Below are 288,358 nucleotides of genomic sequence, written 5' to 3'. Positions count from 1 at the left end.
AGCTTAGTGTGCGTGTGAATGTATATCTTGTTCATTTGAATCATAGTTAGTTGTTTTACTTGGAGAAGAGGAGGAATCAGGAATCAGGAATAAGGAATAGTAGTATTAATAAAAACTAACGGAGACACCGCCACAAGTTTTATATGTTTTTGTATGGTTTGGTTTTCGCCTCTTTATTTCTATCTCTAGAATTCTCTCTCTCTCTATCTCCTGTCAGCATGGACGGTGCGGGCGCAAGCTGTTTTTAGTGAGCCGATGGTTTTAATAAAGGCTTATTTTAGGAAGATGGTAAAAAGTAATTTTTTGATTTTTAATCAAGTTTTTGATTTTTTTAAATAAATGATTTAGAAAGTTGGTAAAAAGTGACTTTTGACTTTTTTGATTAATATTTATTTATGATGTCAAATCATAATAAAATTACCAAACTATCCCCATTTATTTAAAATATTTACAATTTCACCTATGTAACACATTTTGACCCATGAGGATAAAATTGTAATTTCACCGTTGGCTAAAAACCAACTTCCCAAATGAAAAAAAAAAAGACAAAAAAGCCAACTTTTGACTTTTGCTACAAACCAAAAAAAGTGACTAAAAGCCAACTTCCCAAAATAGCCCAAAATATCTTATCTGGGGTACCCCACCAATGGGGATTGTTAAAAGAAAAAATTATTTCCTGATGTACGGGCATCGCGTGACTAGGGTGTGGGCGATGCAATTCGTACCTCTTTAGAGTAAAATTATAAATTAAATGAGAGGTTGGCAAATTATGGTTTGGCAAACTACAACTTGAACGGCTTGCATAATATATAATACTAATTTACATAATATTTTTTTTATATATAACTCAAACTAATTATATATATATATATATATAATTATTAATTTAAAATGGCATCCCCCAATAAGAAATGGTAGAAACGTCCATCAAATCATATCAAAATTTAAAATAAGATCTCATGGTAAGTTTGTCAAAACAAAGAGGACCCATCAGTGTATTAGAATATTTACGGGACTATTTGGGATAACTGATTCCTATATGGGACTTTCTGATAATTTTTTTTATTTTTTTATGGATAATATACATTAAAAATAATACAAAATAAACGATTCAAATCATTAAAACAAGACCCACAATGAACCTATAAACTTCTCAACTTCTCTCCTATTAAAATCTCAATATGAGAAGTATCCAAATCACTGTTCTGTTATGCTTTGCTATTAAAAATCATTTTTAATATTAAAAAATAGTTTGATAAAAATAAATACAAAAGATTATTTTTAAAATTGAAATAATTGATGTTGAGTGGATTTCTATGGAGAATATGGCGTTTGGCCCAACTATTGATCCTTTATAAAGAAAATATTATGAATAATGAAATGGTTTGATGAAAATAACAAATTATTTGTTTTGAAAAAAAAATTTATTCCATCTTTACCCCCACTAGATTATTGTCGAACCATTGCCGACATGGAAAAATCACTAGAAAAATGGCTACAAAAATCACGGGCGATGTTTGGTGGCGACAATTGATAATGGTAATGATAAAGACAAATATAGATGAATTAAGTAGAAAGATAGATGCGTCGATAAATAAGAAATAACACGTAAATAAATAGGTGACATGAGTAGATAGATGACATATATAAATATGTGATATCCACAATAAGTGAACATTGCATACATAGATAGATAGATAAGATTAATATGGTCTTTCAAATCATATTTTGGCCTTTCAACCCCAAAACAATAGAGTTTGGGGCTATTGTCCCCAAACTTTTAAAATTTAACTTATGTGTGAGTTTCTTTTAAAATTGCAAAAATTATTATAGTTTTCAAAAAATAAAAAATATGTAAAAATGATAATTTTTTATTTTATTCACCAATGCAAAGAGACTGAATATTATCCTTATATTGTCTTAAAAGAACTGTGTAGATGGTTCCACTCTATATCTATATTATTATATAAAACTTATAGTTTTTTTTAAAGTATATCAGAAATAAAAAACTTATAATCAAATTACAAAATTATTTCAGTGTTTTTTTTACTTTTATTTTTTAAATCTCTCAATTGCTTCAGTTTTAAGTTTCATAGCACACGATTGTGTGTGCAACATACTAGCTTTTAGACATACACGATCGATTCATGGGCGAGTAATAATTTAAAATCTAAAAAGTTTTTTTTTTATTTGAAAAAAAAAATTAATCTATACTATATATTAAGGAAAATGAGATTTTTAATTTTAAGAGTTCTACGAGTTTCAAAACTCCAATCCAATTATGTTGATTTTTGGCTAAAAATTAAATTTTTAAGTTTAAAATTTAAAATTATATTCAACAAAGAATTTATTGAATTCACCTATTATTTAGGGATTTAAATTTCAAAATACACATGACTTAAGGAGTTATTTTCCATAATAAAACTATTATATATATATATATATATATTACCTAGCTAATCAACTGGAATTTACTATAAAAAAAACTTCCATAATAAACATCTTTCGTTGCTTTCAAAATAAAAAAGAAGCTTAGACAAGAAATATCTTTATATCTGCCAGAATTAAATATTTTTTACACCTCTCTCTTTCAAAATGATAATTCTTAAGATTTCATTGGTGTATCAATTAGTTTTTTCTTTTTCTTTTTGTATTTCATTCAAGCTTAATCTCTATATCCATCCGGCCTCTGTTAGAAATGGAACAACAATAAACCAAACCCATATGTGAAAATGACCATGGATGTCTCCTTCAAATTCTAAGGTAACTACAAAAAGTTGTCGGCCTTGGTGCACTACGAGCACAAAATATTCGTCGTATGCGTACTCCCTGTGATGAAGCTTATATCTCCTTGAACAGCGTCGTATAGCTTGCAAAACAACTCAGATGAGCTAACCGGTGGGTGTGTATTGGGAAACCCCTCTGATGCTTAAGATTAATATAGGGAAAGCTTTCTAGAAATTCAGTAAGTAAAGTTACATCATCTCCTTAGGGTTTACCTTTGAGGTTTTATATATTCCACACGGTAGAACCCTAGTAGGACTCTGATTTCTCTTCGTAAAGTTCTATCAAAAGTCCATCTCTTAAAGGATAATGCCTATCCTTTAACACCCTTACCTCCAAAGTTTAAGTAAAACAACATAACTCCTAGCCCAACAATCAGGCTAAGAACACCATTCCAATTAATCAAAGACCGAGCAACCATATTGAAAGAACCTTGCTTGCATTTAAGACTATCGAGCAACATTTCACGCTATGCTAACCTGAGACACAAGACTTGGTTCAGTAGTTTGCCTCGGTCATGTGGCCAAATCTGCCACATCATAACCTGCCAACCATTATCCGACCTTCCATAGCACGGTCACAAAGCTATTTCAGCTTCAAATAACGTGGAAAGCAAGACAAAGTCAATTTAACTCGGTCCAAACCTAAGGTACATATAAATTTAGCTCGGCTCATTTGCACGCAAACTTAACTCGGCTTGTTTGCACGGCCCAAAGCCAAGATCCATACAAACTTGGCCTAGCCTATTTGCACAACGCAAATTACCCTCTCAATTGTCCCTTAATTCCATCTGTGTTGGTATGATTAGGATTACTCTTTCAAATCGAGCTAATCTATTCTATTCAACTGACGGCTACGATGTTTGTTTAGTTTGAAACGGTCTAGCCATCCGTACGGTATGTTCACCAACCACCTTGACATCACGTCTTTTCTGGGACATATGGCACTCGTCCAATGGATCCGTGCAACTACTCCTGCTATTATGCACGTTTCTCAAAAATTCAAATCATGGTGCCTTTTCCTCTCTTTATATATAGAGACAAAACATACAAACATGTCTTTCACTGTTCATCCTCGAATACATTGTTAAACCCAGTGCACCAAAGCAAGATCTCCATCTTTTCAATCATTTCAATCGATTCTATTCACCACTCACAAATCACCATCTTCATTGGAACGTTTCTATTTGATTGGAATCCAAATTCGCATCACAAACAGTAAGCTTTTGCAAGTTTTCTCTGACTTTCCATTATTGTTCTTCGAGTTCTTTGAGTTCTTGTTGAAATGTCTTCGAATCAACCTTTGTTTAGTCCATAAATGAACAATTTATAGCTTTAAACTCAAACGAATGAAATTAAAGCCTTACTAACTCCATAATCTCGCTCTAACACACCATTTGCGAAACTTGGAATCTAAATCGGATGATGAACTCTTTCGATTTGGACTTTAACTGTACATAGCTAGAGTTTTAATCCTTAGGGGTCATGAAACTGAACAACAATTTGTTTCTTAATCAACTGGAGAACTTTCTTATCACGCAAAGATCGAGATAAAAACATGCACTAGACACCAACCGAGATATTTTCCAATGACACGCTCAAAACCGAGTCGAGATACATCAAATCACGCCCAAAAACCGAGCTAAACCTTGTTAAATCATGACCAAAAAATTGGGCTAAACTTTATTAAATCATGCCTAAAAGTTGGGCTAAAATTTAACATTCACCCAACCGGTCTGCAACTTGAAAATAATGTATTCATCTCTCCACCATGCAACCTTCGAACTAGGACAGACAGCACACACCAACACTGTCACTTGGTGACTCTTCACAACCAAGCTATCGTAACACCAATTGGTACTGTGCTGATTAACCGAGCAAACAAATTGAATTATTCAATACCTTAAACTAGGCTCATGGGCAAATACCACTTCATGGTGAGTTCCCCAAGAACCATTTAAGAATTCTAAAAGGATTATAGCATTTCAGCTGACGTAAATATTGAATTGGCTAAAGAAGGAATCTTTCCATGGGACCAAGAAGGATTTTGCCCCTTCACCATGACATCCATTATTGAACGAGGGTTACACTTCCCCGTCAACCTCTTATTTGTGAACTCCTTAGGCAAACCAGACTCTACTCAACACAAGTTTCCACCAGTACACATAGGATAATAAATAGCATAGCCAAACTAAATCGCCAATTGAACCTCAACTTAGGATTAGCCGAGATATTCAATCAGTACGTGTTAAGCCGAACATAGGACGACTTCTGTTATTATTTAAAAATAAAAAGAGGCCGCAAAAAGATCATCAAAGGAACATTAGACAAAAACTTGTATGATAACTACTTCTTGTGGGTCTCTAGGAAATATGAAAACATAAAGTGCTAGCGTCAGGCTAGTATATAAACTGTAAGAAAGGATTAGCTAGTACTACAAATAGCACGGTTTTTCTACCTAACCATTTTCATATTGGGCACCAACCTAACACTTAACTCTTTTTTGCAAATTTGGATCATTTGAAGGTCAATTAAGCCTATGCCAACCAGGATGCCTTCCGAGCTGCACTAAGACATAGAGAACGATCTTGGACCAACTTGTTTGAATTTGAACCGACCTATTGGCATAGTAGAAAGCACAAGAGAAAAGTCACTGACTTCCTTCTTGAGCCATCACTAGTGCCAGATCCTTCTCTCCCTGAAGTTGTTCTTATTATCTTGACCGAGGAGGAAGATATGGCCAAACGAAGAGACATTAAGGCCCTCATCACTGGGAAAGGTTCTCTTCAGAATATACAAGCTAAAGGGCAAACAACCGAGCAATGAATGGATACTATTCTTGCTTTGGCCACCACCAGGGCTACTTTATCTCGACCCAGCAAAAAGGCTAGAATGGCTACCACCGAGCAACATCTGGTTGACGAAGACACCACCAAGTTGCAAGATGTTGAGCGAACTGACCAAGATGACCAGCTCAAGCCACTTCAAACCAAGCAAGCTGATGATTCCCTTTTTACCCCCCCCAGTATGGGCATCGGTGCTAACGCATAAGAGTCGGGCCGTGACAGCAGCAAACTCAGTCTATGTAGACAAGAGTAACCTACTAGCCTTCAATCTGACATAGGGGTTGCTCTTGCCTGCTGATATAAAGAGGCACCAATAATTGACCGACTTGAAAACCATCAGGTCGGCCGCCAAGTCCATAATCCTGGTGAGAACTATTTTTTTCTATTTTTCTATTTTTCATCTATCTTCTTGTTCCGTTTTATGATGTTGATCATGCATTGTAGGACACACAAAAAGCTTATGTTGCTCATGAGCGCGTGTTGGATTTAAGGAAGAGTATGCAAGTGACGAAAATAGATAATGAGGCAAAGACGGCCAAGCTGAAGACTCTGCAAATTGATCTAGCTAAAATCAACCACCTAAAAAGATCAATTAGTTGAGCAGGTTAGAACGACTGAAATCGCAAAATAGAAAGCATTGGCTGAAAAGAAGAATGGGTATTTGGCCGAGTTGAAGAAGCTCAAAGACAACTACAAAGCCCAAATTACCATACTGAAGAAAGATACTGAAAAGGCTGACGATTGTGTCTATGAACTGGGTAAAAAGGCCTTTGAGCGTCAGTGTGAGGCCACAAAAGATAATTTCTTTTCGTGCGGCTGGAAGATGACAATTGAGAAGCTTGGGCATGCCCCAGATTTTGATGTCTTCAAGAATCCATGGCAACATATGTAGATGCCATGCAACAAAAATTACTGGAAGCAGAGGAATAAGACAGGCCGGTTGACTATGCAGTTGCTTAATGCGAGGATTGTGTTTATGGCCCACATACAACCCGACGTTACTACTAAGGAGGACATCACTAATTTGACTATTGGTGGTGAAAACAATATCGTGCTTGAAAATGTAGATCCAATTGCTTGAATTACGTGAAATTTTTTTTTTGAAGTTGTAACCAGGCTAGTTGCCCCAACATTGTAATGATCTCTAAAATTTTTGGAGTTTCAAACATTCTCTAACCTACTTTGCGAAGTAAAAACCAGCACGACAAAAAAATTTGGAGTTGGAAACATCCTTTAACCTACTTTGTCGAGCAAAACCAGTTCAACAAAGATTTTGAAAGTTGGAAACATCCTCCAACCTATTTCATCAAGCAAAAATTAGCCTGGCGAAGATTTTTAGAGTTGGAAACATCCTTCAACCTACTTCCACTACTAGAAAATTAGCTTTTTGCGACTAATGTTTTTGCTACTGATTATTTGACCGTCGCAAAAACTAATATTTGCAATAGCACCCTCCTTTTATTATACCTATGCCCTAACAGAGACTGATTTCCCCTGGACTCTCATTTCCCCCAAATCTGATTTCGCTCAATCGTGTGTGAGTAAGAGAATCTGATTTCCCTCTCTCGATTTCCCTCTATAGATCACCATGGTCGTCTGAAGAAGTGACCTCCAACGGTATGAACTCTCTCTCTCTTTCTCTCAGTGAGTCTCTTCGAATCATTCATGCGTATTTCAACTTCTTTGTCTCTCTACTTCGATCACTTGTTTCTTATCATCTGAACTCACTGTAGTCGCAACCGTAGATCACCTTTCGACGAAGCTTTGGTTTGAATCAATCCTTCCTCATCTGCTACAGGTACAAACTGAACCATTCAATTCTTAATTGTGTATTTTCTGTGCTGCGAAAATGATGAACTTGCTCTGAACTTGCTTGATTTCAGTTCTGAATTCGAATTATTATTATTATTTTCTGTCATGTTAGATTGGAGCATGTGTAACATCAGCTAATCTGGATTTGAAAGTTAGATCAAGGAGATATAAATAATTGTGTATTTTTTACGAAGCTTTTATAGATTCGGACCTTATAGCGTTCAATAAATAATTGTGTATTTTCTATCATTAATTGTGTATTTGATTTCAGTTCTGTGCTGCGAAAATGATGAATGTGTATTTTCTATATCCAAATTTCTGTCATCTCTTATGTAATTTGCTTGAAAATAGATTCAGACCTTATAGTGTTCGATAAATAACAAAATCGAATAGATTATATAGCTATTCAATCCAATCCTTTATTGTTTATATAGCTGTTATATTCAATGAGTCAATCTTTTTTTTTCTGTTTCATGAGATGCTCATGATTGAATATATTAGTGTTTTTGATCTTTTCATTTGCATTGTTCTGTGGGACTTGGAGGCCATTGTTCATCTATGAATGTTTTACTTGAAAACCTGCAACAAGAATGGTTTCAAGAAATAAATATGCTAAACTACTGATGTATTGTTTTGTGGCACTTGGAGGCCATTGTTTATCTGTATATATGATATGATTTTACTTTCAATTGTTAATGCTCTGCTTATTGGTGAAATCCATATGATGGAGCAGATGTGTATCGCTTGGTTATCATCCTTCTGAACAGTGGCTGCTCAAAATCATTCTCTCTTTTATTTTTTTCGACTTTGCTGTTTAGTAGTTGTTGTACTCAATCTGTTGGAAACATTTTAATGTTCATATTACTCTAGAGGGTATAAGAAATTCTTTAATTCGACAAGAGGACAGCATCATATTTAGCCTCCTGGAGAGAGCTCAATATTGTTTCAATGTTGACACATATGACCCTAATGCTTTCTTCATGGATGGGTTCCACGGCTCGGTTGATTTCATGGTCAAAGAAACTGAAAAGCTTCATGCTCGGGTATGTTATGCCTTAATTTATGAAAGGAGGAAAATAGAATGATTTTATTTCTAGTTTTTGATTTATTTTTTAGTGCATATCAGGTTGGAAGATACAAGTGTCCCGATGAGCATCATTTCTTCCTAGATGATCTACCAGATCCAATGCTGCCACCTTTGCAGTACCCTTAGGTAAGACAATAGATACAATGGTTTTAGTTAATTTACTCTCAGCCAGAATTATGATTGACATAGCTTGTAACATAATGCGTAACATGCAAATTTAAGAAGTTTGGATTGGAATATGGCAAACTTGGAGGGTGCTTGTTCATGACTTCTTGTGCTCAATTTAATTTGATGAAGTCAACCACATAGATTTGCTACATGCATGAAACTTTATCAAATCCAAGTGTAGAATGTAATCTTGATGTTAATTTAGTAAAATCTTGGTATCAACTATTACAATTGTTAAACTCTCTCTTTCTCACTATGCACTTGTTTGTGTTTGCAAATTTTTATGCCAGCCATCACTGACATAGCCCCTTTGTTTATATATTCAAATAGGTTCTTCATCCCATCGCTGATGCAATCAATATCAACAATAAAATATGGGATATGTATTTTAGGGATCTTCTTACAAGACTAGTCAGGGAAGGAGATGATGGTAACTGCGGTTCAGCTGCTGTCTGTGACACAATCTGCTTGCAGGTATACATTTTTAACATATAATTAATCTCGATTAGTTTGAACTGTGAATTATTGGAACAGGAGATGATTTCACTGCAATAATGTACTGTGAGCTGCATTTTAATTCTTCTGAATGTGTGCTTGCTTTAACACACCTATTTGTAGATGATAATTTGTTTTTAATTTGATTTTGTCCATGATGCTCATCATGTTAAATTTTCTACAAATGGTAAAGCAAGCAGCCTAAACTGAATATCCTACGTTGAACTATAGACAAGACATTTTCCCCGTTGTAAAACAGTGAATGATCCATTTGCCAAGTATTAGTGACTGCCTACTGTTTGCACTAGTTACATTAATGATCCAACATTCTTTCTCATGATAGAAGTAAAGTAATTGATGGATTTGTTGCTTTTGTAGATATATGCTGACTAATTATATATATATATATATTAGCATAACGTTTTTCGATATGTTTTTTATATATCCCAAAGCATGGCATTTAACGTAGTGTTGGGGATTAACCAATCATTCTAACTTGCAACTATTCCTTCTATGTATTGCTGTACTTTGTTTGCAGGCTCTCTCAAAGAGAATTCATTATGGTAAATTTGTAGCAGAGGCTAAATTTCGAGCTTCACCAGATGCATATGAAGCTGCCATTAGAGCACAAGTTTATCTTTTATTTTTTAGATGCACCGAGTGCATCCATTCCTTTAGTATAACTTTTTCAAAACCTTGTGTGCTGAAACAGGTCATGATCACTTTGATTTTGTTAAATTGTGGTGCTTGTGATTTTGCAGGACAGGACTCGACTGATGGATTTGCTGACGTATCCCACTGTGGAAGAGGCGATAAAGAGTAGTGTAGAGATGAAAGCCAAAGCTTACGGAAAAGAGGTGACAGATAATAATAATGTAGAGAAGGCGAAGCTGATCCGGTAAACAATTTTTCAAAGCTTACCCAAAAAAAAACATTTAAGCTTGAAGGTCTAAGTTGTTTGATTGTTTAAAATGAACCAAATAGGTATTTATTGCTCAAGCAAAGATAATTTGAATGATGTCTAATATATTGATGTATATTTTTACAGGTAGTGTTGAGGGAGTAGTTGATATGATTGGGTGGGCGATATTGAGAGCTAAATTGAGAATTTTTTTTTTCTTTTTTTTAGTAGTTGAATCTATTAGTATTTTGTATAAATACTTTTAAGGATGGTTTGATGGATATTTGTTTTGCATGTATAGAAGTTTATATTTTGTATGCATATTTTTTTTTTTATTTTTTGAAGAAATATAATTTTGATGAGGGAAGTGATGGAAAATAATACATGTGTAATAGAATTTTTGCAAATATCACTTTACATTTATTGTATATAATATTTGAATATATATATATATATATATATGAGAATATAGATTGTTAAAACATTGTAGGTTTTTTTTTTATATAATTTTTTGCGACAGTAACAAGATGGTCGCTAATACATTGTAGACATTTTTTTAATTTTTTTGCGACAGCAAAACATTGGTCGCCATAAGCAGATTAAGCGGTCGCAAATAGTTTGCGACTGCTGTTTTGCGGTCGCAAAAAGTATTTGCCACCCCCACATTCGCGACCCCCATTTGCCGTCGCATAGGTTGTCGCAAAAGGTCTTTTGCGACTGTTTTTTATTATTTGCGACAGCTTGTAACGGTCACAAAAAGTATTTTTTTTAGTAGTGTTCCAGGAGCAAAACCCAGCTCGACAAAGATTTTTAGAGTTGAAAACATCCTCCAACCTACTTCATCGAGAAAAACCCAACACGGCAAAGATTTTTAGAATTGGAAACATCCTCCAAACCTATTTCACTGAGCAAAAGCAACTCAACAAAAAATTTCAATATTAGAAACATCCTCTAACCAACTTCGTCGAGAAAAACTAGCTCGGCAAAGATTTTATGAGTTGGAAACATCCTTCAACCTATTTCGTCGAGCAAAACCAACTCAGCAATGATCTTTAATTGAGCAAAAGGTAACCACATTTGCTACCCCTTAGTCACTAAGTTCAATCACAACTAGAGTAGAATAAGAGAACAATAAATACTACAAAGTACTAAAACGAAAATCTGTCCACTTGTCTTATTAATAACATTTGGGAGGATTACAAGAATAAGTTAAAAATAAAACAACTTAAAGTTGGCAATGTTCCAAGGCCTAGCGGGCATCTATATCTTCCAAGTTGTATGTCCATTTTCCAGCTAAGCCCAATATTTTATACGGTCCTTCTCAATTTGCTCCTAGTATGCCTTCGCCAGGCACAATAGTGTTGCCAATCACCTTTTGCAAAACCCAATCTCAAGCCTTAAATTTCCTTGCATGCATAGTTTTATTGTATTTCTTCGCCAACTCCTGTTGGTATGCTGTAATGTAAATCAATGCCCTCTCTCTTCTTTATTCAGCTATATCTAACTCTAAAGTAATTGCTTCTCCATTCAAATCAAGCTCAAAGTTCTCACTTCTAATTGTTGGCATTCCAATTTCCATAGGGATGACTGTTTCCATGTCATACGCCAAAGCGAAAGGCGTTTCCCTGGTTGATCATCTAGGTGTTGTTTGGTATGCCCATAACACATTCAATAGTTCTTTGACCCATTTCCCCTTAGCCTTCTCAAGGCACTTTTTCAATCAATCCAAGATTGTTTTATTCGAAGCTTCTGCATGGTCGTTTGATTGTAGATTAGCCGGTGTTGAGTTGTAAAATTCTATTTTCAACTCTTAACAAAACGCTCTAAAGATTTTTCCATTACATGGCGTGCCATTGTCAAATATTAAGGCTTTGGGAAATCCAAGCCAAGTAACAATATTCTTCCAGAAAAACTTCTTTACATCTTTTCCTTGACTTATGTCAAAGGTCTTGCTTCTACCTATTTTGTGAAGTAGTCCGTTGTTGTAACAACCCCAACCCATGATTAACGTTAATCTATGATTTAATATGCATAATAAGTTATTAAGATCATATTTTGAATTAATTGTTTATGTGTTGCATTATTTGTGTTTTTATCTGTTTATCGTAGACATATCTGTTTGAATTTTTGTTCTGTTCTGTAAATTGAAGACCTCATCGGCATCCGATTCAGAAATCAACTTGATTTACGTGTTAGTTAGAATTTTTAGAATTTTATGGTAAGTTTAATTGAAATTCGATTCGGAACGAATTAATTAGAATAATTTGTACCCATTTGATTAGTGGAAAACTTGATTAATTAAACTCCTTAATAAAGCCTATATAAGGCTAGTATGTGCATTAATTCCCCTTTTTACACATCTTTGAGCCTATTCAACAAACAAAGCGTGAGAAAGAGCAAGAGAAGAAAGGAGTTGAGATCAAAGCTAGGAAAGGAGAGGATAACTATGAGTAGTTGGAAAGTTGAAGAGATTTGAGAGGCGAAGTTCTACACTTGTGCAATTAAGACTCTAGGTAAGAAATCTAGTCTTTGACTTTGTAATATCATTGATTCAAGCATGGAAACAAGAGAATTAGGTGAATTCACATGAGAGTTAAGCTAAAATTTGAGAATTGTAACTCATACCATGCATACATGCATGATTCTTTCTATTTTGAGTTTAATTGTTAAGGATTCTCACATGCATGTACTAAGTCTACCATAGTTTTGCAATTTCATCATGTTTTCCATCAAATTGCCTAAGTTGATCATGTTTTGGAAGCTTTAAAGTTAAGAAAATGCTTGCATGTAAGTCCATGTGTTGTTTTACAAAGTTTCAAGTTTGATTTTGCCCAATTGACTTACTTTCGGGCCTTGATTTTGTGAAAAGTTCTTTAATTCTTAATGTTTTCAAAGTTTAAACTTGTTTTCTCAAGTTTTGGAGCCAAGAGTTATGTTTTGATGAGTTAGACTCGAGTTTTGAGCTTGGGAGTGCAACCTGGAAATTCCAGATTTTGCACTTTCGCTCGAGCGGAATAATCAATGCTCGAGCGACCACTCTGAGTGCATGCACTTCTGTTCGAGTGATCAGAAGTTAGCTCGAGTGTGAAATGCATGCTCCTAGAAGTTCCATGTTTTTAGAGGCCGCTCGAGCAACAATAGTTGCGCTCAATTGAGTAGTGTCTGTCGAGCATGAAAATCACAGAACCAGTACTTTTCCAAAGTTTGCAGACTCCTCAAGCGAAGGAAATTGCGCTCGAGCGGGCCCTCATATGTTTTCATGTCCGCTCAAGCGTGGGAAGTTACGCTCGAGCAGGGACCCCTAATTTCAGCATTTTGACCAAGTGTTTTCAAGTGCATTTTGGTATCCTCATTGCATCTTAGGCATTCCTAGGCCAAAATTAAGACACCATAATGAGGATAACAAGTAGAAACACACCAAGATAAGAAAGAATAAAGAAATATTTTCGGGTGTGTAATTCAATATGTGTTCATTTTATAACTGTGTAGGTCACGCGCCACAAGACGTCTGATTTGCCCATTCTGTCTATTTACCTTGAAGCCATTTGTTAATTATGAGTAATAACCTTGTAAAGCTATGTTTACTTATAAGTATTTCTAACTGATATGATATGAATTGTTCTCTAAAATGCTATTTGTGAATCATAAATGAATACCCATTTTTCTTAAATGTATTTGTGGCATCCATAGTTCATGTGGCCCTCGCCCGAGAGTAACAATACTGTGGCTGATATGCACGTGACCCTTGCCCAGGGGTAACAATACTGTGGCTTATGTTCACGTGGCCTTTACCCAGGAGTAACAATTCCAAGGCCTATATTCATGTGGCCCTTGCCTGGGAGTAACAATACCATGGCTGCTTGTGCACAAGATATAGATTTTTGTGGTCGTCGGTACTGACTATACATGTGAGTCTCAGGACTAAGTTGATGTGATAGCTAATGGATGTACCACCTATAACTGTTATAATTTCCAGATAAGTATATGAATCTGAATCTGTTTCTGATTTGAAATTGGAATATGCATAAGAATCTGTTTCTGATATAAACTCTGTTTTCTAACTCTGAGATGGATATCATTCATCAAACTCTTTACCTTGTTATTATTCACTGGGCTTTCGCTCACTCTAGTATTTATGTATGTAGGGGATTGGGCACATAACCAGGCTCAAAGTTGATGGCCTGGAATTCCATTTTGTCAACCACCCTTTGTGCCTCCCGAGGAGGTTCCGGATCAAGTCAATCCATATGACCATGCTTTTTTGAACGTTCAACACTTTGTCTTCTCTTGTTTAATGAACAGTTTGTTTTTGGTTATCTGTACATGGGGTGACGTATAATTACTGTATCTATGTGATGTTATATGTACGCTTATAAAGTTTAAAAATTATTTTGTCCCATGTATGTCCGCACAGCTCAATGGACGTTATATTTTGTACATTTGCTTCCGCAACCCCTTGATTATATGTTATTTTGTTTAGAGGCCTTTGGTAATCCAAGGATTACTGGCCGGTTATGATGCTAAACTTATAGGGGTGGGTTTGGGTTTTGACAGTTGTCGCGATGAAAAACTTCTTGTTGTCCAGTGTAGCCAGCAATGGCCCGCTATATCCAACCAACATAAAGAAAATGGCCAAGGACTTGTCAAAGGAAGCAACTCTCTAGTCGATTGATGAATTTGGTGTGCAAAAATCTGACATTTCTCACATTTTTTAATGTATTTCTGCTCATCAGCATGTATGCACGGCCATTAGTATTCTTGCGAGATGGTACGGTAAGCCAATGATCTTTCTCTGTGTGACTTCTACACATGCCTTCATGAATTTCGAATAAAAATGCTTCAACTTTGTTGGGATGGACACATTTTAGGTATTGCCTTGTGAAAGACTTCTTGTATAGTGCCCCAAACAAAAAGAGCCAAAACCGCTCAAATTTTGTCCAAATCTTGTTAGGTTCCTTCTTTTCGGTAGGAAATATTATGTCTCTCAGAAAGATGATGATGGGATCCATCTAGGAAGGTCCCAACTCGGCACAAAGTGTTTCTATTTCTCCAGGCTCTTCAATACTAGGCCTTGGTAAGAATTTTATCAGTAAAGGGTTAGGAGTCAAGATGTCTGTTATGGAGGCCAGCTCGACCAACTCATCTGCCTTGATATTTTTTTTGTAGCCAATTCCCTAAACTCTTGTAGCTTCAAACTTTCCAGCACCTGGTACTGAACCATCCTGTCATTCTTTGCTTCATATTCTCCAGAAACTTGATTAACTATAAGTTTGGAGTCACTGTAAACCATTAACTCGGAAGCCTTCACTCAAAGGGCACTTTTTATCCCAACTAGGAGTGCTTCATACTTAGCTTTGTTGTTTGAGGTCTGAAATCCAAGTCTGATTGCATGCTCTACGATTAAGCCATTCGGTAAAATCAAAACAACACCTAGACTGGCGCCATGTCTGTTAGAAGACCCATCAACGAAAAGTTTCCACATTTCCTAGCAAACAACTTCCAGAGCTCTAAAGAATCCTGAGACTTTTTAGGGTCTGGGACTTCAATGATCTCTTTGCTCAGTTCTACTGGTTGTGCAACTCTTCCTTTGCTTGGTTGTCCTATTATTTCCCTTTCAGGCACACCATTACTTGGCTCCACAACTTGCATAATCTCTTCCCCTCAATGATGCATCGTTAGGTCCAATAGGTTAAACAACTATTTTTAAACCCGCCGGCACACTATTAGACTTTTCAAACTCTAGCTGATCTTCAATTTGTAAAGTGGCAGTAGGTTATGAAACTTCCGTGATGCCTACCCCCTTTGTTCATCTAACAACCCCCAACGTGCTTATTATTTTTTATATATATTATTTCATTGAGCATAATTGTATACTTATGTACTTAATTTGTTCTTATCTGTTTGTTTATGGAAAATCTGTCTATGTGCTTACTTTGAATTGGAAATTGGAAGCCGAAACGGATTCAGAAACCGAAATTGACTAGTTCAATAAGCTAATTAGAAAATTTAGAACCATATGGCAAGTTTGATTAAAATTTGATTCGGATGAAAATAATTAGAATAAATTAATTAGAATTGATTAGAACTAAGCCTAATCCCATTTAATTAGTCTAACCTAATCCAACTACATATATATGTTATATGAGCTTAATTAAATCATGTACATCAACTTTGAGCTGAAAATTTGAGAGAGAAAAAGATAAACAACAATTGTATTATAGAGATTAAAATGGGATTTGAAGAACTTTAGCTAATTCAACTTCAATTCAAGCTCTAGGTATGAAATTCACCCATAATTCTTGTAGATAATTCATATAGAAATTGAATTCACTAAGTTTGTATGATCATTTGTATTGTTAAGAAAATATTAGAATCCACTTGATTATTGAACAAATGAACCAAACAATTTACCATATTTGTGTTGATTTTCAAACATTCATACATGCATGAAGCCATATTTACTATCTTTCAAGGATTCTCCATAATTTTCCACTCATCACTTCATATGTTCATATTTTGAAGAAAGAGAATTGAATTTTATCCATGCATGGTTGAATTACAAGGTTTTGGATTGAATTTTTGGAAATTGACAAAGGTTTTGAACTTGTGATTTCAAATGGGGTTGTATTTGTATGTTTTCCAAAGAGTTTTGGTGCTTTTAGGTCCAGCCATGCAAGCTTTACAACTTGGAATTATGCTTTTTGAACTTGAACTCTGTTTTGAAAATTCCAGAATTCTGTCTCACGGCTCGAGCGAATTATCTGTCTCTCAAGCGTAATTTGCATGCATCTAGTATTTTTGCAGACACGTTGCACATGGCTTGAGCAACACAATTACCGCTTGAGCGAAGTCACCATTTTATTCCACATGGCTTGACCGACCATCGAACGCATATTTCGACCATCCAGTACTTTTGCAGATAGGCCTTTTGCAGATCAGCCGCATCGCTCGAGCGACCAAAGGTACGCTCGAGCAAATTGCCTTGTTTTTATCATTTTTGAAATACACTCACATGTGCATGTTTTCATTCCCATGCTCTTTTAGGTATCAATGGGTATTGTTGAGGCATTCTAAATAGGGAAATGAACTAGAAACACATTAAAGGGGAATTGAATTATAGAACGTTTGATTGAGATTGTGTTTCAATATGTGCATTGTGTAGGTGGATGTCTGAGGCCTAATATCAATTTAGGTGACGACTTTGTATCTGGCAAAGTAGTCTATTTTTGGCAATTTTATTCAAAATCAATTTTCTAAAAGATTTGTCGGATTTGGACCCTTTGGTGTTTATTAATTTTCACATTGCACTTGTGAGATTAGATTCAGAATCGTGGGAGTTTGAACTGTATGGCCTATTTCGAACTTCCGAAAGGGGGCACGAAAAAGCCAAGCTACAAGGTTAGAAAAGATGACATATTTTGCACATAGATCAGAAAAAGTGGCTGAGAAATGATCTGTGTTAGTTTAGATCTGATTTGGTAGGTGAGATTTTTTAAACCCAGATTTACAAGTGTCGACCCCTGCAGATTGGGTGTCGACCCTTTGCTTTTTTCTCTTCTCTGAGTTGAGTTCCAGGTGTTCCTAGTGTCGACCCTTATCATTCTTGGTGTCGACCTTTGCTGCTGGATTGCATTTTAAAATTTAGTGTCAACCCTTGTTGTTGGATTGCACATTAAAATTTAGTGTCGACTCTTGCTGTCTTGGTGTCAACCCTTGCTTCCGAAACACTTAGATATTTTGAGCTTCACTCTAATGTCGACCCTTGCTATTTTGGTGTCGACCCTTGGACCTGTTTTAGGCATAAACAGAGTTGTGCATACAAGTGCTAATTTTATATTTTGAAGGGCCAAAAATCATTGAAAAACAACACTTTAGAATCATATGTCTTCTAGCACAATTTGTATACTATTATTTTGAAAACTTTGAATAACAAAATGAATTCAAAATATTTGTCAATAATCAAAATCAATAAGAATTTATATTTGAATAACCTTGGGGCTAACAAAGAGGAGTCAAGCTTTGTTAACCCACATTTTGTTTTGTTTTGTTTCTTTTGATGTTTTGGAATTTGTTATGAATGATGATATATAAGAAGTCCAACTTTGGTGTATTGTATATAAGTTTGAATGATGTTTAAACTTTTTAATGTTTATGAATTTGGCATGTATGCACCGCTCAATGGGCTCAGTTATATTTATTTGTTGTTTTTGCTAAGCCCCATAATTATATTATGATTGTTTTTTTATCATTGAGGCCGAAGGTAATCCTGGATTACTAGCCAGTCATGATCTAAGCCTATAGGGGTGAGTTCGTGTCGTGACAGTTTAGTTGATTTTGTAAGACCAACCGAGCACACTGGTTGAGTTTAAAGGGTGAACTCAACAACAAAGTCTGCCAAAGCTTGTGCTTTTATTACGGTTCTAGGACTTAACATCAAACTGTCCCAACCCAACTACCCATTTCAAAATTTGTCTAGAAAAATCTGCCCTCTCAAATAAAGCTTTCAAAGGAAAATTTTATCATTGCAACTATTGAATGGGTATGGAAATAATGTGCTAACTTTCTCCAATGGTAAATACCTTATTTCAGCACCAAGCAAAGTCTTGCTCACATAAATGATTGGAAAGTGTTGTATTTCTTCTGCACGAACAAGTACCACGGTAACAGCATGTTGAGAAATTTCCAAGTAAAGAAAAAGTTCTTCTCCGGATTTTGGAGTCACTAAGAGTGGAGCCAAAGATAAGTAAACTTTTAATTCTTCTAGAGCGCGGTCGCTCTCCTCATCCCAACAGAACTTGGACTTAAGCACTTGGAAGAAGGGTCTGTAATGATCCGAAAACCGACTTATTGCCTATCTATGAGGGGTCTGCTTCTATTCCATGAGTGGTCACCAAAAAGCCTAGAAATTTCCATAACCCCACTCCAAATGCACATTTAAATGCGTTGAAACACAGCTTTTGAGTCTTAAGGATGTTAAACATCTCTGTCAAGTCGTTGACATAATCCAACCCACTCTTGCTTTTAACCACCATGTCGTCAATATAAGCTTCTATGGTCTTACTAAGCAAAGGACATAACATTTTGGTGATCATTCTTTGAAGGTGGCCTCTGCATTTTTCAGACCAAAAGGCATAACCTTATAGCAGTACAACCTCCTTGGAGTTGTGAAAGAAGTGATCTCTTAGTCCGGTTCATGCATAACTATTTGATGGTAGCCACAATACGCATCCAAAAAGTTCAATTGTTTGTGCTTGGCTGTTGAATCCACCAATTGATTAATTGTTAGCAAAAGGAAGCTATCCTCGGGATAAGCCTTGTTAACCATCTTGTAGTCGACGCAAACATGCCATTTTTCATTTTTTTTCGGCACAACGACAGTGTTTGAAATCTACGTAGGGTAATGGATTTCTTTGATTACCCTAGCTTCCAATACGTTCTCAACTTCTTTTGCTATTATCTCAACATGATCTAAAGCTCACAGGCGTATTCAATGTATAACTGGTCTGGCATGAGGAAAGACGTTCAACTAATGATAGAAGAAGCTTGGATTTACGCTAGACATATTGTAAGGTGTCCAAGAAGATACCTTAATGTTAGAAATAAAAAAAGTCCATGATATCTAACCTTTCGTTGCTAGACAAGGATAAACCTAGCAAAAAGAATTTCTCTGGATCATTTTCGTTGATCCACACCTCCATTAATTCTTCTACAACTTTTTCCTCAGCTTTTTTGCCAACATTCTCCAGAACTACCTTGTCCTCCAGTTCTTCAATACAAAGCCTTTGGTAGCTCGGCTGCCGTTCACCGCCACGAAGCGTTGCTTTGACATTACTTGGTCTCCACAGACTTTTTCAATTCTTCCCATTGCTGAAGGGAAACAGATCACTTGATGGTAAGTGGATGCAACTACCTACATGGCATGTAATCACCCTCTTCCCAAAAGGAGATTGTAAGTAGATAGGACTTTTAAAACCCAAAACTCTACTTGCTTCATGAACGAGCCAATTTTGACTGGCAATATGATCTTCCAGACAGGCCATTCCTGCTGTGAGTTAAAGCCAACTAAAGGAGATGCTGCTGGCGCTAAGTCTTTGTCTCCTAACTTCAGCTGCTTGAAGCCGTCATAATATATTATTTCGACTGAGCTTCCTTGGGCAATTAAAATCCTTTTGATATCAAATTTCTTGACATGCAAAGTGACAACTAGCGCGTCATTGATGGTCATAGCAAATCAACCTATTTAGATTATATAATAGTATATATATTTTAAAAATATAAAAAAATGTGTTTTTCATCAGAATAATATTCAAAATGAAAAAATATATATAGTACACTTCAATTTGATATTCTCATTAAATTAAATTGACTCGTTCACACAGTGTGTGCATGTTTTATGGTGTATAGTTATGAATGACATAACGTAATTTTTTTATGAGCCTTGTTAACATGTGCCTACTTCTATTAATATGAAAAATGTTGAATCAACTATAAATAAATTTAATATTTTTCAAAAAGTTAATAAACATAATATTTTCTTTGATGTGGACAAAAGTAACCCATGTCTTGGGGTACAAAATTGAAATAAGTGTAATAATAATAATAATAATAATAATAATAATAAAGTAAAATTATTACATGAGAACTAATTTTGTTTGGTTGAATTGTTAAAATATATTTTGAAAATTAGAAATTAATTTGATAAAAATAAATATAATTTTTTTTAAAAAAATAAAAATTATTTATGTACCAAAAGAATAAAATCATATAATAAGGGCACTCGGGCAACACTCAATTCACAATAATCTTAAAATTTTGGGTCTATAGGGACAACCACTCTGTTTGGTTTTGATTTTTTAAAAATAATTTTTTTAGTTTTCAATTAATATTTAAAAAAAAAATTAGTGAAACATTTCTCTTCAACTTTGGATAGTAGGAGAGGTTTTCTATTAGTTAAGATCCCTCAGTAATATTTTTATGGTAGTTCGGGTCCTTTATCCTATTTTTGTGAGTGTAAAATACCTAATTTATCCTTTCTTATAAGATATGTTGATTCTAATTGGAAAGTTGAAGATTTTGTTTCCTATTTTGACAGAGATCGCATTAGGGATTGCAAGTTGTGATTTCGATTCTGATTTCACATTTGGATTCCGATTTGGCATTTGGATTTCGTTTTCACATTAGGACTCTGATTTCAATTTGTGATTCTTTCAATTTCGATTCTAATTTGTGATTTTATTGATTTCACATTAGTATTTCTGATTTTGGAAGCTTTATTCGAGTTTATTTCAATTTTGATCGTGGTATTTTCGTTCCAGTGGAGTTGTTCTTTAGTTTTCTAGTCGAGGTGTTCGTACTTTCGATTTTATTGTTAGAGAGTCTTGTTTTGGAAGATATGTATTTTTATAGTTAATTCTCTGTTATTGAAGCTTTTTTTATTTGTATTGATGGAAAAATATTTTTTTGTGATTGAATTTGACAGAGAAAACAATTTAGTGTGCAATATGTTTATGATTTGTAAATTCTCTGGTTTAGTTTGTGTATTTGAGCTGTGATGTAATTTTCTCTAACATGTTTATAACTTTTTAATTTTCTCTAGACATGTTATTTGTGAATTGGAGCAGTGATATAATTTTCTCTAGATATGTTTATGATTTGTAAATTTCTCTGGATTAGATTTATGTATTGGGAAAATTAATTGCAATTTGTGAAGCAATTAGCAAATAATTTTTTTGCATGCTTTTTTATTATTTGAATATGTTTTTTGTTTTGTGATTTTTAAAGTTAATTTAAGTTTATGAGGTTAGTTTGCGATATGTGTATGATTTGTAAATTTTTCAGAATTGTATATTGTGAATTGAACAAGTTGTTTAATTGTAGTTATTTTAAGAGAGAGAAATTTCTCCATTAGATGTTTTATTTGTTAAGTTTGTAAATTTTTTCGTTGTGTAATTTTCTCTGAACATGTTATTTTGTAAGCTGGACAATTTGATTTGGAAGTTCTCTTTGTTTTTTTTATGTGATTTCTAAATTTCTCTGAATTCCACACTCACAAGAGAGTGCTAAGTAAGCGTGTGATAGCCAAAGAAATTCAATATCTCATGGGTGTAAATCTGGCCCGGCACAGCCCACTCGTGCTTGGCCTTGGGCTTGGGCTCGGGCCTACCCATGTCGGGCCTCGCAAGCTCTAGCCAAAATTCAGGTTGGACTAGGCCGGCCCATGGGCCAAAAAATTAGGCCCATGCCCAAGGGTATTCGGGCCTTGGACGGGCCGGGCCTGACCATTTTTTTTTGTTTTTTAAAATTTTTTCTATCAAAATTTTATTATTTTTCACTAAAACATACACTGGGCCTCGAGCGGGACGAGCGCGGGACGGGCCTTGAGCAGGCCATATACGGGTCGATGGATTAGGCCAACGGGTCGAGTGGGCTTCAAAATGATGGCCCAGGCCCAAGCCAAGGGCTCGGGTTGGGTTGGGTCAGGCCTGGCCCAAACAGGCCTAAACGGGCCGGGCCCACCCCAGGCTGTGGGCTATTTTTACACTCCTACTCATGGGCAAGTGGCCATTGAAATTCCACACACGAAAATAAATACAAACTTAGATATATTTCATATTTCAAGGGAGTTGCAATGTGACCAATGAAATTCAAATGCGCTAGAGAATACTAAGTGTATGATGTCCAGAGAAAATGAACGTGCTAGAGAAATTTCATATATCAAAGGACGTGTAATGTGACTAGAGAAAATCAACATGATAAGGGGAAGAAAATCAATTTTTTCTTGTCATCACACAGAGAGAAACTTAGCCCAGATTTTTAGACAAAGAAAGTAACTGAACAAGGGGTAATGCTGTTACAAATTTCATTACACTGATAGAGAATTTTATTCCAGATTTTTAGTTAGAGAAAATCAACTAAATACAAATTTTTGTGGCCATCACACAAAGAGAAATTCATTAAATAAATAAATAAATAAATACATATAGAAAACTTAAAAAAACAAATTTTAAAAATTCAATTAAATGGAACATTTTGCGTCTAATAATAAAAAGTTTGATGAAAAAATCATTTATCAATTACGTTTACCAATGACAAGTGTACAAATTTCAAAGCAGATGCGTAGTTTAGGAACAAATCAAAACTTTCGTTCGCTTTAATTTTAGATTATAATTTAAGTATAAAGTTTGGTTTTGAAAGATAAGTTTTTTAAATAAGTTTTGAAAAAAAAAATTTGTTTAGTTATGAGTTTTGAAAAGAGTTTTGAGTTGTATTTTGAAATTGTTTTAGATTTTTTGAAAACATTTAAAAAATTTCTTTATTTTATTTTTTAAGGTAAATAAATTTAATTTTAATTGTAAATATTTATTTATTTTAATGTGTATTATATTTACTACATTTGTGTACTGTATTTTTTAAAAAACATTTTAAAAATTATTTTATCTAAAAAAATTTATTTTTTATTTTAAATATATAATTTTTATTTAAGGAAAATTAGTGAAACATCCCTGCCTAAATTTGTGTAATAGGAGACGTCCAATTTTTTTTTTATTCCCTCAATATTTTCACAGAAAAAAATCGACTACGAGAAATTTTGAAATTTTTCTGTGAAAATAAAAATTTCTCTGAGTCAAGGAGAAATTCTTTTAAGTTGAGTAAAATTTTATTAAGTCAAATTTTTTCTGTAAAAATATTAAAAGACCTTAATCATTATAAAAATATTATATTTTATCTATCTTATAAAATTTTAATATCAAAAATTTAAATATAAAAAAAAAATCCCCTCTTATTTTAAGCGCCTCGAATTGGCTTAGGTACGGCTTCCGTAGCTTATGCTGTAGCTAGTAGGGGTGTTCGCGGATCGGTTTTGTGCGGTTTGCGGTTCGGTTTTGACCCGCCCGCATCTATGCGGTTTGGGAAAAAGTCAACCCGTAACTGCCCGCAGTGCGGTTTGCGGTTTGTGCGGATAGGGTTTGCAAATGTGCGGGCGGTTGCGAGCGGTTTGCGGTTTACACTTTTTTCTTTAAAAATTAATTTTTGAGTTTTTTTTTCCCAGCAAATTTAGGCATCAGATTCATTTTATATATTTGTGATAACAATTTTTTGATGAGTTTACAAATAAAAATTGAATATCAATGCATTAAATGAAAGTACCCAAAACAAAGAGACCCTACACTAGCATTTTTGCCATGAAAAAAATGTATATCAATGCATTAAAGGTTGTACTCAATTAAAATTGCCAGTTCAGTAATCAATAATCAAACTATAAGTTCCATCGACCATTAGAAGGAAAATTTTATTAGGAAAAAGTGAATGAATCACCAATGAAAATCATATAAGAAACCAAGTTTAGGACTTTATAATTCTACGGCATTAAGAAAGTTGAGAAATACTTAAAAATAAGGATCCTAGTGTCATAGAGAATATAATAATGCTCCTGTAAAAGTTACAAAGTTGGTATATAAAAAATATTAATAATAATAATAATTAAAGTGCGGACGGTTTTTTCGGGTTGCGGGTTTAAACCGCGACCCGCCCGCAACCCGCAAATTTATTATATTTCAAACCGCATCCGCCCGCATTATGTTTGTGAAACCGCTCATTTATATGCGGGTTAAGCAGATTGGACGGTTTGAGCAGTTCGAATAAACCGTTACCCACCCCTAATGGCTAGTGCATCAATGCGGTTTGGTACTCAAACTTCAAGGGATACCTTGCGGTTGCGGAGTGCCTTCGAAACACGGTAAACAAGATTTTAATATTGTTGGTACTGAAGCATGGGTAAATATTTTATTTTATTTTTTAAATATTTTTTTTAATTTTTTAAATTTTAAAAAGTTTTGGATCGCCTACATATATTTAAATCATAAAAAATTATTTGGCGGACATTTAAAAAAATATTTTTTCAAAAAAATAAAAATAAAAAATATATATTTTTAAATTCTTTTATTTATTTTAAAAATAATGCTTTGAAAAAAATTTTAAATTGAGTATTTGATTATGAATTTTGAAAAAAAAAATTAATTTTTTTTATTTGAATTATAATTTCAAAATTTAAACAAACTACTAAGGTGCCGTTTGGTAACATTTACGTTTTCAGTTTTCTGTTTATATTTATAAAAATTTTAAAAACTCAAATAAAAACTTGTTTAGTAAATTTTTTATTTATAAATCAGTGATCTCAAGTTATAAATTTAGCCAAAAACTGTAAACTCAAAAAATGTGTTTCCGTTTTGAGTTTTCAATTTTTTTTTTTTTTACCATTTTCCACCACCCTCCACCATTGTCTTCCGCCACCACCCACCACCTACCCCCCACCACCACCTGCCACCACCACTCACCACCCACCTGCCACCACCACCCACTACCCACCTGCCACCCACTCACCACCACCATCCACCCCTCGCTGCCACCACCATCACCACCACCCACCCGTCGCCACCACCACCCGCCACCTACCCGCCGCCGCCGCCGCCGCCACTCACTACCCACGTACCACCACCAGCTACGCACCACCACCAGCCACCTGCCACCCACTCGCTACCACCCACTCGCTACCACCACCCACTACCACCTACCACCCATCTACCACCATCACCCACCACCCACTCGCTACCACCCGCCATCGTCACCCACCCACCCACCCACCCACCACCACCACCTGCCACCTACCCGCCACCTACCCGCCATCCACCACCCACCTGCTACCACAACCCGCCACCACCACCACCACCCACCACCCGCCACCGTCACTCATCTACCCATCATCACCACCCGCCACCACCACCACCCACCTGCCACCACCACCCACCACCCACCACCACTACCCACTCGCTACCACCCACCACCGACCACTGTCATCCACCCACCCACTACCACAACCCGCCACCACCACCCACCACCCGCCACCGCTACCACCACTACCCACTCGCTACTACCCACCAGCCGCCACCGTCACCTACCCACCCACCACCACCATCCACCACCACCTGCTACCCACCAGCCACCGTCACCACTTTCCACCACCGTCTTCCGCCGCCACTTGCCACCACTTGCCATTTCTCACTCTTTTTTATATTTTTAAAATTTTTAAAATATTTTGTCAATTACCAAACGCGTTTGTAATTTATGTTTTTCTAAAAATAAACAAAAATCAGTTTATAAAATTTTTGTAAATATAAACTGAAAACGTAAATGTTACCAAACAGACCCTAAGTGTTTGTGATGGAATCGAGTAATGATTGACACTGTCACAAAAACTCCACCCCTATAAACCCCCTATCATCCTATCCTATGTGAGAGAGAGAAAAAAATAAAATAAAATAAAATAAAAGCAAAAACACACATGAATTAATCACACACATTTAAGAGATCATGGGTCCTCAAATTGATGGTCCTAACTTTTTCCAAATATAAATCATTGCACATTGGCACATGATTCACAAATTCAGTTAATTAGTTAACTCTTACTCTAGAATTGACTGATTGCTCCTTAACTAGGAGGGTAAGGATTTGACTTCTCTCAAGTTGTCATTTTAATTTAAAAGTGTTTGAATTTAGTAGACATATTTTAAGGTGATTTGAACAGTTTATTTTTTAGATTTGTTGAGTAGAATATTCACGTAAAAAATCAAAATGTTTAGATATCGGTAGTTATATGTTTGAATCATGTTTGTTTTAAAATAATGTATAACAAATATAATTTCAAGAATAACTGTGTGTGTCAATTTCCGACTACACTGTCAAACAGGTACTCAACTGGAGAACACCGGCAGAATAGATTAAGCCCGAACGACTTGTCAACAAAAAGATAAGAATCCGGCGGTGATTCGTCCACCCGGAGGCACTCCGACGATCAAGTCAGTTATCTCTCTAAGATAGCAAAAGTGCTTAACTCACTATTCAGAATATAAAAAACGTACCTTAGACTCATGGGGGTGCCTCTCTTTATAGCCAACACAGACCTAATCCCAGTAGAAGCCTATCTTCAATGGATTCTGTCTCATTTACAATCTTGGACTTCTAGTTAGATTGGGATAAACTCTCTAAGAGTCTTATCTTTATCCAAACTGAAGTCTTCTCCCATTCTAGGACTCTTGTCCCTTATCCGCTTATCCCGGATTCCAGTATCTTCGCAGATAACCTCGGCCTCTCCAAAATTACCTCGGCATCACGACCATGACACGTGGCACCTTGGCTGGCACTCCGGTGACACCTCGGCCATGTGTCGTCATTCAAAAATTATGTCCCTACAACTGCCCTTAGGTTCTATTACCTCGGTATCCTGAGGTGATGGAACCTATATCATTTCTTTTATTTAGTACGTCGGCTAAACTGGCTTCATCCTTCATTACCGAGGTCATCACTCGTCGGCTCAATATGACCACGAATAATCTGTTTTCAGCAATACTTTAGAACCATTAACTAAGTTCGTTCAAGTTTCGCAACCGAGATCGTCCTCCTAGCCGACGTCCTTCTCCATCAAATCAAGAATTCCAAGAGATTTATCACGCGTATGAGCTGTCACACACAGCAACTCAACCGCTTTAGCCACACGTCTTTCCTTCACTAGACCGTTCTTGACACGCACCTTTAAGTTGCTTCACATCTGCCTGCGCCGTCTGACAAGCACGTCGTCATAGGCATATTGATTGCAATTTTGCTGCCATTTCATGGTTTTGATCAAAACCACTTCTCTCTCTCTCTCTCCATCTTTTCACTTTTGTATCTTCAGTTTTGTGCTAACTCTCACTCTTTCTACTCTCTCAAATTCGACATTATTGTCAAGCTCTCAAGCTTTGCAACCACTTTCACTCTTCCCTTCCGGCGAAGCTTTTGTTGATCCTTTCCGATTACTACTATTATCTGACTTCGGCGTACTCAACATCGGCTTCACTCTTCTGGTAAGCCACTATTTCCTCTTTTATCAGACTGTGTTTTTCTTTAAAAAACTTTATTGTATTACTCGTTGTCATTGCTATTTTGTTCACGTTCTTGATTATAAATCTGTGCATATGAATTTAACCATGTATCTGAGCACGTTTCCTTTATGATTTCACTTTTGCCCAATCTGTTTCTTGAATACACACACTGTTCACCCATTTGTTCATTTTTGCCGCTGTTCTTGGCCTCACTATTCCTAATTCTAAATCTTCGTCCTTGTTTCTGTTTTCTATGTTTTCTCTAGATTCCTGACTCCAATTCTTGTCTCCATAGTCTTAGGTTTGGGATTTGTTGTAGAACCCACGAATTTTAGGAAAAACTAAAACAAACTTTATTTAAATCCTCAAAATTTCTTGCCCCATCATTCTTCTAGGTTTTGCCGAGGTTACCTCCACCCTTTACAAAACACACCCTTTTGAAATTCAACACCTTCCCCCAAAGCCGACATCATGGGTATGTGGAGGCATAGGGTAGACACCCCAACCAAGTTAGAATACCTTAGGCAGGAGTTATCCATCCCAGCCGGCGTTCACCTTAGGTTGGCTGGGGAGGATGATTCCGTCATACCTATAGTTGGCTCCATGCCCTTCCCAATTATAGCTTTCGTAGAGTGTGGACTAAGGCTCCCTCTTGACATCCTTTTCCGAGAAGTCATTTACTACTATAAACTCAACCCAATGTAGCTTGCCATTAACTCCTACCGAGTTATTAATGGTATCATTGCCTTAGCCAAAAAAGAGAATGCTAGGGTTATCCTTGCTGACATCCAATATTGTTACACCATGTGCGGCCTTAAGTTAGAAAAATGCTACATTTACTACCTTAAGCTGAGGTCCACAGAATACATACTTGTTGTCGACCTCCCAGACTCCAACAAGGGAGCTGGGGATGATTACCTCATTGTCTCGGGCAGCTGAGAGTTCGCTCCAGACGAGGACCTTCACCTTTACCCTCTTAGCCGTACATTATTCAAAGAAGGGGATGGTAAGAACCAAGTGTTACATTTACTTGTTTTCAAGTCTTTAATACTTTGTTCCTTCTATATGTTCTGACGTTTATTTTTTCTTGCAGTTCTTCCACAGCCACCCAAGGACTTTCGCAAGTCCTTCTTTCCCAGCAAGGACCTCAAAAAGCTGTTGGATCTTCCAATTGAGTGGCAGAGAGCTCTTTTGCTGCTCAACTTCATCCCGACTTACAAGTCGATGCTTCCTGATGTCCCAAGGAAGAAGAAAAGCAAGTCTCCTCCTTCCGCCACAACTCCTCCAACAGTTTCATCACCTCGGCCAGATCAAGGATCAACCTCTGAACTAGTAGAGCAACCGTTGACCTCGGCTCCACAACTGACCCCTTCACCCAACGCAGACGTCGACGTCGAACTGCAATTGCTGCCGAGATAGGTCGCAAGAAAGCTGTTGCAGACGACCTCCTTGCTGACACCCCCAACACAATCACCACACAACCTTCTCCATCCCAGTCTCAACCAAAACCAAAACCCAAAAGACTGAAGAAGGCCCAACCTAAGGCAACGATAACTCAGATTAACTCTGAGGATACCTTGCCAATCTCCAAAATTACTGAGGCAGAAAAGAGTGCCACCGCTGCCGAGAAGAGGCCCTCCAAGGCTGCTCCCTCTGAGTCAACGCGATCAAAAAGGTCGAGGTCTGAATTCGCTACAGCCTCAGGGTCTATGAAATTCGACGCCCCTTGGGCCCCTCCAATCACCATCGAGGACAAGCCAGTCAGGGCTGGTGACAGTGCCGACGATATTGAAGTCGGCGTTGCCCTCTCTACCGCCTTGCTCCTTCCCACAGATCTCAACCATAATGCCAAATTCAGCGAGTATGAACACTTCGCTCTAATGTTTCAACACTCCATCCAAGTAAGCCCTTAATACTTGGTACTTTTTTTTCCTTCTATTTCATACTTAGAGTGTTTTGCTAATCTTGTTTTTTCCATTTCTTCTAGGCGATCTAGCATGGCCACTCTTTTGCGATGTAAGCCTTTGCCATCAAGAAGGAGTTGGCTAACAAGACCAGGGAGGCTGCCAACTTGTCCAAGTCCCTTAGCAAGGCTGAGGGAAAAATGAAGACTTTAATAAACCAGGCCGAAGAAGCCAAAAAAGCTAAGGATGAGGCAGAGAAGAGGGCTGAGGCCGCTGAGGCCATTGCCAAAGTCTTTGAAGTTGAGAAGAAAGAGGCCAAGGCAAAGATGGTCGAGGCCCAAAAAGAGCTTCAAGATGCCCTAGGCACAAAAGAAGCCAAGATCAAAGCGGCAGACGAGAAGGCGTACGCCAAGGAGGCGGCTGACGTCAAAGAAGATTACAAGAAACAAGTCAGACATGCATACAACAAGGGCTATACCCTTGGTTGAATGGCTGTTCTGAAAGAGTTGGTTGTCCCAAGGACTCGCCTCTCCGAGAAAATAGCCATATCGTCCCGCCGCTCCCCCCTACTCCAAGCCAATCTAAGGACGAGGCTGAGTCTGAGGAGGAAGCTGAGGCTGACAAGAACGATGAAGTTGCTGGGGCCAAGTCCCTAACTCTGAATGAGCAAGTCTTGGACTTGACTTAGGATGAGGATGAGGTCTCCAAAGATGCCTCTTCCCAGAAGACAAACTCCGATATGCCAATCGCCGAGAGGAGCCTTGATCGAACTCTTTAAGAGATCGATGCTGAGCTTGAGGTTGAGAAGGCTGCCGAGAAGTCTTCCCAACTGTCTTTTGGGATTGAGACCCAGCCTGCCGAGTAGTCTTGTTTATAACCTTTTTCTTTATGTCTTGTACTTTGTACTTTCTTCTTTTGAACAGTGTTAACTTTAATTTGGCCGCTGTCTTGTATGATTCTACACTTAGAATAATTTGCATGTGTTCAACATACACCTTAATTGTGCAATCTCTTCGGGGTGGAATACCTCGGTTATACCCACTAACAGTTTATTTCGGCAAGTACATAGGTACTTTTTTCAATACAACCTTGGTTTAACTTGTAGATTTTTCTTAAAAATTTCAACAAGTGTTTAAACCAATCTTCCTTTAACATAACCTCGGATTCACTTCAACTTGTAAATTTTTCATAAAATTTCAACAAGTTTAAACATGACCTCAGTTTAACTTCAACTTGTAAATTTTTCATAAATTTCAACAAGTGTTAAACATGACCTCGGTTTAATTTCAACTTGTAAATTTTTCATAAATTTCAACGAGTGTTAAACATGACCTCGGTTTAACTTCAACTTGTAAATTTTTCATAAATTTCAACAAGTGTTAAAACCAATTTTAGCTTGTAAATTCCACCTTTCAAGTACCATTCTCTAACTTTTTGCCCCCTAATGTGAACTTAAGTTTCACTTGGGTTCTCATTAAGCATGTACCAATAATCTTGTCGCCGAGATCAGATTCAAACAGAGACTGGCCGAGGTTAACAACCTCGGTCTCCTTGTTAATCTAACTGATATAGGTTAATTCAACTTAGTTCAACTCTATTATATACAAGTATAAACTCTGCCATATAATAAGTCCAAGTTATTCGTCATGTTTCAATCAGAAACATCATCAACTTAGTTCAACTCTATTATATGCAAGTACAAACTCTGTCATATATAAGTCTAAGTTATTCGTCATGTTTCAATCAAAAACATTGCCAAGTGACTGGTTAATCATATTACACAAGTTGAAAAAATCAAGTTAAGACTTTATTATTACTTCGGCTAATAACAAGAAACTTAAAAAACAAGAAATTTAATGATAGAAAAACTTCATATTGCAAGTATTTCAGGGTCTTGGCAACTCTTTGCCCTCATTGTCTGTAAGTCGATATGCACTATTGCCCAGGACCGAGATGATTTTGTAAGGTCCCTCCCAATTTGGGCCAAGCTTGCCCTTTCTGGGATCCTTCTTGTTGTCGACGACCTTGCTAAGGACGAGGTGCCCAACTTGGAACTCTCGTGGGTTAACCTTTTTATTATAAGCCCTAGCAAGCTGCTGTTGGTACGCCCCCAGCTGAATTACTGCTTTCTCCTTTTTTTCTTCTAGCAGATCCAGATCTCGAGCTAAAAATGTATCATTAGTCCTATTCTCCACTCCCTGGGTTCTGATCCCTGGGATGCCGATCTCTAATGGGATTATTGCCTCTGTGCCAAAAGCCATGGCAAATGGGAACTCCCCAGTTGATCTTCTCGGCATAGTCTGATATGCCCAGAGTACACTAGGTAACTCATCTACCCACTTTCCCTTAGCTGCTTCCAGCCTCTTCTTGATCCCATCTAAGATGACCTTGTTGGATGCTTCTGCTTGTCCATTGCTTTGAGAGACGCTTGGAGTAGAGTAATAATTTTTGATCTTGTACTTTGCACAGAAGCTCTTGATTAGTTTACAGTCAAATTGTGTATTATTGTCTGCTATTATTGCCCTTGGGATCCTAAACCTGGTGATGATGTTATTCCAAATGAAGCTCTTCATATCAACATCTCGGATCTTTGCAAAGGGTTCAGCTTCCATCCACTTAGTGAAGTAATCTGTTGTCACTTGCAGGTACTTCCTTTGTCTAGTTGCTTGAGGTAGTTGTCCAACAAGATCCATGCCCCATTGGGCAAATGGCCAATGGCTGGACACTGGGTTCAAGTCCGCTGCTGGTTGATGCATCAAAGGTGCAAACCTCTGACACTTCTCACATTTCCTGACATAGGCTTCCACATCTTTTTGCACGTAGGGCCACCAGTACCCTTGAGTAATGGCCCTATGAGCAAGTGACCTGCCCTCAGTGTGGCTTCTACATACTCCTTCATGTATCTCATACAAGAAGTCTTCAACTTGTAAAGGATGCACACACCTCAAAAGGGATCCAGTGAAAGATCTTCTGTAGAGATGTCCTTCTGTTGTCAAACTGAATCTTGCCAACTTCAGTCTGATCTTGTGTGCTTTTTTATGATCATCTGGCAATTTTTCCTCCTTAAGGAATGCTATTATTACATCCATCCAGCTTGGTCCCATCTCCACACACATTGCTTCATGCTCCATGTTCAGTGGTTCTATGCTTGGACCTAACAAGTAGTCCACCATTATTGTTCTTGCCTCTTTAGGTTTCATTGCACTAGCCAGGTTGGCCAGAGCATCGGCATGGCTGTTGTCATCTCGGCTAACCTGCTATAGTCGGCAATTCTGGAATAAGGCTACCAGTCTGCCTACCTCCTTTACATAGGCCGACATCCTTTCATCTCGGGCTACATATTCACCTATTGCTTGGTTGACGATGAGTTGGGAGTCACAGAAGACTATTACCTCGTCAGCTTCCATTGCTACTGCCAGCTTTAATCCTACGATCAGTGCTTCATACTCTGCTTCATTGTTTGAGGCTCTAAACCCCAAACGAATGGATTGTTCCAGTACCTGCCCATCTGGCGATACTAGCACTACTCCTGTCCCTGCTCCTTATCGGTTTGAACTCTCATTAACAAACAACCGGAAGGAGTCGCTGATGTAATACTGCATGGCCTGAGTTTCTCTTCTTTCCTCTGTTTGATTATCCCCAACTGGGTTTCTTCTTGTTCACCTGAACCTCGGCCACGATGTGTGATGGAGCTTGGTGTGAACTCGACCAAAGTCAGCCAAAGCTTGGCCTTTGATTGCTGTTTTAAGTCTGAATTCCAGGTCATATTGGCCCAACACCACTGCCCATCTGGCTATTCTGCCTGTCAGATCTCCCTGTTGCAACAGGGACTTCAAGGGATGCTTAGTTAACACCACAATCTTGTGGGCTTGAAAGTAATGATTCAACTTCTTGAAAGCCACTACTAAGGCCAGTGTCAACTTCTCTAAGGGCAGATATCTGGTCTCTGCATCTGCTAGGGTTTTACTCACGTAGTAAACTGCCCTTTGCTCTCTTTTTTCTTCTCTAATCACTACTGCACTTACTGCATGTTCTGAGACTGCCAAATATAAGAACAGCTCCTCTCCAAGCACTGGATTTGAGAGGACTGGAGCTGTGGTCAAATACTTCTTCAAGTCGGCCAAGACAACTTCGCACTCTTCTATCCATAGGAAGTCTGTAGCTTTCTTCACTAAGTTGAAGAAAGGTTTACATTTGTCAGAACTTCTGCTGATGAATCTGTTTAGGGCTGCAGCCTTTCCAGTCAGTATTTGTACTTGTTTTACCGACATTGGGCTCTTTAATTCTAAGATGGCCTTGATCTGATCCGGGCAAGCCTCAATGCCCTTTCTGGTAACCAAATACCATAAGAACTTACCAGATCCAACTCCAAATGCGCACTTTGATGCATTGAGTCAGAGCCGATATGTTCGAAGGATGTCAAAAACTGTCTTTAGGTCGGCCAGATGATCTTCAGGTTCCTTGGTCTTCACGACCATGTCATCTATGTATACCTCCACTGTTTTGCCTATTAGATGCCTGAACATCTTGGTCACCAATCTCTGGTAAGTTGCTCCTACATTTTTCAACCCAAAAGGCATCACTCTGTAGCAATACAGCCCTTTTTGGGTGATAAATGCAGTCTCCTCCTCACCTGAGGGGTACATAGCTATCTGATGGTACCCCCCCTGTATGCATCTAGGAAGCTCATCCTTCCATACCCTGAAGTGACATCCACCAATTGGTCAATCTTGGATAGTGAAAAACTGTCTTTGGGACAAGCCTTGTTCAGGCTGGTAAAGTCCACACAGACCCTCCACTTCCCATTCTTTTTCTTCACAACCACTACGTTCGATAACCATGTCGAGTAATTTACCTCTCGAATGGCCCTGGCCTCCAGAAGTTTATCCACTTCCTCTTCTACTGCTTCGATATGCATCAACGCCGGCCTTCTTGCTCGTTGAATGACAGGTTTAGCCGACTTGTCCACATTCAGTCTATGGCAAGTGACCTCGAGGTCAATGCTAGGTATCTCGTATGGCGTTCAGGTAAACACCTCAATGTTTGCTCTCAAGAACGCCTCTAGTTCTTTTTCTTCTTCCTCGGCCAAGCCCGAGCTGAGAAGGAAGAAGCTCTCTTTGTCCCATTACTGGACAAGGATTTTCTTCAAGGCTTCTTCACTCTTCTCGGCTAGCTCCTTACCGACGTCTTCCAGGACTTCCATGTCCTCATCTTCAATCTCTGTGGCTTCTGCTTCTCATATGTTGCAGATAGATTTCATTGCTGCCATGGAGCAATTCTTTGCCTGCACTTGGTCCTCTCGAACCTCCTCAATTCCATGCTCTGTTGGAAATCGCAACAGCTGGTGCAATGTTGAGGGAACTGCCCCCATTGCATGCAGCCATGGTCTTTCCAAGATAGCATTGTAAGGGGAGGGAGTGTCAATTACTGTGAACTCAGTTTTTATTTTCTTGGTGCTAGCCTGCACCTCCAAACTTACTGCTCCCAGGGGCCATGTCAGCATTTCATTGAACCTGACCATTAGACTGTTGGATTGTTCCAGATCATCTTGGTGAAGGCCAAGCTCCTTGTAACACCTGACATACATGATGTCACAAGAGTTGCCTTGGTCAATTAAGATGCGCTTCATTTGGTATTCTCCAATCTGGAGGGATATTACCAAGGCATCGTTGTGTGGATGTTGCACCATCTCTAGGTCTTCCTCAATAAATGACACCATTGGTCCCTGGCACTCGTCTGCCCTAGGTCTTTTCTGCCTGACCTGGTACACATGTTGCAAGTGTTTTACCTTCTGAGTCTCCCCACGTATTTCATTCTCATTGACCTTTGAGTGAATCACATTGATCACTCGAGGTCCGCCTGCCTGTGGTTGTGGTGCTGAAGGAGGCGGTGCTGCTGGTGCCTGAGGCAGTCTTGCTTGCTCCTCCCTTATCCTGGCCTCGTCTATAAGGTCCCTTAGATGGCCTTGCCTTACCTGGTCTTCCAAATGTGCCTTTAGAGCTCTGCACCCCTGAGTCAGATGTCCATCTTCGTTGTGGTAAGCACAGTGCTTGCCAAGGCTTTTTCTCATAAATTCACCAGGGGCCCTTACTGGTGCTTTGTAATAGGGCTGATTTCGGATTTTCTCCAAGACTTTGTAAATTGGGATTTGGAATATGGTTGTGACTGCCTGTGCAACCCTTAATCTTTTCTCTTGCTTGTTATACCCGCCATTACCTCAGCCTCACTTCGGCGAGCCGTTTCCTTTCTCTTGTTTCGACGCCTTTGTCCCCGGCGTGTTTTCCTCGGCCCTCGCATACTTCTCAATTCTGGCCATCAGTTCCTTCATACTTTTTGGCAGTGTTTTGGCCAATGATTTGTGAAGCATACAATCGTCTTTTAGGCCATTCTTAAAAGATACGACCACCACCTCTTGATTGTATCCTAGTATTTGGTTGAATATCTCATAGTACCTCTTAGTATAGGCCCTAAGGCTTTCATCCTCATTGATTCTCAGAGCCATTAGGGAGTCCACCCTTAATGGCTGTAGCTTGTTTGTCACAAACCTGGCCACAAACATCTCGGCCAGGCCTTCCTAGGTTTTCACAGTTCTTTTTGGCAACTTGTGAAACCAGTCTGATGCAATTTTCCCGAAGGACGAGGGGAACACCTTGCAAAGCAACGGCTTGTTCCTAGTGTATAGTGCCATCGAGTTTAGGTACAGGCCGACATGAAACTTGGGGTCTGACTTACCGTCGTATATCTAGAACCTCGGCATACTGAACCTTTTTGGGGCCTCAAATTTGTCCAACTCTACCGAAAACGGCGTTTTCGGCTTGACTGGAAAGGTTACCTTGGCATTTTGTTGCTTCCTCTGGAGGTAATCCCTCAGATCCTCCTTGGTTCGTCCAGGAGCTCGACTATCTCCAGCTTTCAGCCTTTTCGGCGCGCTGCTGTAGACGCGCCCGAACGTCCTGGGAAAATCCCGTTTTGTTTATTGGGCTCATTACAGTTCGGACTCAATGTCACGGTTCTTAATCTGATCTTGCAAAGTGCAATGCGAGATTGATAAATCACCAAAGAGTTCAAATCCGGAAAATTGTTTTGAAAAATTGATTTTTAGAAAGAAGTGCCAAACATGGACTGCTTCGCCAGATACAGAGTCGCCACCTAAATATTTTATTTTTGGAAAATTTAGGAAACCCTGACTCGTGCTTAAGGCCACGTGTCCGTCATCACCAAAGTTACCTCGGCTCGGGAACTTGGGTACGAGAGGGGAAGGTCATGCAATGAGCACCCCCGCTCGCCCGATCAAAGATCAGCCTTTACTAACATGATATCTTGCTTTTGAAAACACATGTGCTCTTATTCCGGTTATTAACCTAGAATTACTATGTGATGCGCACAGCATATAAGTATAGACTGGATTGCCTAAGTTGGAACAAAACATCTCATGTTTGTTTTTGAAAGCGGTTTGCTACTCGCAAGTAGGCTGAAATGCGGATTTTGCCGCCCTCAAGTGGGCTTTAGAATACATGGTGATTTGCCACTCTCAAGTGGGCTTAAAACTCGCAATCAATGAATTGTTCCAATTCAAGTAATCCAACCTTCACCCATAGGCATTCAGGCAATTATATCACATAAGCAGTTAGCCTCATGGCAAGCATGCTACCATGGCAGTCACTTACACACATGCAAGGATGCTAAAGCATAAACACTTACCGAGTACTCCGAGCCAAAACAAAAGCTATGCTAGAAATCAATGCATGATCCTAGCTATGTCAAAAATGCTTAATGCAACACATACAAGATGCAACTAAGATAGGCTCGGCTATTCTAAAATGTCATGTGAAATGCAATCTGATACATGTATTCAAACAGGAATTGAAATACAATGCAATTAGTATGATGCGCCGAGCCCGGTGCATGCAAAGAGCATAAGGATGCTAATTGAAACATGCCCTAAAACTAAGCATCGTAAGCTGGTAAATAAAAGGGAGAAAGAAATGGGGGTTGGAAGACATGCATCACACACACGTACACTTATTTACAACATTTGCCCTCTCGGCGGAGGGTCCGAATAAATAATACAAATCACTTAATTAACTAACTAATAAGCTAATTAATTATTACAAAACGAATTAAAACAAACAACTATTCTAAGTTAACAAAAGCACTAAAATGGCCTCATGACGAGGGATGCATGCATGCTTGAATCGCCTCGCTCGGAAATCCATCGCGATGCCCCGACTTGCCTCTGTTTGCACTTGTTTCCAGAACACTGCTTAAAGCTCCAGAAAACTGAAACTCCATCATGGGAACCTGTAGGGAGGCTGTCGACCAGTTGTTGGCATTGGAGACCACCTGCCGACCGCTTTCTGTGCTGAAAAACCAGAAAAAGTGGTCGGCCAGCTAGTATTACTGGTCGGCCGACCAGTTGCTGCTGCTAGATTCCACTTTGCTGCAACAGAGAGCAAGAAAGGGCATGGCAAAGTATTTGCAACATATGTGTGCACAACCACCCTCCCTATCATGTCACGAACTCAAGGAAGTGCGGTTCTTGGGCCTCGGACCATCAATCGCACATTTCAATGCATGATAGCCGAGAGGTGAAGTTGTACAATTCAATATAAAATGAATGCATGCATAACACATAAAGCCTAAAACTCTATCACACTTGATCAAGAGCGTCGGCGACCGAGAATTGAGGCACGTTTTATCACTTCAAGTATGAAATGTCCCTCGTTTCTCGTGCTCGGGTTAACACTTAATCCAAACAAATGCAAGCAACAAGTAACATGGCATACACAATGCAAGTACCAATTAGTGTGCACAATGCAATGATGGTATACTCAATGCAATGTGACCTAAGCATACACAATGCAATGGACAACATAGCATGCAAACAACATGCAATCAATCATACTCAATGGACTTAGACTAAAATAAACAGACCTCAGCCATGCTCAAATAGAGGCCATTTCACACCAAAATTTGGGCACAAAAAGGCAAAGAACATGTGCTCATGCAATGGCTCATCAACAAGGCATAAAGGTCAACTCTTAAACACAATGAAGTGACGAATATAAGAGTATGGCATAGGTACAGGCACTGAAATCATCTGCCAAGTGATGTCATATCATGCAAATAGCTCAAATAAAGCATGCCAAGAGACCCGAAATACAAAGCTAGTCAAGAGCTTTACACTACAACCATACCAAGCAATGCTCAAATGACCTAAAGCACTCAAAACAGACCTAAGACAGGTCAAAATGGTAGCAAAAACAAGCTAAACTCACAACAAAGATGGCAAGAAAGATAGGCTCCCGAATTAACTCGCAAACAAGGCATAAGGGCACAACTCTTAAACACAATGAAAGAATCATGAGAGCATGGTAGAATTTTATGGTCTGAAATTACCTACCAAATGATTCCAAATCATGCAAATAGCTCAAATATGACATGCTAGGGGGCCCAAAGTGCAAGGCTAGCAAAACCAAATACACCATAGCTGTACAAAACCAAACATGCATGACCAAAACAACACCAAACAGACCTTAAGCACGGTAAAACAAGGCTAAAAGCTTCTTTGGGTCGAGCCAAAATCATGCTAAAAACATGGCTTAAAGCACAAAGCATGTTAAGGCAATTTCATGGAATTGCACTACAAGTACATGAGGCATGCAAGGGCCAACCAAACCAAACCAAAACAGAGTCATGACATGGCAAGAAATCACCAAAAACATGCTGAAATGGAAAGAAAATAAGCTAGAATGACATGCCACTTCATGAAGCATACAAGGCTAGTTTGTGTGATTTACACTACAAGTGTATTATGCATGCAAGAGATGATCAAGACAACCAAAAATAGATTTAAGGCATGCTGAAATAACCCCAAATACATGCTAAGAATAAGCCAACACAAGCTTAACAAACATGCTCAAACATGAAGCAAATAAAGCAAGCATTCAAAATACAAAGAGAGGGGATGACCCTCTCCTATTTGGGACCTCAAAACCACTTTTCCACCATTGAAAACCCTCTAGATTTCAGTGGTAGAAAGGTCATGCAAAAGCTAGAACAAGAGCCAAAAGGGATGGCTCAAAACAAGGCCTAAGAGGGGGTGGACCACCCCCAATGCAAAAATGACCTTAAACAAACATCACAAGGACTGAAAAATAGAACTTTTTCTAGTAGAAAGTTAAGCTCAAATCAGCATGCAAATATGGCTAGGAGAGTAACCAAAAAAACAAAGCTTAAAGAGGAGAAAATGGGTTACCCTTGAAGCACTGCAACAACAGTAATTCCTCCTGCCCAAAACTAACTCTTATGACCCAAAAACCACCTCCAAGGATCCCAGCACAAATATAGTGGTGTGTGGCTAGGAGTTGTTGTGACAACCCTCACTACTATTTACTGATAATACCACTAATTATTGCTAAACTGTGGCTGAACATGATTAAGTAACTGATTAGATTGACATTCTAAACTGATTGATTGAGTGTATTAGTTTAAATGCATTTCTATCTGTTTGTTATTGAATTATCTGTTCATGTTTTAAGTTTCGAACTGTAATTGAAGGCCTTATCGGTGGCCGAATCCGGAACTGATTAGTGTTTTGTGTTAATTAGAATTAATGTGATTTTATGGTATGTTTAATTAAAAATTGATTTGGTATGATTAAATTAGATTAAATGAAGTTAAAATGCATCAACTTGAGTTATTTACCAAAATACCACTTAGTGGACTATTTCATGAGCCTTTTATTTGATTTATACATGTTAGCATTATCATAACATTTCTTCAGCCATTTCTTGAGCCAAAACCGACTAGAGAGAGAGAGAGAGTTAGGATAGCTTTGGTTCCAACAAGTTTTGCTTGGAGAATTAGAAGATTTGAAGAGTAGATTGCATAATTGAGCTTCTAGACTTGAAATTGAGGACCTAAGGTAGGAGAATCATCTTCTTGAACTCGTATTTAAATTGTATCTTGCATGTTTCATGGAAGTTTGGTGATTAGAGTCTAGAATTGGTTCAAAATGTTGAATTGAAGCTTAAGTCATGCATGCATGTACATGTTCTAGCATTTTGAGGTTGTTTTCATAGAATCCTCACATGCATCTCCATATTCTAGCTTTGGTCCATGAATTCAGCATGTTTTTGGAAGGATTGGCTCATTTGTTCTTGTATTAAAAGCTTTGAAGTTGATTAAATTCATGCATGTTGCATGTACATCATGTTCTTGAAGTTTTGTTTGGAAATGGGTTCAATTGAACTACCTTTGGACTTTGATTTTGCAAATTGATCTTTAAAACGTGTCATATTATGAGTTTTAAAGCATTTTCTAGAAAATTAGCCCAAAAGGATCGAATTTGATGCTTTAAATGTTGAGTTTCATGCTTGGAGACAAATCTGGAAATTCCAGATTTTGGATCCATGCTCGAGCGAGGAACTTCACGCTCGAGCGTACACTCTGAGTTCATGTAGTCCGCTCGAGCGTGGAAAGTAACGCTTGAGCATGAAATGCATGTATCCAGTACTTTGCATGTGTTTACAGTTCGCTCGAGCGAGGAAATGCACGCTCGAGCGGGGTTGAGCGCCCGTCGAGCATAAATTTCATGCATCTAGTACTTTTACAGTCCGCTCGAGCGAGGAAAGTCACGCTCGAGCGGAGCTCCTTTGTCTGCATGTCCGCTTGAGCGTAGAAAGCCATGCTCGAGCGAGACCCTTGTTTTCTAAAAATTTTGTAAAGTGTTTTAAAGTACATCTTTGCATCCTCATTTCATCCTAGGCATTCCTAGGCCTAGTTTAAGGCATCTTAATGAGGATAATGCTATAGAACCACACCGAGTCAAGATAGGAACTAAGTTATTGTTTTCGAAACGTACAACTTAGTGTGTGTTCATCCTGTAACTGTGTAGGGTTGGCATCCGAGGACGCTCATTAGCCTATCTGTAGCCCAAAACTCTGTGAGTAACAATGTTGTAAAGATATATTCAATCATGAATATTTTCTGAATGATCACTGTACTGCTTTCTGAAATGATATTTCTTACTGAATGAATGCTTGTCCTATTTGCGAACTGTATTCGTGGCATCCATAGCAATTTACTGTTATTGTATTGCACTGCTACTATCACAGAGATCTCTGTCGGTTCTCATGTTTGGAACCACTACTGTTTACTGATATGATGGCCATCAACTGACTGTTCGGTCTGTTAAGACCTACTGTACTATTTTGCTATGGGATGGACCACATATGACTGCTATGACTGAATGACTGATATACTGTTATAACTGACTGTTTTAAATACTAAAAGGATATTCATTCTTAACCTCTTTATGCATATGTTATTCACTGGGCTTTAACTTACTGTATATATATATATATATGTAGGTGTCCAGGCACCGGATTGGAGCTAGGAGCGTCATGACCCAAACCCGCCCCCGTGGGTTAAGGACATAACTGGCCAGTAATCATGAGATTACCTATGGCCTCAAACCAAAACAAATGTATTTAAATAGAGTTAATGGGGGCCAAACGGAATCAGTTCAAAACTTTGTCCATAGAGCTGTGCTTACGTGGCACATCCAAACAACCGAACATATATACATTAATAACTCACAACAGAAATACAGTAGCATAAGTTCTGTACAAACAGGATCATCCAAAAGCTAAGTCAACCCATGAAAACTATATACAGACATATGCAAGGTCCTCGCCGACATGACAAAAATAATAAAGCATGGCAGAAAGGTGAAGATGAGTCTCGTACGTGAGACACTAGGGCTGACTCTCCAAAACTCGGTTGTTCCACACAGACTTCACTGGGGCTGGGTCTGGACCTCTCTTGGCTCACCTACAAACACATGAATGAGCGTGAGCGATAGTCCAGTGAATAATATCAAACAAGAAGATACAAACAATATGTAGAACAACATACTCCGAACGGCCTTGGGCCCAATTCACATTAATTTTTAACATTTATATACACAATTTAAGTCAAGTGACTGTGGTTTCAAACATACTGGCCTTTGGCCCATTTATCTTTCATTCTTGTCAAAACGGCTTCTAGCCCACTCATTTATGTCAAAACGGCCTTTGGCCTATCCATTCATGTCAAAACGGCCTTTGGCCCATCCATCCATGTCAAAACGGCCTCTACCCCATTCATTCATCTCAAAACGGCCTCTGACCCATTCATTCATGTCAAAACGGCCTTTGGTCCATTCATTCATGTCAAAACGACCTTTGCCCATTCATTCATGTCAAAACGGCCTCTAGCCCATTCATTCATGTCAAAACGGCCTCTGGTCCATCCTTTCATTCATATCAAACATTTGTCCATAATCCAAACTGGCAGACACATAAAGCTTATAAGGAAATAAGCAATTGGACAAATGACAAGTTTCAAATATCGATATTACTCACAGTGATCGGTTGGTTGATTCGCCTTGGAGCTCGACCCTACACAGTCCATGAACACAAGAGGGTCACCAACAATTCAATCCGTTCTTAAATTCACATTTTCCTCTTTAGGCTTTATTCATATCTCTTTAACTCAATTACAATGCTCAATGCATGCCTAAGAGTACTTAGAAGTGAAGGAGAACGGAAAATGAAACACAAAACGCATAAACAAAATTTCAGAAAACAAGGTCCCCGCTCGAGCGTAGACTTCCCCGCTCGAGCGGACCCATGAGGTCTGCAAAAGTACTACTTATGTCATTTTTACGTTCGAGCGTGGAACTTGGACGCTTGAGCGGAAGTCCATCCTACATAGCCCCCCGTTCGAGTGTGGACTTCCCCGCTCGAGCGGACATCAAGGTCTGCAGAAAATACTGGGAGCACGAAATTCACGCTCGAGCGGCGGTTTCCCCGCTCAAGCGGACATCAAATTTCTGGGTTTTCCAGAATGGTTTCTTAAGTTCAAATTCGACATTTCAACTACATTTCTCGCATATTATGGCTCCAATTTCACATATACTTGTGCTACCATGGTACTAACACTTAAACACATCAACATGGAGCTCCATTTCATGACTCGAACATATGCATGGCTCATTTTCCACCAAATTCATTACCAATATAACAATTTCATGCATTCAACACTTACACCCTTACAATTTGCGCATGCATGTGGTATATTATTCTCATTCTCAACTTATATGATGAAGAGATGGTCAAGAACATGATCTTCAACTAAAAATTCACATAGATCATGCATTTGGTGCTCAAATATGCAAATTCAAGGCAACTTCATATATGCATGCAAACATTGACCTTCAATTCAACATGATCAACTCAATTTATGTCAATACTCACTCTTGATTACCCAACTAGCTTGAATACACAAAATCACAAGTCCAAACTTATGAATCAAGGGATGATTACTCACCTAGGAGCTTAATCCTTACAATCTATAGCAAAATCTTGGGTTTAATCCTCCAATTCTCTGCAAACTTGAGCCAAACACAATTCTTCTCCTTTTACCCTCTCTAGCCGACCCTCTCTCTACTCTTAGAGTAAAAAATCAGCTAAGATGCAACAAAATAAGAGAATTGAGGTGTAGTGCCCCCTTTTATAACAATTCCCACTAACTCAATTTAATAAGAATAAATAATTGGGCACTAATTCAATAATTTAATCAATTTAATCTGGTCCGAAACAATTTTTCAATTAAACTTCACCGTAGGCTTTAAAAATTATGCCAATCACAATGGCGCAATTAATTTCGGGTTTTGTGGCCGATAAGGCCTTCAATTTTAATTTCCAAAGCAGATAATCAAATAGATATTCCTACGGTGAATAGATAGAAATTCAAAACCACATATTTTCACATAATGGCACACAAAATCATATTAAACACATAATCATACTCATATTAAGGACCAATTAACATATTACGGAACAGGGATATCACAAGGAGCGTTGGGTTAAACTCCCTTTTTGTCAAGCCAACCAACGTGCCTCACTGCGAGATTCCAAGCGTGTTCAAGCTTAGGCTTTTTGGGGTGTCTCAGTTCACCCTTATGTCTCTGTTTTGTATAGACTGTATAGACCTGTACCTGCACTGTACTGTTCTAATAGAGATTAGGTCCCTGTCCTGCATGATTGTATATGATATGTGTATGTACATACTGTTTTGCTCATGAATGTGAATATGTATAGAAAAGTCTTTTTGCATACAAACTGTCACAGTTTATTGGACATCTTTTTATTACTGTTTTGGCTTCCGCTAGCCCTTGTACTTTGTATTACTGTTATTACTGTTGAGCAGGCCTTCGGTAATCACGGATTAATGGCCTGTTATGGTGCTAAACCCATAGGGACAGGTTTGGGTCGTGACAGTTGTAGTGCAAAAGTAAAGGAATAACACTCTTTAAGGCACAAAATATAGAAGGAGAGAATAATATAGAGAGGGAGATGTATCTATTACTCTTAGCAAATTTCAGAACCTCAGATAAGAGGGAGGAGGTTCCCTCTTATAGAAAACCAAGCACCAAGCTTATTGAAGAAGTTTGAAGCTAGATGCAATCCCTTCATACACATGTATGGAGGATGCAATCTGTGTACTCCAGCTGGGACAGCTGGCATCCACAACACCTGTAGAATATGTAGGAAAGCTGTCGACCAGTTAAAGTGGTTGGCCGACTACTTTTACTGGTCGGCCGACCACTTTTCATGAGAAAGTGGTCGGCCAACCATTTTTTCTGGTCGGCCAACTACTTTTTCTGGTTTTTCCAGACAAAAAGTGGTCTCCCGGAAAGAAAAGTGGTCGGCCAATGGATGGAAAGGCTAAAAAGTGGTCGTCTAGTACCCAAATTGAAGTCCCAGAAGTTAGCTTTTCAATGGCACCAGCCTTGCATCAAAATTCCAACTGTGCAAAAAGCTATGCCTGTTTTAGTGAAGCCGCGCAGTTTCGGTCCAACCAGATTGATGCGCTACTTCAACCAACCATATCTCCCCCATCTGGACATGGCTTTAGGAGATTATTGAGTGCAAAATGAAGCCCTGAAAGTAGGCTTTTCAACGGTGGTGGCCTCATAGTTAAAATCCAAGTGTATAGACAGATAGACATGATTTAGCAAGGACCGCTCGGCTCTCTCCCTTAGCGATTCATACGCACCTTCTTCTTCAACTTGGTTTCTTCCTTCTTCTCCAATTTTATTCAACTCCAAACCCCTAAACAAGGTGTTTTGAAAGATTTTCAAAGATTTTAACTCTCTTTCATTCATTTCCACTTCGTCCTTGCTCGGTTTACCGAAAAATGCAACATTTAACGAAATGCGAGCGTCGGAACATCGTAAGAACTTTATTTTCAAAACATTTTGAAAGAGAGTGTTGCAAGGTCTAAAATCTTTTGATCAAGATTGTTTTGGGCCAAAAGGGGTATGAAGTTGAGATTTGACTCTCTCATTGCCGAAGAAACTAAACATTTGCCCTGCACACCTTTCTTCTCCACCAAGTAAACCATCAATAGTGCCCAAGTCTTAGGGGCGATCCAAAAATGGGGTGTCTACAGCTGCTTCCGGCGTCATTGTGAGTCCTCTTGGTCCTTTCTCCGTTAGTTGCGTCGAAACAGAGCTCTTTCTCTTGAACATGCCAATATTCTTTGGGGTCATCCTCCTTGGTACAATGTGTCTTCCGTGAATCTCCTTTTATTGACTCTTTTCGCCCGACCTCCCTTCAAGGCCGGTGAGAGTGTTCCTTGGTTCTGACGTGCTGGGGGGCTACAAGGACTGTTTTCTGCCTTCTCTTCTGGGCATTGTTCTTGGCCGCTGGAATCGGCGTGTCTTATAACAGGAACGATGGTTGCATGACGTTGTTCTGCATCATGAAATGGACGACCGTTTGCAGGTCCGCCAATTTGTCCTCCATTCCCTTCATCTCTTCGTCCCTCCGTAGACATCTATCTTTCCATACGTGGAGGTCGTCCTCGTTATAATACCCGCTTTGGTCTGATTTCTTTGGTACGTCGCCCTGCTGGCCGACGTTTTTATCCCCGTGATTTTGATCTCTAGTCTCCTTGTTGCAATTATCCTCCTCTGCGTTAGGGTCAACATGTTTCCCTCTCCCAATAGGGAAGTCGTCCCCAACCTTCTCTTTCTGTCCGTTGTTGGCCATCTATTCTCCTTTTTTTTCCACAGACGGCGCCAAATTGTGTGTGTCAATTTCTGACCACACTACTAAATAGGTACTTAGCTGGAGAACACTGGTAGAATAGATTAAGCCCAAACGACCTGTCAACAAAAAGATAAGAATCCGGCAGTGGTTCATCCACCCGGGGGCACTCGACGATCAAATCAGTTATCTCTCTAAGATAACAAAAGTGCTTAACTCACTATTCAGAATATAAAAAGCGTACCTTAGACCCATGGGGGTGCTTCTTTTTTATAGCCAACACAGACCTAATCCTAGTAGAAGCCTAGCTTCAATGGATTCTGTCTCATTGTTAATCTTGGACTTCCAGTTAGATTGGGATAACTTTCTAAGAGTCTTATATTTATCCAAACTGAAGTCTTCTCCCATTCTAGAACTCTTGTCCCTTATCCGCTTATCCCGAATTCCGGTATCTTCGCAGATAACCTTGGCCTCTCTGAAATTACCTCGGCATCACGACCATGACACGTGGCACCTTGGCTGGCACTCCGGTGACACCTCGGCCATGTGTCGTCATTCAAAAATTATGTCCCCACAATAACTATTCAATTTTTATAATACAAATTTGATTCAAATATATAGTTATCGATATCTGATCATCTTGATTTTTTGCATGAATATTTTACTCCATAGATCTTAAAATATAAATGATTCAAACCATTAAAACAAAATATATGGTGTGTTATCCCTTAAATTCTCTTATATTAAGAAGTCAATATGAGAAAAGTCTATCATAAAGTGTAATTAGCACAATTGAAGTCGAGAGTTGAACCTAAGGAGTTGGTTTGTTTGTTTGGTTTTTTTTTTTTTTTTTTTTCCCTCTCTGAAGCTTAACGTGACCATTGACTTGCTATTCCATGTTTGCCCCCATTTATGGTAAAGAAAAACAAACATAGCACTCGTTTGGAAAGTTAGGTTGGGTTGGGTTGGGTTGGGTTGGGATTAAAATAATTATAAAAGGATAATAATTTTATTTGAGATGTGGGTTGATTTTTTGATTGAGAAGAGTTTTTTTTGACTTTTGTGATTTTTGTGGAAAAAAAAAAAGGAAATGATTTATAGTTTAGATGTGATAATTTTTAATTTGGGGTTAAAAATTTTATTTTATTTGTTTGTGGCTATTTTAGCCCTACCCCTCCCCTAACCCACATGTCAAATAATTACAAAATAGACTTTTTAACCCCAAGTTAAAAATATCACATTCAAATCATAATCATTTTTTTTTAATCAAAAAAGTTAATAAAACTAAAAAATTCATCTCAATCGAAACTTTTTAGTTCTAGATTAATAGTTAAAAAGTCAACCTATATCTCAAAAAAACCCATAAGAGCATACATAACTTATTTTGTATCATGTATATTTTAGGGAAAAAAAGAATAGTGTGATAGACTATAGCAATGTCTCGTTTGTCAACTATACATTTTAGTTAAAAAATTAAAAAATTATTATAAATTATCATATTACTTTTTTTTATTTTTTTATATATTTTTTCATAAAAAATTAAAAAATTATTAAAATAATTTATTTTCAAACGATGCCAAATCATGTGTTCACATATAATAAGAAGAAGAAGATTAGCACACTCAAATGGGTGTACAACATGAGGTTTAGATCCTGAGGTTGTAAGTTGACAATAACAAAACTGCTCTTGGGTGCGCAGTTACATGAGGTTTAGATCATGAGGTTGTAAGTTGACAATTACAAAATTGCTCTTGAGAATATTTTGAAAATTGAATTTATGTACATTCACATCGAATTAAGTTTTTACATATATAGGGATTCTTTGGAATGAATTATATAAGTGTATTTTTTTATTTTTTGATAAAAATAGTAGAGAAAAAAAAGAGGTATATTTGAAATAATTTTTTAACTTTTTATAAAAAAATATGTATTAAAATATTATAACAAATAGTAAGATTATATTTTTACCCATGAGTGGACCTCTGACAAAGTTGCACTTGGCAGCTTTTGCATTTCAATTATTTTATTTTAACATATTACTACAAATTTTGTGTGGCCCAACGTGTGCCACGTATGTATAGATAGGGTGATGGGATGCTACAGCTGAAAGGAGAAAAATTGTCTTTTTACCATCTGAACTTTTAGACATTCATTTCCGTCCAAACAAGATAAAAAGATAATTTTTTAAATTTTTTTAATAACCTTTCAACTCTGTACGCCAAATATGCACATAAGATTATATTCGCATATATAATATTATGATAAAGAAATTATCCAGTCTCTCTCATTTGATTTAGTGATTTGTCTAGAGCGGGCAGACTTAGGCAAGTTTAGCAAGTTCATAAAAAGTTAAAAAGTTAAAAAGTTATTCAGAAAGTTAAAAAGTTAACACTATTCATCAAAAGTCAACAATTATGGCTGCACAATTTTCAATCCAAATTTTTCTCTACACACTAATTTATACAATTTTTTAATACACATTTTTCCATAAAAAGTTAAAAAGTTAATCCAAACATCTATATTTTTTTCTCAATTTTTTAATTTAAAAAGATAAAAAGTACACTTATTTAGTAAGATTACATTTTTACCCATGAGTGGACCTCTAACAAAGTTGCACTTGGCAGCTTTTGCATTTCAATTATTTTATTTTATTTTATTTTAACATATTACTACAAATTTTGTGTGGCCCAACGTGTGCAACGTATGTATAGATAGGGTGATGGGATGCTACAGCTGAAAGGAGAAAAATTGTCTTTTTACCATCTGAACTTTTAGACATATATTTCCGTCCAAACAAGATAAAAAGATAATTTTTTAAATTTTTTTAATAACCTTTCAACTCAGTATGCCAAATATGCATATAAGATTATATTCGCATATATAAATTTGAGTTACGAGACATTTTCCTATAATATTATGATAAATAAATTATCCAGTCTCTCTCATTTGATTTAGTGATTTGTCTAGAGCAGGCAGACTTAGGCCAAGTTTGGCAAGTTCATAAAAAGTTAAAAAGTCAAAAAGTTATTCAGAAAGTTAAAAAGTTAACACTATTCACCAAAAGTCAACAATTACGGCTGCACAACTCTCAATCCTAATTTTTCTCTACACACTAATTTATACAATTTTTTAATACACATTTTTTCATAAAAAATTAAAAAGTTAACCCAAACATTCATATTTTTTTTTTCAATTTTTTAATCTAAAAAGATAAAAAGTACACTTATTTAAAACACCCCAGACAATCCCTCACTATCTGGTTTACTGGACAAGACCCAAAGATAAACTCCATTTAAAGAAAGAGATCTATTCTACCTATCTGATCAAAGTTGCTACAAGGCCATGTGGCTTTGTTTGGGTACCTAACTCAGCATGACCCATGTCATGTGGCTAGCCATTGCCTTGAAAGAACCCTATTTATAGGATGACACTGTTGGAAAATAATTTCAAAAAAATCAATTTAATACAAATAATAAAATAAAATAGTAGAAGAAATTTCTTATAAAAATTTTACAAAGATTAGAACAAATTGTAACTAAGGACACTGCGTTTTAAGATAGAAATTCGCTAAATACTGGCCTCAATCACAATTGTTCTTTGTAAAATAATCACAATTTGTTCCTTGTAAAATTTATGTAAATAATTTCTTCTGTTATTTTATTTTATTATTTATTTGTATTAAATTATTTTTTCCGAAATTATTTTAATTTGCAATTTCACCTATAAGGATATATTTTTTATTTAATTTTAATTTTTTAAAATATTTTATTTTTACAATTTGTAGAAGAGAAATAAGACAATGGAAATTATACTTGCAGTGGTAAAACTTGAATTTTAATATTACATCTGATAAGAGAGTGACTCATAGGGAAGAGGGAGATGGAGATATATGAAAAAGACTACATTGTGGTGGAGTAATGTGACTTCTATCTATATTATCAAAGCAAAGTCATTTTACTGCAATCCTATTATGTAAATGTTTTCAAGACATTTGAAAACTTGGGAAATGAATGATGGAGAGGTCTGACGCTAGCTTTATCTATTATTCAACGCATATATTACACTGGAATTTGGTTGGGAATCCTGTGCCCAATAAGGCCAAATTGACTTGGAAATTTGGGAAATGATACTTTGATTTTTTTGTATTTAATTTAATTTTTTTTTTTACAATTTTACATTCTAGATTTTATTTGGAGCTTGATTTAAAAGTTATTCTATCAACACATAATTAATTAAAACCGAACATATAAAATACATATAATTATGTATGTCAAATAATAAGTCAGATAATAAATCTTATCAAGAGTTTAGCAGATTCTCCAAGAACTGATTTTGTATAACTTAATGTATACTTTATAATCAACTTGTAGTTGATTCTATTTTCATATTTTTCAACTATTAAAATTATATTTATCTAAACTTATTATATAAATTTCACACCTGGGTTGTTGTAAACTTTATCATGCTTTTTGAATTTTTTTTTTCTTTTCAAATCTCTTCGCATAACTGGTCGTAACTTTTTGTCTCATGTAATTATACCTAAATCAAAATTACCAAAAAAAAAAAAAAATTGTAACATTTTGAAGTTTTAACAACACAAATGTGCACACACTTTTCAAAAAATTTTACTTTCTTATTTTTCATGTTTTTTTATTTTTACTGAATTTTTTTAATATTTTAAATATTTTTTTTTACTTTTTGGACACACCTAACATAAATATATCTAAAAAATAAAAAAATTGTAAAAAAAATCTTTTAAAAATTCACCAAATACCAAAAATACAAAAAAAAATACAAGAATTCAGTATATTTTTTGTATTTTTATGTATTTATTAATTTTTTAAAATATTTTTTCACAAATTTTTTACTTTTTAGATACATCTAAGTAAGGTGCATCTAAAAAAGTAAAAAAAATGTTTAAAATTTTAAAAATATTCACTAAAAACAAAAAAATACAAAAACTAAAAAAGTCAACCTTCAAAAAATTTAATTCAAAAAATTCAAACCAAACACAGTGATTAATATTATACTTGGACAGGATACGGTTTGAGAAAAAAAAGGAGATTTGCCGGTTAGTGTATATTTTCAGTAAAAATTTCAAATCAATGATAAAGTTTATAAGGACGGACTTCTTTTCAGTCCTAACCTGGATAGGATTGTCTAGGCTTGTGGGGTTCTGACTCAATTTTAAAATTTGAACTTTTTATTTTATCGGACATCGCAGCATGTATATCATTCATAAAATCAAGACAATTTGATACTCGTAAGTTAACCTCTTCATTTTATAGAATTTGTATCTAAAAAAATTAATGGTTAATGTGTTTTAAAAATAAACTATTCATTTTTTGTTACAAATTTAATAAAATAAAATGGTTATAAATATCTGGTTGATTTGAATTTTATTTTAATAAATAATATACATGCAAAATTTAATAAAATAAATAGTTTAGATCGTCAAAATAAGACTTGTAAGAGGCTAATGGGCCCGAACGATTAAAGACTCAAGAGAAGTCTTATCCAAATTTATAAACATTAACAATTAAATATACAAATCTTTTCATTAATCTATAAATATTTTGTACAAAAAAACACTGACGTGTAATTTCTCGTTAAAAAATCATGTGACACTTCCCAATAAAATATATATACACTTATATATATATATATATACCCTAATTAAGATATGACAGCAGCACATGGATAGAATTGCGATAGAGATGTGATGACCATGCATGCCACAGACCAACCTTTCCCACTTTATTAGCTAATCAGCAGCTATTCACAGCTCTAATAATAGAGCTTTAATCAGAACTTTTTTAATGCAAAAATGTTTTAGAGCTTTAGGTGGTGTTTGGCAAGTGGGTTGGGGCTAAAATAGCCACAAAAGACAAAACAGGCTATTTTAGCCACAACAAACAAAACATCACATCCAACCCATAATCATTACACTCTTCTCTCACAAAAAAAAGTCAAAAAGTCAAAAAGCCAAAAAGCCCTTCCCAAACCAAGCTTTTTAGCCCAGGTTAAAATAGCCAAAAAAGCCAAAAAGCCAAAAAGTCAACCCACTTCCCAAACGGAGGCTTAATATAATATAGGAGCTTTAATAGCTCTAATGGAAAGGTGAGTCTTATCCTGATGTGATGTTTGTGTCTTGTTCTATTTTTTTTTTTTTTTTACTTTGACACATCATTAGAACTCAAATTAGATCTCTATATTTAAAGCTCTCTATCATTTCCCTTTTTAATGTGATAAAAATAAAATAAAATAAAAATATAAATTAAAACATCACGTCACATAATAAAATCCATTATTAAAATTCATTTTCTAAAACTCTCCATCTTCATTCTTGACTAATATTCATTATGAAGGATAGGGGGTTTTGGGGGTGATTTTGCTTTGCTGAAACTATCCACTAATACGGACCAATGCATGCCACAGAGACTACCACTTATTTTGGTTGAGGGAAATCATGTCAAAATCAGTGAAATCCTGGTACTATTATTGTTTGCAGCAGTGCTGCATACCTCTAGTGAGGTGTTGCGCACTCACTGGTTGAAACTTAAAAAAAAAAAAAAAAAAAAACTTTTTTTTTTGGTCAATAATAGAGTACCATCTCACTAGGGTTCGACTCCCAGTAGGTGTACGAGGCATTTTTCTATTGTTTGGGGGGGGGGGGGGGGGACTTAACATGAGTGTGTGTGAATTTGTTATAACAAGATGAGCAAATTGTCAAAATCAGCATTTTCAAACCGGGAATGGGTCAAATGGTTTAACAATTTAAAACCATTAATAGACTTTCAAAACTAAAGTTGTATGTAAAAGTATATTTAGAGTTTGAGATGTACCTAAAAAAATCATTCACCCTGTTTAATTTTGATTACTCGAATTCATTTTTTTTTTTTAATTTTTATTTTGTTTTTCATATTTTTTTTATTCTCATTGAATTTTTTTTAAAAAAATATAAGTAATTTTTTTAATTTTTAGACACACCTAACATAAATATACTTAAAAAGTATAATATTTATAAAAGAAATATTTAAAAAATTCACTAAATATCAAAAATACAAAAATTCAATTTTTTAATCTTTAATAATTTTTAAAATGCGTATTTTTTTTTTTAAAAAAAAAAAAAACTTCTCAGGCTCATCCGATGTTAAATGATGTAAAAAAGTAAAAAAAATTATAAAAAATTAAAAAAATATATATATTTATTTTAAGTAATTCAAAAAAAAATTCAAAAATTGAATTTATAAAAAAAAAAATTTAAGTAATTTTTTTAATTTTTAGACACACCTAACATAAATATACTAAAAAAGTATAATATTTGTAAAAAAAAATATTTAAAAAATTCACTAAATATCAAAAATACAAAAATTCAATATATTTTTCATATTTATATCTATTTATTAATTTTTAAAATATTTTTTTATAAATATTTTACTTTTTAGATACATCTAAATAAGGTGTATCTAAAAAAGTAAAAAAATTACTTAAAATTTTAAAAATATTCACTTAAAACAAAAAAATACAAAAAATAAGAAATTCAATTTCAAAAAATTGAATTCAATAAATTGAAACCAAACATACTGATTATTTATAATTTTTAAAATGCGTAATTTAAAAAAAAAAAAAAAAAATTCTCCGGCTCATCCGATGTTAAATGATGTAAAAAAGTAAAAAAATTTATAAAAAATTCAAAAAATGTTAAGACCATTTTATCTGAATCTTTGTTTTTTGCTTTGTTTTTTTTGTGTCTAATCAAATAAAACTTAAAAGTATTGTGTGGGTAATTTTCCGACCACACTGCCCGCTTAGTAACCAGCTGGAGAGCACTGGCAGAATAGATGGCACCTGACTGACCTGCAACAGAAATATAAGAATCCCGCGGTGGTTTCGACCACCCGGGGGCACTCCGACGATCAAGTCAGTATATTTCTCAAAAATAAATCAAGTACTAAACTCACAAGCTTGAGTATCAAAAGCATACCTTAGACCCATGGGGGTGCCTCTCTTTTATAGCCAGTACAATCCTAGTCCCAAAAGGAGCCTAGCCCTAATGGACTTAGGATTACTGCTAATCTGGGACTCCCAGTGGGATTAGGATAAACTCTCTAAGAGTCTTATCTTTACCCAAACTGAAGTCTTCTCCCAATCTAGGACTCTTGTCCATATCCAAGTTGAGTTCCCTCTTCATTCTAGGACTCTTGTTCCTTATCCGCTTATCTCGGATTCCGATATCTTCGGAGGCAACCTCGGCCTAGCCGAGATGACCTCGACACAACGACCAAGACACGTGGCACATCGGCTGACACGTCGGCGTCACCTTGCCACATGTTGGTACTCAGAAAATATATCCCCACAACTGCCCCTAGGTTCTATTACCTCGGCATTCTGAGGTGATGGAACCTACACTGTTCGTTCATCTATGCCCCTCTGTCCGAGATCGAACTCGCCGACCTTAAAGTTCCTTGGACCTTACTGTCCACTTGTGTCAAGTATCAAGCTTCATGCTTTCCAAGCTGCTTGAAATCGCACCTCCTAACCGAGGTTCTAGTTCCATTAATTCGTAAACTCCAAGAGCTTTGCAACTGCTCCACTCACACTCTCTGGTGAGCTCCCGATTTCCAGTCATCTATTTGACTCCGGCAATTTTCATATCGGCATTCATTTCACTTTGTAGGTTCATAAACTCTTATTTTTTTATTAAGCTCAATCTTTCATAACTCTTCTGATTTACTTTGAATCTGTTTATTTGCCATCTGTGGCCTTTTGTTCTCGACTGTCTTCAAGTTTTTGATTTCTTATTGCAAAAATGCCTGGAACTGTTCTTTGTCATATCCGCTTTCTGTTGCTAGTATCATGTCGGGGTCATTACTTTCTTGTTCTTCACGTACTTACTTAGTGCCTGTGCACTTGGCTTTATTCTTGAACTTTGTCGTCTTCTTGACTATTTTTCTCTTTTTTCATTTAATCCTCTGGCTTCTTCTCTTTCTAACTCTTTTGCTTAAATCCGTCATTTGTTCCAAGCTTTCAATCTTCTGCAACTATCTTCGTTTTTCTCCTCCGGTAAAGCTTTACGTCATTCTGTCATTGTCGTCAGACTTTGGCAATTCTCATTCCGACTTCCCTCTTTCTGGTAAGCCACTGTTCCTCCTGGTTTTATTTCTTGTTGCTTTCCAAGAAGCTTTGCTTCATTGTTAATCACCATTGCTTGTTTTACCCGTTATTTCCAAATCATTTTCTTGAATACACATTGTTCACACATCTGTTGATTTCTACCACTGTTCTTGGCTTGACATACTTGTGCAATCTTTTTGTCTTGATTTCTTGATAGCTTCATCATCATTCTTGTTTATGAATTACATTCTTGTTTCTGTTTTCTGTGTCTTTTTCCAGATTCTTGCTTTCAATCTTTGCCTTCAAACTCCGAGGTGCTAATCGCCAAGAAGAGCTTTGATCAAACTCTTCAGGAGGTTGATGCTGAGCTCGTGGCTGAGAAGACTGCTGAGAAGTTCTTTCCAACTGTCTTCTGGGGGTGAGACACAACCTACCGCTGATGCCGAGTAGTTTGCTTCCTTCTTGAAATTGATGCCGAGGTAGCGGTAGAGAAGCTCCTCCAACTGTCTGCCGAGGCTGAACCATTGTCGTCCGTCGAAGCAGATTAGTCCGACGTTCTTGCTTTCAGTCCCTAGTTTTTTAAGGTCTTCATTTTTGTACTTGCCAACCTTCTCAGCTCTTAACAAGCTAGTTGGTCATCTCGGTTGATCATATCTCGGAAACGTCTTTCAGTGTTTATCTCGGCTATACCAAATTTGTAAATTGCTACAAATTTCAACAAGTGGTAGACTTCATAATATTCGGTTAACTCATTTTGTAATTTGCTCAAAAGTTTTAACAAGTGTTAACATTCCTTGCTCTTTAATTATCATTCCTTCCCCCTACACCTTCTCCCTGCCCCCTAATGTGAACGTAAGTTGTACTTAGGATCACATTAGGGAAGTGGGCTTCGTGCTGTAGTCACAGACCTGATGTGTTCTTCTTTCGCCGATGTATTAAAACTTCTGGTATTTAATTCACCCCCTTTAGACCCTCTTTCTCTTGGCCTTTGCAAACTATCATCGCTGTTTCTTGAAGCATTTATTCTTTTCACAATTCTGGTCACCACTTCTGGCGTGCACTTAGTGGTTCTAATCAAAACGACGTTTGACTCCGGCGAATCTTTTGCTGACATTTAGCTTTGTGCACTCTTTAACTTGTAAATTCTCTCAGAATTTCCACAAGTGTTAAACATCATTTCGGTTTAACTTCGGTTAAGTATCATCTCAGTTTAACTTCAGTTAAACATCACCTCAGTTTAACTTCGGTTAGACATCATCTCGGCTTAACTTCGGTTAAGCATCATCTCAGTTTTTGAAGTTTTTCCTTTTTTTTGTCGCTTGTACTCTTGTACCTTTTTGTTCTTTAGATAATGTAAGCTCTGCATATGGCCGATGTGCCTCTTTGTTCTTGAATGTCTAGTTCAACTTTCCTTCTCTGAATGAAGCGCTCTTCGTCGCCCTCCCGGATGAGGATTTTCTTCAGTGTCTCTTCACTCTTTTTGGCTGGCTCCTTGTCGACATCATCTAGGACCTCCATGTCCTCGTCTTCAATCTTTGCCTTCCCTGGTTCCCGAATGTTGCAGGTAGATTTCATTGCTGCCATGGAGCAATTCTTTACCTGCAGTTGGTCTCCTCTGACTTCTTCAATCCCATGTTCTGTGGGGAACTGCAATAGTTGATGCAATGTTGAGGGAACTGCCCCCATTGCATGCAACCATGGCCTTCCCAAGATGATGTTGTAAGGTGAAGGTGTGTCAATCACGATGAATTCTGTTTTGATCTTCTTCTAACTGCTCTTGCATGATTCTATCTTTGTGCAATCTTCTCGGGGTTACATACCTCGGGTATAAAAACTTTTACTTCGGCAAGATATTGACCTGCAAACTTTTCATAATTTCTAACAAGTGTGAAACATATACTACTCAATGTTAACTTTGCAAACTTTTTCTCAAGTTTCAACAAGTGTTTAAACGGTGATCTCGGTCTAGCCTACTTGTAAATTGCTACAAATTTCAACAAGGATTAACATAACAAGTGTTAAACAATAATCTATTTGTAAATTGCTACGAATTTCAACAAGTGTTTAAACAACATACTTAGCTTTTTCCTCAACCTGTAAATTGCTGCAAATTTCAACAAGTGTTAATCATATACCGTAAATTTTTTTCAAGTTATAACAATGATCTACTTGTAAATTGCTACAAATTTCAACCAGTGTTTAAACAATATACTTAGCTTTTACCTCAACCTGTAGATTGCTATAGGTGTGCAAACTATAACCTCGGCTTCACTTTGACTTGTAAATTGCTACAAATTTCAACAAGTGAAGAGAAACAGTAATCTCAGCTTAACTTCAACTTGTAAATTGCTACAAATTTCAACAAGTAAAGATAAGGAATCAGCTTAATTCCAACTTGTAAATTGCTACAAATTCCAACAAGTGAATTAAGAAATAATCTCGGCTTAACTTCGACTTGCAAATTGCTACAAATTTCAACAAGTGAAGATAATGAATCAGCTTAATTCCAACTTGTAAATTGCTACAAATTTCAACAAGTGAATTAAGGAATAATCTCGGCTTAACTTTGACTTGTAAATTGCTACAAATTTCAACAAGTGAAGATAAGGAATCAGCATAATTCCAACTTGTAAATTGCTACAAATTTCAACAAGTGAATTAATGAATAATCTCGGCTTAACTTCGACTTGTAAATTGCTACAAATTTCAACAAGTGAAGATAAGGAATCAGCTTAATTCCAACTTGTAAATTGCTACAAATTTCAACAAGTGAATTAAGGAATAATCTCGGTTTAACTTCGACTTGTAAATTGCTCCAAATTTCAACAAGTGAAGATAAGGAACCATCTCAGCTTAACTTCAAGCATCATCTCGGCTTAACTTCGGTTAAGCATTGTCTCGGTTTAACTTCGGTTAAACATCATCTGGGCTTAACTTCGGTTAAGCATTATCTCGGCTTAACTTCGGTTAAGCATTGTCTCGGTTTAACTTCGGTTAAACATCATCTGGGCTTAACTTCGGTTAAGCATCATTTCGGCTTAACTTCAGTTAAGTATCATCTCGGCTTAACTTCGGTTAAGCATCATATTGGTTTAACCAACTTGTAAATTGCTACAAATTTCAACAAGTGGTAAACGCATTCTTCTTCTCTCTGCCCTCCCAGTGTGAACTTAAAATCCACTTGGGTTCTCATCATACATATAGCTTCGACCTTGTCGCCGAGGTTTAATTCAAGCCGAGGTTGTCGGCCTTGGTTTCTCTATTGATCTTACTTGGTTCCAACCTGAGTTTGATTTTCGGCCTCGCATCGGCGAGCCGTTTCTCTTTTCTTGTTCTGACGCCTTTGTTCCCGGCATATCCTCCTCGGCCCTAGCATACTTCTCAATTCTGGCCAACTTTAGTTTGATCTTGTGTGTTTCCTTTTTATCTTCTGGGATCTGAGATCTGCTCATTGTGCTCTTCTCTTCTCGGACTCAGGTGCCGAGATCTTATCTTCTGGAATCTTGGATCTGCTCACTCAGGTTGAGCTCTTCTTTTCTCGGACCTACTCATCTAGGCTGAGATCGTGTCTTCTGGGATCTGGGATCCGGGATTTGCTCACTCAGGTTGAGCTCTCGTCTTCTCGGGTCTACTTGTGTAAGCTGAGATCATGTCTTCTCGGATCCGGGATCCAAGATCTGAAATCCGGGATCTGCTCACTCAGGATGAGTTCTTTTATACTTGAATGTTATCTCATTGGGAGCGCTCATGCCCCCTGTCTTTGCATCCCTTCTGGAAGGGTCTTCGTTCTTCCGCAGGTATCTATCCTTCCATACCTGAAGGTCATCTTCGTTGCTTCGATCTGTTGTTTTTGGTGCGTCACATTCCTGGCCGGCGTCTTTCACTCCGTGACTCTGGTCACGAGTTTCTGTGTTGCGTTTGTCCCCTTCAACGTCGAGATTGATAGATCTCTCATTCCCAGTAGGAGCGTTGTCTCCAGTCTGATCCTTCTGTTCGTCATTGGCCATCTATTCTTCTTTCTTTCCCACAGACGGCGCCAAATTGTGTGGGTAATTTTCCGACCACACTGCCCGCTTAGTAACCAGCTGGAGAGCACTGGCAGAATAGATGGCACCTGACTGACCTGCAACAGAAATATAAGAATCCCGCGGTGGTTTCGACCACCCGGGGACACTCCGACGATCAAGTCAGTATATCTCTCAAAGATAAATCAAGTACTAAACTCACAAGCTTGAGTATCAAAAGCATACCTTAGACCCATGGGGGTGCCTCTCTTTTATAGCCAGTACAATCCTAGTCCCAAAAGGAGCCTAGCCCTAATGGACTTAGGATTACTGCTAATCTGGGACTCCCAGTGGGATTAGGATAAACTCTCTAAGAGTCTTATCTTTACCCAAACTGAAGTCTTCTCCCAATCTAGGACTCTTGTCCATATCCAAGTTGAGTTCCCTCTTCATTCTAGGACTCTTGTTCCTTATCCGCTTATCTTGGATTCCGATATCTTCGGAGGCAACCTCGGCCTAGCCGAGATGACCTCGACACAACGACCAAGACACGTGGCACATCGGCTGACACGTCGGCGTCACTTCGCCACTTGTTGGTACTCAGAAAATATATCCCCACAAGTATAAAACTTCAATAGAAAATTCACTAAATACGACCACCCAAAAAAAAAAAAAAAATCAACATAAAAATTTTTGAAAAAATTAATACCAGACAATCAAACTGCCACATAATGCTACTAAGGCTGATCCAACTTATGTAATATGAGACCAGCCTATAAAATTTTAAGGTATGAATAATATAATTTTAAATTTGATGGCCGAGCATCATTGCTCAGTGAAAAAAATACTAAAGATTCTAAGTGTTATGTATAGTTGATTGCAGTAAATTAGAATGCGATGATTATTCTATCAAAATATTTATTCTTATGTTTGATTTATTAAAAAAGTAATTAAAAAATACATTATAGATGAAATCATCATTCATCATTGTAAATAAATAATCATTTTATAAAGAAGCTAAGGATAGATTATTCCATTCTAATTTACCTTTATTCCAATAAGCCAAATAGTAGTTTGGAAATATAAATGTTGAGCTTAAAAATAATTAAGAAAATTGGCCAAAAATCTACCATTTGGAATCTTTTGTGGTAGAGAGGTCCAAGGAGTAATCTTTGTCACCTGCACCAAAATACACACCCACTAAAAATCCTTCATCTCCCAAAACTCTTAACTGTTGAACTCTCACCGTTGAACTCAAGCTTCCTCTCACTGTTGACAGAGCTCCACCGTTGATCTTTGTCATAGGCGATATTTCACAATCAATCTCTCTTCGCCGTCGATCTCTCACAGCTAATCCCTCACTACTGACCTCTCTCCATCGTCAATCTCTCTGCTGCCATGTTCGATCCTGTATTGTCAAACAAATTACCTATGCTTGAACCTGTGTTACCGAAAATTACAAAAACGTAAAATCTTATGTCTGTGAAGAAGTTTGACCCATCAAAATTTAATAAATAAAGATAAGCATGCATCAATTAGTTTGATTAACAAATAAAATTAAAGTTTATCGCTTAACCAAAACATAAATATGTATTAAAGTTACATCCAAAGTGCCAAACATACGAATAAAAAAGTTTGGACCCAAAGTGCCAAACATACGAGGGTGTGTAGGCTTTGAAGGTTTTGAAATGTGTGAGTGGTAATAGAGATGGATGTTCTCATAAACCCTATATCATGATTTAGTGGGTGGATAGAAGGATTTAATTGTGAGATAAAATGTCCCAAAATAATTTGTTATTCTTAATAATTTCATTTGAGTTTATTATTATAATAAAAAATGAAAGAAATGTCGGATCCAAAATATTAATTAAGGTGGTAATAACAACTTTGGCTGATAAATGTTTGTACACTTTTTCTTCAGACTTCCATTATCCACAAACAATATTATCCTATAATAAAATTCCATTGTTGGTTAATCCTAGGGTTGTTTTGGGAAGAGTATTTTGTAGGTTGAGATTATGGTTCATACGCAAAGAAAAAAAGAGAAAAGAAAAAGAATAGTGGTTTTGGTGATTGAAGTTCCAAAGAAAGACATGGGGTATTTAGCAGCACTCAAAATCTAGCACTTAGGATTGAATGTTGGATAAGTCTAAAAATTAAACCACTGCCCGGAAAATGATGTGTAGCTTTGATTTCTAGTGTGTCACTCGGCATTCATTTTATATATATATATATATATATATATATTTTTTTTTTGAACCGGTTAGTGATAATTATAATAAGTGAATTAATCAATTGGGTCAATAGAGAAATATATATACATAGAAAAAAATAGAAAATGAAAGGTAACCAAAACAGACCACTGGCTGGCCGGTTATGATGATGATCATGTCATGTGTCACTTGTACTAAAAGAGGTGTGTTCGTGTCCTTTTCCTTTTTCAATTTTTTTTTTTTTGAGCAATTCGTGTTCTCTTTACTTGGTTGCTGCTATTTATTTATTCGTGCCTTGTTTTGGAGAGGAAGATATATATAAAATAATAATGACTTGGACTCTTTTTTTTACCCATCTCCTTACTCCCTCTTCACCTGATTGACTATTTTTTTTTCTTTTCCTTCTCCTCCAATCACCACCCGCCATGCGTCTATGGAGTGGTGAAGATGGTAATTGAAAGGAGTCTCAATCACCTCCCTATATAAAATGAGGTCAAAAGACGATTGACTAATATTATATAAATATTTGTGAAAAAAAGACCCTTTTATCTATGTTTGCGTTGCCAAACTGTGACCTGAACTCTCTTCGATTGTTTAATTATTTTTAGATAAAAGAGAGGTTTTCTCATGTCATGCGTGGTCCATTCGATTGCATAACCTACACGCAGAGACAGAGAGAGAGAAGAGAGAGAGAGAGAGAGATTCGCACGCTTTCTCATGTTAGAGATTGAATCACCTCATACACGACTCAGCCCTACCGCCAAACAGTTATTTTGTTCACACTTTTGAGTGTCAAATGGGTGCACACATTTTAATTGGAATACAATAATAAAGCTTGGTCGTTACACTTTTAAATGTGGATATCACATTTTTAGAGCTTGTTTGGAAAGATATTTTGAGCTAAAATAATAATAGAAGACAAAATAAATTATTTTAATTAAATTGAACAAAATGTCACATCTAACCTCTAATTAATTTATTTTTTTTCTTATAAAAATAAAAAAAAATAAAAAAAAATTATTTAAAACGAAACTTTTTAACCTTAGACAAAATTACCAAAAAACTAATCCACATCCCATACGAACTTAGATTAATCATATTTTATATATTATTTAATTATTATAAAAATGTATGAACAACTTCATTTTCACCACTAAAGACCCCGTGGCAAAAGAATAATGGATTATTATTATGAGTCACATGCCCAACATCGGAGGGAACTCCAAGCTAGAAGTTTTACCAACTTGTAATTATAAAATTTTGCTGCTCTCAACGGATACAAACCCATGAACATATATATATATATATATATATACAAATACAGGCGACATATTTGCAGTCCATTAATAGCTTTCCATTACCATGTGCACACATTACCATGTATTTATACGAGAAAATAATTTATAACCGGTACATGTGATGTGACCAAAATGGACAATTTTACAATTTTGACAATGCGCTAAAATAGTTTAAAATTCAAAAAAAAAAATACTATAAAAAATTAACTCATATCTCTATTTTGTATATATCTTTTTGTAAAAAATCAATTAAAATAGACAATTTTCAAAACAACCAACAGTGTCAGTTTTTCACTCATTTGACATTTGGTAAAAAATAAGACCAAAGTTTAATGTAGCCAAAAACTCAGCAGAATGGGCCACATAAAAAGTGATTTCTCGAATCCCATTATAATCAAAGATCAATTAATGACAAGATACATAATGTTATCTCGGCTACGTGACTTACCTGTTACACAAAATATTTTCACGTGGTTATACAGGCAAGGCAGGGACGACAAAATAAACATGGATGAAGTAAAAAATGTCTGGCATAAAATAAAAAAAAAAAAAATATATATATATATATATAAAGTGGACAAGTCACAAGGTGTTCCAAAAGTTTTTATCTCTTTTTGCCAATTGTTCATTTTTCTATTAAAATAAATAAATAAAAAGAAAAAAAAGGAAAGAAGTGAGGCTTGAACCTTAGACTTAAATGTGATAAAGAAAAATCTTACCACATAATTGACACACAACATATAACAAGTAGTTTGTTTTTTTTTTTTAACTATTTAAATTGCACACGCATAGCCAACCACTAATATATATATATATATACACTTTCTTCTATACAGCTTTACGTGTAACCACTTTATTGCAGAGACACCATTTGCACCCAACACATAACTCGAATTATGTAATCAAAAAATAAAAAATAAAATGCTCAAAAGAAAAACGAGCCACCATTGAAATTTATTTGGGTGCCACAGGAAGTAATATAGCAGTAAGATGTTAGATTGATGTATCACTTCACAACCAAGCTCCCCATCCAGGAAACATTTGGCACAAACGATCTGGATCAATAGCATCTTGAATGAGTTGTTGAACCTTCAAAAAGAGAAAACAAATAAAATTTAAATAAATATTAGCACTGCAAAGAAATAGAAAAATAGAATGAACTAAATAGGCAAAGCCTTAATTTATCACTTCTTTGCCTGACGTTGCAAAGAATCAGTGAAATGGAAACAGAATTTTCCAGGATCTGTTTGGGTTATTTCTTGTCAGCAACCTGCCCATAACTCCGTTGAAAAAGGGTGTACCACAGAATGTAAAGAAAATTTTACAAAAAATGTCATGTTTGGCTGTGTCCTACAGGTTTTGAGAAATATTTGACGAGTGGTGTGTCATGTTAGTGTCCGACACGCCACGCCACGCCACGCCACCCAACCTTGGAAATATCCATGCTTCTTAGCTAATAACTCCGAATATGGAAATCGGACAATTAACTTGTATTCAAATGACACTACCTGTTTTAATACACCACCTACTACAACAATCCATTATACACAACGACAATGCTCACCACAACACCAAACTTCCAATAAAAGACAGGAAGAAGCCGAGATTTCTGTAAAACAGGCATCCGGGTTGATGCAGATGGTATTTGTACTCAAAACATTACCTGGCCATGCATGCTTCTCATTTCACCTTCTTCATATCCATCTAGCTTTTGCTTAACACGCATCAATGCACGTGCCGCATCCTTGTTCCCTTCATATTCTTCTTGTGAGTCTTCCAAGCTTGTCTCAAGATAATCGTCTGTTTCCTGTTGAAGAAAAGGAATAATTTTATGGAAGCAATAAATGCATATAGGAAAAACACAATATTGAAATATATTGTATATTTAAAACAAACAGCATAATTGGAAGCTATGGTGTAGCAATATTAAAATGAAGTAAAATGTCCGGCTATATGTATATTCTGAAAATGGAGATGAGAGAATCAAAAGTGATTGAATAGGAATATCCAAATGTGAGCTGGAGTAATGTGTGAAGAGGAGTCAAATGAAACTGAAGGCAAGTTTGGGAAGTCACAAAAGTAGCCAAAAAGTCAAAAGTCAAAAGTCATTAAAAAAGCAAAAAAACAGTACAAAAAGGTCAAAAATTCTATTTTCTCTCTATTTTTTGCACGTTTTTTTCGTAAAAAGCCAAAAAATATCCCAAACATACTAGTTTTTTCACCTCATATTTTAGCTAAAAAGCCAAAAAATATTACTAAAATAGCCTATTTTCAAACCAATCCTGAAGTAATATATCTGAACTTAAGCTCGTAGGAGATATTAGATCATCAATTCTCCAAGAAAACTTAATCAGTTAAGAAATCGGCTCAACAAAATATAAGTTATCTAACAATCACCACTAGTTCCAAATGCTTAAGCAAGTATGAACAGGACCAATCAAACAATAAATAAATAGATAAATTAAAGGCCTAAATGGCACAGACGACTACAGGCATTGTTCTCTGCATAATTTCCGAGTTAAGTTCTTAAATCTGGGAGTTGGCTTTCTTACTTGGGCTTACTCCTTCCTTAAAATGCTCCCTGTCAATTGTTCACTTGGGCATACCATGTGTCTATATTCTTACACTAAAACAATGAACTTACAAAGCCATTAAATTTTATAATGAACCATTGTAGTTCTAATTTTCCCACATGTTCGGTTACATCTTCAGCATATTTCCTATCTTTTGTGATCCTGCTCTCCTGAAAGGAAAATCAGAAGCTGGCCAGAATGCATTCATGTATAATCAGATTGAGAGACAGTGGAGTTACCTTCTGAAGTTGCAAAGCCTTCAAAGGGGATAAAGCCCACTTATACAAAGGATCATGGATAAAAACCTACAAAGAATTCCCATACAATATCAAGCACTAGTACATAACTATGTTATTCCATAAAATAAAATAAAATAAAATTGCTGATTAATCGTACTTCAACAATTGTTAGAAGTGCTTCTTTATTTGTTCGCATAACAGAGAGAGTTTCCTCGCAACATCTTCTGAAAACCCCTTCCACACCAGTGACACCCATACCATCTATGATGTCTCTTGTCAGTCTAAAAGGGACCTACCAAAAATTGTTTACAGTGCTGAAAGTAAGATGATTATACTAAATAACAACTGCTAAAAAAAACATGGTGAAAGGTCAAAAAATTATTCAAGGATGAAATAAACAACCCGCTCAGGTGTTTTGAGCATCAACCCTTGCTCAAAGGCAACACCAAGGTCTATGTGAACAACTTCAGCAGTGGCTTGATCCATTATGATATTCATAGAATGTCGATCTCCAAGTCCAACGATGTAACCCACCTAGATTTGAAGTGAAAAATTCAGTATTATGAGCCGCATATAACAAATTTTATCTCTAGTCATTGCTAGATAATTCAATGTCCAGGGTTCGCTTTCTGATGAGCCCAACTCGGTGGGTTCAACTTCTAATAAACACACACACACACACACACACACATATATATATATAAATGTTTAATGAGTTTTTAGCATTCAATAAGGTCAACTGACACCCCTGAATGCAATGTAGAGCCGCCTCTGCTGATGAAAATAAAATGTAGTTACCACAAACCAAAATGAGAAAGAGATCATCCAGAAAAGGGAATTGCAAGGTCGAATTGAATGAGGAAACTCGGATTTTCCTTCCAGTAGATGAAGATCAATTATTATGCAACAGGAATAATATAATACACCTACCATTGAACTAGCTGCCACACTGCGTGTATAAGCGAGTCTCTTCTCAAACCAGTCAGCCGGATGTAAAAATCTCTCCAAGAAAAAGTAATGCATGACAGGCCTTCAAGAGAGGTCAATTAAGGAATTAAAGCAAATGAGCAAAAACATTTGAAGACTAGAAAAATTCAAAATAGGAACCTGAAGTTCTGACAGACTTCTTCAAACGCCTTGCGCTTGTTGTGTTCCTACATAAGGAAGAGATCATGATAATTATTTAATTTGTGTCAGTTAATGTAATTAATATTAAATTTTTGACCAGCTTTGTCCTTTCACTGATGCTGAATGACTATTAAGAAATCCATTCAACTATTTAATTGATCTCAAACTAGAATATATGGAGAATTGATTCAAAAGAGAAGATAAAAAATATCAAGGAGAATAAGAATCGAGAAAGTACGTTATTTACTAATTTCCCAAACTAGGTTAAAGCGTGATTGCTATTCACTTTCTTTTTTTTTTTAAACGTTATTACTAAACACCTTTTTACTTGAATGTAAACACTTGGGAAAAACAATGATCTTCAGAAAGTGTCATGTGCTGGGCAAAAAACATGATTAGCGATTATGCCTTTTAAGAAACATGATTAGCAATCATGCTTTAACCGCTTTTGAAAAAAATGTTAAGTTTTGGACAAGTTATTTAATTTTTGAATAACAAAAAACCTAAATGAGTCAAAGCCCCTGTTTTAGAAGTAAAAAATCTAGTATCTTTTTTTGGAATCCTAGGCCTAGTTGGTAAATGAAGTCTCTAAAGTCTATATTGTTAGAATAGGAAATAGTATTAGTTATATTTTATTCTTATTTGATTTTATTTTCTCTTGATTGATGTTGACTGGTGTAATGGGCCGGCCCATAATTTATACCTTATGGCCTAGGAAGCATAGATACGGATATAAAATACGGATACGACACGATACGAGTACGGCGATACGACAAAACTTAAAAAAATAGAATACCGATATGGCTAGGATACGTTTGTGAAAAATATATTTTTTAAAATTATTAATAGTGAGTTACACATAAACTAAAGAACGTTGAGAAACCACAATATAATTTTATAATGCAAAATATTAATCTTTAAGAATTTTGTATTAATTTAAGCTAGTAGCTTGTTTACTTTTAAAATTTTTAATAGGTCTTGCAAATATTTCATTTCAATATCAATTTTAATATATTTATATTACAATAATAGAACAATTCACAACTTGTCCCTATGCTTTTTCCTTTGACACTAGTGAAAAATGTTGTATTAAAGTTTACTTGCTTATTTATTTATTGATATTTAATTTTACCATTGTTATATTCTCTTATTAATTCTTACTTTCTATGTAGTTATAGGGGACATGCATGAAATAATTAGGATACATCAATTTGATAAATTTTATTATGTAACTCACTATGCTCTTCTTATCGAAGAACTTAACAAAGTATTAGAAAAATATTCTTATATTTATACTTGCAATTATATTATATTATATTATTATGCAAGAAATATTACAATTCTAACTTCATAAAACAAGTAAACATGGCTTGAAATATCCAATACTTCAAAATTAAATATCCGATATTCCAAAATTAATGAAAAAATAATTAAGAAGTATCTGATATTTTTAATAAGTATCATATACGTATCCGCGAGTATCCAAGGAGTATCGGTATCCGATACGGATACGATACGGATACGCCACCCTATTTGAGGTATCCGTGCTTCATAGCTTATGGTACTCCTGTAATTACTCATTATCATCAATATAAAAGGGGATGAGGTCTAACTCATTCTCTTTCTCTTTCTCTTCTCTAAAACTTACATGGTAACAGAGCCACAAACCTAAATCCCTCCACCACACAACCACCCGTCAGCCACCCATCCAGTTTTGACAGGTGTAACACCTTTCCTCAACCCAGTCAGCTACTGCCAAAGGGCTTCTTGGCCCAATCGCTCGCTGCTGAGGTCTGTCGAAGGCAGCCCCAGCCTTATCGATCGCTGTCGCAGGCTGCCCAACCTCGTTGGTCTCCTCCAATAGGCCTCTTGGTCTCGTCGCTCCCTCCTGCCGGCTGTCCCAGCCTTGCCGAGTCATTTGACAGCCCTAGCCTAACCTTGCTGAGTCATCTGATAGCCCTAGCTGACAGAGGGGTATCTCGATAGACCTCATCGACTTGTTGACAACCCATGTTTTTGCCTTCCTTTGTTGTTTTGCTGATGTAGCACCCAAGTTATTTAAACATTCCTCTTTACTGCATCTTAAAACCAAAACCAAAAAAAAAAAAACTGAATTCTTAATTCTTTATGCTTTTATAGTTACTGTTGTGCTTGTTCTCATCTCATCGTCCAGGTTTGTGATTGGCATCGTATTTGAGGAAAAGTTAGTAGAGTCTCCATGGCGGATTTGACTAGTGAATCTACTACCTCTCAACCATCTCAGGGCAAGAGTTCTGTTATTCCTTCCACTATGATTGATAACTTCAACACTGGCTTTAAAATCACCACCTCCCTATTCACTGGTCAAAATTACCTAGCATGGTCGTAGAGTTTGCCTATTTTCTTGAAGAGTAGAGGGAAGATGAGATATGTTGATGAGAGGGTTCAGGCACCTAGGCCTGGTTTAGGATACCCAAAAAAATTCAAAAAGTTAAAAAGTTACTAAAAAAGTTAAAAAGTTATCACTATTCACCAAAAAAAAATTAAAAAAAAATTTAATTTTACACAAAATTGTTACAAACAACTCTGATGTGCCACAGACACAGAGTTGAGTTTTTTGGAATGCACAGGCGGGGTGCACAAGCAACCGTTAACTATAACATCATCCATTTTTTTTTATACAAAACTGATTTGATCATGTAGTTAGCGATATCTGATCAAGGTGATTTTTTACAAGAATATAATACTCGACGAGTTTTACACATTGAACGGTTCAGATTATCAAAACGGAACCCGTGAGGGCCCCCACGGGCCGAACAGCACCGTCTAATGCAATGCCCGAAAAGTAGGCAACCATTTTTTATCATCAACTCACCTTGCCCAAACGGACGTCCGTACTGCCTACTGTCCTTATTTTCTCCTACATACTAATTTATTCAATTTTTTAATACACATTTTTTCGTAAAAATTCAAAAAGTTAACCCAAACAACCATCTTTTTTCTCTCAACTTTTTAGTCCAAAAAGTCAAAAAGTGTACTTATTTAGGACACCCCAAACAACCCCCTAGTATCACAGACCCTTGTTATGACTAGTGGGAGATCACCAATTCTCTGATTATGGGCTGGTTGATCCATTCTATGGTTTCGGAGGTTGGAGAGGGCTATTTGTCTATGGACACCATCCAGGATATTTGGAAAGCCATAGCAACTACTTACTCCAGGAAGGAAAACTTCTCACAGGCTTTCGAGTTACGTCGCTCCATTGAGAGATTGGTACAAGGTGAGATGACTATCTTCCAGCATTTTACTTTCCCTAGCAATGGGTGGTGTGAAGAGATTCTTGTGCCACTACCACCAGTGATGGAACAGATAAAGGATGTTGAGCCAGCAATTGTTGTGGAAAAGAAATAAGGCAAAGTTTAAGTCAGGGACAAAAATAGACAAAAAGTCACTTGGATGCAAAAGACTACTTTCCCTCCTCTACTGCCAACTTCTTCTCTGGATGAGTGTCCAGAGTCATCCCTCTCCTAAGAGTCCAGATAATTCTAATACTAATGCTCCTATTCCCGAATTCTCCGATCTTGATGTTCCCATTGCTAATAGGAAGAGGGTTATGTCATGTACTCAGCATCCTCTTACTAATCATGTCTCTTATTCTAGTATGTCTCCCTCATATAAAGCTTTTCTATCTAAAATTTCTTTTGTGAGTTTGCCTAACAATTTTCAAGATGCTCTCTCCATTTCTGAATGGAAACATGTCATGATAGAAGAGATGAGAGCTCTCAGCAAGAATGGCATGTGGGAGTTAGTGGAGTTACCTAGAGGAAAAAAATCCAGTTGGGTGTAAGTGGGTGTACATACTTGAAACACAAAGCAGATGGTTAAATAGAGAACAGTACAATGCAAGACTAGTTGCTAAGGGTTTTACTTAGACTTATGGGGTAGATTACCAGGAGACATTTGCACCAGTTGCTAAGATGAACTCTGTGAGAAGACTACTCTCTCTTGTAGCAAATTCGGATTGGCCATTTCATCAGTTTGATGTGAAGAATGTCGTCCTTCATGAAGACCTAGAAGAAGAGGTCTATATGGATATTCTCCCTGGTTTTGAGGATGCTAGGTCCAAAGGTAAAGTATGCAGGCTCCGGAAGTCACTTTATGGCTATGTTACGTGGACTCTTCAAATTAAATCAAATACCCGTGTCGGACACCCGACACTCGGACAAGGGTATGGGATATGTGTTGGATACTTTTCAACGGATACTTCATATATAATTGTATATAACACTATTATTATATGTATATATTGTTATATAATTGCTATAAATGTCATTTTGACACTATAAGTTAAATATAATACTATTTTATCTCACATATTAGATTAAAAATATAAAAATATGACATTTTTTTGCCGAGTCCGCGTATCCTTAAATTTATGATTTGATGAATCCGACCTCTAGATACATACCCGCACCCGACACCCGTACCCGAGTCCATGTAACATAGCTTTATGGGCTAAAGCAATCCTCTATGGCTTGGTTTGAAAGGTTTGCTCAAGCTATACTGCGATATAGGTTCAAGCAAAGTCAAGCGGATCACACCTTATTTGTAAAACACTCCTCACTTGGTAAGACCAGAACTCCTATTGTCTATGTTATTGATATTGTTTTGACAGGAGATGATGTTGAGGAGATCCCTTAGTTGAAAGAATACTTAGCCAAGGAGTTTGAAATCAAAGACTTAGGCAATTTGAAGTATTTTTTGGACATTGAAGTAGCTCGGTCCAAGGATGGCATTTTCATATGGCAGAGGAAGTGTGTACTTAACTTGCTAAAAGAGACTGGGATGCTTGGAGGTAGACTATGTGATACACCTCTAGAACTAGGCCAAAACTCATTGAGAATCAAGGGGGAGATCCGGTGGACAGGGGGAGATACCAGAGGCTAGTGGATAAGCTCATATACTTATCTCACTCACGTCCAAATATTGCCATTGCAGTGAGAATGGTTAGCCAGTTTATGCATGCTACTAGAAATTTCCACTTAGATATAAGAATCCTGAGATGCCTAAATGCTTCTCCTGGAAAGGTCTCTATTTCTCAAAGCATGGACATCTCAGTGTGGAGGCATTCACTAATGCGGATTGGGCTGGATCAGTCACTAACAGACGATCAACTTCTAAATATTGCACATTTGTTGGAGGAAACCTAATCACATGGCGCAGTAAGAAACAGAATGTGTGGTTACTACATCTAGTGCTGAGACAGAATTCAGCGCTGTGACGCAAGGTGTATGTGAATTGCTATGGATTAGACTATTGTTGGGGAACTTGGGGATACATTAGACTGATTCCATGAGATTGTACTGTGACAACAAGGCCGCAATCAACATAGCTCATAATCCAGTTCAACATGACAGAACCAAGCATGTAGAGATTGATAGGCACCTCATCAAGGAAAAGTTCACTAGCGGCACCATATGTACTCCATTTGTGAAGACTGGGGACCAACTAGCAGATGTTCTTACCAAGAGAATAGGGAGCAAACCATTTCATGGCATTCTCAACCAGCTAGGCATGTGAGATATTTTCGCACCAGCTTGAGGGGGAGCGTTAGAATAGGAAATAGTATTACTTATATTTTATTCTTATTTTATTTTCCCTTGATTGATGTTGACTGGTGTAATGGGATGACCCATAATTTATGCCTTATGACAGTCTTGTAATTACTCATTATTATCAATATAAAAAGGGATGAGGTCTAACTCATTCCCTATCTCCTTCTCTTCTCTAAAACTTACACATATAAAGTCATGTAATGCTTCTAATTTAAAAACAGTTGATATTTTAGATAATTTTTATCTTTCTTTCTATTTTTTTTCTGTACTTCAACAGCCCAAAACAGTGTTCACAGGAAGTTTCACAGCCCCTAGAACAGCCTCGAAATTCATTCCTTTTCCTTATTTAATTGAGCCCTAACCCTACTTCCATACATATTAAAAAATCCTAAATTTCTCCCTGGAGATCATCTTAAAAATTCCAAACTAATCCTACAAATTCCAGCTTTAAAACCCTTTATGGCATGAAATTGCAGACCTTCAAAGTTGACTTTCCCCAATATAAGAGAATAATACATTCTTGTACTACTACACGTTGACAATATGATTGACTCAGCGAATTCCATCAATGGCACTAACCTTCATGGAAAAACTTTGGATGGGATCCACAAGGGCAGTACAGGATTTATTAGGAGTATTTTCCAATTAGAAATTTTTTGGACATTAGAATATAACTATTTCAAAATAAATAAATAGTCTTCATATCAAGTGCTGGTTCTATAAGGTTGTCGCTAGTCCTGGGATTTTGAAAAGCATATCATACAACCGTTGTTGCAGGAAAAGAGGATAACATGCAATTGACAATAGAATTTGTTTTTGCAAGAGGTATTCTATTTGTGTGTCTGTGCACATGGATGGCAGGTAGGTGGGACAAATGTAGAAGTTTGAAACCCCTAGTTAAACTTTTCCCTTTCTTGCTTCCTGACTTACTAATTTGATAAGCTCCAAGTCAACATCTAAGTTATTCTGAGAAATTATGTCTTCTTTGACACACTAACAAATGAAACCGCTACTGCTTGAATGACAACAAATGAAAACCCAACTCATTCCACAAACAAAGCTTTTATTTATTTAAATCCCTTCATTATCCTACTTCTGTGATGGATTTAAGCCAATGTTTTCAACCAGACTTGACCAGATGGTTGGACCACAATCCATTCAGGTTTAACACAACCATTTTTCCCCCAAAAAACTGCTTTATCATAATCATCATTATCAATAATGCTACACTTTGACAAAGAGAAGCATATGGTACTTGCCTTTGCCATATGCTCCCGGCATTTAGGAAAAGTCCAGTCTCCTACTCCATACCGCCCATGGGCACCTCCATTCCTCGTGCTGCATGTTGAAAACATGAAACAATTCCAATATTCAAACATTTCAATGGTACTGAAAGTACTGGCTGCCACAAGTTTGCATAAAATATGATTTCTCTTACCTTCCTGTAAGGTATTCACCAAGAGGAAGAGTGCCAGTTACCCATTCAATAACACCAGCACTTGGAGTAAAAGGAACAACCTGTTTCATTAACGAGACATTTTAACAAATTTTATAAATATAATTTTTGTTTAAGATGAATGAGCCGAAAACACATGTTAGCACAAACAAATATATAATAAGGAAAAGCACTCAGCCATAAAGTTTCTCAAAAGATGACATATAGTGCAAAACAAGGGCAAAAATATCAAAGGTTAAAATGTGGATATGTAAGAAGAAGCTGCAAAAGGAAACATATATGTTGTACAAATACAGATCACAGGAAGTAATAAGGTCAAATAACTGTATAAAATATGCACCCAATACATCAAGACAGTAGTTTATTAAGTCAATCTATGAAGCATGGATACTTCATTTTAGTTGTCGTATCTGAGTCCAACATGTGTTGAACACAGACTCCTTGGACATTCGATATGATTCACAATTTAAGCATTCAATTCGTAATTTGACAACAACGAATTAGTGATAATAATTTAATTATTTTTCTATGTCATATGTAATATTTACTTATAAATACATATGCTTAAGATGTAAACCCTATGTCATTGAGTAATGATATTACAGCAGCCATATTTTGTCACTCTTCGTCTCCTGGTTTCATTCTTCTTCTTCTTCATCTGCAAACCTAACAGTTTCATATGTGGATCAATAAAATTAACCATGACTTAGACCTGCATGAACTAACAAAATCAGGTGAGTAGAAGGCCACAAATTTGTAAGGTTCTATAATTATATATGTAATCGTGTCAGCAGTGGCATGGATACATTTTGAAAAATCTAAAAACCCGAAGATATTGATTTGTGATTATGTATCAATTTTAAGCAGTAAATAATTCCAATCAAACAATCAAGACAAATCGACACAGCAATCTTAACGTGGAAAAACCACAATTGGACTGCTTCCAATTGTAATAAAAAAGCCACAGGCCAAAGCCACAAAACAATCCACTAAGAGGACACAAAGGAATTACACAAGTGTACTTTCAATTACCTAGTGAATCCACGCCTGAATCGAACCAACCCCTATGTGACTCTTCCAGCCTCATCTTCACCTCAGAATTGTCTTGCTCAACGTTGAATCCACAACACCAATGTCGAATCCACAACGATGAGCCACTCCGGAATCCACCAAAGCTTTGAGGCCCAAATTCCATGAAATTCGCCGAAGAACAACTCTCTCTTTTTTAAATAAAACAAACTAAACAAACCCCTTTGATATAATACACTCAATTCATGATTAAACTCTCACAGATATCAAAAGAAACAAGCAAAGAAGCTCTAGATGAAAACCTTAATACCCAAAAAGAAGATCTAGAAGTCGTACGCTAAAACTTGACTGAACTGCAGCTTTTATAACAAATAGATCCGCAATCTCCGCTTGAGCGCAAGAATGGCCGCTCGAGCAGAGTGACTACAACGCATGACTAAAGAGAGTCTACGCTCGAGCGCAAGAATAGCTGCTCGAGCAGAAAAAAATAATTCCCTGTACTTTTGCAGGCGAGTGAAACTTCTGAAAGGTCGCGATCTCCACTCGAGCGTTCGAGAGTAGGAATGGCCGCTCGAGCGGAAAAACAACTCGATCCCCGGCATAGTCAGCGAAGTGGCAAGCAAGATAGGATTAAGATAAAAAACTCATCTACGTAGGCATAATTTGGGTCGAATTCGCATCTAAATACTTAAATAAAAAATTGAATAAAATTACAACTGAAAGGAGTTTTGTCAAACGGGATTGCCAATAACAAAAACCTAACACATTTATTCTCAACGATAATAGGAACCTAATATGATTGTGAAGCTAGAGTCTACAAATATGCAATAATTTGAAGTAGCTGATCATTCCAATAAGAACCCTAAAATAAGGAAGTGCATCCAATTTCACATTCCGGCCATCTGAAGCCAACATCATAATGCTATATCAAAAGGGAGAAGATACCTTGTATGTACGTATTCCTAATCTCCTTTTCCATGTATCCCGATGATTGTGTAAAAAAGTGTTAACTAAACCAAAAAATTGTTCCATTACCTGCATATCATTGGCAAAATCTTATTGTAAGATTAAAGAAAAGTACAACAGGAGCGTCTAGTAGTCCAAGGAAAATATGCATAATAAACACATAAACCGTAAACATCTTTACCAAGAAGGTTACCAAGAAGTACCTTCCCTATAAGAACATAAAAAGAGCTTTAGATATATACTACGGCATATTTGCAACAGAGAAACAAAATATGAAAGGAAAATGTATCCCCCCATTATATCACTAGTGTAAATTTGTAAGAAGTACAAAATAGACTAAAAGAAGGAAGGTGGAGATGAATAATGCAATGCCTATTCGAAAGCCATGGTAGCATTTGCGCATTATTATTTTTCCAAAGTGGACAAATTCAGAACTCAATACGCTCTAAAATATAATCAACAATAAGCTCCAAGGGGTTGGTTCTTTTTATAATCAACTTAGCATATCATTGATTAATTTTCTTAACTACTCAACAATAAGCTTGTACATTTGCAGATCTTTCCAGATTACTAACATATTCTTAAGAATAGAGAGGTTTCCTCTTTCCCTTCTTCATAACCTGCTCCTTGCCTGACTGTACCTCTCCTTCTTCAATAATCATCCCCAACCCACCCACTCACCCACAATAAACCTAATAATTTTAAAGCTAATGATTTCACTCCATAGTTCAAGGTAATGATTACAAATAGAGTTTGAATTCATACGGCATCTTGTCTCAGGTCATCGTTTCCAGATTTTGCTAATTGTCGGTATCTGTTACCATCTGAACCTTGGCATTCAACCACTTTCGGAGCATTTATACCATTCATCACCCTGCATTTTACCGATATGAAAAATCAAAGAAGTTAGTATCTAAAGTTCGTAAGAATCCTAAAACAAGACGCTAAAAATGACCGATAAGGGAGACCTACACTACTGATTCCGGTAATCCTTTAAAGTGTGGAAAAGAGCCTTCAGGATATTGACAACTATGGTCAACTGGAAAAGCAGATGTTACTACAGGTACCTGAAAAACCCATGTAAATACAAAAACTTTACGGTTTACAACCTCTACGGAAAAAATAAAGGAATCAGGAAGATAGAATGTCATAGTATATAACAGCACTACGATAAGGTTGAGGTCAATGAAGTTAATAATTCCACAGACAGGCAAAAGCATGGACATTTGTTTGATTGAAGTAATCATGCAAGACATTGGTTTAATATTTGTTTCTACTTAAATGAACGAATCTGGAGTTCCAAAAGGGGAACATGAATCACCAGTTGCACTTGTCACAAAGTAGCATAATTTAAGAGGGGACTATAGGGGCTAATTGTTCTGTGGTACCAAGTAGTAGAACCAAAGTTTTTACAGGCGAATGCGTACTTTAAGGCGTTTTACCTCTCATGAGGCGAGGCGTAAGCCTCAAGGCGTTGAGGCGTAAGCATTTCAAATTTCAAATTTTAATATTTACTGAATAAATTAAATATAAATATGTAAATACTTTTCGCTTTAATGCGTTGAACATTTTACTGCATAGAAGGAAGTTTTCCTTTACTGAAAGAGAAATCGATATTCTTAACTTCAGTAATTGAGCTTCTCACTTGACCATTAGCTGTGTTTTTCTTGATTGATCATTTACTTAATTTTTCCTGTAGAATATAGTTGTAAAAATAGATTCATTTTAATTTTTTATGTTTAAACAATCTAATAGACTAAGTTTAACAAATGCCCAGGGCAACTTCTGCATGTGCATACTCCTCACATGCTTATGCGCAAAAAGCGTAAAAAGCGCGCTTAAGGCGCATGTCTCAAACTATGATGCGCAAGCCTTTGGGGAGTAATGCCTAAAAATCAAAGCCTTAATGCGTTTTACCTTAACCTCAAGGCGAGGCGAGCATCGAGGCGAGCCTCAAGAAAGCCTTTTAAAACTCTGAGTAGAACATAAATCACTTCCAAATGAAGGGAGATCCGGAAATGAACTAAAGACATCTATCATTTTCTTTGAATTATGATGTTACTGTCGAACAAAAGCAATACTATTGGTTATAGGGCTTACTTCCCCACTGATATTATTATTCCATTTAAGTGAATATGGCCGGGTATTTTTCTAAAATCTATACCTAAAGGAAAACAAGTGAATAAGTTGCTTGGTAAATGAACAGACATGATGGAAAATGCTATTGATTACAATATGAAACAAGAAAATACAGACATTCAAGATGTGGGAAGTTATTCATGGAGTCATATGTAAGAAATCATGGCAATTAATATCTTGCCAGCCATTTACAATGTACAGTGAGATAACCAAAACACCAAGATTCTAACCCTGGCAACCAACCTTTCCTTGGGGCAACAGATCAGCCTTAATATAGTGCATTTCCGCTAATACTGACAGTCAGAGGAAATATCCCATATCCGCTGATATTTAGGTGGCTCGGGTGTTCCAAACTTTGATTTTGTACCAAGAATTAATGCTGTAACAATCAAGAAGTTTCTTGTCCATAATTATAGCTCAAAATCTTTTAATTTGCAAAATTACGGAACCCCAAGTTTAGCAACTGGACCCAGAGGTCAGTAGATCTGTAGGGTTCTAAATATTGGATACTATGACCAAAGAGAGTGGAAAAAGTTTGCATGCCAATGAATCTGATTAACAATTTGACTAAGTTATGTGAGACTCTGCACATTAGGTCACTCAAGAGTGCCAATTAGGTAAGAGCATCCTCTGTAACCCAGCCACTGATGCATTTTGTGTCACTTTACAATGCAATCCGAAGCCTGGAAGGACAAACTGCATTAGATAGCTGACTATAAACTTACAGTTTAAAATTTTGTTTTTGAAATAAAAAATAAGTTTGGCCACACAGCCTGATAGCTGGATTTTGTATCAACCACTACGTTGGTGTGGTTTTCTCGAGTATCTTGGTATCCTGATTGTTAAAAAATTCAATAGAAATTTTGATAATATTAAGCTATGATTTCTGGCATATGGCATCATCAAAACAATTCCACCTCAATACCATTTTTCATGATGAGAATGCTATTAAAGTAACAACCAATGGTCAGTGGTCATTGTAGAAACAAAATAGTGATACTCATAGTCCTAATCAGAGTGGAATACTTACAAGTTCAAGCTGTCGAACACTGCGAATTTCTCTTGGCAGAGTAACTTTCTTGTTTGTATCCTGTTGACATGATCTCATTAATAATTCTAAACAAAACTCTTACGCAAGTTGTTACTGATAGTGGGAATGAATCACAGAAAAATAACTGAGATTCTAATACCAGAATTAAACAAGACAACAATGAAATGAAAAAAAAAAAAGAAAAAAAAAGAAAAGAAAAAAAAAAAGAAGTGAATAATTTCGGAACTATATGACTAACCTCTCTTTTTGTTTCTAGTTCAGCAAGTTTGATGTAAATCTCCACCATTTGTTTCATCTATATATTGATTAAAAAAAGCCGCATCTTGCTTAAAAGACAATCAATAAATTTTGAAAGAATAAAACTTCCAGATATAATAACTTACGAGACTAAACCAAATGCTAATGAAAGTTACCTGTCCAATAATAGCTCCATGGTATGAAGACAACTCCTCCAAAAGGTTTTCTGCTGCAAGTTTTTTATCCATGTCCACCACAAATGAGTTTCTACTACGCTGCTTGTCCTTGATGCGGTCTCCATTTGCCAGGGCTAGAAGCTACATATGCACATCAAAAAAAGAAAAAAAGTTGCACAGTAAAAATTCATTATATAGACGTATATAATGGTTCTAAATTGCGATTCCCATGATTAGATTAAGAAAAGAAAATGGATGTCTACAGTAGCACTTTTGAAACCATTTGGTCAAATTGTACAGAACTGAGAAGTCTTTGCTTTAGAAGAACAAATATCATTCATGTCATTACATTAGGCTTGTCAAAATCTGTCTTTAAATACCTGAAAGATTGTGTGGTATGGATGGTCGATTGCCATTTTCTTCACAAGAGAAACCAAAGCAAACTGCACAAAATAAAAGTTTGACAACAAATGAGCTCAAAATTCTTTCAGAAAATAAAAAATAAAAAATTATAAAGAAATCAGTGGAAGTGAAGGAAAAAAAAACAAGTACCCGTTAAATTTTGTACCTGGAAACTGTGAAGCCCCTGACCATCTTTTGACCCCATTCTTGAAGCAATTTGATATACTAGTGGTATAAATTTGTAAGACTGAACCTGTAAAAATTTCAGGATAGTTAAACAAAACCACCTTTCATCGATAAATATTAGCTATAAGCAAAATCGTATGTCTAAAAATGGGATTCCAATGTTTGAATTATCAACAACAATCTAACAATACCACTCTTGATACCATTCTTGTGTACCTCTTTAATTGTGTTCAGCATTCCATTTACAACTATTTGCCTAGAGGAGAGACTGAACCACAGGGAAACAAGTCGAAATACCTGAAAGCAAAATCACATTCCGGTTCACTTGATAGTTAGAATAAAGAATGTAATCAAAGCGTTTGTTGTGTTAGTGATTTCCACACACTTGTACAGGCAATATCAAATTAAGACCATTTTCAGTTTTAACAATGTAAAAACAAATGACACATAATACTTTGGATACTCTCAAATTTATATTCTCAAGTTAATTTAGACTTTTACTAACCATTCTATTATGCAATTAGCTAATTGACATTTAACTTGGAAGAAGGTTAGGGCAAACAATACATACCACTCTAACATCATATTTGTCACCAATGACCAGACAACGGTTGTACCCCTCGAGTGCTACATTGAGGAAATTATCCCTGTCACCCTGACAGAATGAGGTAAATAAAACAATAAAATCAGTTCATGCCTGATATCAATATTAAGATTACAACAAAGTTGTGATAGAGGTAGACAATAAAGAATGACTGTCAGTTATCTGTCCACAACTGACTCATCTAACAGTGTAAGCTGCTTGAGAGGGTGCAACTTAACTACTTATATCCTCAACATACCCCCTCAATGGTGGCCAGAATCCCCAAAACGAGTAGATCAAACGAATGCAAGTACTTAAATTCTCGGGTTGGCAGAGACCAAATATTAACTACCAAGTTCCAACTCATCTAAAAGATTAAGTTGTTATAGAAGGTGTAAATTATTGCATCCAACAATTTGAGAACCTAGTCAGCTAGGAGGATTACTAAAGTTTCTGACAACATATGTTTGAGAATTTTCACTATACAAGAAGAGGAATACATTGGGAAAGTTGCAAGTTACAACCAACAAACGAACCATGTGAAAACATCTGCAGTGACACACACATACATATATGCATATGTACTTAAAAAAAAAAAAAAACCCTGTGATACTCCAAACATCCAGTTTCATGAAAACATTGGAAAGTGTCTATCTTTATTCTTTAACAAGATTCAACGTATGGCAAGTGAAAACTATAAAGCATTTTGAAAATTTTACTTCCATACAATTAAGAGAATAAACAATTTCTTCTTCTATATTGTACCTGCAATTTTTCAGCCTCCTCTTTGTCCATTGCGAGCTGCTTTTGCAACTCTTGTATTTTTACTGAATAGTCAATTTTCTCCCCCTAAGAATACAGAGGCAAAAATGATGTGACAAGGTTAATATAGCTCACAAGGTATTTTGTTTTAGTTTTTTCTTTTTTTTCTTCAAATAATGGGCATATCAATGATCAAAGGAGAACAGACAAGTGAACAATACTTGCCTTTGACGAACTTTTTAATCGCCTAATGAGTGCTTCCAACTCTTTTGTCTGAAAAAGTTACATAAATACATAAACTTTCTAATTTAGTTTTTTTTTTAAAAAGTCAGTTTAGTCCCCCATTGGATTGCAAACAGACCTAACCATTGGCATAAATTTGCATAAAGGAGCTGCTCTTAGGTTCAACCCTACAAACTCAAATTTAGCAGGACAAATTTTACTTCTATTCTTTCTTATAGCTTTTCCTTTTTATTTAAAACATGCTTGTAAAAATAAGTACCTTATGCTTTCTTAACCTCATTGCTGCTTGCCATTCATTAGAGTTGAGTCTTTCTTCATAACTCCTATACAGAGCATCGGCATAATGTGCAAGATGAAAATGTGTTTGGCTTTGTCTTGCGATAGACTTCTTGTTTGTATCCTTACGATCCTCAGCAAGTATAACTGCACGTTTCAGATACTTCTCTAAAATAGTTCTTGAGCTGCATAATCATCATCATATATTTGAAGTAAGAAAAAGCTTGTTTATTATATACAAAAGCATCAATATTAATATATACTTCTGGCTCATATTTATCGTGTATAACTAACTTGCTAGATCGAGTTTCTGCCAGCCACTTCCCAACTAAGCGGTACACATCAGAGACAACTTCACTCGACTGGTAATTTTGTGAGATATACTTTGCAAGGTTGACAGCCATCTCATGCTGTCCTTGTGCTCGCAAAAGCTTAGCTTCTTCAAGCTGAAAAAATATATATACACATCATATATGTTAATGCTACTCTACAAAAGCAGAACAAAGAAGCAGGGAAACATTTAAGATCAAATAACCAATACAGATACAAAACAAACACTTTTGTGAAGAGGTACATTACAGCTTTTGAAAGGAAGCCCAACTCTATGAATTGTCCTTAAATGTGAAATAACATCTATTTCATGTTGTATAGCAAACTAAATTTCAGAATCATTAGTTCATGACAGAAGTAACATAAGAAATATTCATGCATGTCATATGCACTTGCTCATCTAAGGTGTTGCCAAGGCAAAACTTTTCTGGAGTAACTTCAAAAGACTGCAAGAACATGATCTACTTCTTGAATGCTTGCTAAAAAATTAGAATTTAATTTGTTCATTCAAATGCCTGGCAATTAGAATAATGGTACAGCACCAGAAATTCACAGAAAAATCCAATAGCTTCTTGGTTCAGATGCAGCTTATTACTCACTGCCACTAGATGATGTTGTCCAAAAGGCCAAGAAAGCTGTGCATGGTCTACCCCTATGAAGCACGGATACTCTAAAAGAGGTGCCATACAAGTATCGGATACGTATTGGATACCGATATACCAAAACGCGTTCGATACGGTGGGATACGTATCGAATACAACAAATAAGTATACGATTATTTTATTTTATTTTATTTTTTAATTCCGGATACGGGAGGAATACGCAAAGGATACAACAAGATGCGCAACGGATATGCCACAAATAAGTATTCAATTTTTTTTAATTTTTTCTAATTTTCTAATTTTTATATTTTAATACGCTAAATAAGAATATAATTTTTTTTTTGCAATTTTTTTTATTATTTTATATTTATATTTTTTCAATGGTCAATACTCTCTACTCTCGTTCCTTTTTTTTTTTCTTTTTTCTTTTTCCCTTGTCTATTAGGCTATTTTATTTTTATTTTTTCCACCTTTCTTTCCTTCTTCTTCTTTTTTTTTTTTTGGTTTCCCTACACTGTTTTAATGTAAGTATTTCTTCACCAAATTTTTAATTTTCGGAACTTTAATGTTAATATTTCTTTATTTAATAGGAATCCTTCTCTTTATTTATTAATTTGCGTTAGGTTTTATTTTCATGCATATTACATTATTAAAATTATAAAAAAAATAATTTTGTCTTATGAACGTATCCCCACTGTACCCGTGTCCTACTTTTTCAGATTTTGGCGTATCGCCATATCCGTATCACCGTTTCCCATATCCATATCCGTGCTTCCTAGGTCTACCCCACTTCTCTTTTGACTTAAACCAAAGAAAAATTCTATGAAAGGATAAACCGAAAGTTCATACCCTTCCAAGCCAATATAAGGTAGTATTCTGTTCTCCCGCACCAGCACAGAGGAACTTGAACTCATGCAAAGCTGCAGCAGCCTGAGAAAATCTAGAACCCTATAAAATATAAAACAACATATCAGACCATGGGAATAAGCTTGATTTATTGATACTGAATGTCAGAATTCCCAAGATGATACCTTGCGAAGAGTGGATGCGGAATCCAAAAGATGCTGCACCGTACAGTCTGTACAACGTAAAGTTTGAAGGAGGGCCCTTCTGAATGCTATGAAGGGTTCCAGCAAATTCATGTGCAGTTCTGCTCGTTTCAAAATGCAGTTCCAATCCTTATTTAGCCATGACAACTAGATGGATAGATTCAAAAGCATTTGTTAGGAAACCAGGAAAATAAATAAATGAATAAATAACACCCTACAGTCTTCTTTATCCTTCTCTATTCCTTTGAAATCCTTTGTTTTTTTCCTCCATCTTTGGTATGCAACCAAAATTAAAGCACAATTGACTAAAAATAGTGTGCTGTCCTCTTAACTCATACAACATATTGATGGTAGAAATGGTTTTGCAAATAGTTGCCTTCTGAAATCCATAGAAGGCCGCCATCAACACCATCCTATAATATTCACACAAACTAGGTCATATAAAAAGTAAATCCTGACATACGCCACTGATGCATTTGCCATCGACCAAGTAAATTTCACAACTAAGAAAAGTGATCACATGTTTAAACATTAAGCAACACACAACATAATCACAAAACTATTTGCAGCACATGAAGAATGATTTCCAGTCATGAGACATAACATTGAAAAATATAATACCTGATCCAGGGTAGGGACAACAGGTTCAGATAACAACTTTCGCATCTCAGTACAAGATTTCATATTTTCACATAAAGAAGTTGTCCAGCGCAAATCCCATGCCATACCAAGATGATAAAAAATCTGCATTTCATAGTATAACAGAAAGTTAATACAAACTTTATAGCAAGAACTAGAATAATATTTATATATGCATGCCTGTATAAATATATGTGTGTGTATATATAAACATAAACATATACAAAGCTCAATTATTTATTTCTTGCGGTCCGTGGCCCCAAGAGTTGCTGGTGAGGGGAGTCAAACCTGAGACCTTGGAGGGAGCAAACCCCCAAGTCCCAAGCCTCATCCACCCGGCCAAACCCTTCGGGTTTGTTCTCTGGATTTCTAACCATACAATTAATGATTGTCAAAAGCCTGTTTAATTTATTTGCATATACTTTGATGACATTCAATAATTACTAGTACAAACAAAATACAGTGCATGCCATCCAAAAGTAGTTTTAATCACCAATTTCCAATCTTTTTTACTTGTTGTTTGATTTCTCAATTTTATTTTTTCTTTCATGATTATTTAGTGGGGAGCACATCCAATCTCTAATGATTGACAAATCATAGTTGAGCCTATGGAGCATGGATCCAGAATGCCAGTTGCTCCACAAGCAGAAAGCAACACATGAATGAGAAATTAGGAACCCAAGGTGATGTTTTGGCAAATGAGATTCATGGCAGGAAAGGAGGAAACAAAAACCTGAAGCTTAATTATCGTTGAATAGATGTATTCAGTGCTCTCTTTGCTTGCATGGTAGATGGACAAAACGAGTTCCTGACAGAAAGGAAACAACCAATTAACAGTCAAGTTATATGTGCTCCTCCACATAAACCAAAAACAAACATGTAGTAATTATCACCTGCTTTGAATCTCTCAATCTGGAATGAAATTCAACAAAATCCCCCTCTTGCAATGCCCTCAAACAACTGACATAAAACAGGTAGAAATAAGAAGATTTAGTGCAAATGAAAAGATTGCAGATGTCAAAAGTGAACAAAAAGTCTGCCGGTGTGTGTTTGTGTAAGAATTTATGTATTTATTGATTGATGAGTTTATGATTGATGTATTACAAGATTGATGTATTACAATTCCTATACAATCTATATATAGAAGAAAATGTGGTAGTAGGTGTAGTGAAGGTGATAGTGGGTTAGGTGAAGTGGAGTGTGTGGTGAAGTGGAGGTAGGTGAAGTGGAGTGTGTAGTGGAGTAGGTGAAGGTAAAGATGAGAAATTCTAACAGCCCCCGCAAACTCAAGGAGGAGAGAAACTAACCAACTTGAGTTTGGAGAGAGTAACAAAACAAGAAAATACATAAAAATAAAAAAGGATAGGAGACACTGTATGGTCGTGTCAGACCGTTGGTGAAGACACTGTATGGGGTGTCATAACGTTGTAGAGGACACTGTATGGTGGTGTCAGACCGATGTAGAAGACAGTTTATGGGGTCATGTCGGACCGTTGTAGAAGACAATGTTGTGACAGTTTACGGAGTCTTGCTGGACCCTTGTAGAAACTAACCGGAATCAATGTCGGGACAGTTTACAGAGTCCTGTCGGACCCTTGTAGAAACTAACCGGAATCTATGTCGGGACAGTTTACAGAGTCTTGTCGGACCCATAAAGGAGCTAACCGGAATCAATGTCGGGACAGTTTACAGAGTCTTGTCGGACCCATAAAAAATCGCATCCTCAAAAGGTGCGCCCAATTTTTCAAAAGGCGGGCCATCAAAAGGCGTGCCCAATCCATAAAAAGGCGTGCCATCAAAAGGCGTGCCCAAGTCATCAAAAGGTGTGCCGAACATGATGGCGAGGCACGTGGGCGCCTTGGCTTGCGTGCCCGTTTGTCGGCTGGTGGCAAGTGGCGCGCGATACGCGTGGCTGCCTTGGCTATATAACCAAGACGAAGGCAGAGGCTGAGGCAGAGAAAAACTGAGAGAAACCTCTGAAAAATCCTTCGTGTTGCTGAGAAAGAGAGTTCCTTGTGCTGAGAGAGATAGTCTGTAATATTCTGTAACGAGAGATATTCTGTAACACTCTGTTGCCCAGAAAATGGCCTCGTCTTCCCGGAGTCTGCTCACCCTCTTTCCCGACCTCAACGAGTCAACAAGAGAGAGAACTGGAGCGGTGGCACTGGAACCTCAACCGAGTGCCCCGGAGTTTACTCCTCTGAACTTTCCGATGCGGTCTGTGGAGCAAAGAATGGCAGTGCAGTCGGATGTGGAAGCCAATCAGTATACATTAAAGTCATGTGTGGAAACCATGACTGCGGTTACAAACTTGTCGAACCGGCTGCAGAGTAGGGCAAATGAGGTGCAGCAGTTAAACTCCCAGCTGGCTCTGCTCCAACGCATGTATAAGGATGCGCGAGCAGAGATAAGCGTGCTAAGGGCAGAAAACAAGGAGCTGAAGCGGAAGGCCACCGTGATGTTCCGATTTGGAGGGCCGCCATATGTGGCAATGGAGGAGTATGGGGGAGTGATCATGCCCAGTGGAGTGGGAAACACGGAGGCAACACCGGCAAGGACTGCCCAGGACGGAGGCAAAAAGAAGAGACCTGCAGTAGAGTAGAGAAGGGATGTCGGGGTGTGGCCGTCTGCAGGAAAGAAAACAAAGCCGTTGTGGTTTGTTGTTGGTGGTGTTGTTGTTGTTGTTGTTGTTGTTGTTTTTTTTTTTTGTGTAAAATTATGATCGGGGTTGATCCTCGGCATGAAAGAAATGACAAGTTTGTGGAATGGTGTTTTTTTTTTTTTTTTTTTTTTTGTGTTTAATAATAATAATAAGAATAAAAAAATAGATAAAGAAAAGAGAGAATATTTGTGAGTGGAGGATGTTGGGGCGATGGTGGAATGTGCAAAAAGAAAAGATAAAAAAATAAAGAAAAGATAAAAAAATAAAATAATGATTTAAAAAAATAGTGATAGTGTGTGAAGTTGTGAGTGGGTTGATATAAAAAATAAAAGAAGGATTTGAAATACCATGCCATTGTCTCCACACATGATGTGTATGTATAATATATATATAAAACTCACATGGTTTGACCTTAGATGACAGCCTGCCCACAACAAACCAAGCCGACAAATTTTTTTTTTTTTTTTTTTTTTTTAATTACGAAAAATAAAATAAAAAAAAAAAGAAAAGGAAAGTGGGGTGATGTGTTATTATAGTTTAGAATAACAGTGGAAGCTTTGTTGTGGTTTTAAAAAATGAGATGATGATGTTTGGTAATAGAATATTTTTGTTTTTTTTTTTTTTGAGACAATAAAATAAAGAAAGAAAAAAAAAATAATAATTAAATTTGAAAGCAAACGTAGGAGAGAGAGGGACAAACTTAGGTGGATGGCATGATAAAAAAAAACAAAAGAAATAAAAAAAAAAAGGGAAAAATGCAAAGTGGAGACAAATTGAGTGGATGCTTTGGCTAGTGGTAGGGCCCACCAGCACTATTCATTTCAAAAATGTGGAATGGTGGAATGGTGAGCATGTGTATGCATGTGCTCTCTGTCGGTGGTGTTCATGGGCAGGGGTGAAAAATAGATTTCAAAAGGGAGAGCTTTTTTGAGGGAGGAGAACAATGACTTTCTTGTTCAGCTTTGTATTTTTCGAACTTGAATATGTTGATGCAAGAAAGCAAGAGCCCAGAATGGACTAAAGAAGAGAACAAAAGGTTTGAAAGAGCTCTAGCGATGTACGACGAGAAAACTCCTGACCGGTGGCTAAAAGTGACGGCCATGATTCCTGGGAAGTCAGTCTATGATGTGATGAGGTGGTACAAGGAACTGGAAGCAGATGTTAGTAACATAGAAGCCGGTCGGGTTCCATTTCCGGGGTACGTCACTTCCTCTGTCACATTGGAGATGGTGGATAATCACGGGTTTGATGGGTTTAGAAAGAGGCCGTTGACAGGTCGATCCTCAGATCAGCAGAGGAAGAAAGGGGTACCTTGGACAGAAGATGAGCACAGGCGGTTTCTGATGGGGCTGCAAAAGCATGGTAAGGGAGACTGGAGAAATATATCGAGGAATTTTGTGAAGTCTAAGACACCAACTCAAGTGGCAAGCCATGCTCAGATGTGGAGAGGTCCGGCGGACGGCCAAAGCGAGACTGCCGCCCGCCGGTGAAGCAGAATGGTTAAGTTGTTAACCTTGCTCTGATACCATGTAAGAATTTATGTATTTATTGATTGATGAGTTTATGATTGATGTATTACAAGATTGATGTATTACAATTCCTATACAATCTATATATAGAAGAAAATGTGGTAGTAGGTGTAGTGAAGGTGATAGTGGGTTAGGTGAAGTGGAGTGTGTGGTGAAGTGGAGGTAGGTGAAGTGGAGTGTGTAGTGGAGTAGGTGAAGGTAAAGATGAGAAATTCTAACAGTTTGTATGCAAAGCCACTTGCATAACTCAAGCCTGGCACAAGGCCCATACCTCAAGCCTACAATAGAGTGCCCTAGTTCCAAACTTGAGGAATACTAATGAAGCCCAAACCTATGATATGAATGTAATTTTAATAACAATCAATTAAATTTTATTGAATAAAAAATATAATATAATTAACATTATTTTATTATATACACAATAGCTTGTACATAGTCAAAACAAGCAAAGCATAACTGGATTTAAAGTATATAAAACGCGAGCCAGTGAAAGAATTGATCAGGCCTTTACTATTTATCTCAGACTAGTCATATGGCTATTACTACTATTTGTCCAAGTCATCTCAATGAGTGGCCAGAACTTTTGGGCTGGACAGGCTATTCAGCCCATGCTCCATCCAAAATACATTAATTCAACATAGTGTGCATTTCTTTAAGGGCTGCAAATGAATTAGGCTGTTCAAAACAGCTGAGGCCTGTCTCACTAAAGAGCTTGTTAGAGAACCAAACATCAGCCTATTTTCAAAACTTGTTTGTCAAATGAGACAAGCTTGAGCAAAACTCATGTGTATACCAGGACCAAGGGCATGAGATCTAATATGATCAACTTAATTCACATCTTATATGAATCCTTAGTAAATATAATAATTATTTTGACTAGTACATATAATAATTATTAGGGTAGATTACAATAAATTCCCCTTATGTTTGGAAAAAAAACAAGCAGCCCCACAATTTTTGCATAATTACATAAACCTCTCTTGAAATATAACTTCCATAACAATTTACTCCATAGCGTTAGTCAAACAAATGAAAAATGATGATGTCAGCATTTTAACACTAAAATATCTATTTTACCCTTGTTATCCATGTTTCCAACTATCACCTTTCTCTCTCTTTCTTCCCCCTTTATCTCAACCCAACCAGCTATTCCCTCTCTGTACTCACTTATTTAACGATTTGTCTTAATACCATAGTTGTTCCATAAATAGATGAAGATTAAGCAACTTCAAAGAAGTTGATATATGCTTGATAAATTTGAATACCACAGCACTCCACAGTGCTCTCTCTCAATTCTCTCCCCTTACTCGCACTACCACAAAGCTCACACCCTCCACTGCTCCCCTCTCTCAAACTCTGGTCACAAAATTTGCTGACAATCAATCTCCCTCTGCCGAAATCATCAAGCCGGTTCAGCCGATTCATTTCGTAAAAAAATCGTCGAATACAGAGCAGAAGCAGGACTACAGAGGCATCTGACAACGTCCATGGGAAATGTTCACAATAGAGATCCAAGATCCGAAGCGCTGGGGAAGGAGATTAGGCTTGGAGGGGTAAGAGGCAAGTAGGATTGCTTTCAATTTGCCTGTGCATGTCTGCAGTGCCGATGATGGTGACTTGGTTAGGCTGGTGGTGGGTGGTCGTGATTGATGAAGGTAGGTAATGGTTGGCACTCGTCTCATGGTGGCATGCAATGGCCACTTGTGTGCCTATGGTGGCTTGCAATGGCATCTCCAACAATGTGTTCTTTTGGAAACACGAAGGTACAAAGATAATTTAATTACGGAACTTAACATTATTCATACATCTGTTGTTGGAAGGGAGTTCCGTTTAATTATGCTACAACTGTGGAGCTCACTATATTTTTTCCAAACCTTAGGAGAGGTCAGTGTAATTTAAACTAATTGTTAACTAACTTTACAATCAATGGTACTAATATATTGAAGTTTAATAGTGGAATAGGCATTAAAACTCTCTCTCTCTCTCTCTCTCTCTATATATATATATATATATAATATAGGAGTAATGATAATAACAAAAGGCCATTCTCTAAAGAACATTTATCAAAACATATGAAAAAAAAAATGTCCTTTCATAGATTTCAAGAATCTGACCCAACCTCAAGTTGAGTCCTAGTTGATTCCAAAAGGCTTGCTTAACTTGCAAGCCAAGGGTGCATGTGGTCCCTTCAACTGCATAGCGAGTCCAATCAAGTTTGAGCATTACCAAAATAAGCTAAGCCCAAACACTACCACTCTGCTTGCATTGTTTCTATTATTAAGATACAAAGATATGCTATTAGCATGATCCAACAGAAGATTAGCTTAGCAACACATGCTGTATCTGTTGGCATATTCATCCATCAAACATTCAGAGAGTCACATATGCTTTAACTCATATTTTAAATCTTGAAAACATCTATCGAAAAGTTGTACAATACATACCATGATAGTAAGTAGTAAAACATTGACTAATAACAAAATGTCAAAAAAATAGGTCACATGAAGATGAAATGCTGATGAAAAAATCGCATTATTTGGCAGGCAGTAGTTGTTTATCTCGTTGCTTACAAGATTTTAAATTATAGTTGATGCTAATTAAAAACAAATCCTCCAAAAAGTGTGACCCAGTACATGAGGTTCCCGAAAAAGCGTGGTCGAGGGAAGGCAAGATGTATGCAATGTTACCTCATTTCTAGAGAGGTGGTTTTCATGAGTCAAACCCAAACGCTAACGGCAAGCCCTTACCATTGGTCATAACCACCCTTTTAATTGAAAGAAATATTAGGGGAAAATACGTAATCACATTTAGCAGAAAAGTTAAAAGACAAAATACTATGGTGTCAAACATGAATTGCTAATTTAAAAAATGTAAAACTGACTAATAAACTCCTCTATTAGGTCAAACAGGCAGTTCATTCTCATCTAATGCTATTTGGAAATAACCATAAAAGATGTTAACCGATGACTGACCACTTCTATAAAAGCAAAAAAGAAGTTTATAAAAAAATGTGCTTGTGACTGAATTCATTTTGCAATGTCAGTGTTTTTAAAGGCTCAAAGCGCACCAAGGTACTGAAAGTCTCTTGGGGCCTAGGCACAAGGCGCAATGTGAGGCACGGGCTTTATTGAAGCAAGGCACACAGTCTTACTAAAAAATAGATAAACTAACATAGACTAATGATTTATACTAGTACTAAGACATTTTTTTTTAAAATAAAATAATAATAATAATAATAATAATAATAATAATAAACAAAGACATATAATTGCAAAAAATTATAAAAAAAAAATATATATATATATATAGACAAGCATGGAAGAGAAGCCAAAAAAAAAAAAAAAAAAATAGAGAAGGTGAAGAAGAAGACTGCTGCTATTCTCATTTTTGCATTATTCCATGTAACAGAGAAGAAGAAGAAAAAGAAGAACAAAGAGCAAAGAAGAAGAAGTAGGGGGAAAACAAATCAGAGAGCAAAAAAGAAGCAGAAGCAGAAGAAGAAGAGAGAGAGAGAGACTCGAAGTTGAAGAAGCAAAAAAAAAAAAAAACAAAAAAAGAGAGCAACCAGCGAAGAAGAAGAAAAAAAAAATATATATATATATATATATAGCGACTCAAAGAAGCAACTTGAAGAAGGGGAAGGAGGAAAAAAAAAATACCTAGCAACCAGCGAAGGAAGAAGAAGAAAAAGAAAAAGAAGAAAACAAAAGGTCGAATCGAATACCCAGCAACCAGCGAAGAAGAAGAGGAGGAGGAGCAGAAGAAGAAGAACAAGAACTTACCTCAATCGAAGTCGATAGAGACAAGCCCAGAGGAAGAGACGACACAGATTTCTTCGATAGATTAGGGATTTGAGTCGACTAATTTGGGTTGAATTGCTTTGTATGAGTTATAATCCTATGTGGTTGGAACCTTTCGAACACAAATCAAAGCCGTTAGATCAGAATCATAAACAACAACAAAAAAGCCCTCTTAGGCTCGCGCCTTGCGCCTTTCAACGCCTGGCCAAGGCGCGCAACTTATTAAAAGCGCCTCGCTTGGGTCCCTTTAGGCGCACTGCTTGCGCCTTGCGCCTTTCACAACACCGTGCAATGTTATGAGTTTTTGTTTTTGCATCTGATTTCTTTAATCAAATCTCAAAGCATAGTGAAAATTCTCATAATTTTTTCAAAATTTCCCACATATGTAAGTATCATGAACATCATTTTACTCATAATTTAAAAGCTAGAATTTTAATATCCATTTCTCGTAGCGAAAGAGTTAGCTTAACCAGTTATAAACATGAATAGTCCTAGGTTACTTTTTTTGTTTTCCATTTATATATGTATATATATTTGATAGATAAGGAGGTTCCAATCAACATTAACTGAGCCAGGGATTTTGGATGTCAAACTGCAATCTATTAAAAGCAAGACCTAGTGGAACTACCTGTACAAATGTTCATGGAAATGATCACTTCTCATGTCTTGACTCAAACACGAAGAATTGCCTCCCATGTATAGTAAAGAGAAATCCCAATTTCCAGCACGCCAAGCAGCCTCATACTGCAGAGAGGTTACCAAGATAGGCAATGGTAATATCAGCCATAACATTAAGCAAGCACAGTTAGTCCCAGAAACCAAAAATACAATAACTAGTCAGTTATTCCCAGAAACAGCAAAAGAGAACATTGTAAACCGCATTACACTAAGTATGCATTTATCTGCATAGTATATAACATAGCATATTGTATGAGGCTAACCTGGAGTTCAGTGAATTCTAAATCATGCTCAAACTGGCCTTTCCGAGAAGTCAAACCTTGGCAATATAGATCCAACACATGAGTGCAGCCCATTTGCTGCAAGGATCTTATCAGCCCTTTGTATGGTTTCCTTTGTCTTATATCGACTTCCGAATATCTAACTGTTGGTTGAGAAAGTTCAGGAGATAATTTTTTGGAAGTACCGTCCATTTGTATCTCTGCCTCAGACCTTACTTGCAAATCATAATACTCCAAAGCTTTACTCCAATTTCCCTCGTGTTCAAAGGTAACGATTTGCGAGGTTAACTGTAAATGTCATCAGAAATAAATAAATTAATTAATAACATGATAATTTAATTTATTCAGTTAAAATATTGTGTATCTATGCATACAGTATGTATTTATCTTTCAGATGGTCAAACCAAATTGCAACAATGCAGCAAAATACTGTAATATTGTATACGAATATCATACTCGGTGAGAGATGATCAAACAAGTTACTCAGCTAACTACTAACATGGTTGGAGGAGAAATCAGGTTAGTCAGTAGATGAACTGCGGAAACACATAGGGCATGTTTGAGTCCAAAAATTATTACACCGAAACTACAGTTCTTCTTTCCAAGCCAGTAAGAAAATAGCTGTCATTATGGGGCAGAGATTTTAGCTCTTCTGAAAGGCTTTGGAGGCCTTTTCTATGATTCCAGTTACGTTGTGGGTTAGGGTGCGCAAAAAACCCACCAAACTTCCCAAACCACTCCACCACCTGTGGTTTGAGAGTGTTGGTGGGTTGAGCTGGGTTGGGTGGGTTCCACACTAATTTTATGTGGGTTGGGTTGGGTTATGTGCAATTCAAAATCTTCAACCCACCAATACTTACATATAAATTAAATACCTCAACTCTAAATAGATATTCTCATTTTTTGACTCTCCACACTCCTCATTGCCCATGCTTCTCTCTGCCACTTCTTGAACACAAATATATTATCAAGCAGTTCTTTTATTTTGATTTTGTAGCTCATAAATATAGTATAAGGTTCTATATTACTTTAGAATCTATTCACATAATATGTCAGAATTTACAACTTGCTAACCTGTTCAACACGCCGGTTTTAGTCATGTGGCTTGGTGGTGGGTTATGAAATTGTCAACCCGCTGAGGGCAGTTTGGTTGTTGAGATTATTTCTCCCAAACCGCCCAAACTGATCTGCCCACACCCCTAGTGGGTTAAGTGAGATTTTGATCACATGCCTCTCAGAATGACACTCATTTTATGAAAGAAATATTGGACACAGTTTCCACTCTTGATGAGGCTGATACTAGGTTGGCATAGGGAGGTTGAAGTGGCTGCCAACAACTTGTCCAAAAGGGGTGATTTTGTTAAGAGTAAGGGGAACCATACTATCCATGAGGGGACTTGGGGCTATTCTTTCATAGTTTTACTCTTCATTTGATTTTATTCAGTTATTTCTTTGGGAGGGGGAACCATTATGTGCAATTATACAATTTCTTGTTAACAGATATATCATCCTTGTGCATGCTTACTTCCAAAACTTCAACCAAATTTTATTGTGTCTTATTAAAAAAATAATAAATAAATAAACAAATAGAGGGTGTGTTTGGTTTGCTTTTGAGAGAGTGATTTTCAAAAAAAAATAAAAAATTGAGGAGAGAGTTTAGAAATTTTTTTGATTTGTTTGGTTGTATATTTTGAGAGTAGTTTTGGAATTTGGGAGTTTGGGATGATTTGATATTTTATTGTAATTGAGTAGATGTGTGTGAGAGAAAAAGTGATTGAGAAGGAGAGAGGAAAGAGAAAAAGTGATTGATTGATGTGTAAGAGAGAGAAAAATGATTTTGGAAATTTTTTGAGAAAAATCACAAACCAAACAAAATTTTGAAAAAAAATTTCAACAGTAACTCTCCCAAAAGCAAACCAAACAAGCCCAGAATCTCTATACTTATTGGCCTACTCTAAATACTTGGGAGAGGGCTTTGTTGAGTGGTCATCTAAGCTCCTCATGTCAACCCAAACCTCAACTAATCAAAGGTACACATATTGATAAATCTATTCCAACATATTGATAAAAAAATAATTACCCTAACCAGGACAACAAATCTGTGTATTATCATGATGCAGGAAATTTGAATAAGGAAAATAGGAGGACACAGACTTCTGTATGGCCTAAACAAAGATTACGTACAAGCCTGAGTGCAGACCCTGATAAATAACCATCTTCCTCTCCCAAACAAAGTGTTCACCTACATCCAAGTGACAACAGGAGACCATATGCTTTCCTCAGTGTCTAAAGTAGAGAAATGTGAGTATAGAAGCTGTTGGAAATTTGTGTTATTGTATATAATATGATAGTGGTGTTGGTGGCATGTATAGAATATGATAGTGGTAGATAATAAGATAGTGGCATATGATAGTGGTGTTGGTGGCATGTATATAATATGATAGTGGTGTTGGTGGCATGTATAGAATATGATAGTGGTAGATAGTGGTAATATATAATATGTAAGTGGCATATAATGGGTTATAATGATGTTTGTAATATCTCCTATATAAGGAGTGTCATTTGGTCTTGTAAGATAAGAAGTTTTGAATATAACAGAAATATATTCATTCTTCCTCATATTTTCGGAATTCTTCTTCCTCATATTTTCTAAGTTGGTATCAGAGCAACAAAAAACACAGCAGCCCTAAAACCGTCATAACCATGTCGGAAGTCACGTCCGAAACCACTTCAACCCCTGCCGCTGTCATTCCGGTGAAAACGTCCAACTCTCACTCTGCCCTGGTATCAGAGTTGTTGCCCATGGAATCTGTGAAGTAATGTGGATTAAAAGAATTCTTGAAGAATTAAAGCTTTCTCACCCGACACCTATGAAGGTCTATTGTGACAACAAAGCAGCTATATCTATAGCTCATAATCCAGAGCATAAGAACCCAAGAAGTAACAGTGACGCAAGGGATTTTGAAATAGAATAAGACCTAGAGATCACAAGAGATGTAAACCAGATTAAATTATTCAAGTTATGAATAAAAAACAAAGAAGCAATGACAAGTGGACGAGTAATAGGCATTCACAAATTATTATAAGAAAGACTGCATGCAAATCTGTAGGAATTAAAATAAGAAAATAGAAAGATAAAAGCTTAGTTTCCATATCTTCTATTCATTACCAGTTAAACAACAAAGTTCATGTCCCTTATAGATTTTTTTGAAGTTGCAGGCCAAGGGATTTACAAACTAAATCAGGATTCAATCTGAATCACAGAATCTGATTACTGCTCCATGCACAAATCATCAACTTGATCAACAATATGAAGTACATTACTAAACTTTACAACATAAAGGATCGTAACTTCTGTATATTATATAGTTTACTGACTAACCTTGTGTGACTGGATAATCCCATACAGGCTGTCCAGTTCATTGATTTGAGTGACTGCTGAGACTAATATTTCAATGTGGTGTGGAAGCTGGCAACAAAAGAAGGGAATGAGAAGAGCGAAAAAGTTAAATTTCTATATGCATCCTCAAACAGTGAATAAACAATAAAAGGGAAATTACAGTTCAGAAAACCTTTCAAAAAATAATTACATATACATGAAAAAGTTTATAATTTTAATTATTAATATTTCAAAATTTACCATTAAATTGTAATTATTTTTTGAAATCACCACTGATTTGATATTTTCTCAACAATAAATGATGAAAAGTACATTTTTTGTTATAAGTCTATTTATCTAGGAATGAGTATACCACAAATGTGACTCAAACAAAGGTAAACCAAGATGGCACAATTTCAATTGTTAACTTACTATATCAATATGGGAGAAATCTGGGCTCCCCAATGTGAGTGTGTTAAAATGCTCCTCACACCAGTGCTCCACGTAGAGAACAGCCGTAAAATAAGCACCACAACTCTATTACACAAATGCAGAACAATTAGACAAATTGGGATGTACATAAGTTGTCTGAATAGCCATTTTTCTCTATGTATTTTTCACTTTATCTTCCTTTGAGAGAGAGAGAGGAGATTGTGTGTTTGACAGAGAGAGAGAGAGAGAGAGAGAGAGAGAGAAGACAGAGGGAGATATATGATAATACTCACAATTGCTGACTTCGCAACAAGAAGATAATCGATGGAAAGCCAATATACCTTGCACAATACATCAGCAGTCAGATAAGAACCAAAAATAACATCATTATTTATGCAATATAATAACAACTTATAAATCTATGCGACATGAATGTGTATACGCATATTTCTGCAAGTAAAAGAGCTCAAGAGCATTCCTTGAGCTATTTATGCACCCTCAAACATAAATAATCATTCACAAAATGAAAAAAAGAAAGGGAGATTGGCATCTGTGAAATTTCACCTTTGTCACAAGAAATGAGTTTTTCAATAATGAGGAATCACTTCATTTTGCTTCAGAACAAGTCAATGGTTTTGAATCAGTGTTCCAATACCAAACTACACTTTGTCTCATAAAACAAGTTACAGTTGAAAAACTACAGTTTTATCAAATATTTCAACATTTACGGAAAGTTCATACTTCTGTCATTTCTCAAGTATCTATTAATTTGATATACTAAAAAGTTAAGCAAAGGTGAATTGGAGATCAAATAAAGTTTGCATATCCTAAGAAAGCCACATTAGATCTCCAAATTCTGGTGGAACTATAAAGTAGAATAGATGGTTGACTTTCATATTCTGCATATCTAAATACAGAATATGAGCATAAGAAAGGCAATCAAATAAGGGGAGAAGAAGTCAAATAATGCAAGTAAGAAAAAATAATACACAAACGAGCCGAAGAAAAGGAACACAATTAATAATAATAGCCTGAAAGAGGAGGGAAAAGGAACAAATGTAAAATATTTCATGGTTTCTCAAATTTCAAAGTTCAGATGTGATGTGCCTAAATGAAGTGATAATATTAGTAGAGAACAGTAGCAAAATTACACTTTTGGGAGCTTGACATACATTCTTGGCCAGCTACGACTTTTAGGGCAATTGATGATCTAACAAGGTATTCATAACTTTGATTCCAGGAAATCCTAGGTTCAGAACTCTTCTAATTACAGGACACAGCATGTGCAGGACACACACACAAAATTATAGTTCTAGACATTTATTGCAAGTCATATGTTATATATGAATATTTTATAATAAAAAAAAAAATTTAAAAAAAAAAGAAAAAAGGAAACAAATCACTATTTCTTAAAGTTCAATGAAGGGATTAATAGTTATAAATTTATAGTGTTTTTCCTTTATCATTGCATAAGTGATATTTTATTCAGACATAAAATGTGTTTCACATGTCTAAGCAATGGACATGTATGAGACATTTGGAAATGTGTCCAACACATGTCAGCAAATGTGTAATGAGAGTTGTATGACATCAATATACCACCTCCTTAGAAGTATTGTACTTCTTAGCATTTCGTTATTGTATGTTTTCTTTTCTTTTACTCCTTATACCAGTTATTTGCATTGTACCAAAGAAACCTACAAGGTTTCCCAAATTCCAAAAGTTCAAATATCCTTAAAACAGGGTGACATCAATTACAGAGATCAGAAGCATTTCGAACAACTATAATTATTTAATTCATTTATTAGCCATAGTGAGCAAATATATGTTAGAATTTACCTATACCTACCACCACCTACTACCACACCTACTACACCTACCACCAATTTACCCTCACCTACTCCTCACCTACTACCCAAACCCTCTCCTATATAATGAGCCACTCTGATTTGTAATATATATAACACATCAACATCAATATCAATCAATAATACAATCATTTCTTTTTATACATTAAATTTCTACATGGTATCAGAGCAAGGTTAAGAACCTATTCATTCTGCTTCACCGGCGGGCGGCAGCCTCGCCTTGGCCGCCCGCCGGACCTCTACACATACCTTGATCACTCTGCATGTGCTTCCTCCCCAGCTGCTGCTTGGAAACTTGGGTTATTCCCAAGTGCCTTAGCCTCACCAATGCTGAATCAAGAACATCTGGTGGTGAGCCCAAGTTTCCATCACACTACACTTGATCAGCTTCAACAGGTGGCTATTAGCACACTGTCATCTTCAGTCTGCCATGTAACCCAAACCTCAAGACCACCATGGAAACCAATCATCAACTCCGGCGAGGCACCCAGAACACGTCCCATGCATCTAGTCAACTCGAGCCAATCTGCGACGGCGTATAGAATTGGAATGCCTCTGATGCACACTCCAGCTTCTCCGGCCACTGCTCGAGCCAAACGGGTCTTCCCTGTACCCGGAGGTCTTCTCTGGTTTCACTTCCGACTCTGTTCTTCCGTCTCACCTCGAGCCTCGCTTCCGCAGGCTCAAGTCCTTACCAACAACAACCACAAAATCCATGTCTCCAACTCTTCTGCTGCATCGCCATCGATCTCTCTCCTCCTACGGAATCATCGGAGCGAGAGACAGTGAGGCAATTGGTCGTAAGCGCGTGCCGCGTCCTCGGCGGAATCGAAGGTCCCGAGCCAAACCCTAGCCTTCTTCCCCAGGGTCTCTTTCTCACACCGCGAACCCTAATCTCCTTCGCTGGGCTTCTCGATCCAGATCCGTTGGGTACTCCGGCAGTCATAGCTGGTTTCGCCGCCGTCGTCGGGGCGGCCTTGGCCGCCGCGGTTGCTCTGACTCTCCGCATGGCCGATGAGAGAGATCTCTCGAGAGATAAAGAAACACAAGAGAGAGACAGAGAGAGCGTGAGGAATTTTGGGAACTGTATACCATTTCTCATTGCTGAAGGCTTGAAGACCTACTTCATCTTACAAGATCACAGCGTATCCTGACCCATCTGTATGAGGTTTCACGCCCAGAATCAGATCAGGCCTCCCGAACTGTGGATTCTCTCTCTCTCCATTCCATGGACCCAACCTCATCATGTTGTACCCCACTCATACTCTCTCCTTATTTCACTTTCCAACCCCACACCAGCGCACCTGCTTTCCCCTTTCATATATTATTATTATTATTATTCTTATTACCACAAAAAAAAAAAAAAAAAAAAACAATTTTTACCAAACCGTGGGCCAAGAAACCCACTCTTTCGTTTTGATTTCCAATATCTTCATCTTATTATTATTATTATTATTATTCCTTTTTTTTTTATTTCTTTTTCTTTCACCTTAATTTTCATCTTTTTTCTATTATTATTTCTGTACACAAAAACAAAAAACAACACAAAACACAGCCGAAGACGACTTGCACACCAAACTCCTTTTCTTCATGTCGGGGCTCACCCCGTTCACCATTTTACATCAACAGAAAAAAAAAAAAAAAAAAAAAAACAAACAAACAAACAAACAAACAAACAAACCAACCACACCCACAGTGGGATTTTTCTTCTCTACTCTGCCGCCGGTCTCTTCTTCTTGCCTCCGTCCTGGGCGGCCCTTGCCGGTGTTGCCTCCGTGTTTTTTACTCCACTGGGCATGATCACTACTCCCTGCTCCTCCACTGCAGCATATGGCAGCCCTCCAAATCGGAACATCACGGTGGCCTTCCGCTTCAGCTCCTTGTTTTCTGCCCTTAGCACGCTTATCTCTGCTCGCGCATCCTTATACATGCGTTGGAGCAGAGCCAGCTGGGAGTTTAAATGCTGCACCTCATTTGTCCTACTCTGCAGCCGGTTCGACAAGTTTGTGACCGCCGTCACGCTTTCCACACATGCCTTCAGAGTATACTGATTGGCCTCCACATCCGACTGCACTGCCATTCTTTGCTCCACCGACCGCATCGGAAAGTTCAACGGAGCAAACTCCGGGGCGCTTGGTTGAGTTTCCAGTGCCACCGCACCAGTTCTCTCTCTTGTTGACTCGTTGAGGTCGGGAAAGAGGGTGAGCAGTCCACGGGAAGACGAAGACGAAGCCATTTTCTGGGCAACAGAGTGTTACAGAATATCTCTCGCAACAGAGTGTTACAGACTCTCTCTCTCAGCACAACGAAGAGTTTTTCAGACTCTCTCTCAGCACAACGAAGAGTTTTTCAGACTCTTTCTCAGCACAACGAAGTTTTTTTTTTCAGAGGTTTTTCGCAGCTTTTCTCTGCCTCAGCCTCAGCATCAACCTTGGTTAAATAGCCAAGGCAGCCACGCGCATCGCGCGCCTCTTGCCACCAGCCGACAACCGGGCACGCAAGCCAAGGCGCCCACGTGCCTCGCCATCATGTCCGGCACACCTTTTGATGAATTGGGCACGCCTTTTGATGGCACGCCTTTTGACAAAATTGGGCACACCTTTTGAGGGTGCAACTTTTACAAGGGGTCCGACAAGACTCTGTAAACTGTCCCGACATTGATTCCGGTTAGCTCCTTTATGGGTCCGACAAGACTCTGTAAACTGTCCCAACATTGATTCCGGTTAGCTCATTTAAGGGTCCGACAAGACTCTGTAAACTGTCCCGACATTGATTCCGGTTAGCTCCTTCATGGGTCCGACAAGACTCTGTAAACTGTCCCGACATTGATTTCGGTTAGTTTCTACAACGGTCCAACATGACCTCGTAAACTGTCTCCTACAACGGTCCGACACGACCCCATAAACTGTCTTCTACATCGGTCTGACACGACCACACAGTGTCCTGCTACATCGGTCCAACATGACCCCATAAACTGTCTGCTACAACGGTCCGACATGACCCCATAAACTGTCTTCTACATCGGTCTGACACCGCCATCCAGTGTCCTCTACACCGTTATGACACCACCATACAGTGTCCTCTACAACGTTATGACACCACCATACAGTGTCTTCACCAAACGGTCTGACACGACCATACAGTGTCTCGTATCATTTTTTTTTTTATTTTTTTATGTATTTTCTTGTTTTGTTCCTCTCTTCAAACTCAAGTTGGTTAGTTTCTATCCTCCTTGAGTTTGCGGGGGGCTGTTAGAATTTACCTATACCTACCACCACCTACTACCACACCTACTACACCTACCACCAATTTACCCTCACCTACTCCTCACCTACTACCCAAACCCTCTCCTATATAATGAGCCACTCTGATTTGTAATATATATAACACATCAACATCAATATCAATCAATAATACAATCATTTCTTTTTATACATTAAATTTCTACAATATACATGAAAAAGCATACCTTGTCCCATAATGATGTTGCCATTACAAATGCAGTCGATGTAGCAGTAAAATCTTTTGCCTTCGCAGAGGTAGAACGGGATTTCAAGCCATAACTAGATGGTTTAGCATGCTGTTGAACCATTGCATTATAATCACACGAAAAATTATTATCATGTATTTGAGACCATATATCTCCAAAAAATTATAATGATGCAGACACATTAATATTTTAAAGCTACTCAAGCATAATTAATTGACATGATCAACAATAGAAATGGTGAGTAAGAATGGAAACTTGAACATATAAACAAAGCTGATGTAAAATGATACAAAGGAATGCATGAGCAGATATAAATGTTTGTTTTGAGTTTTCAAAAACAATTTTTGAATTTTAAATCTGTATTTTTTGTTTTTAGTGAACCCTTTCAACGTTTTAGTCAATTATTTATTTTATTCTTTAGGTGCAACTTAAAAATAAAATATTTGTGAAGAAATCTTTAAAAAATTCAATCAATACCAAAAAAAAAACAAACAACAAAAAAAAAAAAAAAAAAACAAACAAACAAACAAAAACAAAAACAAAAATGTACTGAATTTTTGTATTTTTAGTATTTATTGAATTTTTAAAACATTTCACAAATTTTGCATTTTTTAAGTGCATCTAGATTAAGTGGATCTATAAATAATAATTAAAAAAGACCAAAACGTTAAGAAGGTACAATAAAAAAAAATGGGGAAATTACAAAAAAAAAAAAATTCCAGAGTTTGAGCCTTGTAACAAAATAAATCCTGAATTTTTAATTTTGTCAATTTAAACCCTAAAATTTTGATTTGTTTTCAATCTAAACCATTTGCCTATTTCAATTAAGTAAAATCAATATATGAAAAAAAAGAAGAAAAAGTATTCTAGTTATTAAACTCAATGAAAAGTATATTTTAGACATTTTATGAATACCTACAATGAGTTTAATGATTAAAATATTCTTTTTTCATTGATTTTACTTAATAAAAACACAGACAAATGATTTAAATTGAAAAGATATCAAAATATTAGGGTCTAAATTGACAAAATTAAAAATTCCGGATTTATTTTGTTATAAGGCTCAAACCTTAGGGTTTTTTTTATGTCATTGTCCCAAAAACATAATACAAATTGAAGGTGGTGGTAGTGGCAGTCGTGAGGCGGTGGTAGTCATGGTGGCAGTGGTTGCAACAGTGATGGTAACGTGACACTCTGCAGACACTACAAAAAAGTGTCCTATACTTCTCCAACATGTTTTAATTAAAAATGTAAATGCATAATATCTGATACTTAACTGACACTTCTTGGACACTTTAGCGATATTCTTGAACCCTTCGAAGACAACCTAAGCCGTGAATATCTTCACAGTAACAATGTCGTGTATATTTATAATGCAATTTAACTCTAAATATGTTTTGAAACATTTATAACATGAATACATCATGCGTATTTCTATACATTGTTTTGCATTCTTTAGATTCTAATTATGGAATATATTAATTTTTTATTTTAATTAGTCTTATGTTGTTTTTTCATTATCTTGAAATGTACTTTTCATATATTTCACATATAATAAAATTACAAAACAAATAAATTTTTAACATATCCCAGGCATATCGTGTGCTGAATTTTTTAAAAATCGACGTGTATGCGTTATTGTCATGTCTGTGTCATGTCACATATCTGTGTCTATGCCACTTAGCTAACATATGAGGACAACTTTGCGAACGAAGTGGAAGGGCGAAAAATTAAGAACAGAACATTCCATTTTCTGTCACTTCACTTTGCTTTTTTCACAATGGAATAAGATTGATTTCTGTATTTTCTCTCAACCATCTCTTTTGCAGAACCAGAAGGAGCCTTTAACAATGTAGCGATAAGTGGGTTAAACAAATAATACATAGGTGTCATGTGTTACTAGGAGGATGCCAAACAGTGATTCACTCTGATTAGTTCAAATGGAAGGATGGTATTATATTGCTAAACCACCAATACATTAAATAGATTAAGAAATTAAGGCCACAACTCAAAAAACTTTATGTAAAAGAATATTGATGATGTCTAACATACTAACCGTTAAAGCTTCTCGCCTAATTGAAGCTGAAGTCGAAGTCCTATCAATGACATGACACAGTCGGAGTTCGTTAAGTGTGTCCAAAATGACCTGAATTGATTTCATCAACTTATTGGATTCTGACAAGATATTTTCCTGCACCTGCACATTCCGCAAAATAATTCTTGTCCAACAATAAAAGATACATGGGACCTTATAAGTATTGTAATAACTAAGCCCCTCAGTTATTGCCAGTCTAGGAAGCACGGATACGGATACGGAATACGGATACGATACGATACGGATACGGCGATACGACAAAATTTGAAAAACTATGATACGGGTACGGCGGGGATACGTTCGTAAAAAATATTATTTTAACAATTTTTAGTAATGCAGTATGCATAAAAATAAAACCTAAAGCAAAAGACAACTTGATAAGAAGAAAGATTCCTATAAAACTAAGAGTCTTCAAGGTCAATAGCTTCAACTTGTTCCCCTTCATCATTGAATATCACAAGACCTTAGCTAAAGCCAAAAAACCATTCTTAAGTAAAAATTTCAGCAAATATACTTTTTTAAGTCATCAATGATAGCCTAGGAAGCACGGATACGAATATGGTGATATGGGGATGTGGATATGGCGATATGTCAAATTTTGAAAAAGTACGATACGGGTACAGCGGGGATACATTCATAATTTATTTTTTTTTATATAATTTTAATAATGTAATATGCATGAAAATAAAACTTAAAGTAAATTAATAAATAAGGAGAGGGATTCCTATTAACCTAAAAGTGCTCAAACATTCATAAAACATCCAAAACTAAAAGCAAAAGCAAAAGCAAATGCAAATGCAAATGCAAATTAAACATCATCCTTACATGCCTACACCAAAAAAAGAATGAGAGCAGAGAGAAGAAACGTGAGAGAGTGAAAAAGCGAGAGAGAAGTGAGAGAGACAACAAGGATACATCAATTTGACAAATTCTATTACTTTAACTCTCACTATATTCCTCTTATCAAAGAACTAAACAAAATATTATAAGTAATATATAACTTCGAGTATCCGATACTTCAAAATTAAGTATCCGATACTTCAAAATTAATAAAAAATTAATTAAGAAGTATCTGATACTTTTAAGAAGTATCCGATACGTATCCGCGAGTATCCGAGGAGTATCGGTATCCGATAAGTATCCAATACGGATACATCACCCTTTTTGAAGTATCCGTGCTTCATAGTTGCCAGTTAACTGAAAATATATACTAAAGGATCAAAAATGGAAAATATCAAATCAAACTAGTAATCACATTAGAAAGGTCCAAAGCAGGGGGGAAAAAAAAAATCTAAAAAGAAAAAGGCATGTCACCCAGGTTATTGCACAGCTCAACCAGTTTCAATTAACTAATGTAATAAGACTCACTATAAATGATGACATTGACTTCCTTTAGGACAAGAAGAATCAAAAGAGAAGTACGAGGACTAAAATGAATCCATATTAACCCATAAAGTTCTGGGTTGTGATTGCATTTCTATGAATTGAAGAATAAAGACATTGTGCCATGTGGGATCTTTGATTATAAAATGGCACCAAATCAACCAATTCTCATATTTGAATTCCGTATGGGATTGAGCAAAAATTCAAAGACACCAGGCAACCAAAAGCCCGAATCACATATATGAATATATAAAAAAATATATATATATTAAATACATGTAAATTATTAGCAATTGAATGATGTTAAAATTATCTGGACTATTAGACTATACTCACCGTATATCATATACACAAGTAATACAACAAAAATCCCTATCATTTCCTTTTCTCACTCAGAAATGGTAGCACTATAATGGATGAGGTAATGAAAAATTTCTAGACTAGCAACCATGTATACTGCATTATGGTTATTTCCTAGATACTAACACCAGGAACAATTTAAATTGCAACAAATGATGCTGAATTAGGATGCAAATAAATATTTGAAAATAGGAAAAGAAAAGAGCCAGGAAGAAATGTGAAGCAAACGACATTTACAGTTAAGAACAGTTTGACAAAGTCAACAAATCAACCAAAATTGTTGAGGAACAAAAAAAATGTAAAACACCTGCAGAGAGATTATTTTGCAAGGATTAATGTCCAGATTCTTCCTTCCAGCTAGATTGACTACAACATTTGGCAATAAAAGCTCCGCAACTTCAGCCTTCAGCAATACAATATCTTGGCATAATCTGAAAGAAATATAATCTAAAGAATTAAATTTAAAAACAATACAACTAACTCTAAGAAACCCCCGAATATATACACTGGCAATGTCACAGCCCTCAATAGTTATTTGACTGAGAAGAAAAGGGATACCTCAAAATCGTATCATCACAATAACCAATAAGAGCATAAACAAGTGGACAAATCCATGTCTCAAAAGTTTTTTCATGTGTCTTCCATATGGTAGACTCCTCCAGTGAAATTTCTTCAGCTGATAATGACATCAAACAAGTTATGACATCTTAAATGGGTTAATAATGATATATATATATATATATATATATTCATGTAGCCGACCTCATTTGATGAGACTTAAGGTTTGGTTTGATTTGGTTTATATATATATATATATAGAGAGAGGGAGTAGAGTAATGATGCTCAATTTTAAAAAGTCATGACAAATAACTATCCACAAAATGGAGCTTTCCAATGAAATAAATAAATAAATAAGTAAAGTGAAAAGCCTGAAGTAAAGATCTTTTCATGCAATGATATTTATTACTAGATCCACACCCACTAAATCGAGCACAGCAGTGCTACCGTCCACAACTCAAAAAATTGCTCTCCAACGAAATAAAATAAATAAATAAAGCGAAAAGCCTACTTTGTTTAAATTCCTTCTCAAAACATCAATCTAAAACCAAACCAAACCAAACCAAGCCTTAAGTCCCACCAAATGGGATCGGCTACATAAATCCTTCTTCTCCACGCAGCCCTATCAAAGGCCATTTCATTAGTCAAATTAAGTAGATTCATATCTCTATTTAAAACGCTAGTCAACGTTAATCTAGGCCTACCCCGTCTCCTAACACTTCCATCTACCGTTACAACATCGCATCTCTTCACTACTGCCTCTGTTGGTCTCCGTTGAATATGACCAAACCATCTCAAACGATTCTCTCTCAACTTATCTTCTATCGGTGCTACTCCTACCCATTCCTGAATACACTCATTCCTAATCCTATCTTATCTAGTCTTACCACACATCCACCTTAACATCCTCATCTCAGCCACACTCATCTTATCTACATGTTGTTTCTTGGTTGCCCAACACTCCGTCCCATATAACATAGCTGGTCTAATAGACGTTCTATAAAACTTACCTTTTAATTTAGTAGGTATTCGTTTATCGCACAATACCCCAGACGCACTTCTCCACTTACACCATCCCGCCTTAATCCTATGGGCCACATCTGCATCAATCTCTCCCGCTGTTGTGATAATTGACCCTAAATAACGAAAATGTTCACTCTTAGGCAATTCTTGGTTCTCAATCTTCACTTCTCCACTGCTTTCATTGTTACTGTTACTAAATTTACACTCTATGTATTCTGTCTTAGTTCTGCTTATCCGGAGTCCTTTAGATTCAAGAGCTTTTCTCTAAATCTCTAACTTTGTGTTAACTCCTTCTCTAGTCTCATCCACTAGCACAATATCGTCTGCAAAAAGCATGCATCATAGCACGTCATCCTAAATATTTATCGTCAACTCGTTCATAACTAAAGCAAAAAGATAAGAACTTAAGGTAGATCCTTGGTGTAACCCTACAGTGATAGGAAATTCATTTGTCTCTCCAGCTGGCGATCTAATAATGGTCACCACCCCTTCATACATGTCCCTAATCACGTCGGTGTAACCTTTTGTCACCCTTTCTTCTCTAGCACCCACCATATTATATCCCGGGACACTCTGTCATATGCTTTCTCAAGGTCGATAAACACCATATGAATGTCTCTCAAAACATCAATCTACATTTCAAAAAATTAAAGATCATATGCCCACATATAGATAACACCATGAGCATACCCTGTGTCTGTGGACCCCTCCAGGAAATATTGTTGGCTCCACCCTTGAATGGAATGGAACCATGTCCATAATTAGGGAATACAAAAAAAGAAAAGGACAAAATATCTCTTTATCCGTAGAAACAAAACAGCAGGGAGGGCAGTGAACACGTTCCCAGGAGTAAACTATTCCTTAAAAGAAAATGAATTTCCATGTGAGAGAAATTCTTCCTAGAACCCTAAGGAAGATATGTCACAACTTTTCCTCAAAATTCACTATCCGTGTGTAAATAATATGGTTTCATATATATATATATATATATATAAATATATTTTATATATGTCAAAACAACAAAAACTGAATAAGAATGATAGTGAATACGATATACACTTGATATAAAATTCATTTAACAAAGCAAAGATTAAACAAGGAAAAAAGCTAGGTGCATTATTGTTCAATGACATGCAACAAACTCCCAAAAAATGCAAAAGGAAATTAACTCATCAACATTAAGATCAGGGAATAGATGTACCAACAAACTTTCTCTCTTGATCCAATAGAAAGTTCTGAACAAGCTCCATATTGACACCCTCACAGTGGACCTACAACATAGACAAACATTTTAGGAATCACCAGTGCCCAAAAATAAATAAATAAATAAATAAATGAAGGAAAAAATAAAGAAAGAAACAGCACCATAACTAAGCACAAAATAATGCTGAGACAAAGAAGGCTTGTTATGTTCAAAAGGTAAAAAGCAACTTTGTGTTAGAATTTACCATAAACCTACCACCACTACCACCTCACCTACTCCACTAAACCTAACCCACTACACCACTACCACCTCCACTTCACCTACTCTCCACCTACTCCCAAAACACTCCTATATAATAGGAATCCTTGTAATTGTAATAATCACAACACATTAATATCAATCAATAATACATATATTTTCACATGGTATCAGAGCGGGTTTAGAACCTAATATTTTCGCTTCACCGGCGGGCGGTAACCTCACCTTAGTCGCCCGCCGGACCTCAATCTAGTCTGCTAAAATTCTCTACACATACCTTCATTCTTCTTCACCACCTCGCCGAAGCAAACTCAAAATCCCTCTGGGAAATTTCGTCGAACACCATGTCTGCAATTCAGGAAGGTGGCACTGCCCCAACTCCATCAACATTTGGAACTTGTTTTGATGAGCCGTTTTCTCCTTCATTGGTTTCAAAAGGGAAAAACCTTGTTAAGTTTGGCTTCGGTAGTCCTGCTGAGCCATTTGAATCAGTCCATGACGCGAGAGATCCACTGATTTTGCAAAACAAAGCTCCTAGATGGCACGAGCAGTTGCAGTGTTGGTGCCTTAATTTCAAAGGACGTGTCACAGTGGCCTCTGTCAAGAACTTTCAGCTGGTGGCTGCTATTAAGGCGCACCAAAATGTTCCAGCCACGGGAAGCACCACATCACAGCTGCAACGCCCATGGGAGCCACCTCTGCACTGGACCACTCGTTCTCTCTCTCTGATCTATGGTAATATCAACAAAGCTTCAAATAAAATAACTCAACCCATGTGATCCACTCTACCACAAACCACTAAAATACAATTCCTCATAGCCCCTGCTTGACACACCACCCACCTTTCTTGTTATTATATTTTATTTCCTTTACCACCACCCACGTTTCTCTTACTTTACAACCAAACCTCTTTTATTTGTCAGACTCCACATCTCCCACAATGTGCTGTTGCCCAAACCCATCATTCCTTCCACTAGAGTCTATAGAATATATATATATATATATATATTTTTTTTTTATTCCAAAAAAAAATAAATAAATAAATAAAATAAAATAAAATATAATAAAAATAAATAAATAAATAAATAAATAAAAAGGACGAATGAAGAAGCGGAAGAACTGCACACCAATCTTATTTTATTCATGTCGGGGTTCACCCCGATCACCATTTTACACCACAAAAAAAAAAAAAACAAAAGAAAACAAAAAAAAAAAAACAAAAGAAACAAAAATACACAAAACATCACAACAACAACAGCTTTGTTTTCTTTTCTGCAGACGGCCACCCACCGCTCTACTCAGCCGCCGGTCTCTTCTTTTTGCCTCCGTCCTGGGCAGTCCTTGACGGTGTTGCCTCTGTGTTTTCCACGCCGCCCAGCACGTTCACTCCCCCATACTCTTCCACTGCAGCATATGGCGGCCCTCCAAATCGGAACATCACCGTGGCTTTCCGCTTCAGCTCCTTATTTTCTGCCTTTAGCACACTTATCTCTGCTCGCGCATCCTTATACATGCGCTGGAGCAGAGCCAGTTGGCCGTTTAAATGCTGCACCTCATTTGTCCTACTCTGCAGCCGGTGCGACAAGTTTGTGACTGCCGTCATCGTCTCCACACAGGACTTCAAAGTATACTGATTGGCCTCAATGTCAGTTTGCACCGCCATTTTTTGCTCCACCGACCGCATCGGAAAGTTCAACGGAGCAAACACAGAGGTGTTTGGTTGAGGTTCACTGGCCACCGCACCAGTTCTCTCTCTTGTTGACTCATTGAGGTCGGGAAAGAGGGTGAGCAGTCCACGGGAAGACGAGGACGAGGCCATTTTGTGAGCAACAAAGTGTTACAGCGTGTTACAAAGTATCTTTCTCAGCAAAACGAAGAATTTTTCAGAGATTTCTCTCAGTCTTTTTGTCTCAGTTTCTGCCTCAGCTTCAGCCTTCGTCTTGGTTAAATAGCCAAGGCAGCCACGCGTATCGCGCGCCACTTGACGCCAGACGACAAACGGGCACGCCAACCAAGACACTCACGTGCCTCGCCATCATGTCCGGCACATCTTTTTATGACTTGGGCTCGCCTTTTGATGGCACGCCTTTTTATGGATTGGGCACGCCTTTTGATGGCACGCCTTTTGAAAGATTGGGCACACCTTTTGAGGGTGCGACTTTTTAAGGGTCCGACAAGACTCTGTAAACTGTCCCGACATTGATTCCGGTTAGCTCCTTCATGGGTTTTTAAGGGTCCGACAAGACTCTGTAAACTGTCCCAACATTGATTCCGGTTAGCTCCTTCATGGGTCCGACAAGACTCTGTAAACTGTCCCGACATTGATTCCGGTTAGCTCCTTCATGGGTCCGACAAGACTCTGTAAACTGTCCCGACATTGATTCCGGTTAGTTTCTACAAGGGTCCAGCAAGACTCTGTAAACTGTCACCACAACTGTCACAACATTGTCTGCTGCAACGGTCCGACATGACCCCATAAACTGTCTTCTACACCGTTATGACACCACCATACAGTGTCCTCTACATGATTATGACACCCCCATACAGTGTCCTCTACAACGTTATGACACCACCATCCAGTGTCTTCACCAATGGTCTGACACAACCATACAGTGTCTCTTATCCTCTTTTATTTTTATGTATTTTCTTGTTTTGTTCCTCTCTTCAAACTCAAGTTGGTTAGTTTCTATCCTCCTTGAGTTTGCGGGGGGCTGTTAGAATTTACCATAAACCTACCACCACTACCACCTCACCTACTCCACTAAACCTAACCCACTACACCACTACCACCTCCACTTCACCTACTCTCCACCTACTCCCAAAACACTCCTATATAATAGGAATCCTTGTAATTGTAATAATCACAACACATTAATATCAATCAATAATACATATATTTTCACACTTTGGCTACAGAAAAGATAGATAAGTAGGTTCCACCAGTTATGCTACTTCACAAAAATGTGGACTGATGAGGGCCAAATTCTGCCATGTTCAGTAACGCAACATTTTTATTTTTTATTTTTAAATTCCATTAAAATCAGAAAAAGGAAAAGAAAGGATGAAGAAAATAAGTAGAGTCCATTAATTTAATTTAATTTTCTTGTTAAGGTAAGCAACTCAAAAAGTTTATTCACAAGATAAGAGGTGCAAAAGTTGAGGCAGACAAGACGTGCACCAAAAGAAAACACAGAAAAATAACACATACATCTTTTATGAGAAATGCTAGAGACCCTCAATTGTAGACCCACAAATTCACCCACAATGATGTGGCAAGGGAGTTGGGTCCTACATGGTTGAGTACGTGACAAATCAACAGTGGACACCTATCATGCCACATCATTGTAGATAAACTTGAGGGGGTTTTTAGTGGTCTCAAACATTTTCCTTAAGAATACATATCACAACTAGCTCTCCAAAACTGAAAATTTAACATGGCATAATCTGATCGAAGTTAGAAAGGAAACCTTGTCATTGTCCGATTCTTAGCAAAAGTTCCAAAGCATTCATTCAATTAAAAAAGTGAAAATCCAAAACATTAATAGCTTAATAGCACGATGTACACAATAACCATCAGAGACAACTAGATACTTACCTCAATGAGAGACCTCTCATAAGAATCAAATGATAGCAAAGCTCTTTGGCCTTTATCAGTCGAGAGTATCCCCTGTTTTATTAAGAAATTAAAAATACAAATATATTACGTTGTATAGACCTTGATCAGGTGGACTGGAAAAACAAGATTCAAGTAGCGGGCCCCAAGTAGTTGGGACAGGGCTTTATTGAGTTGAATAGAGATCCAAACGAAGAATTCCTCACAACATCCATGCTTGCATTCAAGAATCATAAGCAATTCAAAATAAACAAAGACAATAAAAGAAATTTAACAGTTTAAAGCTGAAAATTTATACAAATTCTGTCAGAACAGCACAGGCAAGCAATAAATAGTAAAATTACAACAATCAAGAAATGACAAAAGTTTTTATTTTATTTTTTTAAAAAAAAAGGAAGAAAGAAGAAATGATAAAATTACAAGTGTCATGAACACAAGCCCGAAAAAATCTGTATTCCTCTCGTCCATAACTTTGTCAAAATCCAAATGGTAATTGGGTAGCTCACACTCATTGTGGTTAGTACTGATAAAGTCAAGTCACAAAAGGAAAAGTCTCTCCAAAGAGCATGGTGTCCTTTCCAATGACAACCATGCCCTTCAGTAACACACAGGAGTTTCAGAGACATTAATCTCCTTCCATAACAATCTGTGAAACAAGAACATCAACATGCATAATCACTTGAAAATAGTGCTGGTGTTCATTAGGAGATGCACACTAACTTCAAATGTGTTAGAATAGGAAATAATATATGTTAGAATAGGAAATAATATGATTTTATTTTATTTTCTCTTAATGGGTGTAAGGGGCTAGCCCCCATAATTTATGCCTTGTGGCACTCCTGCAATTGCTCATTATTATCTATATAAAAGGGAATGAGGTCTAACTCATTCTCTATTCTTTTCTCTTCTCTAAACCTACATGGTATCAAAGCCAACTCACCTCATTCTCTGTTAGCCACCACAACCTCAGTCGACAACCTTCTTTCGATCACCCAGCCGACAGTCGTTAGCCCTCCCGTCAACCCAACACCAGTCGGTGCCTCCTCTCCCTATTTCAACATCCCTTGGCTGATTTCAAGCCACACCCATGTCGTTCTAAGGGTCGTGGTTCACCAACAGTGCTTGGGTCAGCTTCACGCCTCACCTTCTGACTTTCTCTAGGCCTGTCGGCAACCCTAGAGTCCTCTTCTAGGTCTGTCGACCCTTCTGGCAATCCCGTAGACCACTTCTGCTCACCTCCCTGCCCAGGTCGACGTATTTTGTATCAACTAGTATGACCTTGCTGACCTAAAGTCTCGTTTTTGGTCTATTCCCTTATTCTCGGTTTTATTCTTTGTTTTCAATAAATAAATAAATAAAAAAAAAAATGAAGTAAAAAAAAAAAATTTGTTGCTGATGAGTTTTTAATTCTTTACTTTTCTTCGTGGTCATTGTGCTTGTATTCCTCCATCATTTTCCAAGTTTGTGATTGGCACTAGTTTTGTTGCGGGTTCGGTAGTCGAGTATCGCTGGTAGATTCTACAAGTGTGTCTACTACTTCTCAGGCACCTAACAGTGAGAATTCCATTATACCTACTACTATGACTAATAACCCCTTAAAATCACCACCTCTCTATTCAATGGTTAGAACTATCTAGCGTAGTCGTAGAGTTTTACTATTTTTTTGAAGAGCAGAGTGAAGATGGAGTATGTTAATAGCTGCTTTCAGGCACGTAGCATCACAGACCCGAGTTATGATCAGTTAAAGATTACCAACTCCCTCAGTATGGGTTGGTTGAAACATTCTATGGTCCCAGAGATTGGAGAGAGCTACCTATCTATGGGCACTGCACAGGATATTTGGGAGGTTGTGGCTACCACTTACTCCCGGAATGAGAACTTCTCCCAGGCTTTCGAGTTACGCCGCTCCTTTGAAAGGTCCGTATAAGGTGAGATGACTATTCTTCAGTATTTTACTTTCCTTACCAATGGGTGGAAGCGGCTTGATCACCTTCAGGATTATAAGCCTGTCTGTTCCACTGATTCTGCTGGTTACTGGAAGTTTGTGGCCCAAGAGCGAGTCTTCAAGTTCTTCGAAGGTCTAAATGTCGAGTATGATCCTGTTAGAAGTAGAGTACTTGGCCTGAATGTGCTTCCTTCTCTCCAGGAAGCATTTGCTTTTGTACAGAATGAGGAGAGTCACCGCTCTGCTATGCTTCCTTCTGCTACTCCTGATCACTCAGCCTTGGCTTCTGCACCCTCTCGTGATACTCGTGGTTTTCGTCCTTTCTCTGACAAGGATAATCTGTTCTGTGACTACTGTCATCGACCTTGACACACACGAGAGACTTGTTGGAAGCTACATGGAACTCCCTCTAGTGGCCGGGGAGACCGTCCTAGTACTCGCAAAGGTAGGTCTGGTCAATCTAGAGGCCGAGGGACTAATGCTCGGGCACATCTTTCAGACACCGTTAAGCCACCATCTTCATCTCTATTTGTCTCCCCTGCTGCTGATGTTCCGGGGTTATTTGCCTCGGATTTTGAGATTGCTCTTCGCCACTTACTAGACCGTCGAGCCTCCACTTCTGCTACAGGTGCACCTTCTTCTTTCTTTGTAAATTCAGGTAACTTGACTTCCTCTCCATATGCTTTGCTATCTCATAAGACTGTACCATGAATTATTGATTCTGGTGCTTCCGACCATATGTTTGGCTTTTCTAATTTATTCTCCGAGTATAATCCCTCCTCTATGTCGGGAAAAGGTTTAATTCATGCTACCTCTTCCCTTCCTTTGTCTTCTGTCCTCCATGTTCTCAATTTTAGTGTTAATCTTTTATCTTTGAGTCGTATTACCCGTGACTTAAATTGTACCATGACGCTTTTTTCCTGATCATTGTCTTTTTCAGGACCTTGTCACGAGGAAGAAATTGGCAACAAGTTGGCTCATTCATCTATTCAGTTACCATCCACCAAGGCAGACATTTGGCTGTGGCACCGTCGCTTAAGACATTCCTCTTTTTTATTACTTAAGCATTTATTTCCTTTTGGTTTTGAGGAAAATAATGTGTCAGATTTTCAATGTGAGTTTTGTCAGCTTGGAAAATAACACAGAGCCCCTTTTTATCCTTCTATTAATAAAAGTTCAGTTCATTTTCTTTGATTTATTCTGATGTATAGGGTCCGTCCCGTTTTGTGTCTTTAACCAGTTAAAAATGGTTTGTTACGTTCATAAATGATTGTTCCAGGGCCACTTGGGTCTATTTGATTAAAGATATAAGTGAGGTGTTTTCTGTGTTTGAAAATTTCCATGAAATGGTTTGTACGCAGTTCGGGGCGATTGTTCAAATTCTACATTTTGATAATTGGGGAAATATATTGACTCTGGTCTTGCCACTTACTTCGCCACTTATGGCATTATTCACCAAACTTCATGCACTAATACCCCTCAACAAAATGATGTTACAGAACGTAAAAATCGTTATCTCCTTGATGTCGCCCGTTGTCTATCCTTTAAGATGCAGGTTTCTCGATCTTATTGAGGGGAAGTGGTTCTCACTGCCGCTTATTTGATTAATTGTCTTCCTACCCAAGTCCTTCACAAACAAACCCCTCTTCAAGTTTTGTGCGGGTCTACCTCTTCCGGGTTCTGTATTCCTCCTCAGACCTTTGACTGTGTTTGCTTTATCCATAATCATTCACACTCATGGTAAATTGGATTCTAGGTCTCTTAAGTGTGTTTTTCTGGGTTGTTCTGCCACCAAAAATGGTTATAAGTGTTATCATGAATCTCAGGCGGAAGTGGAACGGATAGAGGTTGTTGAGGAAAAGGAAGCAGACAAAGTTTATGTGAGGGACAATGACAGACAGCAAGTCACCTAGATGCGAGAGACTACTTTCCCTCCTCCACTGCCAACTTCTTCTCCGGATGAGTGTCCAGAGTTGCCCCCCTCCCGTGAGAGTTCAGGTAATTCTAACTCTGATTCTAGTGCTCATATTCTTGATTTTTCAGATCTTGATATTCCCATTGCTACTAGGAAGGAGGTTAGTGAAGCTTGGGTAACCAGCTTGGGGTATGATAGAATATCACCTCCTATTTATAAATGAAGATTAGGGTTTACAAGAAACACAATTACAAGATGATCCCTGAGGGCATAAAATGATTACAGACCCTAATGTAACTTTCGGCTAATAAAATATGCTAACACTTTCGGCTAATATAATATGCTAACACTCCCCCTCAAGCTGGTGCGAAGATATCTCTCATGCCCAGCTTGCCTAATATTTCATGAAATGGTTTATTCCCAATCCCCTTGGTGAGAATGTCAGCAAGTTGTTCACCAAACTGGACAAAAGGAGTACAAATGGTACCACTAGTGAATTTCTCCTTAATGAAGTGGCGATCAATTTCAACATGTTTTGTCCTGTCATGTTGAACTGGATTGCGAGCAATGTTGATGGCGGCCTTATTGTCACAGTATAACCGCATGGAGTCCGTCTGATCAATACCTAGATCACTCAACAATAATTTGATCCATAAAAGTTCACACACACCTTGTGCCATAGCTCTAAACTCAACTTCTGCACTTGACCTGGCAACCACATTCTGTTTCTTACTCCTCCAAGTAACTAGGTTGCCGCCAACAAATGTGCAATACCCTGAAGTTGATCTCCTATCAATTACTGACCCAGCCCAGTCAGCATCTGTATAGGCTTCTACACGAAGATGATCATACTTTGAAAAATACAGACCCTTACCAGGAGCAGACTTCAAATACCTCAAGATTCTCATGACAGCCTCAAAGTGAATCTGATGAGGAGCATGCATAAACTGACTAACTACACTGACAGCAACAGCAATATCAGGACGGGAGTGAGATAGGTAAATGAGCTTACCCACTAATCGTTGATAGCTCCCCCTATCCACAACTTCTCCTCCTTCATCATCCCCCAATTTCTGATTGGGTTCCAGTGGGGTGGCACATGCCTTGCAGCCAAGCATCCCAGTTTCCTTCAACAGGTCAAGCACATATTTTCTTTGTGAGATAAATATCCCATCCTTAGAGCGAGCAACTTCAATTCCCAGAAAATACTTCAAACTTCCCAAGTCTTTGATTTCAAATTCTTGAGCTAAATATTTCTTCAACAGAGGTATTTCTCCACTATCATTGCCTGTAAGAACTATGTCATCTACATAAACAATAAGTGTTGTAGTCTTACCGCGTGAGGAATGTTTCACAAACAATGTGTGATCTGTCTGACTTTGTTTGAAGCCATATTTAACCATAGCCTGAGTAAATCTCTCAAACCAAGCCCTTGGAGACTGTTTGAGACCATATAATGACTTCCGAAGTTTGCATACTTTGCCTTCTGTTTGATGATCCTCAAAACCCGGAGGAATGTCCATATATACTTCTTCTTCGAGGTCACCATGGAGAAAAGCATTCTTGACATCAAACTGATAAAGCGGCCAATCTAGATTAGCTGCTAGAGAGAGAAGTACTCTGACTGAATTCATTTTAGCCACGGGTGCGAAGGTCTCTTGATAATCAATGCCATATGTCTGAGTAAACCCTTTTGCCACAAGTTTTGCCTTGTAACGCTCAATAGACCCATCTGCTTTGTGTTTCACAGTATATACCCATTTACATCTCACAGGTCGTTTGCTCGTAGGTAACTCAGTCAATTCCCAAGTGCCATTCTTCCTAAGTGCTTTCATTTCCTCAATCATGGCTAGTTTCCACTCAGAGGTAGCAAGAGCATCCTGAAAATGGTTAGGAATGCTAACAGAGGAAATATTGGACACAAACACTCTATATGAGGATGACAAATGAGAGTATGATACAAACTGTGAGATAGGATGTTGAGTACAAGATCTCACACCCTTCCTCTTGGCAATAGGAACATCAAGATCAATGGACTCAAGAGATTCAAAGTTACCTAGACTCTTATCAGAAGCAGGAGATGGCAGTGGAGTAGCAGAGACGGTCCCGTGTATCCAGTTAACTTGTTTTCTGTCTATGTCCTGGACATAAACATGCCCGTCCTTATTCTTGGTGACAGTGGGTTCTATTGTGCCTGTTTGGCAGAAATTATTTACAGCTTATTTCAGCTTTTAGCTTAATTTAAGTTATTTTGATGTGTTTGGTTTATCTTATAGCTTATAGCTTATAGCTTTGTGGAAGTCAGAAATCAGCTTATTCTTTGAGTGGGGCAGGAGATGCTTTAAGAATAAGCTGGAAATCAGCTTAAGCTGAAAGTTATAGGCTATAAGCTGTTTAGGCATAAGCTATAAGCACTTTCCCACAGCTCTACCAAACAGGGCTATAGTCCCAGTAGAAGAGGGGGGTGCAAGAACAACTGAGTCCACCATAGGAAGCACAGTAGTAGAGGGTGGTGCAAGAACAACTGGTTCCACCATAGGAGGCACAGGACTCACTTCACACCAAGGCTCCCCCGGAAATGAGGACGATGACACCGGAGAGGACAAGAAATAGGACTGGGACTCAAAGAAAGTGACATCCATGGACACAAACCACTTACGAGAAGAAGGGTGGTAACATTTATACCCCTTTTGAGTAGGAGAGTAACCAAGAAAAACACACTTGAGGGAGCGAGGGTCCAACTTACCACGAGAGGGAGAGTGATCATGGACAAAACAGACAACCAAATATTTTGGGAGGAATAGAAAATAAGGACGGAGAACCGAGGAGGACGTGAAGCGGAGCCTGTTTGTTCAAGACCTGGGTAGGGAGACGATTAATAAGATGGGCAGCGGTGAGAACAGCGTCGCCCCAATAGGGCCGAGGCACATGCATAAAAAAACACATGCACCGAGCCATGTCAAGAAGATGCCGATTCTTGCGTTCGGCCACCCCATTTTGTTGAGGGGTATTGGTGCAAGAGGTCTGATGGATAATGCCATGAGTAGAGAATATTGTCCTAACCTAGAAGCTATGTATTCCCCGCCATTATCAGAACGAAATATTTTGATAGTGGCCCCAAACTGAGTACAAATCATCTTATGAAAAGTGCGAAACACAGAGAAAACCTCACTCTTATCTTTCATGAGATACACCCAAGTAGCATGAGAAAAATCATCAATAAATGTAACAAACCAGCGATAACCTTTCACAGACAAAACACGAGAGGGACCCCAAACATCAGAATGTATTAATGAAAAAGGAACGAAGCTTTTATTCAAACTGGGAGCAAAAGAAGCTCTATGTTGTTTTCCAAGTTGACAAGACTTACAAAGAAAGTCAGACACATGATGATTTGCGAAACTAGAAGGAAATAAATGCTTAAGTAAATGAAATGAGGGATGCCCAAGACGCCGATGCCACAGCCATAAATCAGCGGGGGTAGTAGAAGACGTGGTGGAAGAATAAGCAAGTTTGTCTGGTTGATCTAGGAAGTAGAGACCATTTTCTGCACTACCACTGCCAATCGTCCTCCCCGTAACAAGGTCCTGAAAAAGACAATGATCAGGAAAAAACGTCACACTACAATTCAAATCCTGGGTAAGACGACTTAAGGATAACAGATTAACAGAAAACTTGGGAACATGGAGAACAGAAGATAGATGTATGGTAGGAGTGACTTGGACTAAACCTTTTCCAGAATGGAAGAAACAGTACCATCGGCAATCCTAACTTTGTCCTGACCTGAAGAGGGCTTATAGACAGAGAAAAGATCAGAAGAGCCAGACATATGATCTGAGGCACCAGAATCAATAATCCAAGGCAAAGATGTATGACACAGGAAAGCACAAGGAGAAGATGCTAAGTTACCTGAGCGGGCAAAGGACGAGGAAGCGGTACGGAGAGCAGTAGAAGATCGGCGGTCCAACAACTGGCGCAAAGCATCCTCCAACTCAGTATCAGAAGCTTAGGTAACAGAAGTAGAATTAGAATCAAGGGTATCAACGGCACTAGACTGATGAGCCCGGGAATAGGAACCACGTCCTCTAGATGGGCCTGACCGACCTCCTCGAGAACCAGACCGATCACCTCGACCCCCGGATGGAGTCCCATGAAGCTTCCAACACGTCTCACGAGTATGCCGCAGCTTCTTGCAATAATCACAGAAGACAGACTCCTTAGCAACAGACGGAGGAGGCAGGCTGAGGCCATCTCGAGGAGTAGATAGTAATGCGGAACGGTCAGTAGAGATAGGGGACATCATAGCAGACCGGCGACTCTCCTCATTTTGTACATAGGCAAATGCCACCTGAAGTGAAGGAAGAGTGTCCATACTCAGAACTCGACCCCTAACTGAATCATACTCCACATTTAGGCCGGCCAAAATTTAAAGACCCGTTCCCGTGCGATGAACTTCTTGTACCCAACAGAATCAGTAGGGCAAACGGGTTTATAGTCTTCTAGGTGGTCAAGGTGTTTCCAGCCGTTGGTGAGGAAAGTGAAGTACTGAAGAACAGTCTGCTCCCCCTGAAGTGAGCTCTCAATAGAGCGGCGCAACTCAAATGCCTGTGAAAAATTCCCTTTGCGGGAATAGGTAACAGCCACAGCCTCCCAAACGTCCTGGGCAGTCTCCATAGACAAGTAGCTCTCACCAAGTTCTGGAACCATCGAATGGATAAGCCAACTCATAATCAAAGAGTTGGTAATCTCCCATTGGTCATAACCTGAATCAGTGGTACTAGGTGCCTGTATCCTGCCATCAACATACCCCATCTTCCCTCTGCTCTTCAAGAGCATAGTCAAACTTTGAGACCATGCGAGGTAGTTCTGACCATTAAATAGAGAGGTGGTGATTTTCAGACTAGGGTTGGGGTTCTCAGTCATGGTAGTAGGTAGAATGGGACTCTCACTCTTTGGTGTTTGAGAAGAAGGGGACACACTGGTGGAATCTGTCATAGATACAATACTACCGAACCCGCAACAAAACTAGTGGCAATCACAAACCCAGAAGGGAGATAACAGGCACAATGATCACTATAAAGACATTAAGAAACCTTTTTTTTTTTTTTCTTTTTGTTTTTTTTTTTTTGTTTATTATATATATATATATATATTGATTTATTTATGTATACATGTATTTATATATAAATATATATATTAGGCTAGATTTATATATATATCAGGATAGATATATATATAGTTATATATACCTGGGTGAGAGATCAGAGGACGACGAGGGGGGGTGGAGACGAGCGACGAAGGGGATGAGTGACGAAGACGACAGAGGACGACAAGGGCGATGGAGACGAGCGACAAACCGCTGGAGGAGCTGAGATCGACGAGTGACGAAGCTGAGACGGCGACGAAGACGAAACAGAATGACGACGGTGGCTGAAGATCGACCCAGCAGATGATCCAACTAGGTATGTTTTGAATCCTAACCCTAGAGGTGAAGCTCTGATACCATGAAGCTTGAGTAACCAGCTTGGGGTATGATAGAATATCACCCCCTATTTATAAATGAAGATTAGGGTTTACAAGAAACACAATTACAAGATGATCCCTGAGGGCATAAAATGATTACAGACCCTAGTGTAACTTTCGGCTAATAAAATATGCTAACACTTTCGGCTAATATAATATGCTAACAGTTAGGTCATGTACTCAGCATCCTATTACTAATCATATCTCTTATTCTCATCTGTCTTCCTCATATAAAACTTTTCTGTCTCAAGTGTCTTCTGTGAGTCCACTTACCAATTTTCAGGATGCTCTTTCTATTCCTGAATGGAAACATGCCATGATGGAAGAGATGGGAGCTCTCAACAAGAGTGGTACTTGGGAGTTAGTGGAGTTACCTAGAGACAAAATCCAGTTGGGTGTACACGGTAAAACACAAAGCAAATAGTTCCATAGAACGGTACAAAGCAAGACTGGTTGCTAAGGGTTTTACTCAGACTTATGGAACAGATTACCAGGAGACATTTGCACTGGTTGCTAAATGAACTCCGTGAGAATCTTAGGTAGCGTTTGGTAACATTTTAGAATTATGATTTGAGAATAGAGTGGTATTTTGAGTTTGAGTTTTGGAATTATTATTTGAGTCTGAAAATTTTGTTTGGTTATAAGTTTTGAAAAGAGTTTTAAATTGAGTTTGAATTGAGTGATGTGATATATGATATTTGATACAAAAACTTACAACTCATAACCAAACACATAACTCAAAATTTTATTCAAAGCTCATAAAAAAATTTTAAAAAAAATTCACAAATATATATACATATATATATTTTTGTAATATAAAAATAATAGGTGCAAAAAAAAAAACCAAAAACGAAACAAAAAACAAAAACGGAACACTGTTCCGGTCAACCGGCCGGACGACCGGTGGGACGTCCGGTGAGACGACTTGTTAACCTAAATTTTCCCGCCTTGGAAAGAGTTTTCAAAAGTGAGTGGAATTAATTTTTGAAAATGCTAAACAAATGCCACACTCAAAAGTGAGTGTGAAACTATATTTTGAAAGCTCCACCAAACGGAGCCTTACTCTCTCTTGCTGCAAATTTGGATTGGCCACTTCATTAGTTTAATGTGAAGAATGCCTTCCTTCATGGAGACCTAACAGAGGAGATCTATACGGATATTCTCCCCTGGTTTTGCGGATGCTAAGTCCAAAAGTAAAGTATGCAGGCTCCGAAAGTCGCTTTATGGGCTCAACTGATAAGATGCTTATTCAGCCACAAAATCGTTGTCTTATTCCCACTGGATTTTCCACTGGCATAGGCACAAATTCGTTCCGTTGTCTTAAACTAAGATCATATCCAACAGCTCCATCAGTTAAAGTAATCTCCTAGAGCTTGGTTTGAAAGGTTTGCTGAAGCTATGCTGAAATATGGGTTCAAGCAAAGTTAAACTGATCACACCTTATTTGTGAAACACTCCTCACATGGTAAGACCACAACTCTTATTGTCTACGTTGATGATATTATTCTGACAGGAGACGATGTTGAAGAGATTCCTCATTTGAAGGAATACTTAGCCAAGGAGTTTGAAATAAAAGACTTGCGCAATTTGAAGTATTTTTTGGGCATTGAAGTAGCTCGGTCCAAGGAGGGCATCTTCATATGCCAGAGGAAGTATGTACTTGACTTGCTACAGGAAACTGAAATGCTTGGAGGTAGATTGTGTAATACACCTCCAGAATCGGGCCAGAAACTAGATGAGGATCAAGAGGGAGATCCAATGGACAGGGGGAGATACCAGAGGCTTGTAGGTAAGCTCATATACTTATCTCACTCACGTCCAGACATTGCCATTGCAGTGAGCATGATTAGCCAGTTTATACATGCTCCTAGAAATTCCCACTTAGAGGCAGTTATGAGAATCCTAAAATACTTGGAGGCCTCACTTGGAAAGGGTCTCTATTTCTCAAAACATGGACAGCTCAGCGTGGAGGAATTCACTGATGCAGATTGGGCTGGATCGGTCACTGACAAACGATCAACTTCAGGATATTGCACATTTGTTGGAGGCAACCTAGTCACGTAGCGTAGTAAGAAACAGAATGTGGTTGCTAGATCTAGTGCTGAGACAAAATTCAAGGCTATGGCTCAAGGTGTCTGTGAGTTACTATAGATCAGACTATTGTTGGGAGACTTGGGGATATATCAGACCGATTCTATGAGATTATATTGTGACAACAAGGCCGCAATCAACATAGTTCATAATCCAGTTCAACATGACAGAACTAAGAATGTGGAGATTGATAGGTACTTCATCAAGGAAAAACTCACTACTGGCACCATATGTATTCCATTTGTGAAAACTGGAGACCAACTAGCAGATGTTCTCACCAAGGGAATAGGGAGCAAACCATTTGATGGCATTCTCAACAAGCTGGGCATGAGAGATATCTTCACACCAGCTTGAAGGGAAGTGTTAGAATAGGAAATAATATATGTTAGAATAGAAAATAATATGATTTTATTTTATTTTCTCTTAATGGGTGTAATGGGCCGGCCCATAATTTATGCCTTGTGGCACTCCTGTAATTGCTCATTATTATCTATATAAAGGGAAATGAGGTCTAACTCATTCTCTATTCTTTTCTCTTCTCTAAACCTACAAAATGACCAAAACAGCTCTTCTGAGATCATGTACAAAAATGAAAACAAGTCAAAATCACACCAACTGAAGATAAAATGATGCAAAATTAATTGAGATGATCGGCTGTAAGTATGTCTACCAACACACACTAGATGTGGGTATAGGTATACTTCACCAGATGTGAATTTAGGCAACAAGATCAACTGGAGAGACACATCCATGTATCCTACTCCAAGGAATCGAGATTAAGGATCATTAAGTTGAGTAGTGTACACATAAACATGCACGCATACAATGATACATATTTTGTACACATATAGAGAAGACAGAATCAAGAGAGAAACCAACTGACTTTGCTTAAATTTGTTTGGGTAAAGTTGTCAAGAGAATTATTCCCAAGAAAAAAACAATGTGAATAAAAAATCAAAAATTTCAGTTTTAAGTATATTGGGAGTAAAGAGAACTAAAAGGCATTAGGGTTTTAATTAACCAAAATACATGTAGTTTACTAATATAATTAGAGAGAGTATAAAAAGACTATACTACCCTTGACTAAATACTCAAACAACATTTAACAAAGTTGAAAGGGGCTATAGCTTCAATTTATTATTCTGTGCATCATTCAAATGATCTTTCATGTGCATACTTCTCTTCCCAGGATATTTTTGTTTTCAATCATTTTATACACAAATAATAACTTAAAACCATAAATTCAAACCCTGTTCACATGTATGTCATGAATCTTAAATTTAGGCACAGATTTCATGTGGTCTTTCAACTAATAATTCAAACTTTTAGTTGAAATACATAATTATGTGCTTAAATGGAAAACAAAAATAATTCTCTTCCTTAAAATTGGGTGAGCATCTGTGACTTTCTTTTGAATCCATAATTTCATTCACCTTGAAACAGAATCTATCGCAACCCATAATAATGGATAGTTAAAAGTAGAAAAGAAATAAAAAGAAAAGATAGAGAAAAAGAAAGCATAATACAAAAATAGGGTTTTATAATGAGTCACTTTTCCCATCCAAGACCCATGTATTTTCATTAAATAGTTTGAGAAATTACAAGATTACCCTTAATGAAATAACATAAACTCTACCAATTATCTATACATCTGAATAGTGGTGTCTCCAAGTGTTTCCATACATGGCAATTTTAAAACATTTTTATGGACAATTTTATATCATTTTCATTGACATTCTACATAAGCTTCCACTTTTAACTGACCAATAATCACCCTAAACACAAAAACATGACCAAACAAAAAAAAAAGTTGTACTTTATGTAATGAAACAAACCCACAACTTACATTGAGCATGGTCTCAGAAACCAGGATTGTAATTCATATTTAAAAGGAAAGTGTCCTATAACGACTAATGCAACTAGCAAACAGTGTACACTCTTCTAATAGTGTAATATCTTCAATGTACAAAGAAAACATGAAACAAAATGCACATACATCAAATTCAATGAAAGAGAGTCTGGCAAGCACAAAACATGGTTGGTATGGTAAAACCTCATTCGAAAAAAATAGCAAAATCCAAATGTAGTATGGACTCACCCAAATTGTTTTTGATGTCATATCAATTATCTCAACCCAATCTTTGATAAAACCTCGTTAGGAAAAAATAGAAAAATCTAAATGCACTATGAACTCACCTGAATTGTTTGTGATGTCATATCAATTATCTTAACAGAGTCGTCAATCAGATACTTCTTCAGAAGCCGCATAAGTGAAATCAGAAGTTCTTCAGATATGCCAGTGTCCATGCGAAAACTAATTTCTGTAGTATTGTCAGGATTAAGTGGTCGGCAAACATGTGTCTGTCCAGAATCTCCAGGGAGATGAAAAACAACGCTATGAGGATCCCCAATACCAACCTGCAGTCACAATAAAGAGTATACAATCATTTCATTATCAACTCAAAACAATGGGCAACAAACAATAACAAAGACATTGAAATAAAAATAAAAATAATACCCTAGATATAAAATCAGAGACCAATGCCATAAAACTATTCCCATCATCCAAACCACACATGGGGACTAGTGTCCATACTGCCTGGACAATTTGATTGTCACAACACCAATAGTTATCTCCATAAGTATCTTCTGTGTTGTTTTTCCTCTGCAACATATCCCCCATGACTAATTTCTTGTGTAATGCTTTGAGACTGCAAGAACAAAATAAGACGGTCGTCCAGCAAGGAATAGAAAGTCACTCAAAAAGTTTCAAGATTCACAATCAGGTTTTTATTTTGAGATATATTTAGATCATTATATGCCAAATTGATATGGTTCGACAACATTTTGGTGCAAACCAATTCTTTTAAAAGTTAACCATAGCATCTTCTTAAGTATAAATAACAAAAGCACAATATAATTTCACAACATTCAAACTTTGCGACATCATTTACTGCACACTTTGAATATTACAATGAATATGGAACAGATATGGTGATTAGAAAGGAGTGAAAAGCATATGTTAATATCTGCAATTAAATAAAAAAAAAAAGAAAGTGCTCATATCCAATCCTAAACACAAGTTCCATATTGTTAAATTTGCCAACGATATATGGACCTTGCTCTTAAACTATTTGCTAGCTAAATGAGGAAAAAATAGGAAGCACCTGCACAGAAGTAATCTTGATGGGAGGTAGCAAGATCTCTTCACAAACTGCAAATGAACATATAGTGCATCCCAACCCAGAGAGAGAGAGAGAGAGACAGACAAACAGAGTAAGTACAGTGGAACAAATAACCAAACAACTAACCAATCATCTGAACATCTCGAACATTATTTAACTCTTAACATAAACCTCTAGGAAGTGTTCCTTCAGTGAATAGCCTTGACATAATCGATGGTGAAACTTCCGTATTCCATCAAATACATCTAATTCAGGGAACGGTTCCAATTCCTGACAAAGACCAGCGCACGGGTTAGATATGATATAATTCCCCAAAAGCACAAGACATGAACAATGATCTCAACCTAAGAGGCATGGACACGGACATGCCAATACAAATATTTTCAAAAAATATTGGACACGACACATGAGAGAGACACAAAATGTATAATTGTATATGTTTATGACATGACATCTATAGAGATAAATAATTATTATATGGCATACAATAGAAATATTGGAATTGGTGGAAATTGTGCCTAGAGGGTGGGTGAATAGGCCAATCAATAAAATATAATTTGCTTCTAAAATTACTGGCCAGTTAACAAATATTCAGATTAAGGGAGATAAAACAAATCATAGAATATCGAAGCAATAAGATGGCTCAGTGATTTAACGTGGACACTGTATAGAAAAACTCCCCCACAAAAGAAAATCACGATCCCAACACCCCAAATAATGCATTAGACAAATCAAAAGGTTACAGGACATAGACAAAATGAATTACAACCATACCCCAGTTCACCTAACTCCAAATCCTCTCCAAACTCCACAAGCTCGGACTAAACTGGTCAACCTCCTTTGATTTGCTAGATCACCATGAAGCTCCTTCCCTTAATCTATGAATTTCAACCACTACGTTTTCCCAAACGGGCACTAGATGTCAAGAATAAAGATGACGCAGTGTCATGCCATGCAAAGAGTGAATGTTTTATTTAAAACTCAACAGAAGTTACTGTTAGAATGGGTAATTATGGTATGAATAGGCTGTGAAGATTTGACAGCTCAGTAGATGGGAAAAATATGTATTACAGCTGTGTATATGTCTGTGTGTACGTCCTATAATTAGAATGTTAATATCCCTGATTTATGGGGATTAGGTCTTAGGAGAGTTTCCTTTTATACCTTAGTCTTTTCCTCTATATTTCTGTACATTCTTTGGTTGAATATTAACCAGAGATTTCTCATATTCTGTCATGGTACCAGAGCCAAGTCAGGCTTCTTGTTTTTTCAATTTTTCAGCTTTCATCATTGCTGATTTTTTTCCCAATCTGTGCAGAAACCTTTTTTATATTTTCCAAGCCTTCATTGCCTGAAACTGTTGCCAACGGCCTTAATTGCCGTTCATTCATAACCTAATATTCCCACGTGAACCCAGAAATCTTTTCTCCCTTCGATTTCAACTATGTCTAACGACGTTTCAGAATCCAGTAAATCTGCTGTCTCTTCAATGGCTGCAAACAACACTACCTCAAATAGTTCAGTTCGAGAATTGCAGGATATTCAACATAGTTTACGTCTTAATGGAAAATTATTTGTAGTCTCAGTTTGTTCGAACCTTTTTGAAAGAGAAGGGCAAACTGAGTCATCTTCTTGGGACGTGACCAAAACCAGAAGATCTGAAGTTCACTGCGTGGGATGAGGAAGAGTCGATGGTGATGTCCTGGTTATGGAATTTGATAATGCCATAAGTTAGCGATACTTGCATGTTTTTGACAACATCAAGGGAGATTTGGGAGGCCTGCAGGCAGACCTATTCTAAAGTCCGAAATGGTGCACAAATCTACGAGATTAAGACAAAAATCTCATCAACCAAACAAGGTAACCGCTCAGTCACTGAGTATGCCCAGATTTTACAAAACTTATGGCAATAGTTGGACCATTATCAGTGTATTGAGACGAAGTGTTGCGCTGATGCAGCCCTTCTTAAATGTTTTATGGAAAAAGAGAGGATTTACACCTTTCTTGCCGAATTAAATGTTGAATTCGATCCTGTCCAAGTGCAAGTATTGGGAAAGGAAGAAATTCCTTCACTCAATGAAACAATTGCCATAATGAATGGAGAAGAAGGATGAAGAGGAGTTATGATGGAGCCTCAACCAGCAGATGGTTCAACCTTAGTTACAAAAGGTGCAAATCCCATAGCTGTGAAATCAGACCAGTAACAGTCAAATGCCTATTCCAACGGAGTAGGAGGGAATAATGGGCTGTCAGAAGGATCAAGAGCAGGTAATAAAGATTCTTTATGGTGTACCAACTGTAAGAAGCACTGACATAGCAGGGAGAGGTGCTGGAAACTCCATGGTAAGCCCTCAAATACTAAGAATACTCCTTGGACTGCAAAAGGTAATCAAGAAGGAGGGCCAGGACAAGCACATTTGACCTCGACACAATCAGGAGGAGAAGGAGAATTCTCTTAGGAGCAATCCGAGTCCAATAGAGAAGAGACTGAGAAGTTGAGATGCTTTTTGGGAACATTAAAGAAACCTACGGGTGGTGCAGTTACTTGTTCCTTGGCTCTTTCAGGTAATTCTCAACCATATGCACTTAATGTGTCAACCTCAAAAGGAACTTGGGTAGTGGATTCTGGGGCTACAGATCATATGACCCAATCTTGTCATGGGTTTGTCTCTTACAATCCTTGTCCTAGTTATAATAAAATTACTACTGCTGATGGAACACTGGTTACAGTTGTTGGTCTAGGAGATGTTGTTCTAAATCAGAACTTTGTTTTAAAAAATGTTCTGCATGGGCCCAAATTGTCTACCAATCTAGTTTCAATTCATAAGCTTACAAAGGATTTGAACTGTATGGTGACATTTTCTTCTGCACTTTGTAAATTTCAGGACCAGAGCACAGGGATGATGATTGGACTATCTAGGGATAGGAATGGGCCCTACTTTCTTGAAGAACCTGATGGAAAAAATAGAACTGAGGATCCTATTCCAGTGTCTCTCTCTACTGTCTGAGTCTTCTCTTTCCCATAAACATAAAAGATGGTTGTCTCATCTTCGTCTTGGTCATCCTCCTTTCAATATTCTTAAAGTAATGTTTCATGGTTTGTTTAAAGGAGTTGATCTAGGTATATTTCATTGTGATGTTTGTGAACTTGCAAAACAGAAGCATGTTTCCTTTCAAATAAGTAATACGAGAGCTTCCATACCTTTTACTCTAATTCACAGTGATATTTGGGGACCTTCTACAGTTTATAATATTTCTGGGGCTCACTAGTTTGTCTCATTTATTGACGATTGTACCCGTGTATCATGGGTTTTTCTCTTAAAACAAAAATCAGATGTCAGTTCACCCTGTCAAAAAATTTTCCACATGGTGAAAAACCAATTTGGAGTTGAGGTAAAAGGAATTCAGTCTAATCATGCTAGGGATTATTTTGATGAAGTGTTGTCACCATTCTTTGAAGACAATGGAGTCATTCATGAGTCTTCTTGTGTCAACACACCACAACAAAATGGTGTGGCAGAACGGCAAAATGGCCATCTTCTAGCTGTTACCCAAGCCTTTTTTTTTTCATAAAAAATTGTTCCAAAAGTTATTAGGGAGAAGCTGTCGTAACTACACATTTGATTAATCAATTACCCACTCGAGTTCTTGATTATAACTTATGAAGCACGAACACGGACACCGACACAAGACACGGCAATTTCCAAAAAAATGGGGACATGGACACGGACACGGACACGGCGGGGAACACGGCAAATTTTATATATATATATATATATATATATTTTTATGTGTTATGTAGATTCATATTACATTCATCTTAAATCAAAACTAACAAACACTAACATAGTAACATTAATTCAATAAATATAACCACTACATTTAAACAAATTAATAGATCATCCATCCACAAAATATTCATAATAAACGATAACAAGAACCAAGACAAGAAGAGAAAAACATTCAACATCCAACAATATTCTCCACAAAAGCACTAAATAAGAGAGGCAAAAGGAGGAAAAAAAAAAAAAATGAGCCCCTCCATGTCCTATGCCGTGTCCCGAAATGGACACGCGTGTCCTGCCATGTCCCATGCCATGTCCCGATATAGACACGCGTGTCCCGGCCATGTCCCCTATAAAAAAATTATTAAATTAAAGGGACACGCCATGTCCCAGCCAGATGGTGTGTCCCGTACGTGTCCCCGACGTGTCCACGTGTCGGACACTTCCACAGAACTGATTTTGGATTGTCCATGCTTCATAGATTATAACAGCCCCATGGAATCATTTTCAAAGTTTTACCCTGACTTCAAAACAACAAATCAACTAGTTCCTAGGGTCTTTGGGTGTATGTCCTTTGTTCATATTCATTCAAATAATTGTGGGAAACTTGATCCAAGGGCTCTTAAGTGCGTTATTGTTGGATATTCTTCTACACGGAAGGGATTTAAGTGTTATCATCCTCCAACAAAACGATTCTTTGTCTTTGTAGATGTAACATTCATTGAAATCGAGAATTACTTTCTGAATCCTTATCTTCAAAGGGAGACATCATTCATGGAAGATAAGGACAGAGATTTGTTTTTACTTGATCTTTTCATCCTTCTCCTCGCAACATCAAAATTTATAGTCATCTATCTTTATTCCTTTACCGAATGAGTCAGACCCAAGTATTCCGAGCCTAACGAAAAAAGATAAACATATTCAAAGTGCTATTCGCCCATTGCAGGTATATTCAAGGAGGAAAGAACCACTTGTTCAAGCAATGCAGGTTCTTGATTCAGAACCACACTTTGGTACTAATAATGTTGAGGTAACTCCTAATTCTGAAGATTATGCAAGTAATGTGCCAGTTGTTGATGTTGATCTCCCTATTGCGATTAGAAAAGGTGTTAGGAAGTGTACTCAGCAGCCCGTATATCCATTGTCTCACTTTGTGTCCTATGAAAAGTTGTCAAGTGGACATAAAAGTTTTCTTATCCACCTCAACGCTATTACTATCCCAAAAACTGTCTCTGACGCATTGGGAAGTAAAGAGTGTAAGGAAGCAATGAAGGTTGAAATGGATGCACTTGAGAAGAACAAAACATGAGACTTGGTGGAATTGCCTCAAGGAAAGAAGCTAGTGGGATGTAAATGGGTCTTCACTGTGAAAAAAAAGGCAAACGGATCACTTGAACGATAAAAGGCAAGGTTAGTAGCCAAGGGATATACTCAAACCTATGGGTATAGTTTATCTTGAAACATTTACTTAGAAAATATGAGGAAGAAGAACTCCGAAAATATGAGGAAGAAGGAATATATTTCTGTTATATTCAAAACTTCTTATCTTACAAGACCAAATGACACTCCTTATATAGGAGATATTACAAACATCACTATAACCCATTATATGCCACTTACATATTATATATTACCACTATCTACCACTATCATATTCTATACATGCCACCAACACCACTATCATATTATATACATGCCACCAACACCACTATCATATGCCACTATCTTATTATCTACCACTATCATATTCTATACATGCCACCAACACCACTATCATATTATATACATTAACACAAATTTCCAGCACTCCCCCTCAAGCTGGTTTGAAGATATCTTCCATAGCCAGCTTGCTAGTCAGCTTATCAAATTGCTTCTTGTGTAGTCCCTTCGTTAGCACATCAGCTAATTGTTCACCTGTTGGAAGGTAGGTCATACAGATTATGCCAGCATTGATTTTCTCCTTGATGAAATGTTTATCCACTTCTATATGTTTTGTGCGATCATGTAGAACTGGATTATGAGCTATAGATATAGCTGCTTTGTTGTCACAATAGACCTTCATAGGTGTCGGGTGAGAAAGCTTTAATTCTTCAAGAATTCTTTTAATCCACATTACTTCACAGATTCCATGGGCAACAGCTCTGAACTCTGCTTCTGCACTACTTCTAGCTACCACATTCTGTTTTTTACTCCGCCATGTAACTAGGTTCCCACCTACAAAGGAGCAGTATCCGGATATTGATCTCCTGTCTGTAACACTTCCTGCCCAGTCTGCATCTGTGTATACTTCAACTTGAAGATGTCCATGTTTCTTGAACAGTAAGCCTCTCCCTGGAGTTCCTTTCAAATATCTTAAGATCTTATAAACGGCCTCAAAGTGCTCTACCCCTGGTGAGTGCATGAACTGACTTACCATGCTGACTGCAAAGGCAATATCAGGCCGCGTATGAGACAAGTAAATCAATTTCCCTACAAGTCGCTGATATTGTTCCCTCTCTTTGACTTCTTCAGCCTTAGCAGCTTATAACTTCAAGTTAGGCTCGATCGGAGTCTCCACCATCTTACAACCAAGCATACCTGTTTCTCCAAGGAGATCAAGAACATATTTTCTCTGATTAACGAATATACCTTCCTTGGGTCTTGCAAATTCCATTCCGAGGAAATACTTGAGGGCTCCCAGATCCTTAATGTGAAATTCTTTTGCGGGTTTCTCTTTGAGGGCTGCTAACACTGCTTCATCATTACCAGTTAAAATGATGTCATCAACATAAACAATCAAAATTGCAATTTTACTGTTTTTTGAATGTTTATAAAATATTGTGTGATCTGCTTGACTCTGCGAGAAGCCACAACTGATAATTGCCTTCCCAAAGCGTTCAAACCACGCTCTTGGTGATTGTTTGAGTCCGTATAATGACTTGTTCAATCGGCATACTCTGTCGCTTCCAAGTCTCTGCTCAAATCCCGGCGGTAGGCTCATGAACACCTCCTCTTCAAGATCACCATTGAGAAATGCATTTTTAATGTCAAGTTGATGTAGAGGCCAATCTGAATTTACTGCAAGAGATAACAGTACTCGGATGGAATTTATTTTAGCAACAGGAGCAAACGTCTCCTGATAGTCGATCCCATAAGTTTGAGTGAAGCCTTTAGCCACCAGTCTCACCTTGTATCTCTCAACGCTTCCATCTGCGTTACATTTTATCGTAAACACCCATTTACACCCAACTGTTTTCTTGTCTTTGGGTAGATCAACTATCTCCCAAGTACCACTTCTCCTTAAAGCATTCATCTCCTCCATGACTGCTAATTTCCAATTCGGATCATCCAATGCTTCCTGTATATTCCTTGGAACAAACAAGTGTGAAACCCTAGATGTGAAAGCTCTATGGGTTTTAGACAGTCTTTGATAGGAGAAGTAATTTGCAATAGGATGTTTAATGTAATTTCGGACACCTTTCCTAATTGCTATAGGAACATCAAGGTCGGAAATAGAAGGAATAGGATTACCTAAAATTTCGATGCCAGAACTCGGGTGGACATTCGGGTCATTAGGATGGACATTCGGGTCATTATTCCTCAGATGAAATCGCTTCCTAGTATAAACCTGAAGCTCAGGATTTAGATCATTTTGTAGTACTTCTCCCCCTAAACAAGAATCTTCTTGACTAGGCACCATAGAACTTGGTTCTCCTAAGTGATCATTATCAGACAGATGTGGTGTTTGTGTAGGATAAATGACATTGGGGAGCGGGATAAAAATATCCCAAAAACGGTCTTCTACTCCACTTGTCTCCCCTTGAAGAGAAGTGTTGGGGAAATAGGATTTTGTTTCCACAAATGACACATCCATACTCACATGAAATTTCTTGGTTTGAGGATCGAAACACTTATACCCCTTTTTGTTTGAGGAATAACCCAAAAAAACACATTTTATAGCACGGGGGTCAAGTTTTGAACGAAATTGACTAGGAACATGAACATAGGCAGTACATCCAAAAACTTCAGCGGGTAAATCAGAAAACAACCTCGTGTCAGGAAAAAAAGTTTTGAGACAATCAAAAGGTGTTTTGTATGTTAACACCTTTGTAGGCATCCTGTTTATCAAATAAGAGGCTGTTAAAATTGCTTCACCCCATAAATATTTAAGAACATGCATGTAAAATATTATAGCACGTGCTACTTCAAGTAGATGTTTATTTTTTCGTTCTGCAATGCCATTTTGTTGAGGGGTATCCCGACATGTAGATTGATGAAAAATCCCCTTTTTTTCCAAAAACTCACCCAACTGCTCATTGAAATATTCTATTCCATTATCAGAATGTAAAATACCAATTTTGGTTTGAAATTGGTTTTCAATCATATTGTAAAAATTTGTGAATAAATTTTTCACGTCAGATTTTTTATTCATCAAATAAATCCAACATAAGCGGGTATGGTCATCAATAAATGTAACAAACCATCTTTTACCAGAAAGAGTAGTGATTTTAGAAGGGCCCCAAACATCACTATGAATCAAATAAAAAGGTTTGGAAGCCTGGTAAGGTTTTGGCAAATAAGTAGAGCGATGAAATTTTGCAAAAATGCAACTTTCACAATGAAAAGAAGAACAATCAATCCCTTGAAATAATTCTGGAAATAAATGTTTCAGATAAAGAAAACTAGGATGTCCTAGCCTATAGTGCCATAGCATTATTTTTTCTCGAACAGAGATTGAACTAGTACTATTAAAGCTCTAAGCTTTTTTATTACTAACAGGTACTTCATCAAAGTAGTAAAGACCTTCAAGCATCCTAGCACGCCCAATCATCCCCGAGTTCTGGTCCTGAAATTCACAATGGGATTCAAAAAATGTAACACGACAATTAGAATCCTTAGATAGTTTACTGACAGACAAAAGGTTACAGGCTAAGTTGGGGACGTGAAGAACAGCATTGAGATTAATTTTCTCAGTTAGTTTAATAAATCCTTTTCCTGCAATAGGTGAAAAACTACCATCGGCTATTCTGATTTTGTCATGACCAGAACAAGGGAAATAGGTACTAAATAAATGGGAAAAACTAGTCATGTGATCGGAGGCACCGGAATCTATGATCCACGGAGAGAAGTTTAGGCAAGAGAAGGCTTTAGGATTTCTACCTGTTTGTGCCAACAAAACACTAGGAGTACCGGATGAGGAGTTGGATTTTATCAGCTTTAAGAGTTGATCAATCTACTCTTTGTTGAAGGGACCTGAATCGGTTTCATTAGCGGTAGGAAAGCCACGATTCTTCTCTTCTTGTTTGCTGCTTTTCCAGTTGACAGGTTTGCCATGGATCTTCCAACACGTTTCGCGTGTATGGCGAGGCTTGTTGCAAAAATCACACCAGACCCGTGGCTTATCATCAAACCTGCGCTGGTAATTTGCAGCCTTGTTGGCCGCAGCATCGCTAATTAAAGCAGAAATTTCAATTGATTCACCAATACCTTTTTTCTTAAGCATGACGCTCCTTCGGCTCTCTTCCCTTCTGACTTCGGCAAATACTTCGCCAATGGATGGGAGAGGAGGTCTGCCAATAATTCTTCCTCGCACTTCATCGAACTCAATGTTGAGGCCGGCAAGAAACTTGTAAATACGGCTGTCTTCCACAGTTTTCTTGTGGTGGTTGCAGTCGTCAACCGATTTCCATTCGTATGTGTTGAAGATGTCAAGATCCTGCCACAACCTTTTCAACGAATTGAAATATTTGGTGACGGAATCATCTCCTTGACGAATCTCTCCCAACTTCAAAGTTAATTTGAAAACTTAAGATTGATTTCCTAGGTCAGAATACATCTGACTAACATTATCCCACAATTCTTGTGCAGTAGTATAGCACATGTAATTAGAGCTTATATCCTCCTCCATGGAATTGACCAACCATGTCATAACCATGGAGTTTTCAGCGTCCCAACTATCGAACAGCGGATCATTAACAGCAGGAGCCTTCTTGTCACCAGTGATGTAACCGATCTTTCCTTGCCCACGGATATACATCCGGACAGATTGTGACCAGCGGAGAAAATTATCACCATTTAGGCGGATGGTGGTGATTTGGACAGAGTGAGAGTTGGACGTTTTCACCGGAATGACAGCGGCAGGGGTTGAAGTGGTTTCGGACGTGACTTCCGACATGGCTATGACGGTTTTAGGGCTGCTGTGTTTTTTGTTGCTCTGATACCAACTTAGAAAATATGAGGAAGAAGAACTCCAAAAATATGAGGAAGAAGGAATATATTTCTGTTATATTCAAAACTTCTTATCTTACAAGACCAAATGACACTCCTTATATAGGAGATATTACAAACATCATTATAACCCATTATATGCCACTTACATATTATATATTACCACTATCTACCACTATCATATTCTATACATGCCACCAACACCACTATCATATTATATACATGCCACCAACACCACTATCATATGCCACTATCTTATTATCTACCACTATCATATTCTATACATGCCACCAACACCACTATCATATTATATACATTAACACAAATTTCCAGCACATTTGCTCCTGTTGCAAAAATGAATATTGTAAGAATCCTATTATCTTTAGCAGCTAATCGTGGTTGGAATTTGTAGCAATTTGACGTAAAGAATGCCTTTTTAAATGGTGATCTTGATGAAGAAACCTATATGGGGGTTCCTTCAGGATATGAGTCAGAAAAACATAAGGTGTGTAGGGTAAAAAAGGCACTTTATGGCTTAAAACAATCTCCCAAGGCTTGGTTTGGCGGGTTTGCTAGAGTAATGAAGGCTTTGGGTTACAAACAAAGTTAGGGTGATCACACATTGTTTGTCAAACATTCTGTTTTAGGGGGAGTTACAGATCTATTAGTCTGTGTGGATAATATAATAGTAACAGAAGATTACTTGCAAGGAATGGAGGCATTGAAAAAGTGTTTATTGCAAGAGTTTGAGGTCAAAGAACTCGGCAGGTCAAAATACTTCCTCGACATTGTAGTGGCTCACTCTCGACAAGGGATCTTTATATCCCAACAGAAGTATGTACTGGATTTATTAAATGAGACTGGGAAACTAGGGTGTAAACCAATGGAGACACCCATTGAATAGAATCAGAAGCTCTGTGAAGCTCCTAAAAATGCGGTGGTAGATAAAGAATTCTATCAGAGATTAGTTGGCAAACTAATATATCTTTCTCATACCAAACCAAACATAGCCTATGTTATAGGAGTAGTGAGTCGATTTATGCACAACCCAAAATAAGTACATCTTCAAGCAGCACATCGAATTCTACAGTACTTAAAAGGTACTCCAGGAAAAGGAGTATTATTTAGAAGAGGCAATGAATTAACATTGGAAGCATACACAAATGCAGATTATGTCGGATCAGTTGATGACAGAAGATCGACTTTGGGCTATTGTACACTCCTTGGAGGTAACCTTGTAACGTAGAGAAGCAAGAAACTTAATGTAGTTGCAAGGTCAAGCACAGAAGCTGAGTTCAGAGCTATGGCATTGGGAGTTTCTAAGCTTCTATGGCTGAAAATAGTTTTGGAAGACTTGAAGATTGCGTGGAAAGGACCAATGAAGCTATATTGTGATAACAAGTCGGCAATTAATATTGCACATAACCCTGTGCAATATGAGCGCACCAAGCATGTGGAAGTGGACAGGCATTTTATAAGGGAGAAGTTAGAAAGCGGACTGATTGGTACCCCATTTGTGTCAACCGAGGGTCAACTTGCAGATGTGTTCACTAAACACTTACCTCCACTTCACCACACACTCCACTTCACCTAACCCACTATCACCTCCACTACACCTACTACACACTCACCCTCTCCTATATATAGGAATCATTGTAACCATAACATATATATCAATACATCAATCAATAATATACATCAATGTTTTTTACATGGTATCAGAGCAGAGATAAGATTTAGACCTATATTTCTCTCACCGGCGGGCAGTCGGTCGGCAACCTTGCCTTCACTGCCCGCTGGAGATTGATACACATACCTTCACTCCGCTACCACAAAGTCTTCTCTTCCTCCGCTTTTCTTTCCTCTCTCAAAAATTCCTCATCATCACTGACATTCCGACACTCTCACCATTTTCGGGGCTCCGAGCTCCGAACCAGGAAAAATGTACTCGGCGATTCATTCTCTCCCACTGGACGTCGGTGACTTCCAGGGGCCTCTCGTGTAACGCCCTCAAAATAATAACATTAAACCCAACAAATAAGACAAGCGTTGATAGATAAACTAACCACCTTCTATCATTCATTAGAATTCCATTACATAAGTATTACATGTTAATCCCATAACAAAATGCCCTACGGGCTTACAGCTTTCCAAGTTAACACTTGGTTACAACAAAGAGGTCTAACTCGTTTACACATTAAGCCCTTGGCTTGAAATTACATGTAATACATCAAAAGTAAAACGACAAACTATGCCCGCCACTAGCCTCCCAGCTATGTCCTTGGAGGTGGCATGCTTCCTGTACCTGAAAATGATATTCCCATATAGGGTGAGCCACAGCCCAGTAGAAATACACTAAACCAACCATGGACAATGACTAAAACATTAGCAATTGATAGTTGGTCACCACTGATTCAATCACATAAATTACATATTTATGTCAACGACTTACAAGTCCCAATTACTTTTCATTTTCCCCTTTTCAACAGATAAGCATGCTGGCTCTATCATCATTTCCACAGATACGTATAAAAACTATATCTCACATTCAGATAAGCATAAAAGCTATATCCACATTCTCAACAGATATGTATATCAACAATATCCACAGATAAGCATACAAGCTGTATCCACACTTCATAACAGATATGTATATCAACAATATCCACAGATAAGCATACAAGCTGTATCCACACTTCATACTTCACAAAGATAAGCATATGAGCTCTATCTTCACTTCTCTAGACAAGCATATGAGCTCTGTCTACGGAGTACATCCCCTATCTCCTCCAAATACCTATCCGGTTTAGAGGTCCATCCCCTATCTTCCCCTAAACCGCGGAGTACATCCCCTATCTCCTCCTCTACACATAACGTATATAAACACATTGGTTCTATATACAATCACACAATACAAACAATTAATGTATTCTAGCAACTGTTAAGTTCCATAACACATTCCATTGATTAGTTTCAGTTTGCCTAATCAACATACATTGTCTACAACAATCACGACTATCCTCTACCGATAGCCCAAAGCAGTTATTTCTAAAACAGAAAATAAATGCACAAATGGATATTCAATCAACATTTCATTTCCTCATTTCTCATCAATTAATTATCCCAATTAATTAAACAATGTAATTAGGCCAATTTCCATAATTACCATTTCAACCCTTAGGTTCCATTTCCATCAATGATTCAACAATCATTCCATTTTTCTATGCCAAACATGCATCTAGGTTCATTATGAATGAAACCCCAACCTTTGTAAAATTACACAAAAGCCCCAAACTTTCACAAAATTACTAAACCAAGCCCAACATCTCAAAATACCAAAATTTAAAGACAAAACCCATAGAGAGGAGTAGGTTATCCCTACCTCAAATTCGGAGTCCCAAAGGAGAAGACGACAAAACCCAACGTGCTCCAAAACCCGAGATTTTCAGATTAAAATGAAGCCCTCGACGATCAACAACTTTTTTGTAAAGGCCAAAGGTGAGTAAATCACTCCTACTAGATCAAAACCTAGAGAGAAGGTAGAGTCTAGAGTGAGAGGCTCAACAATGGTGATTTTGGAAAAGTAAGAGAGAGAAGAGAAAGCAAAAAGTGATTTGGAAAGTCACAACTTCGGGTCTTTAACCCAGGTCTCCGCTCGAGCGTAAAACACCCCGCTCGAGCGGCCACTCACAGACTTACGCTCGAGCGGCCAACCTCCCGCTCGAGCGCAGAATGCACTCGCTCAGCACTTTTGCAGAAACAGACCTACGCTCGAGCTCCCAACCCTACGCTCGAGCTCACAACACTGCACAACAAGATACTGGATGGATGTAATCTACGCTCGAGCGCCAACACCTCCGCTCGAGCGTACAGGCCAAAAATCTGGGCAACTAGTTTTGGTTTCTAAACTCAACCAACCTGTAACAAACCCGCTCAACACATCCTATAACTCAAATACAAAGTAAGAAAGGATGTAAACAAGATAATAAACAACTACCAACATCCACGGACACATGTCCGGATCGCTATACAACAAGGGTAAACCCGGGATCGCTATAACCTCCCCCCCTTAAAGAATTTCGTCCCCGAAATTAAGCACAAGTTTTCAAAAACAAGTTTTCCTCTATTTTAAACAATGTTACACTTTAACATTCAACAATCCGACCCATTACCGGTCACCCCCTCCATTTAACAAGAGGCATATCACACTATGTAAACAACATATGTATTATTAACATGCACCAACATTATGCACTAACTTTCCAATGTCAACAATATATTCAACATATATAGTGTTACATTCAACTTCCATATGAGGCAAGTTCCAAAACATACTACCTATAGTCAAAACATTCTCAATGTTTCACAACTTAAGACATATATAAAGGCTCTTAAGTTCAACAAAATGTAAAATTTAAAGACAAGATTACATATTAACAAACAAGTCCGGATATTTCTCTCGGACTTCCAACTCACGTTCCCAAGTGGCTTCCTCCACTCCGTGATGTTTCCACAAGACTTTCACCAAAGGAATGGTCTTACCACGCAGGACCTGATCCCGCCTATCCAAGACCCGAACCGGTCTCTCCTCATACGAGGCATCCTCATCTACCTCTAAATCAGTCCAATCCAACACATGTGATGGATCCGGCTCATACTTCCGAAGCATACTCACATGAAACACGTCATGTACCCCGGACAACTGCGGCGGTAAGGCTAACCGATAAGCAACCTCACCTATCCTCTCAAGGATCTCAAAAGGACCAATAAACCGAGGGGATAACTTCCCACTCTTCCCAAACCTCATCAGACCTCGCCTAGGTGATATCTTCAGAAAGACATGATCACCTACCTCAAACGCCAAAGGCCTCCTCCTACGGTCGGCATAACTCTTTTGTCGACTCTGGGCTGTAACAAGCCTCCTACGGATAAGCTCAACTTTCTCCGTCGTCTCCCTAACCAACTCCGGACCCAACAAAGGTGCATCACCCACCTCGGCCCAACAAACTGGAGACCTACACGGTCGGCCATACAAGGCCTCAAACGGTGCCATACCGATGCTAGACTGAAAACTGTTGTTGTAGGCAAACTCTACCAATGGCAAGTGCCTCTCCCACGTCCCACTGAAGTCCAGGACACAACCCCGAAGCATATCCTCGAGGATCTGAATAGTACGCTCGGACTGCCCATCAGTCTGAGGATGATAGGCCGTACTAAAGGTCAACTTAGTGCCCAAGGCACTCTGCAAACTCTGCCACAACCTAGCAGTAAAACGAGGATCTCTATCTGAGACGATCGTCACTGGAACCCCGTGCAATCTCACTACATCCCGAATATACAAATCGGCAAGATGATCTACCGAATCTCTCACGCGCATAGGCATAAAGTGCGCCGACTTAGTCAACCGGTCTACAACCACCCAAATAGCATCACTACCCCGCTGAGTCCTCGGAAGACCTACAACGAAGTCCATAGTGACATGCTCCCACTTCCACTCGGCAATAGGCAAGGGTTGCAACAAACCCGCTGGCCTCTGATGCTCAGCCTTTACTTGCTGGCAAGTAAGGCACTTCGATACGAAAACAGCCACATCTCTCTTCATACCCCGCCACCAAAACTGGCGGCTCAAATCCTGATACATCTTAGTGCCTCCCGGATGCACCGCAAGGCGCGAATGATGAAACTCTCGGAGTACTTCCTCTCGGCAAGACTCCGGTACAAACAAACGGTCTCGGTATCTCACACTCAGGTCGGGATACACCGTCAAACCCTTCTCAACTTTCCCACTGGAGATCTTCTCTCGGAGGGATTCTACCTCAAGGTCACCTCTCTGTGCCTCTAACACTCTAGTCACAAGTGCAGGCTGCGCAACAACAGAAAACAAGGCCGCAGCCTCGACAGATTCGCCCAGTAGCAAATCAAACTCGCCAAGTGCTCCCAACATCACCCATTCCCGGATGGCTATACAAGCTACATCACTAATGGTCTTCCTACTAAGGGCATCGGCCACAACATTGGCCTTTCCCGGATGATAATGCAACTCAAAATCATAATCCTCGATGAACTCCATCCACCTCCTCTGCCTCAGATTCAAGTCTCTCTGTGTAAACAGATACTTCAAACTCTTATGATCCGAGAATACCTCGAACCTCTCACCATAAAGGTAGTGCCTCCAGATTTTCAAGGCAAAGATCACAGCTGCTAACTCTAGGTCGTGTGTGGGGTAATTCTTCTCGTGTATTTTCAACTGACGAGAGCCATAAGCTACCACTTTCCCCTCTTGCATCAACACACAACCCAAACCCTCTCGTGAGGCATCACAATAAACCGCATAACCCAACCCTCTCTCCGGAATAATCAACACCGGAGCGGTGGTCAATCTAACTTTCAACTCTTGGAACGACTTTTCACAAGTCTCACTCCACACAAACTTGACTCCCTTCCGAGTCAGTCTAGTCAACGGTGACGCTAACCTGGAGAAATCTTTCACAAACCGACGGTAATACCCAGCTAATCCCAGAAAACTGCGGATCTCAAACACACTCTTAGGCTGTGCCCAATCTTGCACTGCCTCAACCTTGGATGTATCAACAGACACCCCTTCCCCGGATACCACATGGCCTAAGAATTTGACTTCCCTCAGCCAGAACTCACACTTCCCAAACTTGGCATACAGCTTATGGGCTCTAAGTAATTCAAGCACCACTCTCAAGTGTTCCTCGTGCTCTTCCTCAGAAGACGAATAGATAAGGATGTCGTCCACGAAGACAACCACAAATCGGTCTAAGAACTCCCGGAAAATCCGGTTCATCAAGTCCATAAAGACTGCCGGTGCATTGGTAAGCCCGAATGGCATCACCAGAAACTCGTAATGGCCATACCGCGTACGGAATGCCGTCTTAGGAACATCTTCCTCCCTGACCCTCAACTGATGGTAACCCGATCTCAAGTCTATCTTAGAGAAACAACGGGAACCCTTCAACTGGTCAAACAAATCATCTATACGGGGCATAGGATACTTATTCTTAACCGTAGCCCGATTCAACTTCCGGTAGTCTATACACAATCTCAAGGCACCATCTTTCTTTTTAACAAAGAGGGCCGGTGCTCCCCACGGTGAAACACTAGGGCGAACAAAGCCCTTATCTAGCAATTCCTGGAGCTGAACTTTCAACTCAACCAACTCTGCTGGAGCAAAACGGTAAGGTGCCATAGAAATCGGCGCCGTACCAGGCACTAAATCAATAGAGAACTCTATCTCTCGGTGAGGTGGCAAACTAACAAGATCTTCGGGAAAGACATCCGAATACTCACAAACCACCCTCGGCAATACATGCTGGGTCTCACCACTCCCACCACTCTCAAAGCTAGCAAATAGACTACTAAGCTCACTTCGCCCTCGCGAATCATACCCCGGTGGCAAAACATTACCAACCCGGTCTCCCAAGAAATGGAACCACTCCCCGCTCAAGGTACACAATGTAACCCTCTGGCGGTAGCAATCAATAACAGCCCGGTATGACGATAACCAGTCCATACCCAAAATAACATCAAAACCCTTCATGGGCATGACAACAAACGGAAAAGGAAGCCTATAGTCGGCGACCTCTATATCACATCCTCTAACACCCTGTTTCAGAATCAACTCACCACCCAAAGGCGATACCACACAAATAGGAGATGCTAACTGTGCTAACTCCAATTCCAAAACAGATGCAAATGCAGCAGATACAAAAGAATGAGATGCACCCGTGTCTATCAACACACTAGCAACTGAATTGCAAAACAGAAAAGTACCTCTCACTACTGATGGAGCTGGTACTAAATCCTGCGCGGTAACAGCATACACGCGCCCCGTAGGCCCCTGGTCTACCTGCTCACCTCTCGGAGCAAAAGACTGCTGCACAGACTGGGATGACGAAGCTCCCGGATTGGCCCTCGAGGCCTGCACAGACTGAGCTGGCTGAAAACCCTGCGTCTGCCTAGAACCAGACGCTCCCGAAGTGGCACTCAACTGTGGGCAAAACCTCTTCATGTGCCCAGGTTGTCCACACTGATAACAAATTAAGAGCTGCCCCCTGCCCAAACTCTGACTCGGCGGTCTAGCTGAAGAAGAAGCAGCTTTCTGACCCCCACCCTTCTGCGGGCAAACAGAAACCTTGTGACCCAGCTGGCCACACTTGTAACAAGTGAATTCTCCCTGACTGCCTCTCCCCGAGCCTACACTAGGCACTGGAAAGGTCGATCTAGAGACTGCACCCTGAGACTGCTGAGGGTTAGAACCCCTCTGCCTCCTGCCATCACTCTGACTATCCTGGCTCCTCTTGGAGCCTCTCTGGCTCTCATCCTCCTCCTGCATCATAAGCTCCATATGAGCTGCAGCATCCACTAGGTGTCTATACTCTCGAATATAAGACCCACCAATTCTCAACTTGAGGCCCCGCCTCAACTTCCGCTCAAACTCATAGCAACGGCGTTCCTCAGACGCCACCAGTTCAGGTGCAAACCTGGACAGACTGGTAAAAGTAGCCTCAAACTCGGCCACTGACAAGCCCTGCTGATTAAGCCGGCTAAACTGATCTCTCAGCTTCTCCCTTGCTACTGCAGACAAAAACCTCTCCTGAAAAGCATTTATAAACGCCTCCCAAGTACCACCAACACGAGCCTTCTCGTACTTCCACCATTGACCCGCGTCTCCCTTCAGTTGGAAGGATGCCAAGGTCACTTTCAGTGCTCCGTCCTCGATGCCAAGCATCTCAAACGTCTTCGTTGTCTGTTCGAGCCATTCATCTGCCTTAAGCGGCTCTTTAGGATCCCCGATAAACTCGTCCGGATTACACCGAAAGAACTCCCTCTTCAAGAAGGAAGGCCCTGACTCAGCTGCCTGATTCCCAGCTCTAAGAATACCTAAAGCTCCTGCTATCTCTCTGGCCAAGGCACCCATAGCCTGCTGACCTACTGGCTCGGCCACATTGGCCTGCCCAACTCCCTCCTGCACTGCCGGAATCTCACCCTGTAACGGTACTTCCTGCCTCGCAGGTCTACCACGCCTAGCACCTCTTCCTCGTCCTGACATCCTAATAAAGGCAACACAGAACGTTAGCACATTCATAGGTGTGCCGAAACTAATCACTCACGTCCTAATACATGGACAACTGTAATTCACTCCACATAAGCACATAAACACATAAGCACTTACGAACTTCATTTCCGGATAATGATAGTCCCGAGACGTTACTAGAGTTCCGGTTAGAAACAGCATTGATCAAGTGCTTTTCCAACAAGACTCCCAGAAACTCAAGGATCCAATCAACATCCTAGAAATTAAATCCCATACCCACATAGTCACATAAGCATGTTATCAAATAAGCACATAGCATATGGTACTACATCTAAGTCTCTATCAAGCGAGACAAACCCATTGTGATCCTAATCACTTCCCACGTACCCAAAGTATTCGAACCCGGTACGCTCTGATACCAAGTTGTAACGCCCTCAAAATAATAACATTAAACCCAACAAATAAGACAAGCGTTGATAGATAAACTAACCACCTTCTATCATTCATTAGAATTCCATTACATAAGTATTACATGTTAATCCCATAACAAAATGCCCTACGGGCTTACAGCTTTCCAAGTTAACACTTGGTTACAACAAAGAGGTCTAACTCGTTTACACATTAAGCCCTTGGCTTGAAATTACATGTAATACATCAAAAGTAAAACGACAAACTATGCCCGCCACTAGCCTCCCAGCTATGTCCTTGGAGGTGGCATGCTTCCTGTACCTGAAAATGATATTCCCATATAGGGTGAGCCACAGCCCAGTAGAAATACACTAAACCAACCATGGACAATGACTAAAACATTAGCAATTGATAGTTGGTCACCACTGATTCAATCACATAAATTACATATTTATGTCAACGACTTACAAGTCCCAATTACTTTTCATTTTCCCCTTTTCAACAGATAAGCATGCTGGCTCTATCATCATTTCCACAGATACGTATAAAAACTATATCTCACATTCAGATAAGCATAAAAGCTATATCCACATTCTCAACAGATATGTATATCAACAATATCCACAGATAAGCATACAAGCTGTATCCACACTTCATAACAGATATGTATATCAACAATATCCACAGATAAGCATACAAGCTGTATCCACACTTCATACTTCACAAAGATAAGCATATGAGCTCTATCTTCACTTCTCTAGACAAGCATATGAGCTCTGTCTACGGAGTACATCCCCTATCTCCTCCAAATACCTATCCGGTTTAGAGGTCCATCCCCTATCTTCCCCTAAACCGCGGAGTACATCCCCTATCTCCTCCTCTACACATAACGTATATAAACACATTGGTTCTATATACAATCACACAATACAAACAATTAATGTATTCTAGCAACTGTTAAGTTCCATAACACATTCCATTGATTAGTTTCAGTTTGCCTAATCAACATACATTGTCTACAACAATCACGACTATCCTCTACCGATAGCCCAAAGCAGTTATTTCTAAAACAGAAAATAAATGCACAAATGGATATTCAATCAACATTTCATTTCCTCATTTCTCATCAATTAATTATCCCAATTAATTAAACAATGTAATTAGGCCAATTTCCATAATTACCATTTCAACCCTTAGGTTCCATTTCCATCAATGATTCAACAATCATTCCATTTTTCTATGCCAAACATGCATCTAGGTTCATTATGAATGAAACCCCAACCTTTGTAAAATTACACAAAAGCCCCAAACTTTCACAAAATTACTAAACCAAGCCCAACATCTCAAAATACCAAAATTTAAAGACAAAACCCATAGAGAGGAGTAGGTTATCCCTACCTCAAATTCGGAGTCCCAAAGGAGAAGACGACAAAACCCAACGTGCTCCAAAACCCGAGATTTTCAGATTAAAATGAAGCCCTCGACGATCAACAACTTTTTTGTAAAGGCCAAAGGTGAGTAAATCACTCCTACTAGATCAAAACCTAGAGAGAAGGTAGAGTCTAGAGTGAGAGGCTCAACAATGGTGATTTTGGAAAAGTAAGAGAGAGAAGAGAAAGCAAAAAGTGATTTGGAAAGTCACAACTTCGGGTCTTTAACCCAGGTCTCCGCTCGAGCGTAAAACACCCCGCTCGAGCGGCCACTCACAGACTTACGCTCGAGCGGCCAACCTCCCGCTCGAGCGCAGAATGCACTCGCTCAGCACTTTTGCAGAAACAGACCTACGCTCGAGCTCCCAACCCTACGCTCGAGCTCACAACACTGCACAACAAGATACTGGATGGATGTAATCTACGCTCGAGCGCCAACACCTCCGCTCGAGCGTACAGGCCAAAAATCTGGGCAACTAGTTTTGGTTTCTAAACTCAACCAACCTGTAACAAACCCGCTCAACACATCCTATAACTCAAATACAAAGTAAGAAAGGATGTAAACAAGATAATAAACAACTACCAACATCCACGGACACATGTCCGGATCGCTATACAACAAGGGTAAACCCGGGATCGCTATATCTCGACGGTACCAATCTTCCTGGGGACGCATGCTTGGTTTTGACCACGGATCCGAAGCCCCGACTCCGATGGACTTCGGAGCTCCATGAGAGATTTGTCGATGCTGTCACTCAGCTCGGTGGACCCGACAAAGCAACACCTAAGACAATTATGAGAACAATGGGGGTAAAGGGTCTTACCCTTTATCACTTGAAATCACATCTTCAGAAATATCGTTTGGGGAAGCAATCATGCAAGGAGTTACCTGACAGCTCTAAAGATGCGTCTTGCATTGCTGAGAGTCAAGACACTGGTTCATGTACATCATCATCATCAAAACTAGCTCAAGATTTAAATGATGGCTTCCAGGTTACTGAGGCTTTGCGAGTACAGATGGAGGTCCAGCGAAGATTGCATGAACAGCTGGAGGTTCAGCGTCGTCTCCAAATTCGGATTGAAGCACAAGGCAAGTACTTGCAGTCAATCCTCGAGAAAGCTTGTAAAGCTCTGAATGACCAGGCTGCTGCAACTGCTGGGCTTGAAGCAGCCAGAGAAGAGCTCTCAGAACTGGCGATCAAGGTTTCAAATGACTGTAATGGGATGGTCCCGGTTGAGACCCTAAAAATGTCTTCTCTCTCCCAACTTGCCGTGTCTATAGAAAACAAGATTGCTTCTAATCTGCCTGCTCGGTTCGGCAACTGCTCTGTTGACAGTTGCTTGACCTCCAATGGAAGTCTCGTTTCTCCAATGGGTAGTATGGCTTCTCAGGCGGTGGCTGCACTGAAAAAGAGACCACGGCCCTTCTTTAGCAATGGTGATTCCATCCCTTTGGAGTGGACGAACTGCTGAGAAATAAACTTTTAATTTTCTCTTTTCTTTGGTTTTAACAAACAGTGGGCTCTTAGATGCTTTGCTTCACGAGGCGCACACACATTTCATCATTACATTTCAAACTTTACACACCACCCTTCTCCACTCATGCTGCTTCACGCTACCTCCACTTTACCTTTATTTATCTTATTTTATCTTTTTCTTTTTTACAAAAAAAAAAAAAAAAAAAAAAACACATAATTTACAAATTTGCACAACACCCATTTTTATTCATCTCCGGGATCAATCCCGATCACCATTTTACACCACACACAAAAAAAAAAAAAAACAAAAAAAAAAAAAAAAAAAAAAAAAAGGAAACAAACAACCTCATCCACAGGCGGGATTTTTTCTTCTCTACTCTGCCGCCGGTCTTTTCTTCTTGCCTCCGTCCTGGGCGGCCCTTGCCGGTGTTGCCTCCGTGTTTCCCACTCCACTGGGCATGATCACTACTCCCTGCTCCTCCACTGCAGCATATGGCAGCCCTCCAAATCGGAACATCACGGTGGCCTTCCGCTTCAGCTCCTTGTTTTCCGCCTTTAGCACACTTATCTCTGCTCGCGCATCCTTATACATGCGTTGGAGCAGAGCCAGCTGGGAGTTTAACTGTTGCACCTCATTTGTCCTGCTCTGCAGCCGGTGCGACAAGTTTGTGTGCGACAAGTTTGTGACTGCCGTCATCGTCTCCACACAGGACTTCAAAGTATACTGATTGGCTTCAATGTCCGTTTGCACTGCCATTTTTTACTCCACCGACCGCATCGAAAAGTTCAACGGAGCAAACACAGAGGTGTTTGGTTGAGGTTCACTGGCCACCGCACCAGTTACTTCTCTTGTGGGCTCGTTCAGTTCTGGAAAGAGCGTGAGCAGACCACGGGACGAGGAGGCCATGTTTTGGGTAGCTGGACGGGAAGAAGAGGCCATGTTGCTGAGTGTTTCAGAGACGGGTTGGTTACAGAGTGTTTACAGAGTGTTTCAGACTGCAAAGGTTCAGAGGTTTCAGACTGGTTTGTTATGCTTCCCAGCCTCAGCCTCCGCTTCGATTTATAAAGACCCTGACGAAGCGGCAGACACGCGCATCATGCGCCGCTCGACGCTCGCCGACAACATGGGCGCGCCTTTTGATGGCACGTCTTTTGATGGCACGCCTTTTGATGGCACGCCTTTTGATGAATTGGGCACGCCTTTTGATGGCACGCCTTTTGACAAAATTAGGCACACCTTTTGAGGATGCGACTTTTTAAGGGTCCGACAAGACTCTGTAAACTGTCCCGACATTGATTCCGGTTAGCTCCTTTATGGGTCCGACAAGACTCTGTAAACTGTCCCGACATAGATTCCGGTTAGTTTCTACATGGGTCCGACAAGACTCTGTAAACTGTCCCGACATAGATTCCGGTTAGTTTCTACAAGGGTCCGATAAGACTCTGTAAACTGTCCCGACATAGATTCCGGTTAGTTTCTACAAGGGTCCGACAAGACTCTGTAAACTGTCCCGACATTGATTCCGGTTAGTTTCTACAAGGGTCCAGCAAGACTCCGTAAACTGTCACAACAACTGTCACCACATTGTCTGCTACAACGGTCCGACATGACCCCATAAACTGTCTTCTACAACGGTCCGACATGACCCCATAAACTGTCTTCTACAGCGGTCTGACACCGCCATCCAGTGTCCTCTACACCATTATGACACCACCATACAGTGTCCTCTACAACGTTATGACACCCCATACAGTGTCTTCACCAACAGTCTGACACGACCATACAGTGTCTCCTATCCTCTTTTATTTTTATGTATTTTCTTGTTTTGTTACTCTCTCCAAACTCAAGTTTGTTAGTTCCTATCCCCCTTGAGTTTGCGGGGGGCTGTTAAAATCCACCTCACCTACTCCACTAAACCTTCACCCACTTAAACCTACTCCACTAAACCTAACCCACTACACCACTACCACCTCACCTACTCCACTAAACCTAACCCACTACACCACTACCACCTCCACTTCACCTACTCCTCACCTACTACACACTCACCCTCTCCTATATATAGGAATCATTGTAACCATAACATATATATCAATACATCAATCAATAATATACATCAATGTTTTTTACAGGATTGAATGGTTCTGTATTTCAATCTATCGTGAACAAGCTAGGAGTGGAGAATATCCACTCACTTGCATGAGGGGGAGGGTTAGAATCGGTAATTATGGTATAAATAGACTATGAAGATTTGATAGCTCAGTAGATGGGAAAAATGTGTATTACAGCTGTGTATATATCTATGTATATGTCCTATAATTAGAATGTTAATATCCCAGATTTATGGGGATAAGGTCTTAGGAGAGTTTACTTTTATACCTTAGTTTTTTCCTATATATTTCTGTAAATTCTTTGGTTGAATATTAACAAGAGATTTTTCATATTCTGTCAGCTACCCAAAAGATGCTAAGTTTGTAAAACACACTAAACTCTCTAAAGAACTCTTAGAGCTGCTCAAAATAAAAGGCTTTCACCGAAAAAACAATTTAGAGTCCTTTATATATGAAAAGAGCAGTCAAAAACCTAACACAAGTCAAATTAGGCTTATTCTCCCTAGAGGTGATCAATCCCCAAGTGATCCCTACATTATAGAATGAAAAATAACTACTTTAGCTCGACACTAACAATCCATCCCCTATCAGTCCGTTGTGAGGGATCGATCGCTTAAAAATATCTCGAAAAATTGGCAGACTCACCAAATTTTGCTAGAAAAACACCCTAAGACCAATGTAATACTCATCTAATGTAAAAAGACCAAAACTGGTGCACTTTGAAAACACGAGTGTTCTAAGAAAACATTCCATAAAATGCAAATATACCTATGAGGGTAGGAACGGAATGATGTCTGCAACCGCTGATCTAATTCTTCAATTTGAACACTTTCAACACACTCCATTACAATTTACAACACATTCCTAAGTCTCGAGCGTTGTCATACGAAAATCGCCAACACTATATATCCTAGATCCTATCTCAAATATGAATATTTAAGTCAAAGATAATAATTTTAAGTCTAAAAGAGAAAAATACATATAAATTAAAGTTGACTTTTTTATCATTAGATTTCAAGTTATTTCATTCAAACATGTAATATGTTTCATCTGTCCAACCGAATAGACACGTGTTCCCAACTGTCCTAAGCATGTCCAAGTCCAGAGAATTTATAAAAATAGTGAGACATGTTTGCACGTGTCTGACAGATGTTGAGAAGTGTCCTACGAGTGATGTGTTGTGCTGATAGACAACACAATGTCCGACATGACACAACTTTATTTTAAGTGATTGTTTTAGGGAAAATCAAACTTGGGGAACAATAACAAAGATATTATTCTAACAGTGTCCGTGCTTCTTAGATTTCAATCAAATCAAAGTGATCAAAGAAGCTAAAATCCTACTTAAAAAACAAGTATTTCCCCGCACCCAATAAATATTTTATTGTAATCAGAAGAGACACGTCTCTATGGCTAGGGAGCAGAAGAGATATACTTTGATGTAATCATGTAGCAATGGGTCAGAATCCACAGTAAGCTGATTAAACAATGAAACAACTTGAGATGATTGGGTGCCAGAAAGATCACTGTTAGATTCCGGAGGAATGCAGCATGCAAGCAACTTGGACACCAAAAACTGCATAACACAGCAAACGTTAACGAGAAAACATCAGCACATGTAACAAAAATAAACTACGAAATGACATAAGATATAAACCTGAAGTTGTTCACCAAGCACCCTAGCAGTTTCCTTTGATGGTTTGCTTCTAAATGATTGGAGCAATGAGGAAATGATATGACAACATTGATCTTGTAAAGCATGACAACCAACAAATTGCCCCACCAAGTTGAAAAGATAACTGTAAGAAGTCAAACATTAGATCATAAAGCATAAAACTGAAGTCAACAAACCATTAAACAAGAATAGTCGTGTTAATCATGAAAACTAACTCAAGCTGCCATAATCGAAACGTAATGTCAGAAATTCTCTTATTTTTCTTTATGTTTTTAAAATTGTAGAAAATTTGTTCAACAAACAGGATGCAATCTATAAATGTCCCCCCCCCCCCCCCCCAAAAAAAAAAAAAAAAAAAAAAAAAAAAAAAAAGAAGAAAAAGAAACAACATTGGAACAGCCCTTAATAAAGCTAAAATCAACCACATCCAAGCCCTCAACAGAAATAACTAAATGTACACCTCTCCAAACCGCCAAATTCTTAAAATTGTATTGGATTGCACTTTGAGGAAGGCAATCCATAAGTTCACCCACTGGAAGTGTGGGGCTACACTATCACCAAGAGGCACAAGTTGCACTGGTGCTCAGATCGTTTAAAATAAGTTGAGCATGTTTTCATAGTAATAGAGTCCAGCACAAACATAAATTATCAGCTAGCTCTGACATAAGTTTCACTTGTCCGTGGATCAATTAAAACTAGTTGAGCTTGCTCCCATAGTAATAGAGTCCAGCTCAAACGTAAATTATCAGCTTCCTCTGTGAAAGGGTTGAGCTTGAGCAACCTTGAGTTTGCTAACTAGAGGAAATTGAGCTGACATGACATTACAATGGTCACTTCCACTTAGTTCATGATGAAACAATAAAACACAACTTGTTGCTTGCACTAGGAAGAAAAGGAATAGAAGAAAAGAAAAAAAAGAAAAAGAAAAGAGGAAGCGGACCAGACACTTGAATAGTACAGAAAATTAATGTAAAAGTCTTGGTAAGCAAATTTTTGAAGACAACAAATTATGCTTTAAATAAGTAAATATACATGTATATATATGATGCAGAAAACTGCAGCATGTCATTGTGATATTAAAACTCAGTGTTGCTTTCTGATTTTGCATTGGCATGACATACACATAAAGATAAAAATGGCTTCTCTTCTGTCAAGCAGACAAAATCTTCCTCAAATTAACTACAAAATGTCATGAAAAAAATCCCTCCGATATGCCATGGTCACAAAAAAAATTGTCAAAGTGAATCAAGAAGATCCAATGCTCACTTACAGCACAAGTTAGAAGAGCCAAGCACAAAAACCAAAGTGATGCAGGACAAACCAGGAAAGATCAGATAATGTTGCCAAAAATTAATTTTGTAGGGGGTTTAAAACAAAAAGTTTCTAGGTTTAGATTTTATAAAAGGTAGGAGAAAATTTCAAATATTGTACAAGCAAACAGGCTGAAATTGACAATTTCCAAAGCATAAGGTTGTAGCACTTTCAGAAATTAGTTGCTTCATTGTACAGCCACTATTTTATAGATCTAACTTCTGATTGAAGGCCAAAGGTAAGGGAAAGGAATATGATGATTTGAGCTTCACAACACAAAGCAATATAAAAGTTGCCCACTGTGTACAGTTTGACTGTACAGATCTAACCATATCCATCATCATAGAAGACTGAAAGCTGAATTAATTTCTTTCATTTTAATCCTTTAATTAACCAAATTGAGACCTGATAATAGTAAACTCACTTAAAAGTGCTCGGAAGTGCAGCTCTATGCCCAAGAATACTAACGAGAACCTCAATTCCAGCCAACCGATGACATTTGTGTCTATAATGAACTGCTGCTGTAACTTTGTAATGCATTTCAATGATGAACTGCACAATCATGACAGTAGATGCTTTGAGAAAGTACACGACAGGTGTTTGCCACTATTAAATGACTTTAGATGAAAATAAACAAATAAAACAAGGTTGCATGGGGGGAAATACTCAAATAATATTAAATCTAGATAATAGAGGGATTGAATCATCACCATAAAAACTCTATCAGGGCGAAAAATGTTCATCTTGTCGACAACACCAAAACTTCTAGGACAATCCTCCCTACAAAAACACAGTAAGAAGTCACTTAGATGCAAAGCAGCTACAGCCCAACAACATAAACCAAAGGGTGCAATAAGAGTATTTCACATGTCCAGGAATCCATCAACAACTGTTTGAATTGCATGAACAATTGTTTCTCTGGAAAAGAAAGGAACCACAGGGTCTGAGGCATATGAAGCTAGAGAAAAAACGTGGCTGACAATAGATACCTGCAAGCAGAGAAAATGCAAAAGAAAATTTAAGGAAACGGAAGGACAATTTACTTCATTTGATCAAGATAGATAGAAAATAAAATACATATCAGAAGTATTAACAGGTTACAATCCCAATATAACCAAGTCAAAAATATGCACCATATCTAATAGTTGCACCAAAATGAACCAAACTTTTAGTATTCATCATAACATGATACTCAATATGATGTTGTAGGATAAATGCCATAATTGTCAAAAATTAGTCATATGCTTACATGTCATGAGTTGTATGCAAATGTCTGATTAGTGGGTTTAGTGTCCTGTTAGTTGTGGTCTATAAATAGGTGATGTTGTTACACGGTCTTGAGTAGAACTCACACCAAAAGCTTTTGGGGTGAAATCTACCCAAGACCATGTAGCAGATGTAACATCTATTTTGCTTTGTTTTTTTGTTACAAGAATATAGATTTGATTAGAGCCAATTGCTTTGGTTTCTCTAGCCCAAGGGGTTTACCCCCAGGCTGGGGATTTGTCTTCTCTCTCTTAATATGATATTCTTACTGCATTTCGATTGCATCACAATAATCGTATTTTTTTTTTATTTTTTTTTAATAAAGCATGACACTTCTCAAAGCATGACTTATATTAACTGGTGAAACTCCTACTATTTCACGAATGTATTCATTTCTAATTATATATTTCCTAGTCCTACAACACATACATCTAAACATGCTTATTAGAACTACACTCATTTTATGAACGTACTACTTCTTAGTTGCCCAACATTTTGTCCTATAAAGAATCATTGGCCTTATAGTTGTTCTATAAATTTTCCTTTCAATTTTGTTAGTATTCATCGATCACATAATATGCGTTATGCACTTCGCCACTTGAGCCAAGCCAACCTATTTTGATTATGTGGATCACATTGGTAGGAGCAAGTCTACCCTGCAAAGTGGCTTATTGCTTATCCCCATTTGAAAATGAGGAGATCTGACATCAAGTGCAGGAATTGCTGTCCAAGGCGGGGAGAGTCTCAGTCCATCTCCAACTTCACCACCCTTATTAATAATCGATCCTAGGCAACAAAGAATGCTTATGATTTGTTATTAATCTTCACTTCTCCATTATCTTCTACTATTACTACACACTGTATGGATTGAGAGAAGCGAAAGTGAAGGGAAGAGTTAGTTGTGAGAAGGAAAGGGAGTGAAGTCTCTTTCCTCTTGTTTGGTTAGATAATATTAAATTAATGAGAGAGATATTTATTTAGGTATTTTTGATATATAATTATGAGAAGCACTTCACTTACCTTCCATTTCCTCCTAATTTTGAAGAGGAAGTGAAGTGCTTAAAATGTTTTTACTCTCTACCTCTCATAATCCCTCCATGCACTTCCATTTCCCTCATTAAAACTAATCCAAGCATCATTTTAACAAACTTTATCCCTCCAAATCCTTCACTTCCCCTCCCAAACCATGAAACCAAACGAAGTGTATAGTTACATTTGAGATATTCAATTTTATTTCTACAAATTTTAAACCCTCCTAACTTGAGTGTTTCTCTCTAGATTTCTAATTTACTGTTAATTCCTTCCATGGTTTCATCTACTAAATCACAACATCCACGAACAACATACACCATGGAACATAATCCATCCTAAATGTGTTTAGTTAGTTCATCCATGACTAAAGTCAAATAAGTAAGGACTTAAACTTATCATTGATGGAACCTAATAAACAATTAATAACTTTTTGACCCTTCCTTAATCTCATCATCTTTCACTAACACCCTTTAGTCATCAGTTCTTACACATATAACTTGATTGAAGTCTCTTGTTTTCCTTTCTCTAAAATTAGCAAGTTTGTAAATTCATTTCTCCATCTTTACCATCTAACCTAGTATAAAGATTGTCCAAAGCTTTTAACTTACCATCTCTAATTGTCCTTTTAAGCTCCTCATTAGCCAACTTGTATCTCTTAAAATTTTGCTCATTTTTATCCTTTTTCTACTTTCTAAAACATTCACTTTTTGCTTCTAGTACAGCTTGTATCTCACACTACTCCACCACCAAGTATCTTTTAAGGTCTTTTACCTTTGATACTCCCAAGGATTTGCTTCGATATTCTTTTAATGCATACCACCAATATATTCCACATGTCATTAGCATCACCTTTCAAACATCACTTTGTTTCTTTTAACATTTTATTCTTAAAAATTTCCAAGTTCTCACCTTTTAGATTCCACCATCTAATTTGTGGGTTTTGAATATCTTTTCTAATTTTATTTTGCCCTTTAATGTCTATATCTAATATTGTTAGCCTAGGTTGTGAGGTTCAAATCTCTCTGTAAATAACCTTGCAAACTTTACATAAATAATCTATTCGACCCACTTTTAAAAATTATTAAAAGTACTCTCTTTTAAATAGCTTGCTCTCTTCGGCCTCATTTCACTCACCAAAATCAAATCCACAATGTACCCTCATGTACCTTTGCTTATCTTTTACTAAGCGATTGAAATCTCCACCAAATAAACTTAAATAGCATTAAACATGTCCAAATGAAAATAAAAATAAATCAATACAAAGTGGAAGTACTAAACCACAAAGACTAGAACCCAATTAATATCATAAAAACTACATAATTAAGATATATATACACATATATTTGTTTATATATGGATAATGTTGTATATAGACACATATTGGAAATAGATTAACCTATTCAATAGTAAACCGCTAACCTTAGCACATCACATAAAATGGCCCCAAAAACCACAATGCATTGGCGCGTTCTCTAATAGTCTTATTATCAAAAGCAAAAGCCACCACCCATTGAACATTCTCTTTACTGAAACCCCAGATCAAACCATGCAATGGAAATTACCCCCTACCACTAACCAGACCTAAAACAACCAAAAATTGAAAACAAAAGAAGAAGAAATATGGCTTGGAGAATGAGATGCAAACATCATAACAGTGTTAACAACTTAAAGCAGCCACAGAACTGCAATCCAAAGAGTGGAGGACCAACAAGGGAGATTTTCCACCATCGTATTTCCAACAAAAAAAAAATGCAGATATCAGGAGTTGCGACTCAATCAGAAGGGCTAGAATCCAATCTTTTGAAAAACTTTTCAGTGCTAGTTTAGGGTTAAAATGGAGAAAAAATTACAAAATAGAAGGGCAGGTTAGGGGAAGCAAACACAACAAAGAGAAAGGGGGTTTGAACCAGAAATCATAACACTTAGTGTGAATGCTATTGTTTTGGTCCCAGCTTACATGTGTAGGAAGAGTGATGTAGGATATCATGTGCACATGTGATAGTTAATGGAGGGAAATTGTAGCCCATATCTAGAAGAGGCAAAACCACTTTGTAACTAACTTTTAGATATTGAACATTGATTGATTGAGATATTTCTCTCTAAATTCTCTCTCATGTTCTTGATTGGGCCCATCATCATTTGGGATCAGAGCATTAGGTCTTGATCCTAATATCTCTAATGCTGATTGGTTGATCACCTAATTCACTATTATGGAACTCATCTACCTGATTTGGGCCTTTGTTGTCATTGATTGAAAGGACTTTGCAGATCAACTCGCGAGTGAATCTTGATCTATTAGACTTCGAAAGTTACAGCTAAACTCTCCATCACGAAAGATGAGCATCGCAAAATCGATTCAAAGCCTCTGGAATCATCATGATTTCAACCTAGATTCGAGTTCTTGAGTCGCGTTCGAAGGTACTTTGGATTTCAGATCTAACTTGCGTCATCGAGAGCTCAGTTCTTGAATGTGTCCCTGACCCAAAGATCACAACCTCTGAATTTCAACTTCACAACTGGATTTCGCGGTTGGATTGGGGTTTTTGGTTTGGAAATTGGTCCATTGTTGGGGTGCGATTTCTGGTTCAATCACGATTTACAATCTGGGATTCCATGCTGTTCTTATGACCTGGGTTGATCAAAGAAGAACTTCTTCTACAGTCGACTTTTTCTCCTTTAAAGCTTGGTTGCTGGTTAATCTCGACTTTCATGTTGCAGACTGTTGAATCAACCTGGGTTATTCAACTTGTGGGTAAGTGATTCTTGAAGCCTTCAATCCATCTGTGTTGAATTTCTTGTGTTGCATCTGAAAGTTTTAGGGAAGAGAAAGATATAGGGAATGAGTGAGACCTCCTCCCCTTTTATATTAGAAATAAAGCATAATTACAGGAGTGCCATAAGACATGATGAATTAAGGGCCAGCTCATAACAGCCCATTACATCAATCAAGAAACAAATCAGCTCAAGGGCCAGCTCATAACAGCCCTCTAAAGCTCCTCGTCCTAATGGTGCTTTCAGAAACCGAAATCCACCTCACGGTGGAACTTTCAAGTGCTTAAAGTGTGGAGAACTGGACCATAGATCTTCTTATTGCCACAAGAATGTGCATACTAGGCGGAGAAAGACACTTCTTATTGAAAAAGTTGAGGAACATGGTGACTATGAGAGTGTTTCAATTTATAACACTTCGGACAATATTGAAATTAGTGGAGATAGTGATGAAGAAGAGGGTCTTGCTATTATGTTGAAGAAGACAGCTAGAGAGCCAAGAAGATTGGTTGCGCACCAATATCTTCTTTACCACTTGCAATATTGGTTAACGTGTTTGTAAGATGATCATTGATAGTAGAAGTTGTGAGAACGTGGTTTCTCAAGAGCAGGTGGCCAAACTCAACCTTCCGGTAGAGGACCATCCACATCCTTATTCACTATCTCGGTTCAAGAAAGGCAATGAGATCAAAGTGACCAAACGGTGTTTGATTGTTTTTTATTCTAGAAAAAGTACTTTGATGAGGTAAGGTGTGATGTAGTGCCTATGGATGCTTGTCACATTCTACTTGAGTGTCCTTGGCAATATGACTAGCAATCTTTGCATGATGGCAATTAGAACACTTGCACCATTCTCAAGGATGAAAGCCATTTTACATTGCTTCCAATGAAGGAGAAGATTGCTTCTAAGCAATCTTCTAGTTCTACCACCTTGATTTCTCCCAAAGAATTTTTGGAAGAAACTCAAGGATTTTGGAGTTATATTGGCTTTGGTTTCGATTATGCACACGGATGCTACTAAGGAAAAGGTTGATGTGACTACTCTTTTGGAAGAGTATGCCAATGTCTTTCCCCAAGAGGTTCCTCCCGATTTGCCTCCCATGTGTGACATCCAACATCGTATTGATTTGGTACTCGTGTCAGCGCTTCCAAATAAACCGGCCTATCACATGTCTTCTAAGGAGAAAGAGGAGTTGCAACGGCAAGTAAAAGAGCTTTTGGCTAAAGGGTATATCCTGTCGAGCCTTAATCCTTGTGGTGTTCTGGCCCTTTTGACACCTAAGAAGGATGGATCATGGTGCATGTGTGTGGATAGCCGTACAATCAGCAAAATTACCATCAAGTATCGCTTTCCAATTCCAAGATTGGATGATATGTTGGATTGCCTTGCTGAATCAAAGGTGTTTTCTAAGATTGATGTTAGAAGCAGCCATCATCAAATCGGCATTAAGTCGGGTGATGAGTGGAAAATGGCTTTTAAAACACCTCATGGACTTGTGATGCCATTTGGACTTACCAACACTCCAAGCACTATTGACACAAATGTTAAATCCACATTTAGGTGTTTGTGTGGTGGTTTACTTCAATGATGTCTTGATCTATAGACTTGTGATGCCATTTGGACTTACCAACACTACAAGCACTTTTGACACAAATGTTGCATCCACGTTTGGATGTTTGTGTAGTGGTTTACTTCAATGATGTCTTGATCTATAGTCAGAGCTTGAAAGAGAATTTGTGCCACCTTCGGCAAGTCTTTGAACTTTTGAGGGAACACTAAGAAGTGTACCTTTGCCGTTGATCAAGTCATCTTCTTGGGTTATGTTGTGTCTTCTCATGGGGTGCTTATGGACATGGAAAAGGTCAAGGCAATTGTGGATTGGCCAACTCCTTCTAGTATCCATGAAGTGTGGAGTTTTCATGGATTGGCTACCTTCTATAGACAGTTTATCAAGAACTTTAGTAGTCTTGTTGCTCCTTTAACTAACATTCCCAAGCTTAAGACTTTTGAATAGAACAACGAGGCCGCCAATAGCTTCCAACTTTTGAAGAAGGTGCTTACCGAAACTCCAATTTTGGCACTACTGAACTTTAACAAACTTTTGATCTTGATTGTGATGCATCGGGATTGGGCATTGGTGGCATCCTTAGCTAAGAGGGGCGGCAAATTGCCTTTTTTAGTGAAAAGTTGACTGGGGCTAAGCTCAAGTTTTCTACTTACGACTTGGAATTTTATGCCATCATCCAAGCCATCAAGCATTGGAGCTACTACCTTGCTTGTAAAGAGTTCGTGCTCAACGCCAACCATGAGGCCCTCAAGTACATCAATAGCCAATCCCATCTTAACAAGAAACATGCCAAATGGGTGGCTTACTTGCAACAATTTACATTCTCTTTGCGACATAAATCAGGGGTTCTTAATAAAATGTCCAATAGTATGAGTAGACGAACGACTCTTTTGATTGAAATGAAGAATGATGTTCTGGGTTTTTATGAGTTTCGTACATTCTATGCAAGTGACCCTTCTCCAAGATTTTTGATGATTTGCAAAGGCGGGATAGGGCTACTTATCCAAACTACATGACTAGAGATGGCTTCCTCTTCCATGGCCTTAAGTTTTGTGTGCCTAGTTGTTCCTTGAGAATGCATTTGTTGATTGGACATCACAAATTAGGACATTTTGGCAAGGCCAAGACCCTTGGCTTACTTCAAGATGCTTATTATTGGCCGAGAATGACCAAGAATGTGGGCAACCATGTGAAACAGTGTCAAATTTGTCAAAGAAACAAAGGGACTGCAACTAATGCAGGATTATATACGCCTTTACTGGTGCCGGATGGTCCTTGGCAATGCATTAGTATGGACTTTGTCTTGAGTTTACCTCCTACACAAAGGAGGAGTGATTCTATTATGGTGGTTGTGGACAGTTTTTACAAGATGGCACATTTTATACCTTGCAAGAAGACCATAGATGCTATAAATATTGCTAAACTCTTCTTCAAGGATGTCTATAACTTGCATGGGGTACCTACCTCTATTGTGTCCGATAGAGATACAAAGTTCCTTGCCCACTTTTGGAGAACTTTATGGAGGAAAATTGGCATTCACTTGAACTTTAGCACTACATTTCATCCTCAAACCGAAGGCCAAATGAAGGTAGTGAATCGAAGTCTTGGCAACTTGTTGAGTTGTCTTGCGGGAGATCATCCCAAGAGTTGGGATGGTACTATTCCTTTAGCCAAGTTCGCTTACAATTCATCAATCAACCACACCATAAAAAAAAAGAATGAAAAGAATTGTTTTGGCTTACCTATGAATGAGGTAGAGCCTTGTATTTATAATGAAACAATATTACAAAATAAGAAACGAAGATAAAAAAAAGGTATTCAATCTGTGAATCACAAATTTTATACACACTACCATAATTACAATATTACTATTTCCTAATTCCAACGCTACCATAATTATAATATCACTATTTACTAATTTCAACACTCCCCCCTCAAGCTGGTGTAAAGATATTTAATAAACGCAGCTTGCCAATAGACGACTGGAGCAATATTGGGCCTACAGACTTGGTGAACATATTTGCTAACTGCTGAGAAGAAGAGCCAAAGGATAGTCTCACAATACCAATCCGAACCTTTTCTCGAATGAAATGTATATCAACATCTATATGCTTTGTACGCTCATGTAGGACAGAATCAGAAGCCAACATAATAGCAGACTTATTGTTACAAAACAAAGAAGCAGGAGCAGTATCCTCAAATCCTAACTCTGCTAAAATAGAACACAGCCATAGAATCTCAAAAGTACCTTGTGCCATAGCCCTATACTCAACTTCTGCAGAAGACCTAAAAACAACTGCTTGCTTCTTACTTTTCCATGTTATAACATGATCAATATAGAAAGTATAGAAGCCAAAAGCAGAACGCCTATCTATAGATCCTGCATAGTCAGCATCAGTAAAACAGGAGAGTCCAGATTGAGGGTTATGAAGAATAATCCCAAGCCAGGAGAGTTCTTCATATATCTCAAGGTGTGATGAACCACATCAAGATGTTCTGTACGAGGTGCATGCATGAATTGGCTAACTACACTAACTGCAAATGTCAAGTCAGGTCTAGTATTGGTCAAATAGATGAGACGCCTAACAAGACGCTGATATATACCTGGGTCCTCTAGTAATTCGCCAGACTCTGATGTGATCTTAACATTGGGATCCATAGGAGCAGAAGCAAGTTTACACCCCAACATACTAATATCCTTGAGTAAGTCAAGAATATACTTCTTTTGAGATAAAAAAAATCCCCTGCTGTGAGCGAGCCACCTCAATCCCTAGAAAATACTTGACATTCCCCAAATCCATAATATCGAAGGTGTGTCCCAATTCCCGTTTTACTTGATCAATGCCTATAGAGTCATCACCGGTAAGAATGATATCATCCACATACACCAACAAGACTATCCACTGACTTGCAGAATTACAACAGATAAAGCAAGTATGGTCTGAATGGCACTGAACAAAGCCCATGGAGATGATGACTGAGCTAAAACGACCAAACCAAGCTCGTGAAAACTGCTTCAAGGCGTACAAAGACTTGCGCAATCGACATACTTGCCCTGAATACTCCCCCTCCGCTCGAAAACCAAGAGGAGGTGCCATATAAATCGTCTAACGAATATCCCCACGTAGAAAGGCATTCTTGACATCAAGCAGATAATGGGGCCAAGAATGAGATGCCACAAGAGATATAAGTAGACAAACAAAGGCAAGCTTGGAGACTGGTGCAAAGGTAGCACCAAAATCCTTGTTAGGAACTTGAGTGAAGCCCTTGGCCACTAAGCGGGCCTTACCAGTGTTATTAAAGGTGCGACTAAGCGCTCGCTAAAGCGCGAAGCAAGGTGAGGCGACCCTTTAGCGCTTCACACCCACTGAGGCGGGGCGAAATGATGAAGCGAAGTCGAAGCGCATGAAGCAAGGCTTAGGTGTCGAAACGAAAGGCAATACGAAGCGTCGCTTCACCATTTTTTGTCTGCTTTCAGTTCGAAAATCTAGGCCCTTGATTTGAATGACTTTTGTGGACATGCGTTGCACTTTATAATTGCTTTCTACTAAATAAGAAGTCGAAACCCTAGTCAACATCGTTCCAATCGATAATTGCTTTCAAGAATCTCGCTGATTACCTACTTCCGACATCGTTCCAGTTGAAAGAGGAGGTGAGTACCTGCTTCTTCTTCTTCCTTTCTTCTTTTCTCCTGCTGTTGCTTCTTCCTTTCATCTTTTTTTCTTCTTCCTCGAACCCCCTTTTTTTTTTCTTCTTCCCCCCCTCCCTTTTTTTTCTTCCGTTGTTCTTGTTTTGATTCTCTTCTTATTTATTTTGCTAAAAAACATTTCAATTAATTTTACTAAATTGATTTTACAATTGTTTAATTATTTTGCTCTGTTATTTTACAATTATTTTGCTGTGTTAATAATATAATTATTTTGCTGAAAAAATTTCAATTAATTTTGCTGAAACACTAATTTCAATTAGAACCTTTGGATTGGTGGATTGTATTTGTCTTTGTTAAATATTTTCTGTTGTTTATGGATATTTAGTATTTGGAATGATAAATGCATGATGGTTCTTGAAAATATTTATATTTTTGTCTATAATATTTATTTAAAAAAAATATTCTTTATGGTTGCCTCGATTCGATGAAGCCCTCGCCTCACCTCGTCGCCTCACGCTTAGGCGTTAGGAGACCTTGTCGCCTCGGTTCGCTTTTCGCCTTAAAAAACACTGGGCCTTATAACGGTCAATGGAGCCATCAGGTAGGTACTTAATAGCAAAGACCCATTTGCAACCCACAGTACTCTCACCAGAAAGTAAAGGAACCAAATCCCAAGTACGATTCTATTCTAAAGCTGCCATTTCAGTCTGCATTGCCTCCACCCATTTTGGATTTTGAAGGGCCTCTAACACAGACCGAGGAATAGACTCGGACTTAAGCTTGCCAAGGAAAGAATGATATGAGTCAAAAGCCCTGTCATATGAGAAATACTGGGAAATAGGATGATTAGTACTACATAGATAACCCCAACGGTTGGAGGAATGTCGATCCCGAGGAGGATTACTACAAGGAAGGAAAGGAGATGTATGTAAAGGGGAAAAATTATCTAATCCAAGATTCGAAGAGGTGGCAGGAGGAGGCTGAGTACGAGGGCAATGAGAGTATACCTACAAGGGAAAGGGGAAAGGAGGCAAAGGTGGAGGATGAGGGGGAGGGGCAACCTCATCCAAAATGGGGACCGGGAGAACACTTTGAGTATCTAAAGGGGAAACCTACAACAAGGGGTTAGGACAAAAAAAAAAAGAAGATCCTCACAAAACATAACATCCAAAGTATGTTGAAAGTGACGAGACACAGGATCAAAACATTTATAACCTTTAGACATGGAAGAATACCCCAAAAAGACACAACAAATAGACTTGTCATCTTAGTGCGAGTGGGACGCGAGTCCTAAACAAAACATGTACACCCAAAAACACAAGGCAAAAGAGGAAAAAAGGTAGTATTAGGCATAAGAATACGAAATAGAGTAAGGCTATGTAACACACAACTAGGAGTCATATTAATAAGATAGACAGCAGTAAGAACAGCCATGTGCTAATAAGACTTAGGCACACTCAAACCATGAAGAAGACAACGCACGACATACATAATATAACGGTTTTTACGTTTAACCACACCATTTTGTTCAGGGGTCCGAGGACATATAAGTTGTTGAAGAATACCCGTTCGATTAAGGTGAAAACAAAATTTATTGGAGATGTATTCCGCACCATTATCAGAGCGAATGTTCCTAACAATGGTACAAAATTGTGTATTAACCATTTGCAAAAACTGAACAAAGATGGGAAACACATCAAACTTGCAGCGAAGTAAATAGACCCAAGTGCACCTAATGTGATTATCAATAAAAGTCACATAATAACGATGACCCGAAAAAGCAGGAACATGAGAGGGACCCCAAACATCAAAATGAGTAAGGTCAAAAGCACTAGGGGCACGTGTCATATGTGGTATATAACTAGTATGGATATATTTAGACAACTCACAAGTAACACAATGAAATTTAGAATCCTTACAAGCTTTATTTAATAACGGGAAAAGTTGACATAAATATTGAAAGTTAACATGACCTATACAGGCGTGCCATAACTCTAAAGTTTGAATATAAAAAACACAAGATATAGAAGCAGGCAAAACAGACACCTAAAAACTGGCTAAAGTCGAAAAAGGCTAGTCCAGTGGATCCCCAAAGTAGTATAGCCCATCACGCTTATATCCCCTACCAAAAATCCTCTTCGAACTCAGAACCTGTAAAAGACACGAAAAAGGTAAGAAGATGACGACGCAATTAAAGGTTTTAGCAAGACGACTAACAGATAAGAGATTATAACCAAACTTGGGAACATGTAACACAGAAGATAAAGTGATATCAAGGGATAAAAACACAACACCCTTATGCTGGACAAAAGAGCAAGAACCATCAGCAAGACACACAAATTGGGTAGCAATGGTAGGTAAAGGAGAGGAAAGAAAAGAAAACTCACCAGTCATATGATCATTAGCCCCAGAATCCATGAAAGACTAGTAGACCGAACATGGAAAGCAATAGAAGTGCCTATAGCAAGGGTGGCAGTAGAGGATGATGGACCAAGATAACCAGTGGGGAGAGGCCCAAGTTAGGCCTAAAGCTAACCAATCTGAGTCTATAATTGCTATAGATTAGGGACATCAGGAGGCTTAAAAGCAAGAGTAATTTCCACCAAAGCAGCAATGCGAGCAAAGCCAGAACCATGTGTAACAGGACCACGAGGACGAGAAGGGCGTTGCCTCAACTCAAGATGAAGTTTGAAGCAACGGGCTTTGACATGTCTAGGCGCACCACAATGATGACAAGTAACAGAATTGGTGGAACTCCAAGAACTAGAACTCGCAGCAAGAGCCATCTGATCTGCTAAAACTGAAGGTACTGAAGGAACAATAAGCTGAACCAATCGTTGGCGACGATTATCATTGTCAATAATGGCAAAAGCCTCATAAAGAGATGGCACGGGTGATGTGTTTAGAATTTGAATTCAAAAAGATTCAAATTCAGAGTTTAAACCCATGAGAAACTGATAAGTGTGCTGTCGGGCAAGCCTCTTGGACACGAGAGAGGCTGTTTCTAGTGAAAGGTCAGTCAAAGACTCATATTGAGTAAGTTTCTCCCAACGAGCCCGAAGATATCCAAAAAATTTAGCTACAAAAAGGCTAAGAGAGGACTGAGAGGCCTGGGCTATATCCTGGTAAAGCTCGAAGATACGTGCATCATTGTGAGCATGAGCGTACATCTGTACAATGTCTGCCACAAACTCGAAACTGCATCGTAATAAAGGAACATATGATAAATCCGATCTTCCATGAAATCAAACATCCATCCCAATATAGTGCAATTATTGATATCCCACTGAGCACGTGTATGCTCTGTCACAGCTGGCGGGGTAATAGTAGATAAAAGCCAATGGGCCTTTCCCTTCCCCCAAGATAGAGTTTAAGGAAACAGTTCCAAGCAGCAAATTTTTTCCCATTCAACACCACACTCATAATATGATGAATAGGAGTTTGATGGGAAAGAGAAAAATTAGTACTTGGAACAGGCACAGGTTTGGTGTAGACCGCAATAGATACCTCAGTAGGAAATGATAAAAGATTAATTATTCATAGGGAGATGATGAGGGCTGAAATAGACAGCAATATAGCAACACAGTCCGAGTAAACCACCAGAAAAGTCGGAAAAAAAACTCAATGGCTAAATGCTACCGAATAAACATGGTAGCCCAGAAAGAAAAAAAAAGAAAAAAATAGATCCAAAAAAGTTCTTAAAAGTATCAGCACTACACCCTATAAAAGGGAGAAAAAGGGTTTAGACCACCGTAAAGAGGGTGTCGAACCAACCTAGGCCAGGGGGAGACCTGGTCGAAGTACTCTAGGCCAAGATGAGACCTGGTTGGCAGTAGTAATGTCCTTGGCAGGACTGCCGAGGGGTATAGGAGGGAGGGTGTTGTCAGGTGATCTAGAGGGGAGAGGAGGTCTGTTGGCTGCTAGCTGCTGGATGAAGAAGAAAGAAGATGAAGAAATTGCTAGGTAGTGAAGAACAGAGGCCAACAGGGAAGAGGAAATGGTCTAGGGTTTCTGTGTTTTGGCTTTGATACCAAAAAGAATGAAAAGAATTGTTTTGGCTTACATATGAATGAGGTAAAGCCTTGTATTTATAATGAAACAATATTACAAATTAGGAAACGAACAAAATAGGAAACGAAGATATAAAAAAAAAAGGGTATCAAATCTATGATTGACACAATCAAAAATTTATACACACTACCATAATTACAATATCACTATTTCCTAATTCCAACACTACCATATTTATAATAGCACTATTTCTTAATTCCAACAATAAATAGTTCTCCCTTTGAAGTAGTTTTTGGAATGAAATTTTCAAGTGTTATGGATTTGGTTCCTTTGCCTATCTCAAGGAAGGGAAACGTTAAAGTGGAGGACATGGCTAAATTCATCAAGAATGTCAATGCTCAAATTAGGACCCAAATTGAAAAGTCCAATGCCAAATACAAATCGGACATTGATGTGCATAAACATAAAGTTTTGTTTGAGGTGGGGGATCTTGTGTGGGCCGAGTTAACCAAAGAAAGGTATCCTCATGGTGCTTACACCAAGTTAACTGATAGGAAGGTGGGTCCTTGTGAAGTGTTGCACAAAGTCAACGACAATGCTTATCTAGTCAAATTGCCGCCTCATTTGGGAATCTCCAACACCTTTAATGTGCAACACCTTGTGCCTTATTTGCCGGATGATTCTTGTATCAACACCGCTTCTATTATTGTACATTAGTTTCCTTTGTGGAATTTGTTTGTATTGTACTTTCTAGTTTTGATTTCACTTCTAGGGCATTAGTTGTGTTTTGTTTGTCTTCACTTGAAGACAAGTTCTTTTGAGAGGGAGAGTATGATATAGGATATCATGTGCATAGAATGTGATAGTTAGTGAAGGGAAATTGTAGCCTATATCTAGAAGAAGCATAACCACTTTGTAACTAACTTTTAGATATTAAACATTGATTGATTGAGATATTTTTCTCTCTAAATTCTCTCTCATGTTCTTGATTGGGCCCATCATCAAAGAGAAAGGGGAAAAAAAAACATGAAAGCAATACCCAATACCTAGTTCCAACAGTTCAGCCTCGTAATCATATTATCCAACTATGTTAGTTAACTAATCGCCCCAAATGATCTGGTAGAATGGACCCAACAATGTACAACAAGCTCACACGCATTGCCTCACAACAACCCTCCTTTGCACATTGGTCCCAACTTACATGTGCAGGAAGAGAAAGAGGAAAAGGGAACATGAAAGCACTACCCAATACCTAGCTTCGGTAGTCCAGTCTCGTAATCATATTATCCAACTATGCCAGTTAACTAATCGCCCCAAATGAACTTGTAGAATGGACCCAACAATGTAAAACAAGCTCTCACACATTGTCAAACCTGCAACCCTCCTTTGTACATTGAAAAACAAGACTAACACCCAAACTAACTGAACTGGCAGCAAGACCAAGCACACACATGGGTCGAGTGACACTAAAGTGATGATTTTGTTACTGTTAGATAGCTTGATATACATTGTTGGGCCTATTTCTTAACAGCCTAGGCTTTTGGGAAATTTGATAACTTAACATGGTATCAAAGCTTTGGTTGAGAGGTCTTGAGTTCAACTCTCTCCTTTAGCATTTGGCATTACGTCCCTGTTTGGTTTTTTCCTCTGTTTGGTTGCTTGGTTCTCTTTCTGTTTGGTTCTTTGTTTGCCTCTCCATCTGCAAGATAGGGTTGCACGTAAGGGAGGATGTTAAATAGCTTGATGTACATTGTTGGGCCCATTTTCTAACAGCTTCGGCTTTTTGGGAAAATTGGTGACTTAATAGTTTCCTCAGCCTATGTTACATGGACTCGGATATGGATGTCGCGTGCATGTATGTACCTAGAGGTTGGACTCATCAAACCATAAATTTAAGAGTATGCAGACTTGGCAAAAAAATGTCATATTTTTATATTTTTAATCAAGTATGTGAGATCACCTTGATGATGTATTAACCTACAAAAGCTAGATACTTCCAAGAAAGTGGTGTCCATGTTGGACACCGACACTTGTTCGAACATTCCAGACATGTATTGAACACACGTCCAAACGTCTCCTATTATTCTTTAAGTGTTTGTAGACACTAACACACTTCGAACACTAGGTGGACACGTGTCTATCGTTTAGACAAACGAGATACACAATACACGTTCGAACAAAATAACTTGGGATCCAATAATAAAATGAAAATAATGTAGATTTATGGGTATAAATCCCCCCTTCTTTAAACTTTAGAAAGCACTGTATGTTCTGTTTGTTTGTTTTTTAATCTTTGAATACAATATTCATATATGTGATGTGACACATATTAATATATAAAACTACACACTTTGTGCATAACCCCCCCCCCCCCCCCCAAAGGAGTACTAAGCAAAAAATACACAATTGTATTTGAGTTGGGCATATGTGATGTCTTAGCACCAGCTTGAGAGAGTGTTAGATATTTCCTTAATTTTATAATTCTCTATAATTGGAAGTTAATATAAAAACTATGAAATATAGGAAATCCCTCACTTTTATCTCTTCTTCATATCCTCTGTTCTCTTTATTTTATCCTTCTTTTTCATTCCTATAAACCACCTCATACATACAGCTGATGCAAACAATGCAAATATGTATATAACATAACAATTATGGGTGTCATTGGTGAGGATGTTTTCATCATTTTAAGGTTTCAAGCCTCGACTTGTGTGAGTTTTTTTGGGGTCCTTGGTTTGTTTTTGTTAAGTAAGTAATGTTTTGAGGATATTTAATATATTTTGTCTTTTTAGGGGGGATCATTTGCAAGTTTTGAGTTGGCTTCTTTAAAAAGCCTCTTGACTTTCTATAGAAGGGGACTGATATGCAGAGAAAAGGGACTTTTGTAGAAAAAAAAAACACAGATCTGAGCTCAGAGCTCTCAAAACCAGCTGGGGTTTTAAAGGTTTGGAGGCTGGGGTTTGAGGATTCAACCCCATGGTGCCTACCAGTCCATCCGTCGCTGCTGTATGCACGAAGAGGCTAGCACCTAAGCCACTATTTTCCTTACTGTCCAGATCTGGAAGACTACCAGATTCAGGTATCTTTTGTAAGAGTTGCTTGTTTGCTCCACATATTCACCTATTTGCTACCCCTATTTGTATCAACTCTACTTCCAACAAGGATGGTTCACTTTTGAATACTATAAATGTGGCTAAACAAAACCTGCTAACAGTTTATGCAACAAAATTCATCATAACATTAAATATCTAATATTAAACTTAGATTTGTAGACGAGCAAACCATATTTTTCTTTATGAGTTTGTCTCTCTCATTCTCAGATATCTCAGCAATTCTCAAAATTGAACTCTGAAGTACCACTGCTCCATTTTCCCATCCAGACTTCTTATTGCAATGAAATGCCATGCAAATAGAAAAGATTGGCACAAAGTGATTTTTAACCAGAAGAGATGTGTGTTGACAGGCCACCTGAAAGCAAATATGTTCTTAACTTTAACAAAACCAAACAATGCAACAATAGTTATAAATTAATTAGAAAAAAAAAAAAACTATCTGAATGTCAACAAGAAATCAAAATCTCTTGTTAAATAGGGAAAATGGGTATCGACGAACAAGTCAACCAGTTATCAGTGAAATTTTTGGGTGGTGTTTAATAAAATTGAATGCTGAATTTTTTATATCTAAAAATTGTTTGGTATGTACCAACATTTGAATATTGAATTTAATCAAGTTGTACATACATAAGAAACTAAAGTTGAAATTTGTTACTAATTTTTTTATTTTTTGTTTTTCACTGTTTATATTGTGGCAGTGGGTTAGTAGTAATACGACGGTGGTAATGTAATGGTGACAGTGATGGTCGTGGTGCTTGGATTGTGAAGAAGTAAATGTGGAAAATGTAGTGGTGCCATGGTTGGGGCTGGTGGGGTAGGGGATGGTGATGGTGGCAGTGGTGGAGATAGTTGTGTGGTGGTGGTGGTGGTGGTGGTGGTAGTGGTACGGTGGTAGGCTGGTAGTGATGGCAGTGGTGGCCATAATGGAGTGGAGGTGGTGTTATGGCTGTGACAGTGATGGCAGTTGAAGGTAGTGGTGGTGGTGGTTGTAGATTGTTGTAGTGGTGGCAGCGATGGTGTGGTAGTGGTAGTGGCAAAAGTTTTGGTGGTAGTGGAGTGGTGGTAATGGCGACGGTTGTGATAATGAAGAAGTGGTAGCAACAAAGACTGAGGACGGTTGTGTGATAGGGTGAGGTGACGGTGGTGGTCAGTAGTAGTTTGTGTGATGGTGGGATAGTGGTAGTGAGAAGTGGCAGTGGCGATGGTAGTGGTTGTAATGGAGTGATGGCAGTAGAAGTAGTGGTGGCGGTGGCTGCAGTTGAGTGATGGTCAGTACACCTCAAAAGAGGCATAAAAATAAGCAGTTAGAAATTCAGCATTCAGCATAATCAGCACATGCAGTCTAGCTGGCAGTGTGTACCCATTATGGGTAAGTAATGTGTACCTATGGCTACGTGTGTTAAGCTGTATTGTAATACCTTTCTTCTGTAATAAAATGCTTGCTTAAAAAAGAAATATAAATAAATAAAAACTAGTTCAATACAATTTTTAACAATCTTTTATTAAAGAAGAAACAGGAAGAATTTAGCATTGCCCACCTTAGCAACCCAGTTTAGGTTGGAAGTCTCCCCACGCAAAACTAAAGCTGGAAGAAGCCAATGGCAACAATACTGCATAAAATGACTGGGCTCCATATTTGAAACAAAAAGATCTCTTACCTGCAAAGAACAATAAGATTATGCATAATGCCTAGCACCCTTTTATCCTACTTGGAAAATCCCTAGAGGACAAAGATAATAATGCATTACCTCAACAAGTGAAACTAAGCTTACGCCACAAGCAACCCAACAAAAGAGAACTGATCCCATAAGTTCCTCCAAGTACTACAAAAATCAAAGGAAATCTACCCATAATCATTTTGTGGAAATCGAAACCAATTTGACAGGAACAACTTTGCTGACAGCCCTTTCAAAACAATCAGAGTCATTTCATTCACAAAGATCAAATTATTGAAAGGAGAACAAGTGGAGGGCAACCTTTGACCTATTAGCATACTGGAGCTGTCTTGATAGATTATCAAGTGCTGCAATGACCAATTCTCTGGAGAAGAAAACATGCAATCATTTACAAATACAGATGGCTAGTCAAAATAACAAAAGAACCAGGTGATATATAATACCTCTGACAAGGATCAATTGCAGAAATCACACACATCATAAAAACAGCCTGCACATGACATCAGATATCAGCATAGGAAAACAAGAACACAACTCTTTTATGTATCCATTACAAATGGAGAAAAAAATATATATATACAAGTGGAAGAATTTATATATTATTATAAAGAACAATGCAAAAAGGCCACTGACACCTTGATTAGCAATAGTGAAAGAGAAAATAATATACAATAAGATACAGATACAGTGAGATAACAAAATCCTAAAAAACAGGATACATCTCCAGCCAAAATTCATTGAAAATATATAAATATACATATATATAATTTTTAATATTATATTACACATGAGCTCAATTTCCTTTAAGAATTAGATATTAGATTAAGAGCTAATATTCAGTTTCCTTTTCATTTTTTTTCTTTTTTTTTTTTTTTTTGGTGGGCATTAATTTGATAAAATCATAAAAAAGTAGAGTACTACTTTAATTTAATTTCACTATTTTCTTCTTCATTAAAAAATTTTTAAAAAATATTTAAAAACTATTTTTGTATTTATTCTAAAAATTATACTCTAATATATGCAAAAATTAGGGGAAATATCAAATCAGTGTAGTTTTACAAAAATATTTACAAATTAATGAGAAACTTTATACATACTAATAATTAAAATTATAAACTTTTTCTTGATTGTGTAGTTTTTTTTTCCTCTAACACCACTGGGGTGTGATTACTCCCTAAAATTATATTACAATTTCAATTTGGTAATACTTTGGATACATGAACTAGAGTGTCCAAAAAGTATCTGATACATTTCAAATTAACATCAAGTATCGGATGCATTTAGGAAGCATTGGATATATATTCGTGAGTATATGAAGTGTATCGGTATGATACGAATACGATTCCCTTTTACAGGTATACACTTTAACTATCACATCATATATATTCAAGTTGTGACGTTAATATTTTTATATTATAAACATGCTTTTAGGTTATATGGGCAGGCCTAGGTTGTCTAGTTTTCTTTTGGAAATATTTAAACTTTATTTTCAAACCCAATGTCTAGGACAGCTGGCCACGCTCAGGCTGTTACCCTTTTCATTATTATATCGTATTAGCTCAACCCATGTGCGCCATAGGATTTTCAAATGTTTGAGCTGCTTCCCAACAATTCAATGGAACCTAAGTGTAATTTTACCGTGTTATTTTTCAAATAGGTCAAATAGACTACAAAGTAAATTTTGCACATAACCCAACTATTGTTTCCTCATGCTTAGAAACCAACAATATGTTGAGTTTGACACACTAATGGACCCAAAAATATGACATTTATTGACAACACTCAAATACACTTATACACAACCACACACTAATACACGTCACTTACTCACACAACACATTCAAACACTCACACTTGCACTTTGTGTCTTCCTCACTCAAGACTTTAGCACAACTCTCACTAGATCCTCTTATAGTGCTTGATCATTCAATGCCTAGTACATGAACTCACCTCATATTTATACTAGTGAAGAATTTTCTAGAAACAAACCTCATCCACAAAATGAGTCGTGATAAATTTGCTACTAGAACATTCTAGGATATACTCGTACTTCTACTATACTCTAGAACTATCTAAATTACTCTAGCACATATTAGAGTTTCCTATACTTCTAAAATGTTCTAGAACCTTCCGGAACCTTCTAGATTTGTCTAGATTTCACCAACCTTCTCCAATGTTCCAAATTTTTCTAGAATGTTCTAGAATCTTCCGGATTTCTCTAGAACTTTCCAAAGTCTCTAGATTCATGTGGAAACTTCTAGAATATTCTTGAGAGTAGATTCTAGAGAGTGAAGAGAGTTAGTGATGACTATCAACACAATCCACTATTCATCAATGATCAAAACGATAAGCAATGTAAAATAATCGAAGAATCCAAATAAAGCTATAAGTTTTGTGTCATATGGTTCAATTTCCATATTTTTAGACTTTATTTCCTCTTCTACCCACTGTGGCTTTCTTGGTTACTTTTCAAAAAGATTTTTAATTTCCCCATACAGCAAATAAAAACAAAGGAAATGCATAGAGAGAGAGTATTTAGATATAAATGAATATAATACCTCCAGCTCTATTTTCTCGCTGCACAATGCAAGATGCATAAGAGTGATAATAATGGTTTCCATTGTTGGACGAGGCTGAGGACCAGCAGCTAAGACCTCTTCTGCAGTTACAACTTTATCTTTTGAGGAAGCCACCAACTTTACACCAAAATTTGAACTGAAATAATGGTCAAAGAAAAATATATATTATAGACATATTTCAAGAATCTAATACAGAAAGCAATACACAAGAAACATATTCTATCAACCACACGTAGAGAGCACAGAGCACAATACTCAAGCGAGAAAGTTTCAATATCAGGAAGAATCTTTTCACTATTTGCACCATTTCCTTGTTTCAACCTCTTTTACATAAAAAGATGCTTGTTAAACCAAACAAGGCTAAAAATTTCATTTATTACCAAAAATTAAAATTAGGTTCGAAACATAACAAAAGGATCAAAGTTTTAGAGTCAATTATTTGTCGGAAGGCATATAGGTCAAATACGGCTTTCTAAGAATTTGCACTATCAAGCATTACCTAGTTAAGGTAACTAAAAAGTATAACCCTACAGCGTTTAGGAAAGAGTTAACAATCTGTTAAAGAATAAATAAATGACCAAATAGAAAAGATAATAGAACAGAGTATTACTTTGGCCAATCATAAATCCTTTTTGATAGGATCCTAGACATATGACAGTAGCATGCACATGTACAATGGGGCTTCATTCCTACAATAGCACTTCTCTTTATACATTTGAATTTAACTAGAAGCAAACAAGAATGAATCACCATAATTTAAAAAGTTTTAAGCTTGAGAAGAAAAATTCTTCAAGGAAAATGATAATTGGAATAAGCAAAGAGACGAGCAACCCCATTTGAGCACGGTGCCTTTTCTCCTATCCAGCAACACAGGTTTAGAAGTCTACCACCACCTGTTAGCTTCAGTGATGTATAACAACACCCCCAAATGGAAAGATGCAGATTCAAGTCTCAGTATAAACCAGGGTGAGTCACTTGCATATCACCAAAAAACAGAAGGACAAGATGGAGGGAGGAGCTATTGAAGGCTAAAGTATCTCGAGTTTAAATCCATTGATTAATCAGTAGTTAAAAAGGCTAACACAAACAAAAAGCTGGAAGAGTGGAGGCCTCAAAAGGTGCCACATCCTGATATTTCTGTTCCATGGAACATAGCAGCATGATAATGAACCATCTGCTTATTATTGCAGCCTTTTCTATCATAGTGTGCACTTTATTGCATCCCAGGTTGATGGATAAGAGTGCCACTTACAATTTCTTTGTAACAAAAAATTTACCCTTAATAGTCATAATAGATCAAGATGATAATATGATTTTCCTCTTCCCAGGAGCGGCAGTAAAAAATTCTCAAAAGAGAGCCGAAACTTTTGACTACTTTATCCAAAAAAAAAAAAAAAAACACAAACCCATTATAAAGAGAAAACAAATGCACTGATAAGGAGACAAGATCGTCCTCAGTATAGATGGAGCAGAAATTCTGGGCAAATATTAACACTTTTTACTCAAAAAAATAGACTTAGCAAGCACCTTTGGGTTGGAGTTCAAATGCAGCCTTATATCATCCAACTCATAAAAACCAATATCTGGGCAAGACTAAGCTCATCTGGCAATCCACACATATGCCAATAATGGTTCTAAACAAAGGAAAATGATGCAACAACAACCAAGACAATGGTAAAAATGCACAAAAATAGGATCCAGGGTCAACAGAAAATTGTCAGGCAGAATTGAGTACAAGTATCGAGTTTGGGTGTCGGCATTAAATTCATCTTACTAACAAGTTCAAGGGCACTAGGGCTAGTATTTACATTTCTTGATATTAATAATAATAGAAATAATAATAGAAACTTGGAAGATATAGATTCTTAATACCCACCATATATCCTGGAAGAGTTCATCATGGCCATCCCAAGTTTGGAAAAGAAAGCCAATCCGTCTTGCCAGCAAGAACCTTACTCGGTAGTCTGGATCCCGTAGCATCATAAGCAGCTTTTCAATCATGCTCTATTTCAAGGTACACCACACAAATCATGAACACAACGATAGAAATAAGAGCTCAGGAATCAGTGGTAACCAAACAAAGCTAAACAAACATGAAGAAAACAAAATCTTACCTCGCTGCCTTCTAAATTGGAAATTATAACCAAATCATAAAATGACAAAAGACAGTTCAGACTATGAATTAAGAATGCAAAAGAAACTAGAAAAGAGGCCCACAAACTCCCAATAAAACATGCACAACTAAGACAGTAATCATAGTTACAACAATCACCTGACCAATGTGAGGTCTGAGTAATATGAAATTGCATATGCAATCAATCAGCTTCAAGCGACCAGACCAATCGAAGATATTATTTTCTGCAACTTTATTTAACAGATCTCCAAGAAATGTCAAGCTCTGCAAAAGTAGTAAATAATAATGTTGCATAAGTTGACCTGTCAAAACATGCGTAAGATAAAAAGAATGACTGAAACTAAGTATCAAATAGCCATTCTTCAACCTTTCATAGAGATGATTCAACAAATTAAAGTTGTTCGGAAACTATATGATGGCGTAACCTTTAAATAATTATAGCCCATTATCTGCTTTGGAAGCCTAATGAGAAGCACATGGGATTGCATGGATTGGACACTTTTCGCCCATTACATAGATTTAAACACAAAAAATATTAGGAATTTCGATTTTGTTTCCAACAATTAGGGATATAAGAAAAACTGAAAAACCCGACTAAACCGATTGAACCAAATCGAACCGGTCATATTTGGTCGGGTATTTTAATATGAATCGGTCTGTTCGGTTTTGAAAATTATTTTCTTTTCGATTTTCAGTTACCGGTTTTGACATATTGTACACCGATTTTCACCGAAACCGACCGTAGATGTTTATATATAATAAAATTATTGTTTTAAGTTTTGGTTTTATTTTGATGTTAAGACTTTGGTTCTTAAATTATATTTTATTTCTAATTCTAATTCAGTAAAAGCTTCAAGCATTCTGTTAAAATCCACCTACTTCACCCACTTAAACCTACTCCACTAAACCTAACCCACTACACCACTACCACCTCCACTTCACCTACTCCTTACCTACTACACACTCACCCTCTTCTATATATAGGAATCATGAATCATTGTAATAGATATCAATATAAATCAATCAATAATACAATTCTCTATTTCTCTTTATACATTAAATTTCTACATGGTATCAGAGCAAGGTTAAGCACTTAGTATTTTTCGTTTCACCGGCGGGCGGCAACCTCGCCTTGGCCGCCCGCCGGACCTCAACCTATTCCGCTTATTTTCTACACATACCTTCCCATCACTGCCTAAATCCTCTCTCTTGAGGCCAATGTGAATTCCTCTTCTTCATAATCTGCACTAACTGTGGCATCTTTTCCTGGGGCAAACTCTGCAACCCAACACTCAATCTATGCTTCTCCTCCATGCTCATTTGCCTTTTGTTAGGATCCTTCGCCTTCGGCTTTGGTTTGGGCTTCGCCACAGCCTTGAGCTTCACTGCAGCTTTTAGCTTCACGGCAGCCTTCGGTTTCACAGCAGCTTTTGGCTTCGCAGCTGGCTTGGCCTTTGCCGCTGGCTTGGGCTTCACAGCGGCTTTAGCTTTTGGCGCAGCAGCTTTTGTCTTAGCCAGAGCCTTCTTTTCCTTTTTCGCTTTTACAGCCTTCGGCTTTGAAGCCAGTTGAAACCGAAGTCTGAGGCTTGGAAGCATAACAAACCAGTTGAAACCTCTTCGTTCTCTGTAACATTCTGTAACCAACCATTCTCTGAAACACTCAGCAACCCAAAAACATGGCTTCTTCTTCCCGTTCAGCTACCCAGAACAAAGCCTCTTCTTCCCGTGGTCTGCTCACTCTCTTTCCCGACCTCAACGAGTCAACAAGAGAGATAACTGGTGCGGTGGCCTGTGAACCTCAACCAAACACCTCTGGTTTTGCTCCGTTGAACTTTCCGATGCGGTCGGTGGAGCAAAAAATGGCAGTGCAAACGGATATTGAAGCTAATCAGTATACATTGAAGTCCTGTGTTGAAACTATGACTGCGGTCACAAACTTGTCGCACCGGCTGCAGAGTAGGACAAATGAGGTGCAGCAGTTAAACGCCCAACTGGCTCTGCTCCAACGCATGTATAAGGATGCGCGAGCAGAGATAAGTGTGCTAAAGGCGGAAAATAAGGAGCTGAAGCGGAAGGCCACCGTTATGTTCCGATTTGGAGGTCCGCCATATGCTGTAGTGGAGGAGCAGGGTGGAGTGATCGTGCCCAGTGGAGTGGGAAACACGGAGGCAACACCGTCAAGGGCCGCCCAGGACGGAGGCAAGAAGAAAAGACCGGCGGAATAGGCGAAAAAGTGAGGTCGGTGGGTGGCCGTCTGCAGAAAAGAAAACAAATCTTGTGGTGTTGTGGTTTGTGTTGTTGTGGTTGTTTTTTTTTTTTTTTTTTTTTTTTTTTGTTAAAATTGTGATCGGGGTTGATCCCTGAGATGAATAAAAGATGGTTTGGTGTGCAAAGCTATATGGTATGAATGGAATTTGAAAAAGATTAAAAAATAATGTGAAAGAAAAATAAAGAAAGAAATAATAAAAATATATTTGAAATCAAAATGAAAGATGGGGGAAATAAGGAAAGTGATTTGGAGAAAATAAATAAAAATAATGGATTTTGAAATCAAACGGAGGAGAGAGAGGGGACAAGCCCATGTGAGAGAAAGAGGGAAAAAATGATAGCCGATGCACCCAAAAATAATCTAGCTGCTATCCACAGGCGCTTAGGGGAAGGAAATGGTAGCAAGAGACGGCCAACACCATATATGGCTATAGCAAAGAAATGGAGTATCAAGCTCAATGGGCTAGGATTTAGACCAGAGAGTAAAGCCACTGGTCCTGTTGAACACACACCTCCAAGGCTCAAATAATCAAAACATGCTTCACGCATTTCCTTCCTTGCTTGATCAGGAGATGCATGGGTTGCTGAGTGTTTCAGAGAAGGGTTGGTTACAGAATGTTACAGAGAACGAAGAGGTTTCAACTGGTTTGTTATGCTTCCAAGCCTCAGACTTCGCTTTGGTTTATAAAGACAGAGACGACAAGGCCGACACGCGCTCTGTCAATCACGTGCATCGCCGCGTGTCAGGCGCCCCTTTTGATGGCTCGACACTTTCTGTCGGGCACGTCTTTTGATGAAGTGGGCGCGCCTTTTGATGGCACGCCTTTTGATGGCACGCCTTTTTATGGATTGGGCACGCCTTTTGATGGCACGCCTTTTTGAAAGATTGGGCACACCTTTTGAGGGTGCGACTTTTTAAGGGTCCGACAAGACTCTGTAAACTGTCCCGACATTGATTCCGGTTAGCTCCTTCATGGGTCCGACAAGACTCTGTAAACTGTCCCGACATTGATTCCGGTTAGCTCCTTCATGGGTCCGACAAGACTCTGTAAACTGTCCCGACATTGATTCCGGTTAGTTTCTACAAGGGTCCAGCAAGACTCCGTAAACTGTCACCACAACTGTCACAACATTGTCTGCTACAACGGTCCGACATGACCCCATAAACTGTCTTCTACATCGGTCTGACACCGCCATCCAGTGTCCTCTACACCGTTATGACACCACCATACAGTGTCCTCTACATGGTTATGACACCCCCATACAGTGTCCTCTACAACGTTATGACACCACCATCCAGTGTCTTCACCAATGGTCTGACACGACCATACAGTGTCTCTTATCGTCTTTTATTTTTATGTATTTTCTTGTTTTGTTACTCTCTCCAAACTCAAGTTGGTTAGTTCCTATCCCCCTTAAGTTTGCGGGGGGCTGTTAAAATCCACCTACTCTCCACCTACTTCACCCACTTAAACCTACTCCACTAAACCTAACCCACTACACCACTACCACCTCCACTTCACCTACTCCTTACCTACTACACACTCACCCTCTTCTATATATAGGAATCATGAATCATTGTAATAGATATCAATATAAATCAATCAATAATACAATTCTCTATTTCTCTTTATACATTAAATTTCTACACATTCGTATTTATTAATTTTTTTTGTTTGTATTTTTGTGAATAGTTGGATTGGATATAGTTAAAATTATGTACAAATGGCTAATTTTATATTTTTATATAAATTATTTATTATACTACAAATTTAAGAAACTACTCATTTTGAAAGTATTTAAACCGATTAAACCACATTGAGCTGAACTGTTTGAATCGATGCAGTTTGGTAAAAAATTGATCTGTATCGATTTTCAATATAATAAAACCGACATTATCAATTCGGTGCAAAATTTCACCGAAATACCGACAGTCCCAAACCGATTACATCCCTACCAACAATGTGAGAAGCAAGATTCCTAATTGATTTGGGTTTTGGCCTATAAATATTAGGTCTCTAGCATTGTAATTAGCTTAAACATTATATATGTGTCTGTGTATTTTTTGCATACTGCATTGTAAGATTTCTACTATTAGCCTTCGGCTGTGATAGTATAGTGATGTCGAATAGAGTAGAGAACGAGAAAAAAGACATGCACAATTGACCTAAGAAGCATGGACACGGATACAAATGCGGACACGGGACATGGCGATTTCAAAAAAATGAGAACATGGACACGGCGGGGACACGGCAATAAAATGTGTTTTCATATATTTTTATTTGCTATCTAGATTAATATAATATTTACAAACAGTCAATTTTAACAAAAACTAACTCTAATTCTATTTTTTTAAACACTTTTAAATTAACACTAATAATTTATATTAATTAGCACTTATAATTTATATCTTTTTTTATGGATCATCTATTAAGTATTTAAATTTAAGAAAAAAATAATAAACATTTAACATTCAACAAAAGCGCTAAATAAAATAGGGGAAAAGACAACTTGACATGTCCCCGAAAGAGAAGCGTCCTCACCGTATCCCTTGAAAATAAATTAATTAAATAAGGGGACACACTATGAAAAGGATGGAGAGAATTATTTGGCTTACCTTTGAATGAGGTAGAGGCCATGTATATATATAATATATTCATGATACAACTTAAGGAAACAATATAGACAAGAAGAGAGATTTCTACAATCAACATAAAAATATTCTAATTCATATTCTAAACATAATATTCTAGTTTCTATATTTAATACTCCCTCTCAAACTGGCATGAAGATATCCAACAAACGCAGCTTGTCAATGGAAGACCGGAGCAAAGTTGGTCTCACAGATTTTGTGAACATATTTGCCAACTGCTGAAAGAAGAGACAAAAGATGGAAACACAATGCCAGTCCGAATCTTTTCTCGAATGAAATGTATGTCAATATCGATACGCTTGGTACGCTCATGAAGCACAGAATCAGAAAATAACATAATGGCAGATTTGTTATCACAAAATAAAGAGAATGGAAAAGTCTCCTCAAATCCCAATTATACCAAAATAGAGCGAAGCCAAAGAATTTCACATGTCCCATGACTTATAACCCAATACTCAGCCTCTGCAGAAGACTTAGAAACAACAGCCTACTTCTTACTTTTCCACAAGATAAGATGATCACCATAGAAAGTACAGAAGCCAGAAGTGGAACGCCGATCAGTCCTAGATCTTGCATAGTCGGCATTAGTCAGCATTAGTGAAACAAGAGAGCCTAGATTGGAGACCAACTGTAAAGAATAATCCTAAGCCAGGAGAAGTCTTCAAATACCTCAAAATATGATGAATCGCGTCCAGGTGCTCTTTACAATGTGCATGCATGAACTGACTCACAACACTAACCGCAAATGTCAAATCAGGTCTAGTGTTCGTCAAATAAATGAGGCGTCCGACAAGATGCTGATACATGCCTAGGTCATCCAACAACTCACTAGACTCTGATGTGAGCTTGACATTAGGATCCATAAGAGTAGAAGCAGATTTACACCCTAACATACCAGTATCCTTAAGCAAGTCAATGGTGTACTTTCTCTGAGACAGAGATCCCCTCCCTTGAGCGAGCCACCTCAATTCCCAGAAAATATTTGAGCCATCCCAAATCCTTAATACCAAAAGTTTGGCCCAAGTCCTTTGTTACTTGACCAATGCCGACAGAGTCATCACTTACGAGAATAATATCATCCACATACACTTAACAAGATTATTCACTGTCCCACAGAATTCCGACGAATAAAACAAGTGTGATCTGAGTGACACTAAACAAAGCCCATAGATATAATAGCAGAACTAAAGCGACCAAACCATACTCGTGGAGACAGTTTCAGACCAAACCATGCTCCTAGTTTGTGTTTGTTTCTCTCTCGGATTTGTATCGTTCATCTAGAAGCCATCAACTATCTTAGCATGGTTGAGTTTTCATAGGGCTCTCCGCACAACACTAATGTCCTCTTGCGTCAACCTATCCCTCATGATATTACTAAAAAACTCATCCAACTATTTTCTCCTTCCAATAGATTCCATCCCAACTAAAACTGCATTAAAGCATTAACTGTGTATCCTAGGACTCTATAATGTCAAAACAATGTTACTGCACTTAATTGGAGGCTTAAATGCATAACAACTCAATTCAGTCTTCGACATCCCATAACATGCGAAAGTCACAGAGCGCATAAGCCCCTTTAGAGGGGTGACTTTCTTATGGTAGTAATTGCGAATGAGCGGCACCTTCCTTGTTTTGAATATGAGAATATACCAGCCAGCTTTTAGATGAAAGAAAGAAGGCCATTCCTTGTAGGAAGAGTTTCCTAAACTATTTTAGATAAAAAGAGACCACCAAGGCCTCCCAAAAGATTCTGAGATGAATAAAGGTAGGCCGCTTGAATGGGACCCATTCTCTTAATAGGCGGCAAACTGAAATAGGAAAGGGACCTACCTAGGTGACTGATTAGAGTGCCTTTTTAGCCTTTAGAAAAAGGCTCTCATGTAGAACTAACATGGCTGCCATTCCATTAGAAACAACCCAAGCAACAACTTGTTTTTACTTCATGGATTTTTCATAGTTGGAATTGGATTTTTTTGCTATTCTTATATTCTCTGTTCAGACTCTGAGAGTGTTTCATTCCTTTTTCCCTCTTTTCTCAAATTCTTGCCTCAGATATTTTCACACAATTCTGAGTATATTTTACAATTACCGAAATAAGAAATTATTACTAATTAGTAATTACCAACTTTGCACCATTTATTATATTATAAATAAATGAAGATAAAGAAACTACCTGTTCAGAGATTCTTTCCCTTAAAGGTAGAGCAATATTTGTGTCCTTTCCAACAGTGTTAGTATCCCTTCGAAAAGTGTCCAAGGAAATTAAGGTCCCTAGCAAATCACAGATAGCAGCTAGGATATTAGAACACTGTGGTTTAAGGCTTGCCCTCAAATCTACCATGTTATTCATTGATGAAACCTGCAAAAAGGAGTTGAAATACATAACCATGAATAATCAATAAAACAAGGAAGCAAATGTCCAAGGGTATGAATGTCATCAAGCAATAAGTAGCTTGAAATAATATTCATTAATTTAAGTAACTTGTAGTTGCACATGTTCTCAAAGTTCATGCCATCAGTATCCAGGTGATCACAGTACCAAGTCTGAAAACTTTCTGGAAGAGGGCCAATAAGGATGTCGACAAACATTGAATAAAATATTCTCCAAGACCTGAAAGAGAATAATTGCATTAAAAGCATAAGTAAATATATATATATATATATAATACAAATAAAACTAAAAAAATAGACTAGCACAAACCTCAAAAACAATAAAAATAATAAACATAAACTAGTGCATTGACATACACATGCATCATTTTCTTTGTCCATAAGGTCAAACAAGATTTCCCAAGTAACAACTGGTAAAACTGCGAAAAAACAGGAAATTAGTGATATAATGTCAAACTTCCATGTCCCAGCCGAGACAGAAACACCACTGACAGTTTTCCCACTAACTGCTATAACATCAACATCTTTAGAATCTTCAACCAAGTCCAACTCCATGTCCATAATCATACTGATACTGCTGTTCGATGGAGATTTTGGAACAGAAGTGATAGAAGCAGAAAAGTCAGGCAGGTCTATCTGAGGCTGAAAATTCGTTGCACTTTGAGAATATTCTTCATATAATTTGGCCAGAGCTTTCAAAAGCCTCTCAATAGATTGACTTATTGCAGTATAGACTACGACATCAAAAACATTTTGATCTCTCCATTTGTTGAAAAGAGGAGAGCAAACAAAACTTTTGGAAGAAGCTATGACGGAATTCATGCCTTCAAAAATATAATTAGAGTTCAAACAACCACGTCTCGCATCATTATGACTTTTTTCAATACCAGAAACAGCACAATCCAGCAGTTTTATCGAGTATTGGCCCATTTTAGTGAGGAATGACGAAACTTCTTCTCTTTCCCTGAAAGTAAGCAAAACATTTTTAGGATAGATAAAAGTATAAATAAATTATTAGAGACAAAATCACTTGTGCATACCAAAATTGTATCGACTTCAATCTATGGCTACAATGGAGGTAGAAAGAATGTCCATCCACTCAGTCTCACAATTTGGCTGAACTTGACATTAGCCATCAGCCAAATTGTGAATCGCAAGAAATATCACATTCAGTGTCTTCCAATTATATTGTACATTAAACATGAAACATCATCATAGCAAAAAAATAATATGCCTACATCAAAATAATTTTTTATTTAAAAAAAAAAAAAAAAAAAAAAAAAAAAAAAAAAAGAAGAAGAAGAAGAAGAAGAAGAAGAAGAAGAAAGGAAAACAAAGAAACAAAATAATAACTAACAAATTAAACCATGCCCAAAGTAAATTCAGCCAATGCTTTGCATGAACATAGAGAAATGAATACTAAACCTGCATACAACTTTCATACAACTAGTCTAAAGCAGATAAGGAAGTGCAGCGCTGACACAAACTTAACCTCAACACACTGGTACAGATGGATGGCATTTCTAAGATTGACACCTGTGTCATTAAAAGTAGATAAGAAGAAATGACTAACCTCGTTATATACGAACAGAACATAAAATTAGATAAGAGAGCACACATGTAGAAGACATCAGACAGAAGCATCTTTTCGACATTTTTATCTACTACAGCTTCAAGAATATAGGTCTCCATTTCATGAAGCAGGGAATCTATTAACTGATGGGGAAGACGTACATTCCGATAGCATTGGGATTCGGAAACCTGAAAATTAACAATGACAATCAGAAGGTAAAAACTAAACAAAAAACAAACAGTAGTTGAGATGAAGGAAAAAAAAACCTCAGGACCAAAAGAATGATCAATTTTTGCCAGGACTTCAACAGAGCATTCAAAAAGTTCATGCAAATTTTCATGCTCGCGATCTTCTCCCTACAACCACCATCGAATTCATTTTATCAGCCAAAACCAATCTGTATAGACAAGATGTTCAATAATAACAAGAAAAGATCATCATCAACATGTACCTTAACCCATTCCTCCACAGCTTCGGGAACATCCATGGATGAATGATATGGGAAAAGGCCTTTGCAATCAAGTGGTAAAGGAGCACAACCAGCACAAAGAGCGTAAACAGCCGCTGGCAACAATACAATGATGCGCTCATTCAACATGGGACACTCCTGCATAAGAAGGCACTGCTTGTAAAAAAATATCACAGAATACACTAGACTAAAGCATCTTCCAAAATTCTAGTTAAATGACATATCAAGTTACAAGTTAGATATTTCAAAAAAATATATTAATGAAATAGGGGAAAAGAAACATCAAACAAAACAAAACAAAACATAATATCCTCCCCCCTAGAAACTACCAGCGTGATAGTGTTCCAAAGGTTATGAAATAAAAATACAGTAATATGATCATTAGGTACTACTGAATTCAACTCATGCATGTACACTTGACGAACTCCACAGAAAATTCATGGGGCTTTTTAGTTCATGCGTTTTACCTCTCATTTACTCTCATGCAATTCTTTTCCCTTTCTGACTACCCCTTTAGGATACCTTACCACCTTGGATGATCATTTAACAGTTTCAAAAAATAGAAAAGGTTAAAAAGACGAAGAAACACATTCACAAAGGCACTCTTCAATCATTAACAGTGGCATAATCAGTGAATGTAAAGCTCATATTTCCTTGGGAAAATAAACCCAAACAACAAAAACATATATTCATATTAAAAATAAAATTAATTTACACCAATAATTGTTTGGAAAGTAAGAATAGCACAACTTTATAAATTCACCAAAAAACACTACAACGGTTATAAAGATAAGGAAGGCAAGATATAACTTCATAAATAGTTTGAGTATCTATACCACCCTTTGCTACGTGGTGAGCCCTACAAGGCGCCATGTCACCACTACCTCTGCGCCACGATCTCCACATGGCAGCCCTTCCAAGGCACAATGATATCCCAAAGCAGATTGATTGGAGTTATATGCGTAACCTAAGTAGAGGCATATAGACCACCAAGAATGGCTGCTCAGCTAGCACTCTCAGGGCCCTAGCAAGCCAAAGCATCAAATTATATGACTCAAAGTATAAAAAGCCTGAAGCATGACCCACAATACTACTCTTCTAAGCCAAGCTCACCCGCTCGGCAATGCCACCCCACAACACACCCTAGCTCACCCAGATGAGTCCCCCTATTTGATCACAGCCTTTCATGCCTCATTCCTAAAGGGAATGCTAAGAAGCACCCAAGACCAACCCCAGCCAACGTACCTCCACTTAGTGGTCACTCCCACTTGATAGCAGCATAACCCGGCCATTGGCTAGCTTATGTCTCCCCCTATGCATACACCCCCTTAATTGGGATCATTACTCCTTTTTATCAAAATTGAGATCATTACTTACTACTATCATGGTCATCACTTCGCATCCTAAGCTATAAGAAAGAGCTAGGCATCCACCGCTCAAGATCATTGAAGGATTATGGATTGGAGGCTGGGATCAAGGGCTTGTCAAGGCTGCTTGGCTTGCTCATTAAGAGTAAGTAGGTCTTCCTTGACCGATCTCAGAAATAAAGGGGCGTTGGCCCAACACGTGACACCTAGGAAAAGGTATCATACCTATTGTAGTGTCCCGGGTCTTAAACCCGACTTGAGCCCACTTATATGGATGCCTCAATACACTTTTGGACATTTGATTTGACGAGTTGTGTTTGGATTGTGCGATTAAGAGGGTACTAATTCCTATTTAGCTTGTGTCATTTTTAATATTTGAGTTTCGGGTGCAAGGACAAAAAATAGAATTGTAGAAAACCTTCTTCAGAAATTGGACTTCAACAGGTGGGGCCGCACATGCTGAAGTCCAATTTTCCTTGTACAAAATTGGGAATAATTTGATATTTCTCTATAATTTTCTTACCAAACCTATTTTCCTTGTACAAATTTGCATGTGGGTTTTTTAAAAAAAAAAGCCCCAAATTTGTCCTAATTTGTGATATTACACAAAATTAGAAATTGATGATGTTATATTGGAATTAAGGATGTTATATTAAAATTGAGAATAGATGAGTATAATTTGTGAGATTATATCGTTGTTAGATATAATTGTTTTAGCCATTGGTGGAGAATGGCATTTTTGTAGACATTGATACAATAGGTTAACAAAAACCTATATTTATTGTATTATTGAATTGTTGAATTCATGGAAATGAAAATACATTGTTGAACGGAGGTGCATGGAGCACATTTTATGAGAATTGAATATTTGCATGTGTTGCATTAATTACATTAAAACATTACGGTTTTAATTGACTAATGGTGGTGAATTCAGGTCATGTATAGATGAGGTTGAGAATAATTTGGCTCAATAGTCCATGGTGATGTGCATGTGTGTTATTTTATATTATTCATTAAGGGTAGTTTAGCCTTATAGGTTATTAGGGTTCTATTCTATTTAGATTATATATTTGTACTTAGCTCCTTTGATTCATAAAAATACACATACGAATTTGTCTTCTCTGTTATCATGGTATCAAAGCCATACAAACGCCTGCTGACCTAGTTTCTGCAGTTCATCATCAGCATTCACAGGCCATCATAGTTCTTTTGCATACCTTCATAGGTGCTCTCCTCATCACGCAGTGGTCTTTTATTTTGTTTTATTTTTCGTTTGTGGCAGACCTCTGCATGTGGGTTCTTCTTTGAACCATTCGACTGAAGCATTCAGTGTTCACCGTCTCCTTTCGGTTTCTCTCTTCTGCTCTGTTTTATCACTGCTTCTGTTTCGTTGCTCGGCCATGTTTTTGCTACTGCTACTGCTACGCTGTTGCCTCTGTTTTCTTTGCAATCCTCAGAAATCGACTCACTCTCTGGTTTGATTTTCTGTGTGGGCTGCTTCGAACTCTTTGTGACTTGCAAACAGTTGACTTCATCTCCCTCTGTGTCTGTGTTTCAGCAACAGTTGGAATCCTACAACCATCTTACTTCAATTTTTATTTTTATTTTTATTTTTATTTTTTTTGGTGAATATATCTGACTTCAATCTTGTATGGTTCTGGAGTACACATCTCTCCAACTTTCACAGCCTTTGAAGCCTCTCAGCGTCAACTTGCATCTCTCTATCTACAATATGGCTGATGATAAACTGCAAGCCATCACCACTAAGTTGGATGGTACCAATTACTCTTATTGGTCCCATGTAATGAAGAACTTTATAATGGGTAAAGGCATGTGGAAATATGTTATTGGTGTGACTATTAGACCTACGAAATCCAAAGAAACGGAGGCCGATGTTGCTAAATGGGATAAGGAAAATGCACAAATTCTTACTTGGTTTCATAATTCAATTCAAACTACTATTGGTATGAATTTTTCCAAGTATTCTACTTTTAAACAAGTTTGGGACTATTTGAAAACTATGTACCTTGAGTCTAACTTTGCAAAACAGTATGAACTTGAGATGTCTATGCGCAATGCTAGTCAAAAAGATAAGTCTATTCAGGAGTTCTACAATGAGATGACTACTTATTGGGATCAGCTTACTTTAATGAAACCATCAGATTTGCAGTTACTTGACAGTTATACCAAGTATCGGGCGAAGCAACGTCTTGTTCAGTTTCTTATAGCCCTTCGTGATCAATTTGAGCCACTTTGGGGAGCTATTCATCATTGGTTCCCCTTGCCTTCTGTTGATGGTGCTATCCTTCAGCTTATTGCGGAAGAATTGGTTCATATTGACCCATTTCCTCCTAATTTTTCTCCCGATGAGTTTGTTTCTGATCTTGAGGTCTCTACCTTGCCTCTTACTAGCACTCCTAATATCTCGCCAGCTACTCCCTCCCCTGCTTTTCAACTCCCTCTCCAGCTCCCGCTTCCTCTGCTCCTCTTCTTATTTATCAACGTCGCAAAGCACTTCCGAGCTCGCCTGCCTCTAGCCCTATTGCCCCTCCAACAGTTTCTCTAGATCCCGCTCCTCCTGCACATCATCACTTTTCAAAGTGAGACCATCATCCTCCAAACCGGCTTGGTTTTGGTAATACATGTTTCTCCCCTTCCTATTAGTCTTTTCTTTCTTGTCTTCATACTTATTTTGAGTATAGGTCTTACAAGGAAGCCTGTCATGATCCAAATTGGATTGCTGCCATGAATGACGAGTTAACTGCTTTGGCTAACACTCAGACTTGGGATTTGGTTCCATTACCTGCTGGCAAGAATGTTGTGGGATGTAAATGGGTCTATAAGGTCAAAAACCCTTTCTGATGGTTATTTGGAACGATACAAAGCTCGTTTGGTTGCCCAAGGCTTTTCTCAGGAGTATGGGATTGATTACGATGAGACTTTTGCCCCCGTTGCCAAGATGACTACTGTTCGCACTCTTATCTCTATTGTTGCTGCCCATCAATGGCCTTTGTTTCAGCTAGATGTCAAAAATGCTTTTCTGAATGGGCATCTTGTTGAAGAAGTGTATATGCACCCCACACTTGGTCTCTCTCACCCTCCCGGTGTTGTTTGTTGTCTTCGCCGTGCTCTGTATGGTCTCAAGCAGTCTCCTCGTGCTTGGTATGAGCGATTCACTCTGTTGCACTTCAGCTTGGTTTTCACCCTAGTCATCATGATTGTGCTCTCTTTGTCTGGCGCACTTCTGTTGGCCTTGTTCTCATTCTCTGTTATGTGGATGATCTGATCATCACTGGCTCTAATTCTAGTATTATTGAGGAGGTTAAGCATCAATTGTTTCGGGAGTACAAGATGAAGGATTTGGGATCTCTTTGGTATTTTCTTGGTATTATGGTTGCTACTTCTCCTGTTGGGTATCTTCTCTCTCAGACTAAATATGCCCGTGATATTCTTTCTCGTGCTAATCTCACTGGTGACAAAATTGTCAACATTCCTATTGAGTTGCATGCTAAGTTTTCTACTTCTGATGGCATTCTTCTTAAGGATCCCACTTTGTATCGAGAGTTAGTTGGGTGCCTTATTTATCTCACAATTACTCGTCCAGGCATTTCCTATGTCGTGCACATTATCAATCAGTTTGTTTCTGCTCCTCGTTCCACACACTGGGCTACCTTACTTCATACTCTGTGCTACCTTCGTGGCACTCTGTTGCAATGTCTGCTGTTATCTGCCTCTTCGGACTTGACTCTTCATGCCTATGCTAATGCTGATTGGGCGGGTCACATCTCTGATCGCAAATCCACTTCTGGTCTTTGTGTTTTTCTAGGAGATTCTCTCATCTCTTGGAAAAGTAAGAAATAAACTGTTGTTACTTGTTCCACCGTTGAGGCTGAGTATTGTGCAATGACTCATGCTACTTTCAAGATAGTTTGGCTTCGGTGGCTTCTTTTTGATACGGGTGTCTCTCTTTCTGATCCGACTCAGTGGTATTGTGACAATCAGAGTGCTGTCCAGATTGCCCATAATCAAGTCTTGCATGAGCAAACAAAGCATATTGAAATAGATTGTCACTTTGTCAGACAGCATCTTCAGATTGGCAATATTACTCTCTCTTTTGTTCCCTCCTCTCTTCAGTTGGCCGATTTTTTTACGAAGACTCACACTATTGATTGTTTTTGTTTTCTTCTTGCCAAACTTTCGATACTTTCTGCGCTCATATCCTCAGTTTGAGGGGGATGGGGGGTGTGCATGTGTGTTATTTTATATTATTCATTAAAGGTAGTTTAGTCTTTTAGGTTATTAGGGTTTTATTCTATTTAGATTATATATTTGTACTTAGCTCCTTTGATTCATAAAAATATACATACGAATTTGTCTTCTCTGTTACAAGTGAAAGACTAAAAACCCACCCGGTGTAGGTGCCAAGGTCCTTCCAGTTAGAAACCGATAAATTTGGTGGTGTTTAAGTGATGCTTACCAAGGTCACTCGTAGACTACTACTTCAGATACCTCACTAGATTAGGTGGTGCATAGCAATGACTACTAGCAAATGCATGCACTTGAGAGGATTCACCAGGTTGATAAGAATGTTTGGTTTTGGTCATTGGGATTGATATAAACCATTTTTCTTAAATGAGAAACCGTTTTGAGCATACTATACATTTGTAGAGCATCATGATCATGTACATGTGTATAGACATATTATCTTGTGAAAGATTACCCTGCTAGACTATGTGTTCACCCTACTAAGATCTCTCCCTACCAACATCTCTTGCTCAAGGCTGCCATGGTTCTCTCCTCCACCTCTGGCAATCGTTGGCCATTTAAATACCCAGCATCTTCCTAGAGGTCCACAACCAATCACCTCACTACCAAACACCTACAAAAAGTAGCTCCTATAATAAAACTTTTGTGTAAGCATACGATCACTAATCTTTATCCATGGACCAAAATTATATGCATGGAGAATCCTGGCCACCTCAGTACCAACTTGCCAAAAACAAATTCTAGAAGAACAATTGTACTCGTACACAATTCATCCATCTTCCAATGCAAATAAAAAGTACAGATATCTGAATAAAACAATTGAACAATCAAGAGAGAAAACTACTTCCATTAAATAAACAAGCAAACCTGGCAGTTAACTAAAGCCAAGACTGCCCTTAAGAGATTTTGTCTGAGGTGTAAACTGTCTCGGAGGTCACCCTGCACAAAACAAAGATGGCAAGTCACAAACATGAACATAATGGTAGATATTCCTCAAGTTTTATAAAGAATTGACTGATCATATCACTCTTCCTTACCGTTGAATATAAAATTTGAAGTCCGTAAAAATTGTCTTAAAATAGATGGCAGAAAATTTACTGCCAACCTTATGCCCACTGGAGTAAATAAAAAGAGGCAAGTTCTGGGTCTTTTAAATTGTTCAACAATAATCCTTAACAGAAGTGCACTCAGCTGAATGGGTCAACCAGAGCTCCAATATAATTATAATTCAACACAGGCAGAGAGGCTAGCGTCGTCTTATTACAAACAGAGACTTCTATCCCAACCACCAAAAAAAGACTAAAATTTATTTATTGTGTTCTAGACATTAAGTGAAATCAGATGCTGGTGATAATCTGCTTCCACAGAACTAACACAACTGCAAGCTTCAGAGAATTTCCACCTGTTAACCTAAACAACTTCATTCATTGACTAGTTATGCAAACTTAGATAAAACCAAGAAATGAAATATTTCTAAAAGAAAAGGTTGGATCACAATGACGAAAATACAGATAGTTGCTATCTTTTTTTTTTAAAACAATAATTAGCAAATCATTAAATATTTCAATGGGATTTTTTTGAAGTATTAACTTAGATACTATTGTGTGATTCTGATTCAAAATGTTATGAAGTAAATGTGTGTTTGACAAGAATGTGGCACTTATGATATGGAAAACATTGCTGCAAAATACATAAAGAACGCCAACCACAAAATTAAACTACATCAACACCAAATAAGGGTCAAACATGAATATTATCAACTGAAGTTGGTCATAACCATAATTCATTATTTATCACAGAGAGAGAGAGAGAGTTGGAACCATAAAATGTGATAATTTAAACAAGCACTCGAGGACCAAAAGCAATGAGAGACTAGGAGAATTAAAGGTTATATGCAGAGAAGAAAAGTTAAAAACATATATGGAAGAATCATGTGTCTACTTACGATTATGAATTTTTACTTGTTTAACATATTATTAAGAGGTTCAGCAGTAAATTGGGCAGACTCAGATATTTTAATTTCAATTAAGACATCATTAAAATCATCATTAATGTTTTAAAAATCAACTTCTTTAAAAACCAAAAAAAGAAAAAGAAGCAAACTAGAAACAGTTACTTAGAGAACATTCAGACCTCTACAGTAATAAGTGATGGATGCAGAACAAACAGCATGCATCAATAAATAATACCATCAGGTACTTCACATCTCTGAAGTATCTATGCGGACTTGATTCATAAACTAGGTAATAAAAGAAAACAACAATCTCTCATCCATGTGTTGGTTATTATGTGTTAGAAGGGTAGTATTGTAATCTTTTCTGTAAGTATAAATATTAAAGAATGGGGAAGAGAACCCTATGTGCTCTCATTCGCTCTTTTCCTCACAACGCTGTTTTTCTTGTCTTCTCTCCTCTCTCTCTCTTTTCATTCTTTTTATCTTTGTCATTTAATTCTTCACCATGACCCAGACCAATTTATACAGTCGAAACCAGGTTGATTAAAGTCCCATTAGACAGTAAATGAAATGGATAATGGAACCGATATGTTTGCATTAAAAGATACCATGATAACCTTGTAAAAAGAAATATAGAAAAAGTTCCAGTTAAAATATCAAAGTCAGATTCCTGCTTTTATTGTACTGTTTAAACCTGCTTGAATGGAAAATGGCTCTAATGGTTTTGAAACAAACTCTAAAAGGATGAGATTAAGGCTAAAAGAAAATTGAAAAAATCTAGCCTGACTTACTTGAGAGCCTCTTCTTGAAAAATAACATGAAATGAAGCACAAAACAGACCTGCATAGAGATTAAAACCACAAAATTACAGATAATATTGAGATGTTCTTAGAAGACACTGGAATCAAATAGGTAAGACAACCACCACAAAACTGAAGGCTTAATAAAAAAACAAATCAAACAAAATTTACAACGTGAAGATTATAAGGTTTTGGAATGAAGTCCTTGAATTACAAAGGTGCTGACCAATTTAACCAGTAAGGTTTCTCGGAGGATCAAATCCCACCTTCATCTAGGTTTGTTGGGAAGGGAAGATAGGCATGGGGAGGGGATATCGCCAGTTGTTAGCCCACCACTATTTAATCCAAATAAAATAAAATAAACCAAAAGCTACAAACACCAATACATATTTATCTATTTAAGTGTGTCTATATCTGTTGTAAATAAGATTATATTTTCAAAGAAATCAAAAGATATGGAAGATATCAGAATATATAGAGATCCCATGATTTGTGCATATTATGATTCTTTTGTATCTTTGATTTATTTCAATTCCTTAACTGAAGGGATTTGATTGTATCTCTCACTCTATATATATGGGGCATCATGTAAATAAGAGTATGAAGTCATGTGAATGAAAGATGTAGCCCCCTAGGGCTTTTGTGTGTGTGTGTATGTAGGCCAATATTAGCCAAATTACGTTAAACCTTTGTGTTCTTTCTTTTCTCTTTTTTGTCTCTACTATCTCTCCATATTCAATCATATTACCTTATTACAAAATTCAACTATATCAACAGTTACTCGTATGAAACTCTAGGGTTTGATGTGACCCTTGGTTAGTAAAAACTCATCAAAGCAACCAAATTTATATTTAAAAAGTTATGTAACACATATATATGTACATCAATCCCAAATAACCAATCAAGCAATGTTGTTTCGCATTGTGATGCCAAGTCAAATAGAAGGAAATGGCTGCAAAACCTGTGCACCCGGTGGAGAACGTAGTAAAACTCATAAATACCAAGCCAATTTAAGTGATAATAAGCTCGCTCTCCACCAAATGCAATGTAGTGTTGCAGGCCAATCATATAACAATAAGAGGAGAAAGAGGACATTAGAATCCCAACAATGATACAAATCAAAACCACTGAGATGTGTAAATAAAGCACACAAGAAACTATTGGCGATCAAAGGGCTTCAAATTTCCCTAAGGTCAATTTTGATTTGCAAGAAACACGGGGTGGAATGGGACTCTCATTTTTGTCCTGTCCAATTCCGATTCCTCCAAGGAAATGATATTACCATAAAATGTGATATCCTCTTCTTTATGAAGGGAGAGAGAACCCTCGATCTAAGGCTCCCACCAAATTGTAATCAAAACATATGCAACAGAAGAGGACCAGAAGTCTAATGAATACTTGAAAGAAGATTACATCCATATAGCCTTAATGGGAATCCTCTTCCAATTGGGAATTAATAATTAATCTCTCATTCATACTATCCAAATTGTTAAGTGTTAGAGGTAGTTTGGTCTTTATGTATTATTCTTATTAGTATAAGTAGTTATGTGTAAGGGGGAAACCCTATGTTTTTTGAATCAATATTATACAACAGCTTTCTCTCGTTCTATTTCTTCTTCTTATTCTTCTTCTTCTTCTCATCTATACATTCAACATGGTATCAGAGCACTATCTTCCTCCTTAAAGATTGTTCCTTAGGCTTCATACTGTTCCTGGTACGTCTGTTATAGCAAAAAAAAAAAATACAGTATGCTCAAAAATTAATAGGTAATCACCCTATAATCTCATTTTGATTGTTTGGTCATTATTGGTTGAGTTTTCTAATTTTTTTGATTTTTCGTCAAAATTGGGTGATTTTTCGAAAATCACTGTTTGACCCTATTTTTTTTGGTTCTGTCCCTTATTCTCTTATCCTTGGGAGCCGACTGGAACCCTAGAGGGGTTTATTGTCCCTGGTTTGATGTATTTTGGCCCTATCTTGGTTTTTTATCGCTATTCAGATGCTCTTTTTCGGTCTTCTAGCTTGTAGTTGATCTGGTTGCTCTGTTTTGGGCTTCTCTTGGACTGTTTTAGCCTTAGAAGGTGTTTTGGTGTGCTGGTTGGGTGATTTCTGGACTTGTTTTATATCCAGCTTGTGTTTTTTGCACCCTCTTTTCTCATCTCATGGCTGACAACTTGGGTCAGGACTCTAAAGGCAAGGAGGAGAATGGACTGAGTCATGGTCTGACTCTTGGTGATAGTCCTTCTCTCCAGATTAGTCCGGTCAAACTTAATAGTTTTAATTACTTGATTTGGTCCCGCTCCTATAGTCTTGCCATTGCCGCCCGGCGTTTGACTAGCTATATTACTGGTAGTACTCAGCCACCTACTGAGGATAGTGTTTTATCTGCTAAATGGATTTCTGAGAATGCTTTAGTTATGACCTAGCTCATCAATTCTATGGAGCCTACCATTAGTCGGACTTTTCTCTTAATGGATACTACTCACAAGATCTGGATAGCTGCCCCTCAGATGTATTCTCAACAAGAGAATAATGCACAGGCCTATGAATTGCGTAAGAAGATTAGGGGTTTGGATTAGAAGGATCGCTCTCTGGTAGTCTACTATGCTGAGTTGAGTTGTGGCAAGAGCTAGATTTTTACCAGAGTTTCCAGCCAGTTTGCTCCAAAGATGCCACTATGTTTCAGCAGGCTGTGGAGAAGGAGCGGGTGTATGACTTTCTTGCTGGTCTGAATTTGTAGTATGATTAGATACAGGTTCAGGTGTTGGGTCGCTCTCCGTTTCTTACATTGCGTGAGGCTTATGCCCTGGTTCAACAGGAGGAGAGTCGTCATAGTGCTATGGTGCATGCTCCTATTCCGGATCGGTCAGCGATGGTTGTCGGCCCCAAGTCACGTGATACTCCGCCTTTTCCGCCTCCAGGTGGTGGTAAGGGTTCATTGGTTGATCGGGACCAGTTGAAGTGTGAGTATTATGCGAAAGATAGACATGATAAAGAACACTGTTGGAAGTTGCATGGCCGCCCTACTCGAGGCTGTGGTTGTGGTCGTGGTCGTGGTCGTGGTGTTCGTCCTCAAGCACATGTTTCTGAGACTACTGCTAGTGCATCGAATGATGCTGGTTCTCATGTTTCCCCGAATGAGCTTCACACTCTCAGACGTTTGATGGCTCAACTTGATTCTTCATCTGCCTTAGCTTCTTCCTCTTCTGCCTCTTCCAACTTTGCTCACACAGGTATTTCTGCTAGTGCACTCAGTGCCTCTTCATCGTCTCCTTGGATCATTGATTCCGGAGCTACCGATCACATGACGGGTACTTCTAGTTTTTTCCATTCTTATTCACCTAGTTCTGGGCAAGATAAGGTTAGAGTGGCTGATGGCACTTTATCTTCTATCTCCGGCCAGGGTTCTATTCATTGCACCTCTTTACTTTCGCTTTCATCTGTTCTTCACAGTGTTTTAAAAGGCTCCAGGCGCACCGAGGCGATAAGGTGTCCTAGAGCCTAAGCGCGAGGCGCGAAGCGAGGCGCGCGCCTCACCAAAGCGAGGCGCACATAATAAAAGCAATACAAAATTATAAAATAAGCAAAATTTTTAACATAACAAATATATGTAGTGTATTAAAAAGTATAAATATCCAACAAAAGGTATAAAGTATGACATTCATAATCACATCCACCAAAAACCTTATGTACTAAAATCATCATCCACATAATTCAATGCAACTAAGCTTCTAACTTGTGATTCAAAAAGGAAATTAAAATATATAAGCCCTATAGTTGCATAATTGTACTCAAAACTTAATAGACATCATCATCAACATGAAGAACTCCATCTCCTCCATCATCATCATCATTGGATTTGTATCCATCCACATCCTCCTCTTCAGCCTCATCTTCATCTTCCCATTCATCTTCTTCATCTACAAGTTCTTGGTGTGTTGTCCTAGTTGTGCTTGATCTAGTTCTTTGGTTACTCTCCTCAACTCCAGCAGCTACAGCAACATCATCCCACCCCAAAGAATCATCATCAAATACAAGCTCATTCTCCATCCTCCCAATCAACCATTCATTGCTCTCATCAATATCTTTCAAAGAGATGGGATCAATATTGGCACGTTTCATGTATCGACGCTTCAATGCTCTATTATACTTCACAAACACCAAATCATTGAGACGTTTTTGAGCAAGCCTATTTCTTTTTTTGCTGTGAAGCTGCAACAATAAATAAAAAAGCATTTAAATTTGTATATAATTGAATTTGTTTTTGGAATTCACTACTAGATTTGACAACGGGTACTCACATGTTCAAACACACTCCAATTTCTCTCACAGCCAGATGAACTACAAGTAAGACTAAGTACTTTGATGGCAAATTTTTGCAAATCAGGAGTTTCATGACCAAAAGAACTCCACCAATCAGCTCATCATGATAATTAGTTAGCACTTAGCAAACATTTTGAAGTAAAAGGTATTGACTACTAGAATAGAAGTAAATGATTACCTGGTACCCTTGTACTTCTTTGTCTAATTGCCATAGGAATCTGAAAAAGTCCTTCAGCCTTCTCATACTTAGTTAATTCTGCACAAACTTTATCTTGGACCTCTAGTGTTGGGATCAACCTTGATATACATTGATATAGGCCTGTCATGATTTCTTTGTCCTTTGCAGCATTTGGATCTTTGTAAAACAAACTAGGATTTAAATAAAACCCAGCAGCATGCAAAGGGTGATGCAATTGAATGTCCCACCTTTGATCAATGATTTCAAAGATCTCTTTATACTTCTCTTCCTTTCCATCGAATGCATTTGCAATAGCTTCTTTAGCCCTATCCATAGCCTCGTAAATATATCCCATTGGAGGCTTTTCTTCACCATCAACCATTCTTAGTACATGAACAAGAGGACATGAAAACTGCAGGGCAAGGTGAACATGATTCCAAAATGAAGGCATTAGCATTATTTGAACTGGCTTCTTACCCTGCGGCTCCTTCGCCCATTTGCTTTTGGTCCACTCTTCCGAAGTAAACATCTTCCTCAAGTTGTTCCTTTGTTGATAAAGTCTTTGCAAAGTTAAGAAAGCTGTTGCAAATCGGGTTTTAGCAGGCTTCACTAACTCCTTCAATTGAGTGAAACTCCTCATCATATTCAACAAAGATGGACGATTATAAATATAACCGTGTACCCCAATTGCCCTTTCAAATGTCTTCTTAAAATTGGGTAATTTGAAAATGTCTTCCAAAAATCCATGCAATGGGCTGCACAAGGTGTCCAATACAAGTGGGGTCTCTTTGCCTCCAAAAACTTCCCTATAAGATTACAAGTTGCAAGTTTATAACATACTACTTTAAACAAATAGATTATAGAACCAAAACAAAAGCACACTATTTGCAATAGAGCTAGAGGATTTTACCTGCCAATACATTTCCTGCAGCACTATCGGTGACAATTTGGACCACATTAGCTTCTCCAATTTTGTCAACAAACTTGTCAAGCAAGCTAAAAATCTTGTTTGCATCCTTTGAGTAACTAGATGCATCAATAGACTCAAGAAACATGGTTCCTCTAGGACAATTCACCAAGAAATTAATCAAAGTTCTATGCTTCCTATCCGTCCACCCATCACACATTATAGAACATCCATACTTTGCCCAATCCTCTTTGTGCTCCTTCATCAACTGATGGACATGATTCACTTCTTTCTTGAGATAAGGAATCCGTATCATGTGGTAACTTGGTGGTTTCAAACCTGGACCAAATTGTCGTATGGCTTCAATCATTGGTGCAAAACTTTCATTATTGACTACATTAAACGGAATTCCAGTATCATATATCCATCTTGCAATTCTGACATAGGCCCTCTCCATTAACACTTTTCTATAAGGATCATTTTCATCAATTTTAATTTGCTTTCCCTTGCCTTTTGTTTTTTGCACCACTAACTCTGGCTCAGGTGTGAAGAAACAATCCATGGGCCCTATCTTCCTAAGCTTTTTAGGTTTCAATCGAATAGAAGCAGAGGTAGTTTTTCGAGTAGAACCTTGAATAGGAACAGGCTGTTTACCATGTGGAGAGATTTCTACAACATCATCCTCATCCTCAAAATCTTCTTCGTTGACCATTTCATCAAAGTCAGGCATCAAGTTCAATTGATCCTTCAGTTGCTTTTTTTTGGCCATATAATCAGCCACCTCATTACTAACCTCAGTTGGGCATCTAGGACATTTAAGTACATTCCTATACCCTCCAACAAGATGTTGCTTAACTCGAAAAACACCCCCATTCATCTCTTTTCCACAAAAATTACACTTGAACTTGCTTAGATTTACAGGATTTACCATTGTTGCATACTTCCATGCTGGATCTTTTTTTCCACTCTCGGGCGTTGTCATTTTATGTATGTACCTATTGAGATTATAAACACTGATTCAGTGTTCATTTTATTATTATTATTTTGATAGGGAAAAGAAAAAGAGCAGAACAGAGGTGGAAAAAAAAAACAGAGCAAGAGAAGAACAAATTAGAGCAGAGCAGAGAAGAGGAGAAGAAGATGAGAAGGAAAGAAGACCAACACAGTAAAGCAAAAAAAAAAGAGTAGAACAGAGGCACAGAGAAAAGAACCAGAGAAGAGAGAGAAGAGAAGAACAGAAGCAGAACAGTCAAAGCAAAAGAAGAGGAAAAAAAAGGTTCAAGAAACAGAGAAAAGCTTCAAAATGGTCCAAAACTAAGATATTTATTTCCAAAAAATGCAGAACTTAGATAGCCATAACTTGCTGAACATTCTCAGTTTATCTTTATGTTATTCGTCCAATTAAAGATCTTGTATCAATGTTCAAAAGTTCAAATCTTGTCTGTAATTCAGTGTTCAAATCTTGTATCAATGAGGCTTATCTGTTGACTTTCTTCAATCCTGGATTTTTGTTATGTCCAGTTTTTGTTTTTGTTTTTGTCTGTAATTCAGTGTTCAAATCTTGTATCAATGAGGTTTAATTGGGAAGCTTTTGTTTTTGTTAAACAACAGTGATGCTTAAATTTACGAATTTGACGTTCTCTTTCAAAAAAAAAATCTTGTCTGTAATTTGTTCAACATTACGAATAACAAGAACAAATATCAATGTATGCTTCACCTTTTGTATGAAACTGGAAGTCTCTATGAAATGCACTAATCACCCTGTTCTATCAACTTAGACAAATTCTTGACCATAACATCATATTTGATGGGAAAGAAAAAAAAAAAAAAAAGAATAGTCAATTTTTGATGGGAAAGAAAAAAATAAAAAAAAAAAAAGAACAGTCAGTATAACAAAATTCTTAAATAAAATTAAAAAACAGAACACAATTTTTGCTGTTTCTCTAGGCAAATGAAACGGACAGCATACAAAAAATGAATCCCGAACCAGAACAGTCAAAGAAGAATAAAACCAGAAGAAAAGAAAAAAAAAAAAAAACAGGGTATAACAGAGGCAGAGAATAGGAGAAGAGAAAAAGAGGAGAAGAGGAGAAGAATAGAACCAGAAGAAAGAAAGGGAAAAAAAAAAACAGGGTATAACAGAGGCAGAGCAGAGGAGAAGAATCAAACCAGAGGAGGAGGAGTAGAATCGAACCAGAGAAGAGAAGAAAAAAAAAACAAAAACAAACAAACAGGGTATAACCAGAAGAGAGAGAACCAGAGAAGATGAGGAGAAGAGAAGAAGAGAACCAGAGAAGAGAGAAGAGAGAGAAGAGAAGAAGAGAAGAAGAGGAGAAGAGAAGAGAAGAAGAGAACCAGAGAAGAGAGAGAAGAGGAGAAGAGAACCTGTGTATTTTGCGTGTGTTATACTCTTCACGTCGCTTCTTCTTCTTCTTCTCCACTAGGGCATTTTTAAATGTTTTTGCTCTGTTGTTGACCCACGTTTCTATCATTTTAAAATGTAACTAAGATGTCATCCCATGTGTTATCCACACAGTAAACAGATGGGGGGCTGTTGGAGTGAAATACACTTGAAGCTCATGAAACGCACGCCTCGAGCTTTATTATAAAGCACGCCCTTCATCGCCTCACCTGCGCCTTGCCCATGTCGCCTCGCCTCGCCATGTTTGAGGCGCACTGCTGCGCTTCATGTCGCCTTGGGCTTAGGCGCGCGCCTAAGCGCGATTTTTAAAACACTAGTTCTTCATGTTCCTAAGTTTTCAACTAACTTACTTTCTATTAGTAGCCTTACTACTGCTCTCAATTGCTCTGTACCCTTTTTTCCGACTCATTGTGTCTTTCAGGAACTGGCTACAGGGAAAATGATTGGCAGTGGTAGAGCACAAAGTGGTCTGTGCTTTCTGGATGCGATTCCTGCTTCACCTTTGTCCTCTCAGGCTCTTCAATGCGCTTCTAGCTCCTTCCTTCGTCTCTTTCATCAGTGGCATCGCCGTTTGGGGCATCCTTCATTTAGCATTTTAGAGAAACTTTTTCCTTTATTAGTTCGTGATTGTCCTAGGAATAACTTTGTTTGTGATGCTTGTGAGTTTGCTAAGCATAAACGTACTTGTTATCCTTCAATCAATAAAAGAAGTACTTTTCCTTTTATGCTTATTCATACCGATGTGTGGGGTCCTTCCCCTGTTGTTTCTACCTCTGGTTATCGTTGGTTTGTCACATTTATTGATTGTTATTCCCGTGTGACTTAGATTTATTTACTTCGTACAAAAAATGAGGTTTTCTCATGCTTCAAAAGTTTTCATAAAATAGTATCCAATCTCTTCAATGCTACTATCAAAATTCTTAGGAGTGATAATGGGACTGAGTATGTTGATGGCGCTTTCCGGGCATACCTCGACGAGCATGGCATTCTTTATCAAACTAGTTGTGTTGGCACTCCTACACAGAATGGAGTTGCTGAACATAAGAACGGTCATCTCCTTGAGGTTGCTCGCTCTCTCTTGTTTACCATGAACGTTCCTAAGTCCTTTTGGGGGGATGCGGTTCTTACCGCGGCTTACCTTATTAACCGTATGCCCTCTAGTGTCCTTCACTTCCAAATTCCTCTTGAGCTTCTTCCTGTGACTTATCCCACGTCTTCCCTTCCGCCTCGGGTTTTTGGTTGTGTCTGTTTTGTTCATCTTCACCCTCGTACTCGTGGGAAGCTTGATCATAACGCTGTCCGGTGTGTCTTTCTTGGTTATTCTGCTACTCAGAAAGGCTACAAATGTTATGACCCTCACTCTCATAAGTTGTATGTTAGTATGGATGTTACCTTCCATGAATGTGAGTCATTTTTTTCTGGTCATCCGCCATCTCCTCAGGGGGAGCGTGGTATCGATGAGATTGCAGATGAGATGGCATTATATCAGCATGAGTTGTCTCTTTTCCTTCCTACTCAGCGCGCTGTTATTTGTGGTGAGGGGGAGCCTAGAAGTTCTGTTGATGAGGAGTCGGATATCGGTGGTCGTTTGGACAGAGCTGATCTTAAGACTTATTCACGGCGTCAGAAAGAGCCGGCTTCTCTTGTGCAACCAAGTCAATCATCATCTCTTATGCCAATTCCACACCCAGTGTCCACTAACTCTTCAGGTAATGATCCTCATCTCATTTCTTCACCTGTTGTTAATGGTCCTGTTATGGATGATTTGAGTCTTCCTATTGCTCTCGGAAAGGGGGTTAGAGCTTGTACTCAACACCCTATTTCTAAATTCGTGTCATATGATTCGTTGTCTTCTCCGTATCGTGCTTTTGTTCCGTCCCTTTCTTCTGTGTGTATTCCGTAGGGTTGGAAAGAAGCCATCAATGATCCTGAGTGGAAGGTAGCTATGGTAGAAGAGATTCAAGCTTTGAGTAAAAATAACACATGGGAGTTGATGTCTCTTCCAAATGGGAAAAAACCAGTCGGATGTAAGTGGGTGCTCACCAGTAAGCACAATGCAAATGAGACGATTGAACGGGTACAAAGCAAGACTAGTGGCAAAGGGATTTACCCAAACATATGGAATAGATTATCAAGAACCTTTTGCCCCGGTAGCAAAGATGAATTCCATTCGGGCTATTCTGTCATGTGCGGCTAATTTGGGATGGCCTCTACAGCAACTAGATGTGAAGAATGCTTTTCTTCATGGGGATTTGAGGAGGAGGTATATATGGATGTACCTCCAGGATTCTCATCTCAATCTACAGTTGGAAATGTTTGTAGATTAAAGAAGGCTTTGTACGGTTTGAAACAATCTCCTAGAGCCTGGTTTGGTAGATTCCTCAAGGCAATACTGGGATTTGGGTATCAGCAAAGCAATGCGGATCACACCTTGTTTGTCAAACGCAATGTACATAAGGTAACAGTGCTTATTGTATATGCGGATGACATAGTTGTGGCAGGTAATGATGAGGAAGAGGTGACCCATCTCAAGATGTAGTTAGCCAAGGAGTTTGAGATGAAAGAACTTGGTCCATTGCGATACTTTCTTGGGATTGCAGTTGCTCGATCTGATAAAGGCATCTTTATTTCTCAAAGGAAGTACATTCTAGATATTCTTGAGGAAACGGACATGTTGGGCTGTAGACCAGCTGATTCACCAATTGAGACTAATTATCATCTTTGTAGTGGAATTGGTGAGCCTGTGGAGAAGGAAAGGTACCAAAGACTTGTAGGAAGACTGATATATCTCTCTCATACTCGCCCAGATATTGCCTATGCAGTTGGGATAGTGAGTCAGTTTATGCATGATCCTAGTGCAACTCATTTGGATGCAGTCTATCGCATTTTGAGGTACCTTTAATCTGCCCCTGGAAAAGAAATTTTGTTCTCTAATCATGGTCACTTGCGGTTAGAAGCGTTCACAGATGCAGATTGGGCAGGCTCTATAGATGACCGACGCTCTACCTCCGGTTATTGTGCTTTTGTAGGGGGAAATTTAGTCACATGGCGTAGTAAGAAGCAAGCGGTCGTTTCTAGATCTAGTGCTGAAGTTGAATACAGGGCTATGGCACATGGAACATGTGAACTAATGTGGCTTCAATCTTTGTTGAGTGATATAGGGCTTGATTGGAGTGGTCCTGTGACTTTGTATTGCGACAACAAAGCTGCTATTAGTATTGCACACAATCCTGTTCAACATGACCGGACTAAGCATATTGAGATTGACAAACATTTCATTAAGGAGAAATTGAATAAGGGTGTGATATGTATGCCTTTTGTTAAGTCTGAAGATCAACTGGCGGATGTTTTTACTAAGGGTCTTAGTAGTAAAGTCTTTCACCCTATTTGTTGCAAGTTGGGCATGAGAAACATCTTTGCACCAACTTGAGGGGGAGTGTTAAGTGTTAGGGATAGTTTGGTCTTTATGTATTATTCTTATTAGTATAAGTAGTTATGTGTAAGGGAGAAACCCTATGTTTTTTTAATCAATATTATACAGCAGCTTTCTCTCGTTCTATTTCTTCTTCTTATTCTTCTTCTTCTTCTCATCTATACATTCAACACAAATCAAGTCTAAAGGTTGAAGGAAGAACATCATTCACACCTAATCGCAAGAAGCATAGAAGTGTTCCCACATTAGAGAATTTATTTTATTTTGGCGGCAAGAAATAGCAGGCTAGGAGACTGAAGAGGAAATAGCTGCATGCTTCTCCAACAATTACACTTTTTTCAGATCTGTAGGGTTTAAATTAAATCTCTCTCATCTTAAGAGGTTCAATTCTGTTTGCTCATCAATGACCCTTGCCAACGGATTGTCACAAGTTGGTGCACTTTGGAAACAAACCCACCCTTATCGTACCACAATTTAAGCATGCGGTGTACTACGTTCCCATTCCCTGTACCGGAACAATCCAAGTTCAAGGTAACAAAGACATTAACAAAGAAGCCATCTATTGAGAACTCCTTTACTCCAAAAACAGGTTGTGAAACTGCCAGCAAATAAACCAGAGTCTTCTGGAGGTGTCCATTGTACTACTCAAATAATCTCTTTATCCTGGGTCCTTCTATTTAGTTCAACATATTTCAATCAACTATTTTTCTAGAAATCATCAATATGTATGAAGACTAATATTATTGAAAGTACCAAGGTGTGAAATATTTGAGACCTATTTTTTTTCCTGAAAAGCAATTTTGTGACTCATAATAACCAAACCAAACTAAGTCCTTGGTCCCAATCAAGAAGGGTCAATTACATGAATTCTTTTTCACCATTCTGTGTCAAGGACCTTTTTTTTTTTTTTTTTTTTTTGGGGGGGATAATTGGGTGTCCGGGCCAGCTTACACGCACCTGGACTAATCCCGGGAGACCATCCATCTAAGCATACTCATCTCAACTACACCCATTTTATATACATGTTTCTTAGTTGTCTAACATTTTATCCTGTAAAGCATAGCTAGCCTTATAGTTGCTCTACAAAATTTTCCTTTCAATTTTGTTGATATTCGTCAATCACATAGTATGCCCAACACAAACATTAAAAGAAAGGATAAACCTCCACTAAGCAGGGAGGCAGAGCACTAAAAACAATAAACTAAAGAAACATTATTAAATCCGTCCAAAAGATTAAAAGCATACCTAGCTGATGAGCAAAAATATTTAGTGCATGCTTATGTGAAGCTTAAGAACGGCCAATAGTTTTGATTATACTAATCTGGCCTGACTAACCAAACTCCTGATTTCACAAATGAATACTATATTTTCACACTCAACAGCTCAAAGTTTACCATTGTATCAAGCAATGGGAGAAAATCATTTGGATCTATACCCTCCTACTAGGAAGGACCAATGAAGTGCTATTAGAACCTTTCCTAAAGGCTGTTCATGATAATTCCATGAAAATAGGCTCCAATATCACTGAAATAAGTACAACTATTTGCATTGGATGTGCACACTATCAACTCCTTTAAAAGAACACTATCAAATAACTTTTGGTACTCAAATTTGTTGCCACAAAATTAAGCCTAGACTAGAAATATTAATTGCCCAATCATTCTTGTCACCTATATTGATGTACAATATTGATGCTAAGGCGGCAACAATATCGTTGATGATTAATATTTGAAACAATTAGTATTATCTGCATGTAGACAAAGTACACTTACGCTGATGGCAAACGCTTAAATAGCCGAATGTCCCAGACATCTTGAGGTACTGTAAATGCGTTCATTAAATCCTAACAGAAAAAGTGCAACGCAACAATAGTTATAATCAGATGTGTATCAGTAATAAAACTTGTGCATACTAACAAGGAAAACAAACAGACAAAAAATTTTAAAAAAAATGTATACTTAGCATCAGGAACCACAAAAGAAAGAATGTCATACTCACATTGGAAATTATGTCTCCAAGGAGCATCAAAGCAGCATCTGCCTGTACATAAACCAAAAAGAATGCTATAAATACTGGCAACATAAACAGGAAACCAGCCATCTTTAGTAAATTTTTGCATTCCAAAATAACTGTAATATTGCAAGCCATTTCAAAAAGTCAAACCTCTCACCAAACACTTCCAGAGAGACTTCTACATTCAGTTTGTCTCAACAGAACAAGATGTCAAGATAAGTGCATCACAGCTACTCAAGTAATGGCAAGCATTATTATTAAAAAAAATATGCACAGAACAGAAAATTAAAGCTCAGTAGTCAGCCTAGTTCCTCTGAAACTATAATTGACAAAGATCTGAGAACGTTGTGTATAAACTGTAAATATTTTTAGCTCTGAGAACGTTGTGTATTATGTTATGCGTGCTACTTATCTCAATGTATTAGCGGTCTCCCTCTATATCTCTTTCATTTGTTCTCCATGTTCTGAATTTTTTCACTAATCTACTCTTTGTTAGTAGCCTTACTAATTCAGAATTGCTCAGTAACATTTATTTCTTAAGCATTGTGTCTTTCAGGAACTGGCAAGGGAAATTGACAGAGGTAGAGCACATGGTAGCCTATACTTTGTGGATGTTTCATCTGCTTCCACTTCACCGTTGTCATCTGGTCAGGCTCTTCAAATAGCTACTAGTTGAGCATTACACCTCTTACATTAGTGGCATTGGCACTTAGGACACCAATCTTTAGGTGCTTTACAAAAATTTTGTACTAATTTCATAAAGGATTGTAAACTATGAAGCATGGGTACTTCGAAAAATATGCCGTACCCGTATGATGGAAAATGGCAGCAGCCAATTAAAGTCTATAAAAGGCGTGGATCCAACGGTTCTAAGGCCCAAGCCTTAATCTGGCATATGCTAGATGATGTGAGGCCTACTTGAGAGATTAACTAGACTTGGGATTTATTTAAAAGTGTCTTTTGAGTTTCTCAAGTCAAATGTCTTTAAATTTCTAGTCAAGGTCTATGGGTTATTTAGCTGGTCAAAGAGTCTTCTAGTGTCTTTCACATGATTAATGCATTAAAGAGTCCTAGGGAGTCTAAGTTAGTCAAGTCATTTAATTTGGAAAGTTTTAGAATCAAGATGAAGTTAGTATAAATTATATTGTAAGTCTTGTGGCAAATTATGTAATGAATGAAAATTAAGCTTAGGCTTCTATGATTGTGCGATGCAATCTTTCTTTAGTGTGATGCTAAAGAGCCCATTGGTGTGATGCTTTGGGTTTTCTAGGTGTGATATCTAGATCTATCCTTCTTTAACCCTTCCTCTACTTCCTACAAATCACTGTTCACGTCTATTGTTCATATCTGCTGTTCACAACCCCAAAAACAGCCCTGTTATACTGAGGCCTATTTCGAATCTATCCTGCATCAACTTGGTATCAGAGCGAAAGTAGCATCATGTCTACACGATCCGGAAAGCCATTTAGGGGAAGATTAACTGATTTACAGCGTGACGAGATTCTGCTGAAGCTTATGGAGCAGATAGATAATTTTAGTCTGCGCATCAGTACTTTGGAAGGCCAATTCCAACCTCCTTGCATGAAGTTCGCAGCTTTCATGGGCTGGCAACTTTTTATCATCGGTTTATCAGGAGTTTCAGCACGATAATGGCACCTATCACTAACTGTATGAAAGGGGGACAGTTTGTTTGGACAAAGGCAGCAGCAAAAGCTTTTGAAGACATAAAGAAGATGATGTCTGAGGCTCCTGTTCTACACCTTCCTGACTTCTCAAAGGTATTTGAGTTGGCGTGTGATGCTTCAAATGTTGGGATTGGGGGTGTGCTGAGTCAAGAAGGGCACCCAGTTGCCTATTTCAGCGAAAAACTCAATGAAACCAAGCAAAAGTATTCCACCTATGACAAGGAATTTTATGCAGTGATTGAAGCTCTTCACCATTGGCGACACTATCTTCTTTATAAGGAGTTTGTGTTGTTTTCCGACCATGAAGCACTCAAGTACATCAACTGTCAAAAGAAGCTGAATCATCGACATGGTAAATGGGTTTCATTTCTGCAGGAGTATTCTTTTGTTATCAAACATAAAGTTGGCTCTGAGAACAAAGTTGCTGATGCCCTTAGCCGAGTGGTGTATGTTCTCTCTTCCATGGCTATACAGGTGGTGGGTTTTGACTTGCTCAAGAGAGATTATCCTTCTTCTAAGGATTTTAGCTCTATACATGCTCAGTTGCTGGCTGGACAGCAGGGAGGATATGGTGAGTGTTCTTTGCATGATGGTTTCCTCTTCAAGGGAACTCGCCTCTGCTTACCCAATACATCAATTCGTGAAGAAATGATTTGGGAATTGCATTCCGGAGGAGCAGCAGGTCATTTTGGAAGAGATAAGACATTTGCAATGGCCGAGGATCGCTTTTATTGGCCAAAGCTGAAGCGAGATGTGGGCGAGGTTGTTTCACGATGCCGTACTTGCCAACTTTCGAAGGGAAGAAAGAAGAATGTAGGTTTACACACTCCGTTACCTGTGGCCCACGAACCTTGGCAGGATTTAAGTATGGACTTTGTCCTTGGATTACCAAAAACCCTTCGGAAGCATGATTCTATCCTTGTGGTTGTGGATCGCTTCTCCAAAATGGCACACTTTATTCCTTGTTCAAAGACATTGGATGCAGTCCACATAGCTAAGCTCTTCTTTCAAGAAGTTCTTAGACTTCATGGACTGCCAATGACCATTGTCTCTGACCATGATTCAAAATTTATGAGCTACTTTTGGCGAACGATATGGAAGTTGCTAAATACAAAGCTGAAATTTTCTTCAGCTTTTCATCCGCAAACTGATGGTCAAACGGAGGTTGTTAACCGCAGTTTGGGTAACCTACTTCGCTGTCTTGTTAGTGATCATGTTGGTAGCTGGGATCAGGTACTGCCTATGGCAGAATTTGCATACAATAGCTCTGTGAACAGATCTACAGGTCGTAGCCCTTTCGAAATTGTCACAGGTTTGCTTCCAAGGAAACCAATCGATTTAGTTCCCCTACCTATTCAGGCTCACCCAAGTGCTGAAGCTGAAGCTTTTAGTCAACATATCCGCGATATCCATGATGAAGTGCGACGAAAGATTGCCATCAGCAATGAGGGGTACAAACAACATGCTGATTTGCGGCGGAGGTTTGCTGAATTTGATGAGGGCGACATGGTCATGGTTCGAATCAAACCCGAACGGTATCCTAAAGGGGTATATAAGACACTTCATTCGAAGAGTCCTGGACCATTTAAAGTTCTCAAGAAGATCAGTTCAAATGCTTATGTGCTCGAATTGCCTAATGATATGCGCATAAGTAATGTGCTCAATATTGAGGATCTCACTCGATATTCTGGGCATGCTAAGAATAGTAACTGGGCTGACCCTGTGGCATCTCTCGCGGCACCCAAATCTTTTCAAGATGAAATTGAAGACGTGATTGACCATCAAATTGTTTCAACTCAACATGGAGGTTATCAAAAGTATCACATTAAGTGGAAGGAACGTTCACTGTCAGATTGCACTTGGATTACTGATGAGGAGTTTCGGCGCCTCAACCCTGACCTTTATGAAGAGTTCCATGCTTTTAACTCAACGGGGTTGAGTTCTTTCAAGCCAGGCAGAGTTGATGGAAAATGGCAGCAGCCAATTAAAGTCTATAAAAGGCGTGGATCCAACGGTTCTAAGGCCCAAGCCTTAATCTGGCATATGCTAGATGATGTGGGGCCTACTTGGGAGATTAACTAGACTTGGGATTTATTTAAAAGTGTCTTTTGAGTTTCTCAAGTCAAATGTTTTCAAATTTCTAGTCAAGGACTTTGGGTTATTTAATTGGTCAAAGAGTCTTCTAGTGTCTTTCACATGATAAATGCATTAAAGAGTCCTAGGGAGTCTAAGTTAGTCATGTCATTTAATTTGGAAAGTTTTATAATCAAGATGAAGTTAGTATAAATTATATTGTAAGTCTTGTGGCAAATTATGCAATGAATGAAAATTAAGCTTAGGCTTCTATGATTGTGCGATGCAATCTTTCTTTAGTGTGATGCTAAAGAGCCCATTGGTGTGATGTCTTGGGTTTTCTAGGTGTGATATCTAGATCTATCCTTCTTTAACCCTTCCTCTACTTCCTACAAATTACTGTTCACGTCTACTGTTCATATCTGCTGTTCACAGCCCCAAAAATAGTTTGTGTTTTTGCTCATACTTAGGCCTATTTCGAATTTGTCCTGCATCACCATACTGAGTACTTACTGGCGTATGGTATCTCGTATAGTACTTTTGTATACGTACCAAGTACACGAAATACGTATCCAAATTTTTTCTTCTTAATTTTTGACGTACCCAAACGTACCTAGTATATACCCAAGCTGTACCGTACCTCAATTGAAACAATATTTTCTTCTACTATAGAGATAAAACTCTTTTCACTAGACTTCTTTTTTATTTTTAGTTTTATATTTAGAATGATTTTAAAATTAAACTATGGTTTGTAAGTTATTTAATATATTGACATTTAATTTTGATTTATACCTTTACTTTTAGCATTAAATGTTAATTATAGGTTGGAGCTTAACAAATTAAATCATTTAATTAATTTTTGAGTTGCTCTAAATTAAAAATAAATATTTTTTTACGAGTGTACCAAGCCATACCTATACCCTACTTTTTTTGGAATTTACCGTATCAACGTACCCGTATCGTACCAGTACCAGTACTCGTACCCGTGCTTCATAGATTGTAACAGAAGTAGTTTTGTTTGCGATGCTTGTGAATTTGCCAAGCCTAAACGATCTTATCCTCCAAAAAAAAAAAAAAAAGCATTTCTCTCTTTATGCTTATTGTAGATGCCCTCCCATGTTGTTTCTCTTTCTGATTATTGTTTGTTTGTTACTTTTATTGATGGTTACTCTATTGCTAATTTAGTTTATTTACTTCGTACTGAAAGTGAAGCTTTCTCATGTTTCAAAATCTTTTATAAAATGACAAGTAACCAATTTGACGCCAAAGTTAAAATCCCTCATGAATAATAATGGGAGCATATTGATGGGAACTTTCGTGCCTACCTCAATAAGCATGGCATCTTTTTTTCAGACGAGTTGTGCGGGAACTCCTATGCAGAAGGGCATTGCTAAGCATAAACATTGCCATCTTCTTTAGGTTTCTCAATACCTTAAGTATACTATGAACATCCCTAAAGCCTATTAGGGTGATATCGTTCTTATTGCAACCTATCTCATCAATCGCATGCCCTCTAATGTCCTTCAGTTTAAGATTCCTCCAAAGCTTCTACAGCAAGAGTCTTTTTTCTTCTTCCTACTCAAGGTGTTACTATTTGTGGTGAGATGGAGAAGAGAAAGTCTACTGAGGGGAAAGTAAGAAATTGATGGACGGTTGGGTAGGACCGTAGGACTTATCTAAAGACCCATTTGTAGAGTCAAGCAAAACAAACTACTCGTGTCCCACCGAGCCAACCATCATCCTCAGCTCTAGTTTCATATTCTCTTACTACTCGTTCAAATGGTGAATCTCCTATTTTTAGTCATGTTAGTAACAACAAGATAATGATAATTCCAACCCTTCTATTGCTCCTAGAAATCAAATTAAGGCTTGTACTCAGGATCATAAAGCTAAATTAACACAAGAGTGTTAAGTTATGTGCTTAAGGGTAATAGTGTCATTGTACTTATTCCCTTATTATTATAAATACATGTATTTAGAGAGGGAAAAAACCTAATTAGGTTTTGTGCCTTCTCTCCCAATAAATCTTTGGTTCCCTCTTATCTCTCTCTCAATTCTTGTGTTTTATTTTTAACTTGGTATCAAAGCAAAGAAAAGAAAATTTCTTCTTCTATTCTTTTCCCAAAAAAAAAAAAAATTTAAAAAATTACCACCATGAACGACTAGGGTAGAAGGTTCCTCAGAAAAAGTCTCAAAATTTTTTGATTTTTTGTTGTCTATTTTTTTCATTTTTTCTTTATTTTTTGGGAAAATTGGTCCTATTTTTTGATTTCTTCATTCTGCCAGTTTTTTGGTCGATTCATCACTTGGGTCCATACTATGGGAGCCGACCAGAGTCTGTAGTCTGATCCCTGGCCTCGGTTGATACTTTTGGATGCTTTTTGATTTTTTTTTGGCTTCCCAAAACTATCTACCTCATTCTACAGTCTGCCGATTGCTTCTTTACTTCAGCCACTGGGTCTTTTTGGCCCCTTTTTAATGCTATTGGGCTGTTTCAGTTCAGAACCAATTTTCTTTTGATAGTTTTCTGCGGTTGTCTTGTTTGTTGGGTGTGCTAGGCCATGGCAGATCCCTATAGTCAGCGAAGTGAAAGACTCTGGTTCCAATGTCTCTCTTAGCGACAATTCCTCTCTTCAGCTTGCTTCGGTCAGGTTGGATGGTACCAAATATCTGGTTTGGTCGCGTTAATTTCAATTGGCCATAACTGCTCATGGTATGTCTAGTTACATCAAGGGAGTTACTAAGGCTCCCAAGGAGGATGGACCAGGCCGAGATAAATAGCAAAAAGAGAATGTTCTTGTCATGATTTGGCTTATTAACTCTATCCACTCCAGTGTTAGCCGCTTCTTTGTTTTGATGGATCCCGCTCATGACATTTGGACTACTGCTACTCAGATGTATTCCTAGCGTGGTAATGATGCCTAGGCTAATGAATTGCGGACGAAAATATGGGAATTTGATCAAAAGAATAAGTCCCTTGCCGAGTACTAAGCCGAGCTGAGTAATTTGTTGCAAGAGCTCGACTATTATCAGAACTTCCACGCTGTCTGTTCTCAAGATGCTACTACCTTTCAGTTGATGGTGTCCAAAGAGAGGATCTATGATTTTCTTACTGGTCTTAACATGAGTATGATCAGATTCGTGTTCAGATTCTTGGCCGAGATCCTTTTCCCACTGTGCATGAGGCGTATACTTATGTTCAACAAGAAGAGAGCAGGTGTAGTGCTATGGTTCACCAGCCATGTCTCCAAGTCTGGGAGCAAAGGTACTAGTGTTGATCGTGGTTAGATTACCTGTGATTAATGTGGAAAAGACTGGCATGATAGGGAACATTGTTGGAAGTTACATGATCGTCCTCTTTGAGGCCGCAGTGAAGGTCGTAGTGGTACTAGTGGACGTAGTGGCGCTATTTGTTCCCATGCCAATCTCTCTTAGTCTTCTGCTAGCACCCTGGGTGATTCTGCTACACTTTCCCATGATAAGTTGCACGCCCTCCGACGTTTGATGGCTCGGCTTAATTCTTTCTATTCCTGCTTCTGATCGTTCCTCTGCTTCCAACTTTGCTTCTACAAGTATTCCTATAAGTGTCGTGAGTGCTTCTTCTTCTTCTTTATATCCTTGGATCATTGATTCCGGCGCTACTGACCACGTGACAGGTTTGTCTCATCATTTCTACTCTTACTCTCCTTGTTTTGGCAAGGATAAAGCAAGAGTTACTGATAGGTCTTTATCTTCTATATCTGGGACAGGCTTTGTTCATTGCTATTCCTCTATTTCTATATCTTTTGTTCTTCATGTTCCCCAGTTCTCTACTAATTTACTCTTTGTTAGTCGTCTTACTAATTCGCTAAATTGTTTCATAACCTTTTATCTTTCTCATTGTGTTTTTCAGGAACTGGGTACTGGGAGAACGATTGGCAGTGGTAAAGGACATGGGGTCCTATACTTTCTGGATGCTGAACTTTCTTCTATTAGATCTTCTCACCGAGTTCTTCAAGCAACTAGCACTTTCGCCCTTCCCCTGTTACATCGATGGCATCGGCGTATAGGACACCCCTCTATTTCTGTTTTAGAAAAACTTTTTCCTACTTTAGTAAAGGATTGTCATAAGAATAATTTTCATCGTGATGCTTGTGAGTTTGCTAAACATAAACGTTCTTGTTATCCTCCCATTAATAAAATAAGTCTTTTTCCTTTTATGGTTATTCATTCTGATATTTGGGGTCCATCTCGTGTTATGTCTGTATTTGGTTATTGGTGGTTTGTCACTTTTATTGATTACTACTCTTGTGTGACTTGGGTTTTCTTGCTCCGGACCAAAAATGAAGTTTTTTCATGTTTTCAAATATTTCATAAGATGGTGCTTACTCAATTTGCTACCCCCCATTAAAGTCCTCCGCAGTGACAATGGCACTGAATATATTGATGGTGCAGGGCCTATCTTGAAGCCCATGGCATTTTTTATCAAACTAGTTGTGTCGGTACCCCTGAACAGAATGGTGTTGTCGAGCGAAAGAACCGTCATCTTCTTGAGGTTGCTCATGCTCTTATGTTCACAATGCATGTACCTAAACCATATTGAGGTGATGCGGTCCTTATCGCCACATATCTTATTAACTGCATACCTTAGAGTGTCCTCTAGTTTCAACACCCTCTTGACCTTCTTCCCAGATCCCTTCCACCTAAGGTCTTCGGTTGTGTCTGCTTTGTCCATTCCCCTCATTCCATTCGCAGCAAATTTGATCCTAAGGCCTTGATGTGTATTTTTCTTATTATTCCTCTACTTTAAAAGGTTATAGGTGCTATGACCCTCACACTCGCAAGCTGTATGTTTCTGTGGATGTTACGTTTTCTACGTTCGAGCCATTCATCCTGAGATCATCTCTTCAGGGGGAGGTTTTTATTCTAGAAGAAGAGATTGGTTTCTCGAATTCTATAATTTCTCCTTCTAGTGGTTGTGAGGGAGAGGGGGAGCCATGTAGTGTGGGGGAGGTAATTCCTTGTGTTCAGAGGGCGTCTCGTCAGTTAGATAGATCAAATCTCGAGACCTACTCTCGGCGACAGACAGAACTGGTGCATGATGTGCTGCCATGCTAATCATCTCCATCTCCAATTTCAAGTAATGAGACCTTAGCTGTTAATTCTCATGTCCCTGCTAGTGATGTTCATGAAGTTGATGACTCGAATCTTCCTATTGCTATTAGGAAATGAGTTAGATATTGTACCCAACATCCTATATATCATTTTGTGTCATATGACTCATTATCTCCATCATATCGTGCCTTTGTTTCGTCTTTATCTTTTGCTTCTATTCCACAGGGTTGGAAGGAAGCTCTTAATGATTCTAAGTGGAAAGAAGCTATGGCAAAAGAGATGAGAGCATTGAGTAAGAATGGCACTTGAGAGTTAGTTTCTCTACCAACCAGGAAAAAGCCAGTGGGGTTCAAATGTGTTCACTGTTAAGTAGAAAGCTAAAGGGACCATTGAGAGATATAAGGCGAGGCTAGGTACTAAAGGATTCACTCAAACTTATGGCATTGACTACCAAGAGACATTTGCACCAGTGGCCAAGATGAATTCCATTTGTGTTCTTCTTTCCTATGTAGCAACTCTGGGATGGCCGTTACAATAGTTGGATTTCTTCATGGGGATCTAAAAGAGGAAGTGTATATGGATGTTCCTCCAAGTTTTTCTTCTCCAACCACTGACGGAAAGGTTTGCCGATTAAAGAAGGTTGTGTATGGGTTGAAACAATCTCCTAAAGCTTGGTTCAACAAATTCCTTAAGGCGATGCTTAGATTTGGGTATAAAGCAAAGCCATGCAGATCATACTTTGTTCATCAAACAATGTGGGGATAAGATCACAGTACTTATTGTTTATGTGGATGACATTGTGGTGATAGGCAATGATGAAGAAGAAATGTCCAAAGTCAAAACTCAACTTCCCATGGAGTTTGAAATTAAAGATCTCGGACCCTTACGATACTTTCTTGGAATTGAGATTGCTAGATCAGATAGGGGCATCTTTATTTCTCAAAGGAGGTACATCTTGGACTTGCTTGAGGAGGTAGGCATGTTGGGATGTAGGCCTGCTAACTCTCCTATTGAAGCTAATCATAGGCTCAATAGTAGTGACAGAGAACGTGTGGACAAGGGAAGGTATCAAAGGCTTGTAGGAAGACTGATATACCTTTCTCATACCAGGCTAGATATTGCATATGTCGTTGGCTTTGTTAGCCAATACATGCATGATCCTCGAACGGGGCATTTGGATATAGTTCATCGAATCTTAAGGTATCTCAAATCAACGCTTAGAAAATGCATCTTGTTCTCCAATCATGGTCATTTAAGATTAGAGGCCTTCACCGATGCAGATTGGGATGGTATTATTGATGATAGGAGGTCTACCACAAGTTATTGTACATTTTACGAGGAAATTTGGTGACTTGGTGGAGTAAGAAGCAGTCAGTTGTTGGCAGATCAAGTGCAGAAGCAGAGTATCGAGCCATGACACATGGCATTTGTGAGTTGATATGGCTGAAAGTTTTATTGGCTAACCTAGGATTGTTGAGAGGTGGTCCCATGTGACTATACTGTGATAATAAGGCCGCTATTAACATTGCTCATAATCCGGTTCAGCATAATAGGACTAAGCACATCATGATTGATCCACATTTTATCAAGGAGAAATTGAATAATGGCATCATTTGTTTGTTTTTTGTCACATCTAAAGATCAGTCAGGTGATGTGTTTACCAAAGGGTTAAGGACTAAAGTGTTTCATCCTATTGTATGCAAGTTGGGCATGAAAGATATCTATACACCAACTTGAGCGAGAGTGTAAAGTTATGTGCTTGAGGGTAATAGTGTCATTGTACTTATTCCCTTATTATTATAAATAAATGTGTTTAGATAGGTAAAAAACCTAATTAGGTTTTGTGTCTTCTCTCCCAATAAATCTCTGGTTCTCTCTTCTCTCTCTCTCAATTCTTGTGTTTCATTTTTAACTAAGGGTTTTATTGTTCACCCATTGGATCTTCATTTCACCAACATCTCAAGTCCCAGTCTTCTTCATTTGGGTACTAGGTAGGGGATTTCTACTCTTTTCATGTCAATCTTTGGTTTCTTGTGTAGATTTCTGAAAATGTGTTCCTATTTCATGCCTATTGTTGTGCTTGATTTACTTTCTAGTAAATATTGAGATGAGCATGGTACATTGATGTTGTTTCTTCATGAAAACCCTTAACGTGACTTCAATTTTAAATGCATCTTGATTGACTTGAAAAGCCCCAAAATTGTAAAGTTTGAAATTTTACAAATTTTATTGTATTAGAATAAGATTGAACATGGGAACTTGTTGGAAATGTTCAAAATTAAGGATTTATACTACTATGAGAATTATGTAAATTGTTAGTTGGCACTCCTTTGGGAGGAATTGTAGTGAGAACTATTTTGTTGGCACTCATTTATGGAAGAAGTAAATTGAGAAACCCTAGAACTCCTTTAGGGAGAAAAGACTGCGTTGGTGTTGGAATGTAATGTGGGTTTAATGCTCTAGCCTCCAGATAATAACTTCTAAAGCCGAAAACTCGACGTATGCCAAAAGCAAGGTGCGAGGAATACACAATCCCAAGATGTGTTTATAAATGGGTTGAACATTTTAAAACTTAATTGGATAGCATCAATCACGTGTGATTCGTTCCCCTTCTACATCTTATTGTCACCTTTTTATGAATTTATTAAACTGTTGATTTTCCAATATATTGTAACTATGAACACTTGCACACAACACCATTGTTATACATGTGGATTGAAGATGTTTTCTACTAAGCCAGTTGGTTTAGGCTTAACCCTTTCTAATGCAGGCAGAGCTTAGACATACTAGAAGTTACACTCTGCCCAATTTTGAAGCTCATAAGTTCCTACCTTGCAATGGGCATTCTATGATTCGGACTAGCTGAATTTTGTAATAAGGCAGTAAGGTTCAATATGGAGAGATAATAGAGACAGAAAAGAAAAAAGGAAGAACACAAAGATTTAACGTGATTCAACCAATATTGGCCTACTTCCACACACAAAGCCCTATGGGCTACATCTTTCATTCACTCAACTTGATACTCTTGTTTACATGATACACAATATATGTATAGTCGGAGATACAATCAAATCCCTTCAGTTAAAGAATTAAAATAAATCAAAGATACAATAAATCATGATAAGTACAAATCACGGGATCTTTATATATTCTAATACCATCCATACCTTCTGATATTTTTGACAATATAATCTTATCTCCAATAGGCCTTAGTTTTATAACGGATATGTAAGAGCTTGTAGTGAACTTATCAAAAGATTGCAATACTTCTAATTTGTCCCAGACTTGAGCATAATATGTAGTACTTAATTCTGACTCTGACAATTGATTATGCATGCTGGTGTGGTATGAATATATGCATGTTGGGGCAGGAAGGCCACATTAGTAAATGAGGCCTTTGACACTTACCTTTAAGTACAACAGCTAAATAATTTCCTCTTTACTTCACACTAACGATGGAGATTTTGTGCAACATTGTAACGATTTTCTAAATCTTCCAGAACTAATTTTTCAAGAATTATCTTAAACTTTTGTATTTTAAGCAAAACAGCTTAACCGACAGGCTCTTCCTTTCTTGGATTTTCCTAAACTCTTTCAAAGTGCACGTGGCATTCAATAAATAAATGATTTTTATTTAAATTTATGTTTTTAAAAGTCGAGCAGTGATAGAATACACATTCATAAAATCCGCCGTCTTCCAAAATACCTATGTTACATGGACTCAAGTCTGAGTATCGGATGCAAGTGTGGGTCCAAGTGTTAGAACATCATAAACCTAAATTTTAGAATATTGAGCTATGTATCCAAAAGTTGGATACGAGTACGGGGATGCGTCACACACACATATATTGCATATTATATAATATTATTAAATAAGACCTCGTAAATTATATAGAAATATACTTGAAATTAAATAGGATTAAGGGAAATATAAATTTTTTATCTCTCATCCATACAAGAGGCTAGAAATGTTTCTTTAATGGCAATATGAGTTTCTGCTTTTTCAAACATGTTTAAATAAAATAAAGGATTCGAGAATCTAAATTGGGTACAAGACATATCACACGCCCTTACCCTTATCATATTCAGTGGATACAAGTACTTTGAATGAAATAGAAGAGTCCATGTAACACAACAAAATACACAACATTAGGAATGGAGAAGTATCACCGATTATGACCAACATTTTGTTGTATTTATTCTCTTTAATTAAGATCTTATCCAATTACCAATATGAAAGAAAAAGATGTCAAAGAAGTCCGTAGCAAGTTCAATCCCTATAAGCGTCACCTATTTATTTGGTTAGAGAAAATTATTTCAAAACTTGTGGAGATGTTCAGAGTGTTCATGATAAACATTCAGGCATGATGCAAACGTGGTGTCTAACTCAAACAAAGGCTCCTCTATACTAAAATGAGCAGAATGTTTTGTTCCCAATCAAAACAAGCAACAACAAAAAAAAAAAAAAAAAAAAAAAACAGGCATTTACTATCTACAGTAACAACACTAAAGGTGGTGATTACTCAATTTTAGTAAAGATGATTTTGTGAACAAAAACTTACAACAGAGGTGACATTACTGAATACAGCTAACCCACGCATTAGACAGCTCCATATTGTGTGCCAACCTCTTTCAAGCTGCATAAAGGTTGCCAACAAGTAATAGTCTTCATTAACAGGAAAACACTGGATAAGAAAACCTACTGTTCTAAACACACGCCATATCATTCAATGACATTATTCTATTAACAATTGTTTAGATCATGTTGCTTCAAACCTAGCACAAAGGCAAAGTTTATTCAATTAACAATTTTTTGATCATGTTGCCTCAAACAAGCACAAAGGGGTTCCAGTTTTCAAAGGGGTTCCATTTGTCTTTATTTCTAGAGATTGGAAAGCAATTTGTGATGTATATGAGCTTTTTTGGGTTTTTGGTGTAATGATTGTTGGACTTGTCCTCTTCTCATTCTCTTCTCATTCAATAAAACATTTCATTTTGTTGCTGATCAAAAAATAACAATAATCATAAAATAAAATAATACTACTACATCAATGTAGTAAATTAAAATTATTCTCAAATTAGAAAACATAATCAGAAAATCTTCAAACAGTGTTCTGTGGTTTAAAGTTGTCTCTCAATCATTTCACCTTTATTCTTCAGCACCCAATAAGACCTTTAGGGAATTTTGCATATCGAACAAGGACAAAACCACAACCCACACACTCTAGGTTATTTAACAAACTTATTCCAATTTTAACCATGTCAACAACTCTCATCAGATTAGAATTTGGAATTTCTCATTTTTTTTCTTTGACAAGTCTTGTGAATTTTTTTACCCATAAAATAAAAGAACGCATGCCACTTAAGTTGGCACAACACTGTTGGTTAGGTGGAAGAGGTGGGTAGCCCGTGGTAGGACAAGGGAAGGAATATTAGGGTAGGTTTCCATCTTACATTTATAACTTCTTTTTTTTCTTTTTTTGATCAGCAACAAAAAGAAATTTATCAAGAAAAAAGGGAAAACATACCAAAGAGGACAAGAAGTCCTCTATAATCAAACAAGTATCTATGAGCAAAACTAAAACGAAACAAGAACTATAAATGGCACACAGACACCCAGTCGCTAGTAATCAAAAGAGTGGAACCCTCAAATGGAGGGGATACAGAATATTCCAGAACAACGCCAAAATGCAAACTCTATCCCACATAGAATCCAAGTCCCCAATTTCTCTTCAAAAATCCTTACATTCCTTTCCAACCAAATGACCCAGACGATAGCAAATACCACACAAAGCCACAACACTTTTGCCCTTATCTTGCCTCCAAAACTCAAAAATCAATTAAAAGCATGTGGATACTTGCTGTTAGAGCCACCCATGATGAATTAACCAAAAGGAAGAGTCAATGCCATAACCTCAAAGCCACAGGGAAGTGTAAGAAAAGATGATTCAAACATTCCTCACCCCTCTTACACATGATGCACCATTGACAAAGATAGTGATTGGGCCTGTCCTTTGAAAGGTATAATTGGTCAAAATGCTTCCATGATCCAAAACCATATAAAAATCTTCACCTTAAGATGCCACAAACAATTTCCAATTTTTTGTGAAAAGATGGCACACTCGACTTATCAATGATTTTGTGAAAAAATGGTTTACATGCAAACTCACAAGATGAATGAATGAGCCAAACCACTTATCACACACGTTTGGAGACGAAGAGAAGTATTCAATCCGGGACGGCAAGGAAGTCAACTCACAAGTTTCCCGATCATTAAGATTATAAGAAAAAATTCCAAGATATCGGTGCCAAACTAGAACAAGCCAAAGAGAAAATTGAGAAATTATGAGAGCGAGCCACTCTATATACATATGGAAAGGCGCCGTCAAATGAAGAATCTCCCAGCCAGACATCTTTCCAAAAATGAACTGTTTCCCATCACCCATCCTCAAGGAAAGAAACCTAGACCAAAGTGAAAAGATGAAATACAAGTTTCTAATGAGCACGACTGTTACCCCTATTGACCACTTGAGCATCTCTACCGTTAACTTGAACCCCCATACTTACTCTTAATAACAAAATGCCATAATGAATCACATTCAATGGCAAATCTCCATAACCACTTAGCAAGCAAGGCAATGTTCCTTGCCACAATATTACCAACGGCTGGACACCCTTTCTCCTTAGGAAGTGTGACCATCTCCCAATTAACCAAATGATCTTTTTGCCTTCATACTTCCCTTCCCAAAGAAAATCCCACATCAACTTATCTCCTTTTTTCTCTTCTTTTTTTTTTTTTTTTTGGGGGGGGGGGGGGGGGGGGGGGGGGGCAATCCTAGCTGGAATCTTAAAAAGAGAAAAAGTAGACAAGAATGCTACTCAACACAGGTTGTAACCAAAGTGTAAGAAATAATGTATAGAGAAAGAGAGAGAATAAATTGTATGTATTATTATTGATTGATGTAATGTTATATTTATTACAATGATTCATGATTCCTATATATAGAAAAGGGTGAGTGTGTAGTAGGTAAGGAGTAGGTGAAGTGGAGGTGGTAGTGGTGTAGTTGGTTAGGTTTAGTGGAGTAGGTGAGGTGGTAGTGGTGTAGTGGGTTAGGTTTAGTGGAGTAGGTTTAAGTGGGTGAAGTAGGTGGAGAGTAGGTGGATTTTAACAGCCCCCGCAAACTCAAGGGGGATAGGAACTAACCAACTTGAGTTTGGAGAGAGTAACAAAACAAGAAAATACATAAAAATAAAAGAGGATAGGTGACACTGTATGGTCGTGTCAGACCATTGGTAAAGACACTGGATGGTGGTGTCATAACGTTGTAGAGGACACTGTATGAGGGTGTCATAACGTTGTAGAGGACACTGTATGGTGGTGTCATAACGGTGTAGAAGACAGTTTATGGGGTCATGTCGGACCGTTGTAGCAGACAATGCTGTGACAGTTGTTGTGACAGTTTACGGAGTCTTGCTGGACCCTTGTAGAAACTAACCGGAATCAATGTCGGGACAGTTTACAGAGTCTTGTCGGACCCATAAAGGAGCTAACCGGAATCAATGTCGGGACAGTTTACAGAGTCTTGTCGGACCCATGAAGGAGCTAACCGGAATCAATGTCGGGACAGTTTACAGAGTCTTGTCGGACCCTTAAAAAGTCGCACCCTCAAAAGGTGTGCCCAATCCATAAAAAGGCGTGCCATCAAAAAGCGTGCCCAATTCATAAAAAGATGTGCCATCAAAAGGCGTGCCATCAAAAGGTGCGCCCACTTCATCAAAAGACGTGCCCGACAGGAAGCGTCGAGCCATCAAAAGGGGCGCCTGACACGCGGCGATGCACGTGATTGACAGAGCGCGTGTCGGCCTCGTCGTCTCTGTCTTTATAAACCAAAGCGAAGTCTGAGGCTTGGAAGCATAACAAACCAGTTGAAACCTCTTCGTTCTCTGTAACATTCTGTAACCAACCCTTCTCTGAAACACTCAGCAACCCAAAAACATGGCTTCTTCTTCCCGTTCAGCTACCCAGAACATAGCCTCTTCTTCCCGTGGTCTGCTCACTCTCTTTCCCGACCTCAACGAGTCAACAAGAGAGATAACTGGTGCGGTGGCCTGTGAACCTCAACCAAACACCTCTGGTTTTGCTCCGTTGAACTTTCCGATGCGGTCGGTGGAGCAAAAAATGGCAGTGCAAACGGATATTGAAGCTAATCAGTATACATTGAAGTCCTGTGTTGAAACTATGACTGCGGTGACAAACTTGTCGAACCGGCTGCAGAGTAGGGCAAATGAGGTGCAGCAGTTAAACTCCCAGCTGGCTCTGCTCCAACGCATATATAAGGATGCGCGAGCAGAGATAAGTGTGCTAAAGGCGGAAAATAAGGAGCTGAAGCGGAAGGCCACCGTTATGTTCCGATTTGGAGGTCCGCCATATGCTGTAGTGGAGGAGCAGGGTGGAGTGATCGTGCCCAGTGGAGTGGGAAACACGGAGGCAACACCGTCAAGGGCCGCCCAGGACGGAGGCAAGAAGAAAAGACCGGCGGAATAGGCGAAAAAGTGAGATCGGTGGGTGGCCGTCTGCAGAAAAGAAAACAAATCTTGTGGTTTTTTTTTTTTTTTTTTTTTTTTTTTTTTTTTTTTTTTTTTTTTTGGTGTAAAATGGTGATCGGGGTGAGCCCCAACATGAATAAAATAATTGAAGGTTTGGTGTGCAAATTTGTATTGTTTTTTTTTTTTTTTTTATTTTATTTATAAATATATATATATATATATTCTATATATTCTAGTGGGATGAATGATGAGTTGTATGAAACGATGGGAACAAGTCCATGTGGGTTAGGGAATGGCGATGATAATGTGTTGTGGGTGGTGGAAAAAGTAAAGTGAGAGAGAGACACACTGTAACATATTAACATAGTTTATCTTAGGTTTACCGGCACATTCCTTTTCTGAAGATATGCATTCCAGCTCAAACCACTTCAAATAATTCACAAATCTCATCATCACCTCACGTGATAAGAAGACAAATTTGCAGCTGTAACACTGCCCAACGTGGGTGAACAGTTGGTTGATAAAAGTCCTTTGGTGAAGTGATGGCGAATCATCCTCACTCTTGAGCCCCTCCATTACACCAACTTTGGTACCGTTTACCTTGGAAGGGGCTTGTGCATTGGCCTTAACCTGCAAACCCCCAGTGGCAGCAGATTTTGATTTAATCCCTCGTGCATCCACATTTGCTGGAGGTCCTCCAAGCTTGCTGGATGTCTTGGCACCAGAATCGGGTGGAGGAGATGCAACTGGAAAAAATGCAGAAGTAGCGGCGGTAGCAACCATTATGAAAAATCTATCACCAAGCTGAGAAGAATCTGGAAGAGCACGGTAGAAAACGTCAGAAATTGGATGTTTTGGTGGCAGATTCGAAGCTGTCTGAGTGCGGAAAAGCAGTTGAGAATTGCGTGATTAGTGAAGGTCGTTTGGTGGAGAACGGTGAATCAGAGACAACGTCTGCGAAACAGTGTGCATCTCCGACTTCAAATGTGACAAACGAGCCTGAGGTGGCTCAGAAATGCCCTAAGGAGGAGAGATATGGAAGACGCTGTGGCCATTCACCCCTTGCTTTGCCGCCGGAGTAGTCAGAATCCGGCGGATTTGCACTTTTTCGGCGTTTACGACGGCCACGGTTGCTCACATGTGGCGATGAAGTGCAAAGATCGATTGCACGAGATAGTGAGAGACGAGCTCGAAAGCCACGAAGAAGATTCGTGGAAGAAAATGATGGAGCGAAGTTTCTCTTCTTGCAGAGTTACGGCTGTGGAGAGTGGAAGGTATGTGTAGAAAATTCCAGCGGGCAGCAAAGGCAAAGGTGTCGGCCGGCTGCCCGCCGGTGAGAAAGAAATACAGGCTTAAATCTTATCGCTCTGATACCATGTAAGAAATAATGTATAGAGAAAGAGAGAGAATAAATTGTATGTATTATTATTGATTGATGTAATGTTATATTTATTACAATGATTCATGATTCCTATATATAGAAAAGGGTGAGTGTGTAGTAGGTAAGGAGTAGGTGAAGTGGAGGTGGTAGTGGTGTAGTTGGTTAGGTTTAGTGGAGTAGGTGAGGTGGTAGTGGTGTAGTGGGTTAGGTTTAGTGGAGTAGGTTTAAGTGGGTGAAGTAGGTGGAGAGTAGGTGGATTTTAACAGCCCCCGCAAACTCAAGGGGGATAGGAACTAACCAACTTGAGTTTGGAGAGAGTAACAAAACAAGAAAATACATAAAAATAAAAGAGGATAGGTGACACTGTATGGTCGTGTCAGACCATTGGTAAAGACACTGGATGGTGGTGTCATAACGTTGTAGAGGACACTGTATGAGGGTGTCATAACGTTGTAGAGGACACTGTATGGTGGTGTCATAACGGTGTAGAAGACAGTTTATGGGGTCATGTCGGACCGTTGTAGCAGACAATGCTGTGACAGTTGTTGTGACAGTTTACGGAGTCTTGCTGGACCCTTGTAGAAACTAACCGGAATCAATGTCGGGACAGTTTACAGAGTAAAAGTATATCCCTCCTTTGGAAAGCAAAGCTCTCCTCCTACCCTCCAACCTTTTCTAAAACTCACACCCAGAAAGATTCGTTTCTAGGGTTGCCCTCTACAGAAGCCCCAAATACTTAAAAGGAAGACTCACAAAAATGCTCACCATTTGCTCAACTTTACTATGTTGCGTGTTATTGCCCATGACACTGCTTTTGTTCAGATTAACCTTAAGACCCAACAGAAACTTGAAAATTCCCAACAAAGATAAAAGGCAAACCACCTTATTCTTCTCCGCCGAAGAGAAGAATATAGTATCATCTCCATATTGAAGATGAAACACACAAACCCTATCCCTCACGACCTCTGTTATTAGAATCTTACGATTCACGATTTGATTCGTATCTTTGCAATTTTTGCAAAATCGATACGAATCTATACGTGAATCTATTTTGAAAGTAAATCTCTAATGAATTGCACGAATCACAATCGATTCACGATTCGATTCACTCTTTACGATTCAAAATTTTTGAAATTATAATGTCCGACATATTTTTGACTCTTTTTTTCTCCATCATTTTAGTAAAAATGACATAATATAACTTCTAATAGCGTTTAATATCAAAATAACCAACACATATACATGATTTGTTGTTATTTTAGTGATCATAGAGTTTTTAATAGGATCCAATTAGATTCAGTCAAACTCAACATATTTTTAACTTTTCTTCTCATTTTTTTTCCTTTTAAAAATCATAATATATCTTCTAAAGAAATTCAAGATTAAAGTTACACTATGAATTATCTATTGCTATTTTGTTAAATTGAATATAATTGAATATTACATGTGTGAGGTCAACTATACTTTTTAAAATGTTTTAGACTTTAAAATAAAAGATTCTAAATAATTCTTCCTTATGATTTGCTCACTGTTACTTAGAAAAGTATGTATGCTTATTGTTCAAATATCAATATTGTTGTTAGTTATTGTCACTTCAGAAATTGATAGTTTGTTTATTTGGTTATTATCTTTATTGAGAATGATTAATAAGAAATATCTTAAAATGAAAAAATGTAAGATGGTGATCTTACATAGGAACCTTTGTTAACTGCTTACATATTAAACTATGTGATTATCATTCAAAATAACATTTTTATTGATTGAAGTCCGAATATTTCATATTTATAAGATATATTTAACATCTAAATGTGCAGATACGGTTTTAAATAATTTAGAAAAAGTTACCGAATCTTGAAGATTCGATTCACGATTCGATTTGATTCGCGATTCGGTATGAGGCCATTTCGATTCACGATACGAATTCCGATTTGACAACTATGCTCCCGACTATAAAACCATCAACTAAGAATACCGCCCTAGTATTATTTTTATGTCATTACACAGCTTGCAGGAAGAAAATGCATTATCATTTGACACATGCAAAACAGAGATGCATTTTGGGCTAAACAACACTGACTTTTGGAATATCATCAAACAGTGTTTTAAATTTCATTTTTCACCGACAAAAGGAACTTTAAATGACCATGGAAAATCACAAAGCATTTGTGGCTAAATAACACAACCGAGGAAATGTGTGTGGCTCAAACATTTTAAGGCACATTTAAGCCATTCAAAATTCATAAAAACAAAATAATACAATGTTACTGACTACTTTGGGCACCATATGGAACCAATAACTACTTCACTACATAACACCAACGCCGAGCAATATTAATCATGACAATATTTTCTTTACTCTGATACAGTTGTTGAGGCCTCCCTTCAATGAAGGTCAAGTTAAACAAGGCAAACCTAAAACAATAAGATTGAGCTTAATCAAATGCGCCATCGAATTTAGAATGGAGTTTTGAAAATATTCACCCATTTTACATATTGTGAAATGACGCATCAAAGAAACACAATTTTAGGATGCTATTTATCTACAAACTTTAACAGATAGCAGGACTCAAACCCAGCATTCTGAATTTTACATACATATGATCACCAAGGCATTAGAAAATTGCCTCATGGTCAAATAAGATTTCAGTTATATATCATTATTCATTCTAGTGAAGGATGAAACCTGCTAACATACAAACCCATTTATGGATACATTTAATTTAAAAAGAATAAATAAAACCAGATACCTCATTTGAGGAGAAAGATGAACCTGGTGAGGTCTCCACTCTTGAAACTGAAAGCAGAAGCACTGAAGAGAGTCGTTGCAGACTCCTTCAAAGAAGGTAGATACATATACATAAGAGGTAGAAAGGAAGAAGTGGAAGAAGCATCAATATCAAGTTTTAAAGCAGAAACATGGATAGAATGAAGTGGAAATAGAATATTGTATCTAAATATAAAAAACAAGCATAGAATCATCAGCCATTATTTTGCAAAAGCTCTGGCATACGAGCAATTAGCTAAAATGATCAGTAGTAGTATGCAGATCAAGAGCAGCATACCGCAGAATCCACAGCAAACAATCATAAGTGTGGCCCATATTTGCGTCATTTATTATTCTGCAATAAAATCCCAATCCATCAATTCCACAATTTGAGAAATTCAAACATTATATAAAACTTTTGCCTACATGGAAACATTTTAGTTTTATCATCCTGTTGTTTCAGAGTATCTCGGCACAAGAGCATCCAAGAAGACTCTATTAAGCAGTAAATATGTCAAGAGTATAAGTACATGGCAGTCTCAACTTGAGTGAACAAACTAGTTGATGAATACATTCATGCAACTAGATGATTAATTGAATCACTACTGTATTCTTTCCTCAAACAAATTGGCCACATTACAGTAACTATGATGTAACTTAAATCGAATGAACTGCAACGAGGAACTTAGGTGCCTATAAGCACAAGGTTTCCATATTTTGATGCATGAAAACAGCAGACAAAATCAAAAAATAAAAATAAAAAATTCAAGAAACAAGAAACAAGAAAGTAAAAGGAAGAGGACAAGTATATCTCTTCTAATTGATTGTCCTATTTGGAGTAAATTTTCAAGCAGGTACACCAGAAAAGAAAATTGCATATCAAAAGAAACAATAAGCCACCAAGAAGACAAGGATTCTATTAAGCCTCTCCAACATGCCAATGCAAACTCACCTTTCAAAGTTTGCACAAATGCCTTCAAACCAGTAGATTAAGAGATGCTTACTGATGCGGCTACAGTAGTTATGTATGAGGCAGCAAAAGACAGCGTTCCTGTCAAACAATTCTCATTTAATTAATTCAAAATATGTAGTAAGGAAAATTAATGAAAAGTTAGATAGAAAACTAAAACAATCCACATACACTTATGGACACTTCAATATCATATCACAAGGCATACTTCCAAATACTTCTTCATCAGTGGCTACTACAAATATGTCATTGAGCACATGTGACAATATAATGCGACTAAAAAAACTGACAACACAATAATGACATATTGCACCCTCAAAACCAAAAGTCATTCAAAAACCTCACAGAAATTACCAATATTGACATGGTAATATAGGATTTCAGCTTACAAGGTTCACAAGTAATTACACAAAGAATAATGAAAATTATATCCAGGCACTGATCAATAATAATAGAGATTTATATCCAATTCAACCATGGACAGCTTTCAAATGAGCAGAGTGGTTAGTGGGAAAAACCAAACACATCTATGAAGATCTCACAGTGCAAATATTTCATAAACATATAATGTTGTATATGGTTATAAAGGTATCTCATGAGTAGCAGATTAATCTGCTACGTGGATCTTATTCTGCCATTTGATTATTCAGTCTGGTTTAATAGATTCCCAATCATAGTTGCAAATACCTTACAATTAAAGATCATGTAAGATTCTACCCCCTTCAATACAAATTACTAGGAGTAGCATGGCTACTGACAGATAAAGAATTATCCCATGGCATCATTGTACTCACATCAATGATGATAAGGGAGGTAATGATAAAATGCATCTAACCTTATTGAACTCAGTGAGAAAATTGAATCATGATCAATAGGGTGATATTTGAATCCTCCCACTAGAAACCCCTGTATGGAAATACTTTTGCAGATTTTCCAATCACTTAGCTATGAAGGCTAGAAACATAAAAATAGACACAAAATAAGCAGGACAGTTATTTCAATCAGAGATCTCACATCCCCAGACTTATATCGCCTTTCTCATCCCGCTAGTCTCTCCACAAAAATCCAGCCTTAGTTAAATGTCACTTCACAAAAAAGTACCCCTTAGCTTTGACATAAGCAAGATATTTTACTGAAGAGAATGTTGACAAAAATACCAAAAATAAAAACCCCAAATTTGTCAAAATTAAAAATAATACGTCTCACATATGTGATAGCGATGCACCAAACTACAACACAGCCAAACCAATGGTAAAAGACGTGGGGCAGTCATTATTTGCCCCAATTTTTTGTTTCCTGGGAGAACCTTTGTGTGATAGACACAGCTGATGAAATACTGGTTTTAAGTACCTTTGTTTCAATAGTGCATCCAGCAAGACATTCAAATCCAATAAGCAAGAGTGCATTGCAAATTAAATGCATTAAATTTTCTTTAAAAATCTCATTATCAATATAACACACCCATTGATGGTCAAAGCAGCTAAAACCCCAACAAAGATACTAACACATAACTAGATCTTTTAATTGGATATAACTGGGCAGAAAGAACAAAAATTTAATACAAAAATCCAGTGATTGAAGGATTTGAAGATGGAAAAATTTCCCCAACAGATTATAATAATGTCATTAAACCAGACATACTAATCGATTCATCACATATCAATCAACATGTATATAGATAAATGCTCCATACTGGTAGATGTTCAGACCAACTGTAAATATAAACCAATATGTCATAGAGAACAGGTATAGCATCCCATGCAAGGACATGAGAATAGATTGAATCCTTTGGCTCAAAACATACCACAGCCATTTTCCTTTCATGAGTCCCTCTTTTAGATAGGCAGCAGCATGTTCCCTCCTGGCTCGTTTTTCAGTCGGTGCTTTTGATTTATTGACGCATGCCTGGGAAAGTCAAAATCACATTAATAAATCTCCTCTCTCTGCCCTCAGCCAAAGGAATAAATTTTAACTGCTATCAGAAGTCAAAATTTCAGTTTCACAATATTTAACAAGAGAAAACTTGGGAATGTATATTTCATATCAAAAATTGTGAAATTACACCCTTAAAGGTAGCACAACTTCTGTCATAACCACATGACAATTAATCAAGAGAAGTTATAGAAAAGGTAAATTTTCATTAAAGATTTATCTAGTTAAGAATCCTTCAAAATTGAAAACCATAAGCCTTGAACTTATGTGTCAAACTGAAATCCATACAATGACCAAATAACAAATTAAAGCACAGAGCATCAACTCTAAAACTGAAATGCAGGTGAGAAATTTCTGCATAACTACCCGATAAAAGACAAGGGCTGCAAGCTCCACCAAACCACACTGTGAGCTAGTCAAATTTCCACACTTATCATCCTTGGTTGTGTCACTCCTGAAAACAGAGCATATTCACATGAACAACTACAGAACTTCAAGAACTTCAAAAGGACTGTATAATGAAACCAAAAACTCACCAGGGAATACTGGAACTGCAAATATTATTTTGATCTAGATCCTTGCCGACTACATCCAGAAGTTGTTCTACCAAAGTACTCCCATCAGCTGCACCCCTAGTCAAATTTAATTGTAACCTAGCATATAAAATAAGTGCATCCTGCAACAGAAACACATACACAAACATAAATCACTTCAAATCTCTACTAATTAACATAGAAAACTAATCACAACACATTAAGAAACCTTTAGACCACGGTCATGGGTTGTTATCCAACAACGAAACAAAAATTGCCTCACAGCATCATGAATTTCCAAGGACTGACAGCCCAAATTTGGACCATCCTTCAACAAGTATGTATTCAAACATTCGATTAGCTTACGTGAAATCTTTCCCTCATCCCTGAAAATGTAACAGCAGAAAAAGGGATTGCATGTTATACCATAACTGAAACTTCCAGATGAAAACCCAGCAATACATGACACAAACACGCAGAAAAGCGTAAGGAAAAACAAAAGAGGACACAATCACAATACCTTACAAAAGGCAAAATCCTAACAAACCCCCTAACAATGTCTTCACGAAGATTAACTGGAAAGTCTCCAGGAGGATTTTCAAGAAGTGAATGGAGTGTCAAGATGCAACGAAACACGTCTTCTTTGGGATTAGATTGAATACTATTACTGCCACTCAAGCTTGTTTGCACCTTTTCTATGTATAAAAGCACCAAACCTTGCCAAAAGAAGTTAGAATAATATAAGAAAACCGATAAATGACAATACTCTAAACATCCTAATGTGTATGAGGTACAAGGCAAAAGGGACACTCACTGCAATAGACCCGCTTCCTCATGTGAAATCGATAATCTTTCACTTCCAAAAGAAGCCGGAGGATAATCCCATACTCGGTTTGAAAGCTGGGGACATCGTTCAAGACATCCCAGATATGATTGAAAAGCAGTTTCACCATGGATAACAGAAGCAAATTCTTGCCTAACAATAATGATAATATACATAATTTACATCAAATGATGCTCTTTTAACCATTTTCATTGAAAGGAATAAAATTCAAGCACACAGTTCAACTAATCAGATCAATGGAGCATATATCTTTTTAGCCAACTCTGTTTGGTTAGGAAACTTGGAAAAAAAATGAAATTACAACTTCAAATATTATCTTTCTACAGTCTTGGTCTCTGAAAAGTTAAAAAATCTGAATCAAGTAAGCCAAATAGTTCTGTTAGGCTGAATGGGGTGGTGATTTTTCTTTTCTAGGGCTCCAACCGGTGACAAATTTACCACTCCGACTTATTAACTTTGTTCAATATTTCCTCAAAAATTAAACTAAGGAAGCCTGGAATTCTTAACTTTTACAATTTGAATTAAATATCAGGGCTTAACCTTATTTTGTTGTTGAATACGAGTCACTCAGCTCAATTCAACCTTTATCGTCCTAGGCTCCTAGGTTTCAGGTCTGCTACTTGAGCTTTATTTAATCAGTTTACTCTATCTAGGAACATAATTATTATTGAACCATTCTCCATTATCTGCGGGAACAAATACAAATTATTGTCCTATAAGCTACCACATGCAATTAAGCCATAGTTGGCACCAACTCCGAAAGATGAAGTGGTGCCCTCTGAGGTTGTTCAGCCAATCATTCATAGTGACACCACTGAATTAATCAGTAAGGAGAGATTTTCAAGACACTTCTAAGCTATGATACATGGACTCTTCAAAATAAATCAAATATGTATGTCGGACACCCAACACTTGGATAAGGGTATGGGATATATGTTCGATGTTTTTCAATGGACACGTCTTATACAATTGTATTTAACAGTATCATTACAAGTATTTATTATAATTGCTACAAAATAAGTTAAATTTTGACACTTCTAAGCTATGATACATGGACTCTTCAATACAAATCAAATACCCATGTCAAACACCCAACACTTGGATAAGGGTGTGGAATATAGGTTCGATATTTTTCAGTGGACACTTATACAATTGTATTTAACAATATCATTACATATATTTATTATAATTGCTATAAAATAAGTAAATTTTTGACAATATAATTTCCATATAATACCATTTTATCTTACATAATAGATTAAAAAATATAAAAATATGACTCCATTTTTGCCAAGTTCACATATGCTTAAAGTTTGATAAATCTAACCTCTAGGTACACATCAGCACCTAACACCCGTACCAAGGTAAGGTCCATGTGTGACAACCCCGACCAACGTATCATTTTTATATGTTATTTTATTGGGCATGACTTGCATAATTATGTGCTTAATTGACATTTATCTGTTTGTTTGTGAGTTATCTGTTTGAATGTCAAATGTAGAATTCCATATTGAAAGCCCAAACGGATTCAAAAAGCAAAATTGATTAATTCAATAGGCTAGTTGGAATATTTAGAACCATATGGTAAGTTTAACTAAAATTTGATTCGAATCAAAATAATTAGAATAAATTAACAGCAATGATTGGTACCCCACTAAATTTGGACCACTAAATCAGCCCTAATGAGCTGGAAAATCAAAAAAACAAAAAAACACAAGAGCAAAACATCCCATCATGTGGGACCCATACCAACATTAAAGCTATTAGTGCTCTTGGATTAGAGGTCTTAGACATTTCTCATAAATTATTTATAATTGTTTAGACTTAAGTTAAGTCCAATTGTTTAGTCTTAACCCCATTTGATTAGTGAAGCCTTAATCAACATATATATATGTACTAATTGAGCTTAAGACTCCATTCTTCAACAAACTTTGAGCTGAAATTAGTGTTAGAGAGAGAGCTCAACTCATTGTAGAGAGAGAGAAAAGAAATTCAAGGGAGTTCAAGAGAGATTGAAGAGATTAACTTAACCTAAGGCCAAATTCAAGCTCTAGCTAAGATCCTTACCCTAAATTCATGAGAATAATTCATGCTGGAAGATGAATCCACCAAGTTGTAGGACCATTTACATGTATTTGAAAGAAATGAGCATGAATCATCATGAATGGAGTGAGTTTGAGTGAATTGTGTACATGCATGCATAATTCTTTATCTTTGGACTTGATTTTCTACAAATTCATACATGCATGGGACTTACATGAGTTATTTCTTAAGGTTCTTCATGATTTTGCACTCAACATCTCATATAAACATGTTTTGTAAAGAAAAGAGTTGAGTTTGTTACAAGCATGTCCAGAACGTGGTATTTTGAATTTATTTTGAAGAATTGAAAGAGGATTTGAGATCATGGTTTCATACTTTCCAACAATTCATGTTTTATAAAGTTTTTCTAAGCTTTTGAGACCAACTATGCAAGCTTTGAACTTGAAAGGAATGTTTTTGAACTTCAAACACAAATCTAGAAAACCCAAAATTCGCCAAGTTCGCTCGAGCGAAGGATCCTTGACTCAAGCGAACATTGCAAGCATCCAATATTTTTACAGACATTTGGCCGTTGGCTCAAGCGACCAAGTGTGCGCTCGAGCGAACTCACTTTTGTTCAGCACTTGGCTCGAGCGCACATTTCGACCATCCAATACTTTTGCAAACAGGTCACACTGCTCAAGCGACCAAGTTTGCGCTCGAGCGAAGACCCTGTTTTCAGCAAATTTTGACTGGCACTTATAAGTGCATATTTGCATCCTTATGCCCCTTTTGGCGCTCTTTTGCATCATTTAAACATCCTTAATCATGGAACAAACTAGAAACCCACGTAAGAGAATCAAATTAAGATACGTTACTTGTTTCAGATGTGTGTTCAGTGTGTATTTGTATTATGTGCTTTGTGTAGGTGGTCAACTGAGGTCTACCGTCAGTACCAACCCACTTTTAGTAGTATATTTGTAAGGATATGTTGTTAAAATGTATTTTGGTTTACCGCCGAAGTATTATTTTGAAATGTTATTTCATTATGAATGAATGATTGTCTCTTTAGAAATGTAATTGTGGCATCCTTAGTGTTGCCCTTGCCTGGGGTACCAATACCATGCCCTTTGTTATGTGGCTCTCGCCCGGAGGTAACAATATGGCCCTTCGTTATATATGCACAGAGATCTCTAATGTTGACCCAAGTGGTCCTCTCGCTTGACCTATATGATCCCTTCATTATACCCATGTGGTCCCTTCGTTATGCCTTCGGGCCCTTCGTCTCACTATTAGATTTACCACATATGAATATGATTTGTGAACTTTGATACGACAAGTACTCACTTATGATTTGCTTTGAACTCATGTGATATGATTTTGTACAATAACAGACATCATTCATTTAACCTCTTTATACTTTAGCTCACCTCCTTCCCCTATATATATATATATATATAGGTGAGCAAATGGAACGTTAAGCACAGAGCAAACTCGAGAGTCCACACTTTTGTCAGCCGTATTGGAGTGCCTCCGTGATGGGGCCATCTTGGACTCATTGGCGCCAAGTTTTGTCAACCTTGTGGATCAAGATGATTGTTTTGTTTTCTTTGTTTAGTTCTTTTGTTTTGGAGCTTTCTATGTATGGATATGTTGTACAAGTGTTATGATGCTATGATGTACTTTTGTATCCGCATCTATGAAGAAGTTGAAGTTTTAATTTTATACGGCACTTCATGTATGCACTACTCGATGGACATATTTGTATTTTATTATTGCTTCCACAATGCCCCGTTATTATTATTAATTATCAGATTTGTCTTTGAGGCCGGAGGTAATCTGCGATTACTGGCCGGTCACAGCCTAAACCTCTAGGGGCGGGTTAGGGTCGTGACACCATGCAACATAGCTTCTAAACAATTTTGCCCAAGGCAATAAGAAAAGTCATGGCAGCTTAGGATTTAATGGAAGATATAGGATTTGAGGGGTAGAATGGTGAAAGGGATTGAAATTCATCCTTAAAAGTTGATGATTTAAGGCTACTACATCAATGAAATATTTACCAGTGAATAAATTAACTTAATAACGATAAGCTTCAAGCAACAACCTGAATACTTGGCATCCTCTGTTCGTTGTACAACAATGCGCAAAGTTTTAGCAAATATTAACTTTGGCAATCGCCGCTTGCTCGAAGATAACTCTAACGACACACACTGAGTTAGCAGTTTAACAAGAAAAGGCCAAGTCTCGGCTGCACAGAAAAAAGGATTCAATTACCAAATTTCCCATTCAACAAATTGTACATGTAATGGCATAGCACTAATAAATAAACAAAATCATCTCAATGCATGCATATATACATATGTATCAATATCAAATCTTACAATGAGGTACATCATTCGGTTTAAGCATTGCTGTTTTCTGTCCAATATATCTACAAAAGCCAATTGAACTTTCGCCTTCTAACCATGTGTTCAACAATTTAAGTCCTTCCTGAATTCACCAATCAAAACCATGATTCAACAAAATATATATACACGCAGAAACATTAACCTACATGAAGGTTCTTCCTGATTCCCAATAAAATGTAGGAAACACAATGAAATTAAAATACTATCCAACCAAGCCAGAGACAGTTAAGCTTTCAATTGAGTTCCTTTTCTTTTTTCTTTTTTTTTCTAAATCAGAAAAAAGCACAAAACAAGCGTGATCGGGTAATTTACTTGTTTTTTTTTGTTTTCCTACATTTTCTCGGAAAACAAACAGAGTGGAAAGAAAACGAAGTGAATATTAAATATTACTTCTCGAGTCTTAGCTTTATCGGATGATAGCTTTGAGACGATCTCTTGAACATCCCTTGAAGTGACCATGGCGAGTTTGGAAACCTTACGAATTCTCAACAGTTGGAGTGTGGATTTTCAAGAGAAGTTTGAATCTGATATGTGTGAGGAGATCGGAGAAGAACGATAGGGTTTACTGTGCATCGTTTCTTTGGTTACGGTCGCTTTGCGGAGCAATAAATGGCGGGAAAACAAAGACAAGGGTTTTACACGGAGAGAGAGAGAGAGAGAGAGAGAGAGAGAGAGAGAGAGACAGACAGACAGCACAACACTCTCCAGCAGGAATTGAACGCACCAAATGCAGGTTTTGCGGAGTCGAGATTTTAGAATACTTTTGTATTTGTACCCGATACAGCGCACGAGTTAGCGGCCGTGATTGGTTTGCAAGATCCACTCTTTGATTCTTTCCTTAACCCCTTACTTGTAGGTTATTAGGCTCATTTTTTTTTTTTTTTGTTCTATTTTAATGATTCTAATAGTTTATATCTTTAAATTTATTATGTATATTATATTTATAAAAAATCAAGTTAATCAGAGATATTTGATAATTTAATTTTTTACAGATATGATATACATAATAAATTTTAAAATATGAACGGTTTGAATCATCAAAAATAGACCCAATAACTTACCAAGTAAAGAACCAAAGAAAGGATCTAAGGAGAGGATCCTTGCTTGGTAACACCAATTATGGGCCCAACAACTAGCAAAAGTCACACACAAAAAATAAATAAATAAATAAATAAGAAGAGTAAAATTTAAAAGGAAATTCTATTTGCACACCTCACATACTCTTTCACACCATCATTTATAATTTTATCCTTTAATCAAATATCCAAATTACCCTCGTCTCTATTTCATAACTCTTATCCAAAAATCCTATCATATTGACAACCACCACCATCGACCAACCATCACCAATCAGTCCACCACCACTAGTCGATAGCACTACAAAGCCACCACCATTACAAAGTCGTCTTCCTCATCGCCACTCCCTCTAATCCTCTTTATTATCCTCTTCCTCCTCCTCCTCCTTTTTCTTCTGATTCTTTTTATTCTATTCTGTCGTTGCTACCATCGCCGCCCTTCTCTACAACTCACGGTATAGGGTTTTAGAAGGCGGTAATGGGGAGATCACAATGGGAACAGAGGAGGGGATGGTTGAAGCTAGACAGGCGGCTAATCGCGATTTATAAGGAATGCATAAGGTTCGGAGTTGCAGAGGGTGGGATGAGTGGAGAGTTCGAAGTTGCCAAGGACAGGATGAGTGGACGGTTCGGAGTAACGAAGGATATTACTGATGGGTAAGGGATTCAGAATAGGAAGACTTGTTGGTGATGGCAATAAAGACAAAGAAGATAGACAAAAGGAGAAAGGGTTGTGCTGGGCTAGCTGAAGGAAGAGTGGCACTGGAGATGGTGGTCACTGAAAATGGCAATCCTAACCAGTGGCTACAATAGTGGTTAATGGGCTAGCATTAGGTTTGGGATGTTGAAGATAAGGGTATTTTGGGGTTGTGCGAGATTATAAGTTATGAATTAAGAAAAATAAAAAGTCAAAATGTAACGCCCCGAAAATATTAACCATAAAACCATCTCATGATATTAATTTAAATAACAACATGTACCAAAATGATTGCCTTCCATTCATATGATTCCATTGTACAAAAGGTAACACATGCAATTATACATTCTTAAGTCCTAACCTTGAATCTATAGCATATGCCACAAGTTAAAGATATGAAATAAAAGTTAAATAGATATATAAATGCCCTAACAGCTACTACTTTCCGAGACGATGCTTGGTTACAACAAAAGTAAGTTTAAACTCAATACAAATAAAGCCCTAGGTTTGTACAAAATAATTACAATAATAACAAAAGAAGCTCTTGGCTTAAAGTTCTCCAAAGCTACTGCCTCGGCGGAGATATATCATCAGCACTTAAAAATGGTTTTTCACATAGGGTGAGCCAAAGCCTAGCAGAGATACTCTAACACGTGTATAAATCTTAACCAAGCTATAAAGTGAATGCATATGCATTACTCGTGCCAAAACATTTTATATCTTTTTCCAAAATCATGCAATGCCAGGTTTATATCACAATTCATAAAATCGTTTCATTTACAATAAAAAATAAGACAGTGGATACACTCTGGGAATCTTTATGTATGTGTCTGCAAGTAGGCTATACAAGCACTATCAATTACCATTTTTACCATTACTAATCGAAAGGCTCGACACCTATCCGCGCGGGTTTTTGAACTTTCACCAAGGACACACAGGTTAACAACAATACCATAACCACACCGCTTATCCAAATTCACTAAGGTATTCAACCATTTTTCTTAAACAATATACATTTCAATGTGTTAGGTATGCAACAATACTCAAGGCAAATTGATAAGAATTGAGTTTCAATTCCTCTAATTCTTATGCACTTTCTATAACAATCATAGCTATCCTCTACCGATAGCCCAAAACAGATATCTCTAAGTAGATAGATAATTTCAACAAAGATATACTTTCCAAATTTTTAAGATGGGAGTGATAATGCATATCCAATTCCACCATCATCATCATCATTATTCCAATTTCATAATATCCAACATCATTTCTATTTTCTCTTACAAAATCAAATATTCACATTTTAGGGCAAAACCCCAATTTCTTTATAATTCAATTCCAAGGATAAAAATCTACCATTTTATCATAACTCAACCACTTTTATAACCTCACAATCATTTCCAAGAAACCATCTTGAAAACCTCTCTTTTGATTTCGAAAACCAAAACCCTAAATTTATCCAAAATTTCCAAGTCACAATCTTGTTTAGAAAAGCAATTAACTAAGTTAAAAACCATACAAACTGTAAAGAAATCCATACCTCAAAGCTAGAAGACATGAGAGAGAGAGAGAGAGAGAGAAGGGGGAAACTTTGATGAAATTGAAAATCAACTTTGCTATAATCAAAAGGAAGCTCTAGGAAAGCTCTACCCTTTTTTTCAAAGGACAATTGTGTAGAAATCAACGGATCAAAGTATATTTGAGGTTTTAGAGATGGTTTCTAGAGAGAGAAAAATAGATATAGGTTTTGGAATGTTTAAAGAGAGAGAGAGAGGTGAGAAAATGACTCAAAAAGTGTTTTTCTCGAACTGATATATGCGCATACTGCTTGAACGCAAGAATGGTCGCTCGAGCGACCAGACACAAACGAAAACACCACTCAAGCGCAAGAATGATCACTCAACCGCACAATGTTGTAATAATCCCAACCTGTGATTAGCTTATTGTTCTTAATTAAGATTGCCTAATAAGTAATTAAAAGAAAATTCTAGATTAATTGCATGTGTATTGTGTTATTTGTGTTTATATCTGTTTGAATTTTTGTTTTGATATTCAAATTGAAGGCCTTATCAGCATTTGAGGATAAAATTGACTAAATCTTGGTGTTATTGAGAATTTTTAGAATTATATGATAGGTTTAATTGAAATTCGATTCAGAACCAATTAATTAGAATAAATGGGTTAGATTTAATCACACTTAATCAAGTTCATTTTATAAGCTTGTACAAGGCTCATATACATTCTAAAGCTCATACACGTGAGAGAGAGAGAGAGAGAGGGAGAAGAAAATTGAAATCAAAACTAGAAAATAGAGATTAGCTAGGAAATTTGGAGGAATTAGCTTGGAGACTCTAAGAATTGGTCATCTAGAGTCCAATTGAACACCTAAGATAAGAATTCAAGCCTTTAATTTTGTAATTGAATTGGTTAAGGCCTCGTTTGGCAAGTAGTTATTTTAGCCAAAAAGCCAAAAAGTCACTAAAAAAAACAATAAACCTACAATTTTCACCCTACAAACCTATATACAGTAGCTTCACGTGATCTATGCTAGATGCAGTGTAAAAATACCCTTTTGTCCCTCATTGATGCGTTTTTATTTCGTTTTTAACCCTGCTTTATGTCAAACATTGATGGGAATATTATCAGAGCCATCAAAGTACTAGCCAGAGGTCTTCAGCTACATCAAACACGCAAGATGAAGAGGCCCCTTCGTTCAAGGCAAGAAAATAGTAGAAACTTTGATCTGAAGAGGAAGATGACGCAAGCGGCGACGAGAGTCCACAAAGCCCAACGAAAAACCAATCATTTCTCCGACGATTGCCCCAACTGCAGATAAGTTCTTCTTCTCTCTCTGTCTCTCTTCAGCCACTCTTGTTTCTATTTCTGTATATAAGCATTAGTTGTATGCTCTGGTATTTAATATATGTATGAAATCTCTCTCTCTCTCTCTCTCTCTCTCTCTGACCACTTTCCTATTTGAATTTGTCTTCTAAAATTAGACTTTTTTGTTTTGGTAATTAAAAAGAAAGTCCCCTACATACAAGATATGGGGGTTTTAGGACTTCCTTTGAACTACCGAGAGCACTTAGGCAATAACCGGGTTGTTTGGTAGTGGGGGGTGTGGATTTGATAACCATGAGTCGTATGCTCTTCTTTTTTTTTATGTATGAACACTCTCTCTCTATCTCTATGTCTCACCACTTTGCAATTTCAATTTGTCTTATAAATTCAAACATTCGTTAGGTAATTAAAACGAAAGTCCCCTAAAGTAGAAGAGATTGGGGTGTTAGGGCTTCCTTTTCTGATCTTCTTTGTGTTTCGATTGTGTTTTTGGGACTTGACTGTATAATGTTGTCGCACTATACCTTCTTCGCCAGATTGGAAACAGATTTTGTTTTTTTACAAAACACAAATGTAAGACTAAAGATTTATAATTGGGAACAGATTTTGGTTCTGTTTGGATTTTTGGAAACATATTTTTATTCATAATTGGAAACAGATTTTTGTTCTATTTGGTTTTTTGTAACCTGTTATGTCTAACCCATCGTCTATTTTTTTTCATTTTTGAAAGATTTTCAACCTACTAATAACTTTATAATTGGAAACAGATTTTTGGAAATGGATTTTTGATCTATTTGGTTTTTTGGAAGTAGATTTTTGGAAACAGATTCAATATTCATAATTGGAAACAGATTCAATATTTATAATTGGAAACAGATTGTTGGAAACAGATTCAATATTCATAATTGGAAACAGATTTTTGGAAACAGATTCAATATTCATAAATAGAAATAGATTTTTGGAATGTTTGGCTTTTTTTAACCTACTATCTCTAACCCATCCTCTATGTTTTTCATTTCCGAAAGATTTTCAGCCTACTATTCTGTCAAGATTTTCAAAAATTTTTGAAAGATTTGTTTATATCAATAGAGGATCACCTGAAAAATAGTTTATATTGTGTTTGATTTTTTTTTTTTTTCTGTTTCATCACCTAAAATACTAGTTTATCAGCTCTAAATGTTTTTTCATACAACAGAGGATAACCTCGAAGGTTTTTTGTTCTGTTTCATGTTTTTCATTCTGTCAATATTTTTTACAAATAGAAGATCACCTGTAAAATACTAATCATTATATAAATTTTATTACATTACAAATAACTTTTAATATGTATGATTTGCACACACACAAAAAAAAAAATTGGCATCATTTGTTAGAGTGAAATTTTATTTTGTAGGGTGCAGCTTGTTGGGTCATTTTTTGGGTTGTAGGGAGTTCCTATCCTGTTTCACAAGGGGAACAGATGTAGCACAGTATTGTAAAGAGTAGTTGCATGTGTAATGGTCTCTGGTTGGTATCCAAAAGTAAAAAAAAAAATTTGTTTCCCAGGTTCATAACCGTTTCTAAGGAGTAACAAGGGAACAAAACTGTAATATATATCGCACTGGAAAAATCACCAATTATGGAAAAAATATTGAAAACATAATCGCCAAAAGAAATATAGTATTTGTCTAATGCATACTGGTATTCATAAGAATTTCGTCTTTATCATGTTCATGTTTGTACCAGAACTTGGTGTTTATTATGTTATTATTTGTTTGATTTGCTGTGTGTGATGTCCAAATAAAAAATCTACTGCATACAAATTGTTTGAAAAAAATCAGTATGAAATTACAAAATTTGTGGACATGAAAAATGACGTCCAATGACAAACTTGTTAACACAACAAACTTATCCCATAACATAAGTGTCACACCTATTGAACTATTATTGTTGTGCTTCTTATGTCACGAAACAAGTCATCAAAGACTATATGGCCTCGTTTATGTCGACTGCCACATCAACACAACCAGGCCCTATGTGTGCTTGTGGGTACGGGCACTATGTGGTCAAGATTTATCGATTTGCAAAAAATCTAGGTCGTACGTACTACCAATGCCCTCGTTGAGTAGTGAGTACAAGCACTTTCATTTTTTTGGTGTAATTCCCTTGTCAAACCGTCACTAATACTTTTTTTAACCTCAGCCATGTGTCAATTGGATTGGGTAGTGTGACGAATATGGGCAACAAACGCCTCCTGAGAATGACAGAGACACTGTGCGTCGTTTTAAGGCTCGTTTGATTGACATTGAGCAGACTCAGTGTGCACTTAAAGTTGTGACTTGTTTTTTGTCTATCATCGTCGTTATTTTGTTGTTCCGTATGTAATATATGTATCTATGTTTACATGGTTACCCTACTACTCTATCTATACTATTTGGTGGCCCAAATAATAGTTTTATGTTATCAGTTCAGAACATGTATTACTTATCATATGTGTTCCCTGTGTTCAATGTTCTTTGCGAAGTTGTGTAAGAAAGTTATATATAAACAAAAGTGTGCATGGCAATATCGTTGCAAAACTTAACATTTATATAACTTGCGAGCATGAAGATCTTGGGTTTCTCTTGTGATTTTAACTACGTGACACGTAATACACACATAATTATATATGGTGAACATCTTTGATATAAATAATGACCATACGTAATACGCAAATTATATTGTAATTATTATAATCGCATGGCGTCAAATCGATCTGGCTCTTGTACCCCTTCTGTCAAAGGAAAGGGCCCAAAATCTAATCACAAAGCTAATTGGGACTGGGAGAACACATGTATCTTCTTGAAACTTGTTCTTAAGGAAATTGAAATAGGTAACGGGCCGCACATGTCAATCACTCAGTGGATTGATGCATGAGATTAAACAACTAAAAAACAAGCACAATCAACTGAAGTCGAAGTGGTGTGCATGATTGAAGCTGATGGATTGCCGGAAAGGCCCCACTGGAATTGGGTTCGACCAAGAGAATGGGTTGTTCAATGCATCAGATGAATGGTGGGCTAGAATGGAGAAGGTAACGATTTCAACTTATGTAACCATTTTTTTTGTTATGCGTCGGACGATTGATTATGGAATTTAATTGCAAATATGCTCGTCTCATTATATTTCTGTACTTATTTTTCTGTACAACAACATTGCTATCTTCTACCTGGTACCCAAAAATTTTATGTATTAAAATTATGAATATTGAATTTAACCACTGAATGTTAGGTTGTGATGCGATTTATGAATATTGACTATTACATTAACGATATGATTAAAAAATTTAGTTAATTAGAGTACACCAGCACAACAAACTACAAGGTTGATTGTAAATGTTGTTGACATAATAAACCAATACATAAATAAATACGTAAAACATTTATGTATATGATTAGAAACTCATGTCAAAATATAAACTGACCAATTAAATTACATGGTACACTTGCATATGATTAGAAACCTTTAAAATTAGAGTAGGTTAAATATTACGGAATGTTTGACAAGATGACGATTATTTTTTTAAATAGGAAGTTCTACCCCACATACATAACATTTCTTGGGTGACTATACAAACTAAAGTGATAGTGATGGTGCAAATCATCACAAATGTAATCCTTACAAATGCTCAAACTAATTAAAAGTATTAAACTTTATAACCAAACCAAATTAAGCTTTGTGAATTACCTAAAATTCAAATATATATAGATTAACATGTAGCTAGTGCAACTAGTCCTTGTATTAACATCTAGCTAGTACAATTTCTATATTAACATCTACCTGGTACAACTAGAAGAAATTCAAATATTATGGTAGAAAAATTACCAACTTATCTAAAAAATGACCACTACTATTAACTGTCATGAATAAAACAATTATGTACATTCCAGTTATTCACTATCACTTTTATGGAATGGGTATAATTCATCTATGATTGAATAGAAAAGATATACAACAAAATGAAATGGAACTAATATTATGAACTGGTACATATGGAATGGTTCCGTTTTTATATTATTTGTTTACTTTAAAATGAGATTTTGGCGTGTATAATTTTTTCTGCTACTGTTCATTCATTTTGTACAAAGTTCATATATAGATGTCAACATTTAACTAATTTGCTATTCTCATTCTATCATGTTATAGGTTGATTCCGTATGTTACAAGTTTAGAATGAAGCCATTGGATCATGAGGAGTTGATGCATCACGTATTCACTGGGCTACAACAATGAGTAAAAATGCTTCGACGCTTGGCGAGATGCGAAACCAATTAGAGGTGGAAGGGGAGTCCGCCGTGCTGAATTTTCTATCGGCAACAACGGATTGGGAGCATCAGAAACAGCTGACTTGATGAAATCCGCAACCATAAATGCATCAAGTAGTGGCAGCAAAAAGAGGCACTCATCAAGCACATCGATGTAGAAAAAGCGAATGACCGGGGCAGAAGCATTGGCAACAAGCATAGATGATTTAGTTAATTCGGTTAAGACCCAAAGCAGGAAACTCACTGTAAACCATGTTGTCGGCAACCATAGTGTCACTATGGCCCAAGCAGTTGGACGTCTTTATGAAATTTAGGGACTAGACCAAGCTAATCCACTGCTCTATTTTGGAATTTTGCTTATGGAGGTGCCCAATAATAGGGAGATAGTGATGAGTATTCCTTCAGACGAAGGCATTATCGGTTGGCTCCAAGTGAAGCAACAGAACAAAGAGAGCATTGCAACTGTTCCAACTCTTGCGAGCATATTGCGCAATGAAGGACTTCGCTTTTAAATATGTTTTTTTCTATTTCCCAAAGACCTGTTTTTTTAACTATGCTTTGTTTGGACCTGTTTTTAGTTGCAGTTTGTTTAAGGAGAATTGCTTGAGTTGGTTGTATATCTACAAGATTTACCTATTTTTTTAATTTAAGTAGGCAGGTTATGGCTATTCATTGCTTGAGTTTGGTTATGGCTAATTTTGTAATTTAATATTTTGACATGTTTAATTTTTTTTTTAATTGAGGTTGTTATTTGCAAAACCCATTACGAACATTGTAGCATTTGTGTCCTTCAAAGCTTTTAGGAAAGTGTAATCGAATCCTTTATTTTTCTTCTAGAAATCTTTGGTGTTGTTATCGGTTGGTTTTGGAGAAGTATAATCCAATTTAAACTTGTTGGGTTTGGTTATTCGCATTTATTCTTGTCAAAAGTTCCTTGGAGACTTAGAAATTCTATTCTAGGTCGTCACCAGCCTTCCAAAGGGTCGACCCTTACCTGGTTGTGAAGTTTTTGGAAGTGTTGCTGGAAAATAGGGTAGACACCAGTATGGGGAGGGTCGACCCTCTTATGTCTGTGTGTTAGTTGCTAGAAAATAGGGTCGACCCCCTCCTGTCTAAGGGTTGACCCCCTTGCATGCTGTCAAACATAAGTTTCTTCATAGGGTCGACCCCTGTGTTGCAAGGGTCGACCCCTGCAGACTTTTTTTTCCATATTTCAGTCTAATTTTGGGCCTACTTTTTGGGGATTTTGACTTGATCTTTTGGGTTGACTTTGGGACTTCATTTTACTTTGACCTAGAACTATAAAGAGGTCCCTTACTTAACCTTTTCTTTACTTTTTCTTCTCTTTTTTCCCTCTCCAAGCCGTGAGTCACTCTCTCCTTCTCCAAAATCACTTGTTGCTCAAAGATCTTTAGATCTACTCACTTGGAAGCATCTTCTTGCCTTGCTCCTTTAAGATTAAGTGTAGAGCTTATCAGGAGTTTCGTTTTGATCCAAGTAGAAGTTGGTTTCGACAATTTTGGAGTTTCAACCTTGTTTTGCTCATCTTCTTTTCTAAGCTTGAGATAGGGATTTTCTTTGAGTTATATATATGTTTTTCCAAGATCTAGATGATTTTTGTAATAATCCTTTGATTAGTTTTGAAAATTGATTGTTGATTTAAGAAGATGAGTGATTTTGAAAGTGGGTTTACTTTATTTTCCTGCTAAAAATAGAAATTGAGGGTTTTTGAACTATGTTGATGAAAGAAAGATGTTTTTGGTGAGATCTTCTCAAATATTTGAAGATGAATGGTTTTTGGGGAGAAAACCTAGAAATTGGAGATTTTTAAGAAACTTGTTGAAAATCTTTAGAATATGTTGTTATATTTATTTTTTGTGCCGAAATAAATGATGTTTGAAAATTGTTTATTTATTACATATAAATGATGGTTTTCCATGGAACAAGAGAATTGTTAAAGTCTTGGAAATTGTTGTTTAAATGTGTTGATATAGTCTTAAAATGACTAAGTTGTTGAAAATGTTTGAAATGTGGGAATTATGTTATCCCTTAGATGAATTGAAATAAAAGTATTTATTCATCTTGTGAAATTGCATTGGCATATCAATTCATTTGATAATGAAGAGCTTTGAAATTTGATTTGAAAACTTTGCATTTAGAAACGAATGTTGATAAACAAGTTTTCATAAAATGGTTTTGGGGTAAATACGGTTGTAAGTCTTCAAAGGCAGTGTAGATTATAGGTGTCGGGCCTTCCAGTTAATACTGGTAAAAATGATAGATTAGAGGTGTCGAGCCTTCTAGTTAGTACCAGTAAAAATGACAAATTGGTAGAACTTATACAGTCTACTTGCAGACACCAACCTAGGGATTTACGGAGTTGTATTTACTGCCCCTTGAATAAAATTTGATAAATGTTGAGTAGTTGAAATTGCATGACATCTTTGAGCATGATGGTTTTCAAAAGATGAAGGTGTGTTTTACTTTCAAAAAGGCATGGAATGGCATAAGCATTCCATCTCACGAGACTTGTATAAAATGTATATACTTTGTTAAGAATTTCTTACTGAGCTTTATGCTCACCCTATGAGATTTTTTGTGCAGGAAAAAATGTGGTGTTTTCGCCTAACTGAAGGCGTGGAAGTGTGTGTAGAGAGCATAATGTGCTTATTTGCTGTGACTCTAATTGTAAGCCAAGGGCTTTGTATGTGTAGATTTGAATAATCGTTTTGTGTAACCAGGCTCAAGCCTTGGTGTAGACACCCCATTTTTGACTGACCTTAAGACTCAGATGTCATCGATTGAGCGCTCCGTGATGGTGCATGTTGTGCTCGTTCTAAGGTTTCAGAGTTTCAGCTGAGAGCCTTACCCCCGGACCTCGGGACCCTTTTATGCTTTGCCTCGGTTTGCGAACCAGGTCTTGTTTTCTCTTCCTGAAGGAGAGAGAGGTCTCGTAGACCATCTCTCAGTGGCCGTAGGCTATTTTTCGTGGTCGTAGGCCATTTTTTTCGTTTGGAGACTAGTTTCCGATTTTCAGAGCCGTCGACCGTGCGCGTCGATTCGGGACCGCTTAACTTCCTCCGTTTGGCACGATTTTTGGTACACACATTGCTTCCTCTCTCTAGAGGGACACTGTGGCCCGAGAGACCACCTTTGTGGTCGCACGCCACTTTCAATGCTTAACCGCTTGTTTTCGGGGCACCCGGCTGCGCGTTTTGAGTTTCGAACCCTCGTTTTGCATCCGTCTTGGTTCATTTTTGGCATGAACCTTGTTTTCATTGTTTGGGAGGTGGTACAAGGGTGGGAGACCATATTTTTCCCTTGGAGATCATTTTTCTCCCGCCAGTCGATTTTCTTGTCAGGAAACTGGTCTCCTTGGTCTTTGAGCCACATTTACTAGTCTCCCACCATACCACTAGCTTGCATTTAATGTGGAGACCATCAAATGGGGCTGCCGACCACCTTTCATTGAGTTGAACCTTTTGAACTGGTCGGCCGACCAGGGTAAGTGGTCGGCCAACCACCTGAACTGGTTGGCCTGCCTCCCCCAGTTTTGTTTCTGTGAGTTGTTGCCAGCTGTTCCAGCTGGAAGACACAGACTGAATCCTCCATACACGTGTATGGAGGATCTTCAACCTTGGTTTTTAGCTTCTTTGAGAAGCTTTGGTCCCTTTTGGCTATAAAGGAGGGCCTCCCCCTCCTTTGTGAGGGTTGAGAAGTTTGTTGAAGGCATACAATACATCTCCCTCTATATCTCTCTATTTTGGCTCAAAAAGTGTATTGTTCTTACACCTTTGCACACCACCTCATAGCCTAACCTTTCCACCATTGCTTGGAGCTTCTTGGAGGCCATTTTCAGAGGTTAAGGAGTTGGGTTTTGGGTCCAGAAGTTGCTGTCTTGCTGAGCTTCAAGGGTAACACACTTTTTCCCTCTTTTAAGCTTTATTTTGATCCATCTCTTAGCCTTATTTTAATGCATATTTGAACTTTGTTGTCAACTGAAAAAAGTCTTGTTTTGAGGTCCTTTTGATGTTTGTTTAAGGCTCTTTTGGTGTTGAGGGTCTTCTACCCTCTTGCATGCCTCATTTTGCCTTGTTTTGAGCCATGCCCTAAGGCCTTTGTGTTGACCTTTGCTTGGCCTTTTAACCACTGAAATCCAGTGGATTTTTAGTGGTTAACATGTGTTTTTGAGAGCCAAAATTAGAGAGGGGTGACCCTCTCCCTCCTTGTCTTGTTCACTAGCATTTTTAGCCTTACAAAGGAGCCTTCATTTGCACACCTCCAAGCCTTGTTTCAGGCCCTTTTCAGTGACTTTTAGGGCCTGTCTAGGCTCTGTCCAAAGTTGGTTTTGTCACCTTGGGTGTGTCTCTTGCATGTGTAGAATAACCCCTCTTATAGCCTATCAAAGGAGCATGACATTCTTGCATGCATTGATCATGTTTCAGTGGGTTTTTAGGCTTTATTTGGCATGTCATGCCTCGGTCTTTTGCTGGTTTAGTGGCCTCTTGAATGCTTCACATGCTTGTAGTGTAAACCATGCTCACTAGCTTACATTGCATATGGTTTTGGCCCTTGATTCTAGCACATTTTGGCCATACTCTAAACTGATTTTGTTCATATTTTGGGCTACCTCAGCTCTGTTTTTAGGCCTCTTGGTCGAATGATGCTTGCCATGCATACTTATAATGTAATATCCTTGCCCAGCCTTGAGTTTTGGAGCCCCTTGCATGCTTAACTTGAGTTGTTTCCATGTCTTGGCATCATTGAGCATGTTATTTCAGAGCGTATAAGGTTTCCATATTCCCATGTCTTCCACTCTTTAAATGCGTTCGAGAGTTATGCTTGTATACCTCATTTATGGGCCATTGCACGAGCTTTATTTTTGTGCATTTCAAGCCATCATCTTAGTCCATTTTGCCACTATTTTGGGCCAGCATAAGGACTGTTTGGAGTTAGTTTGGTCATTTGAGCATCGCTTTGCATACCTCTAGTGTAATGTACTTCACTAGTTTCGGTATTTGAGCCTCCCAATATGCATTGTGTGAGTTGCTTGCGTGATTCGAGACCATGTTGCATGTTATTTCAGAGCTGGAACTTGTGTCATTGTATATCATATTTCATCTTTTTAATACTTTTGTAGAGTTGTATCTTGTATCTTAGGCTTTGATCCCTTGCATTGTGCATGCTTGTGTGTGTGTCATTGCCTTGGTTTCATCATGTTTGGCCACTGATTTGGGTGCGGCTGAGGTCCATCCATCTGGGTTTAAATCCATCTTGCATTGTGTATGCCATATAATTCATGTTATCGCATGTTCGATCATTGCATTGCGTATGCCTCGTTTATAACATTGCGTATATTTGTGCATTGTGTATGCATGCCATATAATCCACATGCATTGAGTATGCCCTTGATTAGTCCATAGCATTGTGTATGCTAGTTGCATGCTTGCATGTCATCCTTTGCATGTTTGCATCACTTAGTCGCATTACATTTAGGGTTGCATACTAGAGTTGCATTTGTACATGCCATGCCATTCTACTTGTTGCATTGTGTTTGAAATAGGAGTTAGTCCAAACACGGGAAACGAGGAACGTTTCATACTCCAAGTGATGAAACGTGCCTCAATTCCCGGTCGCTGACACTCTTGACCATCCATGATGGAGTTGTTGGTTTTAGTTGCTTATATGTGCATTCATGTCCCATTGAGTCGTGCAATTCGACTCCTCGGCCATCATGCATCGAGATACGTGATTGGTGGCTCGAGGATCGAGGACTACATTCCCTAGAGCTTATGCAATGACGGGGAGAATGGTCGGGCACACATATGTTGAAAATACCTTGCTTTCTCTCTCTCTTGCCTTTGTTGCAGAAAAAACAGAAATCAGGAGAATGAACTGGTTGACCTACCAGGTTTTCTGGTAGGCCGAACACCTTTTCTGGTCTTCACCACCAAAGGTGGTCGGCAGGTGGTCTCCCTTGCCCATAGCTGGTCGGCAGCCTTCCCACAACTTCCATGGGTAGAGTTTCATCTCTCTGGAGCCTCGTGCAACTTTCTGAAATCAATTGCAAACAAAGGCGAGTCAAGACATCGCGATGGATTTCCCAACAAGGTGACTCGGGCATGCATGTATCCTTTATCATTCAAGGCAGAGTTGAGGCAATACATTTCATGTAGCTTGCATGCTAGTTTATCTGCTTCTTTAGTTAAATTTGTTAATTAGCTAGTGTTGTGTAATAATTAGCTGTAATTCATTATTCATCTGGGTCGTGTCATAATTAGTTTGATTAGCTTAGATTAGCCAATTGGTTGTGTATTATTCATTCGAACCCTCCGAGGAGGGCAATATTGTAATAAGCGTGCGTGTGTGTGATGTATGTCTTCCAACCCCACGTCTTTCTCCCTTTTACTTACCTACTTTCGATGGTTAGTTTTAAGACATGTTTCAATTAGCATCTTTATGCTTCGCATGTTTGCATTCATTCATCTGTCTTGCATGCACCGGGCTCGGCGCATCATACTAACTGCATTGTACTTTAATTCCAAGTTGAATACGTGTTATCTGTAGCACCTCATATGCCATCTTAGAATAGCCGAGCCTATCTTAGTTGCATTTTGCATGTGTTGCATTAGGCATCTCAGTATAGTTAGGATTCATGCATGTTTTCTAATTAGCTTCCTTTTTTTGGCTCGGAGTACTCGGTGAGTGTTTATGCTTTAGCATCCTTGCATGCATGTGAGTGACTGCCATGATAGCATGCTTACCATGAGGCTATGTGTTTATGTGATATAACTACCTGAATGCCTGTGGGTGAAGGTTGTGTTGCTTGAATTGGAATAATTTGTCGAAACCCGTGTTTTAGCCTACTTGCGAGTAACAAACTTCAATCCATTTTCAAAATAAACGGATATGCGATGCTTTGTTCCAACTTAGGTAATCTAGTCTATACTTGTATGCTGTGTGCATCACATAGTAATTCTAGGTTAATAACCGGAATAAGAGCACATGTGTTTTCAAAAACAAGATATCATACTTAGTAGTGGCCGATCTTTGATCGGGCGAGCCGTGGTGCTCATGAAATGACATTTCCCAATCGTAACCAAGTTCCCGAGCTGAGACAACTTTTGTGATGACGGACATGTGGCTTTAGGCACGAGTCAGGATTTTCTAAATTCTCCCAAAATAAAATATTTAGGTGGCGACTCTGTATCTAGCAAAGCAGTCCATGTTTGGCACTTCTTTCTAAAATCAATTTTTCAAAACGATTTGCCGGGTTTGGACTCTTTGGTAGTTTATCGATCTTGCATTGCACTTTGCGAGATTAGATTCAGAACCGTGACATCGAGTCCGAACTGTAGTGAGCCCAATGAACAAAACAAGATTTTCCCGGGACGTTCGGGGACGTCTACACTTGGAAATTTGTAAATCCTTGGGGGTATTTGTTATTTAATTAATTGTTGTTGGATTAACTGTATTATCGCATGAAGACTATTTACATCATGTAATGCAAGTATGAGGATTTATTATCAGTTTTACTTTAAAGGGCCATGATTATTGTATTACCATTTGGGCATGAAAATTAGGGTGTTACAAGCATGATAAAATTGAACAGGTTTATGGCTGGTCCATTAGGAACATTACTGCAATGAAGGGGATAAAAGTGCAAGTTATTATTTTAAGTTGTTTGTGGACTACCCTTTTCCTTGCATTAAATCGGATAACATTGACCATTTTAATTTATGTTTTTTTAAGTTGTTTGAATACAAATGTTTACCCCATAAAATTTTGTCACCAAATTTAGTGTTCATCACAAGTTAATTGCTAATGTTAAGTTGTTTCATGTTAGGCTGTTTTACGAATTTATGTTAGGTTGTTTTATGAATTTTATGTTTATACCAGATTTGTTCAGTTTATATTTTCTGCTAATCGTTTATTTGAAGTAAACTTTTTAGGCATGAAAAGCGCTGATGACAGCGATGCGCGGATGCAGGAAATGCGTGATGATGTCGTTGCGCTCGCAATAAAGCGACAGAATGAAATAAACAATAATTATGTTGAAGTGTACAGAATAGCCTCGGACTACTACAAGACGTATGTGCTTAAAGTCCTATGTCGTGCATCTACCTTAATGAGGAGGGCATGGATAATGAAACTATATAACAGTCACAGTGGCTGATTTCTATATGAACTGTCCATGCCGAAACATGTTTTCACGTGCTTATATGCCACACTGGTGAACGACTTTGGGGTTGCATGTACCCGTGTGGGACCACGACTTGCATGTTGAGGAGAGTGTTGCAATCTTCATTCATGTTCTCAAAAACTTGCCTAACCGAGACCTCTAAGAAAGATTCCAACACTCCAGTGAAACAATATCACAGCATTTTCATAATGTTTTGAAAGCAATGAAAAAGTTCACCGTCGCTCACTATCAGCCGCCTGCAGATTTCTAAAACCAGAGGGATCCCTACTTACAGTCCCAGCCACAACATTTGTCGTTCAAGGTGTGCAAAACTATGCTTAAAATCAATTTCCATTTTAAATTCTACAAAATGTGAGTCAAAAAATGCAAGGCTATAATGAATAACTTGATGTTACTATTCAGTTGACTACTTGTTCGAATTGTGTAGGATTGTTTAGGTGCCTTGGATGGGACATATGTGCCAGCGTGCATGAGGGAGTCTGAAGCAGCTCATATTTCAGTCGAAAGGGTTGCCACACTCAAAATATTCTGGCAGTGTGTGATTTTAATATGTGTTTCGTCTTTGTGTCATGCGGTTGGGAGGGAAACATGCATAACAGTCGGATTTTAAACATTGTCACTGAGGATCCACAATATAATTTTCCAAATCCGGTGGATGGTATGTTCAAACAAAAAAAAAATACTGTGCATAAATTGTTAGACCCTTATGCTACTTTAAGTTACGTTTGAATTGTCAAAAAAAATGTATGACATACGAGAAATTACATATAGGTTACGACTGTCATGTGTACCCCAGTACATTCGCAAATAAACACACACCAATCAATTGTATTCTTTGCATTGTGTAGGATTGCTTATTCAAAATGAACAATATTATTTCAGTTGAACGCATAACTATGATATGTGCACAATATGTAAACGTTACTAAAAATGTAACAAATGCAACATAAATAAATACCTCATTAATGACTTGTGTACATAGTTGTTATTTCTTTGAGGTGCCATAATATGTTCAGTTTGTTTTCCCACACGTGAAAGAAATATGTATTATCATATTTAAATTGATAGGTCGATATTATCTGGTGGATAGTGGATACTGTAATAAGAAGGGATTTCTTGCACCATACAAGGGCAACCAATATCACCAACCACACTTTCAATGTCATAATCCGAGGAATCGTAATGAGTTATTCAACTGCACCCACTCTTCTTTTCAGAGTGTGATTAAGCGAACATTTGGGGCTTGGAAGTTACGGTGGAGATTCCTGCACAACATGCCTCGGTTTGATTTTCATAAAGTGCAAGTGGTGTTGGTGGCTACATCTATGGCATTACACAATTTCATCTGCAGAAATTGCGAGGATGATGAGTTAGATGTTGTTGTCAGAAATGCGGCGGAGTACACATATAAGGATATTCTCAATCGCGCAAATTTGGATACCCTAGACAATGCCATGATGCCTACGGACAAGGATGTTGAAATGGCGCAGGTGCGTCATCGGATATGGGCGGAGTTATACCAAATTCGGTGAAATGCTTGGTAGTCGAACAAGGTTGGTCATGATTGTTTTTTGGGAATGTTTGATTTTAATTTGTTGTTTTGTAAGGATACATTGAACACGTTAGGAAACTGTTTACACTTTTGAAGATGACGTACAAAAATCATAAAGGTGTCAATGCAGTTGTCGTATTTTGCATTCTCATATGGTTCAAGCAAATTCCATATTTTACGAATTGTTGTAAAGGATTTCTTCATAAATATTGCACGCATTAACTGTATTCAGATGTATTTCAAAATTTTGTAAATTGGCTAACAATTTTACCATTGTCCAACTAGGTGACTTACAACATAACATGAAAATAGGTGAATAACACAAGTTTTCCCACCAACTTTGAAAGTTATATGTTAAATATATATCTTAAAAAAACAAATAGAAAATAAGAATTCAAATGTACATAATTTATTCACCAACCCGGCTCATATGAGAGACGCTTTTCTTTTTCCTTTTTTTAATAATCGGCTAATATGCCATTGATGTGTATTTTGTAATACTCTCCAACTACATCACATAAAGCATGTGGGCAAAAAAAAATTTATCAACTAAAAAAAATGAAATCAGTAATTGACATTTTTGATAAAATAAAAAAGCAATATAATTAGCTGTATTTTTAAAAGAGCCAAAAAAATTACTGACAATATTGGCCAGTATAATAGAATTTGCAATTTTCTTGTAAAAGTTTCATTCATACCACGAAACTCACAGGTTACAAGTGACAAATAACAAGCAAAATATTTTTCGTCCCAAAACCTGGTAACACTTTTTCTGGTGATTCTCTCAATTTTTTCTGCATTACAATTCGTGAGCTATAGGATTTCTATTCAATTTTCTTCCAATTAATCAACTTTTGTATAGAGTTTAATTATGATTTGTTGATGACATTGGAATGCAGACTTTTACAAATTGTTTGATTGTGAATTGAAACAACGCCTTAAAATAAAAATTTGACAAGATTTTTATAGCACACAAATTACATTCCTTTTTGTAAATAAATAAAACGGAACACCAATATATCTCATTCTGAATTCTATTTTTTTATTGGAATGTAAACAAAACGTATTGAATTCTAATATATTTATTGTCCCAAACTATATTTCGTTCCTCCAAAAATAATGAAAACATATTAATATAAACTTGTTATGTTGCCCTTCTTTTACATTACTAACAATTAAAGTATAATTATGACAATTGATATTTTCTAAAAAATATACTATCAAGTAATAATTTTGGACAAATTAGTTTTCAAGTGCTAGTATTATACTATCAAAAAAGGTGAATTATTTATTACCAAAATATTATTCTAGGAGGAAGGGAGTATATATTGTTATATATGTTTTCTAGTCAAACTCCATTTTTGTTCAAAATAAAAAATAAACTGACAGAAAAGAAAAAAAAAAGGCCCAATTTTTCTTTTTAAAATTTCAATTATTCATTACAAAATATTTTTGAAACATGCTATAGACACAAAATAAATTACTGATTTTTTTACCAAACCTCTCTTATGGGTGTGGGACCCACACAAATCACGTGTGTGGGTCCTACACTCATGTGAGAGGTTTGATAAAAAATTTGATAATTTATTTTGAGTGCCTAACATAACTCAATATTTGTTTAGGACGAAGGGAGTATATATTGTTACATATGTTTTAGAGTGAAAGTCCAAAAAGTTTTTTAAAAAAAATACAAAACAAAAAACGGTCGGAACACATGTATCTACCATGTCTGGTACTATACATGCGTTTCACATTAGTCAAAGTCCATTACTTCCAAATTGAAAACAAAAAAATACTACTATTCGTGAAGTGATGTTTCTGTGCACGCTTGGAACAATACAGTGCATCTCACACATTTCGATTTCACCAAAGGGCAAAATTGTAAAGTTTCAAACTTTTATATTTTTATATTATTTCTTTACACAAATTTTCATAAAAAGCCAAAAAAACTCATCCCAAACATATTAGGTTTTTTTAACTCATATTTTAGCCAAACAGCCAAAAGGTTACTAAATTAGCTTATTCCCAAACGAGGCCTAATGCATGAATTTAAGTGAGTTAGGTGGTTTAACACAAGAATGAAGCTAGAATTGAAGGATTTAAACTCAATATATGCTTGCATGCATAATTCATGGATTATGAGTTTCATTTTCACTCAATTTTTACATACAAGTGCATATAATTGCTATCTCTTGGGAGCTTACCTTGCTTTTACCTCAAAACACTTCATTTATGCATGTTTTGAAAGCTTTGAATTTAAATCATTGCATGCATGTTATATACATATACATTTCAAGTTCAATTTGTGCAATTGACTTACTTTTAGGCTTTAATTTTGTGAAATGATCTTCAAATCATGATGATATACAAGTTCTCAAATGTTTTCTAAAATTTTGGGTCCAAAGGTTGTGTTTTGAAGCTTTGAATTAGAGTTTGGAAGCTTAGAGAGCAATCTGAAAATTCCAAAATTCGTGTTTTCGCTCGAGCAGTAGAGTCTGCGCTCGAGCAAAGAATGCAAGCTCCCAATACTTTTGCAGAGTTTAGGGGTTGGCTCAAGCAACAGAACTTGTGCTCGAGTGACAACCCTTTGTTTTGCACCTTGGTTTAAGAGAAAGAAGTTGCGCTCGAGTGTAAAATAAGAGCTCCCAGAAGTTTTGCAGAACAAAGGGGTTTGCTCGAGTGACCAAAGTTGCGCTCGAGCGAACTGCCCTATTTCTGAATATTTTGCACAGTGTTTTCAAATACATTTTGGCCTCTTCATTGCATCCTAGGCATTCCTAAGCCTTAATTAATACATAATAATGAGGATAAAGTTTAGAAATATACTAAGATAGAAAGGAAATGAGTTAAGTGTTTTCCGAGCATGTGTTTTAATGGGCATCCGTTATATATTTGTGTAGGTCACGTGCCATAGACTATCTGACTATCTGATCTGTTCTACTACCGGAGCCATATGTGAGTAACAACTCTGTAACACTATGTTTGAATAAAAGTAATTTCAGAATGATAAGATATGATCTGGTATATGAAGTGCTATTTTGTGAATCATGAATGAATGTCCAATTTTCTGAAATGTATTTGTGGTATCCTTAATTCACATGGCCCTCGCCCAGGGAAAATAATACCTTGGCCCAGGGCCGGCCCTGAGTTCGTCGGGGCCTAAGGCGAATTTCGAAAATGGGACCCTTTTATACTGAAAAAAAATTCATGAATAAAACGATAAGTTACAATTTTTTTATTTGTTTGTAACCATAAAAAAATTTACTTACACATATAATCATTAAAATTATAAATAAAACAATTTAATAAAACAAAATTAGAACAAAAAAATTAGGAAAAAATTATTCAATTAAAATTGATAAAGACCTAGGTAAAAAAATTTGAGCAAATTATTTATTCCACTAAAATCTAATAGATAAAGAAGGTAAAAATAAAAAATAAAAAAAATAGGGCCCATATATTGTATGTATTATTTTTCTTGAGCCCAAACACTTTTTTTTAATATATATTTTCATTTTAATAAATATGGACCAAACTACACTTATAAATAAATATGGAGTAAATCATACATGGATCCAAAAAAATATTTTGGGGCCCTTTAAATTGATCCTAAAACCAAAAAAAAAAAATATTGAGCCTATAATATTTTACCAAATTTAGGGGCCCTATTTTTGGGCCAAATTTAGGGGCCCTATGTTATATATGTTTATATGTTTATATGTTTTACCAAATTTAGGGGCCCTATTGTTTTTTATTTATTTATTTATATATTTTCATTTTAATAAATATGGGCCAAACACATTTATAAATAAATATGGGCTAAATTATACATAGGCCCAATAAAACATTTGGGGTCCTTTAAATTGATCTTAAAACCAAAAAAAAAAAAAAGGTTGAACCTATAACAATTTTTTTAATTTGGGGGCCCTATTTTTGGGCCAAAATATGGGGCCTAAGGCACAAGCCTTACCTACCTTAGGGCAGGGCCGGCCCTGCCTTGGCCAATATGCACATGGTCCTCACCCGGGGGAAACAATACTGTGTCTTATGATCATATGGTCCTTGCCCGAGGGAAACAATACCGTGGTATATGTCACATGGCCCTCACCTGGGGGATACAATACCATAGCTACTTGCGCGCAAAATATGGACCTTTATGGTCATGGTATTGACTATACATGTGGGTCTCATGTCCAGTTTGATTTGATAGCTAATGGATGTACTACATATAACTGCTTATGACTTCTAGATAAGTATGTGAATCTGAATATGTTTATGGTATGAACTCTGATTTCTGAATTTGTTTTGGGCATCATTCATAAACCCTTTACTCTGTCGTTATTCACTAGGCTCCAACTCACCGTATTATTTATGTATGCAGGTGCCCAGACGTGTGACCAGGCTTAAGATGTTGCCTAAAGATCTATTTTGTCAGCCAACTACTGCGCCTCCCGAAGAGGTTCCTAAGTTTAAGTATGGCCATGCTTTTGCCAGCAAGTTTTTAAGTTCTTGTTTTCCTCTGGTTGTCTGAACACTTTTTGTTTACTCTGTTTATAGAGCTAAACCCCTTTTTGTCTGTATCTGTAATGGTGACGTAAGAGCAATGTGTATATGATGTCACATATATGTATATAAGTTTTAAATTTTTTGTCACATATATGTCTGCACAGCTCTATGGACATTATATGTTTGTACATTTGTTTCCGCTAGCCCCTTAAGTTTATTTAATCTGTTTAAAGGCTTTCGGTAATCCTAGAATTACTGGCCGATTACAGTGCTAAACCTATAGGGGCAGGTTTGGGTCGTGACAGACTGTAAAATACCGCTCAAGCACAAGAAGCTTCACTCGAGCGAACACGCAAAATTCTAGGCAAAGACTCCTTTGAAAAACGAACTCCTAACATGTTTCAAACGCAACCACAATACTCACACAACCCAATTCAACAAGGAATAAGATGAGCAAGGACATGAACAACCATCAAGACAAATAATTCTGGATCCAAAATAATAAACGGATCAGGTCTAAACCAGAATCGTTATACAAAAAAAAAAAAATCAAAATGTGTGTGGTGTGAACTAAGTGAATAGTATATACTGGGAGGATTAATGGTGTAAATTGAATTTCTCAAAACTTAAATAGTGAGTTAAAGCATTGTTAAAAGAGAAATTCTATGTGCACACCTTATAAAATCTCAGTACACATCATTTGTGGTGTTCGGATACAAATTTATGAATAAAAATCAAATGTTCAGACATATAATTATGAACAAAATTTAATTTTTCAAATATATAGATTTTTTCAACTATTTATATCCAAACAACTATTTTATATTCATAAATTTATGTCCAAACATTTGACTTTTATTCAAAAGTTTATGTTCAAATGCCACATATAGTGTGTGCTGAGATTTTGTGTATGGTGTGTAAAAAAAAATTACTCTTGTGAAAAGTAAAATTTGGTGAAAACTCCATAAAAATAGTTTATCAATAAAAAAGAACATTCTAATAAATTTTAATTGCGAAATCCCTTGTTTATTTGTTTTTTTCATTTTGTGTGAAAGTCAGAATTTATAAAATGTTTACATTTTTAGTCATGAAGTTTTTTCTTGCTAATGATTAATGGAGATTAAAAAAAAAAATGAAAATCAAAACTCAACATATTCTCATCTCTCTCTTCCATGCCCATAGTCACATCATGATCTACTCATATCTCATCTTCTTCATTTTCTCTTCCTTCATGGTGAGGTCGATAATGCTTGAGTAACGAAAACAACTCTAGTGATTATAACGATTCTGGTTTAAACTCGACCCATTTTCTTACTTTTGAATCTGAGAACCAATGTACTTAACTGTTGTTCATCTCATTTCCATCTTGTTGCTTGTTGAGTTTGGCTATTGGAAGTTTTGGTTACGTTTGAAACAGGTTGGAAATTTAGTTTTTCAATGAGCTATTGCCTAGATTTTTGCCTGTTCATTCGAACGGTCTTTCTTGTGCTCGAACGGTCTCTTACAGTCTATACAACTACTAGGAGTTAGGAATCTACGCTCAAGCGGTCTTTCTTGCGCTCGAGTGATCTTGTATTTGTCTACAAAACTACTAGGAGGGGGTTAATGTAATTTTCAAACATACATAACACTCCAAAAAAACTCCTTAGTGAACTTTTCTCAAGCGTAACACTCCAATATAACATTTCAAAAAAAATTACTTAGTATACTTTTTTTCAAACATAACACTCCAATGTAACACTCCAAAAAAATAATATAGGATTCTTCAAACCATTCTAAAAGAAGTACAAAAATTCCTTAGTAAGTTTTGGGTAAATGTATAATTTCAAACTGTGAGTGTTACATTTGAGAAAAGTACATTAAGGAATTTTTTAGTGTTTTTGTGTGTATTACATTGTAGTATTACATTTGAGATTACATTAATTAGAGTGTTACGTTTGAGATTACATTAATTAGAGTGTTACATTTGGAATTACATTAATTGTAGTGTTACGTTTGGAAAAAAAGTATACTAAGAAATTTTTGTGTGTGTTACATTAGAATGTTACATTTGGAAAAAAATACACCAAGAAGTTTTGAAGTGTTACATTGTTACGTTTAGAAAAAAAATACATAAAGAGTGTTTTAGTGTGTTACATTGAAGTGTTACGTTGTTAAAATGTTACATTAGAATATTACGTTCTTGTTCATAATGTGAGATTTGTTCAAGAAAAAGGGAAAATCCAAAACCTTTATAATACGGTTTGTCGAAGTGTGTAATTTTACATTTAGAGAAACCCAGTTTTATTCCTCAAAAATTAAATCCAAACATATATGTGACTACCCTTTTGTGTAATTTTCACTTTAATAGAACTTTTGGGTTCATAAGAAAAAATAAAGGACTAAATAGTTTACAATATCACATTTTGGGATTTATTGGTGTTTCACCAAAAAAAAAAAAATACTCTAAAATAATTTCCAAAAAGGCATAAAATAGTAAAGCCCAAACCACTGAATCAATCCGCATCCACCTACCAATCCACACGACCCGTATTCACTAACTAAGCGGACGAATGCTGATCGATTTTTTCTAATTCGCCTAAGTTCGGACGGATGACGGATAAAAGGCCACCCAACCCAATTTAATCTGTGAGCATCCCTACTATAAATTGAGCTTTTTTACATTTTATTTTAATAGTTAATGACTTTATATGTCATAAACCCATATTGCACCCCTTATTATTATTATTTATTAATATTTAATATCAGTACGCCTCACTTATTTACCACAAAGAAAGGAAAAAAAAGCCTCACTTTCATATTTGCCTTAGACCTCCAAAAAGATTGGACCACCCTTGCCTGTATCTGTTACTTCTGCACAAAGAAGTTTTTCAAAATTAAAATTGCATAGATCTTACCTTAGATGAACTATGTCACATGTAAAATTAAGTGGATTAGTTATACTATCAATTGAAAAAGATATGTTACCAAAACTAGAGAATGAAGATTTAATTAGTTATTTTGTATCCCAAAAAGCTAGAAAAATAAATTTTGAATAGAAATTTTGCCAAAACAAATATATATAAATATAAATCTAACCATATATAAATAGAGCGAAAGCTCAATTTTAAATCTAACATTCATTTTACTAAAAACACTCCTCTATTCAAATCATAAATACAATTTATCCTATATTGTGTCATTTAAGGTAGAACAATGGTAGGGATACAAAAAATTTGACACAACACTCACATGCGTGTGGCACCCATGTGGGATGCACAATCATGTGAGTGCTCAGTAGAATTTTTCATAAAATATTTGGGGTATCTAATATTTTTGTTTGAGGTATACTTATTTTACTATTGAAAGATGGCTCCAGATCCCTTGTCCCAAAGCCTTATTTCATCTTTGTGTTTCTCTATTGTTACGTTGACACGTGTCTACCAATTTAATAAAGTTAAGTCTATCATCTCTCTATTTGTTCATGCGTCATGGATCGTCCATTATTTATTTGTAGCATCAATAATTTTTATTCATCATCTCAACCTCTATAAAAAAATAGAAATTCAAAAATAATTCAAATACAAATTATCAAACGTAGAGTTAGCTACATCAAATCTCTAAAAATTTTATATGCGAGATCCAAAATTTTCAACTATTAACATATATTCAAACCTAAAAAAGATGACTAGATCTCTTTTCTTATATGTATCTATATATATAGGTATGCAAATATATGATTTTAACTATCTCTTTGTCTACTACAAGTGTTTAATGTAGAATATGAAAAAAATCTTGAGGGATCCTTTATCTTTTTATTTGTAATTTATTACATATAAAATATATATATTCCCTTTGTCCCAGAATATTAAGAGATATTTACCAATAAAACTCATCTCACAAACAAGTATTCCAATTAGTCCTAAGTTTTTTCTATTGATTTGTTAAGTCCTATTAGTGGACAGTTTCTTTCTATTTAGTCCTATTTTTTATTTTGGTAGGGTTTTGATAGACAAGTATACCCTTTTATTAATGTGACACATATGATGTGATATTCTAATGTGGCAGGTATTAATGTGACATTCCAACAATGTGGCACTCTAAAAAAACTAAAAACTTCTTAGTGTACTTTTCTCAAATGTGACAATGTGACAGGTATGATGTGACATTCCAAAACTTTTACTCCAAAAAAATAAAAAATCCTTAGTGTACTTTTCCCAAATGTGACAACGTGGAGGATATGATGCGACACTAAAAAAAAAAATTCCTTAGTGATGTGAAACTCCAAAAAAAATTAAAACTCCTTCATGTAGTTTTTCCAAATGTGACAACATGGCGAGTATGATGTGACACCCTAAAAAAAATAAAAACTCTTTAGTATACTTTTTTCAAATGTGACAATATAACGGGTATGATGTGACACTCTAAAAATAAATAAAAACTAATTTGCGTACTTTTTCCAAACGTGACAACGTGATGAGTATGATGTGATACTCTAAAAAAATTAAAAACTCTTTAGTGTATTTTTCCCAAATGTAACACTCTAACGTGGTAGGTATGATGTGATATTAAAAAACTTTTTACTGTACTTTTTCCAAATGTGACACTCCAATATGACATCAAAACTCGACATATCTAGCAACACAAAAGCAAACGGAAGTCGATGCCCGGCAACTTCTATTTCACAATTACGACAACCCCAGTCTAAATCAACTGTACCCGCAACAGGTGATTCTACTCTGAGTGGAGACACTAACCGTGCTACCTCTAAGCCCAATGCAGAAGTAAATGCAGTAGATATAAATGAATGAGACGCACCCGTGTCTATCAATACATTAGCCAAAGAATTACACACAACAAAAATACCTCTCACAACTGAGGATTCTGGCAACTGCTCTGGCATGGTAACAGCATACACGCGCCCTTGTGGCCCCTAATTGACTTGCTCTCCTCTTGGAGCACAGGCCTGTTGTACTGACTGAGCCGAACGGCTCCCTGATTAACCCGCAAAGCTTGGACTGATTGTGCCTGCTAGTGGCTTTGAGTCTGCCTCGACCCTGATACGCCAGATGCGCCTCCCAACTGTGGGCAAGTTCTTTTCATATGCCTCGGCTGACCACACTGATAACAATTAAACCCTTGACCTTTATTCTGAGACTGAGACTAACTTTGAGATCGATTAGGTGGTGGCAATATTAACTGCCCTCCTCCCTTCTGTGGGCATGAAAAGGATTTGTGACCCGGTTGGCCACACTTGAAACACGAGAAAATACTCGATGCACTTTTTCCTAGACTTGCACTAGGCAAAGGAAAAGTGGATCTAGACTGCTGTGGTTGGGACTGGGATGGATAGGTGTTCCTGCTCTTCTTGTTCTGCCCATAGTCTCCTTGAGACTCTTGGCCCCTAGACCTCGAACTACAAAGCCTCTCCTTCTCGGCTTGTATGGAAATTTGTACGTGTCTCGCCGTCTCCACAAGATGGTCATATTCCCGAATCATATTTCCGACAAGCTTGAACATAATTTTTGTTTTCAATTTCTTTTCAAATTCAATGCAACGGCGCTCTTCCGTTGCCACAAACTCTGGTGCAAATTTGGACAAACTAGAGAAGACCGCCACAAACTCGGCCACGGGCATGTCGAGTTGTTTGAGGTCTTTAAACTCTTGCCTCAATCTCTCCCTAGCAGTGGTAGGTATGTACTTATCTTGGAAAGCAACCGCAAAGGCTTCCCATGTCGGCTCCACTCTACCCTTGGCATATTTCCACCATTGACCTGCGTCTCCCTTAAGGTAGTAACTCGCTAGAGTCACTCTTAGTTCACTATCTTCGATGTGAAGCATCTCAAATGTCTTCACAGTTTGTTCGAGCCACTCATTCACTTTCTTAGGCTCGGGACCACCATGGAACTCATCCGATTTGGCCCACAAGAACTCTCTAGTAAGGAAACTCGCCCTTGACTCCGTGGTGTTCTCTTGGGCTTGATTCTCCACCCTCAACAAGTTCATAGACTCTCTTAAAGCCCTTGCTATTTCTCGAGCTAGGGCCCCCATCGCGATTTGACCCACTTGTCCCATCTGCTCGGCCACATTAGCTTGGCTTGCTTGCTCGGCTATATTAGCTTGGCTGAACCCTTCTTTTTGCACCAGAACCCTATGGACCGGTACCTTATGCACACCTCGGCGAGCTCTACCACGCCTCCCGCCTCTACCACCACGGAGTTAACCCCTTCCTGACATCCTACTAAAGGACACAAGAGAAATAATTTAACACATTAACTCATATGTGCTCGTAACTTGACTCACACGTTCGACTACAACAATTCCATATGTTTCTCTATCATATACACAATTCAATTTCACTCCACATAAGCACTTAGTCATGTAAACACATACGGATTATACTCTTATGATGAGATTCGTTCCACGAAAAACCAAGAATTCTTAGTAGAATGAGTATTGATTAAGTACCCTTCTAATAAGATCTCAAGGAATTTAACAGGCGCAAACAATTTCCCAAAAGTCCAATGCCATACCCATTTAGTCACATAAGCATGTTATCACATAGTCACAAAATGCATAACACTTCCTAAGCATGCTAAATGAACCCATTGTGGTTAAACAACCACTTCCCATGAGCACCAAGTATTCAAACCCGATAGCTCTAATACCAAGTTGTAACACCCCAAATTTCTAGCTCAAATGATAATATAACAATCATGGCTCTTTCAAGGAAAACTAAATATAAATCTCCAAACTTACACTACATGATACAATAGTTCTTCATGCAACAATACATTAATCCAATAACAAGTAAATAAACAAATAAATACCCCCAAGGGGTTTACAAGTTTCCAAGGCTTGAGCCTAGTTACACAAAACGGTTATTCAAACCCACACACATACAACCCTTGGCTTACACATAGAGTCACAGCAAAATGAGAGTTTCGTACTCTCAACACACATTTCATTGGCTTTAGTTAGGCGGCATCACCACATCTTTTCCTGCACAAAAATCCCATAGGGTGAGCATAAAGCCCAGTAGGAAATCTTCAACAAAATATATACATTTTATTCAAGTCTCAAGAGATGAAATGCACATGCCATGCTATGCCCCTTTTTGAAGATAAATCACATTTTCATCTTTTGAAAACCATCATGCTTAATGATGTCATGCAATTTCAATTGTTCAAAACTTAACAGTTTATTTCAAGAGCGGTAAATACGACTCTGGTAATCCCTAGGTCGGTGTCTGCAAGTAGACTATACAAGTACTACCAATTTGTCATTTTTACCAACATTGACTGGAAGGCTCGGCACCTATAATCTGTCATTTTTACTAGTATTAACTGGAAGGCTCGACACCTATTTAATTTCATCTACACCATTTGTCAAGACTTACCACCGTATTTACCCCAAAACCAATTCATGGAAACTTGTTTCTCAACATTCTTTTCTCAATGCAAGTTTTCAAATCAACTTTCAAAGTTTAATGTAATCAAATGAATTGATATGCCAATAATGCAAGATGAATATAAATACTTTTATTCCAATTCATCATCCAAGGAATAACACAATTCCTCTTCTCAAGTATCCTCAACAATTAGTCATTTCAAGACTATTTCAACGTTTTGAACAATAATTTTCAAAATGAACAACAATTCTCATATTCCCTGAAATTCATCATTTATATAAATATAAATAAGAAAATTTTCAAATATCTATTTATTTTGACACACAAAATAAATATAACAATATTATTCATGGATTTTCAGTCTCTTTAAAAAAAATTCCCAAATCCTAGGTTTTCTCACCAAAACTATACAACTCAAATCTTATGAAAGAAAACTTTCCAAAATCATCTTTTCTTCAATCAACGAAGATCAAAACCAATAAGATCATTTTAAAAGAACAAGAGACAAATCCACTTTCAAAATCGCTGAACTTCTTGAATTAACAATCAATTTTCAAAGCTATCGAAGGATGATTTCAAAAATCATCTAGATCTTGCAAAAATATATATATAACTCTAAGAAAATCCCGACCTTAAGTTTTGAAGAAGAAATGAGATGAAACCCCCAAAATCAACGGTGTCAAAACTCGATCTTCACCGCACATAACGAAGCCCTCGAGAAGTTAACCAACTTTGATGGAGAATTTATGGCATAACTCTAATGGATCTTGAGAAATCAAGATTTTGATCCAATTTGGCGTAGGGAGATGTAGAGAGAAGGGAGAGGAAAGAGTTTTTAGAGAGAGAGAGAGATATACAAAAGTGATATGAAATATAAGATTCACGAACTGATATAACATGGTCCGCTTGAGCATGGAATGCCCTGCTCGAGTGTCAAATACATTAGCCCAGTACTTTTGCAGACAGGTCAAACTTCTGAAACCAAGCATTCTCCACTTGAGCGCATAAACGGCCGCTCAAGCGGATAAGTAACTTCGAGTGAATTTTGCATTTTTGTTTTGGGGGCACTGCCTCTCAACGCCGCCAGGGCGTTACCCTAGGACCCGCCAAGGAGCGCTGCCCCCTGGACCCCCGCGAGCTAACCGGGCAGCTCGACCCCCCGACATACTCAGCGAAGTGGCAAAACTGGGATCGCTACATTTTCCTTACATTTTTTTTTATCTCTTTCTCTCTCTAAACATTCCAAAACCCTAGATCTACTTCCTCTCTCTCAAGTTCTTGAACTTTTACCCCAAATACACTCAATCTGTACATTTTTTTACCCTAGTCCTTTGGAGTAAAAGATAGAGCACGTCGATGGTTTCGTTCTAATCGGAGGAGTTAGTGTTTTTGGCTTCGTCAAGTTCTACTTCTTGTTTCCTTTGGTCTTCTCCTGTTAGGTTGAGATTTCCTTGACTCTTTTATGAGTTTTAGCTTAATTATTTGTCCTTTCAAAAGGGTTATGTGTTTGGGAAATTTTGGTAAAACCAACGGTTTGGTTTGAAATCAAAAGAGGGGTTTTCTAAATTGATTTTTGAAAATGGTTGTAGGAATATGGTTGTGGATGAGTTGTGTTGAAATGGTGGAAAGGTTTTCTCAAAACTAATTTTGGGAAGAAAATGGGGTTTTTGCCCTAATTTCGAATATTGGAAATTGTAAAAAAAAAGGAAAGGGAAAGGGAAAATGATGTTGGATATTGTGAAATTGGAATAAGGATTATGTTGATGATGATGGTGGAGTTGGATATGTATTATCACTCCCATTGGAATTAATGAAAATGTATTTTGATTGAAATTTATCTATTGAATAGAAATAACTGTTTTGGACTATTAGCGGAGGATAGTCTTGATTGTTGTAGACATGGCATGGGGATTAGGTTGAATTGAAACTAATTTCTTATCCATTGTGCATTGAGCATTATTATACATTGAACATGGTAAATGTAAAGGTTTTTGAGAAAAATAGGTGAATACCGTGGTGAATCTGGTTAGGGGATCTAATTGTGGTTTTGTTATGTTAGCCTGTGTGTCATTGGTGAAAGTCCAGAAACCTGCGCGGTTAGGTGTTTATCATTCCGGTTGGTACTGGTAAAATAGCTTTGGTAGTGCTTGTATTGCCTTACTTGCAGACACGTACCTAGAGATTTCCAGTGTGTTGTATCCACTGCCCTGTTTTCTATATAAAAGGATTATTTTTCATGAATTGATATATCATCTGACATTGCATAGTTTTGAGATGGAAAATGGGAAATGTTTGGAAAATGGCATGCATAGTGCATTCACCTTATAATTTTGCTCAGATTCATATACTATGTTAGAGCACCCCTACTAGGTTTTGGCTCACCTTATGTGGGAAATAACTTTCAGGTGCTGATGATATGCCTTCACCAAGAATATAACTTGGGAAGACTCGGAGTTTAAGGCTTCTTTTTGGTTATGTTTCGATATAATTATTTGTTTAAGCCTCGGGCTTTATTTGTATTGAGTTGAAATTCCTGTATCAATGTGATATGCTATAGATTCAAAATCTAGGATTCATGAATGTATATTGCATATGTCATATTTTTTAATGATCACAGATAATATGAATGGAGAATGTTAGTTTATTGATCACTTGATTTACTGTTATGAGTAGGGTTTTACGTTATTATTTTGAGGCGTTATAACTCTTATATTGGTTTGGATTCATGAGAGACCTATTTGACTTGGTTTAGACTTTCTAAAGTTTGGATTTTTACTAGTTGGCTTTAGATTCGTTTGGAAGGAAACTTATTTTTTTTTTATGAGTGATTCTTTGGTTATAAATAGGTGGAGACTCTCATTCATTCAGTTGAACTTTTCAATTCCATTGGTTGGACTTTGTAGTTCATTAGAGCCCCCTATGGAGGTTTTGTTGGTAAGCCTTCGAGTCTTTCGTATGACTTTTGGTCACTTGGTGTCTCTTGGTTGAAACTTTAGTTTCGTGAGACTCATGTAGAGAAGATTTGGGTTTAGTGAGAGAACTTGTATTTTAGGCTTGGTGAGCTTAGTTATTTGTGAGAGATTGTTTTGTCACCATTGTAGCTCTTTGAAGCAGTGTTCTCTTTGCTAGTGGAATCCTTCTCCTTGTGATTGTCCGTGGATATAGGCTTAGACCGAACCATGTAAATCTTGTAATCATTTCTCTCTCATGAATTTGCATAATTTGTATGGTTCTTCTGCTTCATATTCAAAGCCATTAACTATATTGGTTCGGTCGAGTTTTTCTATGGATTCTCAGCACAATAGTTTTTGGCAGCATTGTGGCAGAGTAGCGCAAACTACTTGCTCCTAAGCCAACCACACAGACTCAAGGAGTTGTAATCCCACGATGGCAAATGAAATGAAAAGAGGGGATGATTCATGATTCGTTGAGGTAGAGTTTGACGGAGTTACAATGAGTTTTAGTTGGTGAACACTTGTCAATGCAATAGTAAAGGGACAGAGAGATGGGAAATGCATTAAGGACGGGATCTGGAGCCTTGAAAGATAACTGCTACAAATGCAATCAATTGACCAACCAACCACAGGCCACCATCTCTCCCTTCTTGAAGGTTCCTGTTTCGGTGATCACTTTCAAAACCCTGTTAACTCCAAAAGATCTTCCATTAATTGCACTGCTTCTCTAAATAAAATCTCATAGACTGACTGTTGAATTTGTGTGTCAAGCTTGAGTTTTGCTTTCTGTTTTGAGCTTTCTATATAAATTCCACCTATTGGAACTGTTCTTGTGGTATTATCACGACTTTTTTGAGTTGGTTATAAGCTTTTAATTTAGTCACTTAAGTGATTTTCGAAGACTCATCTTTGATTTTCTTGCTTTGGGTTTGATTCCGTTCCTACCAATTTTGTTCTTGTTTTGGCAGAACTTTCGTGGTTTTTTTGTTTTTTTAATTATATATTTTGATGAAATTCTGTTAGTTTTATTTTTGTAGTTATTCAAAAATTTTGTGTAGTGATGATTGATAGTGAGATTGCTCAATATTTGTTTTTATTTTAGTTGTTTTCGTGCTGTTAGGACATTACGTAGGTTGCATTGAACAGTTGAAGTGTTAGGATTTATTGTTGATTTCCTTTCAAGAAACCTTGTGTATTCATTTTGTATTTGTTTTTTTTTTGTTTTATTTTATTTTAATTTTTTCGTATTTATATATATCTATATATATAAGAACCGCTTAGCTGCTTGAGGTATGTCTTTTCTCTCTGATTTTGCCTTTTCATTTTCAATAATTTACTAATGGTGGCTTATATGTTGAGTGAAAGTTTTTTAATAATTACGCAAACATTCTTAGTCAATTATGTAACAGGTTTTTTCGTAATTACCCGAACATTCTTGGCCTATCATAAAACAAGTTTTTTTCGTAATTACGGAAATATTCTTGATCAATTATGAAACATAAATGTTTTATTTTTTAAAAAATTACAAATGCACGTATAAAGTTTGTTTAAAATATGAATCGGTCATATAATACTAGAAATTATAACTATTGTTTGTTATAAATTTTTATTTAACACAATACACAGGAGGATAAAAAAAACCAATTCTCCTGTGCAATCATAAATCATCAAAGTTGTTTATTAAAAAAATATTTCTCATATCATTAAAAACTGTTAATTGACTTAATGATTTATTTATTAACAAAATAGTTAACTGAAAAATATTTTTCATATCATTAAAATTTGTTAATTTACTTAATGATTTGCTTATTAATAAAATTTGGTCATTTGTTATGCGAGTATGATTTATATATTAATAAAATTAGTTATTTGTGTATATATATATATATTGTCTTTTGCTTCTTTATTAGTTCAGTAAATTATCTTAATAGATTTTTTATATGAGAGAATTATATTAATATTTATTTTATATTTGTTTATTGAAAAAAGTTCCACACCATAATTTTCTTTTATAAATTCAGAAGAAATGTTAAAGACTCACCCAAAATGTTATGATAATAGAATTGAAGTCTATATCATTGGGTGCATAACAAATCAACAAATGATACATATCATACCACATAATTTTATTATATATCTAATGATTTATTCTATTCAATTTCATAGAATAATATTTTAATTTTATCAAAATTATCAAAAATACAAAACTTAAATATATTTTAATAATAGTCCATGCCTTACACGAGCCTACTTGAATTAGTATATATATATATATATATGTGGACGATGTTCTATAGTTTTTTTCACCCTTCCTGCAAAAGAAATATATATATATACTTTTTGCTTTGATTTTCATTATCATATATTGTTTTTTTAGATTTATTTGTTTGTTGTTTTTGTTTTTTAGAGGCCTACAATTTATCAATACGGGGAGATAAAAATATGTTTGATTTTTTCAAGATTATTTGTTCTATTTTTTTTTCCCTGCAATTGTTGTTGTATTTTGTTTCCTGCATAAAAGTCCACATTGAGTTTTTCTTTTGATATTCTTCTTCTTCCAAGCTCTATTTGTATTAATCTTTATGAATTGCGAGATTTATTTACAAATCTCATTTAAAGAACTTATAGCTCCATTAGTCCACAAAGTATTATTTTGTTCTACCTTGTCTCATACATTTAAACTTATATTTCAATAAGTTATTTTCCCATATTAGAAGTATTATACGGACTATTTTACTCTTATAAACGTTTATTATATAATATATATATATATATATATTAAACCATATATCTAGGAGATAGACAATTATTATTAAATATATTTCATTTATGATATATACAAAATACTATATATAAATATAGAAGATTATTATTCTTAGTATTTTTTTTGCCTCAATGTGAGGAATTCACTTGATTAAAAATCTTCTTTTACCATTATTTTACAATCAAGTCTTGCCATGGAAGAAGATTTGGAAGAGAAGGGCTGTTATACATGTAGACCAATTATAGAGATGATGATTGACTCACAACAGAGATGATAGTAAACTAGCGATGAATAATCGTTTTTTTGCCATTGCTATACATAAATCATAGTCTCTTTGTTAGTTTGTGTAGTCATCAATATTGTATAGTTTATTCGCCGGTATTATGCCGAAGTTGATTATATATAGATTTTTCTAAAAAAGTGCATCAATATATATGAATTATTTGATAGTTTTTTATATATTGTTTGATGATTTATTGTATATTATATGTTACTATACTTGTTAGTTGAGCAATCATTTCTATTGCTACTAAACAATCGAAATAGTCGATTTTTACCTTTTTTTTTTTTTTTTAAAATTTTGTTTCGTGTTTTCACGTTGTAGTGTGAATGTTCACATTGATATGAGTTTAGTTTTATTTTTAGGCTAGTTGTATGTTAATTGTAAATTACAAACATTCACACTGTATTTTGATATGAATTTTATTTTTTAGAAGGCTAGTTGTATGTTTGTTGTTTTTGTTACCATGCTTGTTGGTTGAACAATTATTTCTATTATCATTGAACAATCGAAATAGTCGATTTTCACTTTTTCACTTTATTTTATCTTTTCACGTGGTAGTGTAATTGTTCACATTGGTATGAGTTTAGTTTTTCAAGGGTAGTTATATGTTAATTATAAATTGTAAATATTCATATTGTATTTTGATATGAGTTTTATTTTTTTGAAGGTTAGTTGTATATTTGTTATTTATTGTGAACATTTACATTATACTTTGACATATATTTTGTTTTTTCAAAAGTTAGTTGTATATTAGTAGTTATACTAGCACAAACAATAGTTTGTTATTTTGGTCACAAACATAGTGTGTATATAGAGATGTGAATGTTCACATTAATTCTGTAATACAAATAGATAGTCGCATCCAATGTCTCACACACTCATGTAATATTGAGTCTGTGTATGGTTTCATGAGGAGATGTTATTTATCAGCATACATTTGTAATGTAAAAGTTCATATCAACATTTAATGAGAGATTTTTATAAGGTAAACGTTTTAGAATATTGAGACTATGAGAGATTTTTTCTATAGAATAAGGGAGAGATTTTTTCTCCTGGAATGAGGAAGATATTTTCTCCACGAAATAAGTGGGAGATTTTCTCTATGAAATAAGGGAGAGATTTTTTTCCATAAAACAAGGAATTATTGTTATTTTTTATTGTGTGTATTAATTTCAAAATCAAAACAAATGCAAAAAGTTAGAAGGGTGATTTGGTCATATTACCAATTAGAACCTAATGGAATACTCAAAATCAATGTGGGTTTGATGGAACATAATTCTTAAAAATAAGATTTACTAAAAAAGCTCCCTTGTGAATGTGATTTACTAAAAATGGGATTTACATATAAGATTATTTTCATCTACCAATTTTGATAATAAGTTATGTCATACAAGTACACATAACTATTAATTAGGGAGCATCATGTGTTTCTCTTTTCATACTGTGTGGGTAATTTTCTGACCACACTGCCCGCCTAGTAATCAGCTGGAGAGCACCGGCAGAATAGATGGCTTCAGTGAACCTGCAACAGAAAGAAAAGGCTCCGGTGGTGGCTCTTCCACCCGGGGGCACTCCGACGATCAAGTCAGTATATCTCTCAAAGATAATCAAGTGCTAAACTCACAAGCTTGAGTATAAAACTGCGTACCTTAGACCCACGGGGGTGCCTCTCTTTTATAGTTTACTCAATCCAAATCCTACTAGAAGCCTGACTTCTATGGACTCCAACTTAGTACTTACTTTGGATTCCTCAAGAGATAAAGATAAACTCCCTAAGAGTTTTATCCTTATCTTAGCAGAAGTCTTCTCTTTTCTCTAGGACTCTTGTCCATATCCAAGTTAAGTTCCCTCCTCATTCTAGGACACTTGTCCCTTATCCGTTTATCTCGGATTCCGATATCTTCGGAGATCACCTCGGCCTTGCCTAGGTAACCTCGGCATAACTACCAGGACACGTGGCACCTCGGCTGACACGTCGGCATCACCATGCCACGTATTGGTATTCAGAAAATACATCCCCACAACTGCCCCCTAGGTTCTATTACCTCGACATTCTAAGGTGATGAAACCTATATCTGTATTTTCTTCCAGTACCTCGGCGTGAGAACTCTTCGGCCGAGATCATTCATTTTAGGCCGACATGACTTCATCAAAGAACAAGAACTCAAACGAACTCCTCCACGCGCATGAACTGTCATGCACTTTTTCTCAACCGTTCCCCTCACGTGCTTTATCTTCATTGGCCCGTGCCTGTGACGCGCCTGAAAACTGTATTTCACCCATCTGCGCCGTCTGGCATGTGCGTTGCTCCAGGCGTAATAAATGCCCTGCTTTTGCCGCCGTTTCAAGTTTTTTCACAAAACTTTTCCCCCTTTCTTTTCGTCTCTTTACTTTTGTTTTCGATTTTCTGGTTTTCTCTCTCTCTTAAACTTTCTCAAATCCGCCATTGCTCTAGCTCCAAGCTCTGCAACCGTCTTCGTTCTCCCTTTGAAGTTTTCGCCATTCCGTCGTGTCTACAACCGTTGCCTCACCTCGGCGACCTTTTATTCCGGCTTCATTTGTTCTGGTAAGCCTCTGTTCCTCTTATTCCCAATTTCTTTTATGTGCTTTCGTTTACTTATTGCCATTATTGCACTGTTCAAACCTTTGATTTGCTGAACTATTCATCTGGATGCGTCTTTTCCATGATTTTACTCATATCTTGAACACTTGCACTGTTTTAATACTTTTCTTGCCACTGTTCTTGACCTTTTACTTCTGCATTTCTTTCGCTTTTGAGAACCATAGCTTCGTTTCTGAAACGTCATTCTTTGTTTCTTGTTTTCTGTTTTTCCTTTCCAGATCTGTGCCTTTGATCTTCGTCTTCATAGTTCTTAGGCTTGGGATTTGTTTGTAGAACCTTTAATTTAGGGAAAACTGAAACAATCCTTACCAGCATATACCTAGGGTTTCGCCGAGGTCCGGATAACCCCTTAAGAACACCTTTCTTTCTGAAACCTAGCCCTCTGTCTTTAGGCCGACGTTATGGGTATGTGGAGACATAGGGTAAATACCCCAACCAAACTCGAGTACTTTAGGCGGGAGTTCTCTATTCCTGCCGATGTCCATCTGAGGCTAGCTGAAGATAATGACTCTATCATGCCCACAGATGATTCAATGCCCTTTCCTATAGTAGCTTTTACTGAGTGCGGACTTCGACTCCCACTTAACATTCTCTTTCATGAAATTCTTCACTTTTACAAGTTGAACCCTATGCAACTTGCCATAAACTCTTATCGAGTGATCAATGGAATCATAGGCAGGAGAACGCTAGGATTACCCTGGCCGACATTCAGTTCTATTATATCATGTGCCCCCTTAGCCTGAAGGAAAAAGGCTTCGTTTATTATCTTAAGCCAAGGTCGACAGAATACAAAATCGTAGCTGACCTCCCAGACTCCAACAAGGGGGCTGGAGATGACTATGTTATAGCTTCGGGAAATTGGGAGTTTGGCCCAGACGAGGACGCCCATCTCTACCCTCTTCCCTGAACTATTAAAGAGGGCAAGGGTAAGAGCCCGATGTCAATACTTTAGTTGTTTCTATTCAAGTCTTCGATATTTTATCTGTTTCTAATGTTTATTTCTTCTTGCAGACGTTCGCAAGTTACCGAAAGACTTTCGCCAATCCTACGTTCCCAGCAGAGACTTAAAAAAGCTCCTAGATCTGCCAATCCAAAAGCGCAAGGCCCCACTAGTACTGAATTTTATTCCGACGTACAAGTCGACTTTGCCCGACGTTCCCAAACGAAGGAAGAAAAGCCTTTCTCCTCCTACTGCTACAACTCAAACCGCCTCTTCATCACGAACAGATCAAGGATCCACTTCTGACCCAGCTGATCTGCCATCTACTTCAGCCCCATACTTAATCCCAATACCTGAAAGAAAATGTCGGCGACGTCTTGTCAAGACTGCTGAGATGGGTCGCCCGAAGCCTGTTGCCCAAGATCTCCTAGCCAACCTTCCCATGGATGTTGACGTTCAATCGACGCAAACCATGCCCCCACCGAAGCCGAAGAGAATTAAAAAGGCTCAGCCCAAGGCCAAAGCCGCTGAGATTGAGGCTGAGGATGCTCTGCCCATCTCACAATTGGCTGAGAGTAAAAAAACTGCTTCTACTTCTGCAAAAAGGTCTGCTGAGGCCCAGCCATCAGAATCCACCCAATCAAAGAAGCCGAGGTCATCGTCTGCGACGACCTCAGGTTCCAGAATACCAAAAGTCCCTTAGAGACCAGAGATTACTCTAGAAGATAAGCCAATCCTAGCCAGCGATAGTGCTGATGACATAAACGTCGGCGTGGCCCTAAGTACTGCTCTACTCTTCCCAGGAGATCTTGAGCGAAATGCCAAGATGAGTGAATATGAGAACTACACCTTAATGCTGCAACACTCTGTCCAAGTAAGTGCCTTTGTGTTGAAATTTGTTTTCTTTCTTAATGTGTAGAATTTTGTAATAATTTGTGCCTTGTGTTCTTTCAGGCCATCCAACATGCCCACTCCCTCTCCATGCAAGCTTTTGAAACAAGGGAGAGGTTGGCCGACATGAAGAGGGAGGTTTCTGCTCTTAAAAAGGAGAGCAAAACTCTTCAGTTAAAAATGAAAAAACTGGAAGACCAGGCTGAAGCTGCCACTAAAGCCCAAACCCTAGCTGAAGAAAAGGCCGAGTCTACTGAGGCCATCAAAAAAGTTGCCGAGGCCGAGAAGAGAGGGGCCGAGGTCAAAAAGGCCCAGGCTGAGAAAGAGCTTCAGAAGGCTCTGGCCACCAAAGAAGCCGAGATTAAAGAAGCTGATGAGAAGGCTTACTCCCAGGGAATGGCCGACGTCACCGAGGAGTACAAACTGCAAGTCAGGCAGGCATGCAACAGGGGCTTCTCCCTTGGTTGGATGGCCCTTGCCAAAAAACTAAACATTCCTGATGATTCGCCACTGCGCAAAGCCGATGCTATTCCTCTGCCATTCCCCCTTCCTCCTCCATCAAGTCAACCTAGAGGAGAATCTGAATCTGAGTCTGAGGATGCCGATGAGGAAGAGGATGAGGCTTTGGTCAGAAAACCGAAGGATGCTGATGAGGCTAAGTCCCCTCCTCAGAATGAGCAAGTCCTTGACTTGACTCAAGATGAAGAAGGTGATGAGGTTATCCCTGAAGCTGTTCCTGACACTGTTCCAGCCGACATCCCTTCCGAGGTTAAGACTGTCGAACAAACTCTTGAGGAAATTGACGCCGAAATAGCGGCAGAGAATGAAGCCGAGGTTGCATCTGATCTCCAAATCCAACAATCTGAAGGAGAAGACCCTTAGCTTTATGTTCTTCTTTTGCTTACTTGTATTTTGTTTTTATCTTTTTATGAACAATGTAAGCTTTTGCGTGGCCGACATGCCTCCCAATTTTGTAAACGTTAACTCAACTTTCCTTTTATTAATGCTTGAATCTCTGTCTTTTCTTAGATTGCTTCTGCGTGGTTTCTATACTTAGAATATTTTGCATGATTTACATACTTCTTTTCTTCCTTGTGCAATCTTCTCGGGGTTACATACCTCGGTGCAATAACTACAAGCTTTACTTCGGCAAGATACTGACCTCAACCTATAAATTGCTGCAAATTTCAACAGATGATCATATGTCGGCTTAACGTTATCTTGTAAATTGCTACAAATTTCAACAAGTGTTAAGCATCTTCTTTGGTTGGACCAACCTGTAGATTGCTATAAGTGTGCAAACTATAACTTCGGTTTCACTTCGACTTGTAAATTGCTACAAATTTCAACAAGTGAAGAGAAACAGTAATCTCGGCTTAACTTCAACTTGTAAATTGCTACAAATTTCAACAAGTGAATTAAGGAATAATCTCGGCTTAACTTCAACTTGTAAATTGCTACAAATTTCAACAAGTGAAGATAAGGAATCAGCTTAATTCCAACTTGTAAATTGCTACAAATTTCAACAAGTGAATTAAGGAATAATCTCGGCTTAACTTCGACTTGTAAATTGCTACAAATTTCAACAAGTGAAGATAAGGAATCAGCTTAATTTCAACTTGTAAATTGTTATAAATTTCAACAAGTGAATTAAGGAATAATCTCGGCTTACCTTCAACTTGTAAATTGCTACAAATTTCAACAAGTGAAGATAAGGAATCAACTTAATTCCAACTTGTAAATTGCTACAAATTTCAACAAGTGAATTAAATGTCTCTGTCTTCTCTCTGCCCCCAATGTGAACCTGAGTTCTACTTGGGTTCTCATTATTCATGTCTCCAAAAACACCAATATGTAACTTTATTCATCATATGTGTTTTAAAGAAAAGGGAAAAGATTTTATTGATGACATTGGCCAAAAATACTACACATCTAATGATAGAAGAATTTTAAATTACAAGTGTTCCAAGGTCTTGGCAGTGCTTTGCCCTCGTTATCTTCTAGCCGATAAGCTCCATTGCCTAATACCGAAGTAATTCTGTAGGGTCCTTCCCAGTTTGGGCCAAGCTTGCCTTCTCTGGGATCCTTCTTGTTGCCGACGACTTTTCTTAGGACTATGTCGCCGACTTGAAAATCTCTTGGATTGACCTTCTTGTTGTAAGCTCTGGCAAGTTGTTGCTGGTATACTGCGAGCTGAATTGCAGCTTTCTCTCTTCGTTCTTCCAAAAAATCAAGCTCTCGGGCTAAGAGTTTGTCGTTGGTGCCATTCTCTACCCCCTGGGTCCTGATCCCTGGGATGCCGATCTCCAATGGGATGACAGCTTCTGTGCCATAAGCCATGGCAAAGGGGGATTCCCTTGTTGATCTTCTCGGCGTAGTTCGATATGCCCAAAGCACGTTGGGTAACTCGTCTACCCACTTTCCTTTTGCTGCCTGCAGCCTCTTCTTTATTCCATCCAAAATTACTTTGTTGGATGCTTCTGCTTGCCCATTACTTTGGGGAAAACTTGGTGTTGAAAAGTAATTCTTGATCTTGAATTTCGCACAAAAGTTCTTGATGAGTTTGCTGTCAAACTGTGTTCCGTTGTCGGCAACTATTGCTCTTGGAATCCCAAATCTGGTGATGATGTTTCTCCATATAAAGTTCTTGACGTCCACATCTCGGATTTTGGCAAAAGGTTCTGCCTCTATCCACTTTGTAAAGTAATCTGTTGCCACCAGCAAGTATTTTCTCTGCCCAGTTGCCTGGGGAAGTTTCCCAACCAGATCCATGCCCCATTGGGCAAACGGCCAAGGGCTGGATATTGGGTTTAGGTCAGCAGCTGGCTGATGTATCAAAGGTGCAAACTTTTGGCATTGTTCACACTTCTTCACGTAGGCTTCAGCATCCTTCTGCATGTAGGGCCACCAATACCCCTGGGTAATGGCCCTGTGGGCTAATGATCTGCCCCGAGCATGGCTTCCACAAATTCCTTCATGAATTTCATACAGGAAATCTTCAACCTGCAAAGGGTGTACGTACCTTAAAAGTGGTCCAGTAAAGGACCTTCTGTAGAGGTGTCCATCTTCTGTCAGACAGAATCTTGCCGATTTCAGTCTGACTTTGTGTGCTTCTTTACGATCTTCTGGCAGCTTTCCTTCTTTCAGGAATGCAACAATTGCATCCATCCAGCTTGGCCCCATGTCCACACACATTGCTTCCTGTTCTGTGCTCTTTGGTTCTATGCTCGGGCCCGACATATAGTCGATCATAATTGTCCTTGTTTTTCTAGTCTGCATTGAACTTGCCAGGTTTGCCAACGCGTCGGCGTGGGTGTTGTCATCTCAGCTAACTTGGAGTAGTCGGCAGTTTTGAAATAGGGCTGCCAATCTGATGACCTCTTTTGCATAAGCCGACATCCTTTCGTCCCTGGCTGTAAATTCACTTGTGGACTGGTTAACAATAAGTTGTGAATCACAAAAAACTATTACCTCATCTGCTTCTGCTGCTGCTACCAGTTTTAGCCCTGCAATTAATGCTTCGTATTCCGCTTCATTGTTTGAGACCTTGAACCCCAAACGGATGGACTGTTCTATTATTTCTCCATCTGGAGATATCAGCAGTACTCCTGCCCCCGCTCTTTGTCGGTTCGAACTTCCATCGACGAACAGTCTGAATGAATCGCCGATGTAGATGCTGCAGGATCTGAGTTTTTCCTTTCTTTGTTCTTTTGCCCTAGGCTGGGATTCTTTTTGCTTGCTGGGACAATGCTCATCCTGGCTCAACGGAGCCCAATGTTCAATGGTTTCGGGTGTGAATTTTGCCACGAAGTCGACCAAAACTTGGCCTTTAATTGCTGTTCTTGGCCTGAACTCCAGGTCATACTGGCCCAGGGCTACTGCCCATCTTGCTATCCTTCCTGTTAAGTCTCCTTGTTGCAACAAAGACTTCAGTGGGTACTCTGTTAGGACCACAATTTTGTGCGCCTGAAAGTAATGGTTCAACTTCTTCGAAGCCATTACTAAGGCTAGCATTAATGTCTCCAGTGGTAGATACATTGTTTCTGCATCGGCCAAGGTTTTACTAACATAATAAACAGCCTTTTGCTCCCATTTTTCTTCTCGAATTAGTACTGCACTTACTGCGTGTTCTGAAACTGCCAAGTACAAAAACAGTTCTTCCCCTGGTTCTAGGTTGGAAAGAACCGGGGTTGTGGTCAAGTACTTCTTTAGGTCGGTTAAAGCGGCTTCGCATTCTTCTGTCCACAGAAAGTCTGTGGCTTTTTTCACCAGGTTGAAGAAGGGTCTGCATTTGTCTGAGCTTCTGCTGATGAATCTGTTTAGGGTTGCGGCCCTTCCAGTAAGCATCTGAACCTGTTTTGCCGACGTCGGGCTCTGCAGCTCTAGGATGGCCTTGATTTGGTCTGGGCTGGCTTCAATGCCCTTTCTCGTTACCAGATACCCTAAAGACTTACCTGATCCAACTCCAAACGTGCACTTTGATGCGTTGAGTTGGAGTCGGTATGTTTTGAGTATATCAAAGACTTCTTTTAGGTCGGCAAGATGACCCTTAGATTCCTTGGTCTTTACGACCATGTCATCGATGTAGACTTCTACCATTTTGCCAATCAGGTGCTTGAACATCTTTGTTACTAACCTTTGGTAAGTTGCTCCTGCGTTTTTCAACCCAAAAGGCATTACCTTGTAACAGTACAAGCCTTTAGGGGTGATGAATGCGGTCTTCTCCTCGTCTGGAGGGTACATGGCAATCTGGTGGTACTCTCTGTATGCATCCAAAAAACTCATCCTTTCGTGCCCTGAAGTTGCATCTACTAGTTGGTCAATCTTGGGCAGAGGAAAGCTGTCTTTGGGGCAGGCTTTGTTGAGGCTGGTAAAGTCTACACAGACCCTCCATTTGCCGTTCTTCTTTTTCACTACTACTGTGTTGGACAGCCATGTCAGGTAGTGAACTTCTCGGATGGCCCTGGCCTCCAGAAGTTTGTCTACTTCTTCTTCTACTGTTTCGACGTGCATCAACGTCGGTCTTTTGGCTCGTTGAATCACAGGTTTTGCCGACCTGTCGACATTCAGTCTGTGGCAATTGACCTCGGGGTCAATTCCAGGCATCTCGTAAGGTGTCCAGGCGAACACCTCAATGTTGGCTCTCAAAAAATCTTCCAGTTCTCTTTCCTCTTCTTCGGTTAAGCTTGAGCCGAGAAGAAAGAAGCGTTCTTCGTCGCCCTCCGGGACAAGGATTTTCTTTAATGTCTCTTCACTCTTTTCGATTGGCTCCTTGCCGACATCTTCTAGGACCTCCATGTCCTCGTCTTCAATCTCTGCCTCTTTTGGCTTTCGAATGCTGCAAGTAGTCTTCATTGCTGCCATAGAGCAAGTTTTTGCCTGCAGTTGATCTCCTCTGACTTCTTCAATCCCATGCTCTGTTGGGAACCGTAGTAGTTGATATAGTGTTGAGGGAACTGCCCCCATTGCATGCAACCATGGTCTTCCCAAGATGATGTTATATGGTGAGGGTGTGTCAATAACCATAAATTCTGTCTTGATCTTTTTAGTACCAGCTTGTACTTCCACGCTTGCTGCGCCCAGTGGCCATGTCGGCATTCCATTGAAGCCGACCATAGGATTGCTGGATTGTTCCAGGTCGTCAGGGTGAAGGCCCAGCTCCTTGTAACATCTGACGTACATGATGTCACAAGAGCTGCCTTGATCTATCAGGATGCGTTTCACTTGGCATTCCCCAACCTGGAGGGATACTACCAAGGTATCATTATGCGGATGTTGGACCAACTCTAGGTCGGCTTCAGTGAAAGTTATCATTGGTCCTTGGCATTCTTCAGGCCGAGGCCTTTTGTATCCGACCTGGTTCACGTGCTGCAGGTGTTTTACTCTTTGGGTTTCTCCCCGAATGTCGCTTTCGTTCACCTTTGAGTGGATTATGTTAACCACCCTTGGTCCTCCTGCCTGTGGTTGCTGTGCTGGGGGAGGCGGTGCTGCTGGTGCTTGAGGTAATCTTGCCTGTTCTTCTCTTGTCCTAGCCTCATCAACAAGGTCCCTCAGATGGCCTTGCCTTACTAGGTCTTCTAAGTGTGCTTATAAGGCTCTATAACCCTGAGTTGGGTGTCCTTCTTCATTATGGTAAGCACAGTGCCTACCAACATTTCTTCCCATAAATTCCCCTGGTGCTCTTGCCGGTGCCCTAAAATAGGGTTGATTTCGTATTTGGTCCAGGACTTTATGGATAGG

General features: G+C 37.6%; 4 protein-coding genes, 1 long non-coding RNA gene and 2 pseudogenes across 8 annotated transcripts in view; 4 read left to right on the top strand and 3 right to left on the bottom strand.

The window, feature by feature from the left end:
* Positions 1-267, bottom strand: part of LOC114284002 (putative inactive poly [ADP-ribose] polymerase SRO5) — a 3,199-nt gene extending 2,932 nt beyond the window's left edge. The window contains exon 1 of the mRNA XM_028226877.2: positions 1-267. This exon is cut by the window's left edge and continues 1,083 nt beyond it. The gene's annotated coding sequence lies outside the window, so the exon portion shown is untranslated.
* Positions 268-5,609: 5,342 nt separating this feature from the next.
* Positions 5,610-10,477, top strand: LOC114285812 (chorismate mutase 1, chloroplastic-like; annotated as a pseudogene). The gene is made up of 7 exons (XR_014356337.1): positions 5,610-5,808; positions 7,713-7,738; positions 8,263-8,484; positions 8,568-8,654; positions 9,027-9,170; positions 9,730-9,822; positions 9,953-10,477. The product of XR_014356337.1 is annotated as a chorismate mutase 1, chloroplastic-like (transcript).
* Positions 10,478-64,434: 53,957 nt separating this feature from the next.
* Positions 64,435-241,963, bottom strand: ATM (Serine/Threonine-kinase ATM-like protein). Of its 3 annotated transcripts, XM_082907876.1 has the most exons (79): positions 241,506-241,963; positions 241,089-241,197; positions 240,812-240,955; positions 236,653-236,814; positions 236,359-236,554; positions 236,068-236,224; positions 235,842-235,981; positions 235,672-235,759; positions 235,178-235,278; positions 233,356-233,454; positions 232,702-232,758; positions 232,387-232,471; positions 224,274-224,348; positions 210,845-210,886; positions 210,619-210,689; positions 197,574-197,622; positions 195,696-195,767; positions 189,178-189,333; positions 188,993-189,082; positions 188,727-188,914; positions 187,511-188,117; positions 187,302-187,373; positions 186,936-187,121; positions 179,980-180,105; positions 179,584-179,711; positions 177,687-177,843; positions 175,572-175,618; positions 175,429-175,492; positions 175,201-175,275; positions 174,991-175,110; positions 173,622-173,807; positions 156,912-157,033; positions 156,755-156,824; positions 156,469-156,596; positions 154,716-154,857; positions 154,494-154,634; positions 128,749-128,847; positions 128,560-128,606; positions 127,911-128,103; positions 127,589-127,810; positions 113,901-113,972; positions 110,045-110,114; positions 107,821-107,938; positions 107,570-107,693; positions 105,481-105,621; positions 103,404-103,514; positions 98,360-98,407; positions 98,067-98,171; positions 97,638-97,724; positions 94,238-94,543; positions 93,925-94,040; positions 86,199-86,265; positions 86,039-86,113; positions 85,288-85,410; positions 84,649-84,813; positions 84,467-84,565; positions 82,980-83,131; positions 82,669-82,870; positions 82,392-82,439; positions 82,170-82,253; positions 81,393-81,476; positions 81,038-81,118; positions 80,802-80,888; positions 80,614-80,676; positions 80,234-80,374; positions 80,059-80,115; positions 79,800-79,859; positions 77,603-77,697; positions 77,396-77,504; positions 76,610-76,699; positions 74,618-74,697; positions 74,439-74,517; positions 67,565-67,611; positions 67,388-67,487; positions 66,860-66,991; positions 66,615-66,749; positions 66,458-66,523; positions 65,309-65,452; positions 64,435-64,734 (listed from the first exon to the last, which is right to left on the bottom strand). In XM_082907876.1, the coding sequence occupies exons 1-79, from the start codon at positions 241,572-241,574 to the stop codon at positions 64,657-64,659; spliced, it is 9,123 nt and encodes a 3,040-aa protein (XP_082764002.1). In that variant the 5' UTR covers positions 241,575-241,963; the 3' UTR covers positions 64,435-64,656. The 3 variants fall into 3 exon arrangements, with proteins under 3 accessions (XP_082764002.1, XP_082764004.1, XP_082764003.1); XM_082907878.1 differs by lacking the exons at positions 64,435-64,734; positions 65,309-65,452; positions 66,458-66,523; ... (7 more) ...; positions 77,396-77,504; positions 77,603-77,697 and adding an exon at positions 79,011-79,148; XM_082907877.1 differs by lacking the exons at positions 64,435-64,734; positions 65,309-65,452; positions 66,458-66,523; ... (7 more) ...; positions 77,396-77,504; positions 77,603-77,697 and adding an exon at positions 79,315-79,452.
* LOC114267417 (transcription factor DIVARICATA) lies at positions 88,921-89,590 on the top strand (the record flags this gene model as incomplete). Its single annotated transcript, XM_028208450.2, has 1 exon — positions 88,921-89,590. A coding segment is annotated over one exon (537 nt), but the record flags the coding sequence as incomplete, so codon positions are not given.
* Positions 150,119-150,956, top strand: LOC145812745 (protein PHR1-LIKE 3 pseudogene; annotated as a pseudogene).
* LOC114259659 (uncharacterized) lies at positions 199,599-203,973 on the bottom strand. The gene is made up of 4 exons (XM_082909921.1): positions 203,069-203,973; positions 202,085-202,890; positions 201,885-202,003; positions 199,599-201,795 (listed from the first exon to the last, which is right to left on the bottom strand). The coding sequence occupies exons 1-4, from the start codon at positions 203,971-203,973 to the stop codon at positions 201,382-201,384; spliced, it is 2,244 nt and encodes a 747-aa protein (XP_082766047.1). The 3' UTR covers positions 199,599-201,381.
* Positions 241,964-245,520: 3,557 nt separating the features above from the next.
* On the top strand, positions 245,521-250,629 carry LOC114285816 (uncharacterized). Its single transcript, XR_003637340.2, has 2 exons — positions 245,521-248,781; positions 249,894-250,629. It is a non-coding gene; the product is annotated as an uncharacterized LOC114285816 (long non-coding RNA).
* The last annotated feature ends 37,729 nt before the right edge of the window (positions 250,630-288,358 follow it).

Source organism: Camellia sinensis, chromosome 15 (assembly GCF_055761805.1).
Source record: "Camellia sinensis isolate YWXY chromosome 15, ASM5576180v1, whole genome shotgun sequence".
NCBI classification, from domain to species: domain Eukaryota; kingdom Viridiplantae; phylum Streptophyta; class Magnoliopsida; order Ericales; family Theaceae; genus Camellia; species Camellia sinensis.
This window is presented reverse-complemented; position numbering and strand designations above follow the sequence as displayed.

Excerpts from the sequence above, each read along its gene's own strand:
- LOC114259659 (XM_082909921.1), bottom strand. The coding sequence starts at position 203,973 with ATGACAACGCCCGAGAGTGGAAAAAAAGATCCAGCATGGAAGTATGCA. Across the intron at positions 202,891-203,068 it reads ATTTTTAGCTTGCTTGACAA|GGAAGTTTTTGGAGGCAAAG; the intron begins GTTTGTTGACAA and ends GTAATCTTATAG. Across the intron at positions 201,796-201,884 it reads ATTGGAGTGTGTTTGAACAT|CTTCACAGCAAAAAAAGAAA; the intron begins GTGAGTACCCGT and ends TTATTGTTGCAG.
- ATM (XM_082907876.1), bottom strand. The coding sequence starts at position 241,574 with ATGGTCACTTCAAGGGATGTTCAAGAGATCGTCTCAAAGCTATCATCC. Across the intron at positions 195,768-197,573 it reads TTTCAAGAAGAGGCTCTCAA|GGTGACCTCCGAGACAGTTT; the intron begins GTAAGTCAGGCT and ends TGTTTTGTGCAG. Across the intron at positions 177,844-179,583 it reads GAACTCTTCCAGGATATATG|TTCAAATTTTGGTGTAAAGT; the intron begins GTGGGTATTAAG and ends CCATTATTTCAG.